General features: G+C 36.6%; 2 protein-coding genes and 1 long non-coding RNA gene across 11 annotated transcripts; 2 read left to right on the forward strand and 1 right to left on the reverse strand.

Moving 5' to 3' along the window:
• Positions 1–29,047: 29,047 nt before the first annotated feature.
• Positions 29,048–150,550, forward strand: BMP2K (BMP2 inducible kinase). Of its 4 annotated transcripts, none has more exons than XM_039220681.1 (16): positions 29,048–29,399; positions 74,344–74,462; positions 78,714–78,819; positions 85,555–85,697; positions 87,968–88,089; positions 90,295–90,376; positions 95,019–95,151; positions 105,724–105,827; positions 107,377–107,456; positions 111,564–111,724; positions 115,701–115,918; positions 117,271–117,369; positions 118,338–118,522; positions 122,916–123,073; positions 129,846–129,956; positions 144,449–150,550. In XM_039220681.1, the coding sequence occupies exons 1-16, from the start codon at positions 29,225–29,227 to the stop codon at positions 145,879–145,881; spliced, it is 3,429 nt and encodes a 1,142-aa protein (XP_039076612.1). In that variant the 5' UTR covers positions 29,048–29,224; the 3' UTR covers positions 145,882–150,550. The 4 variants fall into 4 exon arrangements, with proteins under 4 accessions (XP_039076612.1, XP_039076613.1, XP_039076614.1 ...); XM_039220682.1 differs by having other exon boundaries at positions 78,717–78,819; XM_039220683.1 differs by lacking the exon at positions 129,846–129,956.
• Positions 145,851–172,863, reverse strand: PAQR3 (progestin and adipoQ receptor family member 3). 6 transcript variants are annotated; one of them, XR_005526108.1, is made up of 8 exons: positions 172,510–172,863; positions 167,805–167,967; positions 163,197–163,352; positions 160,047–160,244; positions 157,560–157,650; positions 154,206–154,354; positions 151,462–151,667; positions 145,851–145,911 (listed from the first exon to the last, which is right to left on the reverse strand). XR_005526108.1 is itself a non-coding variant. In XM_039220686.1 (7 exons), the coding sequence occupies exons 1-6, from the start codon at positions 172,692–172,694 to the stop codon at positions 154,212–154,214; spliced, it is 936 nt and encodes a 311-aa protein (XP_039076617.1). In that variant the 5' UTR covers positions 172,695–172,863; the 3' UTR covers positions 151,334–151,667; positions 154,206–154,211. The 6 variants fall into 6 exon arrangements, 2 of the variants coding, with proteins under 2 accessions (XP_039076617.1, XP_039076616.1); XR_005526110.1 differs by having other exon boundaries at positions 145,863–145,911; positions 151,553–151,667; XR_005526111.1 differs by lacking the exon at positions 145,851–145,911 and adding an exon at positions 150,908–151,323 and having other exon boundaries at positions 151,553–151,667.
• Positions 172,864–173,000: 137 nt separating this feature from the next.
• LOC120222733 lies at positions 173,001–187,042 on the forward strand. The gene is made up of 3 exons (XR_005526107.1): positions 173,001–173,096; positions 175,202–175,256; positions 186,956–187,042. It is a non-coding gene; the product is annotated as an uncharacterized LOC120222733 (long non-coding RNA).
• Positions 187,043–288,358: the final 101,316 nt, after the last annotated feature.

Genomic DNA, 288,358 nt, shown 5'->3' on the forward strand with positions numbered 1-288,358 from the left:
TGTTAGGGGCCCTAGGGTGACTGAAATGAGAAGTTTGGGGCTGACAGGGAAGAATATTCATGGGGTTACATAGCAGGTGAGGTGGGAGGTGTGTGGTCTGATCATCTGTCTGCAGCTTCTTTTTTTTTAACAAAATTTATTTTTTTAAGTTTATTTTTTTAGTAATCTCTATGCCCAACATGAGGCTCAGACTTACAGTCCTGAGATCAAGAGTCCCATACACTTCCAACTAAGCCAGCCAGGCACCCCTGTCTGCAGCTTCTCATCACCAGTTCTTGATTTTGAACTTGGAGTGATATTAAGGTCACTAGTTTGTTGTTTGTGGTCAACTTCCTTCTGGTTTTAAGTATTTCTTGTTCTGCTTGTTTCAAAAAAATTTTTTTCAATGTTTTATTTTATTTTTGAGAGAGATAGAGACAGCGTGAGCAGGGGAGGGTCAGAGAGAGAGGGAGAATCCGAAGCAGGCTCCAGGTTCTGAGCTAGCTGTCAGCACGGAGCCCGAAGTGGGGCTTGAACTCACAAACCGTGAGATCATGACCCTAGCCAAAGTCCGGCGTTCAAACTGACTGAGACACCCACGCGCCCCAAGTTCTGCTTGTTTCAAAAAGAAGTTGTCATGTGATCTTGCTTGCTGTCTTATGATGTCATTTGCAAACTCTTTTAGTAGTTCAAAATAGAGAATCATAATGTTGCCTACCAAACACCTATTTCCATTTACCCCATAAATATCATCTTTCCCATACAGTTATGTGCTTTTAAGAAACCAGATTCCCATCCCTACCTCCTGATCATGATTAAAATTCAGAGCACTTTCTGTATGGCATTTCCCAAGGGACTATTATTGGTCTGGGGTATACCTAACCCAAATCGAATTGGTTAGAAGATAGGGTTTCTCTTCTTCTGGACATAGAACATTTGTAGCCTGATGCTACTGACAGCCATCTTCGAGCAAAGAGAAAAATAAAGGCTTAAATCCATTACTGAGGACACCAAAGCAGAGGGATACAAAGAATCCAAATCCTTGATGACATCATTTAGCAATTAAATTAACTAAATTTTGATCCTGTCTTACCTCTGGACTCTGTTATATGAGAAAATAAATGTTGTTATCATTTAAGCCATTTCAAGTGAGGATTTCTGTTACTGTAGCCAAAAGCATCTTAACATTCATCTGGATGTAACTTAAAAAGATTAAATGCCTTAAGCTCACTTTAATTAGATGATTAACTCCTCATAATATCTTCAACCGTCTTGAATCTTGGCCTTACTTCCCTCTTTCCAATATTTGTCTAGAGCTCTACATTGAAATATCACTGAGATGAAATGTACAAACTAGTGTTAGTATTCAGCTCATAGACTTTCCGGGAGAGAGAGGGAGAACTCACGTAAGAACTTCTTCCTGTTCTCAAGGGTTGGAAGGTTATCAAGATTGATCTTAACTTATCCATTATTATTATTATTAAAATGATATACACATCTGAGCTAGCTCTAGAATGGAATGCCCAAAAGGCAGGACTGTACAAATTGGATGAGCGGAAAAAAGTTAATATGTCACCTAGTGTGTAAATGTTTTGCTGTCATTAGCAAAAAATAAAAAATAAAAAAGTCTTACTTCCACTACCCTATGTTCTTCTCTTGTTCTTCAGAGAAACATAGAGAACAGTTTTTTGCAGCTACGACAGCATTATATGTTAGTTCCTAAAAGTTTTATTGAACAGCAGCAGGAAAGAATTATTTCCAAATGATCTCACAATGGAAAAAGAATTATAACTTTCTCTCTTCCAGAAGGTAGTTTTTCTGATAATGAAATTACAGGCTTTTTAAAAAAAGATAGTAAAAAAGAGACAAATTGACAGTTTGTTGATGATGTATTGTCTTTCCTGAATTTTTGTCAACACAAGCCAATGTTAAAATGTTTTTCAAAGCTATTAAAAAACCCCACAAAAACTAAAGAACAACCGTAAAAATTACAAATTAATCAAATGCATTAAAACTTAAGAAAGAGAAAGGTCAAATGACCCTTCTAGTTAAGGTATAGAGACCTATGTGAAAGTGTTTCATGTAGTACAATTTGTATATAATCAAGGAAACATATATTTTGAATTATGTGAACATGTCAACATTAAAACATAAAATATCATACAGTGTTCTTTAAATTGAAATACTCAAAATGCATTCAGGGACACCTGGGTGGCTCATTCTGTTAAGAATCCAACTCCTGATTTCAGCTCAAGTCATGATCGTGGTGGGATTGAGCCTTGTGTAGGTAGTGCTTTGTGCTGACAGCTCGGGGCCTGCTTGGGATTCTCTCTCTCCCTCTCTCTCTCTGCCCCTCCTCTGCTGCTGTGCTATCTCTCTCTCTAAAAGCATTTCTTTTTCTTTCTTTTTTTTTTTTTTTTACTGAATTCAGAAATTGGCTTGCAGAATCGCTGTCTTCATTGCTAGAGGACTCTGCAACAAGATTAGGCTGTTGCCCACCTCCCTGTGTGGATTCACCATCCTCTGTCCAGTCAATGGCTTATCTGCTTTAGAGTAACAAGTATCCCAATCTGAAATATTCTTATCTGTTTGTTGTCTAATTCCACTAGCATGTAAACAGGAGAAGATGATGATTAACCATCAGATACTCCTAGCAAGGCACCTGAAACATCTGGTCCCCTTTAGGGGCTCAGTAAATATCTGTGGCATACATATATATATATGAGCAAATCAATAAATCTCAGTTAAAATCTATTTTAATCTACAGAGGAAAAGAAAAGACTCTGTATGGTAGATTCTAATTAATTCAATTAATTAGGAAATTTTTCACTGAGAAGTATTAATGATGTGAAATTGTTAACAGACAGGTATGCATATTTAGGAGCCGATTATAAAAAAAGGAATGCTAAATGTGTACAGATTCCTTCTTAAATATGAGAATTTTTACAGTATTATTTGGATTATTATTTTTTTAAGGATTTTCTTTTTAAGTAACTCTACACTCAACATGAACTTACAACCATGAGATCAAGAGTTGCATCCTCTACTGACTAAACCAGCCAGGTGCCCTGATTTGGATTATTTTATTTTATTGTTTTGTATTGTATGTGTTTTTATTTTATTACTTTTTAAAATTTGGAGTACTTTAAACCTTTCTAAACTTGAAGTGTTTACTTACTAAGAAGGACAAATGTCATCTCAAGAATGTTTATGATCAGACCCAGCCTAAGACCTGGGACAGCACTCTCCAAAAGCAATTCTCCTTATTGCCCTAACTACCTAACTACTCTTCCAATGTAGCCACTCAAAATCTCTAAAGATTGTGAAAACTTCCTAAACTCTGACTGTCTTAGTTTGTTCAGACTGCTATGACAAAACCCCATAAACTGGCTAGCTTATAAACGACAAATATTTATTTCTCATAGTTCCGAAGACACTGGCAGATCTGGTAAGAGCCTGTTTCCTAGGTGGCTGCCTTTTACCTGAAAAGTCACATGGTAAATGGAGCTAGGGATCTCTCTGGGGCATTTTTCATAGGGGCACTGATCCTGTTAGTAAGGACTCTGCCCACATGACCCAATCACCTCCCAAGGACCCCCCTCCCCAATGTCTCAATACCATTATTTTAGGGGTAGGATTTCACATGAATTTTTCAGGAAGACAAACATTCAGACCATAGCTCAGACAGACAAAAAAATGCCAGAAGGAAGAACTGAAACTAAAGTATCTAACTGCAAAGCCTGTATTTTTTATTTCAGTGTCAGATGTTTTCCAGTAGATCAGAGTTTGATAATATGTCAGACATAAAAAGTAAGATGGAGAGAAAGAAGAGTTTAGACTCTTTAGGAAAGAAGGAACCTGAGATTTACAAAATCATCTGCTTTTCATAGGTCTTAAAATGCTTGTGCTTAAACAAAAGTGGTCATGTTAATAAGAGGCTGAATATTGTTAAGTAAAAATCAGTATCAGGTAACACCTACAAACAGCATACATGACATTCCATCCTGGGAGGGCACCATATCAAGCATCATCACCATCAAATAATTCTTATGTTTTTTAATGTTTACTTATTTTTGAAAGAGAGAGAGAGAGAGAGAGAGGGAGAGAGAGAGAGGGAGAGAGAACAAGCTGGAAAAGGGCAGAGTTCCAGGCTCTGAGCTGTCAGCAGAGAGTCTGATTCAGGGCTCGAGCTCATTAACCATGAGATGATGACCTGAGCCAAAGTCGGACACTTCACTGACCAAGCCACCCAGTTGCCCCAAATAATTCTTATTAAAGAACCTACTGAATGATGTATGAGGTGTTATACTTAGAAATTAACCCAAGGATTTGTAGTGATAAATTTGATACTCAAAAGATCTTATTTCTCAAGTTAACCACAATTAACTGGAAAGCTCAAATGTGTTAGCAGGAAACAATTATGATATGGACTTTTGTCAAGAAAATTTGTTTCTTTCTTCTTGTTTCCTTGCATGGGAACCAAATATATGATTAGTAATAATTTCTTCAAAGTATATACAGTGGCAAAATGCTGAACTGGCAACTGTATGTATATATTGAAATTAAATGGCAAATACTGTTCTCTCACCTTGCGTATTTACAGTTGTATTTTGTTTCCTCTGTGAGATTCTTACTGCTAGTAACATAAATGAAAATAAAAATGTCTTGAAATAATGAGGATCTATAAGGCCATTTGTAATATTTGTGATAAACTTTGAAATGTGGTATTAAAAGCATGTAAGGTTTTTAAAAATTTAGCCCATTAATAGTAATTTCAAACGTTTTCCCACCAACATGTGATGTAGTTTCTGCTTTATTTTTCTCAATGTAAATGTAAAAAAGAACTTCAGTTAAAACAAGACACACAGCCCCAAATTTGAGATTCCCACAGTTTTTGACAAGTTGTGATATAAAGTCTAAAAGGTTCCCTTGGGGGCCGGGGGTGCCTGGGTGGCTCAGGCAGTTAAACATCCGACTTTAGCTCAGGTCATGGTCTCACGGTTCATGGGTTCCAGTCCCGCGTCAGGCTCCGTACTGACAGTTGGGAGCCTGTAGCCTGCTTCGGATTCTCTGTCTCCCTCTCCTTCTGCCCTTCTCCACCCCAACCCTGCTTGTGCTCTGCCTCTCTCTCTCTCTCTCTCAAAAATAAATAAACACTAAAAGGTTTCCTTGGACTTCTAGCAAGACTGGGAACATGGACAACTTTGCATTTATATACTATGTTCCTAGTTACCTTTTTAGCCAAAGCTAAGATTAATTCTCCTAATGAATACTAACACTTTCCGTAATGCAATCTGTTTTATCACCTGTTGTTTAAATATTCCATTCTCTTTCACAGTTGCTAGACAATTACTCTGTTTACATTTTGAGTTCGCACAACTTCTGTGAGTGTTTCGTTAGAATGAAATCAATTCTATAGCTAGATTAATAGAAAATATTTGCTTAAGTTGTAAACAATCTGTTTAGTAGTTATTGAAGGGAGAGCTAAGTGATGCAGAAGAGGGAAACAGAATATGAAGTATCTCAGCTACCACTGGCCAAAAGCCATATAAATACCAGAGCTGCTGAGTGGCCTGCAAGACATAAACTGATTCTGGTTATCAGGCAGGTGTTTTTGGCCTCTAACAATTGCATTTCTCAGCTTCCTCAGTTCTACAGAATTAGGTGTAAGTTCAGAGAGCAAAGGAGCCTACAGGACAAAACTCTTTACTGAAAGTGACCTGATTCAGCTGGTAAAGGGAAGCTGGTCCTGTCCTGGATTTAAGCAAGCATTCTGGCATCACCTTTTATAAACATAACACTCAAGAAAAATACATATTTAAATTTTGAAAAGCTGTTCTTGGGTCCTTCATCTTCATACTTTTCTTTGAAAATCATGCTTTCAGTAACTGTAATTGAGCATCACAAAAAGTTAAATAATATAAATACTAAATTATAAATTCTAATTAGGAAATGAAATGCTGTGGCTAACATTTTAGTTCTGGAAAAATATTTTCTATTTTAGGTGAAAAAGAAGTGTGCATTTAAGAAAGAAATATAGAAAAGACTCCATCTAGAAAATATGTACCAATATTTAGGAGCCACAGAGAAATTAAAACCCATGGCTATGCCTGCATAATACAAATACTCATTTAATTATATGAATTCAGCCAACAAAGTAAATTCCATGAAAATTAATAAAAGCCTCTTCATTTTTCTTTTCAATTGAAATAAACAGTTGATAGAGGATATTTAAAAATTCTTAATATTTTATTTTATTTTATTTTATTTTATTTATTTTAAAGCATGAACGGGGGAAGGGCAGAGAGAGAGGGAGAGAGAGAAATTCAAGCAGGATTCTCACTGTCAGCACAGAGGCCCAACTCAGGGCTTGAACTCATGAACTGTGAGATCATCACCTGAGCAAAAATCAATAGTAGGATGAGTGATGCTCAATTATAGTAGGCTTATCTGACTGGGCCACCCAGGCACCCCTTAATACCATCTTTTAAATAAATATTTTTTGTTATTTTAATCACAAAAGGAATGCATGTCCATTATTGAAAATTTGGAAAATATGAAAAAAAATCCAAAACCAAAATCAAATTATCCATGAATCTACCTTTGAAGTATCATCACCATTATTTTTGTAATGTATGTCTTTTGGACTTTTCTATGCATAGATTATCTCTATGCTTCAACAAAATTGTATGCACTATTTTGTCATTCATTTCCCCCCTCAATATTATGCACAGTTTTTCTTCATTCTGCTGCATTTAATCTTTTATGATTGATATAAAAATTGTTGCCAATGTTTTGTTATAAATACAGCTGCAATAAATGTCTTTGTAAATAAATTTGTAAATCTACTTTCCATTATTTCATTAGGGAAATATTAGCACTGGATTTTAAGATAAACAGTTATTCTTTTAGAAACATTGAAATAAATTATACTATCACAGATAGTGATAAGAAGGCTAGTTTGACCTAGCTAACACTGGGTATTATCAGCCACATATTTTCTTTCATATGTAGACAGAGCACAATCTAACAAGTTCAAGAGGTGGACAAGTATATATATTTCCTTCTAAATGGTCCAGAGATTTCCCTGGAGTTTCCTTTATGCTCAAATATGATCCAAGTCAAAACCAAGTCTTCAAAAGCAAGACAGTGGAACTAAATTAAAATAATTTCGGCTGCTATGTCCATAACTTCCCTTGTCTGACTCATTTGTTTCTTGTACATTCATGTGTCTTAGCTCTGAGGCTCCCTTTGTTTCAAGTTACTCAGTAAATTACAAAAGTCAGATCAGTTGCAAAAGAAGTGAGTTAGAACATAGTACAGAGGAGAGATCTTTTATCTCTACAAAATTCAATGTTTTTTTTTTTTTCAAATAGTTTATTGTCAAATTGGTTTCCATCAAAATTCAATGTTTTACTAAAATGTATTTGTCTATCCATAAGACTAATAAGCTATGATTTGTTTAATCTTTTATTACCCATAACAAAGCATATTTAAAACAAAAACAAATTAGTTTCCTAGAAAAATTCCAAAGACATTACACTATATAGGTACCGAATTTTCTGAAAGAACCAGATAGTAAATATTTTAAGCCAGTCTTGCAGGCCAATAGTTGTGTCTGGCACAATTATTGAACTCTGCCCTTGTAGCATGAAAACAGTAATGGACAATATGTAAGCAAATGAGTGTGGTTATGTTCCAATAAAACTTTATTTACAAAATTATGCACCTGGATGGATTTGACCTTCAGGCTGTCATTTGCCAACCCCTGCTCTATCTTACTGTTTGACCATAAAGAAAAAATACACTGAGGAATATTTGTATAATTATCTTTCTGAAATGAAATCATTTTCACATGAAGTGAAATTATTCTTTACATTAAGAGATAATTTTTATTAAGTATCTGAAGCCACTCACATTCTAAGAAAGGGCCATTGCTTTGGGAGAAGGGACATAGACAGGAAGAGTCAAAGAAAAAGGCTAAAGTTGAAAGGGTCTCCACAGGACTTCCTTTGCCTTATCCAAATAACACTTAATACCGAAACTCTTCTAAAGTACTTTGGACCTTATAAATCTTCATGGGTAAGATAGACCTTAAAGCAAAATCAAAGCTCTGCTCAGTGAAAAGGCACAACTCTAACATTACCAGGCAATGAAAAACGGTCATAATCCTCTCGATCTTTGTGTTATTAGTATTGGCAGGTTTGTTTTACCTGATGGTTGATTTTGGTACTTATTTGGGAGATATTTTATAAAAATTAGGTATCATAGCTATAGAACAGGAAAGGAGTGATGAACAACTTGAAAGAGCTTACAAGAAGCACAGGAGGACAGAGGAAATGTTCAAAAGGAAAGTCAGAACCAACATGTGGCTCTTTTACAAGACAACTTGATTTAGATGTGTCATATTGTATACATTTTTACAGTGTCACTTTAGCTTTATGTATAAGAGGACTTCTCTACCAAAGAGCTAATCTATTCAAAAGCTCAGAAGAGAGTTTGTATTATTTTCCTCCATGATACAAGCCCTTCTGCCAGTTTAGGTCTATGTTGTAGTTTAATGGTGGCTTCAAATCCTTTGATAACTCCTACTGAGAAATGGATTCTATACCCTCTCATTTTCTCTAAGAGGACACAGTGGAAGTGACATCATGCCCATTTCCAGGCCCAGGCCTTAAAAACCCAATCATTTTCATTTTCTGTCTCTTGTAACACTTGCTCTTAGACCTCTGAGTTCCTGAATGAGAAGACCCACTTCTCTGTCAAAAAGTAGAATGTCCAACTACTTTGGAACACAGAGAAGACCTGATACTACATGAGGAAAGAGAGGGGCCCAGCTCTCTAGCCATCCCATCACAGCACCAGGCACGCAGGCAAAGTCATCATGGACCCATTAGACTAGCTCAGTTACCAGTATATTGAGCAGAAGAATCACCCAGCTAAACTGTTTCCAACTTTCATGACTCATTAAATTATGAGGTATAATAAAAGACTTGTTTATTTGAATCCACTAAGTTTTAGTATATTTTGTAGCATAGCAATAGGTGACTTGAACAGCATATATAAATGAAAAATATCAAGAGATATTTATATGCATTCTATAACAATAACTTATTTTGTGTTTCTTTCTTTTCTGCTTACTTTCAATAAAATACACACCCCTGGCTTTTGTCCTCATGGGTATAGTCATCTGAAAGTTATATTTCACTTCCTAAACAATGAACTTCACTAAGAAATTTCTAAGATTCTTATTGACTCCTGATTACCACTTAAAAAACAACTTTTGAAAATTTTTAAAGCCTGCCACATAACCAGTGTTTATTGGCAGGCAGATCTTAACAATAATCAATAGACCAAAGAGCTGAATTTAATATTAATTTCATAGCCAAATCCAACTTAATTACCTTGTTCAATGATTTCCAATCCCAGTTTTTTTAATACTTTGGCATCATTCATGCATTCAAGCAATCACAAAGTTCTCCATAATATCTCAAAAAACTACACTTTTCTTTCATTTGAATTAGAATAAAAATGTAAAACATGTCAAACAGCAGAAATTTGGGGAAGGAGCAAATGGTACTTTCCATGCATAAATAAAATCCTTCAGAACATAGAATAGGTACCATAAGAATAAGTCATAGACTTGTATATATACTATATTGGTATTTCCACCTGGTATTCTCATGTATATAATTCCACAGTACATATTATTCTCTCAGGTAAAAGCAAGGAAATTTGGGGGTCCCTGGGTGGCTCAGTCAATTAAGCATCTGACTTCAGCTCAGGTCATGTTTTCATAGTACATGGATTAGAGCCCACATCAGGTTCTGTGCTGACAGCTCAGAGCCTGGAACTTGCTTAGAATTCAGTGTCTTCTTCTTTCTCTCTCTCTCTCTGCCCCTCCCCCACTTGTGCTTTCTCTTCTTTTTCAAAAGTTTGGAAACCAACATGACAATAAACTATTAAAAAATTAAAAAATAATAATAAATAAATAAGAAAAAAAGAAGGGAACTTGTGGGGATGAGCAATGGGTGTTATATGGAAACCAACTTGACAATAAACTATTTGTAAAAAAAAAAGGAAAAGAAAAAAAAGGAGGGAAATTTGTTGAATGGCTGTAATTACCTAGCTTCTCATCTCAAGACATCCACTAGTTAACTCATATATATATATATTAATATGAAGAAAAGCTTAGTTTATATCGACAATCTTTTTCTGTAGAAATTACTTTGTAACATAGCCTGGCATAGTGTAGTATTTCTCAAAAAGAGTGAAATAGAATTTGATTCCTCAGGTTAGTAACATATGTTAATTGGATTTAAACTTCTTTTGTAAATAAGTTTAGCAAAAGTAAGAAAGGAAATTGTTCGACACATTTCCTTTCCCGAATTTTCTGGGAACCTTGAATACACTAAGTTCTGTGAACCTCTAAGGGACCCCGCAGTAGACTACATCAAGCATGGTTGACTGTGGCATCCTTTTTTGGAAAAGCATCTTGGAAAATGAGTGTGGACTAAAAATCACACTTTGGGAAAGACTGGCAGAGTGGAAAACGTCTGGAACTTGGAGCCCAGAGCCATTGGTTAGGTTACAATCCTCATGTTCCACTTACTGGCTAAGCAAACAATTTATCTACTATTAGTGTCAATCTCATCTTATGTGAAATGAGGATAATTACACATGCTCTAACTGGTGCTCCACAAAGTTCTTATGAGTAATAACCGAGAAACTTTTAAGTATAAGTGACTAACTCAATGCATGGCATACTGAAGGCCCCAGTGATAGAATGTTGAAGGAATGATTTGCTTTGAACAATAATGTCTTTAGTTTTTTTAAGGCCCTGGTGAGAGGCTCATATGCTTATGAATTCTGGTGCTGATTTCTCATTAATCTCCAAATCTTTATTTACTCTGCCTGAATGAGCCAAGGCCCAGTTTTCCTGCAGCCTCACAACATCTTGTGGCAATGACCATAGAACATGCTATACAGTCCGCTGACTGAAAATCAACTTGGTTTTGTTATTTATTTATTTATTTATTTATTTATTTATTTATTTATTTTAGAAGAAGAGAGAGGCAGAGTGCAAGTGGAGGAGGGGCAGAGAGAGAAGGAGACACAGAATTCAAAGCAGGCTCTGGGTTCTGAGCTGTCAGCCCAGAGCCTGACACTGGACTTGAACCCATGAATAATGAGATCATGTGCCTGAGCCGAAGTCAGATGCTTAACTGACTGAACCACCCAGGTGCCCCGGTTTTGTTATTTAACCCATTTTACAATTGGACAACTAAGCCTAGGGATTTTAAAGTTAATTTCTTAAGAAAATAAAATTCGGAGGTAAAACCTATCTTAGAGCAGAAAACTAGTACCAGAAACTCAAGACATGGTTTACTTAATCTCTTTGACCCTTTGCTTCCTCAGTTATAAATAAAAATAACCGTCCCATAAGGAATATTATGAGGATTAACTTTGACAATACATATGGTAAATACACTTATAGTGTAAGATATAGTAATATAGTTAATAAACCATTCTATACTAGCATCAAAAGAGATTTTTCATAGAATTAAACAATGTTAAAGAATCTATTATCGGTTGCCTAGTCCAATTCCCTCCTTTTTAAGAATTAAAAAACAATGCTCAGAAGGATGCGAAATGAAGGAATTTAGCCAAGGACATACAGTTCTTAGTGACCATGTTAGGCAGGATATAATAACTTTCTCCAAATATTTAAAAAAAGGAGAATAGATTTGTACTGTGTGTGATTTATCCAAGGGATAAAATCAGTGGTAAAACTGAGGAGACTAGGTAAAGAAGAAATGTCTAGCAATCTCTGTGTACCACTGTTGAAATAGGCTGTCTCAGGCTGCCACCTTCCCCTCTAATTATATACTGACTTTAGGAAGATGAGGCAGGCCAGATGTATAGTTATCATGCTCTGGGATGAGTGCATTGGAGATTAATCATATGCATCATGGTTTGGACATACGGTTGACGCATAGCCTGAGATAAGCCCACACCTATGACAGAGCCAGCTCTAGATTTGTTTTAACAGAAATATAGGAGCTGTAGTCTCATTGGAAGAAAGGACTCGAAGGTATAATTTTGGAGCACTTTGTATAAGATTGAGAAAATGCCAAGTATCCATATCAAAGAATAGGGTTTCTAGGAGATTATAGGGAAGCTAAATTCCTTTAGCCCAGTTGATGTTGCCACTGGGTATATATAGAAGCATGGCTCAACTCTGCTGGACGGTTAACCACAATTTCAAAATCTGCAATTTTCTGTTATCTGTACTGACAGCCTTTTTATTTATGTGGATAATTGAAAATTGACTATAATTATGAAATCTGACAACTTCAAGACAACTCATTGATCGTCACTCTTTAGAAACAACTTGAATTGAGATGTTCCACCCACCAGACAACCCAAGTCATGTTGGCTCATGGTTAAAGAATGTACCATCAATGACAATACGCCAAACCAACAACAATAACAAAGAAAGTTCTCTCTTAGAAACAATCTAGGCGAGACAGGACTGACAGTGGCAACAAAAGAGAAGTGAGAGGCAGATTTGAGGAAGTAAAATAAACTTCAGTAAAGGCTGGGATATTTCTGTGGAACCTATTGAGAGGGGAACTCCAAGACATGCCTTCCATTTGTTCAGATCGGGACCTGAGTTTGCATATTTTGTGATTTCAGCGTGTGTTCTGACTAAAACAGCAAATACACTTAGTATAAACGGTTAATGAAGCTAGCAGTGAAGTGGGCACATCCTGTTACAATGCACACAAGAATAACAAAGCTAATATTAACCTAGCGCTTACCACGGGCAGGCACTGTGCTAAAACGTTCTACATGAGTTAACTTGTTTAATCCTCCTTACAAGCCTGTGATGTAGGTGCTATTCTTAACTCTGTTTTCAGAAAACTGAACTTTAGAGAGATTAACAATTTTCCACAGCTGATAAGTGTCTCACCTGAGGTTTGAACCAAGGTTTTCTGACCCCAGACTTCTATTCTTCACTATTGCACAATAGTGTGCTGTATGCTGTACTGTCCATTTACCCTGGTAGCATCTGAAATGGAATCTAATCTTGTTATTTCAGTACTCTTGCCATTGCCCCTGGAGAAGCCCATTATTTACCACCTCAAACGGCCAGCTGAATACAAGCCAGCCTTTGGGGCATGGTGTGCCTCTTCCATATTAATCCTTAGTAGAAACCTACTGGAAATAAGTTATTTCTCCAGCATGGTCATGACAGGTCAAAGACCTACTAAAGAGGATAGGCTTTAACTAGGAGAAGTGGTATAAATTGAAACATAATCAGGAAAACCTAACTGTTATTTCATTTATGATGATACTAAAGTGTGTCTTATCAGTGCTGCTAAGGAAACCGTTCAAAGAGCCAGCCTATCTGTTTCAGGTCTAACTTTCTTAAGCCTAAGGAAAGTTGGGTACAGGGCCAACCATGTACATGTACAAAGCAGGTGGGCATTCAAGGTGCTGAGGAGGGCACCTGTACCCAAATCTTTGTCACCAGAATTGCCAAGTGGTGTAAAATCCTCACCACTACTATTACTTACTGGGATAAAGCTTCCTATATTAGAATGTCAATATGTTCTTGAAAAGATGAATACATTTATCCTTTAGCATTCACTGCAGACCAATGAGCTATAATGTTAGAAAAGAGAACTGGGCTTAAGAAAATGAGGCCATGGTAGGTAAATTTTGATGGAAAACCAGAATTAGAAAGGTCACTGTGGTGGTTTCCAGACACAAGTTTGCAGATTATAGATGATCCAAGATGAAGTTATCATTAATTTATGGTGGAGTATGAGCAACAAGGACAATGTGGTACATTTTTTAATTAAAATTATAAATTCCTCTTGTTTAAATGGTACTGTGTCATTTCTTTTATGAAATAATTGTGATAAAAGATGCAGATTGGTTTTTTCCCTTTAATTCCCTTCTTGACTTGGAAAAATAAAAGCCGAGCAATTTTTTTATTAACGTTTAATATGGACATGTGCATATGCTGAGTGCTTCACATTCAATATTTTATTTAATCTTCACAATGACTACATGAGGAATGTACTGTGATAATTCCTATTTTACAGATGAAGATTTTCAGCCTTAGAGGATAAATAGCATACCCAGGCTTACATGGCTAATGAGTGGCAGAACTGATTTGTCCTTCTTCCTCAATTTTACGGCAGGGATATTGGGGCCTTTGTGGAGTGATGGGCACTAAAACAGAGAAATGAAATATAGAAGATAAACTTCACCTATTTAACTTTACTCAAGTCTCCCTAGAACTTTGCTTGCAAAACTATTTTCCCTTATAGTCAGCATTTATAAACTAACATCATAAAATCCTCGAAGGCTAAGGGCAAAACAAGTCTGAAATTTTATATCCGTTTTTAAATATTTATTTTTGAGAGAGAGAGAGAGAAAGAGCGTGAACGTGAGTGAGCAGGGGAGGGGCAGAGAGGGGAACAGAGGATCTGACGTGGGCTCTGTGCTGACAGTAGTGAGCCCGCACAGTGAGCCTTATGCAGGGCTCGAGCTCATGAACCCATGAGATCATGCCTTGAGCCAATGTCAGATGCTTAACTGACTAAGCACCTAGACACCCCTCTCTTTCTCTCTCTTTTTTTTTTTTTTAACAAATGAGAAACCTTAGGGGTAGTGTATGACTTAAAATTCTACATACTTGCAAATCACTAGCACTCAGAAATGTTTACTAAAAGCAAAAGACATAACTGTAGCCATTGTTGCTAATGTAGGAAAAGAAAATAGACAAAGGAGAATAAACTCTGATCAAATAAGTAAAGTATAAACTCCATTTCAGTCAGTTCAGTCATCCATGACAAATGAAGAACAGTAAATAGGAAAAAGAAAAAGACTCCAGAATAGAGTTAACTTGAACTCAATGTTTTGTACATAGTAAACACTCAACAAATAGTCATTACTAAAAGAATGAATGAATTCTTAATTTTATATTGCTCATCACAACATGCATCTTTTCTTTTGCTGGAAATAAACATCAAAGACCAATGAGGATGCTCAACCATGAAATAACCTACAAGGCTGCACTTGGATTGACCAAATATCCTTGCCAGTAAACATAGATGTGAAATAACAATAGGCAAAGATGGTAATTTGGACAGTACACGTAGTGATTAAGTTCTAAGAATTAGTATCATTCATGTGACATTTTTCAAAACTATCAACATCGGAAAACATTTTACATTACTGAATTTCCTTGCCACCACAAAGTCCAGTTAAGCCCAGAATTATGCTTTCTTTTGGGAGTATGGAAGCGTTCTCATCAGCCACAACAACCTCAGCAGGTAGCTCTCTCTCTTGTGCTTGCTCTGGAACATACACCCAAGATTAGAATAAAGTCTGAAGCATATGCTCACCATTTCCAAGTTCAAGATATCCTAAGTGGCATCTTCTGTTGGTTAGAAGGAAAATGAATGAACATTCAATTAAACTACCCTTTTTAGTATCAAGGGGGACAGAAACAGAATAGTGTTCTGTGGCTTCACCCCTGAACTTCAGGAAATCCCACTGTAACTTTCTATCTCTAAGCCAAAGAGCTAAGGAAGACCATCTAATGCTTTTGAAAGGCACGGATTGATGCTTTTTGAGGCATCTACCTTGTAGACTAAGATGCAACCTATCATATAGAGAAATCAGGTAACACATTGAGTAGCTCCTCATCATGGCTTAGGTTTGGATAAGAAACAAAGCCAAGCTAAATTTTATTCCTGAAAAATGGATGGAGGGACTGGTAGTTTTCAAGAGACCTCTTCATTAATTAGGGATCAAAGATTATCCTCAACTTCCCTCACCCATGGAGGGAAGCTGAAAGTCCTGATGGCAATGCTTGAATCTATTGTTGATTCTCAGAATGCATTTCACCCACAAAGTTGAGCCCCCGAGGCTGAAAGGAGTAGAAGAAGTGAGGTTCAAACTTTCCCTTTATTTTCATTCTACACGAACCTGCTCATTAAAAATGGTGGCTAGATCTCCATCAAGTAGCTAAATTACCTGCAGAAGTTCTAGTGGCTATCAAGCTCTAATTTCTGCTCTGGACTCTCATCTGAAATGGCATTACCTGTGGTTCCTGCTGGCTCAGTCAGTAGTGCATACAACTCTTGATCTCAGGGTTGTGAGTTCAAGCCCCATGCTGGGTGTAGAGATTACTTAAAATTAAAATCTTAAAAAAAATAAGATGGAGGTTTCTGGAGCTCCATGAAGAAGTGGTATTCAATGGAGGGCAAAAGCCTGAACATGTGGTTCCCACAGTTATCTGTTCAGGGCCAGCAACTATTTCAGGAGACCCTAGAAGTGAAAGCATCAGGCAGGTTTTGAACTTGGGTTACAGGATCTTGGAGAATTACCTTTCAGCAGGGATGCTGGACTTACTACTTCATTTTTTCAGCAACAATGTATTAAGCACCTATTGAGTGAAACCAGGAAGATGGGATTACTGACAGTTTAAGAAGTTGCAAAGTGAAACTAGGATTTGTGATTGTGATTGATGACCAGCAAAGCTCCACAGATCCCACTGTGTGCGGAGCCAAGGGATTCCTCACCTACACACCTGCCCCAACATTTTCCTTATCCTTTCAAATGGAAGTAACCAATTTAACATCATCATTAATTTTGTCAGATTTTTTTCCTCCTGAAAATTTCTAAGCTAAGATCTAACTGCATAGTCTCATGATAGACCTATCACCTGGGCAATATCAAAGCTAACACTGCTGGGCTGTGTACTAATCAATAAAAACTAGATCTATTGCAAATCAAGAAAAAAAGAAAACAACAAAGACCTTATCTTAATTTTCTCTTTGGCCTCCAGGGCATAGTACAGTGCTTGTCCCATTGTGGACACTTCATAAACATTTATGTCATTGAAAGAGATTCCTAATAGTGAGGAATTTTTATTTTGGGCTTTGTTTGGCTGGATGCAATTATTTGCTTGATATTTTCTCATTTGAAATATCTTTGAACCAGTGAATGGTAATACTGAGTAACAATAGAATAACAATTGATTTATTTGACTTTCAAGCCAGGAAAATTTTCCCCCTCTGGCAGCAAAATTCTGTCAACCAGTCTACCGAGTATTTGCTTCCTTTAGTGCCAAAATTTCAGCTTCTGTTGAAGTATGCATCAAGAGTGTTCATGTGAAACTATTCTAAAGCTATTGACTCCATAATTTTTGCCCTTTTTGTAACATCAGTGTTATAGTTACTTATTTCCTAAGAATAGGTAGGTTTGTGAGCTACCAATTGGATATAACTCTACATATGCAGTTACTATTACTCTCATGCCGGTGATTCCATATGCAAATGTGCTGAAATCAGTTGTGTTTTGTAAGCAATGAAGTACTGAATTTTTAAAATGATAAATTCCAAACACATATTCAGATTTAAGACAATCACAATAATGTACATTCTCACTCATTTGAGTTGATTTTCCTGAGTGAGAAGGAACAAGGTGGAATTACAGCCAGATATACACATGGCCCACAAGCAGTCTCACTAGCTACTTGTCTACCTATAGGAGTATGTGACACATGTGAATATTATTAGTCACATGTAACACAGTGGAGAAAAATTTGCAAATTCCTGTTTTATAGGTATAGTCTTTTACTGTGAATTGTAATCACCTTTGGAAAATTTGCATTTAAACATGCTACAGTAGGAGTGTCTACCATTAGAATTAAGGCAAGAGTTTCCCTGATGGCCTCTGACACCTACATTCCTCAAACCCTTGTTCTGCCTTTTTCTCCGTAGCACTGATCCCCATCTGACATACATGTTATATATCTTAATTATCTGTTCATATCTTCCTTTTAGAATGTAAATACTCCGTGAAGGTGTGGATTATTTATCTTGTTGTCTACTGTTTCCCCAACCTCTAGAATAGTGCCTGGCACATAATAGGGACTCAGTAAATATTTGTTAAATGAATAAATAAACAGGATGGAAATATTTGTTCTACTGAGCGACTCTTCTGAAGAAACTGTAGTAATCTTTTTTTCTGTTTTAGACTGTCAGTTACTTTTATTAAAAGAAAATTTGGGGGCAGCTAGGTAGCTCAGTTGGTTAAGTGTCTAACTATTGTTTTTGGCTCAAGTCATGATCTTATGGTTCATGAGTTCAAGCCCCACATCAGGCTCTGTGCTGACATCTTGGAGCCTGCTTGGAATTTTCTGTCTCCTTCTCTCTCTGCCCCTCCTACATGCACACACATACTCTCTCTTTCTCTCTCAAAAATAAATATTAAAAAAGTAGAAAATTGGGATGATGAATGAAATAAAATCACTCAACAATCTAAAACACAATAGTTAGTCTAAAAGTAAAAACAGTAGTGATGGAAGAGAAATAACATAAAAAAGTGGCTCCTTTCTCCATTTGGCAAATTGGAGAATACATTTTTTCAAAGACTTGAATATGATATATATTCCAAGAGAAGCTAAAGAAAGGAATGCTTCTCAAATCAACGTTGTCTAGAGGAAAACAAATAATTATCAGATTAGACAGTAATATTACTAAATAAGAGTAATGCTTCTAAATGAGAGTAATAAGACATTCAGAAGACATTAACAGTAAAAGCTAGTTAATGCAGCAGCTGAGATTAGCACGTATTTACCCTGACATTGCATGTTATGTTGCTTTCAGATATCATCTGACTTTGGCAAATGTTGGATGCATTCATTCAACATCATTTGATAGGGGAGATACATGTATTTTATAGAATACAGTTTTCTAAAAACAATAAACTGAAATGACATAGAGGCAATTTTAGCAAAAGAGTATAATTTTAGGGCAGCAAAGCCCAAGTAAAGTCAAAATATAGGCAAATAAAACTAAAATGGCTAAAAATCATAACCAGTTCAGAACTAGAGCTTCTTAATTTACTTGACAGTTATTTGTAAAATGCATATGACTACAGTTCAACCATCAGTTTCTCAGATGAGAAATTCCACTACAGAGAAATTGGTTTTATTACTTATTGGAGAAGGAAGAAAAAAATCCTTAGGACATTATATCACTTCTTGTTTATATCATACAGCCATCAGATGTCTTTTGTAGTCATTCCAGCCATACTGGACCCCCAATTGTTTGAAAAAATAACTTGCACTTTCTGCCTCCATGGTGAACTTATATATTTTTTTCCTCATTAATTCATTCCACATATATTTATGAAGCACCTTCAAGGCCAGGACATTCTAGCACCAAAGCACATCAATAAACAAAACAAAGATCCCTGCCTGAATACTCACATTCTAGGTAAATAAATAATAAACATAATAAATAAATTAAAAGATGAGTACTGTGGAAAAAAGACAAAGCAGAACAAGTTAAAGGGGAATGAGATGGGAGGTAGGGGGCAGACTAAGTGATTCTTATAGGACCCATCATCACAGTCTGTTGCAATCTTATCTCATTTCAAATACTACATCCTTTATGAGGCCCTCCTGGATACCTTAGATTTTTTAAAAGATTTTATTTTTAAGTAATTTCTACAATGTGGGGCTCGAATTTATAACCCTCAGATCAAAAGTCTCATGCTTTACTGACTGAGACAGCCAGGTGCCCCTCCTTCTTACCTTAGTTAAAACTGATCTCTCCCACCATGCTCCTTAAGCAGTTTCTATCTTTATTACAGCACTTAGCATTCTGCCTTGCATGTCAGAAATGAATACACCTGACTTTTCATTAGACTCTGAATCCTTAATAAAGAGAATGTGGTTTATTAATCATTTTATCCCTTGCAGGGTCACACATAGTGGTTGGCTTAAGTGTTTGTTGAACAATGAAGCTGAAATTGAACACAAATTGGCAGAGACCCAGAATGTTTATAAAAGGTAGTCTTAATATTAGGATTCAAAAATATAAATTACACATGTAGATGTTGGATTACATCTGTTTACAGTTACTTTCTTCCCTTCAGTTACATCCATTGGACTAGAGAGATGGTAATGTTTTCTTTATTTTCTGCTCTTGCTGACTTTCTAGTAGAAATACCACATATTAAATACCCAAAAAATCAAGCAAAATAGTGTCACCATCAAGAACTTAAGTTTGTCTTCAGGGCATTATTATGTTTTGATCACACAGCCTACTAAATTAGATGTTCGACATTAGAACTTAGGCAAAATAACCAACACTATTGTCTTCATATAATATCATGCTTTCATCTGAGAAAATACGGTTTATGTGAAATTGTCAATCTTTATTTTTCTTTTTGTTAATAAAAAAGACAGAAATAATCTAGCTATATTCTTATTTTTTTCATAAAACATACTGCTTTACATGACAAGAACCAGTAGAACTTGTTGGTTAAGAAATTGTATTTCGTAAATATAATGACATACTATCTTGAAAGTGCTATTATAAACAACACTCACTGTGTAATAAAGCATAGTTATGAAGCTGATTTTGATTACACATTCTGTGAGTATCCTATTCCGTAGGTATGAATAAAAGACTTTCCCTAAATAATCATATAACAAAAGTACAAGTACTTCTTATATTTTACCTCTTTTTAAAAATCAGGTTTAGAATTTAAAGATTTAGAATTCAGAATTTAAAGATAATTAGAACATTTTTATAAATTCTTAGTAATTCAGATAGATTGAATTAGTTGACTTAGTGATTAGTGTAGCTTTTTTGAGTAGAGATGTGACAACATGAAATATTAATGAATGTTCTACTGGAATTGCTAATGATAGATTCTTCTGATGAAGAATTAAAAAAATTTTTTAATGTTTAGTTATTTTTGAGAGAGAGAGAGTTAGAGTGTGAGTGGGGCAGGGGCGGAGAGAGATGGAGACACAGAATCCAAAGCAGGCTCCAGGCTCTGAGCTGTCAGCACAGAGTCTGATATGGGGCTCGAACTCATGAACCATGAGATTATGACCTGAGCTGAAATTGGATGCTTAACTGACTGAGCCACCCAGACGCCCCTTCTGATGAAGAATTTGAAGAGAATGTGTTTTCTTCTTAATATTTTTATTAGACTGAAAGATTGATATTTCTCTTTTTAAAAGCTTTTTAAATGTAAACCCTACACCTGGGGCTGCTGTCTGGCTCAGTAGGTAAAGCATGTGACTCTGGATCTAGGATTGTGAGTTTGAGCCTCACATTGAGTGTAGAGATTACTTACGTAAATAAAACTTAAAAATACGAAGTAATCTCTACACCTAATGTGGGGTTCGAACTCACAATCCCAAGATCCAGAGTCACATGCTCTACCAACTGAGCCAGCCAGGTAGCCTGACGTTCCTCTTAAAGGTACTTATTTTTATCCAAAATACTCACATAGTTTACATTTCAATTAAATTTTATCCCTAATGTGCAGGGAATTACTGTAGGGGATAATCATTAAAAAAACTCCAAATTATTCATTATTATTATTATAGGAAAGTTAATGAGTCATAGGTGAGAAAGTTAACATTGGTGGAAGAGACAATGTGCTGGTCAGAAGCAGAACAAATGTAAAGAATGCCTAGGATGGTCACGAACATGAGAAAACATGTCTACACTGACTAGATTCAATGTTTGTTTGGCTCAGAGTTTGACTTTTATGTCTTATTTCTATTTTCCTATGTGACTGGTACAATGTTGTGTGCTTGTGTATGTATATAGAAGCATGCAATAAGTGACCAGTTAATCTTATTACTTACAGAGGACTAGACAAGCTACTAATGTTACTCTTTGAGGCTGTGTGTAAATGCTATCAAAACAAGTGATAAATTCAACAAAAATAAAAAGTGTTATATGAAATGATTTGAGACAATTTAGCTGTTTGATTTGATTTTTCAAGGTTTGGATCATTTATTTTTTTTTTCATATTATTATAAGAAAGTTTCAAGTTTAAGTGGGCCAGACCTGTAGTTGGTTAATCCTCTTCAGTACAAAATATTGGCATTAATATCTCTCATAATTATTTTGATTAAAATGTTTTATTAGAAACATTTTCAAAGACCAAAGACGTTTATGTATATGTGCAAAATTTGAATTTGGTGTCTGTCCATACAGAGTGAACATTTTAGTGTGTAGTTGACTATACACACACAATTTATACTTTTGGAGCTTACAAAAAATGTGTTTATCTTGAAAAGGATACAACATGAGGACTCAATGTATTAATAATATATGAATTTATTTTAGCTATACAATCTCTTTCACTTCTGAATTAAAGTTCTTACTCAGGAGTATGAATTCCTCTTGCATTTTGTAGATGCTCTAGTGCTACTAGTTTATCAGTAAATATTAGCTGGGTGTTGTCATGGTAAATGGGAAAAATGTTTTTAATCTGTCCATGTAAGTAGGCCCACTGCTGTGAGCAGATAAGAGAGAGAACAGGAACAGGGTATAGTGCTGAAGTATGAAAAACTAAAAGGTTTTAAAAAAAGAATTCTTGTACTTTGAGTGATTTCCTTGAATATTATTTTTAGAGCAACATGCAAATAACATAATTGAAGAAGGTCAACACAAATCAATTTTCAAATTTTATAACTTAAGAAGTGGGTACACAAATATAATTTTCATTTTAGCTTGAAATATTCATGAAAGTGTTTCGTCTTCACCAAGATGAAAACAAATGATGAAATCACTTTCATATAATATCCAGTCACACTTCATAAAGATTTTTTCTGAGGGAAGATATATAATAGTAACTTTTCTTTTACCTCTAAACAACAGTACAGTCAAATTTATCTTTGTTTACCTAGCTTCTGGTCAATTGTAATTCTCTCCTCAAAGCATCTGTCTTTAATTCTTTTCTGCGAATCCAAAATGCAATTTAAAAAAGACATATTTCAAAATGCCAGTTCAAAGTGGCATTCATTATTCAGGTACTTTGACTGTCTAATTAAATAAGTATTTAGCACCTATAATGTGCCTAATTGGACACTGTATGCGATAGAATTACATGAAAATGAAAATACATACACTGTGTATTTTGTCTGACAGTTAACACTTACCCACACTGACCAATTAAAGCACACAGTATCCTAGCCTTTGCCTGCAGACAAAAAGCTATGGTGGTTCAGAGAAACAATGGATTATTATGAAGTGGGGAAGTTGGGAAAAAACTTCCTATAGAGGAGGTAACTTAAGCTGGGAAAGCTGCAAAAGTCTAAAGCAGATGAGGAGAAGAGAAAGAGTGTTTGGGGTCAGGAAAACAGCAAGAACAAAAGGAAAAAGGGTGAGATAAATCAGCCAGTGGAAAAGGAATCAGCCTCTTAGAGCAGCTTGTGTGTTTTGAATGGTGGGGGACCAGGCTTCCATTATAGCCTCAGGGTTAGCTTTCAGATTTACTCCCAGTTTTCAAGTCCTCACCTCTCAACTCTCTTTGTCTTGATGCCGTTACTTATGGCATTCTCTTGCTTGTCCTGCCCTGATTTTAGGCTTTTGTTTAAGTTTTCCATCCTAGAATTGAATATCTGTTTTTATAGTTCCATACACTGAGCAGTTTCCCATTTCCTGTTTTGTTTGTTTGTTTTGTTTTTTAGCTACCTGCATTTCTTCCTTAAGACTGTTCATGAAGATCCAGGAAACCATCTAAGTTTAAGTTGACCAATGCACTTGAGTTCCACAAATGTTTATTAAGCACTTAGTAGGGGACAGGCATGTACAGATGAAGAAGCCATGTTTCTACCTCTTGTAGCTTTTCAGTGCCCCAACTCTGCCTATATCATCTTATACTACAATGAAGTTTAAAGTTTGCCAAAACAGAAAAAAGGAAAATCACTAATAAATGCTAAGATGCCTGAGGCTCACCCCAAATAAGAATCATTAGATTTGATCTGGCAAGCACCTGTGATGAAAAGCTAACATGGTAGTTTGGATCCTAGCTCTGTCACATGTAATACAACTTTGAATAAGATGATATAAAGCAAGGGTACTGACATTTCTAGGTATCCAGCAGAATGACTGGAATTGTGTATTATTTAATACTCATAGTTCACATCACCTCCCAGTTCCCACTTTAAAAAACAAAAGTAAAACCAACAGAGCAACCAAAAACAAAATTAAAAAAAACAGTATTTTTCCTATTTAAAGATGACCAAAACTTAAATGTAGATAAAACTAAGAAGCTTGGGTTTTCAGATACCTGAGATTTGAGCCTGGTCTCAAGCCCCCAGCTCTACCACTTACTAGATTCTAGGCTAAGTTATTCATTCATTAATTCAATTCTGGCTATATGTCAAGCACATTGCTTAGCACTAGATTTTAAGAAAGCAATGTGACATGGGCCCTTCCCCTTAAGCCTCTTGCAATGCAGTAGAGGAAGACAAGCATGTAAGGAAGCTTTTGTAATAGAGTGATAGGTGTAGTTCTGGAAGTCTACAAGAATAGTATGGGGTATAAATGAGTCCATTCTACCTGGAGCTGACAAATGGCAGAGGTCAGGAAAGCTTTCACAGGGGAGGTGGTTCTGGAGTTTCACAAAGTCATCCATTAAGTCAGGTGGTTGTGAGAAGGAACAAGGCATTCTAACCTGAGTGGGCACTGGGGCCTGAAACAGATTGGCAAGAAATGAAGGTGGTTCAGGGTGGCTGGAGTGAGGAAACCACAAGTTGGGAATAATAATATTCACTTCCCTTGTTAGAGGATACACAGAGAACATTTATACAGTTTTAAGCGTATTGCCTGAGACATACTAGGTGCTCAAAAAATGTGCTTGTTCCTCTTTCAGATGCTCCATTTGATTACATCCTCTTCTAGCTCCGAAATTCCATGCTTCTTACTATACTGTATGGGTTCTTATTATATATTGATTCATACACTATTTTACACAGTGTGTATATTCAATAAATAAATAGTCTCTACTACAGTTGGCAGAAGACTGGGTAAAAAGAGTTGCAAATTTTGATAAAGGATTGAACCAAAAGCTGAATTTAGCTCTAATCCTTTCTTTCTCTGTCCCTCTATAGTAACTTGAATACAGTTTTGCTTGTGTATATCATAATGTGGTAGAAGTGTAGAGATTTAGCATCAGTTCCATTCAGAGACAGGATTCAATATTTTCCCATGGGAACTGCTCTCCTGCTTCCCAAACCAGGAGAGCTGCCTTTCTGTCCCCAGCAGTTTCTAAGATCATTACATCACAACCATAGTGCTGGGTGGAGATTTGAAGGCAGCATATGGTACAAGTACATCACAAGCTCATCACTCCTGTACTGAGTTAATACATGTAATGCACTTTAAAATAGCACTGGTATGTTGCAAATGTCCAATAAGAACTAATTCCTATTTTACGTTCTGCTGAAGTTTTGTATAAATGTAACTGAGAGCAGGGTAGGAGGAGGGAAATGCAAAAGACAGAAGGCAGGAATAGATCCAAGAGTGTGACTGTAATCCCACTACACAAATACTTCTTTAGACAGGAAGATATTCCTACCATGACAGGTGAGCCTGAGGTGCTGTATACCCATTGGAATTTCTCCCCACCCCTCCTACCCCCACCTTCAGCTGGGTTGGCCATCAAAGTGCCTCTTTCGGTGAAGTTGCCTACCTCTTGTAATCTTTTTAAAAAGCATGGTCAAGTTGTAGGAGGAATTCTATCCTAGAAATGTATTTCATGTCAAATAAGTCATTTTCCCTATTAAGATACTTTGTGAACAGCTTAGTATTTTAAATTACACTATCAGATTGATTTTTCTTAGATGTATATAAATTTTGACAAAGTATAGTGATGATGTCGAGTAGTTTTAGCAGAAGATTTAAATATTGGTGACATTAAAGAAATACTTTTTAAAATAATGGAAACAGGTATATTCTTCTAATGGACTTCAGGACTTCTACCCTTTTGGAAAGAAAAGATATGGATATTTATCTAGGTATAAATACTGTTAGGGAGGGAGAATAATTATTCCTAACAGTAAGCATAATAAGGTTAATAATAATAGAAGATATATCATCAAAGGAAAACACTGACTTGTGAGAAAAAAATTACTCAGGCACTGGAAGAAATGACTTATAAAGCTAATAATGGCACTGGAATAAGCCTTTCGGGATAATCACATTTTGTTTGATCTGTGTCAGTTTTTCTCACTCCACATGACTTTGAAAGCCACCTTGGTATAAAGTGGATGATGGTCAAAGAATCAAGAAGGGTTATAGTTTTCCACTAGAAGACAAAAATACAACAATAATTCCTCCTCCCTCCATTGTCAAACTCCTTCCTGTTTAAGGATATTGGAATCCTTTAGTTGGCTACAATGATCTTTTGACTTTATCAGAATATTGTAACATGAAACTGTGCAAACTGAAGTGATCTATTTAAAAAAAAAAGTCTTCCATTATATAGCTAGTTTCCAATGATTATTATAGCAGTAAAGTTATAAACATTTCAAATATTGAGATATGTATTAAAAACTGAAATGTAGCCTTTTACCTTTATTCAACCATTCAATATCTGCATACTTACTACAAGTTACCTCGATGACAGTATTTTAGAGGATCAGAATCTACATTATCCATACATTTTTTTCCCTAGAGATTTTATTTTCCTGCAGGATACCAAATTGGATGTTTATCTGTAACCATGGTTTAAGAATGAGTACAAAACTAAAGACTAGAATTCTCAATAGAATTTTTCCATGTATTAGTGTCTCAATTTCTTCCTACAAATTGGGTCAAGAATACTCATTCTCAATTCACAAAGTTGCAGGAAGGTACAACATCTTTTCTGGTAAAGGTGTTTGTAAGTGTTGGGCATTCTTGTCATTAGTAATATGATACTTTTATATTCTTATTAGTAACATGTTTGTTATTGGTTGTCATAGAATATCCCGGAGCTAACACTCGGTGAAGATCAAAGAATATTTGTTTTCTTACATGTATGGTGAAAAATTTAAGTATACATTACTTGGTGTTACCCATAATTTTTGAGAGGGGCCTATGCCGTAAACTAATTATCAACTTCCATACCAGAAGTCAGGTTACATGGGTACACAAAAGTGAGTTTCTTTGCCACAGCAATTGTGGTAAATTTGCTGTGATCATAGGAGACTTTATATTTATTCTTGTATTGCCATTAGGTGTAGCTGCGTTAAGCCCGGACTTCGTATGTTAGGCTGATACCAGTTTTAAATTGTATGGAATGACAAAATTTCTCCATTAGACTGCTTGAAAAATATCATTGAAATGTTGTAGGAATGAGACTCCACAGTGAATATCCACAGCAAGGAAAATGGTCAGCTTATTTCTAGATGGAAATCCCCAATTGTCACACCATATCAATCATATGACATATAATCTGACTTCCATTGAGCTGGAATGTACTTTAAAGGTCAGGTCTCTGGATGAAGAATTTTAGCTTAGTGGGTTATGCAGCAAAAATGCCCAAATCCAGAGCTCTGTTTTGGCGTTGGCAGAAATAGCTGCTCTTCAAATAGCAGAGGGGAGGAAAAGTGGAAGATTATTAAGCTCTAAGTCTTTTGCCTAAGCACATCTGCCTGTATCCCACTAACAAGTTGGATAAAGAAATAGGGGTAGTGATAGTACCCCATTCATGTTCTTTCATAGAAGGTGCACTAGAGTCCTACAGGCACAGCTTGTTTAGCCTACATTAAAAAAAAAAAATTAGGAAATGCCATAACAGAAAAAAAATCTAGATTTCTGGTTTCTCTTAAGAAATTGGAACCCCTGGCCACAGTGGACCTATATTCATAAGGGCGGGGTGGTGGTGGAAGGCAGTCGGAAGCTGAATGCTTTCTTTACAGAGGCTCTGTAATTTGTTATTCTCTTACAGTCCCCAATGTCTTATACACCCGTGTTCATTTTTCCTGCCTCATGCTGCAGGCATTGAGATTTCTGTAATTAAACGCACGCAACGGGCTTTTTTTTTTTTTTTTTAAAGTGGGCAAATCTCTTTGTTAGAAGAGCGTCGGAGGAAATTCAAAGGCTGGTTTTGCTTCCAAACAGTCCTAAATCTGCCGTTTTTCAACCTACTTTTTCAGAATGGCCTAAAGTACGAAACCAAGTATCAAAGGATGGACCTTGTAATCCTCGCTGTGCCGCTAGCCAGTTGTGTGACCTTGGGCGAGTCGGTTAAGCTCTCTCGGCCAAAGGAGGTGAATGGTCTGCAAATGCACTTAATAGCTGTTCCGAATATCTCACATGGCTGTTGCACAGCACACGAGATTTTTAAAAGTACTCCTAAACAAGTTATAAACCGCAAAAACGCTTCCCAGCACAGGAGCCTGTTACAGAGTGACATGGTGGCTTTCGAAGTTGGGTTACTGGAATCCGCTCTAGATCCGTGCAGCTCCCACCTCCCACGCTCGGGGGTGGGCGAACGGAAGAAGATTCTCAGGGGAGGTCTGGAAAACTGGCTCACAAATGCAGCGAGAAGTTCCCGAGCGGGGGTAAAGTTGTTGGCGGCATTTTTAAGTATCCAGAGCGACACACCAACTCCGAGCCGAGACGACGGACCCTGCTGCACGGCCAGAGCGGGCACCAGTTCCGGGCGGCCCCCCCCGCTCGAAGCCGGGGCCCCACAGGCCTGACCTGAAACCTCCCGGCCGAGACCCCAAACCCGAGGCCAATTCCCCAACCCCCACAAACACCTCCCCCACCCCCACTCCCTCTCCACGTGACAAGAGCCGGAACCGTCACTTCCGGCGGCGCGGAGAGCGCGCCTGCGCGAGGCGCCCGGCCTCAGAGAGCCGTTGGCAGCGGCGCCGCACCGCCAACGGCCGAGAGTGGCGAGCGGCGTAGGTCCAGCTCCCGCGGCGGCGCCGCTAGCTGCAGTCTTGAGGGTGTGCGGCCGGAGAGGTCCAGCCCACTCGGCGGAGGGGCCGGCCGCCCCGCCCCCTTCCCCACCTCCCTCCCTGGCGCCCCCCCTCCCGGGCTCGCGCTCCCGACGCTTAGTGAGGCTGCTCGGGCGCCCGGGGCTCTCGCGGAGGCGGCGGCGTCGCCCCCGCATGCGGCCCCGCCCCCTCGCGCCCCGCCCCGGCCCCGCCCTCTCCGCCGCCCTCTGCGGGAGCCCGGCAGCTGCAGCGGAGCCGCGGAGCGGGCGGCGGGGCCGGGGCAGCGCGCTGGGGGAGCGCGGGATGTGAGGCTCGGCGGGCCGCAGCGCGCACCGACGCTCGGACGGGCGAGGGGCGGCGACCCCTCGCGGATGACCGGCCGCGCGCCGGGTGGAGGACTCGCTCTCTCGCTCGCCCTTGCGCGCACCCCGCGCCCTCCGGCGCGCCGGCGGGACCATGAAGAAGTTCTCTCGAATGCCCAAGTCGGAGGGCGGTGGCGGCGGCGGCGGAGCGGCGGGTGGCGCGGCCGGCGGCGTCGGGGCCGGCTCCAGCTCCGGTAGCTCGTCCGTGGGGGTCCGGGTGTTCTCGGTCGGCCGCTACCAGGTCACCCTGGAGGAGTCGCTGGCGGAAGGTACGGGCGCTCGGGGAGGCTCGGGCAGGCAGGTGAGGGAGGGCTGGGGTGTGGCGGTGGCTTCTCCCGGTCCTCGTCCGCTTCTTTCCTCGCCCTCCTGGTTTACCCTTCTCGCTTCTTCGAGAGTGTGCCTTCAAGCTGGGCTTAAAAAGTAGCTCGGGCTTTTTGCTCTGAAACCGGCTTTTCTCGCTGCTGGCAGCTCTGGCCAGGGCACAGTTCTCTCATTGCGAGTTCAAGTCATTTTCAGTCCTCCTTGACGCGAGGAAATGAATAGAAAACGTCCTAGTGAGTGATGTGGTGTCGTGATTGGACCATTGACTCATGAGAGGGTCAGATCGTGCAGGATGAAGGCCCCCAATTCTGCCAGCTGTGGCTCGGGCGGGAGTAGTGCGCTGGGCTCCACGTCCGAGTCTCCACCCGCGCCGCAGGGCACAGGACCCTGCAGCCCCTGGTGTCTAGCTGGGTTTGCTCCTGCTCAGTCTTCAGTTGAAAAACAGTTTATTTCTATGGGGTGCGCGTGTGCCTGTGTTGGAGTGATACCTTGCCCCAAATTCAGTTAGTAGGTTGCTTTGGGGGAGCAGGTAAACCTGAAGTCCATTTAGAATCTGTCAGACAGGACTGTTCATACCCTTTCAGTGTCTCTTTGGTACAAGTACTTTAAAGGGTGGTCAGAAAGCAGGTTAACTTTCAATTGCGCAGTTTTGCGTTCGGTCCTTCACTATCTTTACCAGGCTATGTTAGCGGTTGCAAGTCTGCTTACAAGAAAGTTTACTCCATTAAAATAAGATCTGCACTTTAGTTTTGAATTTCTTGTGTAATTGGCTTGTAGAAAATACTTTCTTATTTATTGCGTGCTTCATTTGATCTTTGAGTTTTTAATTGCAGGATATTACAAAATAAATATTTTAACTTTGTAAGAAAATATTTGTTGATACATGGCCCTTTTAAAATCCAAGGTTAAGAGAAAAGAAATTGAAGAGTAGTTGTGGTTCTCTGAAAGTCAGACATTGATGTGGTTTGGATACCGTAGACTGAAATTTCACTTATGTTTTTTTTTTTTTGAAATGCCATAAACAATAGCACACTAGTGCAAAAGAAAAATCTGAAGGTTTTGTCTATAAAATATTTAAAGTGAAAGAGATCTTGAATTATTCAGGGATGAGTGTCATTGTTTTGCAAGACATTGCCCTTAGTAATGTTAGCCTAGTCTAACCTTGGAGAGGTGGGAGAAGGATCCTTACCTTCTCAAAAGAATGAATATATGGTGATTGGTTTTGACAGACAGATTTACTATGCTATAAAATTTCCCAGCTCCTTATTATACATGGATTTCAAATGTTGGTTTAGATTGAGTTGTGGGTTTTAAGAAGACATGGCTATTAACTCACATGCTGTATTTGTTTCTGTGAATTGTAGTAACTAATTGAAGTGTGCCTTCAGTAGTATTAAACTCACTTCATTTCACAGAACCCCAGATCGGTCTTTTATTTAGTAGAAAGAAAACATTGATATTTTATCAACTAGACTTTGGATTTGTGGGTTCTATCACTGCTCTAAACATATCCTATCACTACCCTAAGCAAGTCATTTTCAATGAAAATTAAGTAGTTTTGGAAAATGAAAATAAAAATAATTTCAAAGGGGAAGTGCTCACTCAACCACAAAAAAGAAAATTCAAGGACCAGTGTCACTGTTAGAGTATTCCACTAACTTTTGCTGTAAATTTTGTCATTTTTCTTGGGAAAATCCATAATTGAGTGCTAGGACAGATTAGGAGCTGAAGAATCCCTTTTAGAAGATGGGACTTCCCCACCTAACACTCCAGCTGTTGGACTAGACTTTTATTTAGTCTTCTCTGGAGGGGAGGGGAAGCTTTCTTCCCATGTGTATTTTTTTTCTCTTCACACATACAACTGAAATTATTTATATTCAGTTTACTTTTTGATCCTGATAGTTTATTCTTATGTCAGATGCTTTATGCCCTCTCTTGTTTCCAAATAATTTAGACAATTTAGGCAAACTCTTTAAGCACAAAGTCTGGTTCACATTCAAGAATGATCATTCAATAACTGACAGATTTGTTGGGCTATAAGATTAGGGCAAATGGTTGTGGTAAGGCATTAGAGTTTGGAGTACCTGGATTGGGGTGAGGTATACTGTTGAGCGGGGAAAAGGGGTAGAAATAAAGACAGAACAAAAAACAAACTTGGTAGGTTTTACATTTTTTTGCTTTGGGTCCATGTTGTTTAAACAGGGCCAGGACCGTAGGTGCTGTGCCCTGAGGTGTTTTTGCCATGCTACAGCAAACGTAGGCATCTTGTTCAGAATGACCTCTTCAGTGTGTTTGAGTCTTCAATAGATCTGGTATTCTTTCTGTCTGTCTCATATTCTCCCTCCTTTTCTCTTTCTCCTAAATATATAGTATATAATTTATATATTTGATTCTTATTATTCACAGTAAAGTCACTGAACAGTGAATTCTGAACCATTGCCCTTGGGAAATACAGGTATAGGGTACTGCAAGCCTCTGTTCACTACATTTTTGTCAACCAGTCAATATATACCCTTGTTTTGCGTGTGGTTCTGTTTAATGACCTTATTTAATATATATTGCTGACTCATTAAAACTGAACTCATGGCTATAGCACCGTAACTCATGTCTAAATGCAGTTTATCTAAAATGTGTATTTTTTCTCTAAGGGATATCACAACCTCTTGAGTTTCAGAATACTAGATGGCACTTTGCCACTAGGCTTGGGGCCATTTTAAACTATGAAATCACCAATAAAAAGCACAAAAATGAGAAAAGCATGACACTCAACAGACCTCAAAAAGCGCTCTTGTTTATAAACAAGGTAGAACTTCACCTTGACTCCACCTGACCTCAGAATTTTCACTGCTGTGCTGATCTTCACAAATGATCATGAAAAGGCCATTGTATTGCTTCTGGGATATAGTTACATGTTAATAACTATGTGAATTTATAAATATGGAATTCCCAGATAATGAGAAGCAGCTACATATGTATGATATACATGCATATTTATATGTTATATACTTAATAAAAAGTAATTAAATTAGAGGTATACTTACGTGTTATGACTGAACTGTTGGAGTAGTTTCTTCTCTGAAACATACTTTGTATCATAGTCTTAGTAAAGTATGTGTATGTTTGAAAATGCTGACACTGTGCACCTTTTCAATTCCTGCTCAAATGTTAGAGGACTAATATCATCATAGTAGAGCATTTTCATGTCCCCCCCCCCCCAAAACAGTTTAGTTTCAGGAGTACGTGCTAACCAAATCCAGCTTGTGCCTGTAGAAATGAGGTACAGCCATATATAAATTTCAGCTTGGTACAGTGTCAGATTGTCAGGCGCAAATAATTCAATCATGTTGATTATATATAATTCAATATAATCTTTAAAGTTTTCACTAAAACATAGGACTGGCTCTCTGGTCACATGCCTTCATAGGCCTTCAGTGCTAGTCAGAGGATTTAATGTTGATTGATAACAGGAAAAGGTTGGTTCTCAAGTTAGGGGACTTCTTTTTCTAAATGGGGAACCTGGAGACTGGGACACTATCTGTAATTTGTTGAGATAATCTAATTATCAGGTTATGGGGGCAGGATAGGAATGGTATTTTGAATATGATTGCATGGGCAAGACTTTCTGTCATGGGCATGGGGGTTGTTGGTACTGTCAGTACAGGTAATTGGAAGTCAGGAATTTACTTCAGAATTCTGTAGAAGGAGCTTGGTAACTCTCTTAGAGTTAATTGCTTAGATTAGGGTGAGTTAATTTAGGCTAAGTGTGAACTGATTCTCACTGTTAATTTTACGGGAAGGTAGTAAAATACATTTGAGTTTGCAATATAAATCAGTCTGAAAATGATGGAGTTAAGCATGATAATTCATTTGCAGAAATTATCTGTGGCTGCCCAGAAATTTGTAAGTTAAAGTTTCTAAGAGAGGACAGAGAGAGCAGAAAGGGAGAATTTAATAAAAATATTGACAACTGTTACTACTTCATAACTATTTATTAAATGCCTTTTATGTGTCAGGCTCTGTAGTAGGGACTATTTATACAGCGGAGAACAAAACAGATATTCCTTTGTCCTTATGGAATTTACAGTCTAGTATAGAAGATAAATGTTAAACAAAAATCATCAAGTTAATGTAGTTAATTTTGATAATTGTCAGAAGAAAGCACAGGGTTTTGTAAGAGAATAACTAATTCCGTTTATATTGGAGGATCAAGGAAAACCTTTTTCGGTATTTTACCAGAAATCTGAAGTGTAAGAAAAGTTAGGTAAAGGCAGAGGTATGAAGGTGGGGATAGTGTGGATTATGTCATGAAGAGAGAAGTCTCTATGTGGGTAAGAGTTTTAGGAACTGAAACATGTTCAGAGCTGCAGACTAAAATGATTTAGTCACATGGTAGAAGGACCCAGCATGACGTTAGAAAGGTGACCAGGACCCAGCACTTTAGGATTTTAGATTTTATCTGAAAATGCAGTGGGAAGCTATTGAAGGATTTAAATTAGGGCAGTGATATGCTCTGATTTATATTTCCCGAGATCGTGATGATTATTATATAGAGACTGGTTGAGAAGTATACAAATTAGATGGTTAAGATGGTGACAGTGGGGATGGAGACAAATGTTATAATGCTTAAATGGGAAGACCTGGTGATGGTTTGGACTGAGGTGAGGTATTATAGGAACTTGAAAGAATAACTTATGCAGCTCTTGGATTGGAGATACTATTTGCTGAGATGGGGAGAGTAGAGAAGGAACAGGTTTTTCTTTTTTCTTTCTTTCTGTCTTTCTTTTTTTAAGAGGGGAAAGGGTTGGAAAGATATCCAGGAGCTCCAGACATACTTAGTTGAGATATCTGGGAGGAAATAAATGTTGAGTGGGATGTTGAATATATGGTCTGGTGTCTGAGTATATGGACACTCAGCAGAGGTGTCTAGCCTTAGTTTTTTTTTTTTTTTTTAAGTTTATTCATTTTTGAGAGAGAGAGGAGAGAGAAAGAGAGAGGAGGGAGGGAGGGGCAGAGAGAAAGGGAGAGGGAGAATCCCAAGCAGGCTTCACACGCCCAGCACAGAACCCTGCAGGGCTGAAACTCACCAGCCTTGAGATCATGATCTGACTGAAATCAAGAGTCAGATACTCAACCGACTGAGCCACCCAGCTGCCCTGAGATAGGCATTTTTGATAAGTGAGCATTCGGCTGTTATTTAAAGCCCTGGGACAGGATAATGGAGGGAGAGAGTAAGGGAGAAAGATCACTGAAGGACTCTGGTAGAACATTGGTTTCATACAGTGGTGTTCATCAGAGTCATTTGGAGGGCTTGGTACACCACAGATTGCTGAGCCGGACCTCCAAGGTTTGATTTCACATGTCTGGGTAAGGCCCTTAATTTTCATTTCTAACAACTGGCTCACTGATGCTGATGCTGCTGGTCCAGAAACCACACCTTGAGAACCACTGACTTAGAGTAAAAAAGGAGCTGCCAGAGAGGTATGAAGGAGAATCTGATGCCTTCAAAGAGGAGGGAGTGAACAGTTAGAGAAGTCATCTTGATAAAGTTTTTTGGCCAGACATTCACAGTTATTCATGCTTAGCTCTTTTTTTTTTTTTTTAAAGATTTTATTTTTAAGCAATCTCTGTACCTAACATGTGGGGCTCAAAATCAGGCTATTTCCTGATAATATCTTTGCTCCAGCTATTCCCTGTTGTTTGTGACGGGGTCTCATATCTTGCCTATCACTACCTTTGCCTGCGTAATCCTAGTTGTCTAACTGCTAGTTATGATCACTGCCTTCTTCCTGTGGACATTTGTAGCTATTTGCTTTTTTTCCTTCCTTATCACACTTAATCTTTTGTTTTGAGGTACAATTATGTAAGCACGTGGAAACACTAAGGTGGATATTGTTCCTGTCTCATTTCCCCTAGCAGATAGTAAAATTCTTGAGGCCAGAAGTACTACTAATTGCTTTTTGAATCACACAGATTGCCTTGTCATATCATAGACCTTCAAATTCTTTTCAAAGGAAATGATTTTTTCACTTTTTTTTGTGAACCCAGATGGAGTTCTTCAGTAGAATTTAATGCCTATTTGCAAATTGAAAAGCTCTTTATTTCTTTCCCATCTAAGTTCTTCTACTTAGGTCTGGGGATACTGAATTTTCTACATTGGTGAAAACAGACTTTTTTTTGGTTTTGTTTTGTTTTTAAACCTGCACATGCATGTTCCTAGCAGCTTTATTCATCAGTCAAAAGCTGGAAACAGAAGGAGTCAACATCATTGTGGCATAAGATGTACCTTTTTTCTTTTAAATGTGAGATTGATTTTTAAAAATTTTAATTTCAATATAGTTAACATATAGTGTTACATTAGCTTCATGTGTATGATACAGTGATCCAACAGTTCCATACAGGTGAAGACAAACTTTTGAAGACAGTTTGCTTAAGGCAAAGTGTCATTTCAGTTAGCCTCTTTGAAACAACAAAGAAAGAATAACCTGGATGCCCCTTTATAGTTATTTTTCACTGTTGACATATTTTTCTTTATTTAGCAAAGGTGGTCAAGTTTAAAGAAGAAAAGTATTGTCACATGCCATTATGAAATGTTTATTTTAATTTTACATATTTTTAAAAATGTATATTATTTTTGAGAAAGAATGAGCACGAGTGGTGGAGGGGCAAAGAGAGAGGGAGAGAGAGAATCCGAAGCAGGCTCAGCGCCCTCAGCACAGAGCCCGAGTGGGGCTCGAACTCACGAATCCATGAGATCATGACCTGAGGTGAAGTCAGACATTTAACTGACTGAGCCACCCTGGCACCCCGTGAAATTGTTTCATACCGCATAATTGATTTTGACAGTGAACTTTTTGAGGGCAGGATCTTATTTATCTCTGTATCTTCAGTTTTTTGTTTAGCAGTTTTTGTTGTTGTTGAATTAAACTCTCAAGAAACATAGTTTCCTTTTTTATAACATGGAGTTAATGTTTGTTGTGGAGATTAAAAGGTAACGTAATGTGTGATATTAATAAGATAATTTGTGATAGTGCCTAACCATACATGCCAGATCTTTCAATAAATATAGGCCGATTTTGAGTTCAGAGTTGGCTTTAAGTTTGCAGTGAAATCAGCTTCTGGAATTACAGTAACTTGCTTGTATTTTAGGTATTCTATTTATTTTGAATTGAGTATCACAGTTATGTTTGTAAAATATTTTAAATTATTTTAATGAGATAATTATTTTATAGCAGTTAGCCATACACAGTTTTTAAGTTTCAGTCAGTTATATAGAATAGCAGCATATGCTTTGACAATGAAATGAAAGTTATTTGTAGCATTACTAACACATGCTTCTCTTTTGAGTTATGTTATCATTACAGGGATAGCTCTTTGGTTATAATTTTGATTGCTGCTCTGTTTTCTCTAGTGGTGGCGGTTTAACTCAAGGGCAAGAGACAGTGACACAATTCCCAATTTTCAATATTTTGAAACAGTATAGTGGAAATTATACATTATCTCCAAAAGTGGTTCTAAATTGCACTGACATCAAATTTCTTTGCTTTCAGCTGTCATCAGCTTTGTGTGATTAATACTGACTTTCTCATGCTGAGCAGTTTGGAAAGGTTGTCTTTGATTATTTTAAAAATAATAGAAACAAATTAATGTTTGTTAGCATTTTTCCATTATGAGGTCTGCAGAAGGAAAAATAGAAAAGGTTCTTGATGTTGTTTATATAAGGAACATATTAGAAGGTGGAATTCTTGTTTGTTCTTATTTTGATTTTGGACCTTCTTTAGCATTCTTTACTAATCTTGTAGATTATCTTGGTTCTCTTTCATCCCTTCTTTCCCCCCTTTTTGGACAAAACTGGAAGTAAAACATAAACATTTATTAGAACCTCTATGGGTAGCTATCAAAATGATTAAAGGCTTGACTTGGGATTCTGAAATTAGGAGTCCTGAGTGGTGATTTCAGAGCTACCGAAAGGTTTCATCACAGAGTTGAGACTGTTTATTCCTTGGTTTTATCATACTTCCATCTATCTGGTGAACCATTTGACTACCCACAAGCCTATTATTTTTAGGAAACTTGAGTTGGGAAGTTGAGTGGTTAGTGACTGAGCTGTTTTAAATAGTTGGGCATTTAGTTAATTTGGAGAGTCTCTTGTCTGTGTGTATCATTTTTTACAAATGAGAATGGTCAGCACATTTCTGCTAACAATTTTACATCTCTTTGAAGGAGAGTGATTGTTGGGCTTTTTACAGAGACACTTTCTTAAAGGAATTTTTGGTTTGTCCTAGTGTCATAGAATTCCTCTAGAGTTTAAGGGCATAGTTTGGGATGTAGCCTTTAGAGAGGCATTTTGCAGTGAATATTGTTTTTTTTAAATTAAAAAAAATGTCTTTACTTTTTATTTTTGAGAGAGAGAGATATAGAGTCTAGTGGGGCAAGGCAGGGAGAGGGAGACACAGAATCTGAAGCAGGCTCCAGGCTCTGAGCCAGATGTGGGGCTTGAACTCACAAACCATGAGATCATGACCTGAGCCCAAGTCTGAGCTTAATTTACTGAGACACCCAGGACACCCCTCCCCCCCAGTGAATATTATTTTAAAATTTGAAACAGTTGTTGCTACTAGTTTGCCTATTTTTAACATTTCATTAACTCTTTGAAATGGTGTCTTCTTGGAGGCAACTGTTAAAAGGCAAAACTTGGAGTTCGGCCAGCTGATATTCTCAGTTACGACACTAACTTGCATTGTGACACTGTGACCTCTGTTTCCTCAAGAAAAAAAAAAAAAAGTGATAAAGATGAATCTGTAACATCTTTTTCCATTTTAGCATTCTCCGTAATTCTATGTAATTTGATTCTCTGATTCTATGTAACTGATTCTTATTGCTCCTCTGATAAAAGGGGAGCATGTGAAAGGAGGGATAAAGATGAACAATTTTAAGATTGAGACCATATTGAAAGGATTGTGTTCGATAATCATGCATTTGAGTTCTTTGACAAGCTTCAGTATAGATTAGCAATTTTATCCCATAGTACAACATTATTTCTTAATCATTGTGAAAAATTCTTTTCCAGGAAGTTGACTTTTGTAGTATGCTTTGAGATAAGGGGATGAGCACTCAAATAAAATCATGTGGCCTTTCAGAGTACTATTTAGTTTCAAAGGATATGCCACTTTAATTTTTTTTTGTTATTTTAATAGTTTGTATCCTCTAAGTGACTCATAACCTGTGTATTTTGGAGGGTATCTGAAGGTGAAGAAAGTTTCATGTTTTTTAAGTTTTTATTTGGAAAAAAAATGTTTAAGGAAGGCTTATGACAGTACTTGCTCTGAGTTCTTTTATGGATAGAAAGCTTACCCATGAGATGTGTGAGGAGTCTGTTATGTTCTGTTTCCAGTGCTGCCAGCTCTAGTTTGGGTCCTTAATACTTCTCCGAAAATGATGGTGTCAAGCAGACTGTTCTTCCCCTGTGGGCTCTTTACTTACCAAATCACCTCTTGTATTCCTTTCAGTTTTTTTTCCTGAAATGGAGTTGTGATCATTTGCCTAACTAACCATGTGACATACAGTCTCGTTACTCTGAGATTCGAGACCGTCTGCAGTGTGACCCCCACCTCTCCTGTAGTGTTAATCTCTCACTGTAACCCTAGGTGTGTATTGCTGCCCATGCACTTGATATTTTGTACACTTTGCGCTTGCTTTTTCATTCCTGTTTGTTATCTTATGTTGTTACATTGCCTAGAATGCAGATACCTGGCTCTCCAGTCTGTGTATATGTATCTTACAGGATACATTTACAATATACTTTCTTGCAGTCTTTACTTTTCTATGAAACCCTATTCACAACCAAATGGGTTTAATTATTATTCCTTCGTTTGATGCTCTGTATAGCAACTGTTGCTCATATTGCACGTATTTTTCACAGCTTTCCTGTATTCCAAGAAAATGTATAATAAAAAATTTCCTTTACTGCAAGATTTAATGTTCCTTTAAAGTTTGGCTTGTACTCCTCTTTTCTTTCTAGCAGTGCTGTACCCATGGTAGGCATTCAGTACATCTGTAAGAGATTGAGTTTTCAAATTGAGAAGCAGCCAGAAGGCTTCTATAAACATTTAATATAAGACAACTGGATAACAACCGTGTCTGACATATCCAACTGTTTAGTTGATATTTAGGAGCAGGTTGGCCCTGTTTTTTAAGTTACGTCCTTTTATGGAAACTAAAATAAGTAGATAGAGATATTTGATGGTAATGTTGGTACAGCATTATCTAGGTGAATGAAAAAAAAATACTACCAGATTTGTCTTTGGGTTATGAGCATGTTTCATTTCTGTAGTGATTACACAAATAGTACATCTTCATTTTATGGTTACTGCTTTGCTCTTCTAATCAGATGTGACTCTTAAAAATGTTCTAGCCTGAGTTCCCTTGACCCATGTCATCTTTACAGAAAGCCGCTGCTGTGGGACAGGGAGGGCAAACTGAACAAGCCTAAAGTATATGCTCTGGATACCTGATCTTAAAGTAATAATATTGGAAATGATCAACTAGCTATGGCTTTCTTTTGAGTGATTGATAGTTACTAAGGCTTAATGGGACAACTGGTATCAATGAGAGATTAGGAAGAAGAGGATCTTCTATCTTTAATGCTCTAGGGAAGAAAATACTTGATTATTACTCTGAGGGACCTCTGTAATTAGTGTGTATGATATTGGAGGTGCTTTTCTAGTTAGAGACACATTCAGTTTTCTTTTTGATTAGGGAATTTATAAGCCTTGCATAGCAGATCAGAGGGTAGCAAACCGAGTCTTTATGCAGTTTTGTTAATAACTGATCATTATCACCCTCAGCATTCTTCTATTCCTCCTTTGGTTTTCTGGAAGAGAGGTTTCTAACACACCACTTGTCTTGCCTAATTGTTGTGTTTACTTATTTTCCTTAATTTTTTATGGCTGGGTCATTGTTAAGGCTGGCTGGAGCTTTTTACATACTTAACTATTCTCTTTTGAATGAGATTGTCAGTGGTTAGTATAAATCCTATTATTCATTTTGGAATCATTAAGATACTACTTTTAAAATGACTTAGATGTAATATAGTAAAATATTTTGCTTAATGAATGTTGTCAGGACTCCTTTACTAGGGGAGTGGGATTATGCATCACTGACCATGACCCACTTTCTCATTCTCTGGCCTGCATAACAGAATCTCTCCTACTGAATGTTAATGGTCTATTCTTTGTATACAAAAAAAAATGATGCCACTGACTCATGATCAGTAAGGCATGTGTTTTGAGTTATTTTTCCAGAAGTAGGATGGGTATATGCTCTCTGTGCATAGGCCTTAAATGGTCTTTTCTGTGAGCAATAACAAGTTTGTTTGTAAGATAATGAACTTGTGTTGTAAGTAATAATGTAGACCTGAAAAGTTTTTTTTAATTTTATTTTTTTTAATTTATTAAATTAATTAAATTAATTTTCTTGCCAACTAGCCTAGTTCAAATCCTAGTGAATAGTTCACTGGGTTGTTAAATCTGTTATTTTTTTTATCTTTCAGGAAAATATGCTTTATATAATCCAAAGGAGAAATTCTAAGGCTCTCAGTCTGAACTGATACACACTTTAAAACATATTGGGGCAACTGGGTGGCTCAGTTGGTTAAACATCCAGCTTTGGCTCAGGTCATGGTCTCACAGAGTAAGCAATGGCCTCAAAGTCACACTGTTGGTGTTAGTTGTAGAGGGAGGAATTTAGGTCTCGTGACTGTAATCTAGCACTCTTTCCTCGACATGTGGCCTCCTTCATTGGCTCCGGTGCACATACAGGCACTGGCTTTTGATTGTTGAGGGGGGGACTTCGAGCAGGCTTTTAAAGGACTAGGGAGGCTGGAGTATTAACTGGGTGTCTGCATAGTCTGAGGTATAAGGAGGTATACCCAACCTCTTTTGAGCTTTCTCCCTTTGCTTTTTCACTAAGGCCATCAAACCAGTTGTTTGAGTTGTTAAACAGTTTTTTAGGATGACACGATTAATTTTTAAAAGTTTAAAATTGCAGTGTTCCCCGAATGAGTCTGTTGTCTTGGTGTAGAAAGGTTCAATTGTAAATGAAATAATGTTTGTGAACTGTAAAATATGTAGTATAAAATCATAACTTTAGCTTCTTCAGTTGAATATAGCATCACAATATCTAGGACTTCCTATAGAGAACAAGAAGATTGAAAAGAAGAAAATAGCTCAGTTCTTATCCTCTACTTCTTTCTGTTCCTAGTTCAGGGTAGTAGAGCTTTAAGGCATAGTGCTGTAATACCAAATTGCTTTTTGCATTTCATTTAACAAATTTGTGCTACATGTATTTAAAATAAAAAGGAACAAGGTTCTGTCAGATTTTTAGTTTATTAGATCATAGTACAGATGTATTTGACTTACACCTGGAACACTAAACTTCTGAGTGTTTGCAGAGAAATTGCCAGATTATGTGATACTTCTGTGTTTAATTTTTTGAAGAACAGTATATTGTTTTCCATAGTAGCTGCATTTAAAAAAATTCCCACATCCTCACTAAAACTTGATATTTTATGGTTTTTGAAAAAATTTTATAATACCCATCTAATGGGTGTGAAGTGGTATTTCATTGCAATTTTGATTTGGATTTTCCCCAGTGTGTATGTGATGTTGAATATCTTTTCATGTACTTATTATTGTCCATTTGTAAGTGCACATCTTTTTAATGTGTGATGAAATGGGAAGTGTACATATAACACTTGCATAGTGAAGTATGGTGGTATAATTGAGGAAAAGCACTTGAGTGTTTGAGCTGTGTCCTGGACTAGCTGCTTTTTCCATGGAACACCATTTTGATTTGAAAGAATGACTGGCAGGCTGTGATTCATTTAGATTGGGGTATTTGGTAGACATTTTTTCTATTAAGTGAGGCTGTCACATGAAGGAAGATACCTGACAGATACATTAATGATGGAATTTCTGTTTCCAAAAGAAAATTAGAATTTTGGAAAATTCTATTTGCCATTGTGAACTTGACAGCTTCCCCTTAATTAGGCTTTTCTTAGGAGATAGAAGATAATATTAACAAATGTGATTTTTTTGGGAAAAAAATGGTGTAATGGAAGATCTCTTTACCTCAGTGAACTGATATTTTTCAAATGTATGTATGATGTTACAAATACATAGTACAAGATCAACCACTGGATTTTAGTTAGTGCAAGAAACTCAGTGATAATGGTTTTTGATACTTGCAACTAACCTTTAAGATACTACAAATTGTCGTGTTTTGCTGTAGTAGGAAAGAATACCCATTGTTATTTGAAAAGACTATTAAGATAGTCTTCATCTTTCCCTCTCTACATATGTGAAGCTAGATTTTGCTCATATGCTTCATTAGGCCAAAACCACATATCATAGATTGACTGCAGAAACAATTATGAGAACCCAGTAGTATTCTACTGAGGCATATTTTAAAGAGCTTTACAAAAATGTAAAGCATTGCATTTTTCTCTGTAAATTTATGTTTTGAAAAATACAGCTAATTTCATAAATGTGATATATGTTGATAAGTGGTAGTTTATATTTTAAGTGAATAAAGATTTAAAAAAATTCTCTTTAATTTCTAATAAGGTAAATATGGATTGATAGAACCCACATGAGCAAAAGCTCTCTGGGACCTTCAGTAATTTTTAAGGTCATAACAGGATTCTGAGCCCAAAGGGCTTGAGAATTGCTGGATAGTATAACTAGCAGAGCTAATACAGAATCCACTACACTAGCTGCATGTGGCTACTACTTGAAATGTGGCCAGTCTGAATTTAAATGCATTGTGGATGTGAAATACACATGGGATTTCAGAGCCTTAATGTGAAAAAGAGACTGCAAAAGATATGAATATTATAATATTGCTTACATGTTGAAATAATAGTATTTTGGATATATTGAGTTTACTAAAAAAATGTATTCTTAAAAGCCACTCTTCTTGTATTTTTGAATGTAGCTACTAGAATGTACCACATTTAAAGTTACATATGTGGCTTACATTTTATTGGGCATATATTGGATAGTATTGGTCTGTAGCATACAGTTTATTGTGTGGACTCTACACTTTGTAGTTGGGGTAGTTCACCTGGGGTTCATTGATATCCTGTTTTTCTTAGGTGAGGGATTATGGCTTTCATTGTAGTCTCAAAGGGACACAGGACCACACTAAAGGTAGGAACTGGAGATAACTTGTTTGAGTTGCTGCGTGTAGTTTTTTGTTTTGTTTTTGTTTGTCTGTTTGTTTTTGAGTTGCTGTGTGTAGTTACTTGGGTACAGCTAGTGGCTTGGATTGGGAAGGGGGGAATCTCTTCATTAGTGTTTGGTAGGCTGGGCAAAACCTGTGGCACTAAGAGTGTAGTGAGATGCATTCTTGGCTTCTCGAGTTGGAACTCTGAATGAATGTTCACACAGAAATGTTTTCATAGAGAGACGTTAAGGTATTATGATACTGTTAACACTAGACTGCAGGTTGACTGAGAAACCTAATAATCAGATATAGGATTGTGTGGGAAAATACTCTGCCAAAGTGTAGATATAAGCTCTCAGAACACAATCCATACATTTCAGGGGGGAGGGAGGTAACCTGATCAAATGAGGACATTTTTTTTTTAATGTTTTATTTATTTCTAGGAGAGAGACAGACAGACAGTGTGAACAGGGGAGGGTGAGAGAGAGAGGGAGTCACAGACTGAAACAGGCTCCAGGCTCTGAGCTGGCAGTCAGCACAGAGCCCGACGCGGGGCTCGAACCCACGAACCGCGAGATCATGACCTAAGTGAAAGTTGGACTCTTAACTGACTAAGCCACCCAGGCGCCCCAAATGAGGACATTTTTTAACTTGAGTGTTCACAGAGGTTGAAAAATAAAATACTAAGCATGTATTAAAATAAAGTGGTATATATTCTGAAGATGAAGTTATGAAGTTATAGGATGCTTCCTTACTCTTTACCCATAATTATAAGGGTAATTATTACCCTGATCCACTGAATTGGATAAGTGAATTAACTGGTTGCATGGAGTTACATATGTGATGCTGATTGTGTTCATGTCAGTTCTCATCAAGAAGGTCTTCCTAAAACAATGAAATTTCAGGCCCCCTTAGGTGAAAAAAGAATGGTGGATTGAAGGCATTTCAAATACAGTTATTTCATTTCAACTCTTTGTACCTCAGTTATAATTGCCCATATGATATTATTCATCAAAATGTGCCACAATCACTTATTTTTGTCTTTCTCCCCTCAGAGACTATAAACTCACACATCAGTTTCCTACTTAAAATGTGTTCCAGAGGCTAGTACAGCGCTTCTTAAAGTTTGTTGGGGGGAAAATAGGAGTAGTCTCTATCTGATGGTTAACTAATTGAAGTTTGAGTGAGATGCATGAGTATGGTAGTTGTGTGAAGAGGGCATTGGAGGCAGTCTCAGAAAACAGATGATGGATTGCAGAGCATAAGACCCTATTGAGGGGAATGTGGAAAAGTTGAAGATGTAGGTTTTTGTACTTAATAGTCTTAAGGCCAAGGAGTCCCGAGAAAAGAGTAGTATAACGCTCAATCTGGCAAGAAAGACAAATTTAATAGCAATATATAGGAATTGGCTAAAATTTGATGCTTTTGAATTCTGATATTCTGGTGAGAACTAAATTGTGAAATGGGTGAGAGATGATTGAGACCCTAATATCTAGGCTGTGGATTTTTAAATGGAGGAGTTTTGAGATGTAAGAAAGGGAGAAAAAAGTAGTTAACTCAGTTCTGAAAACAAAACATTAATTCTAAAATCTGTCTTCTCCACTATAGGAAAGAAAATGTGGATGGGGAAAGGAAGGTCAAAAGATAGCGATTCATCCCCGTCTTGTGAATGGGACTTGTGATGAGGGCCCCTAAGGGACTGTGCTAGAGCAGCAAAATTCAAGAGGAATATGAATGCCCCTTTAATTGAATGGGTGGTTTTATATATATTAATTTTTTAAAAATGTAATTCTGGAGACTCATTCTCTAACACGCTGGTTATCAAACTAATAAGTATATAAATCCTCTGGGGATTTATGAAAATACAGAGTCATATTCAGTACATCTGGGTGAGACCCGAAGTTCTGCGTTTTGTAAGCTTTCCAGTGATACCAGTGTTGCTGTTGCCACAGGTCACATTCTCCTTTAGATAGTTTCCTGAGAGGAGGAGAAAAAAATACCCCAAAGTGATCAGAGCAGTTCATGAATACAGGTCTTCCTCGACTTACAATGAGGTTACATCCCAATAAACCCATCATAAGTGAAAATATGTCAAAAATGTGTTTAACATATCTGTACTCCTGATCATCATAGCTTTGCCTAGCCTACCTGAAACATGCTCAGAACACTTAAACATTAGCCTATTGTTGGGCAAAATCATCTACACAAAACCCATTTTGTGATATTGAATATTATGTAATTTATTGAATACTGTACTGAAAGTGAAACAAGAATGGTGTGTTGGTACAGGATGGTTGTGAGTGTATCAGTTGTATACCCTCATGATTACATTGGCTGGCTGGGAGCCCTGGCTCACTGCCCGCTGCCAGCATCACGAGAGTATTGTACTACATACACTAGCCTGGGAAAAGTTCAGAATTCACAGTCTGATGTGTACTTCCTACTGAAAGCATATTGCTTTTGCACCATTGTAAAGTTGAAAAATTGTTGAGTTGAATCATTAAAGTTGGGGAATCGTCTGTATCTGCTTTATTAATGGCTTTCAGATTAGTAGGTAGCAGGACTGATGCAAAGGTTCTCATACTTCATTTGGGGTACTTGTTGAATAGATTTATGGACTTAAATCACAGAGAATTACTCCTAGGTTTAGAGAAAAGTTCAGAAAACTTCATGTTTCATAAGCACTCCATACCATTCTGATGTTTAGAATTTTGATTGGCATTATGTGAAAACTCTAAATTAACTTGGGATTGTAGGTGAGGGGAGGATTGACATATTCACAGTATTGAGTATTTCTTTCCAGGAACATAGCATGTCTCTCCATTTTATTAAAACTTCAGTGGTTCTCAGTGAAGTTTTTCTTCCTTTGGTTCCTGCACTTAGTCACATATGCTTTATGTTATATTGTAAATGGATTGAGCTCACTAGTGCAAAAAATTTTTATTTTTAAATGATTTTTTGGAGAAGATAATTTGCCTTTAATTAGGAATATGTTCTTTTTAATGTTTACTTTTGAGAGAAAGAGAGAGACAGAGAGTGAGCAGCGGAGGGACAGAGAGAGGGAGACACAGAATTCAAAGCAGGCTCCAGGCTCTGAGCTGTCAGCACAGAGTCTGATGTAGGGCTTGAACTCACAAACTGAGAGATCATGACCTGGGCCAAAGTCAGATGCTTAACTGAGTGAGTCACCCAGGTGCCCCTAATCAGGAATGTAATCTTATTTGGTCCGAGGAATCAAAGAAATAAAAAGACCATGGACTCTAATATTTAGGAAGATCTTGTAATCTGGTATGTTTTTAAAGAACTGGTTTCCCCAAATGCAGGTAAGTCAGGTCAGTAGAGAAAAACAAAGTCATAAATGTGAGAATTATAGGAAATCTTTAAGATTAAGTGCACATGACATGCATCATGTTCTTTCAAGTAAAATATGTTTTTTTAAAATGTTTATTGGGGGTGGCAGAGAGAGAGAGAGAGAGAGAGAGAGAGAGAGGGAGAGAATCCCAAGCAGGCTGGGTGTTGCAACCTGGGGCTCGATCCTGTGAACCACGAGGTCATGATCTGAGCCTAAATCAAGAGTCAGACACTTAACTGAGCCACCCAGGCGACCCTCAAGTATAATATATTATGATGTAAACCTGCAGGTCTTAAAGATCCACAAGCTAAATGAGCTAACTAAAGCCTGAGAATATCAGTGCTTTTAAGACAAAGCTTGTTTTGTTTTGTTGTGTGTGTGTGTGTGTGTGTTGCTTTTTAAATGTTTATTTTTGAGAGAGCAGGGGAGGGACAGAGAGGGAGAGGGAGACAGAATCCCAAGCAGGCTCTGCGCTCAAACTCATGAATTATGAGATGATCTGAGCTGAAACCAAGAGTCAGGAACTTAACTTACTGAACCACCCAGGTGCCCCTGCTTTGTTATGTTTTAAATGGCCCTTGTTCTGTCTGAAAATTTAAATGTCTTTATAGACCATTCTAACAGGTAAAAATATCAATGATAAACATTATTATTTTATTTTGATAGAGACTTCTAATTGTCTAGAGAACTTTCTCTTGTATTGCCAAATTTAATGTGGAAGCCAATTACAAAGACAATTTAAGGACCAGAATTTGGAAAATATTCTGTTTGTTGAATATTTCAATAGAAGTAGTAAAATTTGACTTTTTTTGAATTGCATATTTCAGGATCTAATTAAAGTTGCATACTGTTTTCTTTTGGTGGAGATTCTTATACTGATTCAAACGTGTGTGTGTGTGTTTAAAGAGTTTTATGTACTTTTTTTATGATTGGCTTTTCTGTCAAAAGTATATAAGAAGTTTGTAAGGCTGTGTCTAGTGTTATCTCTGAGTATCAGAAGAGTTTGACCAAATTCTTCCTTACTGATGTGCTGTGGTCATACCAGTAAGCCACAGATAGGTTATAGGTATGCCAAAATGATTCTCTTTTAGTCCTCAGAGTGGCCCCATTGTGGTTGGGGGGAGGGGGTCCCCTGCAGGTTATCTCAGGCTGAAGGCAGACTCCCATCATTTCCCCTGGGACTAGCCAAGTAGTTAGAAAGCAGTGAGTTGGGTAGCGATATTGTATGGTTTTCCATTATTATAAATACAAATTTAGTCAATGGAATATTAAGTCTAGGGAACCATGGAGGTTGGTGGGAAAGATAAGCTCTACTCTACTTGACAAACCTTATTAATCGGGAAATAGACTTGAGTAGTCTTTGAATAGGAAGAATTTCACAAGCTATTTAAGTCTTGTTTGTATTTGGTAACATCAAGATAAACTGATTTGAAACACTGTAGAGTGTGCTTTTCTTAGTCTTACACAGAATGTTTAAATATGTATATGTTTTCTGAGCCAAGGTTTTGGTATCAGGCCTCGAAGTAATAGATACTGTCTCTGTGCTGATACCTTGGCTCTGTGTTGCGATTTTTCTCCCTGGTTCCCTCCTCCCCCTTCTGAAGTAATTACAGAAGGCACTGTGTTTATTTGGCACACTTGAGATTGTTATACAATAGTGCATGCTAGCATCAACATGTTGGGGCCAGTATAGTGATAAAGGATAGTGCCAAGAGGAGTTAACATATCCTGGACAGTACACTTTATATCTTTGGTGACTTAAAAAAAATTTATCTTATGTGGATTGAATATAGAATTACCATACTTTGTAATTTCCTCATGCACATTCAATTATAAAGGTTTTAGTGGGTTTTGTTTGCTAACCATAGGCTGTTATTTGTATTTTTTTTAACTCTGCTTTAATGAACTAAATACTGGAATATAGTTATGTATGCAAATTGTGTCAAGGTACATTAATTTCCAAGTGTTCTAAAAAAATGGGTTTTGTCCTCTATGATCATTTCATGTTAATATTTTAAATCAGTATGGCTGAAAATACAACTCCCTTCAAAACTTTGAAATAGAGCCGTTTTTACTTAATACAAATATAATTTGTATTACAAAGTAAATGTCTGAAATAAAAAATGGCAGACAACTTATTCGTTAATGGACTTTAGATTGAATTGCCTTGCTTATATACAACAATTGTATAAATGTAATACATAGTAAAATTGTAAGTGCATTTTGGGAGAATAAACACATTTTAAAAAATTAGTGAACCTTTTAGTGTATTTCAAAATTGTTTATTAAAAACGATTTTCTTGGGGCTCCTGGGTGCCTTAGTCAGTTAAGTGTCCAACTTCAGCTCAGGCCATGAACTCACTGTCCATAAGTTTGAGCCCCGGATTGGGCTCTGTGCTGTCAGCTCAGAACCCGGAGCTGCTTCCAATTCTGTGTCTCCCTTTCTATCTGCCTCTTCCCTGCTTGTTCTTGCTCTCTCTCAAAAATAAACATTAAAAAAAGATTTTCTTTTAGTATTTTTTCCAGTTGTCCAAAATATTTGAAGGTGAAGTTTAAAACATTCCATAATGCTTAATGAGCTCATCTTCCTTTGCCTAGTATTGATATTCTACCTGTCCTTTATTCCCTCACAGTCTTTCTGTGTGATAGATCTATTGCAAATTCCCCAAATCTCTATCTCTGTAGTACAGGCTTCCTTGCTTCTGATGTAGACATATGAAGCAATTAAAACTTTTGAAAACTTAAACTTCTCGTGGGGCAGCTGGGTGTCTCAGTTGGTTGAACATCTGACTCTTGTTTGGCTCAAGTCATGATCCCAGGGTCATGGGATCGAGGCCCACATCAGGCTCTGTGCTGAGCATGGAGCCTGTTTAAGATGTGTGCGCTCTCTCTCTCTCTCTCTTTCTCTCTTTCTCTTTTTCTCTCTTTCTCTTTCTCTCTTTTTCTCTCTCCCGCCCTGTGCCCTTCTCGTGCATTTTGTCTCTGTCTTTGGCTCTCTCAAATAAAAGTCTGAACTTCTCACCAAATAAAACTTAATCTGTTTTGATTTTAAGGGGAGCCCACACATAGTCACTCAAGTCAGAAACCAGAGATTCATTTGTCATCTCCTTTCTATGAATACCTTTATTATTTATTGCTTGAACTATTGAAGTATGTGTTAATGACATAAGTAATAGAGAAATGATTTTTTATAACAGAATAACAATACATAAGGCAAAATTTGTCTACCCTTATCTACTTCCACTCCCTCTTAACAATCTACTTGTATCCTTTTGAGTAAGCTATTTCTTTCATGGTGAAATACCTTCTGATTTGTCTCCTGCTTTTGCCCTTGTCTTCTCTTCAGTCTCTTCCTAAACAATACTTGCTAACTATTATTTTTTTTAAAAAAATTTCTTTTTTGCTTTGTTTTGGAGTAATTAAGGTTCTCTTTCCTTCATTTCTTCCGCCCCCCAGCATTAATTCGAAGTTACATACTTCTTCCCTGTTCTTTCAGTGGTTGTTCAATGTTGAGCTCTATATGCATTACACATATAAGGACCCTAGAATGCTCTAGCTCTTATCACCACTGTTAATCTCCTCCTGATCTGTGTCCAGGAGTTTGTATCCATCTTCACTTTAATCCATACATTAGACAGGCTTAGTGTTTTATAAGTCAGTGTTTAATAGCTATCTTAGTTCATCATTGTTTGTTAAATGTCAGACCTTCCATCTATGCTCAGTTGTTTTCACTCTGAGACCTTATTTCCTCATTTTTCTTTTAATAATTTATTGTCAAGTTAGTTAACATACAATGCATACAGTGTAGTCTTGGCTTCAAGAGTAGATTCCTGTGATTCATTACGTACATAGAACACCCAATGCTTATCCCAAAAAGTTCCCTCCTCAATGCCCATCAGCCATTTTTCCCTGCCCCCTAACCCCTCACGCCCATCAGCTGTCAGTTTGTTCTGTATTTAAGAGTCTCTCATGGTTTGACTCCCTCTCTGTAATTTCTTTTTCCTTCCCTTCCTTCCCCTATGGTCTTCTGTTAAGTTTCCCAAATCCCACATATGAGTGAAAACATGATATCTGTCTTTCTCTGACTGACTTATTTCACTTATAATAATGCCCTCCAGTTGCATCCACATTGTTGCAAATGGTAAGATTTCATTCCTTTTCATCTCTGAGTAATATTCTATTATACATATTATCTTCTTTATCCATTCATCAGTCGATGGACATTTGGGCTCTTTCCATAATTTGGCTATTGTTGAAAGCACTGCTATAAACATTGGGGTACATGTGCCCCTACGAATGAGCATTCCTGTATCCTTTGGATAAATTACTAGTAGTGCTATTCCTGGGTCATAGGGTAGTTCTATTTTTAATTTTTTGAGGAACCTTCACACTGTTTTCCAGACTGGCTGCACCAGTTTGCATTCCCACCAGCAGTGCAAGAGGGTTCCTGTTTCTCCACATCCTCACCAGACTTGTTTCTTGATTTGTTCATTTTAGCCACTCTGACCAGTGTGAGGTAGTATCTCAATGCTGACACCTCCGTTAAAGTTCCTTTTAGTGAAGGCCATTTTGTTAACCTGAACAGTTTTCTTTTTTAATTTTTTATGTTTATTTATTATTGAGACAGAGAGAAACTGAGCATGAGTGGGGAAGAGGCAGAGAGAGAGGGAGACACAGAATTTGAAACAGGCTCCAGGCTCTGAGCTGTCAGCACAGAGCAGGATCCTGGGCTCCAACCCACAAACTGTGAGATCGTAACCTGAGCCAAAGTCGAACGTTCAAACTACTGAGCTACCCAGGTGCCCCTAACCTGAACAGTTTTCATTTCAACTTCATTCTAGAAGGTAGGTAGCTTTTTTCTTTCAGTATTTTGAAGGTATTATTTCACTGTCTTCTTACTTTCTTTTACTGTTGAGAAGTTGCCTTTGTGGGTGATCTGCCATTTCTTACTGGTAGCTTTGATACCTTTTCTGTGTTGCACTCTTTCACTGTAATGGTAGAAGTGTGGCTTACTGTTTTTTTTTTTAGAATTCTTGGGTTTTCTGAATTTGATGATTGGTGTCTTGAATCAGTGCTGGAGCATTCTCAACTGTATCTGTCCTAATAATTACTCTTCCATTTCTCTTAATTGGTAGATGTGTATTAAACCCTCTCACTGTATCCTTCAAGTCTCTCCTGTTTTCCATTTGATTCTTTTGGTATATATCAGCACTTAACTGCGTTCAGATATATATCTTCCAGTTCACTCTTCCTTTGGGTGTGCTTCATCTGCTGTTTACCCTTTTCAGTTACTATACTTTTCATATTAGAAATTCAGTTTGTGAGGCACCTTGGTGGCTCAGTTGGTTAAGTGTCTTGACTCTTGATTCTGGCTCAGGTCATGATCTCACAGTTAGTGAGATCTAGCCCCTTGTCAGGCTCTGTACTAATAGTGTGGAGTCTGCTTAGGATTTTCTGTCTCCCGTCTCTTTTTGTCCCTCCCCTGTTTGCTTTGTCTCTCCCTCTCTCAACATAAAAAAAAAAAAAAAGAAAAGAAAGAAAAAAGAAATTCAGTTTGTATTGTAAAATTACCTGGCCAATTTTTTTTGAATTTGTTAAATTTGGTAACTGTTTAATCCCTTTCTATATTTTTAATTTCAATTTTGTTACTTTATGTGAAACATTGTTATTTTATATTCTGCATTTGGTAATTCCAGTATTGTTCAGTCTTTTCAAGTCTCATCAAGGTTGTTCCTTCTGGTTTTTGTTGTGGTGACTGGTTTCTTGACTGCTTAGTGATTTTTCTTCTCTTAAAAAAGAAACCTTGTTTATTGTGTGCTTACATTTCATAGAATCTCACTGGTTGGAGTTTTTTGAGGTCAAAGTGACTTCCTCCAGAGAAAATTTGAGTTTACCTCTACCAGCCTTCTGGGTGTACCCACCTGGGGCTACATTAAATTGTTGGCTTAGTGTTTTGTTATTTGGTCCCACAGGTAGTTGAGTTCCCAATCTTTGAGAATTAGGATCGTGATCAGAAAGTCTTAGGAGACCCCCACTTCCTCCAGAGCCAAGGCCAAGATATATATTTGTAGTGTCTAAGGCAGGGTGTGGATTGGTTTCTACTTCACATTGAGAATGAAGTGCGCTGTGGGTCCAGGCTCTATGTGGTAGTCCTGCTGCCACATTCTGCCCTTCTCCATTGTTGGCCTTTGGCTCCAGTGTACCTTATGGATTTATGCTTCCTTCTTGTTTCTGTTTCCAAGGAGTTCTCCTGATCTATCTCCATGAGTATTTTATTCAGCACTTTAAGAACTGCTGTATCAGAAAAGATTTTTTTTCCCTGAATCTGTAGTCTACCATATTGCTAGAAACAAATTGTTATTTAAATTATAACATGATCTAAGTATTTTTTATCTTTCTCAGTTGAGGTTTTTTTTTTCTTATAACTAATTTGAGAAATCCTTTTTACCTCAAAGTCATACATAACATTTTCCGATATTTTCTTTTAAAACTTTTAATGTTTAATTTTTCATATTTATACTTTCAAGCTGTCAGATTTATGTTTGACATGTTATGGAGTAAAGACCAAATTTCCTTATCCTTTTCATTTTTTCTAGCAAAATGTAATTAACTAATTTATATTTTTTCCAATGATATGCAGTGCCTTTTATGTCGTTTATCAAGTTTTAAAATAGTTTTCATATATAAATAGCTCTGGTTCTGAGTTTTCTTTATTTTTCTGTGGTCCTTTGTTTACTTCTGTGTCATTACCATATATCTTATCAGAGTTTATAAGCTTGGTAATTGGTAAAGAGAGTAACCCTACTCCTTATTCCTTTTAAAAATTGTTAGCTCTTCTTAATTTTTTGCACTACCATATGAATCTTAAGATCAGTGTATCCAATTCCACAAAAAACAATTAGGATTTTTATGTAAATTATATTGGATTTATTAAATAATCTGAGAATTTGCTAAGTTTATACTATAGAACCTTTTTCATAAAGAGATTTATGCATATGTATCTTTGACTTTTATTAAAGTTTTATAATTTCCCTTATAAAACTCTCATGCATCTTTTACTGATAATTCCAGGATGCTTTTTTGGGGGGGGGGTTGTGGTCATAAATGGTATCTTCATTTTTTTCCCCATTTTTCTCTTCGTTGTTCTTATATAGGAATGCAGTTATTAGAGAATTAATTTTTAATGCAAATCTGATGAATAAAAACCTTTGTTTAAAATTCTGTGGTTTCCTCATTTTTGCTGGACAAAGTTCAAACATCTTAGTGATCTTAGCAATAATCTTTCATGATTAAAACCATGTATGACTCTTTACCATGCTTAATGTCTCATAACTTCATATTTTTCAACCTGTCCTTCAGTTAAATGGAGCTAGTTGCAATTTCTTGTACATATTCTGAATTTTTTTAAAAGAAGAGCTTTAATGATAGATGATTTACATATCCTGGAATTCAGTTTATTTAATGTTTTTCCTATTCTTTATGTTATACTTCTCATCTCCATGACTTATTTTGTAACTGGAAGTTTATACCTTTTAATCCCCTTTATATTATTTATCTCCCCACCCACTTCTCTGGCAGCCACTAGTTTTCTGTATTTAAGGATCTATCTGTTTTGTTTTTTAGATTCCACATGTAAGTGAAATATGGTATTTGTCTTCCTTTGTCTGACTTATTTCACTTAGCATAATACCCTCTGGGTCCCTCCATGTTGTCCCAAATGGCAAGATTCCATTTTTTAAAGACTAATATTTCATTGTGTGTGTGTGTGTGTGTGTGTGTGTGTGAGAGAGAGAGAGAGAGAGAGAGAGAGAGAGAGCGAGCCATTTTCTTTATCCATTCATCTACAGATGAATGGTTGGGTTATTTCCATATCTTGGGTGTTGTAAATAATGCTGCATTAAACATAAGGGTACATATATCTTTTCAAATTAGTGTTTTCATTTTCTTTGGGCAAGTTGCCAGTAGTGGAATTCCTGGATCCCATGGTATTTCTATTTGTAAATTTTGAGGATGCGCCACACTGTTTTCTACCTTGTTGCACCACTTTACATTACCACCCACAGTTCATGAGAATTCCCTTTTGTTCACATCCTTGCCAACACCTGTTATTTCAATTCAATTTAAAGTGTACAGCTTAATAATTTTTATTATATTTGTCATATTTGAACCTACCACCACTGTCTAGTTCTAGAACATTCTATCAACCTAGAAAGAAGCTCAGTAGTCATTAGTAATCACTTCCTATTCCTCCTTCCTTGTTCCAGACCCTTGCAGTTAATAATCTCTTTTATTTTTCTTTATGGACCTGCCTATTCCGAACATTTCATTTAAATGAAATATGTGGCCTTTGTGTCTGGCTTCTTTCGCTTATCATATTTTCAAGTTTCATCCATATTTTTGCTTGCATCAATATACATTCATTTTTTTTATGGCTGAATACTACATTATATGGATAATACATTTTGTTTATTCCTTTATCAGTAGGTGGACATATGGGTTGTTTTCTAACTTTTGGTTATTGTGAATAATGCTATTATGAACATTTGTGTACAAGTTTTGGTGTGAATATGCATTTTCACTTCTTCTGAGTGTAGTTTTGGGACTAGAATTACTGGGCCAAGTGGCAACTCCATGTTTAATGTTTTGAGGAACTGCCAAAGTTTTCTATAGTGGCTGTGCCATTTTATACTCTCACCAGTAATTTCAGAATGTTTCCAGTCTCTCCACATCCTACTAGTAGTATGTTGTCTGTCTTTCTGATTACAGCTATCCTAGTGGGTGTGAAAAGGTATCTCATTTTGGTTTTGATTTGCATTTCTCTAATGACCAATGATGTCAAACATCTTTTCATATGTTTATTGGTCATTTGTATATCTTCTTTGGAGACATTTCTGTTAATACCTCTTGACTTTTAAAAAATTGGACTGTTTGCCTTTTTATTGTTCAAAGGTAAGAGTTCATAGATTCTGGATAGTAGATCTTTAAAAGATATAGGATTTGTAAATATCTTGTTTCATTGTTTGGATTATATTTTCACTTTGTTAACAGTGTTCTTTTTTTTTTTTTTTAATGTTTTTATTTCTAGGAGAGAGAGAGAGAGAGACAGCGTGAGCAAGGGAGGGACAGAGAGAGAGAGGGAATCACAGACTCTGAAACAGGCTCCAGGCTCTGAGCTGGCAGTCAGCACAGAGCCCGACTCAGGGCTCGAACCCATGAACCGCGAGATCATGACCCAAGCAAAAGTCGGACGCCTAACCGACTAAGCCACCCAGGCGCCCCTACAGTGTTCTTTAAAAGCACAAAAGTTTTACTTTAATGAATTTCAATTTTTCATTAGATTGCTTTTGCTTTTGGTGTCATGGCTAAAAAAAATGTTGCCTAATTTACAGTCATAAGGATTTATACCTGTGTTTTCTTATAAGAATTTTATTAATTTAGGACTTTCTTCCATTTTGAATTAGACTTTGCATATATGATGTAAAGTAGAGGTCCAACTTCATTCCTTTATGGGACTATTGAATTATCTTAGCACCATTTGTTGTAAAGGCTATTCTTTCCTCATTGAATTGTGTTCACAGTTGTTGAAAATCAGTCGACCATAAGCGTATGGGCTTATTTCTAGGCTCTCAATTCCATTCCATTGATTTGTATGTCTGTCCTTATGCACGTACCACAGTGTCTTGATTGCCGTAGCTTTGTAGGTGGTTTTGAAATTGGGAAATGTGAGTCCTCCAACTCTGTTATTTTTAAGATTCATTTTAGCTATTTCAGGTCCCTTTCATTTCTATATAAATTTTAGGATCCGCCTGTCCAGTTCTGCAAAAAAGGGATCTGGTAGGGATAGTGGAGGCTTACTGTTTTTTTATTTTTTTATTTTTTTATTTTTTATTTTTAATGGGGATTCAGGGAACATTTGAAGAGTACCAACCACCTTATTTCATTATTTCAGTCTATGAATGAGAGATGCCTTTGTATTTATTAGGTTTTTAATTTCTCATTAATTTTCTTATTTCCCTTGTGATTCTGTCTTTGATCCATTGCGTATTAATGAGTATGTTCTTTAACTTCCACATATTTGTTTTTAAATTTTTTTTTAACATTCATTTAAATTTTTTAAAATGTTTTTTTATTTATTTCTGAGAGAGAGAGAGAGGCAGCGTGAGCAGGGGAGGGTCAGAGATGGAGGGAGACACAGAATCTGAAACAGGCTCCAGGCTCTGAGCTAGCTGTCAGCACAGAGCCTGATGGGGGGCTCAAACCCACGAACCGTGAGATCATGACCTGAGCTGAAGTTGGACACTTAACCGCCTGAGCCACCCAGGTGCCCCAGTTTGAATCTAATTTTTAAAAATATAACTGATGGCTATTTATAGTCTCTACTTGGTGAAGCATCATTTTTTTTTAATGTTTATTTTTGAGGGAGAGAACACAGGTGGGGAAGGGGCAGAGAGAGAGGGAGACACACATTCCAAAGCAGGCTCCAGGCTCTGAGCTGTCAGCAGAGGCTGATGTGGGGCTCAACCTGTGAACTGTGACATCATGACTTGAGCCGAAGTTAGATACTCAACTAACTAAACCAACCAGGCTCCCCGAGGCATCATTTTTATACATTATTTCTTGAGACATGGTTTTCATTAGTTCCTTGAACATATTTGTAGTAGCTGATTCATAGTTTTCGTCTGGTATGTCCAACATCTGGGTCCGCAAAGACCTTTTTTTCTTGGATTGCTTCTTTCCCCCTCTATATGGGCCATATTTACTACTTCTTTTCATGGTTCATAATTTTTTGTTGAAACCTGGACATTTAAAATAATATAATGTAGTGATTCTAGAAGTGAGATTCCTCCACTCCCCAGAATTGTGTTTTTGCTACTTGTGTAGTGACTTTGCTGCACTGAGTCTGTAAAGTCTGAAGTTTTTATGAGTTGCCACTGAAATCTCTTCTCAGTTAGATTATGGTCAGCTAATGACAGGGCAGATAGTTCCTAAACACCTGGAACCAGTAAGTCTTCCAGCTTTTGCTGAGGGACTTTTTTATGTGTCTTGGCATGAATTCAGTGCTCTGATGAAGTTTACAACTTTGCTTTAGCCTTTACTTTTTTCTTGTACAGCGTCTCTGTGTCATCCAGAGGTGAGAAGCTACGGCCTTCTCATCTTTCCTGGTGCAGCATTCTTCCCTGTATATGTGCATGGCCTTCTAGATCCCCAGGAATGTGTATTTGAGCTTTTCAGTGCCCTCTGTAGACCGTTCATTTCCAGTTTTTCTTGGCAAATTTTTTAACCAGCCTCTTCTTATCCTTAATTGTCATACTGCCTCAGAGAGCTGCAGTGGTATGTAGTTGCTGCTGATGGTTTTCAACAAATGCTCTGGTGATAGCACTTTTTACACATTGGCGTCTGGCCAAATAGAGACAGACCCAGAGAATGGAGCTTTCCCAAGAAGCTGCGTGACAAGTCTAAGAGTGACGAGTCTTGTGTTTTTTTGGTGAATCCAAGCCTGTTTTGCTTCTACCAGTATCTGCTAGTTTTTGCAGTTACTGTTGTTGTGAGTTGTATCTTTTCAAGACTATCTTGAAGCTGAGAGAGAATGATAGGGATAGGACAAGTTAAAATGTCACAAATCTCACTCTTTTTGCTGAGATTCTCTCCCCCCCCCCCCCCCAAATTGTTGCAAACTTTTGGGCGGTTTTTAGAGTTGTGAAAAAATTGATTGTGACAACTTTTGCCAGTGTTGCATTTGGGGAGGAACAGATCTTTAGAGACTTAATTTCTTGCTTTGGAAGTACCCTTCCTCTGATATTTTTACACTTGTTCCCTCGCCCCCCCCCCCCCCCCCGCATATTTTACCTCTTTGGAAACTACTGCATATTCTTCCAAGATTCAGCTTGTATGTTACTTTTTTAGTGACAGTTTTTCTGGTTTTCCCACATATACAACAACTCCTTTTGTTTCCACAGATCTTGAACATAACTCTTTTACTTCACCTGTTATGCTACTTTATTTGTTTATTCACATCTTCTACTAGATTGTGGAATGTCTGAGACTATTTTTTTTTTTTTTGAAAAAAATTTTTTAAAGTTCGTTGATTTACTGTTTCTGAGAGAGAGAGAGAGAGAGAGAGAGCACAAGCTGGGTAGGGGCAGAGAGGGAGACACAGAATCCAAAGCAGGCTCCAGGCTCTGAGCTGTCAGCACAGAGCCCGACACAGAGCTCGAACTTAACAAACTGCGAGATCATGACCTGAGCCGAAGTCGGACGCTTAACCACTGAGCCACCCAGGTGCCTCAGATGAAGATATTTCTTAACACATTTTGGAAGTCATTTAAGGAATTTCAGGGCCATTTTATATAATACACAGATTTATTGGTCTGTCACCATACTGGTTTCCATATACTCTTTTTTCCCCCCCAAACTTTGAATCCCATCAGAAACTTTGTTTTGTCTCTTCATTTAGTTGACTTGATTAGGGATAACTTCTGATTTTGAAATTCTGTCCAGTCTCAAGAAGTGGGAAATTTTCCATGTTGTAATTATTGAAAAGAATTTATGATGTTCTCTACAATCTGTTTCAAATAGAAATGTGAGAGCGTTAAATTCTGACAATGATCTGAAAAATCTGTATCAGTAAGTTTGGTGACGGTATTCATATTTGAGTGTCTGGATATATGCAAATATATAATGTCTTCTGTTTAGTATCCTAAAGTGGATCCCAAAGTGGTATTAAGTGTTATAGGAAACTATCAGTATGGTATTCACCCATTTTATCTTACTGTTATCTACTACCTCAAACATAAGAGTATCATAATGCTAAATCATTAATTTTACTTTCTCAGTTTCTAACTTGGAAATATTTTACACACATAGTTCTCCGTTAATGAGGAATTCATGATATTTGTGTTCCAGTGGAAGTAAGCTTATAAAATGTGTGGTTAGCTTCCAAGGCCTGATCCAATGCCCAATGTAGTTGATGCTTCTTTAGGATTCTGAACTGCAGACGAAAGGAACCCATCTCATATTAGTTGTCCAAAAGGGGAATTTTATTGGTTGAAAGACAGAAATTTGTTGTCCTGAATTCAGCCGTACCATGAAGCCAACTAAGATTATTTTGTATATAGTGTATTACATGTTATAGTTATATTGACATTTTTGTAATGCCTATACAAAATGCCATCCCTTGTGATATTATTTGCCTAGTCATTTGCATTTTGATAGAAATACAGGTTTCCACATCTTCACTAATAATTTCCTTATGATATAATTTTATAAACAAACTCATGAGGGAAAGTATGAGTATTTTAAGTTTCTTGATATATGATTATGGTGGTAATATTTTACTAATCTTCATATCCATCGGGCATATAAAGAGATTATAAATTATTACTGATTTTAGAATGTCATAGTTAACAAATGTAATGATGGTTTTACTATTAAGTATTGCTTTTTTTTTTTAATTTTAGAGAGTGTGTGTGCAAGTAGGGGAGAGGGGTAGAGGGAGCCCAACACGGGGCTCAATCGCATGACCCTGGGATCATGACCTGAGCTGAAATCAAGAGTCAGATGGTCAACTGACTGAGCCACCTAGGTGCCCCATTAAATAATGATTTACTTGTGGGGATTTTTTTGGGGGGAGTACAGGAACAACATTGTCCCTTTTCATTGTGGCTGTAAATAATGACAAAAGATTAAAATTCTCAGTTATAAATAAGGATAAATAAGATATCTCTTTCTTTGGACTTTACATTGGAAATGTAATTGCCAATTCTGTGTCTCCAATTGAATATCCAGTAGGCATCTCTGACTCAGTGTGTCCATACTCTGCTCCTGAGATTCTGCCCCAGACCTTCCTTGTTTGTCGAGCATTGTAAAGCGTTTTGAGATTTTACCCTACTTGTAAGCTGATGATTAGCCTGGCATAGTTACGTGGATGCTATCAGAAGACATGAGACAAAGGATTTGATTACAGCAAGAGCTGCAGCCAGAGTTTGAGTGTTTGCTCCAGTTGTTAGAGCCTTAGTTCTCACAGGTCTATGGGCTATGTCAAAGGTCCCAGGTGATGCCTGTGCATACAGCGGATTGCATTACAGGAGAGGAACCCTGAGTTTAGGGAACCAGAATCTTTTATAATATTCATTAAGTCTGCTCTAGAGAGGATAGAAGGGAGACATTATCATCTTTATTATGCTAGCCAGTGAACAAAACTGCCTTTTGCTTCTGAGGGATATACTGGCTCTGTTTTCAAAAGCTGTTACCTATGCAATCTCAAAAAGATAGTCCAAAACAGAGGCAGTTAGTGCTTCTGCTTATTACAAGATTTGCAGAAATGAGACACCCGTGTTAAATTACTTTCCAGTACAGTCTTCTCCATCTCAACTAATGGTGATTTCATCCTTCGAGTTCCTCAGTCCAAAAATCTTGAAGTCTTTCTTAATTCCTTTTTCTTTTATATCTCACAGCCAGGCTGTCAAGAAATCCTGTCTGCTCTGCCTTCAAAATATATCTAGACTTTTTAAATTTCTTATTGTTCTCACTGCCTTTTTCAGAAACATGATGATCTTTCAACAGAATTACTATGGGGTAGCCTGCTAACTGTCTTTCCTACTTCCAATCTTGCGTGCAATCTAATACCCACACAGTAGCCAGAGTGGTCATATTAAAATATGAATTCAGTCATGTCAGTGATCTACTCAGAACCTTCTAGTGGCTTCTCATTTTATTTGGAATGAAAGCCAGGTCTTTACTCTCATCCATACATAAGACCCTGAATGGTCTGGCTCCCTTTTATTTCTTTGAATTCTTTTTTTGTTGTGTCTTTTTGTTCATTTGGCCAGGCTCCCAATCGTAGGGACTTTGCACATCCTGATTTCTCTGCCTGGCTGCACATGTCCCAGTATCCATATGGCTCATTTCCTCACTTTCCATCTTCACTCAGAGTTATCCTATGCCATCCCTATGCATCTAGATTAAACATTTTGACCTCTCCCCTCCCCCCAACAAAATTTTCTAGCTTACTCATCTCCACTTAATTTTCTTCTCAGAATGTTCCACTATCTCCTATATATGTTTATCTTGTTTCAATCACTCTGTAGAGTGTAAGCTCACACAGGGAAAGAGGGTTTCTGAAATTTTTATAGTAAGTTTTGTTTCTGGCACCTAGTACAGTACTTGGCACTTATGAACAGGTAATATATATTGTTGAAGGGGTGAATGAGTGATTTATATGGTAAAGAGGTGAAATCCTGTTTTCAGAATTTAGGGTGTGTATTAGAAGTATAATGAACAACAATGGAAAACAATGGCTCATATTAATTGCTTTTTATTCACAGAAGATCAATGTAGCAATTGTAGTTTATCAGTTATAACTGCTTTCAGAAGAACCATTTTATTAATGTTAAGTCATTCGTTCACTTAAATATTTGCGTGCCAGACAAGGTGGTACTCAGAACATTTGATGATACTGTGACAGACAGGGTGTGCACATGGAACTTGCACCCCGTTGAGGAGAGAGGAATTGAATGAGTGTAACTAGTGTAAATATTGTGGTGGATAAATTTTTAGAAGTTCTTGTTGTAGGGGTTGCAAACTCAAATACCTATGCTTGCACAGGCCAGGCAGATAACGTTAACAGTGAAGTGGGCTAGTGAATGTGGAGATTGGAGAGAGTTCAGATGCACGATAGAGCACGTACAACCAACTGACAGGTCCATCTGATTGATGTCATATAAGAGTGAGAACCTACTGTTTCCTTTTTTCTAAGTTTATAAAGAGAAATGGAAAAATCTAGATTATCATCTGAAATATCACATTCTTCTAAGGCACTGTGCAGTCCAAATCAAACATGGTTTTGACCTAAGACCTCTCTCTTCTTTGTAAGGAACATTGCCCATTAAGGTTCTATCAAGAAGAAAATTCTGGGAGTGGGGAAGACATTATTTCTCTTAATTATCCATTTTTGTTTTGTTCCTCCTCAGTTTTAATATTTTCCCTAAGTCCTCCCATTTGTAATGTAAAAGTAGCGAGAGCTTTCTTCTGACATAACTAACAAGGACAGGTGTGCATGTGAATATCATTAGCATGTGAGGTTTCTGGGGGGAAAAGACTTGTAGCTGGCTCCATCTTATTAGCTCTGAGTTATTGGACTAGCTGCTTATCTTCTTTCTCAGTGTTGACTTTATTCCTCATCTGTACAATGGGAGTGTCAGTTACAATGCCTCATGATATTATGAGTGGTAAATAAGATAATGTACTTAGAAATGCTGTGTATATTGTCAGGGCTGTGTGAATGCTGTGCTTTTGCCTTTTCTTCTTTTTCCAACCCCTCCTCCTCTCATTTCCTGCCTAATCAAATGTACCTGATTCATTCTTTCATTGCTTTGTGCTAGATAGCACTTACTGATATGATAGCTTTGGCAAGAATTTAAGTTAGTAATCCTTTTTAGGAGTATTTTCACTTTTAAGAGAAACTTCTGGAGTCATTGCCTTAACCTAAAGTAATGAAACTCTGATATATCACTGGACAGTGGTCATTGAGTAGGAGGATCATTCTTCTGGCTCAAATCTCACAGCAAAATAAGTGCCTGTTCCACTTATCTTGAAGATAGTTTTCAAATGACATTGTTTTCTTTGGCAGTGGTTGAAACCAGAAGTTGCTGACAGCTTGGTATTTCCTCTGTCTTGTTGATTTGCATGATGTATGGTGATACACACAATACAGAAAGACCACATGTAATTTTATCCTTCCATCTTCTTCCATTCCCTAGGAAAACAAACTTGATAGGAGTAAATGCTACTAAAGTCCAGTCTTTCATAAACGTGAAGTGCTTGTGTGTGTCAAGATGTTGGTTGGAGCTTCAGGTATCTAGGATACCATAAACATTTTCTGTGGCAAGAGACTTATGGTGTCTTTGGGGAAGTTGTGAGTCTGGATAATCAGCAGCAGTATCTTTCTTGTAAAATAATCATTCTCAGTGGTGGTGGTGGGGTTGTTGGATGGCAAGGGAGAGGGGAATTACCTGGGGAATTAGGTGTGGAATCACTTGTGTTTCTTGTTTTTTTTTTTTTTTTTTTCTTCCACCTGAATCATGAAAAATTTAAAATACTTTGGGAAACTTGAAGGAGTTGTATAATGAATAACCATATGCCATCATCTAAGTTCAACTACTACTAACATTTTACAATATTTTCTTTATACATTTTTAAAAACACATGGATAATTTTGAATTATGACTGTATCAGAAGAATTATTGTTCATTAGGTGGGACAGAGGTATGATGGTTATAGAGGACAGTGTATGCATTTTAAGAATATATATGTGTTTAAATACCCATTAAATACTAATAAGTAAAGTGACACAATACCAACTACTTCACCAAGTAGTTCACCAAGAACAAAAATGCTTTATGGTTTCTTTCACCAAAAATGTTTTATGGTTCCTTTCAAAACTAGAATTTAATCAAGGATTGCGTATTGCATTTAATTGTAATGTCTTTTAAAATCTAGAATGACTCTACCCCCATCACTTTTTTTACTCCACCACACTGTATAAGACAACTAGCCAGAGTCGTTATCTCGGACTTTGTCTGATTGTTGTTCTTTGATATCAGTTTCCTTACTTTTCTAGCCCGTTTCATGTAAGCCGAAGTTAGGCCTTAAGATTTATTGGGAGAAAGGTTTTTAACAAAAGTAGGTGATGCTGTTTACTTCATATTACATTACGTCAGGAAGCACATGATGTCACTGTCAGTGCAGAGGGTTTATGACTCCCAGATTTCTCCCTTGTAAAGGAGTTGTTTTCCTTTTGATACTTTGACATGTGAATATCCTGTTTCTCATCAACCTTCATCTTGAATTTTGACATACACTGATGATTCTTGCTGAGTCACTTTCTTAATATTGTACTTCTCAGTTTTGATACTTTTTCCTCCTCACGCCATTGACAGTCTCTATCATTTTTGGGAATGAGTAATGCCTTTCAGTGTTTTGGGCAAGAAAATAGGTTGCGAACCATGGTTATAAGAAACATTTAATAGTAGTACTATATTTATATAACTTCTTGGATTTTCAGTTCACAAGTTAAAGGGCTTGGTCCCACAAGCTTGGCTTTATTTCAGGTGCCTGGGGGCCATCAGGACTTCTGATGACTGACTTGCCTACAGATTTGGGGTTTCCTATGATTCTTCTTCCGATTTGGTAATTTGCTAGAATGACTTACAGAATTCGGGAAAATGCTGTACTTAGGGTTACCATTTTATTATGAAGGATACAAATGAACAACCAACATAAGCCAGGTACATAAGGCAAGATATGGAAGGGCCTCTGGTGCAGGAGCTCTGGTCCACATGGAGTCAGAGGGTGCCACTCTTCCTGACACAGGGGTATGTTCACCAACCAGGAAGCTCTCTAAAAGTTGTTATTCAGAGTTTTTGAGGCTGCTTTACATAGACACAATTGATTGAATTATTGGCCATGTGATTGAACTCAGTATCTAAACCCTCCTTTCTCCTCAGAGTTTGGGAGGTGGGATGAGAGTGGAGCCAGGAGGCTAAGTTCCAACCCTCTAATCCTGTAGTAGTATTTCTGGGGCCAGCCTCCAATCTAAAGGTAGCTAGGGGCCCTACCACTAATCACCTGATTAGCATAACACACTTCTGTGGGGAATACCAAGGGGTTTTGAAGCTCAGTGCCAGGAACTGGGGACAGAGTCCAGATATCTATTTTTCATGTTTTTCTTATTTGTGGAGTCAGAGTAATGCTTTTTAATAAACATAATTTGTAGGACATTTCTACCCTAAAATGAATGGAGAAAGGGTTCATTGAGACATCATTTTGAGTGGCTTTTGTGGGTTGCTTTCCATTAGACACTACTTTTAAGAAACTAAAACATAGAGGTGGTTTATTATGTTTAGGGGGGAAAAAAAGGTTATTTTTAGCCTTCTTTAACTTTTGCAAATTTCCAAGCCTTTAAAAAGAAGTATTATTTTACAAAGTTAATTTTGGTTTTGAATTATGCATGCCATTTTATTTATACCTGGATGTACAAGTGATTGGGGCATGTTTGTACAGGTAAATATTGTCTCTTTGGATCTTAACTGTGTATATTTCTATTCTTTGTATTCCTGAAAACGTGTAGTCTAAATCTAACCTTCATAAGATGGAGTAGTGTTAATAACAGCAGCATAAGAGTAACCATAGTAACTATAACAGTTATCATCTATGCAATAGGTGATATTAGGCACTTTACCTACGTAATCTCATTCACTCTTTATAACAGCCCTGCGAGATCTTAGTATATTTGCCAAATGTATGGGGAAACTAGGACTCAGAAGTTAGCATGCCTTATGTTCATATAAGTAGTAATGGTGGAGTAAATATTTAATTCCAGATCTTGACTCCAAAAGCCTTGCTCCCTCTTCCCCCTTGCTGCAATGGATTCCAAGAAAAAATTTAATGGAGTGTTTTGCCATCATTCATTGATTCATTCATCAAATAAATTATAACTTTGTGCTCATTAATTTATAACAGCTGTTACTCTGTCTTCCATTTATACATAGCAGTGCTTGTTGCTTCAAAACCTCTAATCCCCTCTAGTGTCTGTTATTAATATAAAGGATCAAGTGCTATTTCATTTCTCTGGTTAGTCTCTTTTTTCAAATGATGATTTTGGAATACCTAGTCTTGGTCACAATATAATGTCTAGGTTTTTTGTTTTTGTTTTGGTCATCTAATAGTAATATGTGGATTCTAGCATGTCTCCTGGACATTTTTGTTATTATTTATTGGCATTATTCTTACTATTATTTATTCAGTATCTTACTGTTTTTATCTTACTTTGGAAAGTAATGATGACTTGGAAATAGAAAACTGTTGAAGCAACTGTACAAATTTTCAGATTAATTTCAGCTAGGCAATGAAGTATTTGATAAGATGATGCCATCAGTATATAATATGCCCATTTAAAAATAGTATGAGCTTAATTGTGCTTACATATTCACTCATTGCTTGTGAGATGACCAGATAAAGATATAGGGCTAAAGCCACCCCTTACGAAGGCAAATTTGCCACCATTGAAAACTTTTTTCTGTAGCTTTTAGATCTTCTGTTTATCCTGAATCTCAGAATTTCATGATGATGAGCCTTGATATGGATCTTTTTTTAATTTTTAAATTTTAATTTAATTTTAAAATTCCAGTGTAGTTAATGTGTGTTGTTATATTTCAGGTGTACAATATAGTGATTCAGCAATTATGCATTACTCAGTGTTCATCATGATATGTGTATTCTTTTTTTTTCTTTTAAGTTTATTTTGAGAGAGAGTGTGCATGCTAGTATGAGTGGGGGAGGGGCAGAGACCGAGGGGGAGAGAGAATCCCAAGCTGGCTCTGCACTGACAGTGTGGAGCTGGATGAGGGCTCCATCCCATGTTGCTGAGATCATGACCTAAACCGAAATCAAGAGTCAGACACTTAACCAACTGAGCCACCCAGGAGCCCCAGGATAAGTGTGTTCTTTATTCTCTTCACGTATTTCACCCATCCCCCACCCACTTCCCTTCTGGTAACCACCAGTTTGTTGCCTATACTTTTTTTCTTTGTTAGTGTTATTTCTTAAATTCCACATATGGGTGAAGTCATATAGTATTTATCTTTCTCTGACATATGTAGCTTTATACCATCTAGATTCATTCATATTGTTGCAAATGGCAAGATTTCATTCTTTTTAATAACTAATATTTCATTGTATATATGTTGGGTTAGCTTATGTATTTCAAGTTTGGGATTGTATGTGTGTGTTATATCTTTGATATACTTTTCTTCTTTATCTTCTCTTTTTTCTCTTTCTGGAACTTCTGTTATTGTGATATTAGATCTATTGGATTAGTCCTTTTATGTTCCTGTCTTTTGTCTCTTATTTATTTATTTTTTTGGTCTGGAAAGTTTCTGGAAATTTTCCTTAATTTTGTCTTCTAGCTTCTCTGTTAAAAATTTTCCCTTTTGATCTCTTAGTTTAAATATGCAGAAGTCATTCCTCATTCTGTGCATATCCCTTTTACAGGGCCCTGATCTTATTTTATGACTAGTATTTTCCTTCCACCCTGAAAATATTTATAGGTTCATTGGATGATTTCTTTAGCTCCCAGCATCTCTTTCAAAGTTCCTTTTTTCCTGCTTGCTTCTTTTCATCTCTTATTCATGTTGTAGGCTTTCTGTGAATGTTTGATGAAACTTTGATGTCTGTTTTTTTTTTTTTTTTTTGTTTTGCTTTTCTTTTTTTTTAAGAGTGAAGCTCTTTACAGTGATGATTGGAAGGGGTTTTTGCAAATTGCGTTTCTTGATTCAGGGTTTCACTTTAGTGTGATGAGTCAGAAACTTACTTTGTTTTCATTGTCTGACTCCCAAATTTCAGTTTCTGTATTTTTTTTTTATTCCATCTCTTCTATTCCAAGAAGAGAACTTCTCTCATCTGTGGTGATTAGTATGCACTGTATGTCTGTATGTCTGGTTCTTGTAGCTTAACAGTGGTCTTTAGGTGGAGATTATCTTTTCAGTATGTAGACTTTTACTTAATTCTCTTGTTTTTAAGATGATACTTTTCCCTCCCCTCTCCTGTCCCCTTGCCTCCAAATGGTGCCTGGTGTCCCAGGTTACTGCTGGTTTAACTCATCCTGCCTGGGTGTAGTGTTGGAATTGGATAAGTAAGGAATCTAGTGGTCTGACTGCTTTTATGAAGACTACGACATTCTTCTTATTTTCTCATTGCATCCCTGCATTCAAAGGGCCCCTGTAATTCTTTAGTGTTTCAGGTTTATGCCGTTAGACTAGGTTTGCTTCTTGCTCATCCTTGCTTCCTCCCTCTTCCAACCAAGGTCTTTCTCTGTTCTGTTTAATCCTTTACCATGTGTCCATAAGTTTTTCATTTCCCCATATTTTGTTGACATGTCTTGTTTCTTTCATTCTCTTTGACCTTATGGATTTATGCCTTTAAAAATCCTTTATTGGGGCACCTGGGTAGCTTAGTCAGTTAAGCGTCCAACTTTGAGTCATTGGCTCAAGTCATGATTTCATGGTTTGTTGGTTCGAGCCCTATGTCGGGCTCTGTGCTGATAGCTCGGAGCCTGGAGCCTGCTTCGGATTCTGTGTCTCCCTCTCTTTCTGCCCCTCCCCTGCTTGTGCTCTGTCTCTCTCAAAAATAAAGAACATTAAACAAATTTTAAAAAATCCTTTATTTTTGTTTTGGAGGAGTACAGTGGTAAATGCTAGGGTTTAGGCCACCATATATTAATTGGAAGTCTCTTGACTTTGTGTGACTTCCTTTTGTATGCTGCTTTTACCCTATAGCAGTGTCATTCCTTTATCTGTTTTAAGGTGACAGGTACTTTTCTCATTCACTTAAAATAAATTTTCTACATTATGTAACAATTACCAGTAAAACACACACCTGTTATAACATCCAACACTACAGTAGCATATGAAGGAAAAATTGTTCCTCTTCTCTTAATTATAGGATTCTGAGCCAAACTTGTGTGTGTGTCTCTGCATTTTGTTTTTTATGTTCATAAAAACATTTAACATGTGTCCTTAAATTAGCAAAATACACCATCCTCATACCTAATGGAACAAATGACTGACCAGGAGAAAATATTGTACTCCTTGCATGTTAAGAGAATTTTATAATGCTCTCCTACAACTGAAAGAAGAAGGTAACCTTTTAGAAAAAGGGACCAATGATAGGAAGGCAAGATGCAGAAGAGGGAATAGAAGTGGCCAACAAAAAAGAGGCTGAGATGCTCAATTTCACTGAGACTGAGAGGAAAACAAGATAGAAATAACAAGGCCATGAGTCTTTTTCTTTCAAGGTGGCAAAATTTTAAATGTCTTAGTAACTTCTAGTGAGCCTGTGAGAAAACTGTGTCTTATGTTGCTTCCAGAAGTTGCTGTAACCTTTCGGCGTTTAATCTGGCAGTATCAAACTTGAAATGTGTTTTTCCTTTGATAGACTTTTCCTTGGAAATCTGTGCTACAGGAAGAAAACACCAGTCCTTAAGAAAGATTGTACAAGGGTGTTTAATGCAACATTCATTGTCCATAATGGCAAGAGACAGATAAATAAAATACCAGACTATGTTGAATGACCAACACTTTGGAGATGATCAAATTATAATACTTACGTGGTATAGCATACTATACAGCTTTTTAAAAAGAATGAGTTAAGCCATGTGTTACTGTAGTCTGTGTAGATGATCCTATTTTTGTCAAAAGAAAAAGGTGTGCGGGAGGAGAGGTTGAACTTTATATAAGGATGCATATGTTTTGAAACCAGACATTTGTATAAACATTATTTGATAAAACCTACATTAAAGTTGCCTTAAAAACAAACTTAATGAGTATAAGGTAATTGGAGGATTTCCTGGGTGGCTAGCACTTGAAATTAAATGGAGGCTTGCTGGGGCGCCTGGGTGGCTTAGTCGGTTAAGCGTCCGACTTTCGCTTAGGTCATGATCTCGCGGTTCGTGGGTTCGAGCCCCGCGTCGGGCTCTGTGCTGACTGACAGATCAGAGCCTGGAGCCTGTTTCAGTCTGTGACTCCCTCTCTCTCTCACCCTCCCCTGCTCACGCTGTCTCTCTCTCTCTCTCTCCTAGAAATAAATAAAACATTTAAAAAAAAAAATAAATGGAGGCTTGCTCATTATGATTTATCTCAGGCTGACTACAATATAAAACTAGTATCTTAATCCAGGTCTTTGCTTTCTTGTTCACTTAACTTAGTGGACTTCTTAGCCCTGTTCTCAGGATTATTTTGTCACTGATGAATTTCTACTCCTTTGGGGACTTGTAGTTGGTAAATTAATATCTATGCCAGAGGAAGGAAGTTCAAGGAAGATATGAAAATAAAGAAATTGGTTCTATCATTCATGTTTTCATTCTTTCATGTTATCTTTCTGAATACATTTCTGAATACTTATATACACCATCAGCAAATAAAAGTAAAACAAATGAAAACATGGAAAAATAATGGCTTAATAAGAGGAATAACTACTAGTTTATCAGGAGGAAAAGTTAGTGTGTGGAAACACATGCCTATGTTCATAAACAATTACCCAAGGCACCTGGCATCTCTAGAGCAGTGCTTTCCAAGGTGTTATTCAGTCAAGTGCAAACTACATTGTCATTATTTAAATATTGCTAATTGAAACAAATTCAGATTGGCCTAAAGCCACTCCTTCATTTAAATATGATTACTTTTTGTGTTGGGTTGGGGACAAAAGAGGTGATATTTAAGTTAGGCAGCTTGCGGAATTGTTTTAACATGTGAACACCATGTCCTACCCTAGAAAAAAACGGGGAGGCTGATAACCATTGCTTTTCAGAATATATACCCACAAATTGGAAGGAATGCCTATATTACATGATTTATAGATTACAAAAGATAGCAGTACCCATTTTACTCTGCCAGACCAATATTTGTCATTAGTTCTTTCATTTTCTTGGAATTTTGAGACTATTTGAAATGCTTAATAATACCCTCATAGTCCTATGACTATGGGACTGTGCCTTGACTTGGACTTAAACTGTATATTGAATTGGACATAGAAATATATAATAAGTGGAATTTGTAGTAACTGCCAATAATCCTGTGATATATTTATCCAGTGAGTTGAGAATTGAAGTACTTGGTTAATATAGTCAAAACTCCAGATAAAAATTCCGAGGGAGTGATGAACATGAATTGGATTGGTAATGAAAGATTTCTGGGAGGAAAAATATGTATTGTAGAATTTGGTACACATGGATTGGTGGCAAGCAGATGATACTCCTCTCTTGAGTTGCTATAATATTTTAACTAGTTACTTCCCCCTAAGTCATTCTTGTAACAGAAATATTAGCTTATAAATAATTAGAAAATGCTGGAAAATACAGTATTTGGAGAAATACAAATATTCCTTTTCTCAAAACAGGCACTATTCATGACCATAATTTACCTTATTTAGGTATAAATCCATAGTTGATGTTAGAAAGTTAGAAAACATTTGGCCAGATCTATGACTAATGAAACTAACAAACTTTAGCTTTTAGGAGCAGGGGTTTTATGAAGAAAACTTAATATTTTTTCCCTAATTTTGCTAACTCACTGGCATAAATTTTCTTTTGCTTTGTGGGTGGTTGAGAATGGATATATAGGATTCGTGGTTTGTCCAGAAACTTTTTCTCTGGTTCAGTGGATACTTAACTAGGTCGTATATCAGAAGGAGCTGGGAGACTACCCCCCAACCCCTGGTTAATAAACAGTTTATATTATTATATATTCATAAGAGCATAAACAGAGGTAGAAGACTACAGTGAGCCAGGGGATTTTTAGCAGTATATTTACTAGGCCTGATTGAGACTTTCTGATTCATACTTGTGGTCAGAACTTGGAAAACTATTGAAGATAAATTCATTCTCTCTTTCTTTCTGTCTCTCTTACCAGCTTACTAGGCTATTCTTATGTATAGCTATGTTTGGGAAGCATTGTTCTAAAGTAATCTCTAGATAAATATCTAGAAACAAATGCTGTTTAAATTATTTATCTTCACTTATACTACTTCCATGTCTAGATCTGACTTTTAGCATTTTCTTTAATTTTTTTAAATAAAATAAAATTTGAATAGTTTAGCACTTTTTTAGTGCTAATTTGTTAATGTTTGCATCTGAAATTAATGTTAACTGAACTTTAAAAAAAACAACTCTGCACTGTTAGAGCTTTTACCTGAAATATCTTTCCCAAATTCCATCTTTTTCTCTCCTGGTAACCACCTTGTGGGTTGGTTGATTTGATTTCCCCTACATCGTATATATTTCCATATCTATATGGAAATCCAAACCTACAAGGTGGGAGTCTTCCAGTTTCTTGTAACTACAGTTGGGGAAATGGAGACCCTGGATTGAATCCATACTGATTCTGGAGTGTCTTAGGAGCTCTTTTTCCCCTATCATTTATCCCCAGTAGTTTACTTTTCCTTTGACTGATTTGCATTGAATCAGAGTGCAAGTGCCTTATTGCTCCCGATGCTGCTTTATAAGACCTATCAAATCAATACAGGTGACACACCGTTTTTTGTTTTTAACTACATTAAGTAACACAGTAGCCTTTATACCAAGATGAGGTTTAAAAACTTCAGGTAGAAGTCTTTGTTTAGATATGACAGAAGTAATTCTTTAGAATACCTAGCAATGTGTTTCAGATTTGCTTTCTCAAGTGCGGTTAACAGACTCTCCACATAACTATGACATAAATAATGAGGACACTTATATTTTGTAAGAATTCTGTAAGGACGGGGTTCTAGAGTTGTTTAATTCAGTAGCCTAACTGTGTCAGTGTTCTGGGTCATTTTTTTTTCTCCGATACCATTTTCTGTCATTGCCACAGATAGCTGTGGTAGGTCTAAACATTGGATTCATATACAACAAAATCCAAAGGCCAAAGGAAGAGCATGGACTTCTTCACAAATCTCTGGGTGGACAGTCTTTCCCTATAATTCCCAACAAGTTTTTCCTTATGTCCCATAGCAAAATTGGTTACGTGTCCAATCCTAAATCAGTTACTGACAACGGGAAATGAGATTCCCATTACCGCCTCACAACAGTGTTGGTTCATCCCCTGGAACTGGAGAGGGACCCACCCATCTGATCCTGTTGATGTTTCAAATAACATCAGTGTTTTCTTATCACAGAGAGGGGGAGGCTAGTGAGTAGGCAATCCTAGTATGTGCCAGAGTATATAGTAATACAGTTATATTGTGACATTTTCCAATATTGTGTAAGATCTATTCTCATGCAAAATGGAATTTTAGTATTTTAACTTTTAAAAGAGAAGCATATTCTTTTTTTTTTTTTTTGAAGCGTATTAATTTTTGAGGGAGAGTATGAGTGGAGGAGGGGTAGCGAGAGATGGAGACACAGAATCAGGAGTAGGCTCTAGGCTCTGAGTTGTCAGCACAGAGCCTGATGTGGGGCTTGAACTTATGAACCGCGAGATCATGACCTGAGCCAAAGTCGGATTCTTCACCAACTGAGCCATCCAGGCGCCCCCAGAGAAGCATATTCATTTGAGATGCACGTTATTTTCTATGTACTCCTTTGTGATTAGCATAGGAAGCCAATACTTTGTTTTTTTAATCTAATAAAATGATTGCTTACTGTTATTTTGGTCTTGTGTACAGTCAGTTTATTTCTCTCTGGGATTAAGCTCCTCATATTCCATGATTTTGAGACTATTCCATGAAAATATTCCATGAATTTGATTAAGTGGTTTCTGAGTCTTTTTAATTACTACTTGTTTTTCCAGGTGGGTTTTCCACGGTTTTTCTGGTGCGGACACATGGTGGAATTCGCCACGCATTGAAGCGAATGTATGTCAATAACCTGCCAGACCTCAACATTTGTAAAAGGGAAATTACAATTATGGTAAGTGAAAGAGTAATTCCATTTCAAAAATTTGGTCTATTTTCTTTTGGTTTTGCACTGTAACGTTAACCAGCTTTTAGGTAAGCTGCTTATTGGTTTATGTACATCTAGAAAACCTTTGAAATGCATTCTTTATAGACACATTTAGGGGTAAATATAGCCAACCTCTTCCTCTCCTTTTTCCTTTCTTCCTTCCTTATTGTAGTTTAATGGGCAAACTCTTTTACTCCTCCCCCCCACCTTTAAAATACATTTTAATTATGGAATATTGTGAGAATTGAAAAATTTAGAGAATTATATGATGGATACCAGTTTATGCACTACCCAGCTTAAGAATTAAAATCTTACAGATACAGTTGAAGCCTTCTGTGTATTCCTTTCTGGCTGTATCACTATACCGTTCTCATCCAAAAAGGAGCAACTGTTCAGAATTCGGTGTTTACCATTCCCATGGGTGTTTAATACATTCACTGTATTTGTTTATATTCACTAACAACAATTAGTTTTTGTTTTTGTTTTTATTTTTTATTTTAATTTTTTGGGAGAGTGAGGGTATGCACTTGTGAGCATGAGCAAGGGAGGGGCAGAGGGAGAGGGAGAGAGAGAATCTTAAGCAGGCTTCACGCAAACATGAGCTCCATCTCAAGACCATGAGAGCATGACCTGAGCTGAAATCAAGACCTGAATGTTCAGTTGACTGAGCCACCCAGGTGCCCCTGCTTTTCATTAAAAAAATTTTTTTTTCAAACGTTTATTTTTGAGAGACAGAGCATGAGTGGGGGAGGGGCAGAGAGAGAGAGAGAGACACACACACACACACACACACACACACACACACGCACGCACGCACACACAATCCAAAGCAAGCTCCAGGCTCTTCAGCTATCAGCACAGAACCCAATGCAGGGCTTGAACTCATGGACCACGAGATCATGACTTGAGCTGAAGCCAGATGCTTAACTGACTGAGCCACCCAAGTGCCCCCCTGCTTTTCACTTTTAAATTCATGCAGTAAAGTTTATTGTTATTACAATTTTTTTTTTTTTGGTGTACACTGCAATATATGGTAAGATATCCATATCTTCCCTTATGAGTAAGGGAATTTTTTTTTTAAATATTAGGAAAAGTAAAAAAAAAATTTTAGTAGTTCATTAACAAAATTTCAGTAAGTTGGTTAACTAAACAGTTAAAAGCCTACAAAATAAAAATTTTCTTTCTAGGGTATCTTATTCTCAGTGCTCTGGAGGCTTGTTGTTTTCCTCTTCTTCCTTCTCCCCCTATTCTCCTTCTTCCCCTGCTCCCCCTCTTTTTTCTTCTCCTCTTCGTCTTCCCTTCCTCTGTTTCCTCCAACTCTTCTTCTTTTTCCTTCTCTTCCGTTTTCTCCCCCTCTTCTACTTCTCCTTCTTCCTTCTCTTTTTTCTCTCCTTCCCTCCATCTTCCTTCCCACTCTCTCCACTTCATCTTTTTTCTCTCCCTCCTCCTCCTCTCTCTTCACCTCTTCTTTCTTTTCCTCCTCCTCCTTTTCTTCTGTTCTCTTCCTCTTCCTCATCCACTGTTTGTCAAGTGCTAACTCTATATATATTTAAAATTTTTGGATATGTGAATTTTTCTGTCTGGCTTCTTTCACTTAGCATGTTTATGAGGTTCATCCACATTGTAGTGTGTATCAGTACTTCATTCTTTTTTATCGCTGAATAATATTCCGTTGGGTGTGCCTGTCTGTTTGCCTATCTGTCTGTCTATCTGTCTGTCTATCTATCTATCTATCTATCTATCTATCTATCTCTATTCATCTGTTGATGAACTTTTTTAAAACCGTTGATGGGCATTTGGGACATTTGTACCTCTTGGCTGTTGTGAATAGTGCTGCTATGAATATGTTTGTATATGTATTTGTTTGAGTATCTCTTTAGTTTTTCTGGGCTGATATCTAAGAGTGGAATTATTGGGTTATGGTAATTCTGTGTTTAACTTTTTTAGGGATCACTAAATTGTTTTCCTTAGCAGCTGAATTATTTTATGGTCACATCAGCAATGTAGGAGGATTCCAGTTTTTCCACATCCTTATAAACACTTCTTAATATCATTCCTACTTATCCAAGTGCTAAGAGAGAGATTTCCCGTTTTGTATCAGCATCTTTATCAACACACATATTTTGATTTCTTTTATTCAAAGATAGGCACATTTATATAGCATGACTTATCTGACTCTTCATTTATTGTCCCTATTCCCTGGTTAGACTAGACTTGATTATGCTTTAAGACTTGCTCTTTAAAAGCTTTTTAGGGGCTCCTGGGTGGCTTAGTTGGTTTAGTGTCCGACTTTCGCTTAGGTCACGATCTCGCGGTTCGTGGGTTTGAGCCCCGCATCAGGCTCTGTGCTGACTGCCAGCTCAGAGCCTGGAGCCTGTTTCAGTCTGTGACTCCCTCCCTCTCTGACCCTCCCCTGCTCACGCTGTCTCTCTCTCTCTTTCTCCTAGATATAAATAAAAAACATTAAAAAAAATAAAAATAAAAGCTTTTTAAAAAGGCCATTAGTCAAAAAGGTGAAGAGATTTACCCCAAGATCATAGTTCTTAGGCTGAGTTTTCTAACTCAAGTCTAGATATGGTACCATTGTGCCATGATTCTTGCTTTCAATAGAATTTGTGTAATTTTGAGAGATGTAAAATACAGTCATCATCAGTAGCCACAACACTCAAATTCTTTGCTTTTGAACAAGATAACTTAGGGAGATTAGCTCATCAGAACAGCGGTCTTCCAACTCTTTTTGATACCCATCTCCCATTATATTTATGTATTTATGAAATACATGTTCTGCTGCCATTCATTAGGTAATATCTCAAGTTATATTACACAGTTAAAATCAGGTTTATTATTGATAGCGGATGTGAATTTATTTAAAAATTTTTTTAATGTTCATTTATTTTTGAGAGAGAGCACGAGTGGGGAAAGAGCAGAGAGAGAAGTCAGACAGAATCTGAAGCAGGCTCCAGGCTCTGAGCTGTCAGCACAGAATCTGACACAGGGCTCGAACCCAGGAACTGTGAGATCATGACCTAAGCCAAAGTCGAACACTCAGTCAACTAAGCTACCACCCAAGCGTCCCGGGTGTAAATTTATTTTAAAAAGTATTGTTGATAATTGTTTTTTAAATTTCCAGACCTAATTAGATTATTATTTTTAACCTCATTATATGCTGACGATTATGAACAAAAGTGTCAGATTTGCCATTTTTAATTTTCTTATACTTTTATTAGTATTATCTTTAACGTGTGGTCTATTAATAGAAAATTTTTTTAGCCACTTATTCATTTTGTAATGTATTTAGTTAAAATGTATATATTCAAAAGTCCACTTACTTGGATACACATAAATTGCAATATATTATAGGCAAAACAAACAAATGAGAGTGTAATTGTTAATTCATAAATATTAGAGCTTAATTGAAAAAATTTTTACATGAAAATAAATATAAGTAAAAGTTCTGATAATTTATTCTTGAGTCTCAAAGCACTATCTTTCACACTTATTTTGGAGACTTTAGGTTTTGAGTGAACCATTTTTTTTCCTGATTGAATTTAAAAATTAGTGTTCAAAGGGGCACCTGGGTGGCTCAGTTGGTTAAGCGTCTACTTCAGCTGAGACATGATCTTGGGGTTTGTGAGTTTAAGCCCCACATTGGGCTCTCTGCTGTTAGCACAGAGCCTGCTTTGGATTCTTTGTCTCCCTCTCTCTCTCTGCTCTTTCCTTGCTCGCTTGCTTTCTCTCTAAAAAATAAACAATAAAAGAAAATTAGCGTTCATTGAATATTTGCTTGTTAGAAAATGGCAGCCACATGTAAGAGTTTTAAACTAAAAAATTTTTTTTCAATGTTGATTTTTGAGAGCGAGAGAGAGGGAGGGAGAGAAAGAGAGGGAGAGAGGCAGTATGAGTGGCAGAGGGACAGAGAGAGGAGATACAGAATTGAAAGCAGGCTCCAGGCTCTGAGCTGTCAGCACAGAGCCTAACTCGGGGCTTGAACTCGTGAACCATCAGATCATGAGCTGAGCCGACTTAACTGACTGAGCCACCCAGGTACCCCTGTAAGCAAACTTTTCATTCAAAGTGTTGAAACCTTTTTGAAATATGTCAGATTCCATACTTCATTCACTTTTGTGAAATTCTTCAAATATATTAATTTAGACTTCAAACCATTGCTAATAGAGCTTTACAATGTATGTTTTAAAAATTTTTTTTTTTTTTTAACAGAAGGAATTGTCTGGTCACAAAAATATTGTGAGTTACTTGGATTGTGCTGTTAACTCAATTAGTGATAATGTATGGGAAGTGCTTATCTTAATGGAATATTGCCGAGGTAAGTATTTTTCTGCATTTGTTTTATATTGATAAAGAAAAGTTGCTCTTAAAATGGTTTACTAAGTGTCTTGGTTTCTCCCTGGGCAGCTAGCTGTCACCTGATTCTGGACACTTCTCATAATCTCAGCCTTAATTATATAATTAAGGAATGCTATTAAGTAATATTTAAAATCTAGTCATCATTGCTGCAGTAATGATAGCAATTAAGTGACAATTGGAAAAATGCTGTTGTGTTTAAAACAGATCTAAATGGGTAAAGAGCAGTTACACATCATGCTCTCCTTATTTTTTTTTATAGTCCAGGAAAAGCATAATGTGGCAGTATTAGTGTTATAAGATTTTTTCCAGCAGTCTACCATCTTAATTTTAAATATATCAAGTGTAATAAATTTAGATGCATTTTGATCTGTAATATTTATAAATTTATAGAGTCTTGGGGTTTTACTATAAATACCAGAAGATTAAACACTGTATTTTATTTGGCTCAATAATGGTTTTTCAAAGAAGTATTTACTTGTATAGTGTGCCTTAATAATAATAATTTTAAAAATCTCAGAAATTTTTTTTACTTTAATGTATTTGAAATTAATCCATTTTTTGCAAACTTTTAAAGAAATTTTAAAAATCAGACTGTATCTGACAATTTGGGTTCTAGGGAGCCTTGGCTTATATTTAGATTCTCTTAAGACAGGTATGATTTTTTATTATTATATTAGAAACACTTGTCATTTCCTGAATGTTGGAGGAGTAAGTAGGCTGATGGTGGTAGTTTTGGAGAAAATTCAGTCTCATTTATTCTAGTCTTGTGAGCAGGGATGGACGGGAAAATGAAGTGAATCAGAATTATAATATCTATTGTGATATATTTGAAAATTATTTCCATATATCATATAAATATTTTGGTGTTATCCTGATTGTTTTCTCTTACATGTATCTTCTACTGTAAAACATTGTGATCTCTTTAAGGAGAAAATATAGATATTCTTTACTCCACTTTCCTGAATTCTAGCATTTGTGGTACTAAATCTTAGCTGGAGAGAGTAGCCCTTGGATATTTGTATAGATAGCCCTTGGCTAATTTTTTAAAGAAAATTGAATCTAGCATAATCATAACCCTGGAATAGTTTAATTAATAGTCATCCAGAAGACATTTTAAAAGGAGCACCAAATGAACTTCAATTTTTAGGGCATATATTTTATTTTAAAGTAGAAGTATGACCTGAGCTATATTTTGAGGAAGACGTTCTTTTTTGCTTTTTAAAAACTTAAAATTCTTTTTTATCTGGTTTGAATCAGCAAGCTGATTCACATGAAGTTTTTATTTTTATCAAAGTGATGCCTGTATATGGTTTAAAAAGTCAAATGGTTTTGTTAAACTGTGGCTAAATCAGTATCTTCCTGCCCCATGCCTCTCCTCAAAGGCATTCATTTTAAAAATCGTTGAGATATTTCTCCTCATATGCACTTCTGTATTTCTACACTTCATTATATAGAGGAAAATGTGTAGTTTTAATGAGATCCTTAGAGTATGAAAGAGAGGGAACTTAGAAAATCAGGAGAAGTATGTGATTCTGGGCATTAGGAGGCTCTTGAATGAATGTTTGCTAGTGCTTTTTCTGGCTTTATGTTTATTTTTTATTATTTTTTAAAGTTAATTAATTTATTTTGAGAGAGAGCACAAGCCAGGGGAGGGGCAGAGAGAGAGAGGGGTGAGAGAGAGAATCCAAGCTAGCTCTGCACTGCCAGCACAGAGCCTGCCATGGGGCTCAAATCCACAAACTGTGAGATCATGCCCTGAACCAGGATCAAGAGTCTGGTGCTTACCTGACTGAGCCACCCAGGTGACCCTAATTTTAATGTTTTAGGGAGTATCTCCAAGTGAAGATGAGGATTTAACTGTTAGAGCAGTGTATTTTTAATTTTTAATTTTTAGATTAAATTAAAAATCGGTATTTATTTTGCTTTCCATTTTAACTGTGATGTTTAATAGTCTGTAATTAAATTATTTTTTTAATGATTTAATTTTTTTCTTGGAGTTAATAATTACCTATTGATATTTGTCTATTTTCCTTCATATATGTTAGTATTTTAGCCCAACATTCTTCAATAGAAATATAAATCTTTATGTAGTATTTACATATTTGTGTCAATTTTACTTTTTCCTCCATAGAAACATACTTTGGGGAGACTTCAGTTCTGCTTAATTGTGAACAGCATTTAGCTGTGCCTCTGAGAACTTCCTTTGCCTTCTTCCCTACTACTCATGCCTCTTCCCTTGTTTTTACCTACCTTCATTAAATAGAGTACTTTTTTTCAGTAGCTTTGAGATAATGGATTATGGAAGGAAACCTATTTGAAACCTTGTATGAATAGAAGTATTTTTATTCTGCATCCATATTGTTAGTTTGGCTGGCTAAAATGTTGTAGGTTAGAAATAATTTTGGGCTAGAATTTTGAAAGCATTATCCCATTTTTTACCTAGTTGTTACTATTGAGAAATCTGATGCATTACGATTCTTTACTTTTTTGACGTGACCTCTTTTTTTCCATGGACACTTAGAATCTTTGCTTTAACTCTAGCATTCTAAAATCTCAGGTGTATCTGCTTTGGTTATGGGTCAGTTTTGGTATCTTTATTGCTGGGCACTCAGTTCTTTTTCATTCTCTGTTCCTCTCATTAAAAATTCTACTTGTGTTGGGAGTTCCTTAAATGTATCTTTTAACTGTCTATAGAATTTTGCATTTCTGCTATTTATTTTTAATTTCCAAGTACTCTTATTCTCTCACTGTTGTTCTTCATTAAAATGCACTTTGCTCTTGTTTTAGGTGCAAGTCTTTTGTTGTCTGCAGTTATTAATTATAGCTTTTAAAAAGAGTTTTCTTCTGTTCCTTGTGTTTTTGTTTTTCTGAAATTTTTTTCTGTTATTACACCTTCTTTTTTTATGTTAGAAAGTTTCCTTCAAATGTTTTACCATCTAAACTTACTGCATGCACTATAGATTAGAATGTTCCCTCTGAGTGGGCAGTTATATCCTAGAGAAGGAATCCAGAAGATCTGAATAGGGCATACTCAATTCCTTTTTCTCAGATGAATCAGATAAGTTCCTTTTCTTTTCATGGGGGAAGAGTGAATTGGAGAGGTAAAGAATGGGAGAATAATTACTTTCCTCTTACTTCTATAAAAGCTGATTGTATTACATAAAATTGTTTAAGAATGAAGGTACTTTTGTAAGGCAGTTAGTGTTATGGATATAGATCAGGTACATTGGTTTTGATTATGGAAGGGATGAAACTGCATAGGAAGTAGAAGAATGTAGTCAATATGCACAGTCATGGTTAGAGGTATCAATTTGTTTACAGTCATCTTTTGTGAAATCTTAGATCTTTGTGGGTTTATGATTTGACACTGCTAAATTTATTAATATTCTTGTGTGTAAGTTAAAGAGAAATTAATTACATGCTTGAAGTACCAGAAATCAGAGTTGGTCTTTTGAATATATTTCCATCATTTTATGAAAGGAGCTTTTTTTCTAGGAGGCGTTCTATAGAAATTCCCATGGATGACCTACCTGTTAGCTTTTGCTTAATAACAAAACATCCCAAAACTCAGTAACATAAAACAACAGTCATTTATGATGGCTTGTGTACCAATGGGTCACTTGTTCTAGATTGAGCTTGGTGGAATGACACTGTTCATTTTACTTGGGCTTGTCCACATGCCAGTGGGTTAGTTGGAGTGGCTCTGTTTCATATGTTTCTCCTTCTTTTCTCTGTCATGAGAAGCTGTTTTGGGGCTGTTTCTCTCATAGAGAAAATAGAAATACAAGGGGGCAAGTGGAAGACATGAGGTCTCCTAAGGCCTAGACTTGGAATTGGCACACTGCCACTTCTTCTGCATTATTCTTTCGGCCAGAATAAGTCCTGTGGCTGAGCCCTTGTTAAAGAGCAAGGTATTCTGTTTGTTCCATTCATTGGGAGAAAGTGCAGTGACATGGCAAAGGGCAGGGATAAAGTGAGGGTTGAAGATTTGGGGCCAGTGGTGCAATCTACTACAGATTAAATTATTTTATAAAAAAGCCGAAGTCCTATCAAAATTAAAATGGAATGTAAGATTGCACTTTATAGAAGGTTGTTGGATGATGAAGTGGTTAGGAAAATGTTAACTTTTTAGTTTTAATGGTGAAATTGGTCAGAGTGTAAAAGCTTTTGTTTAGGAGATGATATCTGTTTTGAAAAATATGGAAAAATTTGAGAGTTACATGTATCCTGTTTTAAAAGATTTTCAGTATACATTGTTTGATTTCTGAATCTCACTTTTTTTTTTGTTTTTAAAATTTTTTTTAATGTTTTATTTATTTTTTGAGAGAGAGACAGAGATAGAGTGGGAGTGGGGGAGGAACATTGAGAGAAGGAGACAGAATCCCAGTCAGGCTCCAGGCTCTGAGCTGTCAGCACTGAGCCTGATGCTGGGCCTGAACCCACGAACTGTGAGATCATGATCTGAGCTGAATTCTGATACTTAACTGACTGAGCCACCCAGGTGCTCCTGATTTTGTTTGTTTGCTTGTTTTTCATTAGAATAACTGTAACTTTAATCTTCAGAGGACTTTGATTTTGAATAATGAAATTTTATTTGTTTCTACATTTGAAATACAGCTCAGTTACAGCTTTTAGCTTTTTCTGGGGACTTGGAGTTTGTGATTCAAGATCTGTGAATGCTAGAAAAGAGATTAACATTTGTTTAATTTTATTTTCTACTCATCACAACATTGAAAATTTGGAAGAGGTAGAATGAGTTCAAGGTTATGCTTTTTCTTTAGCTGTAAATGATATTTCAAGAATGTGAATGAGCACCAATAAAACACTTTTCATCCTGTTTAATTTTTGGTTAAAACAAGATCAGTGTCTAACACACAAGAGGATGGGGGAAGTTGCTGCCTGGTCAGGTAATATGAGGCATCCTGAACAAATCACAACCTAATATACTTTAGTGTTCTGAAAATTGGGGATTGATAGATAGAATTTGGTATTTTTTCTGCTTTAAAATTTTAAGAAGAAACCAGCTATTTTAGGAAATACAGGAGAATGCTGTTTAGACAGTAATAATAAGATAAACAAGTGTGTATGCACCTTCTTGCAGATTACAAAGTAGCATTCATTTGTCCAACTTTGTTAAAGGAAGGCTTCAAGTTAATATAAGTTTGCCTTTTTAAATTCCCAAACTTAATTTTTTTTAGAATGCTTTCTGAGTGAATCACATGATTACTTGTGTTCTTTAAAAAATTTTTCTAAATGTTTATTTATTTTTGAGAGAGAGAGAGTGCAAACCAGGGAAGACACAGAGAGAGGGAGACACAGAATGTGAAGCAGGCTCCAGGCTCTGAGCTGTCAGCACAGAGCCCAACGTAGGGCTTCAACTCATGAGCCAGGAGATCGTGACCTGAGCTGGTCAGACGCTTAACTGACTGAGCCACCCAGGCACCCTTAATTACTTGTATTTCTTGTGTTCTTAAGTGGTGGAAGCTTTTTCTTAATAATTTAGAATTGTCACTAGACTGTCAATTATTCTGGTATGTGTAATATATATTCATCCTCTCAGGGCTCATTGGTATGACTGATTTTAGGAAGTTATTCTGCCTTTTGTCTTATACCTTAATTAGAGCATTAGCTTCTTAACCCTTCTGTCCATTTCCACTCTTGTGATTTCCCCCGTCCCCCCATCAAGGATATCCTTTAAAAAGTTAGATCTGGAGGGGGCACCTGGGTGGCTCAGTTGATTAAGTGTCCAACTCTTGATTTCTGCTCAGATCATAATGTGAGATTCAGTCTGCGTCAGGCTCTGCACTGACAGCATGGAGCCTGGTTGGGATTCACTGTCTCCCTCTCTTTCTGTCCCTCCCCTGCTCATGTGTGTTTGTGCATACTCTCTTTCTCTCAAGATAAACTGTTAAAAAAAAAAAAGTAAATCAGGAAGTTTCCCTGATTCTCAAGATAAAATATAAAATATGGCTGATGGCTGTCTGTCTTGTCAGTCTCATGTCACTTTACCTCTTCTCTACATTGGTTTTAAGTTAATCAGACTTATTAAGCTCTTTCCCAAAATGGAGGCCTTTGTACGTACTGCTTGCTGTTGCTAGCATGTTTTTCTCGCAGCTCTCTGCCTGGTTAGTTTCTAATCGTCCTATAGTCTCAACATAAATATCACTTCCTCAGATGGGCCTCATCTGACACCATCTCCTCCCCATCCTCCTTTGCCAATTCAAATTTAGGTTTCTCTCATATTAGCTTTATTGTACAAGATTATATGTGTTTATGTAATTGCTTAATGTTTATCTCTGCCTTTAGATTATAAATTCCATGATAATATAAACTTTATCTTTGCTCACCATTGTTTATCTAATAACTAGCATAGTATTGAATAACTGTTTCTTCAGATCATGATACTGTCAATTATAAGGCATACCTTGATTTCGTAGTTGTTAGAATCTTTAAAAAAGGCCAATAGCATTAGCAGAACATCATCTATCTTAAGATGTTTTTAATTCAGAGATGTAAAACATGAAAAAATATATGTTATTGAATCAATATGATGTGGTACAGTAAGCATATTTACATGAGCGTTATGAAAAGTCCAGCTCCCCTTTATCTGAAACCATAAAGGCATTTCTTAAGTTCTTTGTGGTAGTCTTCATTTACTAAAAATATGTCTTCTCAAAATTACTTTTTTGGTTAGCTGGGCAAGTAGTGAATCAGATGAATAAGAAGCTGCAGACAGGTTTTACGGAAGCAGAAGTGTTACAGATATTCTGTGATACCTGTGAGGCTGTTGCAAGATTGCATCAGTGTAAGACTCCAATAATTCACCGGGATCTGAAGGTATGAATTTTAGACTGCTTATGGATTCATACATTTTAAAACGTTAGCATTAAAATGTTCTTGGACGAGTATCTTCATCTACACCTGTTTTTATTACCAGCACTGAGAAGGATCTCTCTGTCCCAGGCTACATTTCCTGAGGCCATGTAAAGACTATAGAATAGAAATTGTACTTTCTATGACCCTGAGAGTTTCTAGTATGGCTGTAGAAGTGGATTTTATGGCCCCTACTCTGCTTCAGTTGTACATAGTAGGCTTCTTTAAAAGGTTTAATATGAGCAAAAATGTGAACGTGATTGAAACAGGTTGAATGTCCCTCCACATGATTCTCTCCAGTTCAGCTCTTCTCCTATTTCCTGTAACTCATATTAGGTATCGGTATTTGCAGAGATTTTGGAGGCAAGCATAAATGGGTCTCTTTACTCAGTTATTTATCATTTGCCATAGTTTTCTATAATACATTATATTTTGGTGTTGATTTACTTTAAGGTCGTTTTATCTTTTTGTGGGCTCTGATCTCCTCTATATGGCACCCACTTGTTATGTTGGAAAAAGACCCCCCAAAAGATTTGAATATTCCCAGTATCAAAGTGCTCAAGATATCATTACCCATATCATTTAAAGTCATAGGTTTCTTCTTAGATGCCCACAAACCCTAAGATTACAAAAGTTTCTGTTCCTGAAATGCTCTATACCCAGGTATCTCATGGCTAATTTTTCATACTGCTTCAAGTCTGCTCAGATTAACCTTCTCTGTGAGTTCAGTCTTGCACCACCTTATAGTATGCTGATTGTTTACTTTCTGTTCTCTTCCACTAGCATGTAAGCTCCACGTGGGCAGGGATTTGTCTCTTATTTAGTGATATATCCAAGTATTTAGAATGGGGCCTGGCACATAGCCAAGGTCTCAATAAATATTTAATGATTGAATGAATCCCGTCTGATTATACAAAATCTATGAAAGGTTATAATAAAATCCCCCTAGGATGCAAGAGAATAGATGATATCACTTAGACTCTAGCTTGTTAACCATGAAAATATCATCTAGGGAAGCCTATTGTTACCATAGGTTACAAATTAAGCCAAGACTGAAATGTAGGACTTCAGACTTCTGTCCTTTAATTTGAATAACCAGTATAGTTCATTTCAGTTCTTCGGAATACACAGCTTTTACATTTCCCTAATGATTTGGTATGGATTTTTATCTTGTTTTGGTTTGTTAACTTTTTTCATATTAAGTTGATGTTTCCAGGTGAGTCTTCTTGATTTAAAACCACAAAAGACATTGAATGGCTTACTTTAGTATAGGCCCTATTTAATATGCTTAGTTCATTTTACTTGTGTAAATTGATGTAAACCTACATTTGCTTTAAGTAGATTTCTTGCAAAAATCTTTGTTAGTGTGCAAATATTTTAAAAAGTTGACTAAATGTGAAATATAGAAAAAAACTATATGTGAGTATTTTGGTAGAGTGGAAAGCAATTGAATAACTCATCCAAGACTGCATCATAAAGGTAGAAAAGGTTGTGAGGGAAAAAATGTAATAATAATAGTAGCATTTATTGAGTGCTTTTTTCAGTCACTTTTGTAACTCTTTACATGTTTTAATTCATCTGACTTTTACAAGTCCATGTAACAGATACTATTATCTTCCTCATTTTGTAGACAAGGAAATGAAAGCACAAGAGTGCTTTTTATTGTCTAAAGGAACCTATGCTAGCAAGTTGCAAACTTGGGATGTAGATCCACACCCTTCTGTTCTAGAAGCTGTGTATGTCATTTATTTAAATTGCTACACTCTTATCTCTAATTTCACACATCAGGTCAAAACTGTGTTTTTCAGGATAGCATTTTAGATAAAAATGGAATTAGGAGTCAACCAGAGTTAGAAGTTTAATGGTTTTTGTTACTTGTCTATAGAAAAGCTGAAGTTACAGAATGAAAAATGGAGATGCATTATAGACTTCTACTGCTACTAGTTCTTTTTCATAGAAGAGGTTTAAAAAGGATTTAGTGCTTCTGGACCCCTGCAAAAATCATCCTGGGATAGGGGGAGCACTTCTCTGTTCTTAGCAGGAGAAACAGTAGACCTAATCAGGCATATTTTTGGTCTGATTCATTTGGCCTTCCTCATAATTTTTATCTTATTTCTCTTCTCTCCGTGTATATATGGCACAAACTTTGTTGTGGTATTTATTTTGTAAAAACGTGGTTATAAAAGTATAATTTTCACTTTGAAAATACTACTAATTATTTATTTTTTCTGAAGGTAGAAAATATTTTGTTGAATGATAGTGGAAACTATGTACTCTGTGACTTTGGCAGTGCCACGAATAAGTTTCTTAATCCTCAAAAAGATGGAGTTAATCTAGTAGAAGAAGAAATTAAAAAGTAAGTTTCTATCTTTATTGTGCTTTGTCTCACGAGAATTTTAGGTAACTTAATCTGTGGACCAGTTCTGCTAATACAAATTTTAGGTATTCCATTTATAGATTTCTTTGAAATATTTATTGCCATAGGCATTGGTTAATTGATGTCTGCTCAAGCTCAGTAGAAAATATGCTATGTCACAGATACAAGTTTTTAATGTGCATTATAAATGTATTTATCAAGAAGTGTATTAAGTTAATTTGTGGAATTATTAAAGGGAGTTTTACATGATTATTGAGTTCAGTTAAACATCATGTTTTTACTGATATTGAGGACTTGCTAGCAAGATAGTAAATTATTTGGAAACTGAGCTTTTACTTCATATTTAAGATGAAGAAGATTGACTTTTAATACAGTGAAAACTAGAAAACCTGTTACTTTGTAATAGTGTATTGGAAAGCTCTCTGGTAGAAATAGGTCATATCTGCTCTATGTTTTTTTAGTTTCATACTTTCTCTGGTTGCTAGGGTACTTATAAAGACCTCTCCCTTACTTTTCTGTTTTCTCATTTAGAAAATAGAACTGTTTGTAAATCTTAGGTAAATGTTAAGTTACTTTAATAAAATGATAATGCACGAAGGTCTGTCAGAATAGGAATTTGAGTAGTTTTTTTTTTTTTTTTTTAGTCTCCTCTCTTCCTCACAATTTCTCAGTTGTTTAAGACTAAGAGCCATCATTTGAACTGCAGTATGCATTTTGAAAGAACTCAAGGAGAGCTGATCTTACTCTGGCCCATTTGTATAACACTTTGGGTTTCTAGACCATGTATTTCTACTCAGGAAACATAGCCTATGGTGATTATGTTAGATTCCATAAAAATTAACTCCTTAGTAAACATATAAATATCTTGAAGAATACAAGAACAAATCATTGAATTGGCTTTTTGGGGATATACGTTTGTGTATATACATGTATATGTATGTGTGTGTGTATATATATATGTGTATGCATGTGTATATATGTATGTACACATATACATGCATACATACATATATGTATGTGTATGTATATATATGTGTATATACATAAAATTTAAAAATTATTGCGTTGTGATTTGTAACTGCTTTAGGATCTCTGACTTGCTGAAATTTTCATTTCTTACTGCTGAGATCTGAAGTATAGTTAAGATTCAGCAGAATTTTGTAGTAGTGATGAATGCAGGCTCATGAGGAATTCTTGTGCTTTGTGGCTCAATTGGGGAGGTAATGGTCTAACCATTTATTCAGTTAGAAGGTGTTTATTCAGGGCCTACCATGCAGTGGACACTATTGTTGGTGTTGCAGTATAGCAGTGAAGAGAAGTCCTGCCCTCGTGCAGTTTGTATTTTGGTTTTGCAGGTTGCTCCTCGGTAGTAGTATCATTCAGAATGTCTCACTAGTCAGGGTAATTTCAAAAAAGTAAGATGATAGGATGTTGAGCCTTAAGATATTTCATATAAATGAAACATACAAAAGTCAAAAGTAACTTATACCATGATATAGGTAGTCCTTCCATAGTCTAATAGTTTCTGCCATGAAATTGAGTACTACTTTATTTCTGTTCATAATGGGTTTAGAGTTTTTATGTTGCTAAGTATTTATTCACAGTATCTTTTAATTCCAGATATCTTATGATGGCAGTCACTTCTAGAAGTGTTCTTAATTAACGTAGTTAGAATGATGGCAACTAGATTACTTTTAAAACAACGACAATACAAACAGACCTAGGGGAGGTTTACTACTGTGTGCCAGAAATTATGTTAGAGTCCCTAAAAACAAACTCCTTAATAAACATATAAATTAATTTTTGAGAGGGTAGACATTTTGTTTTTAAATTAATTGACTAAAATATTTTGATAAGGATAGTTTTAGAGTCAAATTATATTATTTAAAACAAATTCAAGGAAAACTATGTTTTCAATCCATTGTCTTTATTTCAGATTTTTAATTAAAATTAAGTTTTTATATCATTAGAGGTGCTGTTGCATTTGTTGAATAAAAATGTGTATAGATGCTTTGTATTGTTCAATCTTGATGGACTTTTAATGACCTTTTTAAAAATAGTGTTATTTCTATATGTTATTGGACCTAAAAGTTTTTTGTAGTATTTTATGTAGAAACTATATAGTATCTATTTTTTTTTTTTTTTTTTTTATATCTCCACTCCATTTCACTTATTTACTGCCAGGTATACAACTCTGTCATACAGAGCCCCCGAAATGATCAACCTTTATGGAGGGAAACCCATCACCACCAAGGCTGATATCTGGGTAAGGCCAAGAAAGGCTAACACTTTCTCTAAACAAATTAAAAATAAAATCTGAGTTCAGTTGATTATTTTCCCCCTGTTCCCCAAAAGGTATTTTATAATAAGTAGAAGAAAGTGGTATATTCTTATCCAGAAGAAGAAAATAAATAGAACATTTTATCTTCTTAATCCTGAAATGGAAAGCTTAGGTATAAAAAAAGCAAATAAAGGATTTCCATATAATGTAATGCTCTGCCACAGTATTCTTTAGAATTTATATTACATGTGAATGTTAACATGTTTTGATTGTCATTTTGATTGCAGTATGGAAAAGCTGGTCATAATTCTTAAGTAATTCTTAGAAATATTTTAAGAACTTTTTAATGGAAACTAACACGAGTAAATTTTTTTTTCTAATTAAAATCAAGCCATTGACCAATTTCTACATGTTGATGATCTTACATAGCATATACAGTTGACCCTTGAACAACATGGTTTGAACTGAGTGTATCCACTTAATATGCAGATTTTTATTTTATCTTTTTTTAAGTTTACTTATTTTGAGAGAGAGAGAGAGAGAGTAGGAGCAGGGAAAGGGCAGAGAGAGAGGGCGAGAGCGTGAATACCTAGCAGGGTATGTCACTGTCAGTGTGAACCAAGAGAAAATCAAAGTTGGCCCAGGTGCCCCAATATGCAAAATTTTAAAAATAAATATATTTGAAAGCTTTCGTAGATTTGCAACAAATTTGAAAAAACTTGCAGATGAACCAGTCAGCCTAGAAATATTGAAAAAAATTAAGAAAAAGTTACTAACACATATTAAAATACGTGGTAATTGACTGCTTATATTATTGGGAAGGCTTCTGGTCAACAGTAGATTATTAGTAGTTACGTTTTGGGGGAATCAAATCAAAAGTTATACGTGGATTTTTCAACTGCATGGGGTATTGGCCCCCCTAAACCCTGTGTTGTTCAAGGGTCAACCATATATCTGGATTGAATTATTAAGATTGATCATATTTCTATATAGCTGAACTTTACATTAGAATGCCTATACTTTTTTAGGACTTGTTTCATGAGGGAATATATTTTGGCTTTGTTTCATAAATTAGCACAAAACTCTATTTTAAATGTGAATCTGTTTAAATTCAACAAGTATTAGCCATATCTACCACTAGGGACTGTATTAGCATTGTAGGAAAAAAATTCCTTTGGAAATACTTCTAGAGTTTACAAAAAAAATCTGTTTATTTTAAAAACATAATTTAGAAAGTAGTCAAGCATAATGTGTGAAACCAAATGAATATCTCCTTGGCTCTCTTCTCTTGACCTCCTCCTATAGGGGTTGGGATACTAAATATTCTTGCAAGGTAATAAAAAAAAGAATATCTTTGATATCTTTTCATCTGTCATAATCACTTTTCTTTCTTTTTTTCTTTTTTTTTTTTTTTTTACACCAGTGATTCTTAAATCTTGTGGTAGTTGAATTTTTAACCATATACGTAGTTGACTCAATGGACAAGTTTGATTTAGTTAATTTGATACTGCTTACAGATTACCAGCCTGTAATTAAAATTCAGTTTGTTTTTTCTCAGCATTAACTTTAAATGGCTAATAGTAAATGGTTTATAGTATAATGTAGAAAGCAAATCCAATCAGATTTTAATTCAGTAAAATGAAGATATTAGAAGAGGTGATTGTGGAAGTTTTTCCTAGCCTAATTTTTTTACTGCTTTTGAAATCCATGTTACCTAAAAGAGTATTTCAACGGCAGAGGAAACAACAGACATTGTAGTTTAACTACTGTTTGGATATCATCAAGGCTTGATTGAAAGGATAATTAGTCTCTAAGTACATGATTGTTACCCCATATCTTAACAAAAAGGAGAGAATACTTTTTAATTCATTTTTTTCATTAGACTTGATATGTGTGCCAGGCAGCATACTAAACTGTGATAAATTTCAAATTTATACCTTTTATAGATTAGTATATGGGGTAGTATTTTTATAACTGATAATTATAGAACTTAGTATAAGTATTTAGGGTTACAAATAGATTACTCAAAGGTAAAGAAAAAAGAAGAAAAATAATCAGAAAATAGAATCTATGTTTATATGCTTGACAGAAATAGAATTTTAATTTTCATGATACCACTTTTTTTTCTTGTCTTAGTTTGGGTGAAACAAAAGTATGTTGCAACATTTTATGTGTGAATGAAAAAATATCTAGAAAAAATATCAATTTATATTGGTCAAGGATTGTGTTTCTGATTCTATTTCAGGATAGTACTGATTCAGGGAGTTATCATACTGAGGTTAAAGTATTCATTTAGCACTTTATATTTTGGGGGAAATTTTTTTTTGGTTGGAAGTTTCCATTATAGGTTATTTTTATCCTGAGAACTAGGATGCTGATTTTATAAGCATTAGGAAATTCAGTGAGAGATGCTTCGTGTTATCTTTTAATAAGGAAAATTGAAGATGATGATACTCAGCCTTCAAAATTAGATCATTTTTTCCCCTTCTGTTTCTTGAACAATTCTCACTGTATCAAATGGATAGAGGGAAATGCCTTTGGTGTGAAAAAACTAGGGCACCTTGTTGTGTTCACACTGTGTGAAGCAGAGCATTTTATATTTATGTTTTTTAAGGATACTGGCATTGCTATCTAAAATAGTTATCTGGAAACTCCCACAACATTTACCCTAACAGAAAACACATTGCTAAAGGTTTGATTGGCAAGATAAAACTGACTAAAATGCTGATCTCTTGTGCCTAGAATGTCATCTGGGCAGTAGAAAGGTGTAATTTAATGCAGACACTACACTATCAATAGTATTTTTTAGTGCTGTTAAGGAAGCCTTAAGCTCAGTTTGCTACATATAAATGCTAAAAATGTCTTCCTTACAGAAAAAAGCATTATAAATATTTTTAAGTGACATTGAACTGGTTATTTCTGTTCAGAATCTTTACCATTTCATTAGTCACAGTAAAGTTTTTGAACTTACTAGAATTACTCTTCTGGAATTGAAATTTCTAGAGCTTTTGAACTTTTTTTGTTGGAAGACTATATTGAAAATAATGTTTTACAAATACTGTTGAACTTACAAAGGTGCTTCTGTATATTGTGATCTTCATGATAGTTATAAAACTTAGTGTATTTGTTAGTTGAGTGTGCTAAGTTGATGTGTGGGGAATCTAGCAAAAGAGAGATGATAGAAGGCCAGCAGCATTGCTGATAAAATTATATACTGAGTATTGGATATTTATTATAGTCTGTTTGGAATTAGAAATAACGTTTACACTCTCTCTTTTTTTTTTTTTTAAGTTTATTTATTTTGAGAGCGAGAGAATGAGAGGAGAGGCAGAGAGGAAAAGAGAGAATCCTAAGCTGTACTGTCAGTGCAGAGCCTGATGTGGGGCTCAAATTCATAAACTGTGATAATGACCTGAGCCAAAATCAAGAGTCAGACACTTAACCTACTGAGCCACCCAGGTGCCCCAGAAATAACTTTTACACTCTTAAGGCTTGTAGGTGACACTTCTTATAAGAACATAATGATTTTGGGGCGCCTGGGTGGCTTAGTCGGTTAAGCGTCCGACTTTCGCTTAGGTCATGATCTCGCGGTTCGTGGGTTCGAGCCCCGCGTCGGGCTCTGTGCTGACTGCCAGCTCAGAGCCTGGAGCCTATTTCAGTCTGTGACTCCCTCTCTCTCTGGCCCTCCCCTGCTCACGCTGTCTCTCTCTCTCTCTCTCCTAGAAATAAATAAAACATTAAAAAAAAAAAAATTTAAAAAAAAAAAAAAAAGAACATAATGATTTCTTGAGCTGAAAATCATATTTTATTACTGCTTCTCAGGTTTGAGATATTAGCAGCTTAGCTAGGAATTTCCTATGCTACTTTTCAGAATATACTTTGTGTTTTAGGGTGTTTTGTCTTCATTGTCAGCAAATAGATTTATTGGTGCTGTACTGTCTATGAAGCCATGCAAGTAAAGCAGACAGAGCCCTTCCTTTGTGAATTTTAATATAGGTTAGCCAAGACAAATATAACTATATTTAGAATAAAAATTATAGGGTTATTTGTAGAGATAGAGAACTAATTTTTATGATGTGAAATAATGACACGTTTAGTTAATAATAAAAATATATTGATGTTTGTCTGATAAAATTAACTGTGCTGGCTAACTCATACTTTGAATCCCAGGATTTTATAATATGTTTTATAATGAATTCAAAAAAATGTCGTTAGAAGGTACCTTGTGCTTACTTTGTTGTTTATATGCTAGTTATGTGTTACATATATTTTTTCCTAGTGAAAGAAATAAAACTGTAATTTTTCTAAGAGGAACCTGCTACTTCTAATTTTACTTATGTCATTCATGATCTAGAGTTCCATGATAGATTAATCCAGTCAACTAATCACAGATGTGATAGAAAAATATGGAAATGATACAGTTAAATATCTTTAAAAAAATTAAGCACATTAATTAGTTTAATCACACCATTAATTGGTTTAATTTGTGAAATGATTGATCCTGTATTAGAAACCTTAGGCTTTTGTGTTTTTTAATAACATATTTTGGTTTTGATTTGGGGCTGTGTTTTTGTCTTGTGATAGATTACTTGAGCTCTGACGATATTCATACTTGTTTGTTTTACAGGCCCTGGGATGTTTACTGTATAAACTTTGTTTCTTCACTCTTCCTTTTGGTGAGAGTCAGGTTGCTATCTGTGATGGCAGCTTCACCGTCCCAGACAATTCTCGTTATTCCCATAACATACATTGCTTAATAAGTAAGTACTTGGAAAAATTTATGAAAAAATTCTAAGGTACTCTATTTAGGGTGAGCTGTTTACATCTTTTTACCTAAACCTAGTCTTTTCATTTTATGTATTAGAGTTTTGTGAAACTATAATAAAGAAAAACATTAAAAAAATGTTTATAAGACTTGCATAGGAATGAAAGCAGCCTAATTACTGATTAGTACATTGATATTTTTAAGCCCCCTAGATAAGCTTTTGTGGAACATAGAGATTATGTAATTAAGGAAACTGGAATTTCTAGAAAAACTTCCAACAAAACATTTAATTACTTAGTCTTTGTACTTTGAAATCTAAAAATCCAGATCTGTTGCTTCTTTGGATCAAAGTATTACCAGTCTTAGATTGTAGCTTATTCAGCCACCCTTTTTATTTTTATTTCTTTAAAAATAAAATTTTTATTTTTATTTCTTTAAAAATAAAATTTTTATTTTTATTTCTTTAAAAATAAAATTTTTATTTATTTGAGAGAGATTAGAGAGCAAGGGGGGTGAGGGCAGAGAGAAAGAGAGGCAGACAGAAACCCAAGCAGGCTCCATGTACAGTGTCAGTGCAGAGCCCGATGTAGGGCTTGAACTGACAAATTGTGAGATCTTGACCTGAGCCAATATCAGGAGTCAGACACTTAACCGACTGAGCCAACCAGGTGTGTCAGCCATCCTTTTTAATATTTATTCATTATTGGTAATGAAGTGTTTATTGGAAAACAACCTAAATGTAGTATCAGAAAGAGGTAGTCCTGGGGACCTCTGACTCCAAAAGAAATATCTCTGTTTTCCTTCTAGCCTCGTTTAAGAGTTCTTTTCTTCCTTTGGATGGATACTGTAATTTTTTTAGTACTTGGAAAAATTTCTGAAAAAGATAATTGGGTTAGGAAGGAGGACCATCAGTTGTTAAAATTAAAATATTACGAAGCTACATTATTTAAACAGTACCTCTCCACCTGTTTTAATTAAGATGTTTCTAGCATTTCTACTCTGTTTTTGCATCTTAAACATCGCCTGTCATAGCCTCCAGCCACACAGATCAATGCAATAGAAAAGAGAGCCAATCTAAATATATTGATATTTTGTAATATAAAGATAGCTGTTCAACTCAGTGCAAAAAAATAGGTGGAAATACAAAAAATTAGTAGGCATTTATGGCCAAAAACACTGAGCTGAAAATCTATCAAACTTTATGCTAAAAATTCAAATAAATCAAAGACCTGAATGTAAAAAATACAAAACATAAATGTACCTGAGTAAAACAGTCTTGAATTTATTTATAACACCCGAGTGGGTAGTCTGTAAGCAAGGTATTAGATCTCAGGAACTAGAAAAGATGAATCCATTAACATATGAGTTTAAACCATTAAAATCTCCCTTCCCCCCCACCCCCAACCCCTGAACCCTAGCATAAAAATCAAATGATAAATTGGGAAAAAAATATTTGAAACACATTTGGCAAATGACTAACTTTTATAATTTATAAAGCTTCTGTAAATCCAGAAGAAAAGGGCCAGTACTCCAGTAGAAAAGTAGTCAAAAGAAAATGGATCATAAAAGGATATCTAGCCTTGCTTTTGCAAATTTATTTAAAGAACAATCTTTTTATTTATGTAGATTTGTTCAAACGTAGTGGAAATTGGGAGAATTATGTCAGTTGAAACCAAAATTGCTTTGCAAAGGGAAGCAAAGTAATGGGATGGGGGAGGTGCTGTTACAACTTTCAGGGGAAAGGAAATAGCCCTAAGCTTTGCTGCTGTACTGGCAGCGTGAAGACTTTTAGCTCTAATTGGAAAACCTTAAATATGAGCGTTTGTACCTAGGGTTTTCTTCACAGAGAGATCTACTTCTCGTTTGGGTGGCTCCCTACTAATGGGTGGCCCCCTGAATTAGCACCCCTGCTGGCTTAGAGTTCCATTTTTATCTTTATTGGTTGAGCACTTCCAGCCTTGTTTTGATGTGTTTTTATATCCCTGTGGCAGTTTCCAGCCAAATTAAACTACCTGCCTGGGCAGTCCAAGTTACCTTCCCAGGTACCAGTTAATGTTTTTGTCAGTGACCTGGTTGACATAGTTGTATATGTTTCTCAGTGGTCTGACCCAGCTCTGTTTTTCCCATTATCTCTGTTATTTTTAGCCTGCCATATTATAGAATGTGATTTTTTAAAAAGCAAATCTACCTTTGGAGTATATTTGATTAAACATTAGACTTCTAACCTATCTATTTAGTAGCTTTCTTCCTTCATTGTTCAAAAATTAGGGCATTAAAAGCATGAAAGAACTCTGATTGGAATGCTCAGAGATTAGATTGAGGAATTTACTTTGGCTGTTGTGTGTTCTGGCTAATTGAAGTTTAACCTTTTATTGAGGTCCTTGCAAATCATTGTAATGATGACTATTTTGTTGCTAAGTATAATGTTTTAATCACAATTGAACTGAGGATTTTATTGGGGATCTTGCAGTGTCTTAGACACTCTGAATATTCTCATTGAACATTGTGTTATGAGAAACTGTAGAGTATATACCCTGATTTGTGATTTAATTTGCTTCTGGGAGTAAGATCTTATTTTCTTGAGTTGGGTTGGTTCTTTTTTCTTCTCTGTGTATGTGTGTATAGGTCTTGTTTGTGGGTAATGGGAAGGAGGAAAACTTAAACACTTTTGATAATTTTAGAATCTAATGGGGCTCTAGTTCATTGATATTTTACTGTGCATCATATGCTTCCTTTGTCAAGAAATGTATAGATTTTAGTTTTCATCTTAAATATTAATGTAAATTTGACCATGTATTAATGTTTTGAAGTTATATCTGAGAACAAGGCAGAAAAAAATTTGAATAAAATAAAAACATTCAAGTAAATGTTCATAAAACTCCTGGGCTTTACTTTTTAAGTATTGTCTTGAGTAATAAAAGCTTAACAAAATAGAGATTATTTTGAAACAAGAACATACTTACAATGCAATGTTTTTTAGAAAATACTTAGATTCTTTGCAGTTTTATGCTTTGCATTTTTTCACATGTGACCTTGCCTATTTCCTACCGTCCTATTGAGGTTTATCTGTCTCCTTTTATGATAATATAATTAGTGATTTACATTGCTTTCAAATTCTACATTCAGAAAACCCGGAATTGCCTAGTTGTGCTCATAGTTTTTGAAAGTGAAACATTTTAATGCTAGTTGGTTATTCATGCAATGTAGTTGCCCCCACATGTTAATATAAAATAAAGCATTAGAAAACACGTATCTTTTTATTTTTTTAATTGTTTTTTTTTTAAATTTAAATTTGTTTTATAATGTTTTTTATTTATTTCTCAGAGAGAGAGACAGAGAGAGAAAGACAGCGTGAGCAGGGGAGGGTCAGAGAGAGGAGGAGATATAGAATCTGAAACAGGCTTCAGGCTCTGAGCTAGCTGTCAGCACAGAGCCCGACACAGGGCTCGAACCCACAAACCGTGAGATCATGACCTGAGCTGAAGTCGGATGCTTAACGGACTGAGCCACCCAGGCACCCCAACATGTATCTTTTTAGTATTAACAGTTTTACTAATGCTGCTTTCCTCTGTTTTATATAACTCAGGATTTTTGAAAATGAAATAGCTCTGCCTAATCTTTGTTAAAAGTATATGGTTTGTGGTTACATAAGAATTTGCATATACTTTAGGTGGTCACTAATATGGTCAAGGGTAATTATTATTACCTGCTGTCATAAAGCTCACTTTAACTATTAATTTCATCATACTTTCCTGGTGACTTTTCATCTTAAAAGTAGCAGAATCAATTATTTAGAATTTTTCTTCTTAGCTTTTGTTAACTTTTCCAATAGACGAGTAATGGAGGTGAATTGGAGGTGAGGAGAAAAGAATCACTTTCATTATGGATCTAGGAGTTGAAAAGAACTTAAAGAACATTTAGAGGAGAATGATAAGCATAACTAATGGGATTATTGAACAGTTACGATGAGTGAACAGAGGGCTGGCTGCCTTACCTTTCTTTCAGCTTCTGTTGTAAGGTGGTTAAGGAAGTACATTGTAGAGATTTAAGAAGGCCTTGAGCCAAAGGGCCTGGGCCTACATCTGCTCTGTCACTTATTTGATACATAATAAGTGTATGTATCATTTGATAAATGGGCACCTCCATTTATCTTAATCTTATTTCCAAAATAAACATATTAAAAGTACCTACCTCTTATAGTTGTTATGAAAATTAAATGAATTATCAAAAGTGCTTCTTACCATGTGTAAGTATTCAGTAAGAGATAGCCTTTAATAGTACCATTATTACTATTCTAATAACTACCACTACTGCTGAATTATTATAATTCTTCCTGAGCTAACCTAATTTTTGATTTTTCTGGGGAAGGGGCAGGGCATCTGGGTAATGAGTTTCAGAAACTCATTAGGATATTAATTTCCTGCAGACATTTCTTTGGATGCTATGAAACAGAACTTGGTTTTACAGATTAATGGTGGCTGTATCAAAGGCTTGCCATAAGTTAAATACTCAAAAATATATTGTTAAATGTAACCAGACAGGAAGATTATTTTTCTCACTGCTTACTTTGGTTCAGTGATGTAGTGATTTATATGAACAGCAGGCAAAGCTTTGTTTTTCTTACTTTTGGGTCTGCTCAATTGCTTTATGGTTCTATAACTTAAGCTTTTCTCAGCTTATCTGCTTGGCTTAAATTTCTTTTTTTTTTAATTGAAATATAGTTGATATACAATATTATATTAGTTCTAGATATATAATATAATGATTTGATGCATGTAAATATTGTCTAGGTAACATATATATAAGTCTAGGTAATATTTATCACCTCACATAGTTACACATTATTTTTACCTGGTGATGAGAACTTTTAAGACCTATTCTTCTAGCAGCTTTCAAATATACAGTGCAGTATTATTAACTACAGTCACCATGCTGTGTACAGTACATCCCCAGAATTTATTTATTTTGTAACTGGAAGTTTGTACCTTTTGACCACCTTCCCCCATTTTGTCCATCCCTTTTCTTCCCCACCTCTGGCAACCACCAACATATTCTCTGTATTTATGAGTTAATTTTTATTAAGATCCCACATATAAGTGAGATTATATGGTATTTGTTTTTCTGTATCTTAATCTCACTTAGTATAATGCCCTCAGGTCCATCCATGTTTTTCACATGGCAAGATTTCCTTCCTTTTTAATGGCTAAATAATATTCATGTGTGTGTTTGTGTGTGTGTGTGTGTGTGTGTGTGTGTGTGTGTGTGTGTGTGTATGAATGAGATATTGACCCTTCAGTGGACCCTTAGGTTGCTTCTATGTCTTCACTATTACAAGTAAAGCACTGAATATGGGGGTACAGATATCTTTTTGAGCTGTTTTTGTTTTCTTTGGATAAATACCCAGAAGTGGATATTTTGGGTCATATGGTAGTTTTAATTTTAATTTTTGGAGGGGCCTTCAGTACTCTTTACCATAGTGATTGCACCAGTTTACATGCTTACTAACATTGTCCGAGGGGTTTCCTTTTCTCCACATCCATACCAAGACTTGTTACTTCCAATCATTTTAATAATAAATAAATTTATTTTAATACCTATTTCCTGTGGGAAACCGGAACTTTCTTGCTTGTTTTTAATACACTTAAAATTTATTATGGGAATAAAAAATATACAGATGTAGGCAGAACAATTCAGTGAATTATCATGTTCCTGTTACACAGCTTCAGTGATTATTAACTCATGGTCAGTCTTTTTTCATCTATGTCCTTACCCACACTTCTATATTATTTTTGAAAATAACCTCAGACATTTTAATTAACCTTTGGGAAAAAAATGAAAGATTAAGAGAGGAGTTCTCTTGGAGATTTCCAGTCATTACCCCTGAGTTACTGCTTGGGCAGATGTAGAGAGGGCTCTGATCAATGACTTCTAGGGATAGCTGCCAAAACTGTCCCAAATAATCTATCCTGACATATTTATAGTGCCATTTAGTGTTTTAGTTATGATTGAACATGGTTCACAGTTATTAGCTATTAAATTCAGTTTATTTCAGCAGTCCGTAGAATATATTAGGTAGGACCTATATTCCCAACATATAAGTTTCTGATGCACTTAGTCCCTGATTTTATGATGATTCAGCTTGTGGTTTTTGAATTTTACAATGATGTGATACCATTTCAGTAGAAACCATGCTTTGAATTCTGGATTTTCATCTTTTGCCAACCAGGGCTGTGCGTTGCATTGCTCTCTCGTGATGCCAAGGCATTGAGCCACAGCTTCCACTCAGGCACATGATCACGGGGGTAACGATAACACTTTCAAGCATTCTCTTCCCTTACAGTTATTTTGTTGTTCTCTTTCAGTACAGTATTTGATAAATTATATGAGATATTCAGTACTTTATTATAAAATAGGCTTTGTGTTAGATAATTTTGTCCAACTGCAGGCTAATGTAAATGTTCTGAGCATGTCTAAGGTCAGCTAGGCTGAGCTATGTTCAGTAGGTTAGGTGTACTAAATGTATTAAATCTTTAACCTACAGTATTTTTAATTTATGTTGGGGGTTTATTGGGATGTAACCCCATCATAAGTCAAAGAAGCATAATAACAAGCTAATGCTTCAAGTATTTATGGTTATAAAATCAGAGTGGGTGTTTGTTTCTCTTTTAGCTTTATTTACAAAAGTGTAGTAAATAGAAGTCTTTGGAGAGAAAATGTGTCTTTATGAAAGGAAAGCTGTTTAGCAAGATTTTAATGTATTTGGAGAGGCTGGTTTAACTTTTACTTAGGACCAGGCATGGATCTATCATTTTGTATAACTTGAATGGAACTACTTTATTTAATATTTGGCTTGAGTCTTTGGTGAAACCATACTTTAACTTGGTTACTGCTATAGCAGCAGCAGCAGCTTGAAGGAACTCTTTTTGTTGGGACATGAATGGATGTTGTACTTTCCTCAGCAAAATTCGTCATAAGCATAACTGTTTCAGCTCCTTGGGCAAGTTTTTTTTGTGTGTGTGTGTCTGATACCTCAGTTGGAAATACTGTGGCGGTTTAATCATACACTGCCTTCAGGGCTAAGACTGTTTTATGGTCTCAGATTGTAATAGTGGTGTTTGTATCAATAGAAAGATTCACACAATTAAGAGGAACAGAGAAATAGCCTTTCATTTCCATGTGGCTAATATTTTAAAAGTTGATCTTATATCTTCAGTCAAATCAAGGTCAATGGGAATGCCTCATGATGATTCACGTGATCACCTTAAATTGAGTAAACAAGGGTATATTCCAACTTCTCTGCCCCCCCCCCCCCTTTGAACTCAAACACTTGATTCACTTTTAGGTGAACTAGACATATATATTTTTTAATCCATCCTTTCAGGAGCATATTTTTCTAGATGATATGGTTTTATTGTCTCTGGGGTAGGAGTTACTAAATCACTACACTTGAGATTTAATTATTGTGAGAGAAAATGGACAGATTACTTAAAAACTGAAGTTGTTATTCTTGGTAGATATGCCTCATTGTTTAGCTGGATTAGACCTGATACCTCTGTACTCCAGATTATATCATTCAGTAATCCAGGAGTACATTTTGTAACCCACTCTCTTAGTTTGGGAAATTATATTATTTAAATTAAATGCTTAAAGATGACTTGCCGATTTTTTTCTTTCTTAATGGCTGGTAATATCTAATATAAAAATATTCAGAGGTAAAAATATAGCTGTGTTCTACCTATGGTTTCAGCCTTCTCATACTTTGAATTAGAATCAAATCAGAGATGGGACACATTAGCTCAACAGATAAAAGTGTCAACATCAGTACTAATAGAACAGATTGTAGAATTAAATTTATATCTGAAGGCAGATGGACCTGTTAATCTGTATTCAGTCCCCAAATTGATTTACACTGAGTGGTAGGCAATGCTGGAAAGCCATAGACTCCCTCCACAGAAGCAGGCCATTTACAAAAAACATGGTTGCAGAGAGAACATAACATGTCCTGAGAGTTGTTCTGAAAGAAAGAGTATCAGAGATTGATGCATGTGGGTGCTTATTTCTTTCTTATAATCTAACAATTAGATAAATTACTGTTTTTTTGTTTTTTTTTTTGGTTTTTTTTTTGCTTGGAGACAAATGAGTTATAGTGTAGAGAGAGGTCTCTAGTACAGTGGTTTTCAAACTGCTCCAGATCTGTAGCAAATGCGTTTTGGTTATGACCTCATACACCATACACACGGTACACACACATACACAGAACAAGTTTCATGAAACATTGCTTATGCTTACCATATTAATGCATTCTAATGTTTTATAATCTATTTTATTAAAATAAATGATAGTCATGACCTTTTAAACTGACCAGTACAGTTAACAAACTAAACTGACTTTAGTAGATGCAGTCCCACATGAAAACATGAGCCAGGGAATTAGAGGGCCTGTGTTTGCTTATAAAATGATATCAGTTCTACCCACAGCTTGGTTGCCTAATCATTAGTGAATGTTGTGCAGTGCTTACCCTGAGAGATAGTTTTACCTATAAAGATACTGGTTGGAGAACATGAAATGTCAGATTTCTTTCCCCTTGCTTTCATTACTATGAAAGAAAATATATAGGATTGCCTGAAGGATCATTCTTTTCCATTCTAGATATTTGAAAAGATTTTTCTTGGTTAAGTCAGGCCAGAAAAGTATATTCTTGTGTCATATTCTTCTTTGTTCTTCTGTAGAATTTCTTGTGCTGAACTGCATTTAGGTGTTATGTCACTGGCCATCATGGAAGGAATGACCCTTTGTCACTCATTTTGATTTCTTAAGGATATTGTTCACTCTGTGTGAGCCTTCTTTAGAAAGACTCAAAGAAAGGAGAGTTTACTTTTTGCTTTCAATATCAGGAATAGTGCTTTTTCTTAACACCTGGTTTGTTTTTGTACTAAAGATACTGTGATTTTTGTAATGGAGCATGCTGCTCTATTTGTGTTGACACCTAGAAAGTAGAGAGCTAAAGGTTTGGCCTACATTTATAGGACCAAATCATATACAGTTTCTTCAGTGACCTCATTATTCTAGGTTTTTTGGGGGGTGGTGAGAGGCCCTCAGCTCTTACTTTTCTGCTAGTCCTAATTTTCTCATATATTTAAAAAATCTTATAGTTTTTTTTAAATGCCTTTTCAGGTCTTTTAGAGGAATAAATACTTATAATTAGCTACAGTTGAAATTAGATTTTAAAAGCCAAATAAACTTAATTGTTAGAATAGAAAAATAGAGTAAGTTTATGAATTTGGCAAGTTTCTTGTGATTTGTTTGGTTTCTAAAAATTATATGAATAAGCAATTATTGTTAAAAGTGTTTAAATTTATTTTCATATCATGTACTTTTGTACTTTTAAAACACTTAGTATTTGTTGGTATCAAGATCAAATATGATTTTTGGAGGATAAAATAAACTATAGATTCCTGAATCCTTTCTGGAATGAAGTTGAAGGTAAACTAATAGTAAATATTTTGGGTTACTTCCGTCTAACAATCGTGATAAAATAATAAGTCAATTTTATAAGTGGTATGTGTTAGCCTTTATAAGCATATAAAATCAAGTTATGTGCAGAGTATTTTTAAAACTGAGTTTAGAATTTCCTGAATCAATTTCTAAGTTTGTGCTTAGTGTCATTTTCCACACAACTGTGTTTTTAACCAGAGTCGCTCATGCTGTTGCAGATGTATTATACATTGTTCCAATATTGCTTAAATTTGAAAGGAAGATTTAATTCATTTTGATTTTTAATTTAGTTATATATTTAGATATTTTTATATAATTTTATTAGCAAATTTCAGATCTAATTGATGCTATTCATATATTCTAAATAGATTTAAAAATGATTTGGACATTATAAGAACTTAGAGTTAGTGAAACAGAATTAGAACATGAAAGTGTTTTAACAAAATATGAATTTCTCAGTTATAGAATCGAGTGTAAACGTCAGCCTTCTTGTGAACCTGTGAATTAAAAAGTCACCCAAGAAATAGACAAGTGGTCATTTGGTTAGAATAAAAGGATCATTTTGGTTAGAAAAAGGTCAGGTATTTCAAGCAGTGCTGTAAGGCTAGTGTGAAATCTGCTTATAATAGAGCCTTAAAACTCTGCTCACACTTCTGAATATGAAATGAATAACATGCAAAAGTAAGAAATGTGGTGAATATTGTTAGCAACACTATGGGAAGAATGAGAAAAAATATTTTTTTCTCGTTGATTCAGGATCTTTTGAAAATTAGTAGAGGTATTTTAGATAATAATGATAATAAAGATTTCTGTTGTAGCTTTGGAACTTTCTTGAATAATTCCCCAGTGTTCACAAAACTCATGTTTTGTGTCACTTTCTGAGAAAAATATTTATATTTGGTCATGTATAAAATAACAGTTTTATATATTCTATAACATTAACAAACTTCACTAGAATCACTGATCTTAGAATGGAAAAAAATATGTATATACATTTTATTCTTTTAACATGCCCCTAAATGGCTTCTGTGTGTTCAGTGAAACTTGTTAACGTTTTAATCTATTCTTACAGGGTTCATGCTTGAACCAGATCCAGAACATAGACCTGACATATTTCAAGTGTCCTATTTTGCATTTAAATTTGCCAAAAAGGATTGTCCAGTCTCCAACATCAATGTAAGTAGTTTTTCAAGTAGGATATCAATTTAAAATCCCATATTGAGATATATACTATATATACTCTATCGATATATAGTATATAGTATAGATACATATACTTTCAGAATTACTTGTTTCATGACAAGTGGTCTGATAGTGTGTTTGTGATTAGTATTTTTGATAAAAAGCCATAATTGCTAAAAAAAAAAAAAAAAAACAACTGTATTGACGTGCTCTGGGGAGCTACTGCAGACTTGGGGCACGGCAGGATATTTTTCATTTTTGAGGGACACACAGTGACATCTGTTTGACACAGCACAAACTACTCTTACTAAGTTGTTTGGGCTTATCTGTTAAACAGAACTATTAGATCTTTAGTTGGAGGGGGTCATGAAAACTTACTGAGACACTTAAGCGCTGGGTAAACTGAAAAAGTTGGGTTACCTTTGGTGTAAAGAGCATAGGTGTTGTAAATGCAGAAACTTGGGTTCAGTTCTGTCTTTATCAGTGACTGATTTTGTATATTTTGGGAAGTTACTTAATGTCTATTTCTTTTTCTGTGAAGGTAATAATTATGAGGATCACAAATAGTAAACGTAAAAATCCTATGCCTAGTCCATGGAAGGTGTTGAGTTGATAATAGCTAATACTCAGAGGTTTTGAATTCTAGTCAGTCTGAATTTCTCAGTTATAGAATCGAGTGTAAACGTCAGCCTTCTTGTGAACCTGTGAATTAAAAAGTCACCCAAGAAATAGACTTAACTGTATATGGCAAGTCTTTGCTAATTTTAATAAAGGTCTAGACTCATCACTGATTTTAAGCCATTCTCAACTTTGTAAAGAACATTCTGGCTCTTGTTGTTACAGATTTTTTTTGCTATAAACTTAGTCCCACTAAAAAAAATAAGGAAGTTGATACTATTTCTTTTTGTTTTGTTTTTTTTTTAAGTCTCAATGTAATATATTCTCTGTCAATGCTGAAAGTCAGGCAGTTCTAACATTATAGTAATGAAAGTAAGTTTATTTGACATTTAGCTGTGGATTTTTTGCTTTTTATTCAGCAAATATGTACTTGGGTGCCTACTATAAGACATACTGTAAAGCATAAACAAGTCTTCTGCTCTTGTTTTCTGGACTTTACAAGCCAGTGTCGTGCAGATTATCTACAGTATGTAGAAACAGCACTTTACTCATATGCTTGGTGTTTGCTGCCTTTTCCAAAGTCATTTGGAAAATAGTCCTTGATTTACAAATGTAATATAATAATCCCTCTTTTTACCCAGAACTTACCTGTTTGTAAAGTGGATGTGAAGATGATGTTCTGTTTTTTTTCCAAGGGATTCTCTGGAACATGCATATTGAATATGACATTTGTGTAGCATGCAGTGGTGTTTGCAGATTAGATCTCACAAACATATGTGAACATTTTGTAGGTATCTGAGGTGAGAGTAATAGTATTTCACAGACAGCACATTTTGAGTTTAAGAGTGTATCCATAGCATTTAAATAAAACTTTCTGCAATTGGAATGAAAACCGAAATGAAGTTTTATTTTTTTTTCTTCCAAGAATTCTTCTGTTCCTTCAGCTCTTCCTGAACCGATGACTGCTAGTGAAGCAGCTTCTAGGAAAAGCCAAATAAAAGCCAGGTAGGCAAAGCTGTGCTGAGATTTTAAAAGGCATTTTTAAAAAAGGGTATAGTTCAAGTGTCATTGATTAAATATCATTTTCACTAAAAAAAAAAAATGTGTGTTCCTTACTGCATGGGATGAGGAGCTTAGATAACAAGCACAAAAAAAGCTTTCTTACATTAGGGATGGAGTTTGACCTCAGTATCACTTCAATTCCTCCCCCTTAGCAATTAAGAAGTGGTTACGCAGCTAGTGATGTTACATTGGATCATTTTGGGGGGTGTCATTATGTCATCACATGGGAACTCTGATTCATAAAATTTTATGTTTGTTGCTGGTATGATTTGTTTTTAATTTAAGGAAAGAAAAAATAATTTACAGGGAGCTGTTTTAGAATATTCTAAATTCATAATCAATTTTATATATTCTAAAACATTTAAAATATGTATTACTATGCAGAATTTATAATGAATGGCTGTAGTTCTTGAAAGACTGATAAAGAAGTTTTAAATTATTATTCACTAATAGTTAAATAATTATTTATTATTTAAATTATTAGTTATTCACTGTACTGATAAGTTTGACATGTATTATGTAGGTGAAGATGTATGTCTGATCAGTGATTGAATTAATGATTGATTTTTTTCATGCTTTTTTGAGTTTAAAAGTTAATAAACAGGATTGCATTTTAGGATATCAGACAGGTATAATATTGCAGTTGGTGGGGACATTTGTTGGTCACAACTCTTTTTAGGTATTGTATTTATTTATGCAAAGATTTTATTTGACTGAAAAGCATAAAATATATTTATTATGTGCCTGTTGTTATATGCAAGAGATAGATACTGTAAACCACAAAGAAAAAAGGAGCAGTGTTTATTCTCAGGGAGCTCACATTCTGATGAAGACAGACAAGAAAACAGTTACAATTTTTTAGATACGAGGCAACCCAGAGTGGAGGAAGGGAAAGCTGGGAGCAAACCGAAGGACAGAAAGAATTCTTTTCCCTGGGGCTGCGAGGTTGCTGAACTTTTCCTTGAAGGATGAATAGTCAGTCACCTGGAGTGAAGGGGAGTGAAACTGTAATAGGCAGGCACTTCAGGCAAGAAGAATGGCCTTTGTGAAACTGCAAGGCTGGGGTGTGAGGGGACATGTATGAGAGTGGTGGGAAATGGTAGATAGATGCCAGTCATGAGCAACTTTGTTTATAAGTTATGCTGAGAAATTTGGACTTTGGCCTTGAAGCCAGTGAATTTTCAACCTGCAGTCAGCTCTACGATTTGTGACTGTGTTGTGAGATGTTTTATAAAAATAAATAAATAATAAAAATAATTTATTTAAAAATTGTTAAGGTATCATTTGTGAATGACTTCATTTAAAAATATGCCATCACTCTAAAAATACCTTCATTTACTTGAATTGTAAAATATTCTCTTGAGTAAGAGATGAAAGAGTAAAGTTACATCTAACTTGCCAGAATCCATTATGACTGACTGGCATCTGCTGTTAGAGTTGAGTGGCAATTATGAATTATTGTAGGACTTGTCAGTTCAGTTTTATTATTATTTGTGATTTTTTAAATAATTATTTTGTCAATGATTAAATCTGTAAGAATGCAGATATAGATTTTTAAAAAAGCATGAGTAAACTGAACAGGAATGATGCTTGAATATCTTTTCACCATGACACAAGTCATAGCTATACAGTTATAAGCTAATGAAACAGTTAATGCAGCTAAAATTCACAGTGCTGTTCATATTATGTTAAATCTGTACCTTACGTTAAAAATTAGGTTCATTGGTGTTTATTGGTCAGTAATATAAATTTACTCTTTATTGATATAATCAGTAAAGAACTTGAAAAAGTTTAAATGTATATAAAACTTTTTAAGTTAGTCTTTTTCATATCAAAGGCTTATAAATGGGGGAGGGGTGATCAGAGAAATCTTTATCATTATTTACATGGTTTAGAGCTTTGGTGAATACTGTCCATCTGCCCTGCCTTCACTGTTTGGCATGTTTTGCTTTACTTCTTAAAAGCCCCTTTCTACTTCCCCGAAAACTGCACCTACCCGTGAGACTGTTAAACATGTGAGACTTATGTGACTTGTATCTGAAAATGGAAAAGTTGGGAATCCCTGTCCTGGCAGATGGAAACACTGAAGTACTTTAAGAGGAGAGAGTATGTGCTTTAGGAAGATTGCTCAGGTGATAGGGAGGAGAAGGAGAAGAAAGGAAGCAGAGAAAACAGCTTTGCCTCTTGTAGCAGTGCAGATGAGGCTGCTCAGTAGCGTTGACACTAGTGATTACTCGGTCTTTCCTTTTAGTCACGTTTGTGTGTTCTTATTGCCTAATCTGCCCAGCATTCTCTTCCCATTGCTTCACAGAATGCTTCATTTCGTTTTCACTGTCTAATGAAAGCATTTTTATTTTTTATTCTCCAGTACCTACCTGAAGCCTTTCTAGCCAAATTAGGTAAAGGGTTGAATTACTCCTCTCTGGAACTCTTGACAGTACTAGCTTGAAACTAAGTATTTTTACTGTCTTATATTTTACTGAATTTTCATATGTGTCACATCTTCCTAGGTATACTGTAAATTCTTTGAAGACAGGGTATTGTGCCATGTTTGCTGGATAGCAGTAATCATATAACAGATATTGGTATGTGGGTAAAATTAGGTAGCAGTGGACTAAAATCTGCAGAAATTTTAATTTGCTTTTTAGAGGTTTGCTATCCTTACGTGTGTTGCGAATCTCTATAGAGCGATTTGTAACAGGAATAAGGCAGGGAGGGTTAGGTCGGGTCTGCACTATCCACTTAATAAAGAATGGATAGACAGAAAGATAATGTAGAATATACACTCTCTGGATTACTTGAACAGCATTGGTTTTAGTGCCATATCTGTAATTCAGTAAATACTTAATATCCGTAACTCAGTAAGTACTTGATTATAATGAAAATGAGATATAATTGGTTGTATGTATACATGATAACTTTATTGGCTTTTAGTTCAGTTTTCCTATAACTTGTCCCACAACCCATCCCATATAAAACATAAATGTTATTTTTAGAAAACAGCATACATATAATGTATTTCTACTATTTTCTACAATCTTTTGATTCAAGTTCCTTCTTTTTAGAAAGATTGTTGAGATGGCTCCCTCTTGTGGCACATACAGATATAAGAAAGAACTGTAGACGAACAGTAACTGTACATAGGACTTTTTCCAAAAACATGCAGTAGATATATATTTGATAAATCATGTATGCAAACTTTTTAAGTACCAAGTCATTTGAAAATGTGCTAAGGGAACTTGATGAAAAGATTTTATGGCAATCCTGTTGAAAAGTAAATAAATTATCCTATTAAAAAGTACTTGAAGTTTTGTACTGAATTTGTAGAAAAAAATAAGTCTATAAATATATAAGTTAAAGATTTTCCTGGCTTTTTTTTTTTTTTTTTTTGGACAAAGAAAATGTCTGTGTCTTTTAGTGTCTCTTGCTTTCAAAACTATGCTTACCACTTTGACCACCCATGTCTGTGGCGTAAACTAAGTCCTATTGGGAAGTTTTATATGATTTCCATTCATTGTTGTAAGTAAAGCATAGTTGAAGAGTCAAGGAGTTGAATGTGAGCGGGTGGCTCCACCTGCTGAAAGTTTGGGCTCCTTCTGTTTTACATGCCCTAGAGCACCATCTTTTCTTTCTTGGACCTAGAGTCTAAGGTAAGAGAGGCTGTTGTTTTGTGTTTCTTGTTTTTATTTTTCTGACTGGTTCACAGAGTTGGCTCTTGATTTGGCCCAGAACCTTATAAAAAGGTTTATGTTTGTTTCCTTTACTTCATTTCCTTAAGAGCAATCCTATATTCTTTTCCTACCAGCTTCAGTGGCAGACTGTGAATGGTAGCATACTGAGTTAAGGAAAATGGTTAGGTTTATTTTATTTACTTTCCTATCTTTATTAAACATTTGATACTTGGGAATGAGGCAAGAAGAAGCTAAGAGGACTAAAATGATCAATAGTAATAATTAAAATGCATCTATTGAAATAGATGCTGTATAGGACAAATACTAAATCAGAAATAATGCCAGTATTGAGAATGAAATATGTATTTTTATTTTGTAGAATAACAGACACCATTGGACCAACAGAAACCTCAATTGCACCAAGACAAAGACCAAAGGCCAACTCTACTACTGCCACTCCCAGTGTGCTGACCATTCAGAGTTCAGCAACACCTGTTAAAGTCCCTGCTCCTGCTGAATTCGGTAACCACAGACCAAAAGGTAGTAACAGCCCTGCCAACCTTGTCACCTTTGTAGTTAGCTTAAATCTTATGGCTTGATATCCTAAGAATATAAATTACTGGCACGCTTACTGTTGGGAAGCAGATAACTTAATGCTTTAAGAAACTTTCTACTGATGTCTCATAAATCCAACTAATTTTTCCTGAAGTTGTAGGCAAAAGTAGTAACATACTGGTAATATAGAAATATGGTATAAAATGCTTTCAATTTACTTATCCATAGAGTCATCAGCTAGTAGGGTTTGAGGTTGATAATTAAGTTCAAGAGTATAGAAAATTCTGTATTGTATTGGAAAGGAGGAAGTTGAAACTTTAGCCTTAAAAAGCTATAGGTCTTTCCACTGCATCTATAGCTTTGGCAGAGGCGTCTAGCTTAGGTCATGTGGACATTACAACACAGAAATCTGTCTTCTCACCTGCTTTTGAGAAGGTTTGCTTTACAATCTAAAGCATCTTCAAAGCATTATGGTGCAGTGTAGTACCTAAAAAAATTTTTTTCCCCCAAGAAAATATCCCTAATACTAGATAGTAAACTTGTTCTGTCAAGGGTCTGGGGATATAACTTGAAGGCCTATCTTAAGAAAACCCTGTTTTGCATTTTATTTCATGATGTAGCCATTTTTATTTAAAGTTAAAATGTTTTTATTTAAGATGTTTTCAATTGGTACGCTCTAATGGTTAAGAGCCTACGTTTGAGTCTTATGAAACTGACTTTGGTAGAATTACTGTGAGGATTAAATAACTGCTTAATATAATCCCCGGTCCTTAAGATATGTTAAATATTAGCTACTACTATTACTGTTATGTGTATACTCAGGGAAGATAATGTGTATGTTACCTGACACATTGCTGCATACTTCTGTCATGAGCAGGCATGCCAGATGGAGGATTGTTCCATGGAAAAGGGAAAGTAGGGAAAGTTGAAGCCTTTTGTGTCCATTTCTTAGCCTCACTGCTCTCTTCTGTAAAATGAGAATAACATCTGATCTTCCTGTTACAAGGAATAAATGACAAGGTGTGTGCTGTCTGGGAAGATTCTGTTTCATAGCATTCAGTGTTATTTTTTTCTTACCATTTTGGGTTCAAGATCCTACTAGTCTTCTCTATCATGTGTCAATGCCGTCCACCCAAAGACCACTAAGAACACACTTGTATTTGAATAAATTGGGTGTATTACTCACACATCATGGGGATCTGTCATGGTGTCTTAGTAAGATGGAGTTTGGAAAGATTTACTGAAGGATTTGGGCTTGTTTTAGCTAATACTGGAGGAAGCTTGAAGGAAGTGGGGCTTTGCTCTGCATTGAATGCTCTCAGGAAGCTGGGGGTATGATGTTATTAGGTACCTTAATAAATCTTAACTTTTCTAGAAGGAGGGGAGCTAAAGCTTCAGCTGGTATAGAAGCAGCAGTCAGCTCTATTCGCCAGGACAGGGAGAAGTTTGGTAATTTTTGTGGTTGTTTCTGATTTTGTCAGTATTTGGTCTCCTTGTCCTGATCCACCATGGTCACAGGAAGCCTTGTCTGACGTTGGTGTTCTGTGAAATTGTTGTTTGTTAGAACACCACGTCTAGCTGTGAGGTTGGGCCTGTTCCCGCAGCACGGACAGCATTCCTTTTTGTCCTGCTTCCAGCTTAAGTTGGAAAAGTAATACTCCTTTCCAACCCCCCCGCCCCATATGTGTGTCTTTTAACTTTTCTCCCCCATTAAATACTATACAGGAAGTAATATTTGAATATATTCTTTTAATATACTGAGCACAGTAGTGGGGAAAAATGTAAAAGTCTTCATTATTTTTTTCTGCAGAGTAAACTAGTAGGGGGTTAGTATGCATTCTCAGGGTCCTTTTTTATGTTCTTGCATGCTTGTATATAGATAGAAATAATTCATGTTGTATTTCGTGTAAATAGATTCTTACCATACCTAATTCTCTGCAACTTGATTTTTTTTTATTTAACTCCTACATTTAGGAGAGCCTTGCACATCAGTGCATATAAATCTACCATGTAGATTTTAGTAGGTAGATTATGTTCCATAGTGTTAATGTATCATAGCTTATTTAACCATTTAGGTTATTTCCAGTATTTGTTGTTATTAAAACTATTGTGGTGAACATCCTTATAATAGACTCTTTTGATTTCCATGTTATAGTATTTTTCTGAGGAAAATACTAAAAGGTATACTCATTTAAAATTTGTCAGATACAGCCACATTGCCATCCAAAAAGACTTCAAAAATTCACACTCTCAACAACAGTGTGGGTGTCCTTTGATTCCTGTCCTTGCCAACACTTGATAGTATTTTTTTTAATATTCAAAAATTTTATAAAATTTATAGGTGAAATATCTTTGTTTTTATTGTAATATTCCTAATTAATACTACTATTTCATGTTTATGTTTTCTTCTGGAATTATCTTTTGCAATTTTCTGTAGACTGTTCTGCTTATATTTATTTTCTTATCGCCCTGAAGACTTGATTTTTCTGTATTCTGAGTATTAGTTCTTTGCCAAATAGATTGTAAATAATTTTCTTACAGTTTGTCTTTAATTTTACCAGTGATTCCACTTAACTTCTCTGAGGCTTAGTTTTATCATTTGCAAAATGGGCAATAATAGTATTACAATTTAATGATATAGTTGAAAGCATTGTTTCCATGTAGGATTGTAGTGATGTTGTTTATGATTTCTCTGGTGTTCTGTGGCCTTGGCTTAAGAACCAGGGAACTTCCATTAACTTGATGTGACTAACATGAAGTCACAGTTTGTGAGGTGAATGGTGAGCCTCATGAGTTATTGTATGATGATTGCTCATGTGATTGGGCTTCAATCCCAGCCCTAATGTTCTTCGGTTAGACATCAAGGCCCTAAAAGATGGATATAGCTGAGGAGCCTCACTTTTCAATACTCTAGTAAGTGGGAAGAAATACACTTAAAAGGCTAATGGTGGTTATGTCTGTGTGGTACAATTATGGTTTTAATTTTCTTCTGTATATTTTAATATTTCAAGAATAAATACAGTGAACATGCATTTACTTGGAAGAATTAGAAGGTTATAAAACTATTTTCATAGAGGTGTTGTATTTAAGGCCTAGGGAAGTTTGAAGATATTGGTGAAAAAGAATCCTCCTCTCCTTCCTTGCACTCTTCCTCTTTTCCTCACTAAGGAGTATATAGCTGCATTTGAGTTTATGGTAACTCATTGGAAGAGACTGTAGAAATTATATAGTATATAACATTTCTTCTTTTTGATGTTGTGTGTGTCTCTTTCTCATAATTTCAAAAGTTTATTCATAGGATTTGCCTTGGGTTAAATTTATGAAGCTTATAAATAAATATCCATTTAGGAGGCAGTGTTAATAGATTCACTACACTAGCATTTATTGAGCTTCTCTTATAAAAAGGATTCTTTAAGGCATTAACAGATCAATATGTCATTATCCCAACCACCAGGGACCCTAGTTAGGAAATAGCCATGAAAACAATATGTGAAGGCTGAATGAAATGTTATAAGCTCAGTGGAGCTGTTAGATAAAGGAACAAGGAAGAGAGATTTGAGCTAAACTTTAAAGGATAAGAAGAATTGCAGTGGGTGGCAAGTGGCATTGTAGACTGAGAGAATCATACTGGCAAAGACACAGACACATGCCAGTGTATGTGATAGTTGAGAAGCAAGAAAGAAGGATGTGGCTGGTGTGTTGAAAGGGAGGAATATGAAAGAAGAAGTGTTTCTAAGATGTTGGCTTGGGCAGAGTTGTGGCGGACAAAATTAACTTTCATGGGTATTTAAAATTACAGTAAATAAATTGTTTAGACTACATGCATATGGAAGTTCCTGTGATATAAAATAAGGATATAAAGCCTTGGTTAATGTTACTGAAATGAGCATTTGGAAATCCAGCCATTTTGTTGAAATCTTGAGTATATTAACATATGTTTCCCATGGAAACCACTTTTTAGGAGCACTGAGACCTGGAAATGGCCCTGAGGTTGTACTGGGTCAGGGTCCCCCTCAGCAACCTCCACAGCAGCATAGAGTACTTCAGCAGCTACAACAGGGAGATTGGAGATTGCAGCAACTTCATTTACAGCATCGCCATCCTCACCAGCAGCAGCAGCAGCAGCAGCAGCAGCAGCAGCAGCAGCAGCAGCTACTTCAGGATGCCTATATGCAGCAGGTAATGCATTGGTTACTGTGGATACAGGAGTAGTGTTGTGAAATTCATGTGGTTGTTGAGTATCAGGGGGTCCCCTTTCACACAATGGGCACCTTCAATTCCAGGTCCAAATAAACACTTTGCCAGATTTCCTGATTATTGAAGAATATGTATTTTAGTTGCATTCTGTGAGATTCTTGAGAATATTCTGTTGAGGGGCTCCTGCATGACTCAGTCGGTTAAACATCAACTCTTGGTTTCAGCTCAGGTCATGATCTCATGGTTCATGAGTTTAAGCCCTGCGTCAGTCTCTGCACTGACAGCACGGAGCCTCTTTGGGATTCTCTCTCTCCCTGTCTCTGCCCTTCCTCTGCATGTTCTCCCTCTCTCTCTCTCTATCTCTCTCTCTCTCTCTCAAAATAAATAAACTTAAGAAAATAACATTTAAAAAAGAATATTCTGTTGAAATAGATTGAAATCATGGCTTTATGAAGCTAAAAATATTCAGTCATTGGACGTTATGAATAAACATGGCAATTTATGATGAATGTTATCTTTTTCAGATTATATTTTGAGTTGAGAAACAGAATTATAATGTTATTTTTGGAAGGTTGTTATTTAGGCTTTCAGAAGTAACCTTATCTTGGGATTTTTGTTCTTTTTGCCTTTTTTTTTGTACCAGGGTTGGCACGCGCACGTGTGTGTGTGTGTGTGTGTGTGTGTGTGTGTGTGTGTGTGTGTAGTGGCATTTAGAGTTGGAAGGGACATAGAAAAAAAATGACTTTCAGTTCTTTTCTGCTCTTTTTGTCATTAGAACCTGTGAATTTCTAGTTTCACTAAACTATTTTAAATTTATTGACTTTTCACAATCATCCTTCCATCTTTTCCGAAATGTTTTTGAGCCTATTAAATGCATGGCACTTCTCATGGATGTCTCCCTCCTCTGGTCTTGACTGATAGACCCAGAGCGGAACATAGTTAAGTAGATGGTGCCATTGGATTGCCAGAAGTTATCATCGAAGGGGAGATGGAGGAGATTATGATGAGTCCTGGACATAAACTAGAGTTTTCATCAATGAATAAATGTGTTTAGGTTTAATTTTCTTCCAAACATCCTTAAACTCTGCTGGGAAAAGTTTTAATTGAATCTGTTATGTTGTGTTGATAGTTTTGAAACCAATTCCAATAAGCATATGTAAGTTATAGTCCTTTACTGACTATAGCTATTTTACTTTGGTATTTGGACCACTAGTACCCAAATCATAGTTATGATGTTAAGATCAGTACTAAAAAAAAAATAGAGACTAGGGGGTACAGAAAAGGCATGAGTACTATTGATGAGTTTCTTTGTTTGTTTGTTTTTTTCATTGTAGTATCAACATGCAATGCAGCAGCAACAGATCCTTCAACAACAGTTTTTAATGCATTCAGCGTATCAGCCACAACCTTCTGCATCTCAGTACCCTACAATGGTAAATGTTATATAATTTGTAGAGATTTCTCTCTGAGAATACATTTCAGTGTTGGAATTCACAGTATGAATAGTTTGGAATTTAATTCTTCAAAGTCAACTCAAGTTGGTTAATGAACAACACATTTTTTTTAAGTTTATTGGAGGAGACGAGGAGCATAGAGAGAAGGAAACAAAGAATCTCAAGCAGACTCTCCCGACACAGGGCTTGATCTCATGAATAGCGAAATCATGACCTGAGCTGAAATCAGGAGCCATCTAAGTGTTCCAACACAGTTTTAACAAAGCCAGTCCTGTGTTCCAAAGCAGTTTTACATTGGTTTGGACTGTAGCACCTGAAATTTGGCACATTGTAACTGACTGATGGTATTTTTCCCTTATCTCATAGTATAAAGGAAATGATCTGCCTCCCATGAGATTTTGTCATATGTCTCTGATTTGGCACATATCTGTTGAATGAAAAAAAGAAACCAAAAAGAAAATTGCATTTACTTCAGTGTACAGTGTGGCCTTTTTTTTTTTTTTTTTTAATAGCAATCTCTGTACTAGTGACTATAAGCTACTCCATTTTCATTTTCTTAAACTCTTCTAAGGAGGAATTTGAATCCTGCCAACGGAGACAGGCTTCACAACTGTTTTTTTTTGTTTGTTTTTTTTTGTTTTTAATTGAGGTGTAATTGACATAGTATCATATTAGTTTCAGAGGTAAAATGTAATGACTTGATAGTTGTATATTTTGCGAAATAATCACCATAGTACATGCAGTTAAACAGCTTCTTAAATAGACTTATTTTATCTTGCTGTGGTATTCTGGTAGCAAGCTGCTCCTTCATATATCAATTGTTTTTCAGGCTTTAGATTTTGTTGCCAGTGTGAAGAGGAAGGAGCAGAGTAACTAGGAATGATGCTGACTGTGCTCTAGTGACCTGGTGCAAGCGCTGTTTGTATAACAGGCACTTCTTGTTTCAGGTGCAGCAGTACCAGCAGGCTTTCCTACAGCAGCAGATGCTGGCTCAGCAGCAGCAGCCTCAACAGCAGGCATCTCCAGAGTATCTTACCTCCCCTCAAGAGTTCTCGCCAGCCTTGGTTTCCTACACTTCATCGCTTCCCGCTCAGGTTGGAACCATAGCAGACCCCTCTTACAGTGCCACCAGGCAAGTGTTTTCCGGTGAATGCAACAGAAATTATTGTGGAAGTGAGTGTACCTGTGGAGTGGAGTCACTCTGTAGCTCCTGAATTACCCGAGAGTCCCTCTCTCTGCAAAAGCCCCCTTTTCCTCTTACAAGTTCTCTCTTCCTGTCCCTGTCCCCTTCCTTGCATTTCCGTCAGCTGAGTCTGCTAACTGCTGTTTGCAGATAAGGCTTTAGCAACATCCAGCATTGTTTAAGGCTAAGGAAATTAGCGGCTTATATGTTAAGACATTCGTTGTAATGTAAATAGAAACAAAACCCTAACAAACAGCTTTAATATTTAAAAAAAGTAATTCTTGTAGACAAGTTAATTTAGCTTTTTCTACTTATATATTATCAGTTTGAATTAATTTGATAATATTTACTCACAAGTTGTCTAATTTGTTTTAATTTAAAGAGATAACAAAAAATAGTAACATGTCATTTGGTTCTTTCTTAACATAAGATACTGTAAGGTTATTGTTACCATAGCCTCACATATTTTCGTATTCAGATACATTGGTTAGTAGAGGTATTTTTCCAGGATAATTTGTATTGAAAACATTACAGTAAACTAAGGAACTGTGGTATAAATCTTTTCAAATTCAGATTTGAATTGGGGAGTGCTTCAGGATTTTGTAGTGAAAAATCTCTTGACCATTATAAATACTTCCTTGTATTTTTGGATATGTACGAGGAAGTTGTTGCTAGAACTTTGGTTACTGGAACACTGAAGAAGTTCTCATGCAACACTATTTCAGGATAAGATCATTAGATGGGCAAAGGTATCTGTAAGCTTTGACTAGGATTTTGGCATGATAAACATCAGTAGCATATTTGTTCACTGAGCATGTCAAGAGAGGAATAAAATATACAGTTTGCTGTAGTATATCTCCCAACCTCTGTGTGTGTGTGTGCGCGCGTGCACGTGTGTGAGAGAGAGAGAGACGGAGAGAGAGAGAGAGAGAGAGAACAAATGGATTTATTGAAGTGTTTTTCTAAATTAAAAATTGAGGTACATGAATTAGGACAAGTATGTCTAAGTGCAGAGCAGGGCATAGATCAGACTCTGGGTTAAAGATGCAGATTGGTATTTGCCAAACCATTTGTTATTTGCCTAATCTGGTTATAGTTTTTTGATTTAACCACATATCACTTTTGTCTCTAATAAATTAATAGCATTATTGCAAATAATAACATTAAAACAGATAATAAACATTTTAAACACCTTAAAACAACTGAAGTCTATGACACATAAGTAGTAATCTATTAAATTTACAAAAAAGATATACCTAAAAAATAAGTCCCCTAGGGATAAGAATGGAATAGTTTTATTCTTTATTAAAAATAGGATATTCTCCTCAGTATTGTTTAGTTTAAGATATTGATGAGATTTATATTAATTTTTTTACTTTTGATGTTAATTAGCTTAAAAATGTCAGTTATATCCTGTGTGTGTGAGTGTATATATATATATATTTACAGCATATATATTTATGTATACTTTGTATTCTAAAGGATTACCAACCTTTGGAAACAAGGTTGTATCACTGATGAGAATAGAATTCTGCATTGAAAATCTGTAGGAGAAAGTTTTTGTTAGTGTTCTATTGCATGTGTGCTATCTAAACTTCCGATTAGTTATAAAGGAGGATGAGGATCTAAAGATATGAGGCATAAGTAAGCATGCAGGGGACTGATACCTATAACTTGTGTAAATCACATAGCATTGCTTGCTTAAAGCTTATCTCCAGTGACACTGTTTTTAGAATCACAGATGTGATGTGTTAGGAAAATGTGTTTTTTTTCCTAATTTCTGTGTAACTTTAGAAAAAAATTCGTTTATCATCAAAATCCTCTGCATACTCCATTTTGGGAAATACTGAGTGGGATATCTGTGAAAGTGTTTAAGACTTGTTTTAACTCCACTCCTGTTAAATTATGTGTTGAGGGAGATGGGAGGTTGGAGCAGGAAAGGGTAATGGTTAGATAGGTAGAAACAGTTACATGCTTGACAGATGTGAACACTTGTTTCCCAGAGGAACACTCCAGTTGCACTTGGGGCCTTAATGTTACTTCATTAATATTTCTGTTTAATATCAGTCTTTACCAAAGATTAAATGGTGAGTATAATATCTTAACAATTTAAAACGTCATCTGTACATAAATATTCTTGCTTATAACTAGGTCAGTGGAAGGTGAGAATTAGGTTAAGTGTTTGGCTCTAAGTGTGTAAGAGACATTTAAATAGAAGAAAGAAACCAAATAGTTCCTTAGACAAAGGGAAAAGGTCAGTATCTTGGTTAGCATGATTATTTCCTTTTACCACTTAATCTTCTGCTAAAATTTCTACTCTTCCATTGTGTTGATATATCTTTAGTATGACTATTGGAGAGTATTACCATGTTGTATTCAAATAATAGTGAAATAAACATCAACACATACATTGTTTTACTTTTTATGATAAATTGCCCTGTTCGATTAGTTATTTGTTGCTGCATAATAAATTACCCCCAAATTAAGTGTTTTAAAACAATGTTAAACATTTGTATGATCTCATATACTTTCTTTAGATCAGGAATTTGGAGTGGTTTAGCCCTATGTTTATGTGCAGGGAAGGGCCTCTCAAAACAGTTGTTTGCCTGGAGCTGCAGTCTGCTGAAGGCGTGGCTGGTGCTGGAGGATTTTTTCATAAGATGGCTCACTCAACATGGCTTAGGGCAGGAGGCCTCCGCTCTCTGCCATGTGGATCTTTCCAAAATGTTGCTCAAGTATTTTTTTGGGCAAAGCCAAAGACTGTTTTGAATAAAGAATTATTTGTTCTTATTTGTTTGAGAAAATGGTCCAAAAGACAGGACAAGAAAGAACCTGCGATGCCTTTTATGATCTAGTCTCAGAAGACACACTGGCCCTTCTCTTAGAACTGAGTCACTAGATCTCGCCCAGTATTCAAGGGCAGGGGAATTCGATTCTGCACTTTGAAGGGAGGAGTGTGAGAGAACTTGTGGACCTATTTTAACACCTTATTAAACCATAGGGAAGGTGACACACCTCATTGATTTTCAATCTACCAAGAAGAATCAATGAAATCATCCAAGTAACATGAAGAGGAGGATAAGGGAATCAGAAAGTTCTCAAAGGGATCATTGACAGGCAGAAAGGGGAATGCCTGGAGAATGGGTTTTGAGTTCTAGCCTCTCTGATTTGTGTTTCAGGGACTCTGAAAGCCCTTGAAGGTAGTTTTGGAATTAGTGTGAGATTCTGTCATGAGAGAGGCTTAGAGGTTGCAGTTGATGCGTTCCCAGGGTGAGTTCAGAACTGAATTATATTTGATTTTTAAGATATCTAGGTCATATTTAATAAGAAAGACTATCTACTTGTTGGTAAGTTAGTATATTTTTGTCTAGCTTTCGGTAAGTATTTAAACATTCCTTTCTTGGCTTGGCTCTACTGATGGGGCTTGGATTAGGGGATTAAATGGGCAACTTTTGCTCTCTTTTAAGACCCATGTAGTGGCAGTGGAAGTAAGCTCCCAAGGAGAGAGTGAATTTAAGAAGGTGAGTCAAGGCTTGCAAATTTGAGGTACTTTTTTAGAAGTGCATAGAGATTCTCCCTCCACTACCAATGTTAGAATATCTGGACCTGAATTATGAAACAAACGTGACAATTTTGTTATGTTGACTTGTGCCTCTGGTGTATTTCCAGGCTTGGTTGACTGAGAGGTACCCAGGGATTCTTAGGTTAAGAAATCTTTACCCTCTACCTTCTCTTAAAAGCCAAGAGGCTATTAGATAACTTTCTTCAAACCAGGAGTCCCAGGCTCCAGCTGTATGGATACTTTAAATACCATGAATTATTTATTAAGTAGAAAACAACCCTCATCTAGTTTTAGCTAATTCATAAAGCAGTCCTTACAGTTCATTTTTTCTTGATAGCTACATAGAGAGTGTCTTTGTCAAAAGGAAAACTGTTGTGGTGTTCTCAACATAACCAGGGCATAAGATCATATTCAGTAGTGTTTTAGAGTGTACTGTTTGACAAGGCAACTGATTGTCACTTTAGACCTATTCACTATGATGATCATAGTATTTATTGAGTGCTGATTTCTTTTTCTAGATACTGTTCTTTTTGTTTTATATGTATTAACTAATCTTCTCAGTAACCCCATGAGGTAGATACAGTTACTCCTGTTTTACAGATGAGGAAGCTGAGACAGAGGGATGTTAAGGAACTGACCCAAGGGTACACATGGGGGTGGTTCAGATCCCAGGTGGTTTCCTCAGTCTGCCATCTAGGTGTTTAGAAAGTATGAACCAAAACACTTTAGAATTTTTAATTCTAATGTTTTTTTTCTTCTTTCCCTCTCTTATTACTGTAGGTCAGTTGCTGGTAAAGAGGCAGTTGCAAATATTACAAGTCAGAAGAACATCAGTAACCCACCTGATATGTCAGGGTGGAATCCTTTTGGAGAGGATAATTTCTCCAAGTTAACAGAAGAGGAACTGTTGGACAGAGAATTTGACCTTCTAAGATCAAGTAAGGGACACTTCAAGGCTTATTTTGCTTCACAGTAATATAACAGCTCTATAAGTATTCAGCAAAGCCAAAGACTGTTTTGAGGTGATAAATACAAAGTTCTTTATATGCATTTGAGGGCAAAAATCAGGCCATCTTTTTTTATATCTACGAACTATGTTGTGTGCATTAGAAATCAATTGCTTGATAGTAGCTATTAAACCCAAGATTGCTGATAATAATGCTGATTCCTAACTTAAATACTGCATAACTTTGAATGTTAAATTCAGAATATCTCTAAAACATGGGAAATTAATGTTCAAATGAAAAGGGAGACATTAGTATCTTGCTTACTAATCATTTTGCAGCTCTGTTTTCTTGCACACTCAGTAGAAGATATTGTGGGTCTGAAATGCCCTTTGAAAGTGCCTGAAAGAAAAGATGGGCTACTACATTATGTTAATGTTTTGTGATGCCCTTTCAGTGAGTCCTGACATAAAAGGGCTGCTTTGTTGTCCTGATGTGGCAAAAGATAAATAAATTATTTTCCACTTTAAATCAGATATCTCAATGGTTTTACTTGGAATCATTGTGTTTTCTTAAACTGGCTAATATATATGTCAATCCTCACCACATGTATTTTTAGAAAAGTTCTTTTTTGGAAAATGGATGTGTGGAATGTTTTGAGAAGGTTGCAAATTAGGAGCAAAAAGCTCGCCTCTGGAGTATGTAGATAATTTTCAGGTTTTAGAGACGTGTGTATGTGTGCACACACACGGATGTGCATGCATATCCAAGTGTGTTTTCCTGTTTTGCATGTGAAAAGAAGATCCTAATGGTCCCTAGTTTTAGTTCCTAGCTTCTATTTTATTTTTAGGTAACTGACTTTTATGAGAATACTGATTAGATGAAATGCTTTCCTCCCAATGGATTCGTATTTTATGTAAAGTTTATAAATGCCCTGAATTCACATAAGAATAGTTGTTTGGGATTTAAATTTGTATTCTTCATATTGGTTATATGCTTATAAACAATTGATGATTAATGAAGATATAAAAATGAGTTTTGAACCTTTAATAAAGGTTTGTCAACTCTCGTAAAACCAAACTTATACCTTTTAATTAAAAAAAGTTTTTTTAAACCAGAACTGTTTTTCTTTGGCATTTCTAGAATACTTTGAGTAGCCCCCAGGGCCAAGTTTCAAAGAAAGAAATGAGTTTCTCTTTCAGGGAGATGGCAGGGGAGACACAGAGGTTAAACAAATCAATATAATTTATGGGGTTATTTTGAAAGCAAAAGGTAAAATTAAACTATTCATTTTAGTGTGTTTTGACCCAAGATGGTAGTTAAATCAGCATTTTCTACTCTTTGGGTAAAACCCCTCGTTTTTTTCCTCATCAATTGATGGAAGGGGTAGAGTATTTGCATTATTTTGTACCTTATAAAAACATGTTATTCTAAGCACCTTAGGATTTGTAATGACAGCCAAATTTTACTTACTTCACATAGGGAAAAATGGCATAAAGAATATTCATGTGTACATAACTTCATAGAAATTAGGGTTAACATGTAAAACTCTTAACCAGCTATTTGTATTCAGACCTCAAGGTCAGATAACATGTAATTTTTGTATGTATCTGTGCACACGTGTATGCCAAAGAGTTTAGATTTCACTGCACTGTCAATTATGGAAGGGTACTAAGTTCCAAATGAAAGTGCAGGAGGAGCTTTATCTAAAGGTCAGATTTGGAGCAACTCAGCCATTTGGGAAAGTGCCTAGATGGTCCCTGAGCTATTGAAACCACTGTCACAAGGCTGGCCTACTCAAATTAGCATATAGCACCAGAAAACATACATGGGTTCTGATCCTTGGCAATGCCATTTAATTAGGTTGTAATCTCAGGAAAGTAACATAACTGCTATCTCACTTCCCCATTTACGAACTGGGTATAATGATGCTTAACTCATAGAGTTGTCAGGAAAACGAAATGAAACGTGTCTTGAAAGAGTCTGGGCACTCCGTAAATGCCACTTCCCTTTTCCTTCTGTGGAAGTCTGTAGGCTCCATCTCGAGGTTATTGCCCTTTAACCAGCATTTAAAAATTTTATCTGAACTATCAGCTTTAGAAAAACCAAATTAGAAAGGATTTTGTGGGTAAACAACATCAATAGCAGAAATGACATATAACAGCAAAAAAGGAGATGAAAAATGTCTGTCTTTTCCTTAATAATTGATAGTCGTTAATAATGGTGTTCAGAAAAGGTGAAATATCTTTAATAACACTTATAAATAAATCATGAGTGTATAGGATATAGTTGAGAAAGATTTCTTTCCAAAGTTTTACTTAACTGTAATATATTCAGTTCTCTTCACCACCTGTTTCACTTACAAGCAATAAGATATCTAATATTTGGTCTACTTGATAGGGTCTAAATTCCCCTGCTGCACAAAAGATTTCATTCAAAGCTTTAGGAGTTTCAGTAGGAGGCTAACAGTGTAATGAAAATTAGGTTTGGTCATTACTGGTTGGTTTCTTTGTTGTTAAAAACTTTTTATAAAATGAATAAGTAAATTATTGATGCATTTGATATAGCAAATTTGCCTTTTTTCTCAGCACAGATTTTATCATTTTCCAGACTCTTTTCTAAAATAATTTCTATTTGGTTTGTGATATGCTGTCCACTGAGTAACTGAATACCTGTATGTATGGCCCTTACAAATATAGGCATTGCCCATGTAATGATTGTTCTGAGTAATACATTGCCATCTGAGGTTTTATTTTTAAGATGGTACATGGTTATTTATTTTTTTAAAAAAGGATATTCTGTTCAGGAAATATTTTACTTGTGTGTATTACCCAAACAGTGATTTAAAGATCATATATTTCAGCATGCCAGAATTCCAAAACATTAGTAATTGGTAACAAAAACTTTTGTAATGATTTTTAAAACAGTTGTTGATTCTATATGCCAGTTGGCAAAGGGATTTAACGTATAATGTAGACCAGATTCTTGCTGAGTATTATTTTTTACCTGTTTCCACTTAAAATCAAAACATTAAATCAAATTAAGCATTATTAATAAAGCTGATGTCAGTGATATTTTTAAAGTTTAAACTTGTATTTTTCTTAGTCTTTTGTACCAAAACATCCAGATTAGCATGTAAACTTTAGAAGAATGTGATAAAAATTAACACATTAACACTAATTAGAATACAAATGTTTGGGAAAATTTTTAACTTGCATTTGCTCAAGTAGTTGTATAGCTCTACATGTTAATTAAAAGTAATACTTATTGGGATGTTATTTTTTGTTGATGACGATTGTTTGTTTAAAACTGTGTTACAAGTACTAAAAGGAAGAAGAGAAGAAACCACAGACTGTAGCTGCTTTGCATATTCCACCGAATGTGTTCTTTTTTCCTGTGAAGCCATGGAAAGAAATAGTTGTCGACATCTATATTAGTTTGATGTAAAATATTAACTCTTAACCATTTTAAACATTCACATTTGATGCTGCTCCTTCAGGGCAGAATAACAGAACTTTTCAAATATATTTGAGTAGTTTCAAAAGTACCAGATGAATACTGTACTTGTAAAATTTATTCACTAACCTTTTGGCTATTCAATCCAGTATCCATATATGCTACTGAATTAACTTATTAGAATATATTAATTTTCTGATGATATTGTGGAATATACTTTGATTCTAGGATTTTAAAATCCTGTATTTTTGCCATCTGTATCAATTAAAAATCCTGAAAAGATACTGTCTTTATTCACCAACATAATTCTTTTGGGAAGGCAGGAGGAGGTAAGTGTCTTAATATTGGACAAATCAAGCTCAAGTTTTACTCTAATGTAAACCAGTTATTTGAAAATGGATTTAAATTCATTTAGGGTTGACTGTGTATTTGAAAAGTATCTCTGTATACCATTTCATTAGCTTTTAATTATAGGTAAATAATAATTTAAAAAATTAATACATGTATTTATTTTGTATTTTGTGCCCTGAGACCCAGATTATCCTGTGAACTTTTTAAAATAAATATTTTAATGTTTACTTATTTTGAGAGAGAGAGAATGTGTGAGCAGGGAAGGGGCAGAAAGAAAGAGAGAGAATTCCAAGTAGGCTACGCGCTGTCAGTGCAGAGCCTGATATGGGCCTCAGTCTCACGAACCACAAGATCATGAAGGACCTCAGCTGAAAGCAGGAGTCGAACACTTAGCTGACTGAACCATCTAGGCATCCCTATCCTACGATCTTTAGAAATCTAAATGACTAAAAAAAAAGAACATCCTCCATGGAAAAATTGATTCTGTGTTTTATGGAACAGTGAGAACATGATTCGTTTTATAGTGAGTTTATTCTGATTTTGTTTTGAAATAATTGGATAAATGAACTTTGCTATAAAAGTTTCTCCATATTTTAAATTATGGGACTCACTATATAAAAAATACTGGTTTATCCCTACACAGTAATGTTTGTACTCTTGTCATAACTACATGGTGCTGTTTATACGTTTATTTCAATTTACCATAGATTGATGGAGATAATATACCAGTGCATGAGGATTCAAAGAACCTTAGTGGTAACTTTGGATTTTCATGTGCTGGGAACCATTGGTACAGTACTGGTTTATAAACCTGGAAAGCACATTAAAGTGTAGATTCTCATGAGCACTGGGTGTTATATGGAAACCAACTTGACAATAAACTACTGAGAAAAATAATAAATCACTCATTTGAAAAAAAAAAAGTGTAGATTCTCAAACTCCTGCTCAGATCATCTAATTCATTAAGTTTGTGGTAAGGCGAGGTAACTACATTTTATACAGGAATCCTAGCACTTATAATGCAAATATTTTAGAAAGAAAGTTGGTCCTAGTTTAGACCTAAGTACTTACCTATATAGGTCTTGATTTTCAAGAATGAGGGATCTTGGATATTGTTATGCTGTGACTATCACTCTGAGATAGGCTTTTTCATTTGTCCTTTCCCACTTCCTCTTTCCTTTGTCCTTATTCTTTTCTATGACAGAATTTTCATTGTTATCCTTTGTAGTATTAGATTTGAAAAGTAGCTCTTAAGTTTTGGAACTTCTTAGTTGGTGTATAAATCAATGATCAGTTTGTTGTCTTAACAAAATATTATTATATTAACAAAATTTCAAGTAAAATTTTAGACAACCCAAAGTTTCAGGTGGATATTGGAGAGTTAGTTTAGCCATAAAAGCCGATAATTGTATCCATTCTCATAAAGGTATTTAGAGAATTCTCCATAGCAATAATTAAGCATAGTTAGGCCACTGTCTACTGTAGGGCCTTGCCTTCCCAAGAGTGTACTCCCTGGACCAGCAGTATTGCATCCCCTGGGAGCTTGTTGATGTGCAGAGGCTGAGAACCCATCACAGAACCATGAACCATCCAATCAGAATCTGCATTTTAACAAATCCCAGCTCACTAGAATGCACTTTCAGTTTGAGAAGCACTGTCCTAGGCAGCTTTCACTTGGAGCTTTTTGCTTCATTCTGAGGTTATAAGCCATTTTTAGGGACTTCTAATTCTATTTGGATTTTCTTTGCCTACCCTGCAGTGTCTTAAGGACTCAAATGAAACCGGAGTAATTTACCCATAGGATTTTTTAAACACGAAGGGTATATTCCTAGTAATGCTTAAAATGCCTGAAGAAGCAGAATGGGTTCCTAATAGTATATGTTTGATTGCTGAGAATCAGAGGATAGGGAGACAGCTTACAAAAAAATGAAGGAGTTCCCAACTGATGAAGTGCCTGTGATACTCAATTTAAGAGCAGGAAAAGATAATCACTACTAGGGAGTTAGGAGACGCAAACTCTTTTTCATGTGAGACAAGCCTGCCTCTGCAGGAGCTAGAGCAAAGGCTCTAGCTCTTCCTGTCTGGTGTGCTTTTCCCCAGGAATCCCCTTCCTGCCTCCTGCACATCTTTTCTCACCTTGCACTTATCAGAATTTATTTATTATTGTAACCTGTGCCCAGTCCCTTAATTACTTTTACCCTGCACTACGGTTTTCTCGACAGCTTTATTTTTAACATGCTCTTTATATTTCTCATTATGCTCATTGCTTTTTTTGGTTTGTTTGTTTTTCCATGCCAGCATATAAACTCCAAGAAGGCAAGACGCTTCATTTTGTTTGATGTTGCCTCCTCGTTGCTTAGAATAGTGCCTGACACATTACTAGATCACAGACATCTATTAGATGAAATAATAAACTCTGTCATTAGGGCTTTTAATTTAATAGAGGAGTATCTGTATCTTTCTGTGTATATGTGAATGATTTAATAACTACAAAGTAATATGAGAAATGAACAATAATGTAATAATAAATTATTGCTATTGAGAAATAAGATTTGCCTATTTTATAAACTAATGGGCATTTGCAGTATTTTTCCCATATGTATTTTTGGAGAAAGCATGCCAAATGTGTCTCTGTTTAGCAAACTGGGTTTAAATTTAGGTCCAGTATGTTACAAGTCGAAGACAACTGGGCATTTAAATAAACCAACTAAGCTATTTACGAGGTTAATTGTATTTGTGAAATTCAGCAGTGAGAAGATACTGTTAAGCTTACCTCTAAGCAACAAGTATCTATTCGACTCAGGACTCACCCCCTAATACTTCTAAAAAATGAACTCTGAATCTAATATTTTTCAAAAAAGCTATTGCTGTGTTTAATTTTATTTATACTGTTACCAATTTTTTTTTTTAATTTAAAGACCGTTTTTATTTTATTTTTTGTTTCATCTTATTTTTGCAGACAGGCTCGAGGAGAGAGCTTCCTCAGATAAGACTGTAGACCCACTCTCTGCTCCACATAACCATCTTCCAGAAGATCCTTTTGGTTCTGTTCCTTTCATTTCTCACCCAGGCAAGTTACATACGTAACAGTATCATTAAAAAATACACACAAGAACAACGGTAATCGCAATAACAAAAACTTTTTCTTAATATAAAGCCACAGTAAGAATTAGGTGTTAGTTATAGAAAATGGAAAATTATTTTTACCTTTGCCATCCTAGTCGTCTTAATGTCATTCTCTCTGTTGGGATACTCAGTTGTGCCTTTTGCCAACATAGAAAAATGCTGATTTTACATAGGAGAACCATAACTGTTTCTTTTTATCTTTATTGTTGGATAACATTAAAAAAATTCATAACCTATCTCTGCCTTTTATATGTTTAAGATACACTTAAAGATGTTTATATACTCAGCTTTTGCTTAAAAATCCTTGGTTTTCATAGTTTATGTATGCTTTTTTTTGTAGCTGGGTTTAAAAAGTATTGCTGATTTTGTACTTGTCACAATAATGTGGTGACAAATTACTCTTTTCTTATATCCTTTAGTTTTAATTTAGAATTTAAATAGTTATTGCCAGCAATAAATATCTGTAGTAATAGTTTTGAAGTAATTACTCAGTGAACACTGTCAAAGATACTAGAATGGAATAGGATCCTACTTTGGCATAAATGGATTTGAGTGTGTGTTCATAGTGGGGAAAAAAGTGAGTTTGATCATAGAAAGGGGAAATATATTAGAATAAATAATGCCTTGTTAGAAGGTAAAGGTTTTGTTTACTATATTCAAGGTAACTCAGCCATGTTCTTGTATTCTTTTCCTTATATTTTTCACTCAGGCAAGTTACATATATGTAATAACATCATTTAAACAAATGCACACAAGTGAGAGCAACAACAAAAGAAACACCTTATAAACAAAGAAAAATTTTAATTGTAAGTTTAATAAGAAATAGGTGTTCAGGATTTCTGATGAATACACTGAGGCAGTGTTAATACCTTTCAATACTTAGGTTTGGTTATCCAGAACATGCAGCACAGTAATTAGGAGTTTCTACATACTTTTATGTTCTGTATTTTATTCTTTGACATTTAGAAAATAGTTCATAATTCAGTTTCTGTTTGGGTCTTTCAAATTATCTTTTTAATACATGACAACACTAACAGGGGAAGACAGTTTACTGTTTCTCGTGAATCTGCACATACGCACTCCCTCACACCCCCGATACCCTAGGTCATAAAAATACTGTTACTTTTTACAAACACATTATAATGTCTCAAAATGGTCATTATAAGCCGTTAAGAACATAGGTCTTGAACTGTTTATAACGGAAATGGTTTCAGTACTGCTAGCTCTTTTTCATACCCTAGAAGGAGTTTTGTAATCCTTTTAAGGTTTGCACATAGCTGTGCAACTTCTTCTTTGTTCTGTAAGAGCTTCTGAAAGAACCCTGGGAAAATGAGGACTAGAATCAGGGACTAGAATAAGCCCCACTAGTTTGCCTTTTCTCTGCACACCTTTATTTTGGGGTTGGACTACGATTTTTGTCGTTAGAAATATGCTCACAGATTTGAGCTTGATTGCCGTTGTTGTTATTTTGTTTTTCTTTTCATTGTGGGCATTTAATTTCTCTGTTACATTATAAGCTTATCAAAGGTGGGTAAAATGAATTATCTATGTCTGAATCCTGCCCAGTAGCCTACCTAGTAAGTATCTAATAATATTCATTGGATGTATGAAAAAATTCTGACTATTCTTAAAAATTCAGACTCCTAAGTGTTAAGATAGTGACCTTAAAATATGGTCTTTTCTATTAATGCTGCCCCTCCAAAAAAAGTCTTTTTAGCTTTAGTGTAACCACGAATATTGGAATGATTCGGTTATGAAAAATGGAGTTCATAGAATGGAATAAAGGAGAGAATGGTCACAGGTGAGATGTGCATCTGGAGAGCACAGAAAAGATGGTCACTTGGCTGTATTAGCACTGTTAATTTGTATTTATCAGATCCAAAATACATAAATTAAAATTAATAACTTGTTAATGAATAGATAATGATCTATTCATTATCAAGCTTACATGTACTTTGTTATATATAAATTTTCAGTACAGATAAAGTATTTGGGGATGTTCATTTTCCTCTAATAGGAAAATAATGGAATCTACTGTAACAAAAATTGCCTTACTTCCCTAAGCCTTAGGAAAAAATTAGAAAAAGAGAAATGAATTCTTTCCAGTGAAAATATACTCCACCTAGCATTGTGAGCATCTGGAGATTTGTAGAACTAGGACTGTGTGTGGATATGTGTGTACATAGTATATAGAATGATGGGTATATGTGATAAACCATCTTACTTGAATCTGAGAGTAGACAATTACTGAACATAATTTTATTTTAGGTAAGCCATATAGAGAATGCCACTTGAGAATAAAGTGAATTTAGTCATGAGGCAGAATTCCATAAGAATTTTCCACTGGGAAGTACGTTAAGAGGAAATCCCATTCTTCTAACTCTAGTATTCCTTACGTTGGTTTTATTACGAATTGTACTCTTTATATTTTGAAAGACAGACTTTCTGTGAGAACTTTTAATCTTAACTTTGAAATTGTAATGGATTCATTTTTGCTTTGTTTTTCTTCTGTTTATCATAGTTTTACCAAATTAGTTTTAAACTTAGTTTTCTTAATGAAAACAATATATGCACATACTTTAAAAAGTTGGATTTAACAAGGTTTATAATGAAAAAAATTCACTTTTCTGCCTGCTGCGTCCATGTCCTCTTTTCCCGTTCAGACTCCTTAGAGATAATTTTTTCACTTCTGATATTTTAGTATATCATACTTACTCTGCTGTCTCTTACTTTTTACCTCCAAATTTAGATAATATGTGTGGACTTCCTATTATGGAAAATGGGGATGTAGATTAGTTCCACCACCCCACTACTACCCACTACTCCACCACCCCAAACACACACAGTCATACACGTTTTGTTCCCCCCAGCTTTCCAGTACAGCTTTGACACAGTTGTTGGTTGTCAGTGTTCAATGTGTACATTTTTTGAATATGTAAATATTTGTCACCACTGTGCTCCCGTGTACCATGATTATGTTTGTTTCCTTCTATGAGGTTTTGCTTTTTCTAGAGTTAATTATAATTATGTTTATAAAAAATGACTGTTTTTATTCCTTTATTGTCTTATGCACCCTGTCATCGATTCATCTCCATTTAGAAATATTAATTTCTTGCCATTTTAACGTGGCTACCCTTTTCATTGTTACTTGGTTACCCCTTTATGGAGCTCTGCAATCTGAATTGATTGCTTCCTATCACTGCCACACACTTACTATCCTAGTATTTTCTTTTACTCAACCGTCTTCTGGGAATTCCTGGGTCTCTCTCCTCTTTCCTTGTTAGTAGAGCAACTCCTCTACTAGTTTCTTAAGAAAGTGTGTATGGGAGGAAAAATTTTAAACTTTGCTGCCTTTTTTCTCTCACTGGCACTTGACTGGTAATTTGGCTGGGTAAATGATTTTATGTTGGACATAATTTTCCCTGTGAATTTTTGAGGCATTGCTTCATGTATTCCAGCTTTAAAAAAAAAAAAAGGCTTCAACTAGAGGAATATTCTCTATGCCCTTAATCCTATGTCCCATACCCTTTATTATTTAGAGTCCAAAATACCATTTCTGCCCATATTTTTTTCAACAGTTGCATGTGTTACAGATCTGGTACAGTCAGTTGGCCTGCCTTATTTTGTTTACATAGATGCATCTTTCTGAGTTGTTTGGCACCTTAGTTTATATTTTCAGACTTTTTGGAAAATTAAGATAACATTTTGATAGTCTGTGTCTTAAATGATTCCAATCTAGCTTTCCTCTTCTTATGGGGCAAGTTAAATTTTATAAATTATCAGTTTATGCAGAGGTCAAATAATTATTATATCAAGAATATGTTTGGTGTTGTGTATAATATCTTCTTCTATAAGTTGTGATATTTTAGTTATCATGGAATTATATTCACTTTTTATTTCAGGTTACTAAACTGTTAGTAGTGTGGTATATCATAATTTTAAATGTCCTGGGTATAAATCTTAGTTCTATTACAGATTAACCATGTGATATTACGTGTTGCCTAATTTCTTGGAGGGGTTCTGTATCTTAAACTGGGGATAATGTTAGCTACTTGATAAGATTATTGAAAATTTAAAAAGAGAACTTATACAAAGCACAACATTCTCAATGTTGTTGATATTGTGTTTGTTGTTGGTAATGTTATTAAGTAATATTTTTACTACTTACCAAATGTGAAAATCTTAGTGTTAAGTAAGTTGTAGCTGCTATCCAGCTAGTAATAGTACAGAGTTCTAGTAACAGTAAGCTAGTATTTGCTTAACTACTGATAACCTTTAAAGTGTAGAATCTGTTTATGAACTTTCCACTACCAAGAGCCTTTTCAGTAGTGCTATTTCTGTTTTTATTAAAGCATTAACTACTAGTATTCACTGTAGTATACACATAAAAACCATATTCAAAGCATGTTATTCATTCCATCAAATCCACACACCCTTCCATCTCCCTAAGGCATCATTTTACAGTTAGTCTGTGTACCAACAGAGGATGTGTGGCTCTGTGAATTAAAAGTGTAAACTGCCTAATTTTAATAAATACAACTTCTGAAATATTTGAAGAATTTTGTTGACATATAAGCTATATTAAGTCACTGAAGTTTTAGATTTCTTATATTGCATTTCATTTTTAATTAGGTTTGGTGAACTTACTCTTCCAAATCCCAGATCTACCTCATGGTTCTCATTATCTAATAGGAGGTTAAATTGAGTTTAGCGTTGGGAAAGTTACATTATTTGTAGCAAATATTTGTTGGAATATAAACTATTAACAGATTGTTGGTTCAAATGCTAGGTCATTTTATAAGTGATGATATGCATGTATTGCTTATATTTTTAGATTCTAGTAGGTAATTCTTGAAGATCAAGAATTTTACTATTTCAGGATGTCAGCAATAATGGTTACCATTTACTGAATTCTATTTTATACATTTAGTGGAAACAGGTTCAGAGAGCATCAATGATCTGCTTAAGGTCAGATAGTTTGTAAGTAGGAATCCAGCTCTGTCTGCTTCTAAACTCTCTTCTGTAAATAGCAGCAAAACAAATAAAAATGTTATGTGGCCTGTTTTAAATAACAATTTACAGTATGAGTAACATAATAGAAATGTCAGTTTTACAGCATTTTTAATCTGGCTGAGAAATACTGTTCACAACTCTTTTTATACTCAGGCCTTGTCACTTGGCCTGTCTTCGGAGAAACAGTGCAAATTTTGATGAAGCCCTCTAATCCAGTAATCCTTGGGCCTGGAATGGCACATTGCTGGGAAATGACGCCAGGCAGTATGCTACCAATTCAGGGTGAGCTTTAAAGTCTTACAGCCCTTCCCTTGGACCCGAAATGATGAGACAACAGAAGGCATGTAATTACAATAGCAATTTCAAGCCATTCATCCTCTATAATCTGATAGTAAAGAAAAGAACATTGAAATAAAATTTCCTTGAAATGGGAAGCTTCTTATATGATTAACAATGTGCCACCTGTGTTATAACTAAAACCTGATTAGAAGAGTGATAATATGAATAGTATGATGCAAACATGCCCCTCTCCACACTTTCTTTTTTTGACATTTTCTAAATATTTTGAATTTTTGATACAGTTTATGAAGTTTCCTTTATGTGATTCAAGAATACATTATTTGCAGTATTTATTCAAATAGGATACCATAATAAATATATGAAAATATGAAAACTGAGTACAAATTTTTGCTTTTGAGTTTGGAATCTTCTCTTGGACTGTGCAAGCCTATAATGTCTTTGAAATTTTAATATCTTGAAATTTGTTATGAAAATTCAAGCATGGAATGGATGAATTCATGTTCTTAAATTCATTTGGTGGGTTAGGCGTGTTCTTCAGAACCTCCCAGTTGTTTTTACCTGGCTACCTAGTCATTTTCTAGACTAGCTGTATTCATTTTCATATGCCATACAATACATTGATGAATGAGTTCATTACTTTAGTTATCTAACATAATCTCTATTTTCACACACACGTGTGTGTGCAACCTAATATTTAATGAACTTTTATTAAATAAAATGAATATTTTGTAATGTTCAGCCCTATCAGGTAAGTTCCATTATTCTTACTTTATAGATGAGGAACCTGAGGCTTTTTTGGATGTTTATCTTCTGTGCATTTTGTAAAGTTCAGTATTTATTCATTTGGTGATAAGGTCTTAGTGTTTCTAGAACTTAAATCTACAGGCTATAAAATACTCAACACAAGATACTTACTGTACAGTTCAACAAAACACTATTTGCTGAAGTAGAAACAGTATGGTGCTTTTTTTTTTTTTTTTCTTTTTACTTTTCAGACCTAGACCTTTTGTAAAGGAGATGCAAAAGAAATACGAGACAAGTCTATGGTTTTATTTTGTCTGTGGTTGATGATAAGCTATATTGAATACTTACTGGTGATGATATTCTACTGGTAGTTTAATTGTAGCATTTACAGATGAGAGTTTTAAGATAGTGTCATCAGCAGAGAAGTCAATATGGCCTTCATGTGTATAGCCTTAAATTTGGCAAGTTTTTCAGCTTTTTCCTAATTTCAAATTCTTTATGTATTAAAGACTACATCTCTAAAAGTCCCTTCTTGTTTTTTTGCTTTTGAGATATAGTTGAAGCTATGAAATAGGATTAAGGTCACCAAAAGAAAGAAATGGAAAGAGAAAAGGGAAAAGCCAAGTGATAAGCACTGGATGGTAACAATATCTTTGAGTGGTAGGAAGACGTGACAGTGATCGATCTGACATGGAGAGAGCAAAGGGGACATTTCTGAAGATGTAGTTAATAAGGTTGAAGAGGAAAGATCATAGCAAACCTTTCAAAAGCATTTTTACACTAATGTGGTGGGAGCCTGATGGTGGGGCGTTAAGAGAGAATGTATGAAAAACCCTTGGCACTGCATTTGTGCACTTGATGGCATTACTTACCGTCTTCTCTGTACCGGTGGGAGCATATGGCAGGCACTGTAAATAACCATGAAATGATAGTGTACTACATCAGCAAGAATAATAACCCAGCCCTTTATTGAGAACGTACACGTGCCAGAAGTGTTGTAAGCATTTCACGTATGTTCTCACTTTAAACCTTACCACAACTCTCCAAGGCAAATACTGTTGCTATCACTACTTTACAGATACGGAAGGTCAGGCAGGAATGCACAATTCCAAGTCATCTAAGGACACTGTCATTTAGTATCCTCTGCTGACGAAGGAAGGGAAATATGTTATATATTATTATGTAAATGGTTACCAAATGGTTAATTTAGTATGTAGATATTTAGTAAATGCTTTTTACTGACAGTACTGAATAATTGAAGCATTGCTTTAGTTAGCTCTTAAAATCGTATATGATGTATAGTAAGCCAGTGAGAATAACTTTAATCAGCAGAATTTTGTGTGCAAATGAGTACTAATTCTCTTGACACTGACTTTAGTGATTTCCATTGTTGTAACTTTTTTTTCCCCAACACTTTACTTGGCCCCGAGAGACCATTTATGTGACATGCAAGAGAATGTAAGACTTCATAACCCTTTATTGCTGTTCTAAATAATGTATCTAGATCTACATTATCTTAGTCATTCCCTTTATTTTTAGGATTTGGCTCTGATTGGATTTTGGCTGTTTGTAACAATCAGACCAACCTCAAAAGATAAGGATTACTCAAAAAGCTGAAATTTTTATAGTTTGTAGTTCAAAGGCACAAAGCAGAAATAATATCCTGACTAGAAGCCATCAAAATATTCTTCTGTTTTTAGCTTATGAAGAATGTCCTACTTAGAGCCAAAAATAAAAGTTGGTCAATATGTGAAAATTTACAGTGTTTTATCAAAATCAATCAATAGAAAAAGGTAACTGATGTATGATCCTGGGCACATATTAGAGATTTGTTTATGCTTTAAATACATGTTCCTAGTGCATATTCTAAATATTATAGCTCCCCTTCCACCACTTGAAAAATAGCCATTTTTTTTGTTAATAATACACATCTCAATAAATAGAGGGATTATTAGGATTTAGGATATATTGAACTATAAGGAAACATATTTAGGCTATACTTTTGGGAAATTAAGCAGTGAAATAATTCCGATTTAAGTTTCATGGTAAATCACATGTATAATATTTGCTCTAACAACTGGAAGAAGCAATATGGCCTTGGGAACAAACAGTAGGAGTATCTGAAAAATGTTTTAAATTACAAGAATATGTTTAGGCAAAGAAATATATAAAAGTTGATGGCACTTAGCTATGAAGTCACATTTTAAAGTACCATATATTATATAGTTAATAACCAGCTTTATAGCTGGTAGTAATTATTTTGACCGTCTTTAGTACTTTTGAAGTGGGATTAAAGCCTTAAGAATATATTGAAATGATTTTTAATTTTTTATCATTCCCATTTCTTTCTCAGTTCTTGTATAGCTTCACAGTGAAGTAGGTCACTTTTACTGCAGAAAGTGAAGCTTTATCTGAGATTGCTGTAACTTGCAGCCTGGAATTTAACTTTTCCTGATCAGGAGGTACTAGAGAAAGATGACCACATGTATTTAAATTGTGTTTTTATGATGCTTAACATTTTAAGTTGCTCTTAGTATGCTGTTTTAAAGGTTCATTTCTGTGCATGATTCTCTTGTGAGAATGTGGGAGAAAAAAGGAATTTGGATAAATAACCTTGCTTATTTTAGTTATTATAAAGGGAAGACCATTAGAGAAATAAAACCAGTCTGTTTATACCAACAGAAAACTTCCCCAGTTGCCCATAGGCCTCAGGGTTGTAATCTGAAACCGCAAAGATAACATACATCATTGTGTGTGACTTTTCTTGGTCTTTTTGAAAGCAATTTTTTCAAATCCTTATATTATGTACCCAACTATAGCTATTTAAAAATCAGAGATCTAGTTTCCAGGATTCAGTATGCACACTTGTGTGTGGATATATATTTGTTTGTCTCCAAAAAATTAAAAATCATTTTTTTAAAAGTAATCTCTACACGCAGGGTGGGGCTTGAACTCCTGATCCTGAGATCAAGAGTCATGTGCTCTACTGACTAAGCCAGACAGGTGCCCCTATTCTGGCCATTTCTAACGTGGGCCTTAACTCCTCTTGAATTAGCCATAGAATTGCACTTGTTTCCACCTCCCTTGCATTTAGTTTCACTGTCAAGCACTGAGTCCAGAAAAGATGCTAGAAGGTGGATGTGGTGGATGAGGAATTGAGTTGGTAGATGAGGTAATTGAGTGTGGCCTTGTCCTGGAGGAGATGATGACAGTTTACTATTAAGTGCTTATTGTGTGTTGGGCATTCTTCAGAGTCCTTTCTTTACAACAGTGTTGTGCAGAAGAACCTTTTATTGTCACATTATTCTCTCGTAATATGACAATTTATATATTTTCTCATATTATGTATGAGGGTACAGACCAGAGTATTTAGCTATGATCCTGTCAAGATTGTCACTGGGTTAACTTTATTAGCTGTATATTGGTTATGTAGAATGAAGGACAGTAAATCCATAAAGTGAAATTTATATTAAAAAAGGAGAATTTCCTTTTTCTTTTTTCCCCTCAAGGAAAAACTGCATGATCATGGTTCTATTTGAAATGCTGAAAAACTAGAAACAACCTAGAAGTTCTATAGGTAAATGTTAAATCTTAAAATGTTCTGTATACAATGTTTTATCATGTTTTAGAATCAATAGTGACTATATTGATACCTGTAAAGATGCATTAAAAATGGTAAATGAAAAGCCCCACAAATTTATATTCACACTGACAATTAAAAAAATAGATCTGTATATAGCACTTTATTACCAGGAAATCTGTATCTCTATGAATACAACTCTGAGAAGTGGACAGTGCAGACAGAGTGAGTAGGAAGTGACAGATGTGTTTTGGAAAGTACTAGTGGCCAAGTGGGTAAAGGAAAACAGTTAATTCAGAAGACTGGGATTAAAATAGAAGAATAACAAAAAGAAAGTTGGGGCGCCTGGATGGCTCAGTCGGTTGGACATCTGACTTTGGCTCAGGTCATGATCTCATGATTTGTGGGGTTCAAGCCCTGCATCGGGTTCTGTGCTGACAGCTCAGATTCTGTGTTTCTCTCTCTCTGTCTCTGCCCCTCCCCAACTTGTGTGCGGCACGTGCACGCACTCTCGCTCTCTCAAAAATAAATAAATAGATAAATAAATAAATAAACTGCCCAAAAAAGTCAATTAAAGGACTCTGTCCTTTTAAATTTTGTAAATTTTCCTTGTTAAATTTTCCAGTAGATCTTTAGGAATGAAACTCTGTGCCCTAGAAGTGGAATTTCTCAGAGAAGTTGTAGAAGTAGTATTTTCCCAGAGTGCATTTTACAAAATTGTTTATAAAGTTAATAGTGTTACTTGTGAATACGAGTGTTTGTAGTGAAGCAAATTTGGGAAGTCCTGGGAAATTTCATAAGGTTAAGCAGATTCTTTTGTGTAGGACTTGGTAGCACCTTTAATGAGCATTTTCCAGGTGGAGGCATAGTCTATAGTGTAGCATTTTATAAACTCAGGTACCTGGGACCGCAGAGCTGTTTTGTATCTGACGTAGAGGAATGCTTTGGGAAGCATTCTGGATGGTTGCTGGAGGTGCCCGTGAGCAGGCATTAGGGTGCACATTGTGGCTTGCTCTGGGTGGGTGAGGAGCTAACTTAGTAAGTTAAATTGTATCTTAGAGGAGCTTTTTTGCTTTTGAATAAAAATTGATGAAAATAAATTCTACAGCTAATCTAAAAGTAATCTTTGTTTTTAATGTCAGAAGTAAGCTGTATGGAGAAGTCAAACTTCAGAATCTGCATTTGATTTGATTTTAATCTCTTAGGATCTAAGATAAGCGTATTATAAATTTGTAAGGATACAACATTTAGCTCTAGGCTGGTTTCATAGAGCTGGCAGATGAATAATGGATGAAGATTATATTTAAGTCGAACCTGACAGAATTCTCCGTGTCGTCTTTCCCCTTCCTCCTCAGCCCTACTCCTCACTTCAGGGTTGCGAACAAACTGCAACTGCTGAGCAGAGCCAGTGGCCTGTCTGTCCTCAGTTTATTGCAGCTCTCTGCCTCACCCAGCCGAGTTGTCTACTCTGTTCCAGAAGCACTCCTCTCTCAGCTTCTGTGACGTTACACTTGCCTGGTTTTTGGTCCTTCTTTCCGTCCTTCGTACGTAGTTTTGTAGGCTCCTCTGCTTACCTCCAAATGTATTAGACCTCGGGCTGTGTGTTGGGTCCTCTTACCCTGTTTTGTACTCACTCCCTAAATGATTTCCTTCAGACTTGTAACCCTCTTTACATACCTTCTGCAGGTGAGGACTCCAAATCTCGTCTCTAGTCAAAAACTAACCATTGTACTTAAATGCTTCACAGAGAACTCAAACTTTGTGTCCAAAACCGAATTCTTGATAATCTCCTCTACTTTCCAACTTACTCTTTACTCACTCTTCTGTCTGCATTAATGGCACTGTCATCCTTCCAGAGTTTCCCTCCTCAATCTCTGATTCTTCACTTTTACTCACCCTGCACCCACTGTTGTCTAGGCCACCAGAGTCTCTGGCTTTATTTCTACACTTTCCTCTTCTGTGTTCACCTCATTTTTATACCTTACAAGCCTTATAATGGCTTCCCATTACACACTGAATTTAGAACAAAATCCAGACTCCTTATAATGGCCTTAGAGGGACTTTCACAGGCTGGTCTTCCCCCTCTTTTTCCTGCCTCATCTTGTATGGTCTTCTCCTTGCCACTGTACTGCAGGTACCCAACTTCTTTCTGCATTGGCCTTCACACATGCCATAGCTTTTCCTTGGAGCAGCCTTTTGCCTATTTTTTTTGCATAGCTGGTCCTTTTCACTGTTCAGTCCTAACCATCCTCCTTAGGGAGGCCTTTGCTGACTTAGGTTTATGTACCCCTTCCTCCACCCCATGACTTACACCACTGCTCTGTTATTTCACACAGCCTGTCACAGTTTGTTTACTTATACTCTCTGTCATCTCCCACACTTGATTATAAACTTCTGAAGGCAGAGACCGTGTTTATTTTATTCGCTAATGTATGATCAGCATATATATAGCGTGTAGGAAAGTGCCCTATAAAATGTATTATTAAATTAAAAATGCAGTGACTGAATTCTGAGCTAAGAAAACTCCAAATGTAAAGAGTTAATTTTTTTTATGTTACTTTCTTTATTGTATTCTGAGTATATTGAATATGTGTCCATAGCTATGAGCTCAGAGTAGTCACTTACTGTTTCATTCAACAAATATTGATTCAGTACTTGCTAGGATAGAAAGGAATGATAAATGAGGTAAATGGTAAATAGGATTGGGTCTAAGAGCTTATAATCAAGTAGGGAAAACAGACAAGTAAACAAATAATTATAATACAGTATAGTAGCTGCTACAATGAAGGCTTGTACTAAGTTCATCAAGAGCCCTAAATTTGGGTGTTTTTCAAGGGATGTTTTTGAAGGGCCCTGGCATGGAACTACTGGGACCACTAGGCAAGTCAGACAGGACTGGGGATGCTAGAAGGATGTTTTTACCAAGGGGTTGTATGAGATGTTAAAACAGTAAGAGTGCCCCTGAAGCACAAATCTGTTAGGTTCCGCAGTTTCTGATAGCAAACATGAGGAGGTGGGAGAGGCAAGGTATCTCAAAAACTTTTTTAAAATCTGAATCTGTTCAGTTCCTGAGTTTGACAACTCAGTATGAAGCACACCCATGGGCAACAATACCCATGGGTGACATCAGGGTCTGAGGCTAAAGATGTGGTAGGACAGAAGCCAGATGGAGAAGGGTACCTATGCTGGGCTAAGGGTTGGGACTTTAGAGAGCCACTAAATGGTTTTAAGCTGTAGCCCCATAATGTTTCAGAAAAGTCATTCTGGTGGCACTGTAGAGGAGCAGTTTGATGGATATGGTACTAGAGATAGACAGGCAAGGAAAGAGGAAATGAAATAGACAACTGGCAGTGGAAGGGGAAGGAACAGATACAAGAGAGTTTAAACACACTGGTGAGGAAGGAAGATGATTTCTAGATTTCTGCTGATTTGTAGAACTAGTTTGACGGGTATTGTTCGTTAATTTAGAGGGAGCTGGTGAGGAACACATTTTAAGAGGAAAGATTATCTCTTTTGAAATTACTGAGTTTGAAGTAATGATACAATATATATTCCTAAGTATTAGGTGACTATTCATGGTCAGTATTAGAGATCCAGTCATTATGGTGTATGTGGCAATTGACATACAAGTCTTTAAGACCACGGGAGGACATGCAGAGGAAGAAAGCCAAGGACAGAACCCTGGGGAACGTACATGTATATGGAGATGTTAGTGGAAGAGAAATCTCTACAAATATGACCAAGAAGGAGTAGTCAGGGAGGTGGGAAGACAACAGTGCTGACTTTCAAAGAGAAGGTAAGAACTCAGAGGTGTCATACACTATAGGGACCATGTTAGTAACGGGAGAGTAATGGTCCTACCATTATTAGCTGAACAGTTTTCATGATTACAGACTATACTTCCAGTCCTAATCATTTTTACAATATCTGATCTTAGTCAAAGGAAGGGAAGCGATGATTGGATATGTGGTTGTATCAGTTCATATTGACCCCTCCCTCTGGAAAATCCATTAAATATACTACTCTGTTAGGAGGGCAGTATATTTTCATGTAACGAATACAGTTTATTATATACCATACAGTGAACATACTGGTAGTTTTTTTTTTTAAAGATAGCATGGTTTCAATGTAATGTTTAGTAGTAACGATATGATAGTTAAAGGAATATATGTCATCTTGAGAAGGCAGATGTCCTTGGTACAGTGTCACTCAGTTCAGTACCAAGTCCTTGGCTTTGATCAGATTGTGGGGATGTACTCATGTTAACCCAACTCATAAGATACTAGTTTATAAGGAAACCAGAATGCTAATTTAAAAAATTCCAGTGAAATGTATAACTCAGCAGACAAGCTATTTATGGTTGTTAATCTCTTTGGGAAAATATTATAATGGAGTTATAAAATACAAAGCAGAAGGTGGTTTGGTAAATGTGGGATTCTAAGTAGAGGCAATTAGTTGAATAATCTTATTTTGAAGGTGGAGAAAATTGGCCTGTGTTCTGTATTCAGAGTCTTCTTCTGGGTACTATAAATAAAACTTAGCTGGCAATGAGGGCCTATGTGAGAAGGTGGTATGTAGGTTACAGAGACCAGGAAATCTCTCTGCACTAGAGGAACTAACCATCTAGTTGAGGACAAGTGCATTCCCTAAGCCTAATGACCAAAGAATTGATGCTATTTCTTCCTCTAAGCGAACTGGTATGAGGGATTTGTAATGCCTCGTCTTAGTGCATATTGTTCAGTGCAAATGGTTCTTGAAATGTACTAGAATGCTATAATAATTTTTCTTTGAACCTGCAGGTTCTCCAGAAAAGAAAACTGAACATCCACCCACGAATCAAGAAAATTCTGCAAACCCTATCAAGAATAGGAAAGCAAGTCCAGTATCTAAAGATCACCGGACTGGAAAGAAAACCTCAGAGAATTCAGCAGTACGGGGTCAAGTGCAAAAGCGGAATGATGAGTCTGAAAGTGATTTTGAATCAGATCCTCCCTCTCCTAAGAGCAGTGAAGAGGAGGAACAAGAGGATGAGGAAGTTCTTCAGGGAGAGCAAGGAGAGTTTAATGATGATGATACTGAGCCGGAAAATCTGGGCCACAGGCCTCTCCTCATGGATTCTGAAGATGAGGACGAAGAGAAGCATAGCTCCGATTCTGATTATGAGCAGGCCAAAGTACAGTACGGTGACGTGAGCCCTGTCTACAGAGACAAATCTGGCAGTGGACCAGCGCTGGATCCTACCAACACACTTCTCACCCCAACCCGATTGCCCTCTGATGTTGGAGTGGAGGCTCCCAACCTGGAATTTGACGTATTTGGTGCCGTCCCCTTCTTCGCGGTGCGTCCTCAGCAGCCTCAGCGAGGAGAGAATGAAAAGAACTTCTGTCAGCAGACCTTCTGTCCTACTGTGGGTCTAGAGCAGGAGGAATTTGATGTATTCACAAAGGCACCCTTTAGCAAGAAGGTCAGTGGACAAGACTGCCGTGCCGTGGGGCCTGAGGCACATGCTCTCCCTTCTTGCCCCAAAAGTGTAGATATATTTGGCTCCACTCCATTTCAGCCCTTTCCCACATCAACAAGTAAAAGTGACAGCAGCGAGGACCTTTTTGGGCTTGTGCCCTTTGAGGAAATAACTGGGAGTCAGCAGCAGAAAGTCAAACAGCGTAGCTTTCAGAAACTCTCTTCGCGCCAAAGGCGCACAAAGCCGGATCTGTCCAAAAGCAACGGGAAGCGGCATCATGGCACACCCACCAGCACAAAGAAGACTGTGAAGCCTACTTACCGCACTCCAGAGAGGGCTCGCAGGCACAAAAAGGTGGGCCGCCGAGACTCTCAAAGCAGCAGTGAATTTTTAACCATCTCGGACTCCAAGGAGAACATTAGCGTTGCACTGACCGACGGGAAAGACAGAGGGAATGGCCTGCAACCCGAGGAGAGTCTGCTGGACCCCTTTGGTGCCAAACCCTTCCATCCTCCAGACCTGCCATGGCACCCTCCACATCAGGGCCTGAGTGACATCCGTGCTGATCACAACCCCATCCTGCCCGGGCGGCCACGACCAAGTTCCCTGCATGGCTCATTCCACAGTGCAGACACGTTGAAAATGGATGATTTTGGTGCCGTGCCCTTTACAGAACTTGTGGTGCAGAGCGTCACTTCACATCAGTCCCAGCAGTCCCAGTCAGTTGAATTAGACCCCTTTGGTGCTGCTCCATTTCCTTCTAAACAGTAGATACTTCTGATGGACTTTTGGCGTTAACTCCTGTTTCAAAAGAGTATGAATAGTTTTAAGAATTTGAAAGAAAATTTATTTGTATAGCTCTTTATATCATGCATTCTTACAGGTCAATCAGAGTAGGTGATTTTTAAATAAACCAAATAGAAAAAGGAAGCATCTCCACAGGGTAGTGACTTGCCGTCTCTTCCATGCAGGAGAAAAGGGAGCTCAATTGTTAGCTCTGCCCCAGGTTTCGGCCACCAGACGTGACTGCACAGACATCCAGGGGAAGAACGTGCCACCTGTCCAGTTGTGTAGCCACTGAAAAGGGACTGGAAAGCGGTGGCATTATTTTTATAACAGGATGTCACTTGTGTGTTCATACCCCAGGCTCATGTCAGGATCCAGCATTTACAACTAAGGTTATTTGTATATATATACATTGCGTTTGTGGATTTTTTTAAAGGTCTCTTCTAATTTCCACACAGTAAAAACAAACTCTGGTTCTCCTAAAGAGTTGGAACGTTATTATCTGGAGAGAGCAGAAATTTCAGTCCTTACACCTTTCTCAAAGAGCAGAGCCAGAAGTAACTGACTGTTGTGCCTAAAACTGTTTCTTTTAAAAAACAAGTGCCATTAATAATGGAGTATCTACACAGAAGACTAGAACACAGACTAAAAAGAAATAGCTGATGTGTGGAAAATGTAAAAGAAAATGATACAGAAGAGAGAAAAAAATGACTTCAAGAACATTTGATATTGTTTTGAATGGCTTCTTGTTCAAAACTTTTACTGTCATGTCCCTAATAAAGCAGATTGTTAGAAAAATGGGGAGTGAAGATAAGGGTTGTAGAGAAATTTTACTTGAGGAAAAAATTATGTAGCTGAAAGCCTGAATTTTTAAGACGTTTACAGCGTAAAACCATGTTGGATTTAATAATGTACTTTATTAAATTACCACCTTCACCAAATATCCCCCAAGTCGTAAGCAACAATTTTCTAGTTAGGTTGGGAGGGTGGAGTAGTTTTAATAAAGTGCACAGAACAGTGAAACCCATGAAGCCTTATAGGCGGGACTCCCACATCCTGCTGCAAGTACCTCTGCACTAGTACACGAGATCTTAAAATGGCTAGGAGGTATTAGATGAGGAGGAACTAGCAACTCAGTGCTGCTAGTTGACGCGTCTCTGGTGAAAAGAGCCCAGCTACCAAATTGCCTTTTTTTTTTTTTTAAACCACAAATCCTAATTAGAAACTTGAGATTTATAGAAATTGTTTAAGAAGATAGAAATTAGTATATGATTTACTGTGAATACAGTACCTGTGCTTCCTGTGTCTCCAGCTATTTTAAGTTATAATGAACTGCCCTTCCCTATCAACATTTACAAGTTTCTAGAACTATTAAAGCTATTTACAAAAAGGGGTGGAAACTCTTATTAACTGGCACTGTTCTTGATTGCTATATTTTAAATGAGCTTTCTCTGAACGCAGTTAAAGTATGTTTTTTGAGTAATCTTATTAGAATCTCTTAATTATAGTACCCCCAAATGGGATGAGCTATTTGCCTGTTTTCACAGTTCTAAACTTGGAAAGAAGCAAAGTATATAAGTAAACTATATATTCGTTTTTTATTCTCTTTTTAATCAGATACAAATTGGTAGACAAACAGGGAAGCAGTATGTGAATCTCCATGTAGCAGAGGCAGACCAAGCATTATATTACTGCTTAAGAGTTGTATTTTCAGAGCCCCAACTGCACCAATTACTTGTCCTTGTGCCAAAGGCAAATATTGTGTTTGCACCTTTTTTTTTTTTTCCTGATTCTCAGGTTGATTAATACTGCTAATGCAGATGCTCAAGTAGATGTTTTTCAAAACTTTACAAAGTAGACTCAAGTGATACTTTCTATTAAAAGTAAAGAGTTGGTGATTACACATAGTAAATTCATGAACTACAGTAGGTTTGTATCAAACAGAAGACTTTTTTTAATGAAAATTTGTTGGTTGATGTCTACACAGTATGCTTCTTTGACTATTTTAGTCTTTGGTCTTGGTCTCTGCTAGGCCTCATAATGAGTTTGATAATTTAAAAAGGGTAATGGATGGATTAATGTGGTCTCCTTGGCATGTAAACGTGAAATACTTCTGTCTGGTACCGAGGCCTTGCTTACACTTGCTTTTTAATACACTGAATAATTTTAAGTGATCTGGACACTGATGCAGACACTTTGGGCTTATAAAGATGGATAAATTGTAAGGAAACAGTTTTGACATTGTTAAAATATTTCCATTCGTATGTTTATTATATCACAGCCCAGTGACTTTCCTCTTTTGAAATTACAGCTCAGAGGAGACAATAGGATTCAATAGGGGACCCAATGGAATAGATAGAAATGAGGAGATTCCTTTGTGCCGAAGTAAAGGCATTTTCCCAAGGAGTACAGGATTAGGGCTGCTTTCCATTTTTCCATCATGTCTTCCCACTACTGTTAGGATATAGGTCACTCCATGTAGCGATGCCCAGGTAATTCCCTTATGAGAATTCTGCGAAGGGAGCTCCCGATGTATGTGAAAGAGCCTAACACATACTTGGGACACGGCGTTCAGTAAAAGTTTGGGTCGATTATGGGATGGTCCCATTCTTGTTTAAGGAAGGAAAGTTGAAATTATTTTCCTGTTATTAATCAGGTGTCTTCTGTGCTTCTTTTGTATGTAAAGTAGTCATAACTAAACCTGTAATACTTGAACATCACTAAGGGAAGTAAATTGTGAAGCTAGCAAAAATCTGAGGCCAAAGTTATTTCTGTCCTAACAGCTTTAATAATGCTTGTTGATTTTGAATAATCATTTTAAAAGTGGACCATTTGCTTATTTTAGTAACACTTCAGCACAATGTTAGTGTTAAAAAGATCAGCTTTTATGGCATTGAAGAATGTATCTGTTGAGACACAGAAGTTGCTTGGTGTATTAGGTGGAGGAGGAAAGGCTATATATAGGCTGGGTGAGAATTTGACTGACTAGAGTAGTTACTCAGAAGTATCAATTGGGAAATTGTGTAATTTTCCCACTGACCATCCCTGCGCTCCCTCGCGCGCGTGTGTGTGTGTTTGTCTATTTGGGCACAGTAATGACATTATTTGGAATTGTAGATAGACACACCTTTTGATCCCACCCTGGTTAGGTTACTGTTGAGCAGTGACAGATTGTCCTCGTACTGCTGGCGGAAAACAGTCGGGGGAGCCCGCCCTGCTGCTCCGCTGCCCATCAGGCAGAGCAGTTGCCTCACCATTTGGCCACTCCGCTCCATTTATCTTGGGTTTGGGTACTTCATTTAAGCACTGCTAGAAGGTACACAGGTATTAATATCACTAAGTTCTGAGCAGTTTGGGTACATTTGTCTTACTATGTGTAGAATGTGCAGTACACTTTTTCTTCCTTTCAGCAAAATTACTCATTTTTAGGTCTGATACTGAACTGACAGATCTACTGTGAGAATGAGCTGACATATCTACTGTGAGAATAACAAATGTTTGAAAACTTTTTATACACGGGGGTGTTTATATATTGAGAAAAATATATAAAACACACACATGCATGCACATGTCACCTCTCTCTGCTGTGGAGTTAATGTGAATTTCTCATTTTAAATGGAATTGCAACCACAATCATTACTAAAAGAACATTCACTCCTAGGGAGGTTTTTTACAAAAGCCACTAAAACAATGAGGTAGGCAGATGAAAATGCAAAGGGTCATCATTGGGTTTTTTTAAAATTTAAAACTCTATTGTGCTACTTTTGAAAGAATTGTTTTTATTACTAAGTTCTTTTTGTGATGGAATTGTGATGGAAAGGTCATCCGATAGTAAGCGGTATAGTAATAGTAAGCTACTTTTTAAATTGCTGGCAAACAGCTTTAAGTGCACTTTCTTTGATTACACTTCCATTTTTTGTTAAACTTGAATTTTCTGAAGCCTTTGATGTACCACTAAGCAAATAACTTTAACTTTTAATAAACCTGATTTACGTGTTTATTATATTTTAATTGTTACAAAACATACTTTCTAAAGTAACTTCAATCCTCAGATATAGCTGGGAAACTGAGAATCAGTGCTTTTTTTTCTTTTCTACATCTAATTAAGCACTAACTGATTTTACTACTTTGTTGCCTTTACATTGCTTATTCTTATTGACTGAGTTCTGTCCCTCATTCACTGTTTTGTTTGAAATTTAAAATTATTTTCTTACTGTATTTATCATACCTATTGTTTTAATAATCTGCTTTCTTTAAATGCAATAAATCCCAAATGGATCGCATATTCTTTATAATTAGTGACTTTGGACTTTTTCATTATTTGTCATAAATGTTTTGGATGTAAACTTCTATTCAGTTCTTTTATTCACACTGCAGACATTAAGCACCTATTATGCTCCAGCTAGTGGAATAGAAAAAGGAAAAGGATTAGATCTCAGTTCTTAGGGTAAAGCTCACAATGTAGGGTTTAAGTAAGAAAACCTGTGTGCCCTAGCATTTTTGCAGCAAAAACACTTCATAGCACAATCTGTTCGGGCATTACAACTACTGATAATTATAATGATGAAGGTAAGGCAAAAACATGACTTTGAAGTACCTTTTGAATGTCTGACATTGCTTTTACATTATGTATAATTTACTTAAGCTCCTTAGAAACTGGTAACCTATAGAACTTAAAAAGTATTTGGTTAAATAAAATACTGTAATCCTTGATTATGTCAGAAAAGAGGCTTTGGCATGTTGAAGAGAAAACCTATCTATTGGGTGGGTGGACTAAGTTTGGTGTCAAGATCACATTACCTTACATATTATTCCAGAGTCTTTAGATTGGTGGCTTGTGGAAAAAATCATTTTATTCATTTTATTATGAGCTTTTTCTGGCGTAGTAATATTTATCTCAAGTTACATGCAAAAATAAGGGCTTTGTGTCTTTTTAATAAGTTGCACAAAGCGTGGATTATACCACTGTTCAAATTCTATTGTAGCTAACTTCTTTAGAGAAAAGTCTGTGCTGCGATTAGAGCTATTTATTTTGAAGAGCTCATCCCTTTTTAAGGAAGTCCAGCTCTGTAATCATGTGTAAGAGATAGTTAATTATTCTCATATTGAGGGCATGAGTTTTATATTGCACATTTAAAAATAGTTCGCTTTTGCTTCAGGTGATTGGCACTATTGAAATGACATGATGTTCTGTAGTGTTTTTGATCCCAGACACGTAAAGCAGGACTAGGGCTTTGGTGGCTAACATTCCTGCCCTCTATGGATGGAATTTTCACTTTTCACAAGAGACCCCTAATGCTGTTACCTCTCCCTCGTGAAAATGTTTCATTAACGGTAATTGTAGTTTTGGCTCATTATCTCACTACCTCCTCAGGAAGTCTGGTGTGGAATTTCAGGGGACTTTGGTATCCAGTAGCATCTGTACCTCTGTTTTAATATAAACATAGTAACTGATAATGCAGGTAAAAGACACTTGCGTCCCTCCCCTGGTGGCTGAGCTGATTCTTCAACACATTTTGGCAGGGACAGGATTACCCAGAATGATGACTTCAGGTGGATACAGACCTACTCAGCTCAGCAACTGGCAGGGGTCCAGAAGTGTAGACTTCTGCCCCTTGACGTTTAGTACAGGGCAAAGATATCTCCAGGTAGGTACCTGCCAACTGGAGTTGCACACCTTTATGCCAGTCAGTCACAATCTTCAAATCGGTTACTTTGTCCACGTGGGATGCCATAAGATGTGACAGTCCCTGAATTCTTCATTCCTGATTCTAAAATATGATTTTGAAGCTGTTACGTATTATAAAGAATGACAAGCAGCACTTAATATATTTAGTAAACCCAGTTTATTTACATAATACATATTTTGCCATGCAGCTTATCGAATTGCACTCAGTGTCATAACCAAAAAGACAAGCACTATCTTTTGAAAATGGCTTTATATCGAAAGATAATTGCCTCAAATTAGTTAACTACAACCTTATAAATCACTATGGACAGTTTAAAACAGCCATGGACAATTTTAAAATGTAAAGTCTGTAGATAAAGAGCTTTTATAGCTCACACATTGTAAAATTAAAACCAGCCTTTTAGTACGGTAGCTGAATCGCGTACTTTTAATCTTACTTTAATCTATAAAAACAAAAATAAATCTACATTATTACAAGGCTCAGATTTGGAGGCAATTTTTAAATAGTTATTCTTTAATGTTGACAATGTCTTAAAAATTTTGCCAGTAGTGATATGCACACAGTAGGTGGTCAATAAATGCTGACATACAGAAGTTTTTATAGTTGACAGCAATCCACATTCATTCATTCCCTACTTTATAATAAATCTATCATAGAAAAGATGAAAAAGAGGATAGCTTTCTTACAGTATTTAACATTTTCATAAAAAGATGAAAGGTTTACATGGTATACTTCTCCCTACAGTCAGACCTGTATGCCTTTTAAATGAAAAAACAAAAACCCAAAAACAAGAACAAAAAAAACAAGTATCTTTTTACCCATGAATTCAGATGGCAAGGATTAAATTCATACACTGTAACAAAAAACCAGAAATATTTTGAGAAGACTTTATAGGAAAAGTGGTATTAGGCCTAAAATAACTAGACTCTTTAAGTATAACTATTCCGTGTATTTTGTTTGGCTAAAATATCTATTTAAAACCAGTATCATGTAAACCCGTAAGAGATGTTTTAGGGAAAATACACCCCATTCTCATTACACCAAAGTCCTCTTTCACTTCGGACAGAGACTAAATCTGTGGCGAGAAAGCAGCCAGTTTCAAAGCAGTGTGTCCCATCATTATCATGGTACAACAGCACGCCCTTAGTCTACTGGGGAGATTCTCCTTGCTGAGATACTAGCATGGGGAATTTATATTGCAATAACACTACACTGAAAATAAATACAAAATGTTACAGAGGCATAAACTGAGGCACGTTAAAGTAACATTCCTAATACCAGATGTAGAAATGTCAATGTGGAAATAAGCATGACCATCAATCAGCACTTCTCCTGATATTTGGTAATTCCAATGTTCTGAAGATACACCAGTATTCAAAGCAACGCCTGTCAACCCATTAAGAAGCTTGAATAATAATTTATGTTCCAGTGAACAACATATTTTTGTGTGTGACTGCTTTAAGGGACAGACCAAAGGACAAGAAAAGTGGTGTATGCTAGAGCAATGAGATCTATTTTTTAGGTATATATAATAATAAATAAACTTGATGTTTCAGGCTCAAATATTAGATAGTCTTATCAGTACTGTGAGTTGTCAATAAAATGCCAACAAGTGCATAAACAGGGAAAGACTAGAACACAGGTGAACAATCTTGTCATCAAATGGGGCATCAGCATGACTTTGTTCTAAGGCTTAAGGTTCATTTCAGGGTCAAGACTGGGCCATCTGGATTCTGTGGCCTTGAAAGTAGCACCCATATAATTGGGAACCCCCATCCATCACAGAATTTAGGACTACAAATTCAGAGAGGTGAAATTCTGCTATAGGAATTTTGGAGCCAAAAACCTGTAATCCATTGGCAAGAGTGCAATTATTATATGTACCTAAATAATATTCTTTGAAATTAAAAACTTATATGCTACTGTCTTGGTTATTAGACCACAGACTTTGTTGCCTGATCATATAATCAGTTCTTAATGTGATTCTTATGCAAGTTTTCTTCTTCTCAAAGCCTCTCTCAAAGAAGGAAAGGATTAAAGTTTTTATTCTAGCAAACCAAAAAATACAGTGTTCCTAAGAAGAGAGACTATAGCTAAAGGAAATCATATCTTAAGGGCCAGTTTCTCACAAACCATATATTTAAAGGCTAGTGAATATTCAAAACCACTCTCCTAGCTTTAAGCATAAGCTATTGCAACCTTCGCCTTGATTAGGCACTTAAAACTTGATCAACTACTGTAAATATCTTCTATTAAAGTAATCACACAGGATGACTCCATTTTATAATGGAGGTGAGCCCTTCCTAAGCAAATTAAGCTGGTGTTAAGTAAAACAAACACTATTTCTATACTGGTTTCACATTCATGGTTATTCAGATGTTTCTTACAAATGCCAACTAATATTCACTTTCTGTACAAGCAGCAAGTTAGTAGTCTTAAGGGACATAAAGCAGTTATTATTACAGATCCCCAAGTATATTTTTCCATTTTTATAAAGTATTACTCATGGTATATTAAACAGGAAGAAAAAGGAAAAACTAATGTGAATCTTAGAAACAGTGGGGTATACAACTCCCCATTACATATTGCTTAATAACTGAATACAGCAGGTGGCCATACCTGAATTCACAAATGTGAAACATAGTCAGGGCAAGGCTTGCTATGTCTGTACTGCATGACATACACTGTTGACTGATGCCACCAATATAACATCACTACTGCAAGGATATGCCATATTTGGTGGCTTGATCCGAGGTAGTTTAGTTGTCCTAGAAGGGAAGGAAGAGGAAAAAGAATATTATGATATTTTGATATTAGAGTAAGAATATATTCCTATGTCTAGCCTTGGACATACGGCTTAGCGACAAAAATATTTTGGCCATCTCAGAGCACCTGGAGAGTAATTCAAACCCAGATGTGTTTTTAAAAACGATGAACTCCTATTTTGGTCTAATTTAAGGACATTGGTGAATTTTGGAAATACTATTCCAAGTGTGCTTTCAAAATCTAATTTGGTTATAAGGAAACCAACTTGACAATAAACTATTAAAAAAAATCTAATTTGGTTAATTTCAGGAATTTAACCTTTTGTTTCCAATGTCTTATATATCTGGATATATATGTATATATATCAAGGGTTAATTTGTAAAATGTAATTAGTAATAGCTCCATTAAGTAAGGTTGATTAGTTCTAATACAACTTAAAACTGTTTCTCTTTGTGCTTAAAGTTTAAATTCCAAGGAGATTAATTAACTGGCATATGGGAAGTTTCTTGAAACATATCAAAATAAAATACAGTTATAAAAATTTATATGTAAATAACTTTTTCTTACTCATGGTGCTTCTATGGTCATGTAATATAAATATTCTCTGACCTTACCTGTCTTATCAAGAGTAATAGTATAGTATGTAGATTTTATTTTGTTTATTTAAATGTTTATTTTTGAGAGAGTGCAAGCTGGGCGGGGTGGGGGTTGTGGAGAGAGGGGGACTGAGGATGTGAAGCAGGCTCTGCGCTGACAGCTGTGAGCCTGATGTGGGGCTTGAACTCATGAACTCTGAGGTCATGACCTAAGCCAAAGTTGGATGGTCAACTGACTGAGCCACCCAGGTGCCCCAGTATGTAGATTTAAAAGTTTAAGTGCACACAATCCTTTCCATAGGGGTTTCTAGCCTTTTTTTGGTGCCACAGAATACTTTGACATTTTAATGAAGCTCCTAGACTCATTTTTAAAAACACAAAATACAGAGGATTACAAAGAAAATTGATCACATTGTAATACAAGTATGCAGATCCACTTAATTCTGTCCGCAGACACCTCTGGTGATCTTTGGACCCAATCAAATACCATTGTGAATTTTTATATTTAAAAAATTTAACTGAACGGAAAGTAAGTTCTTAGGTATAATTTTTTTAATTTCACAGTATTCACCCACCATCTCACCACCACATGTTTCTCTCTCTTTTTTTTAAGTTTATTTATTTTGAAAAAGGGGGAGAGGGAGCAGGTGGGCGAGTGGGGGAGGGGTCAGAGAGAGAGAATCCCAAGCAGGCTCCACACTCGCAAGATGTGGGGCTCAAACCCATGGACCATGAGATCATGACCTGAGCTGAAACCACGAGTTGGATGCTTAACTGACTGACTGAGCCTCCCAGGTGTCCCGCATGCGTTTCTCTTTACATAAATGGTAAATTTATGTCATAAATGGGGACTGGCCAGCCAGACAAGGTTTCTAAGCCACTCATTCATGAACATCTGAGACTATCAATTTATCGGTAAATTGTGTGAGGCTTTTTGTCTCACACGGTCTCCATATCTCCCCTCTCCACTATGCCTGTACTCGATCACACATTCAGCTACATGGGGCACATTTTATGTCAAGCTCATCTGGAAGAGAAGTTCCATAACATTTGACCTTTTACAGGTGTCCTATGTTAGGCAACTGGGAACTTCAGATATGAATATTTTAAGGCATAAAAACACTGTGGCCATAATTATGTAGTACAGAAAAATTTCATCAATTTTCTACATGCACTTGTGAAGACATTAATAATACAATAATTATTAGTAAGGTGCTATAGAAATGTATTTTGCCATAACTGTTTTCTGAGGAAAATTCTGGCCCTGCATGAAGGTGGTCTTCAGTTAAGGGATGTGTCCTGGTTATGTTCCTAAATCCTAACGTTTACACTCTGGTTCTTTGTACTTCACTCTTATTTAAAGCTCGGTGGTGAAAAACCAAGTGCACAGAAGAATGCCTGAGGGTCTGTGATCCGTTCCTTCTCTAGATCAGGGTTTCTCATCCTTCTTCTTCCCAACACACATCATAAATGCCATAATCCTATCTTCAATTCACTGTGGAAGAGATTCTTCAGCCAGGAGGAAGAAGGGACAAGTTTGCAGTTTGAATGTGAACCACACACCTATTTCTAGGTCCCCAAACCAAAGAATCACTGCTCTGTTTACTCTGTTATTCTTGCCTCAAGCCAAAGGTCACCTGGATTGCATCATTCTGTGCCTTACTAAACCACATTTCCACTTACAGGACTGAGGTGGAGGGGCATCATCTTAGTGACGATTGCTAACCTGTACTGGGTGCTTACTTCTTGTGAGGAAACTTGCTAAATGGTTCATGTAAATTTTTGCACGTAACCCTCACAATAACCCCATGAGAGAAAGTATTATCTCCATGCTCAGAGGAGGAAACAAGCTGAAGAAGTGAAGTAACTTATTTAGCTCATGCAGCTAGTAAGTGGGCGATATGGATTTGAACCCAAGCAGTCTGACTCCAGAACTACCGCTCCTGAACAAGCAAATACATGTTTTAGAGAACATTATTCATTCTACCCAGTGTCCTCTTAGTTATTTTCTATCAAAGGTCTTTTTCTCTGGACTGAAGGATCAGGGAACTCTGTCCTTCTATTGAGTCACTAGCTTGTGTATATTTGGGGACATGAAGACCCTTAACTTAGATAATTTACTGGGTGCCAGGAAGGTAAAAGGCAGACTGGTTATCTGTATCTACTTCTAGAACCTCATGACAGATATATGATGAAGTGGTCCTAATCCAGGCTTCTTTTCATTATCGTCTTACTTTCCTCTCTCTCTTTTCTTATTTTATGGATTTCTGCATACACAAATTGTTTTTTAAGAATGAGTCGGTATATAAAGAAGTCATTGGTAATTGATAATTAGTACTTCTCAAAATAAACAGTGGTTGGGAGTCAGGAGACTCCCGGCTTTGTCACTAGCTCATAAATGTGAAATGGTGGTGACCTCATCTACCTCACTCCACTCGTGGAGAAGAGAAAACGAAGTCTGTGGAAGCCCGTTGAAAGTTAGAGAACACTGGACAATAGAGAGCCATTCTATAATCAATAACATTAAAATAATTTTGGATACTCTGAAACATATACCTCTACCATACATTTTGAATAAAGTCACAAAAAGCACTATAAAAGAGTTACTTACCTGGAAAGTACCGTTCGGGAACTTTGGAAATGTAGAACAGGAAAGCAAGAAAAGCAATCACATACATCACAATTACACGGGGTGCAAAGTCCTGAAAAGCGAAACACTTTTTCACAGATCTTCCTACTGTGACTGAATTCCCAATTTACTGTGAATCTAAGTCATAGATTAGGTAGGATTCATAAGCAGAATTTAAGCCCGTTAAATCTAAATTGAAGATGATCTCCAGTAATAGAAAACTTGTTCTCAGTACTATAGAAAACGGCCCACAGGAGTGGGAGAGAGTGCCTGACGATTAGGGTACTAAAGGAGCTGGAGCTTGAACATGGCTGAAGGTCCCAAGGACACCCAATTCCATTGATGCCTGGGTGGAACGCACATGGAGAACGGAGGTACCCGCTGAAAAAGCAAAAAACTGAACCAGGGACTTATGCTAGAAAAGACTGCAGAGGTTTGGCTGAAAAGTGAAATCTGTTCCACCATCCCAGATAAATGGTTCTCTTGAATACCACTATATGAAGCAGTTCTTCTCTCAGCTCTATTGGAAAGCTTTTCCACTAGTAAAGAAAATTAGCCAGCTATAATTTATACATATTGTTTTCAATTCTGGTTACAAACCCAATACCCCAAGAAGACACAAAAAAATAAAATGAAGACAAAATTACTTCCGTCTACAAATATTTGAGAATTATCATGGCTCTCCTGAAAATCTACATTCTTAGACTAATGAACATGAGATTTCACATTCTAGAACACAACTGTACCCTCCCCCCAGGATTAGCCCTTCTGGAACTTTTCATTTTTGGTTAAGTCTCTCTCTTTTTCTCCATCTTTTATTTATTTATTTTTTAAATTTTATTTTGGAGACAGAGAGAGTGTGAGTGGGGGAGACGGGCAGAGGGAGAGAGACAGAGAGAGAGACAGAGAGAGAATCTTAGGCAGGCTCTACGCTCAGTGTGGAGCCTGAAGCATGGCTTGATCCCAAGACCCTGCGATCATAACCTGAGCCAAAATCAAGAGTCAATCTCAACCAACTGAGCCACCCAGGTGCCCCTCCCCATCTTTTTTGAAAATTTCTCTGGAAGTCTCCCTTCTTCACTGGAATGATCTGTGATCAGATCAGATTTCGATCTTTCAAAACCACTGTTTTCCGAAACCATGTTTCTATTTTAAGATTTCTGAACACTGGAAAGTTCCCATATTTTTCTGAATTTCTCAAAAACCAAATGGTTCTCCTTCTTTGTCATTATAAGATTAAAAGGGGTGTGTTTACTTCTTCCCAAATTTTGGCCCCTTCTATGTCAATAACCAGTTATTCATTTCTGGTTACAATTAAATCTAGATTTGCATTTCACCATTGTTTTCTTTAGCTTATTTTCAGGGAATTAAAACTGTCATAGATATCAGGATCACTGAAGTTCCTCATTATTACTATCTCACTTTTCTCCTAAATTCCTAATCTTATGAAGAAAACATCACCTTTATTCTCAAGTTGACAAAATGGCCAGATCATATCACTCAATTTGCTGTATCACAAAACTTTTTCTTCCTTCCTTTCCTTCCTCTCTGTTTCTTACTTTCTCTTTCTTTCTAGTTTTATACCATGCTGTTGCCAACTTCACGCAAGTACACGTAAGCCTACTATTAGTTCTCTTATCTTCTAAAAAATATGATTTTTTAAAATAAAACCTGCATTTAAATCCCCATATTTCAAAGCTCTCACTGCAACAAGTATATATGATTTCTGTTAATTTCTTGGCATATTTACTGATGTTAAAAATTCTTAAGTTTACTCTCTAGCGCATATTTAAGGCATTCTTACATGGATCTCTGAGATCTTAAGTCTTATTTCTAATCTCAAGAATACTGAGGAGTTCTCACTGAGCCACTTCTTTAATGCACTCCGACTTGGCCCATAATACCCAATTCTTATGCTCTTCTTTTACTCTCAGTAAAATTTCCTTGATGGGTGGGGCATGATCAAATCTTCATCATTAGTCTCAAACTCTGGCCTAAATTCCAACCCCATCTCCACCTTTACATCCCACAAGTGCCTCAACTCAACTGGTCCAAGGAAAGATCTTTCCCAGCTCCTTCTCCACCACAAAAAAATCAATCAATCAATTCCTCCTAGTTCCATACTTGTGTCATCACTGGCATTATCCCTGCCCTAGCTGACAAAGTTAGAAACTTAGAAGTCCTTCACTGATAAGGATTTAGATATTTACACACTCAAGGAAAGTTAAGAATATATCATTTCACAGAAAGATATCTCATAAAAAAAGCAGCAGTTATACTTCTTTATCCTGCATGGCATGCTTTTTTATATAGATGTGAAAATTATGGCATCAATATACAATTATAAATATTTTCTCAAACGACAGAGACCCACCCACCTGGCCTGATTATAGTGCTTTAACCAAAATGAATAAAACTGAAAGGACAAAGAAAAAAACAAGAAAAAACTAGTGACTACACTCAACCTACCTGTACAATAGGAGCACCGATTCCTCCATTGAGCCAAACCCAGTGAAGAGTTGGGATCACTCCGTATCCCGAAACAGAACAGAAGATGATAGAACGGAGCCTCTGCCACTGTTGTGTGAGGTAATTGGGATGGATCTGTGCAAAGAACACGGCCAGGATCATGGCAAGCACTGTGATCAAGTACACTTGACGCCAGTACTAGAAGGAAATCACATTTTAATTGTTACACAAATAAGAGAAGGAAAAGAGTAATTCTGGCTTTTACCTTACACGTTCCAAACTTAAGTTGTTTTTTCATCTCTAAACATGATTGACTTCCTTCCTTAAAACTGTACGTTCCACACAACTGTCAGGCTTCTTAGGATGACAAACCAAATTCCAAAGTGAGCTGTTGAAACCACACTTATTCATACAAAAGCATTTTCTGAGTACCTATTATATGCCAGAGACTATTTCAGTCCTGTAGAAACGAAGCTGACTGTGACATGGACTCTCCCAGTGGGTGAGCTCATAGACTATGGGAGGGGCAGACATAAAGAAATGATTATAATCCAACGATAAGAGCTGTGAACAGGTTGTTGTAGAGACACAGAGGAGGGGGCAATCATTACCTGGAGGAGCTTGTAAATGCTTCACAAAAGAGAGGATATCTAAGCCGCCATGAGGCTTAGTCATGAGGAATATATATGATTTTGTGGGCAGAGGGAGTCCTCAAGGAAAAGGAACAGTGCATATGGTGGGAAGGTGTTGAGAAGGGAGGCTGAAAGGCAGCGTACTGTGAGGCTAAGTATTTGGAACTGTACCACTGGCACCAGGGGACTAGCAGGGCTCCTTAAGAATGAGATGACGGGCTTGGTTTTCAAAATGACTTATTAGAAATATAACTCTGACATCAGTGTGAAAAACAAAGAGGTGACAGGAAGCCAGCAAGAATATTATTTAGAATAATTGATTCAAAGAGAGAATAGGGGCTTGGACCCTTGCTGAACAAAGAAGACAGATGTAAGCAGCAGATTCAGGAAACTTTTTAAAAATAAACTAAAATCTTAATGGCTGACTGGATTTGTGAGAGCGCAGGAGAAGATGGATAGAATGTTTCCAGTACAGAAAGCCATGTAAGTGGCTTCTACTAATGCAGCAAATGAGGAAAGATGAGCCAGGTGTGAGGAGTGGGGCGGGGTAGGGAAAGAGAAAGGATGGGAAAACATGAGACAATGTTCATTTAATTTTTTAAATGTTTAATTATTTTTCAGAAAGAGAAAGACAGAGTGAAAGCAGAGGAGGGGCAGAGAGAGATGGAGACACAGAATCCGAAGCAGCCTCCAGGCTGTGAGCTGTCAGCCTAAGAGCCCATTGCGGGGCTCGAACTCATGAACTGTAAGATCATGACCTGAGCCCAAGTCAGACACTTAACCGACTGAGCCACCTAGAAGCCCCAAAACAACGTTCATTTTAAAATATCTTAAGTCTGAAGGGCTTATAGAATATTTAGGTATCTAAATGAGCAGTTGGAAACTCAAAAGTTAGCATCACATTGAGCAGAGTTTTTCAGCTGGGCTTCAAGGACTCCCGTGGGCTCTTAGCTCCCTGAAACCACATGTCTAATTGTTTGGTTAGTTTGTGCCCAAATGTATATTCTCCTGGATGGAGGGTCCAGAGTTTTCAATAACATTCTCAAATTAGTCTGAGTTCCTTAAAAGATAAAGAACCACTAGACCAACTGGATATTTGGAAATGATTAGGTACCAGAAGAAAGAGAACACTTTGTCCTTTAAATAATCATTAGTTCCAGTGGTTGTCTTTCCCTTGGACTTCTAGCTTTTCTGAAAAGAGATGCACAAAGTGTCCCACTAGTCTCCTGGATTATCAGGGTATGTTTAGGAAAAGGTAAACAGAAAACTGGCTACATTTCAGAGAAAGAAAGAATAAGACAAGTAAAATAATTCAAATACTAGATAATTGCAGTCCCAAGATGCTAGCTATCAGCTTATTCTCTCAAATTTTCTACAAGATATAAACAGTTTCATGCAAAATCGGTACGTGAAAGCTGAGCAGATATGAATAGTTCACTCAAATCAAATCAATTTACAAGGTTAACTGCATATGTATTTAATATATGCTTATGTTGCAACATGATTAGGCCTGAAAAGTAAATGACTCCTACGTAAGTGGCTACAGTGAATAATTCCCTTACTTCAAACCAAATTTATGATTTTTTTCTTTGCTAGTTTCACACTTCAGCTTTACTGGCAGTCATCTCTGTTACCGCATGGAGACAAGGTCCTACTTAAGAATTCCCGAGTCAGTGGAATCTTGTGCTGTAACCAATCCTCCCAGTAAGTGACGGCTGGGGAGCCTGACTTGGAGCACCTGCCACATGTGGAGGCTTGTGGAGAAGACAGGCTCTAGTCCTTGTGGAGAGGGCTGGGATGCCTAGTAGGTGAACTGCCCCCGAGCAGCTCTGTCCTAGCTCTGAGAGGAAGAAACTAAAGGACAAAAGAAAAAGAAAAGAGTAACGCAGGGGAACAGGACTTTCTGAGTGGAAAGGCTTCAGAGGTACTGGGCCCAGGGGAAAATTTGGTTTGCTTCCTCAAAGTTGATCTAGAACTCAGAATAGATACATATTTGTTAGTGACTCACCTCCTAACTGGCCTGTCTCTATGCCTACCTCCAAACATAAGATTAAGGAAAGGAAAATATATTTCTTATGAAGAACTGGGTCAACACACTCACAGACAAACTATTTTTTTTCACTGAGAGAGTTGTAAAGGATCAGGGAAAATGGAAAGGAGCAGCCAGCTTCCTAATTTTATCAAGTGCTAACTCTGACACAAAAATAAAAGATACGTAATGTGCATCTGAGGAATCATGTAGCTATATGGATTTAGTGGAAACATAACTTAGTTTCAAGAAAATATCTTTAAATATGTATTTCAATGGAAAATTAGTAAAATGAGTATGGAACTGATAATGGATGTTAGAGATGTTAGAGATCACCTTTTGAAAAGTGAGTTTATATATACACAAGACTCTTCTGTTTCTTCTATAAGTTAATTATGTGTTTATTCAGAAGTTCAAAGGAAACATTCATGGCAATAAAACCTAAGACCTATGTGAAAAGTAGAATATAAAATGTTTTAGGTTACTTACATTATTACAATAAAAAGCATAAAATACACCGGAGACATAGCAGCCCAGTATTCCAATAGAAATTCCTGCATAATCTAATGCCATCCATCTTCGACAGGTTTTTTCTGATCGATGGCAGGAAAAAAGATGATAGCCCACAGAGCAAAGCATACAGACCTATGGAAAATAAAATAAATCTTAGCGACACTAAACAACAAGAAATTAAAGCAACTTCTGAATGGCGTTCAGTTTCCTTTTTAAAAAATGCCCACTATAGAAGTAATCCATGTCCTTAAAAAAATAATCAAAGAACACAGAATTGTATGATGTAAAAACATAAGCTCCTCCCACTTAATCTAGTCCCCAGTATTCACCCCAATAACATTTTTTATGTGTCCTTCTAGGTATCTTCAAAGAATGTATTGAACACGTATGATATACAAGTCCACACGGATAGATATAATATATACTTTTTAAAGTTAATCAGATGGAATCAAAATATACATTCTATTCTGCAATTTTGGTTTCTTCGCTTAAGACTTTCTGTGTCTATGTAAGATTTCATTGTACAAAGTTTATTTTGGGGTTGTGAGTTACACACAGTTTGTTGTGTCCAAGAAAAAATAATTATGACTTATGCTGACTTTATATGTTGTCACATTGAGAGCAAAGCTAATATGATTCAAGCAGCTGCTCTGAAGACTGATAAGGTCATTATGCTTAAACTCCCTCCAGGTATTTAATGGCTGCACTGGGGATACAAGGATGAGACCTCTGTTCTTTGAGAGATTTTTCTGAAATGAGTGAACAAACAGAGGTGATATAAGAAGTCCTACAGGAAAAGTCAGTGCAGAGCACAGGGGAGTAGGGTGGGGACTGGGCTTATGGGTGTATGTGTGCATTTGGTGGGTGAAGTGGTGGAGAAAAGAGATGCCACTTGCACTGGATCTTAAAAGGTTGTTCTGGCATTCATCAAGAATATAAATAAAGGTGCCCACATGTTTATTGGAGGGTCAGAGCAGGAAAAGCAACATATTGAAAACACAGAACCATTAAGGAGTGTCATGTGGCCCTCTCATAATACAATTATGACAAGTCCTACATATCACATCAGAGAGTTTTAACGTCAATATTATGGGCTAGGTGTGATACTACTGAAGAGTTTAAGTCCAGTCTTACAGAAGGGCTAAGGTGGGAGATTCTAAGAGTAGTCCTGAAGAGCAATGCAAAGAGCCTATCCTAAGCCAGTGATAGTGACGGTGCAGAAAATGGCCCAGATAAATTATATGAAGTAGGTCAAGTTGATAAATATTTTGTAAGCAACTGCTAAGGCAGACAAATGGTCAGCTAGCTATTCCAGAATCTGGTCATGAAACAAACCTAATCAGGCACCATAGCCTCAATATCATTATTTAAAACAGCATACCTGGCCACAATATCATTTCTTCATCCATAGTCTAAAATCTTCATCAGTCTGTGGCTTTGGCTACTAAGCCATCAAGTCAGAGTTCACTGACCCAATTAAATATAATTCTAAGAAGCTTGGTTATTTGTTTTCTCAGATTACCCTTGAGATTAAACACAATAAATCCAGAGAATATTCTCATTGACAAGGAGACATCTCATCGTCACAGTGCTGAGTGACACAAAACAGCAAGCAGAGATGATCATAGCTCAGAATCAGGCAGACAGCTAGGCTGGCAGGTAGGAGGCAGCTGTGCATACACAAATGTCTGGGGGAATTTAACCGAAATGTCAACAAGTGTGGTTACCTCTGGGAAGTAGAATTTCAAATGGCTTTTACTTTCTGTGATACACTGTTTTATTTGTTTTCAACTCCTACATGAATATATTTTATGGCAATAGTAAGAAACAGTAAAGCTAATTTCATTGTAAAAAGGAAAATAAAGAGAAAAATTACACTTATCAAAAGGAAAGTTGAAATCAGAGTGTTAGTAGAGAACACTGAGTTTTTAAAAAGTAAGTCCATGTGTAGTATGTTCTGTTTTAAAAGAAATGTGTTTCTAGAGTTCCTTTAAAAAAACTGACTAAAAAATTATCTGGCAAATGAAGTATGGTTTCAGTTTTCTGGAAACTCTCCTTCTGTATATCTCACTTCATCAAGGTAGACAAATAATTAGAGTGTGACATCTTACATCTAATCTCCTGGGCATGATAACCAAATACTTCAGGATCTGGCTTCTTCCTCTCCAGCCTCATCTTTCTCCATTCTCCTATGATCTAACCAGAAAGGCCAACACCTACAAGTCCATAAAGTGCTGAACTGTCTCTTGCTTCTGGGCCTTTACACAAGCTATTTTTTTCTATATAAATGCGTTGCCTCACTCCCTTCTGCCCTCCCACCTCGCTGACTTGATCTTTATGATAGGTTGGTTTTGTTCTGCACTGTATTCCCGATGCCTAGCTTAGTGCCTGGGCCTACATAGGAGGCATTCAAAAAATATCTGTGGAACTGAATGTAAATGAAGTGAACCTAGGGAAAGGCATTCGTAGATTCTACTCTTCCCTGGGACAGAAGGACCTCTGGAAAAGTTCAAAGTCCTTGAAATTACATTCTACTATTCTACATTCAGAATGTACTCTAATCTGGTTGGTAGGAAAGCACTGAGCATATAAGATGGTAGAAGTAAAAGAAAAAAAATTATGTCTTTTAAAAATTAAATGTAAATCAATCCTTGTGGTTTACCACATTGCCTGCTGACTCTAAGAATTTGGAAAAATTGAGCAAGTTATAAATTTAATTTCATAAAAATAAAAATAACAGAAATGATAGTTTTCAGTAGGGAAGATGTGTCATCTTTATCTGTCATGAGCATTTTGTACAGAAAGATCATTGCACTAGTAGCCAGAATAGGATTTTACTGTCCTGCTGAATAACCCTGGGCAAGTGTCACTGTAACATTCCAGGTGTTTCTTCATTGGCAGTTGTTGTAATTATTTCAGCCTTTCAGCTCTGCAATGCATTGTTTTCTTAAGCCAATATGAAAATTAGTATGCTTTCCCTGAGCTAACGTCAGTTCTGGCTGGATGGTGAACGAATAAAGGGCAGACCTGGGGGTTGAGGAAAATATGTGGGATTCTCAAAGTACACACTATATATACAATTAACAGTAGAGTATAAACCAGTTCTTGTGGTTCCATACAAATTTTAGGACTGTTTGTTCTAATTTTGAGAAGAATGCTGGTGCAATTTTGATTGGGATTGCATTGAATGTGTAGATTGCTTTGGGTAATAATGATATTTTAATAATATGTATTCTTCTGATCCATGAGCATGGAATGTTTTTCCATTTCTTTGTGTCTTCTTCAATTTCCTTCATAAGTTTTCTATAGTTTTCACCATACAGTTCTGCTTATTAATGGTTATTAATGGCATCTTAGTGAATAAGATACATGTAAAAATTTATCTATAAAAAAATTGATTCATTTTCATCTTAAAACCAGAGATGGATTCTAAGAGATGTTTAGGCTGCAATCAGGACAAAACTCAAACCTGAGAATGAGTATATCTTTATACTTAAAAAATAAATTTCAAATAATAACAACACAAAAATACAGGTATTCTTTCCCTCAAAGAAATTTAAAATATTATTCCAGAAACTGGAATTGGGAAAAAAGGGGAGGGGAGATGTTCCCAATGTGTTTTTAGTCATTTTACTCCCAAGTTTTAACCTGAGTTGAATGATGAAGGTCTGAAATTAAATGACATGGCACGAAAGCAATATCTGTGAAGCTGGCTTACAGATAAACCTTTCAAACAGCGGCCACAGGTTAACTGCAGGGAGTGCTGGCCTCTATTTGGAAGAATGGAGATGACAGCTTTTTCTTTTAATTTTTATGTTTTTCTGTACTCTGCATTTTATTTAACTTTAAAAATGTCAGCAGGGGTTGGGTCCACATTTGACTTCTTAGGATTATCTGCTTTTAAAACTATTATATGTAACTCTTCAAGGGATTTTACGGATCCTAGAAAACAAATGTAAGTGCTAGGGAACTAACAAATGACACATTAGAAAGGTAGAGAGGAGGAGAGAGAAGGGAGAGGGGAGGAGAGAGAAGAGAGAGGGGAGGAGAGAGAAGGGAGAGAGCAGGAGAGAGAAGGGAGAGGGGAGGGGAAACTGAAAGCATCTGAAACCAGGCAAGCTAAAATGACCAAAGGAAATTAACATTAAAGCAACAGAAAAGATCACTGCCAGGAAAACAAGACGTTAAATTAAGACAGTAAGGAAACAAATGCAAAATCACAGACCTATAAATAGAAAAAAGACGCAAAATCTTCTCAAATAAGTTTTAGGCAGTAACTAGTATTCTATCTCAGCCAGAAAAAAAGAGTACAGAGGTTCCTCTCCTTATCTTTTTTTTTATCCTTATCTTAATCTTAAAACTGAAATGTCTAAAAAGGGAAAGAGGAAAGAAAAGAAACTTTCTCAGTCTTTAAAATCTATTGGATTTCAACATTTTTGGTGCTTATATTATAAAAATGAATAAACCTATATGCTATGTTGGGGCTCTGTAAAGCAAGTGGTAGGTGTGAAGTAAGAGCACTTGCCCAAGCTTGTCTGACTAAAGTTCTCTTTACCAAAAGTAGTATTTGTGAAAATGACTTACCTGGAAGCAGAAAAGACAAATAGAACAAATTACAAAATCTTCTCTGGACGCACTTGCCGAAGGTAACACTGATGTCATGTCATATATTCCCAGTGTGAAGAAGAGAAAGAAACCCAGCAAATGACTCCAGATGTTTACTGTCTCATTAGATAAAATAAACAAACTGGAAAACAAACAAAAATGCATCTCAGATTTATACTGGCTTGCTCACTGTCAGCATCTAAAAGATTAGGGACAGTTTGGGGGGCAGTTATCCAACACTTGTCACTTTAAGCCCTTAACTCCATCTTTGCCTTCTAAAGATGATATCTCAGGCTGCTTAATCTTTAAAAGGATATTAAAAAAAATTTTTAATGTTTATTTTTTGAAAGAGAGACACAAAGTGTGAGCGGGGGAGGGGCACAGAGAGGAGACACACAATCTGAAGCAGGCTTCAGGCTCTGACCTGTCAGCACAGAGCCCGATGCCAGTCTTGAACTCATGAACTGTGACATCATGATCTGAGCTGATGTCAGACATTTATTTAATTGACTGAGCCACCCAGGTGCCACTGTTTAATTAATTTTTAAGTTCATCCATGTCTCCACCAATCCTGACATTTTAGAGCTTTTTTGGTGCTCACCTCTATTATCATATTTACCATTCCCTTCCTCATATGAGTTATTTATGTATAAATTCCATCTTGTCCTTTGGCCTATCAACTCCCTGATGGCTGGCACCATCCTTCTTTATGACATCACTGTCCCAAGCAGAGTGCCTTGCTCAGATTAGATGCTAAATGTCTACAGAAATGAACGTGCAGATTAAAACTGGATGTCAGCTAGCATACTTTCATGTTCAAAAGCAGGTATCTGAAAACCTGCTAAGTATAAGGTTAGGCACAAACTTAAAATAACTTTTTAGTACTCTGCAAATGCAAAGTTAGACTCAAGAGAAGCAGAATACAAACTGTACCACTAGAAATGTCCTTTAAGATGCGCATGTTGCGGGGCACCTGGGTGGCTCATTCGGTTAAGTGTCCGACTTTGGCTCAGGTCATGATCTCATGGGTTTGGGCCCCACATCGGGCTCTGTGCTGACTGCCAGCTCAGAGCCTGGAGCCTGTTTCAGATTCTGTATTTCCCTCTCTCTCTGACCCTCCCCTGCTCATGCTGTCTCTCTCAGAAAAAAAAAAATATATATATATATATATAAAAATTTAAGATGCACATGTTGGGAGTAGTGCCTGGGTGGCTTAGTCAGTTGAGCGTCCAACTCTTGATTTTAGCTCAGGTCATGATATGATTCATGAGATCGAGCCCCACGTTGGGCTCTAAGCTAACAGTGCAGAGCCCTCTCTGCCCCTCCCCAGTTTGCCTGCACACACTCGTTCTCTTCCCCTCCCCCCTCTCAAAATAAATAAATAACCGTTAAAAAAAAAAAAAAGATAAGCCTGCTGGAACAATTTTGCTGTGGCTGAAACCAAACTAGGTCACAGGTGGCATGAGTTTCTCCTACTTTAGGAACAATAGGTTACTGTTAATATCAGTACTATTCACTCACTAAATGCCTTAACTAAATTCCTAATTGCTCTGAGTTTAAGTAGTACAGGGCGGTGTAGAGTGCACCACGCCAACCACAAGTCAGGGGGTCACTGTTCCTCCATCCTCACCCGCAGCAACAAATTAGCTCTGTGATCATGAGCAAGTCACTTAACCTCTCTGGCTTTGGTTTCAACTATAAAACAAAGGAGCTGGATTAGATGCTGCTGCAAGTCCCTTCCAGCTCTTTAATTCTGTGAATTGTTTCACCAGCTGTGAATAGAGCTTATCTGATTATTTACTGAAAGGTGACATCACGCCTAATGATTAAAAATCTCTTGCATTTCTCTTGCAAAATCCAATCTTTTTGTTTAAACTAAGATCTTTGAAATTTACTGGTTCAGAATCCTTATAAATAAGCATTAATTCGACCTCTAACATACTGAATTGGTAGAAATCACCATGGTTCTCATTTTCCCATTTTCACACATCACAAGCATAGCACAGTCTCACATTATCAATTATCTATCAAGAATAAAATGAATCTTGTTATCATGAATTTCAGGCTTTACCCTGTACAAGCAACAAGTATAAAGACTACTTACATTGGGGTGGGGGTAAGGATGCAGGAATGTGAAGGAACACCTCTAATTACATGACCATTTTGATGATCAATATTCTGCTCTGCCTACTGCCTCAGAGCTTTTCACTTTGTGAATCCCACTATCCCCTGACTAACTGAACTGAGAGGCACAACCTTGGCATGCTGCTTCCAACTAACAGTGTTGGCATAACAGCTGAGACATACAAAACCTCGCCCTACATCCAAAATCTGTTCTAGTCACTCTTGACCGCTAAAAGAAGAAAGGGCAAAAGCTGAACCTGGAAAGGACCAAGCTGGTGGGACGAGCACTTGGAAAAATATTTCCTGTAGAGAATCTACTCTTATGCTGTGAGAAGTTAGCCCATACTTTGTTCACCTTCAAAATCAATAATCCTAGGGGAGCCTGGATGGTTCAGTTGGTTAAGCGTCTGACTTTGGCTCCAGTTACGATCTCACAGTTTATGGGTTCGAGTCCTGCGTCAGGCTCTGTGCTGACAACTAGCTGATAGCCTGGAGACCGCTTCTGATTCTTTGTCTCCCTCTCTCTCTGCCCCTCCCCTGCTCACATTGCCTCTCTCTCAGAAAAAAATAAAACATTTAAAAAAACTCAAAATCAATAATCCCAATGATAACAAGTCAGTCACCATTTACTGAGTACTTGTTAGGTGCCACACCCTGTGTAGCATTTTATATATATCATCTCATTTAATCCTTGGTATTTTTTAGAGCACACATTGTAATTACCATCATTTTCACAAAAGGGGAAAAAAAAAAAAAAGCTCAGTGAGGTTAACTTTGGTTCAGGGTCCCGCTATGGTTAAGTGGCAGATCTGGATAACCAAGTCTTTCTGACTCAACAGCCCAACATCAAAGCACTGTATGTATTTCATTTCTTAATCCATGAGATTTGGATGCTAATATCAGAATGCAGAGGACTATTGCTACATGGGTATAAAATACTTAAGGCAATCCACTACCTGCTCTGTCCTTGTGGACTCCACATCCATAGGAGGGCCTAGCCCTGATTTCTTGTGTAATAATTTATGCAAAGGAGACAGTGGGGGCGGTGGGGGGGGGGTTGCAAATAGTATTTAGGATTCAAACTGTGAAGGTCTGTGGGCCATCCACTGAAGTAGGGATGGGCAGTAATGTCACCTTGTGACTGTGAGTCTGAAACACCATCAAGACAGGGCAGAAAAAACTGAGGAAAAGATTATGCTGAGAAAACAACCAAGAATCAGATGCGTGCTTGCTTCCTGAGCAACTTAATAGCCTACATTCCAGTGCTGGGGTTTGTCACTACAGTATCCTACAGCTAACCAGTATCTGCACCTTAATTCTCTTAGTTAAAAGAAAAACGTTTATTTATTTACTGAGAGAGAGAGAGAGAGAGAGAGAGAGAGAGAGATGGCAGGGGAGGGGTGTGGAGAGAGAGAGGAGAGAGAGAATCCCAAGCAGACTCAGAGCTGTCAGAGCAGAGCCTGATGCAGGGCTCAAACTCAGGAACCTTGAAATCATGACCTGAGCTGAAATCAAGAGTCTGGATGGTTAACTGACTGAGCCACCCAAGTGTCCCTGTACCTTAATTCTCTTAAAGTGGAGTTCTATATTTAAGTACATACTAAGTACATACTTGACGTTTTAACACAAAGCAATTCTACTATTCTAAGAACTAGAACACTGGGTTTTCAGTTTTGTTTTTTAAAATCCAGGCTTTCAAGGGTCTCATAGTTTTAAAGGTTTAGATGATGAAGAAATTCCTTTCTTAGAAATGCTTCTGCGGTGCTCTATGGAGGGTGGTGCCCGTTATAGGCTCTCCTTGCTATAGTGCTTTTCCTACACATTGTTTTTCACACTGGTTATTATGCAATAGAGTTATTATCTCTTTAATGTGTGTCACTCAGGCCAAACCTTAGTAGTTTCATGAGAACAAGGGCCTTGTTTGCTGTTCTCTGCATGACTTAGTATAGTGCCTGGCACCTAGGAGGGGCTCCATAGTATCTGCTCAGTGAATGAATCAGGTTTCTCTCTCTCTCTCTCTCTCGCTCTCTCTCTCTCTATATATACACACACATATATATACATTGCACATGGCAGTGTGAACTTGTTCCTATTATATTAATATAATTTCCTATTATATGTCATATCAGGCATTTATTTGGCTCAAAGAATCCGAGTTTCCACAGGGCTGCTCTAAAAATAAAGCTTAGGTATACACAGGGGCAAGTATCGCTTGGCCACTGTCAGTGGGGTTGATTTCAATAAGCACCAAATGGGATAAAGGATGTAGAAGCCCTCTGTAAAATGCAAAGCGCCATATAAGAAATTGCTATAATGGTAATTATCATCATTGTTAACTGTCATTATTCCGTGATCTGGCACCCGAGTGGGGGAGGAGGAAAGATAACGAGAGGGGAGAGGTGGCAAAAAGGAATGAAACGGATGGGGCAGCTAGGAAATGATGGGCACGGGGAAAAGCAGGGAAAGCAGCAGGGACCCCAGACAAAAAAGGGTGTAGGTGGGGAGGAGGGGCTGCCGGCGCGCCCCCCAGGCGCGCCCCGCGGAGGCGGCCAGACTGTACCTTTTGATACACAGCCTGGAGGGCAGGTAGGCCCGGTAGCCGTCGGTGATGTACGGGTTGTCCTTGAGGGACACGGGGATCTGTTCGTAGGTGTAGAGGCGGATGCCGCGGGGCACCAGGACTGGCCAGTACTGGTAGCTGCCCAGCTCGATGTAGTGCGCGCTCTTCAGCAGCTTCTGATGCATCCTGCCCAGCCGCCGCCGCTCCCTGGCAGGGGAGCTCGCCCGGGCCCCGCCTCCCCGGGGAGGGGGCTTTGCCGCCGCCGCCCCCGCCCCGGAGCCCGCGAACGCAGCGCGAGGTCCTACGGCCCCGCCCGCGCCCAGGCCCCTCTCTGCGCTCACACCGGGAACCGCCGTCAGCGCCGCTGCTGACCGGGCGGCGTCGCAGCCTTCTCTGACGTCAGCACGCCGCGGCGGGCCCCGCCCCGAAGAGGGACGGGGCTGGCCGGGCCGGGGTTGGGGCGACGCGGGGAAGGATGTGCGCCTGGGCTGGCGGCTCGGGGCTGGTCCTTCAGTCAGCTCGGGGCTGAGGCTGCTGGGTTTGTCCTCATCGGCGAGAAGAGCACAGAACTGTGCAGGCGAATACAGGTGGTGTTTTCCTCAAGGGGTTAAAAAGAAAAGAGTTCATTGGAAGAAAAATGGAGCTGACTCTTCACCGTTTATGTTACGCCTAGAATCTCACACATAGCATTAGAAGGGACTCTGGAAGTTTAAGTGGCTGAAAATAGAGGAAAGCTGATGCACAGGGAACTTTTACCAAAATCGAGCATACACAAAGCCATAGAGAAACCCCCAGCACATTCAAAACACTGTAACCATTCAGGGTATGTTCTCTGACCACATTAGAATTAAAGTAGAAATAAACAAAACAAAAATTTCCCAAATGTCTGAAATTGAACAGAAGGCTTGTCAGTATTTCATGGGTGGAGAAACAAATTACAGTGGAAATGAGAAAATCTACTGAACTGAATGATAAAGATGGAACAGCGCCAAACTTGGGGTGCAGCTAATACAGTGCTTAAAGGAAAAGTTATAGCCTTCTTTGTTCCTGGTTGTGAATTATGATGAAAATGATTTTTTTTCATAACAGCAACAGGGTAAAATAGTTTTGCATCCCTATATGTAGCATCCTTAGCTCACTGTTTGGCATGCAATAATCACTTCTGATTCCCATTATTTATTATTATTGTTAGTAATATTAGCTGATATTTGAGAAACAGTATGGCTTAATGATAAAGTTCAGAGCTTTGAAGCCATGTTACCTGGATTTGAATTCTTGTGCAGCCATTTACTAGCTATATGCCCTTGTGTAAGTATTTAACCTCTTTGTGCCTCAGTTTCCTTGTTGGTAAAATAGAGATAATAGCAGTATCTTATGTGGTGAGGATTAAATGAGTGAATCCATGTAACAGAAAAGTGTCAGGCATATTGTTAGCACCCAAAAAATGTTGGCCATTATTAGAGTTTAGGTGAAGGTATGTTAGTAGATAAAACTGGAAAGATAAATTGAAATATATCTTAAATGGACTTAATGTCATGCAAAGGCATTCTTTCAGCCATGGAGCTAAAATTTATGTTTGAGAGCTAACTGTGTGCCTAGTATATTATCTCTATTGAAGGTTACTATGTGCAGGAATTTTTATTTCCTAATGGAGGAAATTCATGTCTGAGAATGCCTGTCACTCCATTGACCCCTCTGGGAAGCTCCTTCTGCATGTATTCCTGCTGGTATCACATGACACGAACTTGTGGATGAGTGACCATGGTGACCCAAAAGTGGATAAGTGATCATGAGGTGTCCTGACACAAATGTCCATATAAAAACAACAGTAATTAGCTTATCCAATTAGTTTGTTTTGGGAATTTGACCTGGGCATGTGGGAAGGATGTCTGTAGCCTGGTATTTGAAAAAGAAGTAGAAAGATGCTCAGAGATGATCAGAGATTGAGAAAGAATCTGAGTTGTAATCATGGGTCACTAGGGTGAAGAACTAAGAATGGCAGCTGCTTTGACTCTCAACAATGCACCCATGAAACCTGTTGCAAAATACTTCTATACTGACTTAAATAATTTGTAACCCACTTCACTTTTTTCCTAATTCATTCATGTGGTTTAAATTTTTAAATAAGCACTCTTTGATATCAAGCATTTAAAAAAAATGTTGAGAGACCTCAGAGAGAGTTGCAGGAGCAACATTGCTTTGGGGCACATCTAACATGATAATACAAAAGGGAGAAGTCCCAATTCTGCATAGATAGCCAGGGAATTTTGGCACTTTGGAGGCTCTGGCTGTTTAATCATGGTTCTTGACAGAGAATTTAGTGGACTGGTAGAGGAATGACCTCTGGTGGGGTCTCCAGCACCTGGAGATAGGTGAGGGGCCAAGAGCAGCATGTAGCAGGAGAATTCAGTGCCACTGAAGTGACAGGTTGGGGAACTGAACTACCTAGTGAGAGATAGTGAGAAAATGGCAACACCCAATGATGAGCACCTGTGAGACACATCTTGGGTTTTAAAGACACTTGGGGAGGTGGGGGGGGGGGAACTGAGGGTGTTCTCAAGAATCTGGAAGCCCTACATTCTCACATGGGCCCAAGAGCAAGGAAACTGAATTTTTACTCTTTCAGTGAGTCAATCTGTATTTTATAGGCATATGCAGTTTTGAACAACTTGGGATATGCCTTGTTTTCCAGGATAATTTTCAGTGAGCTGGGATGGAGAGACATGGGACCTACCTGGAGCATTTGGGTGAGTGAGATAATTTTTCCTTACTTTTCCTCCCTTCCTTACTTCCTGTATACCCTTTTGGCATTTTACAACTCTAGCAGTGTTGGAGTGAGACTTGCAGGTATTAGAATGAACACAACATTTACACTTATTGAGTTCCAACTAATGCCACACATTTTCTTAGACACTAAGAAAACAAAGGTGAATAAGAAATCTTTTGCACATCTCAGCAGCATTGACATTTTGACCACTTCTTCAACTTAAATTCTCCTTTCTGGACTTTTGGGATATCTCCTACCTGGATTTTTTTCCTGACCTTCCTGGCCTGTCCATCCCAGGGACCTTTGATACCTGCTATTTCTCTACCTGATCTTTTTATTTTTTAATTTTTATTTTCCAATGTATTTTTATTTATTTGAGAGAGAGGCAGCATGAGCAATGGAGGGTCAGAGAGAGAGGGAGACACAATCTGAAACAGGCTCCATCCAGGCTCTGAGCTGTCAGCACAGAATCTGACGTGAGGCTTGAACCCATGAATCATGAGATCATGACCTGAGCCGAAGCCAGATGCTCAACTGACTGAGCCACCCAGGCGTCCCTTCTCTACCTGATCTTTAAGCCAGAGTGTTTTCCAGGATTCTTTCTTCATTTTTTTTTTTTAAATATTCTACTTTTATTCTGTGTATTTTCATGGCTTCAGTTACTATCTTTAAGCTGATGGCTCTCAAATCTGCAGTTTCTGGCCAGATCTCCCTTTTGGGCATCTGGGTTCACATATAGAACTGGATATAGAAAACCTGAAATATTAGAAATAAACTCATTATCTTTTCTCCTAAATCTGTTTTTCATCCTACATCCCTATTCACTCCGCATCTTAAGTGTCAGAGTTATTTCCTCCCCTGGCGCCGTTTTATCAATACACTCCTTTCTGTCCTCCCATTCACTTTAACCAGTTCCTCTCCAGTGATGTCAGCTTCCCTGCCTCATTAGGCTGGTCTGAAAAAACACGAACAACAAGGAGTTCGTCACTGTAACTATACCCTCTTTAATCCTATGCTCGAGTGTCTGAAGAAAATGACAAAATGGCATGGATTGGTATCGCTACAAATTCAGCTTGCAGTCTCTATGAAACTTCCAACACTACTTTGGATTTTTTTTTTTTTAATTTATTTCTAGGAGAGAGAGAGAGAGACAGTGTGAGCAGGGGAGGGTCAGAGAGAGAGGGAGTCACAGACTCTGAAACAGGCTCCAGGCTCTGAGCTGGCAGTCAGCACAGAGCCCGATGCGGGGCTCGAACCCACGAACCGCGAGATCATGACCTAAGCGAAAGGCGGAGCTTAACCGACTAAGCCACCCAGGCACCCCTACTTTGGATATTTTTAACATTCACTGAATACCTTGTGCTCCCCACCTCCCACCTGTATCAACAGATAAGTCCTTTACTATTTCACAGAGAAAATCGAGAACATAGAGTGGGAATGTCCTCAACTTTCCACTGTTAGCCCTCCATCTTGAAGCCTACCACAAATTCTTTGTCCTTTTCATGTCTCAGTAGAAATGACCACTTTCAGCCTCCTACATAAGGTCAACATGCTACTTATTTTTTTGTACCATATTCCCTGTAGTATCCTTATGGATTTTGCTCTGTCCATTCTGTCAGATGTACCTCCAACATTTGCCTTTCTATTTTTCCTCTCCTTTTGCCACATGAACATGTTCAGGTCTCATTCATTTTAAAACAAACAAGCAAAAAGAGAAAACCTCTCTCTTTGCCCTGTGTTATTCTAAACCCACATTTCTCTCTCCTTCCATTCCCAGCCACACTTCTAGCAACTGGGGTCTACATTTATTGTTCCCGTTTCTAACTTTTGTATCTTATCTCGCTGAAAGCTAACTTTTGTTCTACAACCTATTGAAGCTTCTTTTGCCAGTAATGCTAACCTCAGTGGATGCTTTTTTTTTTTTTTAAACATCTCTTAATTGTAAAATAAAAGTACAAGAACAAACAAATAAACCACAAAAAAAATGGACTTTGCCAGTCACACCAGTATCCCCTTCATGTACCTCATACCTGTCACAGTCTTTAACCTTCCTCTAAAAGTAATGAATACCCTGACTTTTAATTGCAAAAGTCACCCCCTAGTGTTGTTTGACATTTTTTTATTTTGTTTTGTTTTGTTTTTATCCAAATATATATCCCTTGACATGGTGGTTTTAGTCTGCCCATATTTTTAAAAAACTTGATCAGTTGTTTTAAGCCCTTTTTTAAATGTATAGATTTCCCTCCATTCCTTTCATTGCTTACAATTTATCTGTGAAAGAACTCATAAAGTTTCTCATGGTCTATATTCTGCTGTTTGTAGAATCATGTTACAGTTCCATATGTTCCTCTGTCCTCTGTATTTTCTGCAAATTGGTCATGGGATCCAAGGGTTTGATCACATTCCCATTTGATCCTTTTGGCAATACTATTGGTGGTAAATATGTTCTTTCATCTGGAGACACATAATGTCTGGCTTTTGTTCTTTCTTGATGTTACCAATCATTGATGTGCCTAGATCCATTCATTCATTGCGGCTGCAAAATAGTGACAATAAAATTTTGTCATTTTGTTTCCACATGTTAAGTGGAAGGATTTTCATAAGGAGACACTCCTCATCTACTGTTTGGTTACCTAGTGGTGTAGTTCACATAGGGAAAGCAAGATAATTAATTCTTTTATTTCCCTAGGTTTCAAGAGAGCAAGTTGGTTCCCTATTATCTTCACAAGGACCAATTCAATTAAAAAAATTATTTTGAACTCATGAGTTTAAAGATATTTGATCATTTTTAATTCATTGGTCCTTTCTTCACTCATGCTCGAATTTTTAAATTTTTGGTCAGTGGGAGCCTCTTTAAATCGGTTCCTAAGTTCTTATGACATAAGCTTAGTAGTCTTTAATGGCTCTTTCTTTCTGGTGTGTTAAGATGGTCCTGGATCATCATGTGAATTTACTGCTCCACATTTATAATCAGTCACTTCTCCCCCAAATCCTCAATGATAGTTTTCAAAAGATATATTCAAGTCCTTATCCCTAGTACCTCTGAATGTGACTATTGGAAATAGGATTTTCACACATATAATTAAGTTTAAGATCTCCAGATCATCCTAGATTTAGAGTGGGCCTTAAGTTCAATGACTGGTATCCTCATAAGAGAAAGGAGAGGAAGATTTTAGACATGCAGGCACAGAAGAAGATCAAGTAAAGACAGAGGTCCAGAAGGAGGCATGTAAAATGTTAGAGGAGCAGCCTGGTTTCTCTTTGCTGCTTAAAATGTGAATCAGGAAAGAGATGAATGGGAGGAAGGAACTGTTAAGTAAAAAGATTCAAACCCTTGATGATTTGGGAGTTCTCATACTATCCAGATCAAAAAAGGATGATGAAATTATGAAGTTCATTGTTGGAAAAGCATGCTCTAGAGAAAGGGTGAAGGATGTAGCTGTACAACCTTTTGCTTAAAAAATTTAGGCTTGTGACTTGTAGATTTATTCAACTGACTCAGCAGAATCCCGGAAGAGAGATGAGGTGATCCAGGAAAGATATGTGGAGAACCCTCTCTTGTCTAATGAAGTAGACCTCCATGACATATTTAGGTGAACCACAAGGTTTTTGAAGATGTAGCATTAGCAAAAATACTACTGACAGCTTGGCCTGAAGGGGACAGAGAGAGACAAAATGAGGGAAGGCTGTTGGTCTTTCAAGATTCTACAGGTAGAAAACTGGCTGCTAGAGTTACTTGTCTGCAAATATGTGTTACCCTTCGAGAAAAAGAATGTCTCCAAGGGCAGAGCCCCAGGGACACAGAGGCTGGAATGGTCCCATCACAGGCTCAGAGGCAGAGTACTGGGCTATAAAAGATTATGTTTAAGCCTTGGAATCTAAAGGAATTTGTCCTCCTGGATGTGGAACTTGCTTGGGACTGATGACCTCTTTATTCCTTCCTTCCAATAGCTCTCTTTGGCAGGGGGAATGCCTTTCTTGTACTATTTCACCACTGTAGTTTGGAAGCAGATAATTTGTTTTCTAGTTTCACAGATCTACAGATGGAGAGGAATTTTGTCTCAGGATAGATCATTCCCAGAGTCCCATTCATACCTAATTTTAATGAGATTTGGGACTAGTGGGCTGATATTTAGATAAGATTTTAGAGTTGATGCTGTAATTGGTTGAGCCTTTTGAGAATGTGGCCTGGAGTGGATGTCTTTTGTATGCTGATAGACATGAACTTTAGGGGGCATACTGTAGTGAGGTGAGTGGTGCCCTCCCCCCAAAAAAGATATGTCCTTCTGAAACTTGTGAATGTGACCTTACTTGAAAAAATGGTCTTTGCAGATGCAGTTAAATTAAAGGACTCAAGAGGAGGTCATTCTGGATTGAGTTGGGCCATAAGTCCAATGATATGTTTCTCTGTAAGAGTTAGAAGAGAGTGAGACAGACATACATAGGAGTCCATGTGAAGACAGAGGTGGAGATTGGAGTTATCCTGTCAGAAACCAAGGAAAATCTGAAGGCACCGGAAGTTTGGAGGAGACAAGGAATAATTCTCCCCTAGAGCTTTCACAGGAAATGTGGTCCTGCTGACACTTTGATTTCAGACTTCTGGCTTCCAGAACTATGAGAGAATAAATTTCTGCTGTATTAAACCACAGAATTTGTGGTAATTTGTTACAGCTGCCCTAGGAATCTAATATAGCCCTGGTATTTTTTAATGGGAAATAGTATTTTAAGACCATAATATGGGTGGTAGGTATACTCATTGAAAAATTACATGTAAAGATTAGAGACCATACAAGTTCACACTGATATTTCCAATTAACAGTTCAGCACTGTAAGGTTTTCACTGAGAATTCTGGCTATTAAGGTTTTTAGGCTGATTGAATTAGAATATCACATAATTGCTTGTTGTATGCCACATTATACACACAATATCAGATTATAATACTGATTACCACCACCAATTATGATTACTAAAAAGTTATTTTTTTTGCATATCCTATGCCCATTCTTACTTCCCTTCCTTTTTTGCATTTATAATTGCAGCTATATCTATCATATCATATAGCCATTATATACATTATATATGTTACACAGTATTATATAATATGCATGTTATACATATTATGCATATGTATGTATGTGTATGTGTGTTATATATAGTGTAGTATATATGATTATATACATACAATCTCTCTTTAACCTGCATTTCTTTCTACATTTAGCTAATACAGCAAGTCCTTATGTTAATGTTCTAGTCATTTTAGTAGTCTGCTGCCCATTCTCTATGAAATTAGTTGGAAAAGACTTGTGGGAACAATATTCTCAGAATTACTGTACATTAACAAGAGTTTATCTGAGTCCTTTCTACTTAAACGTTAGTTTTGTGTATATAATGTCCTTAACTTACATGTTCTTTCCTTGAGTATCTTTTAAAATATATATATTTTTATTTTTGAGAGAGAGAGACAGAGACAGAGCATGAGAGGGGGAGGGGCAGAGCGAGGGAAATACAGAATTCAGAACAGGCTCCAGGCTCTGAACTGTCAGTACAGAGCCTGACATGGGGCTTGAACCCACGAACCATGAGATCATGACCTGAGCTGAAGTTGGAAGCTTAACTGACTGAGCCACCCAGGTGCCCCAACTTTCCTTGAGTTGCTTAAATATATGAATCCATTTTCTTTAAAAAAAAAAAGTTTATTTATTTATTTTGAGAGAAAGAGAGCTAGTGCATGCACAGTGTGGGGGGAAGGGCAGAGACAGAGAGGAGAGAGAGAATCCTGAGCAGGTGTTGGCGTTGTCAGCATGGGGCCTGACATAGGGCTTGATCTTACAAACTGTAAATCATGATCTGAGCTAAAATTAAGAGTCAGACACTTAACTGACTGAGCCACCCAGGTGCCCCATAATTTGACTATTGCTGATAGCATTGCTATAAACATTGGGGTGCATGTGCCCCTTCAAATCAGCATTTTCATATCTTTTCAATATATTCCTAGCAGTGCAGTTGCTGGGTTGCAGGGTAGTTTTATTTTTATTTTTTTGAGGAACCTCCATACTGTTTTCTAGAGTGGCTGCACCCACCACTCTAGAAGTGGGAAGTGGCCTTCCCACCAACAGTGCAAGAGGGTTCTCCTTTCTCTGCAACCTCACCAACATCTGTTCTTTCCGGAGTTGTTCATTTTAGCCATTCTGACAGGTGTGAGATGTTATCTCACTGTGGTTTTGATTTGTATTTCTCTAATGAGTGATGTTGAGCATCTTTTCATGTGTCTGTTAGCCATCTGGATGTCTTCTTTGGAAAAATGTCTCTTCCTGTCTCCTGGTCATTTCTGTCATTTCTTCACTAGATTGTTTGTTTGTTTGTTTGTTTGTTTTGGGGGGGTGTTGAGTTTGATAAATTATTTAGATTTTGGATACTAACCTTTTATCAGATATGTCATTTGCAAATATCTTCTCCCATTCCTTTTAGTTTTGTTGATTGTTTCTTTTGCTGTGCAGAAGCTTTTATTTTGATGAAGTCCCAATAGTTTATTTTTGCTTTTGTTTCCCGTGCTTCTGGAGACTTGTCTAGTAAGAAGTTGCTGCAACTGAGGCCAGAAAGGTTGTTGCATGTTTTCTCCCCTAGGGTTTGGTGGTTTCCTGTCTAACATTTAGGTCTTGCATCCATTAGAAATTTAGTTTTGTGTATGGTATAAGAAAGCGGTCCAATTTCATTCTTCTGCACATTGCTGTCCAGGTTTTCCAACACCATTTGCTGAAGAGACTGTCATTTTTCCACTGTATATTTTTTCCTGCTTTGTCGAACGTGAGTTGGCCATAAATTTGTGGGTCCACTTCTGAGTCTTCTATTCTGTTCCATTGATCTATGTGACCGTTTTTGTCCCAGCACCATGCTGTCTTGATTATAGCTTTGTAATACAGCTTGAAGTCTATACTACCCAAAGCAGTGTACACATCGAATGCAATCTCTATCAAAATACCACCAGCATTCTTCACAGAGCTAGAACAGACAATTCTAAAATGTGTATGGAACCAGAAAAGACCCTGAATAGCCAAAGTAATGTTGAAAAAGAAAACTAAAGCTGGAGGCATCACAATTCTAGACCTGGAGAATCCATCTTAAGTGTTCATAAGGGCTAGAATGCTCGAGCCCTTCTGTGTCATATCCCACACCTCTTATATTCCCTGGGTTGGACAAAATCCCTCCTAGTTTCACCTGTGGCTCTCAATTTATTTTGCATCCTTTCCAATGAATACTTGTTGGCTATTTTGAAGTTCTTCTGTTTTCAGTTCGGTCAGATGCCCTGTGGCTTCCCTCTGCTTTCTCCTTTACATACAGTAGTAAAAATATACAAGTCTTATGATTTGCTCATATTTTGAGATTTTGTATTATATTATCTATGTATTTTTAGAAAAAAAATTTTCATGTATTTTTTGTTTTGCTTTTTAGCTTATCTATTTTTTGTGTAAGGATTGCAGAAAACTGAAAATCTGTGATGTGACCACCATCACCATATTCTCTGAGTCTTTTTAGTCCTTATTTTACTGATTCATCTGCAGTAGTCATTACTACATGCAGTAAATACTGACTACTTTTCCTTTCCTTCCTTGGTTTCAATAACCATGCTCTCCTGTTTTTTCTTTTTTTTCTTTTTCTTAACATACTATTTTAGTCTCTTTTGTGGTAACTTCCTTTGTCCATCTTATAAATATCCATGTTCTTAAGTGCCCGGCTCTAGATCAGTTTTTCTTCTCTCTTTACACACTGTAATTTGACTGTAATGTTCTTGATTCTATGGTTTAATTTCCACATATATGATAGTGATTTCCAAGTTTCCATCCTGAGCTATATACCTAAATACTGAGTTTCCTATTAGATACTTCTTATCTCTCGTGACCATCAGATTCAGGAACATATCAAACCAAGTTCAAAAATTTTCTCTTCAGTTCTTGTTTCACCTATTTTTATGGGTAGCATCACAATCTATTTAGAAATTCAGCAGTCATCTAAGGTAGGAGGTGGAAAATAAGTACCACTTCTTTGCTAACCCTGATGGATAAGTAGTGGCTCTCTTGGGAGAGATGATTTGAGATGTGAAGAGTATATGTAATTGTTAATAGGATGTCTGCTCTGGGCTGGGGGGCAGCATCATAATTCCTCTCACTTGCAATTTTGTGCTAGATTCTTCCCTCATCTTCCCTTCTCATATTCAGACAATCAGTATATGCTGTTGGATTCTGTCTCTGCTAAGTCTCTGAAGACCACCTTTTTTCTTCATTCCTGTTGTCACTGCTGTAGTTTAAATCCTGATCATATCTCAGTAGCTACTTCTGGTCCCCACCCTCCAACTGAGTCCAGTCTCCACCCCTATGCCCTCCATTTTATTTATTTGTTTGTTTATTCATTGATTTAAATTTTTAAACATGTTTATTTATTTTTGAGAGACGGAGTGTGATCAGGGGAGGGTCAGAGAGAGAGGGAGACACAGAATCTGAAGCAGGCTCCAGGCTCTGGGCTGTCAGCACAGAGCCCAACATGGGGCTTGAACCCACGAACTGTAAGATCATGACCTGAGCCAAAGTTGGATGCTTATCTGACTGAGCCACCCAGGCGCCCCACCTTTATGCTCTTTAAAACCTAGATGTTATTTATTGCTATAAACAAACAGAGAGACAATCCTGTAGTGTCTGGCTGTACCCTTTAGGATATACTTCAAGGCCTTTTAAATAATGTATCCTCATGACCTAGACCTTGCCTTTGGATTGCAATGAACCCTGTCTGTCTCCCCTCCCTTACCCACCACAAAAATGACATGCTGAACTATATGGTTTCCTGAATGCACCACGGTATCTCCAATCTCCTTTGCACATTCTGTTCCCTCTCCTGGAATGCCTTTCACACTTTCTCTTCTTTCTGTTCCAGGATAACTCTCACCAATTCTTTAGGTCTTTACTGCAGCATCACCTTTTCTGGGAAACCCTTCATATCCCTTATTCCAGTTGTAGGTTCAGTACTTTTCCTCTATGTCCCCCTGGCGGTTGTGCAAACTGTAGAATTGAATTTACCACACTCCAGTGGAATTGCCTTCTTTCCCCCAAGTATTTAGTGTCATTTAAGGAATATGTTTTTTTAATTTTAAAATGTTTATTTATTTATTTTGAGAGAGACAGAGACAGTGTGAGCAGGAGAGGAGTCAAGAGAGAGAGGAAGTGAGAGAGAGAATCCCAAGCAGGCTCTGCACTGTTCAGAGCCTGACATGGGGCTCAGACTCATGAAACAGTGAGATTACGACCTGAGCTGAAACTGAGAGTTGGACCCTTAACTGACTGAGCTATCCAGGCACCCCAAGGAATCTTAATTCTGTTTGTAGTTCCAGTTCCTTAGTGTTCAGTATCTTTTTTTAAATAAACTTTTTATTTCGAGGTCATTATAGACTCACATACAGTTGTTAGAAATAATAGAGAGAGAGCCCTTGTACCCATTGCCAAGTTTCTTTCAGTGGTGACCTTGGAGTACAGTAACACAGTCATGATGTTGTCACTGATATGGTCCAGATACAGACTGTTTCCATCACCACAGGATCTATCCTGTTGTCCTTTTATAGCTATACCTACTTCACACTTACTCTCACTCCCTCCATAGTCCCTGGCAACTACTCACCTGTTCTCCATTTCTATGATTTTGTCATTTCAAGAATGTTACATAAATGGAATCATACAGTGTATAACCTTTTGGAATTGGCCTTTTTCATTCAGGATAATTACCTAGAAATTAATCCAAGATGGTGTGTGTATGCCTAGTTCATTCTTTTTTTTAATTGCTTAATAGTGTTCCGTGATATGAATATGCCCCCGTGTCCTTAACCAGCCACCTGTTGAAGGACGTCTGGGTTATTGGGCTATAAATATGAACAGTAGTGTGTAGGTTTTTGTGCAAACATAGTTTTTCAATTACTTGGGATAAATGCCCCAAAATGCAATTGTGGGGTCATGGCTATATGGCAATTTCATGCTTATGTTTAGTTTTATATGGAACACCAAGATACTTTACAGTTATTTGTCAGCAAATAAAGGAATGAGCAAATAAAGTTGCATCAAAACCCTTTAAGTGAATATTAGGATCAAATCTATTTTTACTAATTGCACAGCCAATCCTGTTATCCACAAACATGATATTCTAAACACACTGAAAGATACTACAGAGCAGAAGTCAATAAGGCTTATGTGATAATCCTCTTCATTACTTTAGGAGTTGGGGTTTTTTTAGCCTAAACTGTTTATAGCAATAGTGAGATTTGATTCCTCACAAATGATATACAGACACTACACTGTAATTTTTAATCTCCAAATGGCTGAACATTGAAAAATTATATTTTAAAGCCCCCATAACTGATAAACACAGTTTGTTGACCACTAATGTACATTCAAGATGTAACACTAAGTCCTTTCAATTTTTTTTTCTATTTCTTTAGAAAAGAATTTATAGAACATCATTTTTATTTTAGTGCTTTCCTGGAGTGTTTGTCTTGGTAGTATTGTCTCATTTTGATACCAATTCTGTCTTTCCATTTGAAGTTTGCACCCAGCACTTAGAATAAGGTTCTTCAGGAATTGTGGAAGGAACATGTGCTCTAGACTCAGATGACATGAGGTTGAAACTGAACAAGTTACAGAATATCTCTGGCCTTATTTTCTCATCTATTAGATGAGGATTACTCTACAAGTGTTTTTTTTTTTTTAATATTTTTATTTATTTTTGAGAGAGAGCAAGGGAGAGGTAGGCAGAGGATCCAAAGCAGGCTCTTAGCTGATAGAGAGCCCAATGCGGGGCTCGAACTCATGAACCATGAGGTCACAACCTGAGCTAAAGTTGGACACTCAACCAACTGAGCCACCCAGGTGCCTCTAGATGAGGATTATTCTGAACAACGTACATGACATGACAGGATTATCAAGAGGATTGAGTGAAGTAACATATACAAAGTGCCTAGCATGAAGAGACGCTGGTAATGTTCAATACCTTTCTCCTATAGCATTTTTATTTCCTGAGAAATAAATTCGCAAGACCTGTTTATACATTTTGTTCATGATTTTAGTGGGTTGTGAGAATATTTCCTTGTCAGAAAGCTTGTTAGTAAGCCAATCAAATCCAAGGAAATATTCAAGGATAGTTGGTGCAGTCTGCCAGTGGGCTTTCTTAAGATCAGAGGCACATAGAAATATAAAGAAAAACAATCTCTACCCCACCGAAAAAGTTGACTTCTTGGGACACAAACTGTATCTTCTTATTTCTTATGTTTTTGTAATGAATATAGATTCATTAAAATTCAGTTCAGCTAAGTAAAGGAATTGTGTTTCTTAATTTGGATTCATATATTCTTATTTTTAATAATTAAATGCCATCAAAAACAAGATCACCACTGACAGAGCCCAGACTTCAAAGAAACACCAACTTGCAGAATGGCCAAAAACACACAGATCAAGAACTATTTGCAGAGATCACCTCCTGGCAAGCAGGGTAGTGGCTTATTAATCATCTTGTGTCTAATTTGAACTTATAAAATTGAGAAAGAGAAGTGGTAGCATTATCATCTGGCTATTTGCTATTTAAAATTTAGAAAAATATGCATAACAGATGAAAAATGCCAGTTGACATAATTTTGCATTTTTCAATGGCAGTTTTGGATTTCTAGAGGGAGCCTCTTTATGTCAGAGAGAAGAATGGGAAGAGACATTTCCCAAGAATTTAAAGGAGCTACGCTACAACAAAAGGTAATTGGATATATGTTCTTCAATTCCACTGAGGCTAATAAGGAAAAATTTTTAAATAGTGTGGGATAAAACCAAAAAAATCCAGGTTGGCTCTGGTTTACAGAGGAGGTAGCTTCGTGGTGGAGAAGGGCCACACTCTGAATGACATCTCCATCATTGTGATACTAAGGTCTGGATGATCATCATATCTTCAGAGAGACCCCATCCGAATGTGTCAAGTTACCTTGGGGATATGATGCATTAGCAGTTGGCATAGAATAGTTTACCAGATTGGCTAGGTGCTACCTAGACTGGAACCCTGAGCAAAAAGCATGGGCAGTTTAGTTTTGCTAGGAGTGAGATAGATTATGGAAAGTTCCTAGCATACAGGATTTATAAGGAAGAACAAATGAGCTGAATAAGGAGGTGTGAGACAGGAAAGAAGTCATGAACACCTGGAGTCTTGTAGGATCGGCAGACTAAACTCTTCAAGGACTGGAAATAGATCCAGTTCACCGTTGTACTTAGGTTAGATAACAGAGTCTGGAACACAGGTGCATAAGAAAGGTTTATTGAACAGGTGAAGGAATATATGTTCTCAAATGGGTGGGTGGTGTCTATTTCTAAACTAAATTTGTATACTTAACTAAGTTTGCCTAAGTTACTAAGTTACTTACTTAACAAAGCTGGCCCTGCTGAAGATTGTAAAGCCACAGTATTGATGTGGGAAGCTGTAGAATTTTTCTATAAGGTCTTTAAAAACAAGATAGATTCTTATCTGTCTGGAATGGTTCCTGTGAAAAACAGAAGATGGATTTGAGTAATTAAAATAACCTCTGGCCCTTTTCTTCTTTGGGCTTGTTTTTGTTTTTGTTTTTTTAATTTCAAGAAATGCAATGCAAAAGTATATACCATCACCATCACGCAAGCAACAATAACCATTTGTTGAGAGTTTATCGGATGCTAGGCAACGTGCTGAGTGTGTAATCTGTGCACTGATAAATTAATTGTTTGAGTTTTGAGAACGCGTGTGGATTTTACTATGTAGCAACACAGTAGTCCTGCAGATGTCACTCTTTTCCTGCACAATGCCACCCCTTGAGACCTTCACTTGAGCCTTATACTGAGATAGGGCTAAGAAGTGATTTTAAAGTCAGTGTACTAAGGTTTAAAAAAAAAAAAATCAATGTCTCTATTTGAACTGAAATTCCTAAAGAAGAATCAGTCTTCCCACTAGAAAGTTATATATAAAAATTGTCTTAAAATACAAAACTTAGTGGTCCAGTTCACAGACTTTTAAAATGGCTTTACCATTTTACCTTCATCGTTAGCATAAAAGAATATATTTTTTTTCCTATTTTCTACAGGAACACGGAAACAAAGAGTTTTTTTGAAAGGCAATCTTCAGCTCAGACGATGGATGCAAAGCTCCTCCCCTCCCCTGTGCTTCATTTTGTACCACCTTCTTTATCTCATTTCTAACTGTTTTCCTTCTTTTCGTGGGGTGGGGTGACTAAGCTTGGAGAAATGGTCAAAGTTGATGAGTTCTTGTGGGGAAACACAATTCAGCAGTCTTGTTTCCATCTGGACCTCAGCTTTTCCTTCCAGCTTGTGACTATAGCTGACCCCTATAGTACAGACCTTCAAAAACATGCAGGTACAGGGTAGAAGAGTAAAGCAGAATTAACAACATGACTAGAAAATAGCAATTTCTTTATTACTATCCTGTGGTATTTACAAAAACACACTTCTCGGTTCGCATCACTCTCTCTTGATGCTTCTGGGCAAATGCACAAAAACATTTTTAGCTCTGCATTTGGCTCTGGCGAGTCAGTGTTCAGTATTCATGTTGAGTGACAGCATCTAATTTTCTGATACACTCTTGAAACATCGAGGGTTTCATATCTCAGAGGAAAATTCTGTGGAATATTTCCCTCTTTCATCAGATCCCTTGGTGCAGCTTTAAGGCTAATGCTTCTTAGCATGTTGTCTGTTGATCATTTGTATCTGATGTTCATTAAGAAAAAAAAAAAAGAAACAAAATCTTAGACTTACCTCTCTTCACAACTATAGAACTAGATTCTCTGGACAATTTATAAGAAATCACATCAATTATTTCCCTCACTAAAGTTTGAAAACTGCTGAAAAACAGTGCTCTCAAGAGCTAGCAGTTCCCTGAACACAGATTTGAAGTCCAATTTGGTCCTCACCTCCAGATGCTGTCCCTTTTCATTTGTGTTTATCTTCAGGGCTCTCCTGCCCTCTTTATCTTCCAAGTTCATTGCCAGTGCCTCTGTCTATCTATTTGGGCATGATGGTCTTATTTTTTATTTTCTTATTTTCAAATTTTTATTTAAATTCTAGTTAGGTAACATACAGTGTAATATTGACTTTAGGAGTAGAATTCAGTGATTCATCACTTACGTATAATACCGAGTGCTCATCCCAGTAAGTGCCCTTCTTAATACCTATCCCTCACCCTTATCCCCTCCATTAACCCTCGGTTTGTTCTCTGTCTTTAAGAATCTCTTATGGTTGTCTATCCCCAGGGCCTTTATTCACTAAAGATCTAAGAATCCCCCAGAATTCACTGCATTTCAATAAAGTTGCCAATCCTAGCTTCAGGGGACTGTAAATGGCAGAATGTTTCTTTTGGACTAAGCCTAGTATAGTCAGGACCCCCTGCTGACCTTTATTCTTTCTTTTCCCCATCTGTCTGGTGGTATTCCTGGCCATACCCTTTCTTTTCTATTCTTTACTTAGGAAAAAATGATCTTTCAAGATTGTTCCAGTGTCTGTCCTCAGGGACAAATTCTTCAAATCCTCCAGGAAAATGTGGTTGACCAGTTATGGAGGAAAGCACATACTGCCTTGTTCTCTAATTTGTTTGTTTCCCATCAGCTCTTTGGAAGTAGTTTTCATCTTTGTATCCCTGGCATGGAGTCTAGTGACTAGGACATAGGATATACTTAATAAATATATGTTGGTTGACTCACTAAAGGAGTTTTAAAAATCTCACCTCCCACTTCTGTTCCTGTAAATCAGTATAGACCAAAAAGTAAGTAAGTTCCCTGAAGATTAGGCCCCGTGTCTTCTTTGTCTATTAACATGAACAAATGAACAAATGAATGAAAATTCTTTTGCTTCTGTTTCCATATATCAACTTGAAATACTATTATGTGGAAGCCTAAGGGTAGGGCCATGTCTCATTCATGTCCAGCTCTTGGCATGGTATCTAGCATTTAATAGTACTTACTAAATATTCACTGAAATAAAACTCAAGAAGCTACCCACAAATTACTTTACATGATATCACGTAGTAGAGCAACATAAGATAGCCTCACTTTTATATATGTGTTTGGAATATTCTCCCAAACAGAGAGTCTAAAGGATTTGTCCTGAGCACTTCAGTATTTAGCGGGCAACACAAGACTAGAACCCAGGTCTGTTCAGGCTGAGAGGAGTCATTCAGCCACAGAACAGAGAGATGCCCCTCTGTGAAGAGCTCCTCCCGGGGACGATCATTTGCTGGTTCTCATTTTCCAAAGATGACCAATGCACATATTTCATTTTCCACCAAGCAGTTCTGCTTGCTCATCTTCTAGCTGTAGTCTAGGGGAAGGATGTAGGAGGTCTTTGTAGAGATTAAAGCCCATTAAATGATATTTTTTTAGGATGTGTGTTATTCTGTCACAGGTGGAAAAAAAAACATATTTTTGAGGAGACTGTGTAATGCAGCATGTAGTGGGTAGAGGGCAATGCTGGAATACAATATACATGTAAAAGGCAGAATTCCATTTAAAGGGGGTTTGGGCAAATTAAGGGGTCCTTTGGAGTCAACTGATTGAAACTTTTTGCTATAATGGTAACTCCTTCTCATATACAAGTAATGTTAACAGCCCAGTGTATATTTTTACAGTTTTTCCTATGTGCAAACTTCCCTCTGTCTTTGTAATGGGGATAGAAACATAGTATGGCTCTTCTTTCACAGCAGGCTTTATGAGGAGTGGTCAGTGCACTGTCTGGACTAATGTCTTAACGAATTTTACACACAGCTTTGTGGGTTGCTTTGTGTGGGTTACTTTTAAATGTTGGTCCTGCAGCTCCTAACAATTGTTTTTCTCCTATTCTTTTCCAGATTAGCATTACTGTGATTTTAGCCCTTTTAATTTGTGACACATGGTGTGATTCAAACCACTGAGTCTTAGCATCTGTCAATGATAAGATCATTCTTTTTAGTGATACAAGGATGGTTGCCAATAATGTGGCAGAATTTGGCTTTTCATTGTTATGTTATTAATGACTGCAAAAAAGAACTTGTGGGTAATATGTTATTTTCTACTTAAGCTTCAGTCAATATCCTGAAGTCTCTCTCAAATTTCTACAGAAAATGAAAACTAAGATGGTCTTGGATTTTCCAACGCAAAACTTTTTCTCTATCCCTAAAGTTTGTGTTCTGAATCATTTATGTAAGCCTGGCTGACATTATTCCCTTATACCTGGAAATGCTGTATGCTGCAGTCCAGATGCTGGAACAGGGAAGTCTGGCATAGCAGTAGATGGGACCACAGAGAGGCCACTGATGTGCTTAATAGAGCACACATTAGGAGCATCCTTGCAAAAGAGCAGTGACCTGTCTTCTTGACTACTGTCCCTGATGTTACTGATTTAAGGGTCTGGTTCTTTCCTTTCAACTCTTTCCTTTACTCTGTTTAAAACTATTTGTTTTTCAGTTTATTCCTTTTAACTTCAATTTTTGTGTGTATTTTTTTCTGATGTAATTTATCTCTATATAGACATACAGTATGTGAATATAGTAGTGTTATTATATGTAACCTATATATACTTTATTAATACAGTATTATTTATAATTTTTTTAAATAAGGAGATATATATTTTTGGCGTTGGGTACATGTGCTCAAAAATTTTTCCTGTTGGTATACAATAAAAATAACTTGAGACTACTGTACGATATTATGAATTACTTGAGGACAGAGGTCATTTCTTTTCTTCTTGATATTACTAATTGTTTACCATAATGTCTGGCCTATAATAGGTAGTTAATGAGTACTGTTGGCTGGCTGGCTGGCTTGCTGGATAGACAGATAAATTAATAAATCATGTGATTATGTTTTTCCTTATGAGTAGGAGGTTATCTTAGGTTACTACTTAGTAAATGCTTCAGGTACTAAGGACACATGGATGATCAAACAATCAGACTGTGGTAATTGATCTAGATGCTACATTTGGATGTATTAAAAACTGATTCAGCTTGCCACATTTTTCAACAATCCCCCAGATTGATGGATTACCACAAAATAAGTGGTGAATGTGATTGAGAAATTTTATGTAACTCTGCATTCCAGGATTCATTTTTCTTAAAAATTATCAGAATCCTACCTAGGGTTTAGCAAATGACATGATCATAAACCTCAATTAGATTTCTTTTCTGTTAATGTTTTTTTAAAAACATTTATTTATTTATTGAGAGAGAGAATGAGTGGGGGGTGGGGCAGAGAGAGGGAGAGAGAGAATCCCAAGCACTGACAGTGCAGAGCCCAATGTGGGGCTCAAACTCATGAAACATGAGATTGTGACTCAAGCCAAAAATCAAGAGTCAAATGTTTCACCCACTGAGCCACTTGGGCATCCCAATTAGATTTCTTTATATTTCTTTTACCTCTAGTGAAAAAATCAGTTGATTAGAATACTACAATGATATGATAAAGGATCAAAAGTCCTGAAAAGGTCTCTGGAGCTCATTTTTGACTGAAATGTTAACTCCACTAACGTTAAGTCTTCTCATCCCCAACTTGTTTAGGTACCAATGATGGGACTGCAGGTCCCTGTCAAGGAACAGTGCCCCCACCTCTCTTTTTGTATCTCCTCTTCTTTGGTTGATTCTTTCCCACATCACTCTATTCTTGATGCCCATATTTACCATTTTACTTGTACAGAACAGGACCTAGTGCATGATACATAGTAAAAAAATGTTGACCAACCACATCCTGTCCATATAATCTGTGTTCAAGTATATACAAAAGGTAAATGTATATGTTTTGATGGTGGATGTAGTGTCCTGTGCTAGCTGGCCAGAGTGGGAACAGCAGCTTCACCACACTTCTACCCAGGGTGGCTCAGTCAGCAAATCCAGTCAGCACTACCAAGTCTGCCTGTTGGCGATTTGGTTTTCTTCACTTTTATCTTTTTTTTGTGATCCTCCTCCCTTGTGCACATAGATAAAGAGACAACAAACAAACAAACAAACAAGAAACAACATTGAACATTATAAAAAACCCTATGCTCTTTCTGTCAGAATTTCCCACATCAAAATCAGCTTGGTGCATTGATGATGTTCTCTTAATTTGCATGGTTATTTTAGTGGGATAAATAAAATAGAGGGATATATGAGTTGCTTTAAATGTGAGCATATTTTGGCAGCACCTGGGTGGCTCAGTTGGTTGAGTGTCTGACTTTAGCTCAGGTCATGATCTCATGGTTCCTGTGTTTGAGCCCCACATTGGGCTCTCTGCTGTCAGCACAGAGTCTGCTTCAGATCCTTTGCTTCCCTCTCTCTCTGCTCCTCCCCACTCATGTTCTCTCTCTCTCTCTCTCTCAAAAATGCATAAATATTTGGGGTGCCTGGGTGGCTCAGTTGGTTAAGTGTCCGACTTCGTCTCAGGTCATTATCGTGTGGTTCGTGGGTCCGAGCCCTGTGTTGGGCTCTGTGCTGACAGCTAGCTCAGAGCCTGGAGCCTCCTTCGGATTCTGTGTCTCCCTCTCTCTGACCCTCCCCCACTCACGCTGTTTCTCTCTTTCTAAGAAATAAATAAAACATTAAAATTCTTTTAAAAAAATGAATAAACATTAAGAAAATGTGAGTATAGTTGGGAGTTTACCTGTGAGTTACATGAGTGTGTAGTTTTTGTTAAAACCTTTTTCTGCCTCTTGCTCTTGTTTTTTTTTTTCTTCTCAAAATCACGTATTAAACATGAATACTCTCTCTTAGTGTTAGTACCATGATATACCTGATCAATTTTACAAAGGAAGAAAAGCACATGGAGGCAGAACAGTTTCTACTAGCAAGAGAGTTGAAAGTTATTCATAATTTCTTCTTTTTATTTTAACTCGTTAGCTGATTTTCCAAAAGAAGGTTTTAAGTACCAATTATCCTTGAAGTGATTTCCTTTAAAGTGGATAGTTTAGCACATGTTATGATACAGCTGTCTTATGCTAAAAGAAGAGTCTAAATCTTCTTCAGAACCATAGTAGAGAAATTATTAATTTTTTATTACCTATGATGCATACAAACCAGAAGCTACAAACTCAGGCAGGCAAAAGATAAAATTTTCTTTTTCTTTTTTTAAAACAATTTTATTTATTTTAGAGGGAGAGAGAAAGAATGAAAGAATACATGCATGGGAGGGCAGAGATAGAGGTAGACAGAGGATCTTAAGTGGGTTCTGTGCTGACAGCAGACAGCCCAGTGTGGGACTTGAACTCATGAACTGCGAGATCCTGACTTGAGCCAAAGCTGGACACTTAACTGACTAAGCCACCAGGTGCCCCATAATTTTGTTTTTCTCAATTTTGCTTACCTTCTATTATAACCTGTAACTGGGTTGAATAGTATCCCTTTCCCCATTCATGTCCACCTTATATCTGTGAGGGTATTTGAAAATAAGGTCTTTGTAGATATAATCAACTTAAGATGAGGTCAAACTGGATTAAAGTGGGCCCTAATAAGAAGAAAGTAATGTGGACACAAACAGGAAAAATGTGAAGGTGAAGGCAGAGATTGGAGAGATGCATCTACAAGTAAAGGAAGACTGGATTGCTGGCAACCATCAGAAGATACAAAACACAAGGAGATTCTTTCCGAGAGACTATGGCCCTGCTGACATCTTAATATCGATTGTTAACCTCCAGAATTGTGAGAAAATGAATATGTTGTATTTTAAGCTACCGAGTGTGATAATTTTTTATGGCACCTTAGGAAACTAATGTATAGTCCCCTTTTGATTGGAGTAGCAGAAAATGAACCTCATAAAATTTGAGGAACCCTTCTTTCCCTGGATTTGCCTTAAGAATTGGCAAGATGTGATATTGAGTTGGGGACCATAAGATCCTTAAAATCGCCAAGCCACTCTGGTGTCCCTGAACTGTTGCCTGATCAGCTTGGTCCATTGTTAGTGTCCCCCTCTCATTGCCGCAGAGGTGACATTTGCTCCTGTCTGTGTGGCCCTTTCTGGTCTGCCATTCTCTTCACTATTTCCAGGCTACTCTTGAATGGCCAGAAATTATTCTGCTGCTCCCATGTGGTTCTCATAGATACATTTTGTAACTATTTCTTCTCTGGGATAGTGACACCTCCCATGACTTTACTAGGACAATAGATTGCAAAACCCTCTACCCTTGAACCTCTGCTTAGAAACCTATCTGGGGATGTTGCCACATCACTAGGACTTGGCTCAGAGTTCTTTATTGATACATATTCTTATTGTTTCCTCTTAGGCTCTATCCCTGTCACTCAGACTGGAGAATATTTTTCTAGCCTTGTTTTGAAGGTGGTAGTGGGGGTTGGGAGTAGGGGTGGAACAAATTCTTGCTTACTCATCCTGCTTAATCTGAGATGTTTTGTCTATATCTTGATTCTTTTCTGTTCCTCTAACAGCTTAAATCAGTGATTTTCAACCAGAGGCAATTTTACTCTCCATGGGTCATTAGCAATATTTGGAGACAGTTTTAGATGTCACAACTGGGGAGTAGGAAGGGCGCTAATGGTATCTAGTGGGTAGAGGCTAAGCATGTTGCTAAATATCCCATAACACACAGGATAGCTCTGTATAACAAAGAATTAATGCCCCGAATGTCAATAGTACCACTGCTGAGAAACCCAGGCCTGGATCCTTGAAACAAAAAGAAAGATATATCTTCTTTCCTTTGCTTTCTTCAGTTAAATTCATCTTTGGAGGCAATGAATGGAATGTCCTGTTTTTGAATAGAGTAAACAATGAAAAGGAAATATTGGGTGGGGAAAATTGACCATTACATCAAAATTATTCTGTCTGTCCTAGGGAAGGGTATTTAAAAATCCTTCCCAATTTTGCTTACACATAAATAAATTATTTATATTAAAATATAAAAGGGTATATTTATGCTAAAATGTAAAATATAAAAGCCTGGGTGGCTCAGTTGGTTAAGTGTCTGACTCTTAATCTCAGCTCTGGTCTTGATCTCAGGGTTGTGAGTTCAAACCCCATGTGTTAGGCTCCATACTGGGTGTGAAGCTTACTTTAAAAACTGAAATTAAAAAAAAATAGAGCATTCCTAGTTATTTGGGACTTCTGAATTGACTACAAATTTGAACCACTTAATTTAGGAGGGGAAAAATCTACTTTGGAGCCCAGACTTTCTTGATTGACTGTCTAAGATGTCCAAAAGGCTTAGGCAAGTGCATATTTTAGCCAATTCCTTCCAGGCTGTGGAGAACATTGGGCTGGGGATACATGGATTCCGGTTTTGGTTCTCTTGCCAGCTTCTTGACCAGGTAACTTCACTTCTCTGGGCCTCAATTTTCTTACGTGTTAGTAGTTAAAACAACATTATCTCTGAATTTCCTTGTAGTGAATTTTTGCCTATGATTTATGATTCAACTTTGAGCAGAAATAATTTTTAATATATAGATTCTTAAAGGTGCTAATATAAAATTATCTTTTTTCATGCCATTTTTTTTGAAATATGGAGGAGATTGCTAGTTGTCCAACAAAATTAGCTCTCTTCTTTTATGTGCCTGTTAATTGGAGTAAAAGGATAAGCTGCTATATTAGGCTCACCAATAGAGTGTTTTTAAATAAATGAGGCTAGACAGTCCCATATTCCCTTGCATCTGGTGTGATTAGGTTCTCACTAATACAATGTGAAGAGAAGAGCGATATCTACACTCATTTTTGTCCTGAAGGTAGTGGGTGTGCCTCTTTCTTGCTTTCCTGTCTTCTATAACTAGAATCCCTGGTCATCCAGCTTTAACCATGCAGGTGACAAAGGTGCCCTTGGGGGTGGTGGACAACAGGGTGAAAGGAATCTAGAATCTCAGATGATGGAGTGGAGTAGAATTATACCACCAAATTGGATTGCTTGCATTGGAACTATTTGATAAGAGACACAAACTTATTTTTTAGAAGTCACTATATTGCTAGGTATTTTTATTATAGCAGCATAGAAGCAGAGGAATTCTGTACATAATGACTAAGACAGCAAAGTTCAAAAAAAGCACATTCTGTTACACTAAGTATACAGTTGTAGTAATATTCATTACTAAAATATGAGTGGAATATTTTAAAACAAGAGGAGGATATCAAAAGATTGGGTCTATCTTGTTGATAATCTCCACTTTTCTCACCTGGTTCTGTCCCATTTTCTCTTGTAAGTTCTGTATTAAATAACAATACTCATAATCCACCCCTATTTTGCCTTTTTTTAAAAAGTTTATTTATTTATTTTGAGAGAGAGAGAGAGAGAGAGAGGAGGGCATGGGGGGAGGGGCAGAGAGAGGGAGAGACAGAATCTCAAACAGGTTCCATGGTGTCAGTGCAGAGTCTGACTCAGGGCTTGACCTCATGAACTGTAAGATCATGACTTACGCTGAGATCAAGAATCTGACACTTAACCAACTGAGCCACCCAGGTGCCCCAGCCTTTTTTTTTTTTTTTTTTTTTTTTAAAGGCATGACCTATGCCTTTAGAGAATTATCGATTTTTCTATGTGCACCTGCTCGAGTTTTAGATTTAATGTATTTCCTGCTGCATTATTCCTCTTAAAGCTATTTCTCTTTCTAGTCATATTGCATTGCTGGAACATTGGGTGTGTGAGGCTCTCTTCCCATGTATCTCTGCAGATTATCTACTGTAACCATTTGAGAATGACACCTGGGAAAGATTTTATCCCTTTATGCTGCAGGAAGGTACACACAGTGGTAGAGGGGAATGGTGTTTTAGATCACCTTGGCCTTTATTGGAAAGGCAACAACATCTTAAGTTCTCAAAAAAACTCACTACTTCCTAGCAAATGTTCTCTCTGGCTATTTTCATTGCCACTCGTTTGTAACTTACAAGAGTAGTGATTAAGTATTAAATATTAGTTCAGATACTAACCTAATTCTAACTCTGAACTGTTTTCATGTTTCATAAAAATTTCATTTGTTTTAGCTATGCAAATAGAAACTGTTTCATTGGGATAGGTTTTAATTTTATTACAAGATCATGAATAAGAGGCTCTAAGTTTTGAATTTTATGTATGCTCGAATATAGACAACTAGGTTAGTCTCTCTCTTATTGATTTTTTTCTGTCTTAAAAGGAAAAGGTAATTAACTGAATTGCGATCTGAATGAAAATGGTTCTGATCATCATATCAACATTTCCTTTTTAACTTTCTTTAAATGGACCTATCTTATATACCTGACTTAAGACAGCTTGTGATATGGATGCTTTTTGAAATTAAAATCCTCCCTTGTGGTGACTAAGGAGATTTAGGGTATTGTTAGTTCAATGCCTTTTTTTTTTTTTAAATGAACCTGGAGTATAACTTCCCTTTATAATTTCAAATCAGACCCTTGAAAAGTAAACTTGTTCACAGTTTAATATTGATATCAATTCATGCAGGCCTAGATGATAGGTTTTTATTTTTCAAGTGACAAAATGAGAGTTTAAATTAATGATTGCTGTGACTTCGTTTGGATTTGAATAGGAGACACACCTTTCTTCCGATGTTCAGAGTAGGCAGCTGTGGATAGTTTCAGAGTAAGAAAATCTCCAATAAGGAACTTTTTGGAATTGTTGCATTTGCTCTGTATGCTCTCTGTGTTTTGATACACTGAGCAAGGAATGTTGATGAGACATGAGGCAGAACAGCTTGTTCCTCCATAGCTATTTTGACTTTGCAATGTTGGCAGTAGTAAAAAAAAAAAAAAAAAAAAAAAAGTTTAGTGTGTTAACTAAGCAAACACATGGGGCTTGAAAGAAGGATAGGGAACAGCTAGGCTATTCTTGGTATCAAGAACCCTATTGCTTAGGAACTTTTAATTCTAGTTCATGAATGCATAGTACTTGGAGTTCTACAATTCTCTAGATGTTCTTTGTCTCTCAGGGTGTTAATAGGAACAAATGGTATTGCTAATGAAGTAAAATTCAAGTTGTGTTCCATAATCAAAGTTTAGTACAAGAAAGATGACTTAGAAGAAGAGATATTTCAGAGTATTTAGAATGTGGTTATGGAAACCAATTTAGTTAAAATAAATATCAGTGTTACTTTAGTTATTAATAAATATAAATTATGCTGAAGAAATGGAAAATATCAACAATGGGGTTAGTTTTATTAGGAGCATTGCTAGGGGTATTAGAAGACGAATGTGGATTATAAGTTTGAGTTTTGTAAATTATTATTGCTGTTTTTCACTGGAGTGTCTTAAGTGACAGTGTAGTAGTGTTGAGCCCAGGCTCTAAGGGGCAGGGCCAGTTTCCTCTGGCCTCTCTTATGCTCCTGCAGTTGGTCATGAGAAGAACACACCTGGGGTATGTCTGGGGTCTTGGGGTCAGATACAAGGGACCAACCTAAATGTGGGCCAACCTGAGCCTTGTTTGGTCCAGTCAATCCACTGCTGACGTGCAGACCTATGAGGGAGAAATACATGTTTTTTGTTTTAAACCGTTGAAATTTGATGGTTGGTTGTTATACAGCATTATTACAGCAAAACCTGACTAGTACACCTTTATTAGAGGTCTCTACTTTCAGGCTCTTGGTGTGTGAGGACACGAGTGTATCTGACACAGATCTTATGTCCTGCCTCAGATTCTCTCAACATTGCTGGACCATGCTGTCAGAGGTTTGACAGTGATACATCCTGTCACTGTCTGCGATTGCTGTAGTGCGGTCGGGTTTACTGGCTACAGCTTAAGAGTTTCTGACACCTCTCATCACTTCTACAATTGAATGAAATCCCACAGTGCTGGGTGCAATATCCAGCATCTTAAGTGGCCACCTAAAGAATTAGATGACACAACCCAGAAGTGTGGTGTGCTAATGCTCATGGAACAAACTTTGACCAATCATCCATGGGTGATTCCAGCTACACAGTTATATAGCTCATCTGAAGAAGCCCTGCAGAGCCAAGCAGATGCTTCTGCTGAAAGATCTGCTGTGCCTTTTTACAACTCATTATGAAGCAGTGGCCAGCAGGATAACAAGTCATTCCCATGGCTTTCTATCCTTCCTTGCCTCTTTTTCCCCTTTTCCTTGCCTTCACTGCCCTAGTTTTTATACTCCAAAGTAAGCACCAGCACTCAGTCTTGATTCAGGCTCTGTTTTCTAAGGAACCCAGGCTAACCTAGATAGACCTAGATCATGGCAAGATGAACATGATAAAAATAGTGATTATGGCGATGTCAACCAATACCTGGTGATGACCACTTACTATATATCAAGCAATATTCTGGCTGCTTTAAATTCATTTTATTTAGTATTCATTATAGCTCATAAACTGGGTAACAGTATTAATTTGTTTCATAGAGTAGGAAATCAAAGCTTTTCAAAGAATTTGTTTATTTGGTCAGGATAACATAGCAAGCAAGTGTAGCCAGAATATGAACCTATATATTTCAGATGTCATATCTTATGAGTTAAACCACCAAGCAACATAAATAAACTTCAGAGTAGGTAACAGATGCCAAAATACAATGTCTTCTGTGTTCTAGTATGCTCCAGAGTGCTTAATATAGTATATTGCAGACAGCATACATTCAATATGTAATTTGTTGATTTAATAGTTTATTAAGCTTCTACTTATTAATAATATTCTGATAAATCTAGAGTTATTTTACATAGCATTAATGGATTACCAACTTTTAAAAATTAGATGAAAGAGCCATGTTTAACATTCTGAATCAAAAGACATTTTAGAATTTTATAGGACCAAAGAGATACCATAAAAATTATCTTTGTATATTGCTTGAAAATAGTAGTATTTATTTGGACCTGATGTATTTAGAATAAGTGGATATTTATTACAGTAGGAGTACTTTTTTTTTTTTTAATAAACCCTCTTTGTTGCCTCAGGAAGGCAGCTTATTGTAGTAGAAAAATAGTGGGCTAAAAATAAGTGGACCTGAATTCTTTCCTTGAGTTTTTCCACTAACAAGCTTATGATTTTGGGAAAGTTGATCTGGAGTTGGGCTTCAGATGCACCATCCATAAAATGCAAAGTTGGTTGAAGAGTATTTCCAGCTCTGACTACCATCTGTGATTTTCTTGAAGTTACCAGGGAACCCATAGCCAGATGTCATCTGAAGGAAGAGTTACAGCCACCCTTTTGATGATATGTGATTCTCTTTCCCTCTTCCAATATTCTCCCCTATTTCCCAGTTTGGCAGATTATCCTTTAAGATTCAGTTCAAATGCTTCTTGTGTGTGTGTGTGTGTGTGTGTGTGTGTGTGTGTGTGTGTAAACCTCACCTGACTTTCTTTTACAGTTCCCTACTTTTTACCTCTGACTACCTACATTGTAATTCTTACTCTGCCATTGTATGATTATTTGTATATGTGTTTGTCTGTCACTAAGCTATGGGCATTGTCAAAACCACAACTACATATTTAGTATACTTTAAGAAGGGAATCAACTGTGGTGGTTTTACAGAAGCATTATCTTTTTTGCTTAATGTCTTATGTACTCATAGACTCTAATTAAGTACAGGCACCTTTTGAAGGCAGTTTTTGTGATCATCAGATTTCACTTTTCTCCTCTAAAGATGTACTAGTTATGTGTACATGGAGGAGACATATACAAGGCTGTTCATTATCATCTTGTTTGCAATAATGAGAAACTAGAATTATCTATATTTGTCCTTTAGTAAAGGAATAGCTCAGTTGTCCTTTGTTTCTTTATTTTTCTTCCTCCTGTCTCTCCTCCTCTGCAAGTATTCTACAAGTACTCCTTCCTCCTCTACACTAGTGCTACAAATACAACTTGTGCTGGGGCCACCACCACCACCACGACCAATAACACAGTACTGACACCACTATCAGCAACAAGTGCTTACGAAGAGCTTACTATATTGGAGAAAGGAATGGGGAGACAGTGTTCTGGATGGTGGTAGAGGAACTTTTTAATATTATATAAAAGTATAACATTCTATTTTTATGACTAGTGATTTTATTTATTCTTTCTATGAAATCTTTAATAAGTCTAGGATCATGAAGATATTGTCCTGTGTTTTCTTTGAGAAACACTATGATATTAGTGTTTTCTTTGAGAAACACTAAGATATTAGGATTTTTGTAGAGGTCTGTGTTGGAGCTCACAAATTTTTGTGCATGTAGCAAGGTAGGAATTGAGGTTTACTTTTTTTCTCATGGATATATAATTCATCCAGTACCTTTTGCAAATGATTTTCTTTTCCCAGTAAATTTACATGGAACTTTAGTTGATAATCAATTGTTCGTGTGTGTGTGTGTGTGTGTGTGTGTGTGTGTGTCGGTGTATTTCTGAACCATGTATTCTATTCCTGCATGTTATCCCTAATCCAACATGATACTGCATTGATAGCTTTATCAGCTACTGTAAATCCTTCAACTTTGTCCCTTTAAAAACCCATTTTGTATAACCTAGGTCATTTGTATTTCCATGTAAATTTTAGAAACAGTTTGTCAATTTCTTCAAAAAAGAAAGACTGCTGGGATTTTGATAGGGCTTGTATTGAGTATATAGATTTATTTGGGTAGAATGGAAAACAGTAATGTTGACAATTCAAATCTATGCATATGGTGTATCTATTATTCAAATCTTTAATTCTTATCAGAAATGTTTTATAGTTTTCAGGGTAGAGATCTAACATAGCTTTCAATAAATTTCTCAGGTATTTTATATTTTTTGATGCTGTTTTATATGATACTGCTTTCCAATTTTTACTTTTCTATTGTTTATTGCTATTATATATAAATACATTGTCCTACAAAGTTTTCCTTTGCCCCTTGCTTTGACCCCTCCATACCCTCTTCATGCCTATGCAATTATTAATATGCTTTTGGTCACTGTATATTAGTTTGCACTTCTAGAATTTTATATACAGAGAATCCTATAGACTATACTCATTTTGTCATTCAGCATAATTATTTTGAGATTCGGTCATGTTGTAGCATGTATCACTAGTTTGTTCAGGTTTGTTGCTGTGTATTCTCTCTCTGTATTCTATTTATTCTATATTTGGTTTATATATCTATCCTATTTATTATATATATATTCTATTCTCTCTATATATTTTATTTTATGAATATACCATAGTTTAGCCATTTATCCATTGATACACATTTGGATTCTTTCCAGTTTGGGCCATTAAAAATAAAGATACTGTGAACATTTGTGTATAAACCTGTTTATCGATATATTCTTTCATTTATCTTGGATTATAAAATGGCTGATAACATTTAAAAAAAAACCTGCTGACTGTTTTTTCAAAGTTGTACTATTTATAATTCTGGCGTCAGTGTATAAGAGTTCCAGTTCCTCCATATCTTCGCCAATACTTGCTATGACCAATGTCTTTTTAGTTACTTTTAATACTTAATTTTAGCCATTCAAATAGGTAGATAAGGATATCTTATTGTGGTTTTAGTTTGAATTTCTCTAATTGCTAACAATGTAAGTATCTTTTTATGTGCTTACTTGCCATTCATATATACGTATATTTTGCTGAAGTGTCTCTTCAAATCTTTAGCTCTTTTAAAAAATTGAGTTATTTTTTTCTCCTAAATTTTGAGGATCTTTATATATTCTGGATAAAAGTTTCTAAAAATCATTTATATATCATTTGGAACTATATTTTCTAGAAGAAATAATGTAGCACATTATGTTCTCATTTTTTAAATATCATCTTTTGAAGAGCAGAGGCTTTTAATTTTGATGAAGTCTAATTCATCTGTTTGTTCTTTCATAGACTGTACTTTTGATGTATCTATACTATCGTTGCCTGTCACAAAGTCAGATACTTATTTTCCCATGTTTTCTGCTAGAAGTTTTATAATTTTAGGATTTTACACTTACATCAGCGATCCATGCAAAGTTACTTTTTGCATGTGATACAAGACATAGTTTGAAGTTTATTTTTTGCCTATGGCTATCTAGTTGTTCCAGCATCTTTGTTGAAAAGACTGTCTTTTCTCCATCAGATTTCCTTTGCACCAAAGTAGAAAAATTATGTGTATTGGTTTATATTTTCATCGATCTATTGCTATATATTTATGCAAATACCACATTCTCTTCATTACTTATAAGAAGTGTTATAATTGCATAGTGTTAAATCTTCAATTCTTGTTCTTTCCCAAGGCTGTTGTTGACTATTTTAGGTTCTTTGCATTTACATTTGTGTGTTTATGAATTTCAATTTGTCATTTTCTACAAAAAGCCTGCTGGAATTTTGATTGGAGTTGCCTGCCATTTGTAGATCAAGTTGGGGAAAATTGACACCTTAACAATATTGGGTCTTCTGATCAATGCATATATCTTTCTATGTATTTTGGGTTTTATTTAATTCCTCTCAACAATGTTTTGAGGTGTTTAGTGTTCAGATTTTCCACATATTCTGGGTGATATATCTATCGCTAAGTATTTTATATATTTTTGATGCTATTGTAAATAGCATTTGAAACATTCAATTTCCAATTACCATTTGCTAGTATATAGAAATTTAGTTGATTTTTGTATGCTAATCTTGTACCTGAAACTTTGCTAAGTTCACTTTTTAGTAGCTTTTACTTTAGGTTCTGTCAAGTTTTAATACAGATGATTATATTGACAGTGAGTAGAAGTTTTATATGCCTTTTATTCTGATTTGTATGCCTTTTGTTTCTTTTTCTTTCCTTATTGCATTCGCTGGAATCTCCAGTAAAAAGCTAATTAGAAAATGAGATTAGATATTCTTGTCTTGTTCCAGTCTTTCATCTTTATGATATTAGCTGTTAAGTTTTTCATAGGTTTTTTTTTTTTTTTATCAGATTGAGGAAATTCCCTTCCATTTCTACTTTGCTGGGTGATTTTATCAATAATACATATTGGATTTTTTGTCAAATGCTTTATGTGCATACTTTGCAAAGATTATATGGTTTTTGTTTTTTCTTTTAGTTTGCTAATATAGTGAATTACATGGATAGATTTCAAGTGTTAAAAGAAGATTGGATTCCTGAGATAAACCTCATTTGGTCATGGTATATTATCCTTTTTTAAAATATATTATTAGGTTTAATTTGCTAAAATTTTGTTAAAATTTTTACATCTATTTTTATGAGGAATATTGGTCCACAATTTTCTTGTAGTGTTTTTTATTTGGTATCAGGGTAATACTAGTCTCATAGTAAACGTTGGTAAGTATTCTCTCCTTTTCAATTTTCTATAAGTGCTGAAGGCCAGCTTCAGCAGGTTCAGGGGTTCCTGAAGGATGGACGGTGTCAGCGAGGGAGGGATGAGAGAGGCCCGAGAGTCTTTCCTGTCACCAGGCAGGCATCTCTGCTCTGACTGGGGCTCAACTTTATTTTATAATTAAGTGTTTGAGAAGTGGCATTTGCCTTAGACAATGATTTCTGATAACAAACTTCTTTGATATGTAAGAATTTCCCAGAACATAGATTTGTAGAAGACTCCTGCATAACCTTTATCAATAGTGATTGAGGTAGGGGATTTAGATGCTTATCCTATGGGGAAGGAAGGTATCTTTAGCATACAAGACAATGTTTTTAGCATAAAAGGGGTGAAGTTAGTTCTTTGTGAGCAGGGGTCAATAACTTGTTTGCTTAAGGGGAAGTATTAAGAAAGACAGGTCTTTCAGGAAACACAATATTTGCTCCCATAATCACAAAAGAAGAAGTTCCTACAATAGGTTCCTTCACAGGGTGCAATCAGTTTATTCAAGGCCAGAATAAGTCACTTGAATACTGATCAACAAAGATGACTTAGAGGTCGAAGCTCCAAGCAGAAACAGTGGGGTGGGGGTGGATATTGGTCGCCCTCTGATCTGTAAGAGTCTGCGCAACTCACCTTAACCTCATTGGGAGTTCTTTCTCAACCTGTGAGCTCAGAAGCGGCTCCCAACATAGAAAAGATAATGTAACATTGGCATTATTTCCCTCTCAAATGCTTATAGAAGTCCCCAGTAAAACCATCTAGGCCTGAAGTTTTTTTTATTTTTTATTTTATTTTATTTTTTAATGTTTTATTTATTTCTAGGAGAGAGAGAGAGAGACAGCGCGAGCAGGGGAGGGTCAGAGAGAGAGGGAGTCACAGACTCTGAAATAGGCTCCAGGCTCTGAGCTGACAGTCAGCACAGATAGGCCTGAAGTTTTATTTTTTATTTTTTAATTTTTTTGATGTGTGTTTTTTTTATATTTTGAAAGAGAGAGAGAGAAAGAGAGAGAGAGAGATAGCACGCACAGGGGAGGAACAGAGAGAGAGGGAGAGAAAGAATCCCAAGCAGACTCCCCACTATCAGTGCAGAGCCTGATGTAGGGCTCGATCTCATGAGCAGTGAGTGCATAACCTGAATTGCAATCAAGAGTCAGATGCTTAACTGACTGAGCCACCCAAGCACCCCTAGGCCTAAAGTTTTCTTGGACTGAGGTTTTTAATAACAAATTTAATTTCTTTAGTTGATTTAGAGCTGTCCATGTTATCTACTTCTTCTTGAGTAAGTTATGGTAGTTTGTATCTTTCAAAATTTTTATTTCATCTAATTTGAGAAGTTCATCAGCATAAAGTTGTTTAGAATTTTCCCTGCGTATTATTTAAATATGTATAGCATCATTAGTAATGTCACCTCTTTAGAGTAAATGTTTCTTTTTTCTCTTTAAATTATTTCATTTTAACTCTTCCTTGTTTAGATTTTTAAGGTAGGAATTGAAATTATTGATTTGAAATTTTTCTTTATTTCTAATATAACACATTTAAATATCAAATTTCCCCTAACTTCTGCTTTAATAAAATCATATAGTTTGTACATTTTTTGGGGGGGGGGAGGAGTCTGGCTTCTTATTATTTAAGTATAATTATTCTGAGATTCATCATGATCAGAACTCCTCTATTCTGCTCTTGATTTTCTGTGTAAATTTCCTGTTATTGTGAGTGGAGTGTTTAAATCTCTATAAATGCACATCTAAATTTCCTTTAGTTCTATTAGTTTTGCTCCATGCATTTTGGAGTTCTGATATTAGGATTATTGTGGTCTTTTGATGATTTGACCCTCATTGCAGAATGACCCTCTTTATTTTTGGTAATATTCTTCCCTCCGAAACCTATTTTGTCTGACATAAATATATACACTTTTATTTTTATTAGAAAATTTTATCCTTTTATATCCTTTGACTTTCAGCTTATTCATATCTTCATATTCAATAAATGTTTCTTATAAGCAACATCTTTGTTGGAACTTGATTTTTCTTTAAAATTCAGTTTTGCCAAACTCTGGACTGTTTCAACCGTTTGGGTTCAGTATGATTTTTACTATGGTTAGATTTAAGCTTTCATCTTGATATTTGTTTTCTATTTGTCCCAGCTATTCTTTGTTTTTCTTTTCTTTAAGTTTTTATTTAAATTCCAGTTAGTTAACATACAGTGTAATATTAGTTTCAGGTGTACAATATATATTGCTTCAACACTTCTATACAACACCGGGTGCTAATCACAAGTGCACTCCTTAATCCCCATCACCTATTTCACCCATCCCTCTATCCTTCTCCCTGCTGGTAACCATCAGTTTCTTGTCTGTAGTTAAGAGTCTGTTTCTTGTATTGCCCCTCTGTCTTTTTTTCCCCTTTGCTTGTTTGTTTTGTTTCTTAAATTCCACATATGAGTGAAACCATGTGGTGGTTGTATTTCTCTGACTTATTTCACTTTGCATAATATTCTCTAACTTTATCCGTGTCATTGCAAATGGCAATATTTCATGCTTTTTTATGACCAAGTAATATTCTATCGTGTATATATACCACATCTTCTTTATCTATTCATCAGCTGATGGACCCTTGGGCTGTTTGCATAATTTGGCTATTGTAGATAATGCTGCTATTAACACAGGGGTGCATGTATCCCTTTGAATTAGTATTGTGTATTCTTTGGGTAAATGCCTAGTAGTGCAATTGCTGAATCATAGGATAGTTCCATTTTTAATTTTTTGAGAAACCTCTATACTGTTTTCCACAGTGGTTGCATCAGATTGTATTCCTACTAAGAGTTTAAGAGGATTCCCTTTCTCTGCATCTTTGCCAACACCTGTTGTTTCTTGTGTTGTTGATTTTAGCCATTCTGAAAGGTGTAAAGTGACATCTCACTGTAGTTTTGATTTATATTTCTCTGATAATGAGTGATATTGAGAGCATCTTTTCATGTGTCCATTAGCCATCTATATATCTTCTTTGGAAAAATTTCTATTCAAGTTTTCTGCCCATTTTTAAATTGGATTCTTTATTTTTGGGTGTTGAGTTTGATAGGTTCATTATAGATTTTGGATACTAACCGTTTATCAGATATGTCATTTACAAATATTTTCTCCTATTCCACTGGTTGTCTTTTAGTTTTGTTTTTTTCCATGTTGTTTAGAAGCTTTTCATTTGGATGTTATTTCCAATACTTGATTTTTGCATTTATTTCCCTTGCCTCAGGAAACATATCTAGAAATAAGTTGCTACCGTCTATGTCAAAGAGGTTACTGCCTATATTCTTCTTCTAGGAATTCTATGGTTTCAAGTCTCACATTTTGGTCTTTAATCCATTTTGAATTTATTTTTGTGTTTGGTTTAAGAAGGTGGCCTAGTTCTATTCTTTTACAAATTATATTACAAAGTTGTAGTGATCAAAACGGTATGATACTGGCACATAAATAGACAAAATCAATGGAACAGAATAGAAAACCCAGAAATGAACCTACAACTATATGATCAATTAATCTCTGACAAAGAAGGAATGACTATCCAATGGGAAAAAGACAAGTCTCATCAACAAATGGTGTTGGGAAAACTGGGCAGCAACATGCAAAAGAATGAAACTCCTTTTTTTTTCTGCCTTCTTTTGGATTTATTGAACATTTTTCATGATTCCTTTTATCTACTTTTTTTGGTTTAAGGCTATAACTCCTTGTTTTATCATGTTAGTTTTGCTTTAGGATTTATTGTATACATCTTTAACTTTTAAAATTCTACCGTGAAGTGATATTATACCACTTCACATATAGTATAAGAACCAAATAAAGCTATATTTTCATTTATTTCTCCTAATCTTTATGCTACTGTTAGAATATATTTCACTTTCATATGTCCTGTAAACTGCATGCTACATTGTTATTTTTTGTGTAATAGTCAATTATATTTTAAAGATATTTAAATAAGAAAAATATCTAATATATTTGGTCAAGTAGTTACCCTTTCTGGTGCTTTTAATTCTTTTATGTACATCCATATTTCCATCTGGTATCCATCTCCTTCTTTCTGAAAGACTTTCTTTGGGATTTCTTGTGGTGTAGGTCTTGGTGATTAATTCTTGTAACTTTTCTATGTCTAAAAAAGTTTATTTCACCATTGTTTTTGAAAGATATTTTTACTGGATATAGAATTTTAGATTGACACTTTTCTTTCATACTTTAAAGATACTGCTTTACTATCTTCTTGCTTGTATTAATTCCCATGGTAAATCTGCCATCAGCCTTATTTTTGTACCTCTCTTTGTAGTGTGTGTGTATGCATTTACTTTGGTTATTTTTAGTATTTTCTCCATATAATTGATTTTGAGCAGTGAGATTATGGTGTACCTTGGTATAATTTTTCATGTTCCTTATGCTTAGGTTTCTTAATGTTTCTTGAGGTACATAGATTTTATCAAGCTTATAGTTTTGTCAAGCTTAGAAGTTTTTTGCCATAATTTCTTGAAATTTTGTCTGTTCTGTGCCTCTCTCCATTCCTTTATGAACTCCAATTTCACATATGGTAGTCTGCTTGAAAGTGTCCCACAGTTCACTGATGCTAAAAATTCTCTTTTGTCTCTGTTTTCAGAGAGAGAGAGAGATTAGATATCTATCTATACTGTTAGATAATATCTATAGCTTCAAGTTCGCTAATGTTATTTTTCCTTGTTATGTTCAATCTGCAATTAATCCTCTCCAGTGTATTTTTCACTGTACACATTGTATTTTTCTTCTCTAAAAGTTTGATTTGGATCTTTTCTATATATTCACGTCTAAACTCAACTTTTTCAACATATGGAATGCATTTACAGTAACTCTTGTACTGGTCAGTTAGTTCTATAATCTGTGTTTTTTAAAATTAGTATTTAGTTAATCATTTTCCTCATTATGGGTTATATTTTCTACTTTTTTTATATGCCTGGAAAATTTTGATTTCACAACAGATAGGAGTTTTACCTTTTTGCTTCCTGGATATTTTTTATATTCCTCTAAATATACCTGAGTATTGTTTTGGGATTCCATTAAGTTACTTGAAAACAGTTTGATCCTTTGGTTCTTGCTCTTAACATTTGTTAGGTGGGAGCTTGAAAGTGCTCATTTTAGGGTTGTTTTCTATTACTGAGTAAGACCTTCTGTATACTCTATCCAATGCCCTGTGAATTTTGAAGTTTTCCATTCTGTTTGTTGGCAATAGGTATTATTACTTATAGGCCTGTGTGGGTACCAGGCACTCTTTCTTGAGGATGATTCTTTTCTTGGACTTGGGTAATTTCCTCACATGTCTGTGCTGATCAGTACTTTGCTGAATGTACAAGGGTGACCCATATTAGATCTCTTAGGTTTTCTCTGTGCACAGGTCTCTCTTCTCTGGTATTCTGCAACAAGCTCTTGCTGTCTAGAGGGTCTTTGGCCCTCAACAATGTCTCCCCAACCCAATGTGTCTCTTGGTCTCTACCTGGGGTTTCTTTTATAGGAAATTCTTTCATAAGGTAAGGCCTAATCTTAGAGTTTGCCTCATTCTTCTCACCCCCAAAGTCTAGGAATCTCTACTTTTTATTGCCAGTGACTTTCATACCATTATTTTACATATTTTGTATGTATTTTGTTTGTTTCAGGCAAGAGGATAAAATCTAGTCCTTGTTATTCCATTATGGCCAGAAGTAGATTTGAATTGATTTATTTTTTGAGTGTTGAACCAGCTTTGAATTTCTTCAAATTCACCCTACTTGACATATCCCATTTGACCATGATTTTAAAAATTTTTTTTAAATGTTTATTTAATTTTGAAAGACAAAGACAGAGAGTGAGTGGGGGAGGGGCAGAGAGAAAGACGGAGACACAGACTCTGTAGCAGTCTCCAGGTTCCCAGCTGTCAGCTCATTGCCTGGTGTGGGGCTTAAACACTCGAGCCATAAGATTATGACCTGAGTTCAAGTTGTTCAAACTTAACTGATTGAACCACTGAAGCACCCCATGATTTTTTTTAATAATGTTGGTTTTGGGGCACCTGAGTGGCTTAGTCGGTTAAGTGTCCGACTTTCGCTTAGGTCATGATCTCGCGGTTCGTGGGTTTGAGCCCTGCGTCGGGCTCTGTGCTGACTGCCAGCTCAGAGCCTGGAGCCTGTTTCAGAGTCTGTATCTCCCTCTCTCTCTGACCCTCCCCAGTTCACGCTCTCTCTATCCTAGAAATAAATAAAAATATTTAAAAAAAAAAATGTTGGTTTCAGTTTTTTAAAAGATTTTCAGCACATACGCATATATGTTCAGCATATTTGGTTTTTGTTTGTTTGTTTGTTTGTTTTTGTTTTTAATCAGGTTTGTTAGATTCTTTGTCAGGTTTTTGTTCCAGAATTATGCCGGCCTCATTAAAATGAGTTGGGGAATGTTAGGTCTATTGAAAGAATTTATTGTTATTTGTAACTTTTTCCCTTAATATTTAGTAGAATTCACCCGTCAAGCAAACTTTGCTTGGATTTTCTTTGTGGAAAATTTTTTGATTACATATTTGATTTTTAAAGAGAGAGAGAGAATGAGAGAGACAGAGAGAGAGAGAGAGAAGGAACATGCATGCAAGCAGGAGAGGGGCAGATAGTGAGGGAGACAGAGGATCCAAAGCAGGCTCTGTGCAGACAGCAGAGAGCCCAATGTGGGGCTTGAATTTACTAACTGTGGGATCATGAACTGAGCTGAAGTCAGTCACTTAACTGACTGAGCCACCCAGGTGCTCACATATTTAATTTTTTAATATAGGTTAGATATAAATTTCTTGAATTGTACGTTTTGAAATTTGTGGTTTAGAAGAAATGTGTCCATTTCCCCCAAGATATTGTGTTTATTGACATAACTTTTTTCATAATATTCCAGTATCATTTTTTTCAAATCTAGAGGATTGTTTCAGTATTCCTTCTTTAATTCCAGATAGTGATAATTTAGTTTTCTCCTTTTGGGAGAAATTTAGTTTTCTCCTTTTGGGGCATCTGGGTGGCTCATTTGGTTAAGTGTCTGACTTAGGCTCAGGTCATGATCTAGTGGTTGGTGAGTTTGAGCCCTGAGTCAGGCTCTGTGCTGACAGCTCAGAGCCTGGAGCCTGCTTCAGATTCTGTGTTTCCCTCTCTCTCTGCCCCTCCCTGGCTCACACTCTGTCTCTCTCTTTCTCTCAAAAATAAATAAACATTAAAAAATTTTTAAAAATTACTTTTCTCCTTTTTACTTGGTCAGGCTTCTTAGAGTATATTTATTGAATTAATCTTTTCAAAGAACCAACTTTGACTTTATGTTTTAATCTTTTAATTCATTGACTTATGTCATACTGTTTATTTTCTTTTACCTACTTTAGGAATAATTTGCTATTCTTTTCTAGTTTCTTAAAGCTTAAATAATTGATTTCATACTGATCATTTTAAAATCTAAGTTCTTAAATTACGGATTACTTTTTAAACACTATTGTAGCTGCACATCACACATATTGATATGCTGTGTTTAATTACTTTAGTTCAAAATATTTTTAATTTTCCATGTATTGTTTCTTTAATCTATGGGTTGCTTAGAAGTGTGATGCTTATTTTCTCAATATTATATCTTATTGTTATTGAGTTGAACTTATTTCATCATGGTCAGATAAAGTACTCTGCAGTATTTGGCTCTTTAAATAGTTGGGACTTATTTTAAGGAATAGCAGATTATTATTATTTTTTTTTTTTGGTGCATGTTTGATGTGCACTGAAAATAATGTGTATTCTGCTATCATTGAATGTAGTGTTTTATAATGTCAATCATGTCAAGATAGTTGATAGCATTGTTCAAATATTCTATATACTTTTCTGATCTCTTTATTTTAGCATTTACGTATACTGATATTTTTAAATCTTCAACTATGAATGTAAATTTTTCTATTTCTCCCTTTAGTTCTGTCAGTTTTTCCTTTATTTACTTTAAAAAATCTGTTTGGTTGAGTATACACTTAGGAGTCTTATGTGTTCCTAATAAATTGATCCTTTATGATTTTCATTTTCCTCATTCCATTTTCTTTTGGATTTCATTATTTTTGATGATATATCAGACATAATTCTCACCATTGTTTTTTTGTATGTAATGTTTCTGTTTTCTCTGGCCACTTTTAACGTTTTGTTTAACCATCTTTGACTCTCAGCATTGTAACTCTGGTTTACATAGTTGTGGCTTTTTTGTTGTTTATCTTCTTGGAGGTTCTTCAATTCTTGATTCTGAGGTTTTTCACCAATTAAAAAAAATTCTTGGTCATCACGTCCTCAGATATTTCAAGTGCACTTCAAAGTTTATTAAGCTATTTCATGTTATCCCACAGATCATGGGCTCTTTCCAGTGTTTCCACTCATTTTTTTCCTCTTTTAGTTTCATTTTGAATAATGACTTAAGTCTGCTGTTTTCATTTGCTCTTAGTAGTCTGTTGTTGGGGCGCCTGGGTGGCTCAGTCGGTTGAGTGTCTGACTTCTGCTCAGGTCATGATCTCACGGTTCATGGGCTCAAGCCCCACGTCGGGCTCTGTGCTCACAGCTCAGAACCTGGAGCCCGCTTTGGATTCTGTGTCTCTGTCTTTCTCTGCCCCTCCCTTACTCGGGCTCTGTCTCTCAAAAATAAACAAACATTAAAAAATTAAAAGAAAATAGTCTGTTGCTAAGTTCATAAATGTATTCTTTATTGCTGATATTATATTTTCATTTCTGATATTTCACTTTTATAATTTCAATTTCTCTGCTAAAATTCTTGTTTTTTCTCTGCTAAAATTTTCCATCAATTATGCATGTTGCCTACTTTTTTCCACTAAATTCTTTGACATAGTTATCATAATTATGCAAAACTTATTTCCTGAAAATTTTAACTTCTGGGCTCTCTAGAGTCTGATTCTGTTGAGTGTTTTCTTATTTGGTTGCTCACATGTTCTTGCTTCTTTGTTTGCTTCATAATTTATTAAACTGCATATTGGTCATTGTGAGTTAAAAGAAAAAATAAGTAGAGATTGAAGTAATGAGTATTTTCTCCAGAAAAGGGCACACCCTTTCTTCTGTCAGGTCTTGGTTTAAGAAGGTTGAAGAATCTGATGCGTGTTTGAGATGTGGGTGTATTGTTTCAGCTTTAGATTGGTTTACCACTGATATTAAATATTTTGGGGACAGAATCAGGACTTTTCCATTGTTAGGGTTTGTAATCTTAGCACTGGCAAGATTTAGAAATCCTTTAATGCTTCCATCCTGTTTTGGTTGCTTGGGAGTTCTCTTTGTTTTCTTGATCCTGATCTAATTCACCTCAGAGGTCTTTCTTCTTCCTGATTCTCTGCTTCCAGTTTTTGGCATCCAGTGCATTGTGCTTAATGAAAGTCCACAGTGCGTTGAGGAGTTCCTCTTAGTTTTCCTACATCATTTCTGGTTTCTGCTGTAACTGTCTTGACCTAAGTGAAAGCCCAGATTTTCAGAGACACATTTCTTTCAGCGCTTCTACCCTGACTCCAGCCTTCATTGGGATGCTGCCTGTATTTAGGGGAATACTTAACATGCCTCAGGGATATCTCTCCTAGATTTCTTAACATCCTCCCCAGTCTTTAGTGTTATACTCATGTCTCTGATGAATGCCTTCTGTGAAGTGTTGGCAGGTGGATGCAGCCACACTCTGTGGATGGGCTCCTTGTAATTCCGACATGTCAAACCAATCTATACATAGGTGCTAATAGTTCTTTAAGATTCATATAATTTCTCCTTCCCACCTCACTTAACAATGCATTCTACTTCCTGACAATTTACCATGGATGAAAGCATTCATTGGTCTTCTCTTTCCTAGAATGGGATCATAAATATAAATTTCAGTTAATTTAGCTTTATTTGTGTCCTCAGTTCTCTTGATAGGTTAAAAAAAACTATGATTTTGTGTATTATCTGCTTTTCCCTTAGTCTTAGGTTTGAGCAATCATCTCTATAATTTCTAAATTTCAACCTTCTTGTATAAATAAAAGTTCTTAAAAGCAAGCATTGTGCTAAAGTCAGATGATGGGTTTTTTAGATAGAGTACTAATTTCACTGTTTGTGTAGCTTTGGGTAAATTAGTTCTCTGAACCTGCTTTGTCCACTTCACAAGATAGACTTTCAGCTCCACATGGGTAAAGACCAGGTCTGTATTTGATTGTCATTGCATCCTCCGTACCTAGCAAAGCATCTAGCATGCATTAGTCACTAAGTGGATGGTTATTGAACCAATGAAAGCAATTTGAAAGAGGAATGGATCTGATTTTATAAATTTTTAAACTCTAATTTTTTAAGACAAGTTTTTTTTTTTAAATAAATTTAATGATTAGACTAGGTCTCTTAACCAGGGGTCCATAGAACACTGTCGATCTGCAGATATATTCAAGTTTGATAAATATTGGGTTAGATGGGTGAGAGATGGTGTTTGTGTGCTTATTAGAAAATTTTAATAGGAAGAAAGATTCTCACAGGAAAGCCTTAATTGAGAAAGAAAGCTGAGGTCCATGTTCTGCATTGCAAAGATATGCTGGCTTGATACAATTGCCTACCTTAACAGGATTCATAGTCACATTGAGGTATAGAAAACAGGCAGAACCCTTGTATTTGTACAGAGCTCCAGGAAAAGAACTGAGAGAGTATGTTCTTACTGTCTTAAAGTATAATAATGTGAGGTGGGCAGGCAGGAAGAAAGATCATGGTACGTGTATGTAGGTATACATACAAGAGATGTATGGAGAACTTTCAGTTCTTTGAGTTAATGTTTATGGAAAGTCTTTGTCCAGAATTTAGCTAAGCTACTCTATTGCATTGCTACCTTGGCATCCATTTTGTTTGCCTAAGCAGCATGTGAGGGCCTTAAACTGACACTAGTTCTCTCATGTAAGTGCGTGCCCTAGAAAACAACCTACAGAGTCAGAAGCAAGTATAAGCTCCTGACATCCTCAGTAGCCCTTTTGATCAACGATGTCCCCTGCCTCCCAGGTCTTCATTTGTGCCTACTTAGAAATTACTCACACAGAGCTTACCAATATTCTACTCTTTTTGGTTGGAATTGACCAATCCGGCCTTAGCCCAAAATGCCAAAGCACTGTATCATGGACCCTAGTAAAGGCATGGGCCCCAGGTCCTGTTGTGCTCTCTCTGCCTGCATCCTGCCTTGACCTTTCAGCATGCTCTCCCCAGCCCCCTGGGGCATGTTGTATATTTCCTCTTGGACCTGTAAGTCATAAACTTCTCTAAGTTTCTGTTACAGTCTTTTGTTGAACCATGGCTCACCATCTGCTACCCTGTGTTCTCCTTAACAAATGTCAACATTTATTGAATGCTGTCTCTGTGCCACTCACTGTTCCAATTTTTTTCTAAAAAGTAATTCATTTAATCCTTATAGTAACACTAAGAGACTGGTACTATTTTTATCCTTATTTTTCAGATGAGGAAGCTGAAACACATAGAAATGAAGAAATTTACTTAGCACTTTACAGCTAGTAAGTGATAGACCTGGGTTTGGGACCCAGATAGTATCTGTATCTTGTTCTTATGACCTCTCTGCTATGGTGCCTCCCTGGGAATCATGTTAGTACTTCCATTGTTGTGTCTGTTATTATTTTCTTATTTTATCTGGTGGATAACTGGCTCTGAACGTGTAATTGCTGTATTTCTACAGTCTTTGGTCCTTACCAAGCTTAGTCTCTTGCCTTTTTTTTTTCTATTGTTCCCCCCCGCCAAATTTTAGATATCTTATTTTTTTGAAAAATGAAAATTTTAAGGTATGCAATATGATATTTTGATGTACATATACATTGTGAAATGGTTATCATAATCAAGCTAATTATCCATCACCTCACATAGTTACTTTTTTGTGGTAAAAACACTTAAAATCTACTTCTTAAGCAAATTTAAGTTTATTATTAATTATAGTCACACTGGTGTACATTAGATTTCTCTTATTCATCTAGCATAACTGAAACTTTGTCTTCCAATTGCCCTCACTTCCCTGACAACCATCACTCTATGTTTACAAATTTGGCTATTTTCACTTCTGCCTTCTTGATGTCACCTGGGCTTAGCCAGGGCTTTTTTGTTACCATTGAAATGGCAGGCGAGAATTCTACCACTGAACCACCAACGCCCAGTTGTTACCTTTGAAATGAAAGCTGAATTCACAAAACATGTTACAGTGCTGCTAGTAGAATGACTGTATTTTAGAACAACCATTCTTTTTTCTGAATCTAGTGCATTGCCATTTGAACTAAGGATGTTTAAAAATATCAGTAAAGGTTCTGGGGCAGCCGTGGTGATAGCTTCAATAGTGGTAACAACAGTGAATGTGGCTGAGTCCATGAATGAGATAGACAGATTTAGTGATGACAGAGGAAACTGGGATTTCACATTTTTATTCCCTCAAAAACTATTTACAGAACACAGATTCTGGGTACTAGAAGTACAGTGGGGAGTAAATACAGACACAGTTCTCACCTTCGTGTACCTTACAGTGTAGCAAGGGAAGATCAATAGCTTATGGATAATAATAGCAAACAACACTTGTATAGAACTTAGTATGTGCCAGATGCTTTCCAAAATGCTTTCCAAGAATTATCTTACCCATTCCATCCAGTAATCCTAGGAGGTGGGTGCTCCAGTCTGCGGTTTACAGATGAGGAAACTGAAGCACAGAAGGTTAAGAAATTGCCCAAGATCCCACAGCTAGTAAATGACAGAGCTGATATTTGAACTCAGGGAGACTGGCTCCAGAATCTGGCACCCAGACACTATCCTAGTCTATAACAGGGAGGAGTCACTTGACGATTGTAGTAAGCACTACAAAGACAATGAGAGGATGAGGGGGATTGAACCTAGTCTGGAGGGTCTGGGGAGACTCGTCTGATGAAATGATGAGGAGGGATAAAAAGAGTTAGCCAGATGAAGGTGTGTATGCATGTGTGTGCATGTGTGATAGGGAGGGTGGTAGAGGAGCTGGAGGAGCTCATCTGTAGGACTTGTGGAGCACATCTCTGTAAATATCTTCAAAGAAAATGGCAGTTTGTGGTTCTTTTAATGAAAATTTACCTCATGTACAACTTTCAGGTCCCATTTTGTAGCATAGTTCATAATGGTGCTGGGTTTGTATATGATTTTAAGCCAACTGTGGAGTATGTACCTCTGGTGTTTCCTGCTTTATAGGCCGTGAATGGGAAGCAGCCAACCTTGGGAATCCTGGAAAGCTAAGTTCACATCATTTCTCAGTTATTTAGGGTTGTGTTTTCTGTTTTATGGATTAATAGAAAAATGCATTAAAAGTGCATTAAATATAAAAATTACCTTAGATGACTGAAAACATCCTCACAGCTGAAGGTTTTCATTGCTTATAGCTGTCTGGTAACCATCAGATCCCTCCAGCTCGAGAGTTAGGTTGGTTCTGGGCCCTATCCTCAGTCAATGGGTCTTTATCTTTAAAGCTGTAGTTTACTATCAGAAAAGACAAAGTGAATTTGGAGGACTGTGGATTCAAGCACTGAAAAGACACAGTGGAGAGGTTAAGTGAGAAAAGAGAAGGAAGAAGAAGACTGAAGCACTGAGACTACTTTTATGCCCAACTCAGTTTTGTTCTCACATTAAAAAAAAGAGATTAACTAGGAAGCAAATAGAAATTAGATTTTTAGCAAGCTTTTAGCAGTTTCTCATCAAGTGACACATGTGGTGTTTAGTGTTCCTAATGAGTTGGCCTAAAATTATTTTTACACTTTTGGACATCTGTGGAGTGGTAAGTGTGTTCCTAAATATTAGATATAATTATAAGGAAGTATGTTTATATAAATTCATTTGGTACCAGGTTATGACTAGTTTTTTTAAAGATATATTTTTTAACTGTTTATTTATTTATTTTGAAAGAGAGAGAGACAGTTGTAAACCAACTTGACAATAAACTATTTAAGGAAAAAAAATAAAGCTAAGTGATACCATGTAAAAAAAAAAAAAAAACCCAAACAAATGAAGCCAGTACCCATATCAGTCAAGATATTTGTAAGGATGACATGAAACAATATGTAGCAAAGTGACTCATGTGAGGTCTGGTACAGGATAGATACCCACATCATTTTAATTCCCTTCCTTTTTTCTTGTCTGCCTTCCTGCCTTTCTTCTTGCCTTCCTTCCTTCCTCCCCTTCTGGTAGGGGAGCAGAAGGTAAGGAGATCAAGTCTTAGGTTTGCTACTCAGAGGCTGGTGAGCTTGGCTTAATCTTTCTGCTCCTTAGTTTTCTCACTGTTAAAAGGAAAGAATTCATTAAATAGGTCCCCTAGGAGTCCTGCAGGTTATCAAATTCTACAACTCTATTTTCTTTGATTCTTGAATTATGCATGAACATATTTGACTGTACTTTCAGTCACAATGTTGTTTCAGTTTTTGCCCGTCTAAAAGAAGGTTATGATTCTAGCTCTCACCCCTTATACACCTGGGAAAGATTTTCACAAATACAGCTTTTGTTGCCTCTTGGCTGATTTAGCAAAATCCAGGAAGCTGAATGGATGGGCTTCTATTAGCACAGTGATGTTTGATTATGCAGCTGCAGCACTGGGGAGAAGAGACTGAACCAGTATTTATGAGGTGGGACTGTGCCTTGAACTTTAAAACCAGTTCTCCTGGAGGATTTAGATCATTCTTTTTCATTTCCTTGGAAAAATGAATACCCATGTATGGTTGGCTGAATAAAGTCCTCTCTCCCCCAGGATGTCCATTTCTAAAGCTTAAAACCTGTCAATATGTTAAATAACATGACGAAAGAACTTTGTGGGTATGATTAAGTTAGATTTTGAGATGGAAAGATTATCCAGGTGGGACCAATAAGCACAAGGATATTTATAAGGAGCCAGGAAAGCCAGAGTGAGTAAATGGTGATGTAATAATAGCAACAGAGAGAGGGTTGGGGATTTGGAGGGTAGTTTGAAGATGCCCCATTGCTAATGTTGAAGATGGAGGATGGGCTCACAAGCCAGGGAGTGTAGGCAGCCTCCAGAAGCTGGGAATGATAAGAAATGAACCATCTCATAGAGCCTCCAGAAGGAATACAATTCTGCTAACACCTTGATTTTAGCCTGTAAAAGTGTCTACTATTTTACACTACTGCATTTGTAGTGATTTAGTAAGTAGCAATAGGAAATGGATATACCATGGCTTCTGGAGTAAATACTGTTTAAGACATTTATTCTTCCTCCAAATAAGTGTGGATCAACAGCTTTATGGATGGGAGAATAATTTTACCCACTAAAACTTGGTAATGGAGAAAAAACTTAGTGAGTGGAGGTGACCTAGACTTTTCAATACTTTGAGGTAAAAAAGCTTTGAAATTTCTAGTTACTGTGGGGCCTGAGGTGGGCTACAGTTGAAAGCTTCATTCAAGGGAGTTACTGATTTATTGAAGTGGAAATTGATTAGAATGAATCTGTTTCCTATTGGGAATTCATATAAGCTATTCAATTTCAGCTCTATTTCCTCTCCTGTTCCAGGAATACCATGCCTCAAAAAGGCCAATGGGTACTGAATGAAATGGTATTAACACCATATCTCCTTTCCCCAATTCCAGTTTTCTGTAAAGCTTAGTAGGGTTTCTTTCCTTTGATAGAAGTAGGAGACTGTTAGCAATAGGGTGCCTCTTTGTTGGAGCAATAGAGGGAGGGGTCATGGACAAAAACGTAGCCATGGACAGACATTGAGGAATTCTCAGTGAGGCTTTTCCTCTCTAGGTTTCAGTCCAGTTTTGCTGAACATGAAAAGAGATCCTTTGGTGGGTCATGTTCTGGGAAGTTGGCTCTGAGCCAAAATTTGTGGGCAGGAAATTTATTGAGAGTCTTTTAGGGACAATACTTGTTTGGGAGGCAGGATTGGACAGAAGGAGAGTTGAAAAATGATTGAATTGCAACAGAGCCCTCAGCTGATCCCACATGGAGCTCTGAAGCTTGAAAAGCCCTACAGAAATGTCCTAAGTTGAGGTGAGGGAATTGGGCCTTTGTATCCCCACATTGCCCAGTCACTGGATGTATGGCTGCCTCAGGGCAGTTTGCTTAGTTTGAGGTGAGGCAGCTTCCTTCTGCTGAGGACAATACCCCAGGAGAGAGTCAGCTGTGACCCACAGGTAGCCAGCACATGCAGCCAGCGGGGAAATGAGTACCTCAGTACTGAAGCAGGGAGCTGAGTGTTATACCAGAGCTGTCCCACAGACCAGTGATGGAGTGTGGAGAAGGGAAAGCATAAAAGTGAGATCAGTACCTCATAGGGCACTCAACTGGATTCAGATTCAGAAAGATAGATTTATGGGTTCTATGCCATTGGCTTAACAAAAGTACTCTCTTAGTTACTTAGTTCCACTTCCAGTGATCACCTTTTCATTGCTTATACATCCCCATGAGGATGAGGAATAGAGAATTAAGATAGTTGAAAGTCCAAGATAAGCCTTATTTTAAATCTCTAATTTCAACCTTAATGAGAAACATTTCCACGTGCCTTCTCACATTTACCTTCCTTGAACATTTTCATCTTTGCCTTTTTTGTCTACTGTAATTGAAACAGTATTAAGCAAAAGAATTCTGCAAACCTGGATATGAGGAAAGAAAAGAAGCACAAGTTAAGGACTTAGATTCAGTGTGACATATGTTTATGGGACTTCTACTATGTCCAGACCAAATATTTATTTTAGGTAATAGAAAATCCATAGGTTAAGAAAAAGTCCATAGGTTAAGTAATCTTTTTAAATAAAAATAGGCAGTAGGTTTGTACTGATAGCATATCAAGAAGGTCAGGAGTAAAAAAAAATAAAAACAAAAACAAAAAAATAGTTAAGGAGAGAGAGGGAGGCAAACCATAAGAGACTCTTAAATACTGAGAACAAACAGGGCTGATAGGGGGGTGGGGGAAGGGAAAGTGGGTGATGGGCATGGAGGAGGGCATTTGTTGGGATGAGCACTGGGTGGAATATGAAAACCAACTTGATAATAAACTATATTTAAAAAAAGGTCAAGAGTCTCTCTTTGGAAGTTTCTTATCCCTACAGGTTATTCTTAGTTTGGTTGCTGTTGAAAAATTCATTTTCTTCTGTAGCTTAAGTAATATTGTGAGGACCACTGAAGGTAGATTCTAGCTCAATTACATAGTTACCAGTTATTCTACATGTCTATTAAGCCCTTTCACCCCAGTTGTTGTTAGCCTTTCCTTTTTTCCCATCTCGCTTCTATATTTTACAAATATTATTCCCATCTACTGTATCTTTATTATTAATTCATTTAACTTCTGTTACAAAGAGACCAAGGATTCATTGCTTTTTGAACATTCACTTCCCTAATAAGCTTAGAAATATTTGACTGACAGCAACAGCTACCCCCATGAAGCCTGTGTAAACATGAGTTTATGGGCTGCTGTGCAGGCATCTTTGGTGATTTACTTTCTGGTTATTGGGATTTATTTATTTTTTGATGGACTGGTAAATTATGAGGCTGTGGACCTTGCCAGGTTTTCAGGTATCAACTCAAAATGCCTTGCTGAAAAAACTGGTTGGCACTGCAACACAGAGAATGATCAATGATGCATCATATTTTTTTAATAGATATAATGTTTTAATAAACACTCTCCTCCTAAAGCAATGGATTTTAAAATAGGCTTTTGCCTTGAGCCATGTAGCTACCCAGCTGTGAGTTTTATAAGGCAACAATCTCCACATCATTAGATGTTATGACTAATATTCCAGCAACTGAAATAATAGCTATTTACATGAGCATAAAAAGTTAAAATGATGTTTAAGGTGCACTTACACTCAGAAAAGTGTTCTTGTAAAAGTGATACCACAAGTTCCTCATTTATTTTCCCCTTATTGACTTGTAAACCAAAAGGTGGCTTAGAAAACTTATCCCAGACTAACACCAGGGACTTCCCCAACCTTGAGAGCAAGGTAGGATCACATCTCACTTCTGATACCACTGCCCTTTAAGAGGTTAGGCTTCCTGAAGATTTCTATTCATTTTGTTGGGTCATGGCTTAGAAGCCTGTTCTTATATTTGCAAGATGCCTGTCATGTTTTTGCTTCAAGTTACTATTATGCTCTTCTACTGGTTTCTATATGTAACCTACTCACACCAACATTTGCTGAGGTTTTTGTGAGTTTTACTAACAATTTGGAAGATTCTGACAAATCACTTGGTACACCTTATAGCCTTCTGCCATTTCTATGGGTCTGTCTGCTTGCCTCCTAGCCCACCTCTCCCATACCCCCTATCATTGGTAAAACAAACACATTCCTCACCTTGTCTTACTCAGAGCACTGCTTGGCCTTCTAAGATCTCAACTCTTATTCTACCAAACACATATCAAGGTGTATATTTTCACCTAAACAATTATAACTATAAAATCATTTTCCCCATCTCATTACATGTGTAAAGCTTTTTTCTTTTTCTTATTAAAAATTTTTAACATTTATTTATTTTTGAGAGACAGAGAGGGACAGAGCACAAGCAGGGGAGGACCAGAGAGAGAGGGGGAGACACAGATTCTGAAGCAGGCTCCAGGCTCTGAGCTGTCAGCACAGAGTCCAATGTGGGTCTTGAACCCACAAACCGTGAAATCATGACATTAGCTGAAGTCAGACGCTTAACCGATTGAGCCACCCAGGCACCCCAGGAGTCTTTTATTTTCTATTTCTGCGAAGTATTTTGCTCACAGGCATTCACTGGTTATATGGACATGGAAGGGGAATTTCTCTTGAAATTTCTTTTTTTTAAATTTTTAAAAACGTTTTATTTATTTCTGAGAGAGAGATAGAGATAGCGTGAGCAGGGGAGGGTCAGACAGAGAGGGAGATACAGAATCCAAAACAGGCTCCCGGCTCTGAGCTAGCTGTCAGCACAGAGCCTGACGCAGGGCTCGAACCCACAGACTGTGAGATCATGACCTGAACTGAAGTCGGACACTTAACCAACTGAGCCACCCAGGCGCCCCTTCTCTTGAAATTTCTACTGACATTTCCTATTCTGGGCAGGTGAAGAAAGGAAGAATAGTACTAGCAAGAAGTTCAGGATGGACAGCTTTTAGAGAGGAAATGCAGGTGTTTTGGCTTACTCTCTCGAGTGCTACATGAAATGCTCAATTAAGAGATTTGTCTTCTACTCAATCTAACTGGCTCATCCTTAGAAACATGCAATCCAATCTCATCTATTTTTTTTAAACTGTAAATCATTATCATTCAAATGACAACTAGGGGGCTTCATTCTATTTTGGCTTGCTATTTTTTTTTTTAAAATTTTTTTTTAATGTTTTATTTATTTCTAGGAGAGAGAGAGAGAGACAGCGTGAGCAGGGGAGGGTCAGAGAGAGAGGGAGTGACAGACTCTGAAACAGGCTCCAGGCTCCGAGCTGGCAGTCAGCACAGAGCCCGACGCGGGGCTCGAACCCACGAACCGCGAGATCATGACCTAAGCGAAAGTCGGACGCTTAACCGACTAAGCCACCCAGGCGCCCCTTTGGCTTGCTATTTTGACTTATCACATAGCCATTTGGATTCTTTTGGAAACACAGAACAGTGTAATTTTTCCTCTTTTCTTAATTTTCTTCTCACATCTTGCCATGGCCTGACTGCCTGTGTCCCTGCCAAGTTCATATGTTCAGATCCTAATGTCCAATGTGATAGTATTAGTAAGTAGGGTCTTTGAGAGGTAAATTAGGTCATGGGGACAGAGCCCTCATGAATAAGATTAACATCCTTATAAAAGAGGCTGGGCAGAGCTCCCTCACCCCTTTCCCATGCGAGGACACATGAGAAGTCTGTGACCCAGAAGAGGTCTCTCACCCAAAAGTGCTGGCACCCTGATCTTAGACATCCAGCCTCCAGAACCGTGAGAAATAAACTTCTGTTGTTTACAAGCCATCTGATCTGTGGTATTTTGTTATAGAAGCCCAAATGGATTAAGACACAACTCCTAAGTGATTTATCCTATTAAAAGAATGAACTGAACATATTTGGCTCAACCTCTGCTATTTTGTCTCAATAAAATATTCAAATATAGCATGAGTATCTGAATGGATTATGATGATGTGAAGGGTAATTTATTTCCTAAACTTAATCTAGTTTTAGTTGTACAATCTAGAAGATTATATTTGATATGATGGAACTGAATTTTTTTCAAAAACTAACTTTTTAAAATAATAGACTTCAGTGGATTCTATGATAATGTTTTTCTTGTTTATAGTGTGTAAAAGATGCACCTATTTTCCTTATCCCTGGAGAATGTGGAATAAGTATTAGTGACAATGTCAAGCTACAAAGCTTTTATTTATTTTAGACTGTAATTTTGGTTTACAGGATTGTGTTAAGAGTCCTTGTAAACTGAGTGAATCTGACTAGATCATCTTCCATCCTATTCTGCATTCTAATTTTAATCTAAACATAAAATTCCTTAAGTGGTCCAACCTCCACTCCCCATGGTATGCGCAAATTCCTTGAGAGACCAAGACCAACACTGTGTTTCCATTATAGTTTTGTCTATAATAGGTGATCAGTTTGCTCTGTAGAGTGAATTCTTCCTCTCTTAATTTGGTAAGAGAGCACTAGCCCCTGAAACTGTTTCATGTAGTTGTTTGTTAGTACAGAAGAAAATATGGATTGATCTGAAAATCGCAATGCTCTTACACTGAACCCATCTTATATCAGGCATCCAGGAATTTTTTACTTCGTAACACTGAGTATCCCTGCCCACATCCCTTTCTCGTTAGTTGTTTGAAACTGTTAGGGCATTTTATAAATAATGGGGAAAATCAGAACCCCTTTTCTTAGTTCTCTATAGTTATATTGATATTAATGAAGCACCATGAAATGTTGCTTGAAGAGAAAACAAAGCGGGCCAATGGGTACCAAGCCAGTAGAGCTGCCTGCGTGTCAGTATATAATTCCACTATGAGTGAATCTGGTTGCTTCAAAAAGCAGGAGAGGTATTTCTTGTAATTTGATTTCCTCTCCCATCTTATCTGTAGGAATCCCAGGATTCACAATAGAGTCATACTAGCATATGCTTTCTCCTTCACTGTTTTGATACTGAAAAAGGAGTACTGCATTGCCTACCACAATATTTGTACAGCATGCCCGCGGCTTCAGCTGAGTCTTGAAAGACTTTGCGGGTTATGACATTCCCCTAAATGTGCTGAGCTTTCTTTAACCTTTCATAAAACATTGTGATCTTTATGGACTGTATCATATTGTGCAGTAATGTGCTTTATTGTCCACAGAATAAGCTTTTCTTAAAGATAATTGGAAAGCTGGAAATGGCTGCTATCGGCTGATTTTTAAAAAATACATTATTTCTGAAATGGGGCTGGTGTAATAATGACCCTATCTGTTCAAGATTTAAGATTTGTCTTGGCAGAGAAAATTGATCCATTTCACCTTTGTCTAATGGAAATTTTTATCTAGGATTATCTGTTTATGTAAATGAATGTTCCTCTGAAAAGGGAACTTGAGAGGCTGTAAATCTTGGTGACACTTCAGTTTCATAGGGGAGACATTGGAAAGGATTCTAGTATTTATCTGCCTGAAATTGGTTATAAAAACAAAATTATCTTCATGTACCTGCAGCATCTGATGCTTCCTGGAATTTCATTATGTTTTTGAATAATTCAGTGCAGTAGTAAGAATGGTGTTTCTCTATTACCTCATTCAGAAGTTGTTTTTACTTTTTCTATTTTCCAGTTGCTTTCTAATGGTGACATTAACAAGGAAGGAAAATCTTTTGCTTACCCACATTTTCAGAGATGAGATTTTTTTCCTGCATAATCTTAATAGTCTTCAGCTATTGTAGGCTCGTTATCTGCAGTTATATGAAATGTGTTAGCAGAACAGCCATCATTTTTCTTCTTAAAAAACTCTGGTTTATATGAATTCTGATCTGTTGACCAAAATACTGAGGTTACCACCAGAATTGCTCTACATTAAACAAAATATTTCGATTCTTCAAAGTAATCTTTGGGCCATGCTTAATCTATAGTGTTTGGAAGTTGTAAGGTGATAACTTTGAAGAGTCGTCAGTGTTAAAACAGATTCTTTTTCCTCAAGTGAAAGGAACACTGGAGAGTAAGATGAGTCATTTAAATGTCAGCTAATCAGAGAAAAATCAAGGGACGTAAAAATGTAATTGCATTAACTTTTTGAAGAAATGCATTTTTTTTAATAGAGACTGCTAACTTTCTTATTACATGGTAGTTCTCAGAATTACACATTTTTATGTTTCTCTTGTAGCTACTTGCTTGGAAGTTTCACTCCTTAAGATAATATTTGAATTATCTCACCAGGACTTGGGGGAAAAATGTTACAATCCAAAGATGAAATGAATGTAATTATTTAGTTGTGTGACATATGGATTAAAAATTGGTAAGAAATTTTATTTTTTCAGTATGAATCCATTTGTAATAAAGTGTGGAAAGGCAGCAACCAGAAATACTTTTGCTGTCTGGAATATTCCTATTAAAAACTCAAAGTTTGAAACCTATATTTAGGTTAATCTTTGCAGCTACCTTTCATTATTATTGGATATGAACAATAGGTTAGGTACACAGTCACCTCTGTTTTCCAGGAAACTGAAGGGAAGTGTAGCAGTGCGGTATGGAAGACAGGGCCTGGGGCTGAGAGTCAGAACTGGGTCTGCCAGCTGGAGAATTGTGTGACTGTGGAAGACTCACTGCAGCTTTCTGAACCCTAACAACCTTATGTTTAAGATGAGCACTGAAAAGCAACTGTGCTGTGAGGAGCCAGAATTGTAGTTGGCTTGGTGGGGGAAGCGATGGGGCAAAGGCGGGGGTGCACATTCATGGCTGTGGGGCTTCCAGGATGCTGCCAGGCGTCTCCTCTTGAGCTGGGCATGATTTACACAGTTGCGTTCACTTCAGGAAAATTTCTTAGGCTGCATGTACACAATGGTCTGGCCACTTTCCTCATTGTATAATTAGTTGAATTGAAAAGTTCCATCAAATTCCTGCTGTTTTTCACAAGGTCATTTAAAAACATGTAAAAAATGGTAATGTACTTTTTAGGTAAAAGCCTCTTTAAAATATTTGTAGCTTTTTTGGTATAGACCACATGTTTCACTTTCCACATACCTCTCACCTGACTTACGTATTTTTTCTGTGTGTTTCAGTACCTTATGAAGTTCAGTAGCTGGACATTATGAAGGTCCAGTAAGTTTATTTTGTACATATGTGCATACATATTATATGTTTATATACAATAAACTCTAGTTAGAGGATTGGTTAAAAGACCCCAAAATACAATCATATGCAGAACCAGTGACATTATCCAATCTGACACTCTGAATATTTCCTTTTACCTGGAAGATGCTCTGAGCCCCTGATCATTGACTCCAGCATCTGCTCAGCACCTTTAAGGACATAAATAGAAAACAAACTGTAATTTAAAGAACGTTTCATTTGCATGCTTAATGTGACCTTTTAAAACATCTAGTTTAAGTCCAACCTTCTAATTTTAAAGATGAAAAATATAACCTCTTTAGTTTTTCATATCAATATAAAAAGTAGCTCAATGATAAAAATAGTTACAAAGTTATAATAATTATAAATATTTATATAAAATAAACATTGCATTTAAATATTTACATTTATAAAAACATAAGGGATCAATTTTGAATCACTGAAGAATACCTTACAAATTATTTCCTTTAAATAGCAAGCTTCCTTCCCCAGTACAGTAAAAACTATTCCTACGTACATCTTTTGTATGAAGCTGGTAGTAGACATTTAGATTAATTACTGTGAAGACATGTGAAGTCAGGAAGCTTCCCAGGAACATTCCAGAAACATCAGGTCTTTATGAGGCAGATTAAAATGCTAGGGTTGTGGTAGAGACCTAAGAGTGGACAGCCCTTTCCAACTAACCTGGAGCTCTTCAAGGACCGGGACTCTACTATTTATCATTGTGAGATATGAAGTAGTCTCATATAGGAGAGGAAAACAGTTCTGTAGTAGGCTAACCTGAGTTTGATTCTTTTTAGCCGAGTGCCTTTGGACACATTTCTAAACTTCACTTTCCATAGCAGCAAAATATGCATAGGAGCACTTACCTATCAGACTTGTGAGCACTTACCGAGAAGACCTTTATAAAGAGTCAGCTGTCATGCATAGTACAGTGAGTTCCCTTCTCCCTACCTGCAATCTCATAGTCTGACATGGGGGTCAGCTTTGTAACTGATAAAAGCTGGCTTGGAGAATGGCTTACATTTGTAACAGTAAGGAACTTCTTGATAGTGGATTCCAGAACTACATCACACATACCCCATCAGAGATAGCGCTAACCAGCCTTAGGCCTCCCCATGTAGGCACCTGCCTGTATTGACTAGGGATATTGAGAAGACGGGGTGTTTCTTTTTTTTTTGACCAGTCTTGTTTTTAGAAGGAAGGGGAGATGACGAGGCTAAGCCATTCATGTTTAGCTTCTCCTTCCAAATTTATCAGATTGGTAAGTAAATTTGCTTCACTGGAGAAATGAGAGAGCAGTAGAGGGAGACCAAGCACTAATGGATGTGCCTCCACTGGGAAGAAAATGTCAGCTGTGAAGATCAGGATTTCCCTCAACATCAGCATAGGGGGCATGATCCAGAGTAGGTGAGAGATGCATGTTTGATAGGTAAATGGGTTTGTATTTATCCCTGATAAAACTTCATTTTCTTGAAAGACAGCTATCATTTCAGATGGTAAAAAGTACTTTGGATTCTGGTTTTCTTAATCTGTAATAAAAATCATCCTATTTTGACATGCTTTTTAGATCAGCATGATCAATATACCATCAGTGTTCTGGTTAGAGGTACCAGAAGCTGAACATTTTATAATGCAAGACTATAGGAAAGGGATATGGCTTAGTCTGATCTCTAAGAGTCAACTTGGTTTTCATAGTACCATCCCTTCATTAATTGTCAGTGTTACTAACCCAGTTGGTGATTTTAGCTACACTAAGTTTCCAATACATACTCTCTATTTTGGTCACGAATGTATCATAAGATATTTGATAGATGCTTTGCTAACATCAAGGGAAGCTATTAAATAACAACAGTTTGGTATAATAGAAAATACAGAGGTGAACTTCCAGCTGTATGGTGACTTATTTAAATTTTAAAACTTATTCAAACACATAGGTAACAAACTTTCCATTTCTCATGATAGAATATTTTTATCTCAAAAGCAACCTGAAAAATCTCATAAAATTTAAACCTACTTTTTCACTGTCAACAGAGACTTGTTGGCAAATGTAATTATGATCATGTATGTATGTGTACTTTCTAAATATAGAGAAAGCAAAGACCCAGACATTTTTCTTGAAAAATCAAAATTCGAAAGGAACAGCACGAATGCTAGAGGCTAGTCTGGGGTGGGAGAGACACACTCTGCATGAACTCTTAATTTTAGTCAGCCATGCTGAGAGCAGAAGTTGTTGCCAACTGGTTAGATCTAAAATAAATAAATAAGTAAATATGTGTTTGGCAGGGTAGAAAAATAATGCATTGCAGTAATAAAATTCAGTATATTTTGTTACCCAAAATAAATAGGGCATACGGTAAAACTCGAGGTTTGCCAGGTTGGACGGAGGAGAGAAGTTATATATTTATCAGGGTTCCCTCAAGGCAACTTTCCTAAGTGATATGAGATATAACCCTGCTGGATTTTGGTACATAAAGTTTATCCAATATCCTCTTGGCTAAATTTTCCTTAGAATGCCCTTCTACGAGTGAAGGAGAGTTCAGAGGCAACAAGTAAAGGGTCAGAGGCCACAGAGTATCTGTTGATTTTTCTCTTCTTTTTCGCTTCTCAAATTTTAGGGAAAACCCTCATTGTCTGAGATGTAGTTTATTCAAATTATAGCTCTTTCTCTATCTCAGGTACTCTGCTAGTTGCTGTCCCTGAATCTTCCTATATCATGGTGTAAAGTGACTCTGTATTGCCTACTCATCAAATCCAACATTTCTGGATTTGAAATCACTCATAGTCTGGCCTCTTCTCTCTTAAATAAAATGAATGCTAAAATGTGTAATTTATATCAAAATAATGATTTAAAGAATATATTCATACTCATCACCTATCTTAAGAAGTGAAATGTTATAAATGCCCAACCCATCCTCCTTTGTATTGCATTGTATTCTCCTCCTAATCCCAAAGGTGGCTACTGTTCTGAGTTTGAGTTTAATATTCCAATGCAAATATATGTATCCATATGATGTTATTTGTATAATTTCAAACCTCATATAAATAGTACCATTATTATATGTATTCTGTAAGAAGTTTCATTTGCCATTTTTGTGAGATTTATCCATGTAAGTATAAATAGCTCCAGTTCATTCATTTTCACTGAGTAGTATTCTATTGTAAGAATATTTCACAAATCTAATTCCAATCTCCTGTTGATGAACACTTACATTTTTAGTTTTCACTATTAAAAACAATGGTACCATCTGCATTCTAGTACACAATTCTTTGTACACAAGTGTAAAAAAAGTTCTTTTGTTTGTTTAGGATGATTATATAGAAGTAAATTTTTGGTGTATAATATATGTTCATTCATACCAACCTCACTTAAAATAGTCCATTACTCTCTGACATGGTTGTACCTACAAACACTTCCACCCACAGTGAGTGAGAGTTCCTTTTATTCTATATCTGTGCCAACATGTATATTTCCTGACATTGACCCTTTTTGTCTGTCTGATGAATGGAAAATTGCATCTCACTGTGGTTTTAATTTTTATGGCAGAACATCTTTTCATATGTTTCTTGGCCAGTCTAGTTTCTTGCTCTGTGAATTACCTCTGTATATCTAAGGCTTTAGTGCTATTTATTAACATATTGGTTCATTCTACTGTTGATAGACATTAGATTTTGTTTTACGCATATGGCTATTGTGAATAATGCTTTGAATATCCTTTGACATGTCTTTTGATGTACAAATTCATTAATTTCTATTGATTATACATCTAGGTATAGAATTTCTGGGTTAACATTAGCAGGCACCGCTGAATGGTCTTCCAGTGTGGTTGTACTAATTTTCATTCCCAAGAGCCATATACTAGCGTTTTAATATTCACTTTTCTTTTCTAACACTAGGTATTCTCAGCCTTCTTAATTTTAGCCAATCTGGTATCCATATATGGTTTAATTTACATTTTGCTGATCATTAATGAAATTGAGCATCTTTTCAGAAGTTTACTGACCACTTAGATATCTCTTTTTATGAAATACATGTACAGTGTTTCCTGTCCATTTTTTTGTCAGTCTATCTGACTGTTTTATTTATAGAGGTTCTGTGTACATATGCAGTATGAACCTTTTGCCAGTCATAGGTGTTGAAAATACATCCTTATATCCATGGTTTGCTTTTTTGCTCTCTTGTTGTTGTTATTTTTTTCATTAGCAGAAGTTCCTAGTTTAACATTATCACATTTGTAAAAAAATTAACGGTTTTGCATCCTATTATTTATTATCTTTCCTCATTTGACATCAAGAGACCCTCTCATAGGATCTTCTGGGAACTTTATTGTATATCATTCATATCTGCATCTGTATTCTACTTACTAATTTTAGTGTATGGTGTAAGGTAAAGTTAATTAATGAGGAAATTCTCTTATATAAACACATGCATTGATCAAGTTCAAGAATTTTAATGTTGAAACAATGCTATTATCTAACATATTCATATTTCACCAGTTGTTGAAATAATGTCCTAAATTTTCCAAATTCAAGATCTAGTGCAGGATCTCTCATTACATTCGGTGATCAGGTCTCTTCAGCCTCACATAATCTAGTATAGGCTCAGGGTTTAGCCTTTCTTTGTTACAACATTGTCATTTTTTGTTTTGAAGAAGGGAATCCAATTGTACTCTAGAATGTCCCTCAACTGGGGTTTGTCTAATTGTTTTTTAATGATTAAGTTAGGCATTTTTGTCAGAATTATGACACAACACAATTGATGTTGTGTCTCCTCAGTGTATGTATCAAGTTGGTTTCATTATTGGTGATAATAGTTTGATTGGTTGGTTTAATGTGATGTTCATTAGTTTCACTACTATATAGTTATGATTTTCCCTTTTTAATTAATGATTTGTGGGGAGATAATACAAGACTCTGATGTCTTATTCTGCATCATGTTTTCACTTGGTGTCTTCAACATTTCTTTGTGGTTCTTATGTATAGCAGTTATTACTGGGATATTTGTGAAATAATTTTATGACTGTATCAGTCTTTCTGAACTTATTATTTGGCAAGTTAATATACAGAGTTTCCTTTCTATCATCCTAAGTAATTAGCAGTGTGATCTTAAAAAATGTAAAAAATATTAAATTGGTTATAACTAATTACTATCAATCACCTTGCATTTTTATACTCAAATTGTCTCATATTTAACCAATGGGAGCCCCTTTAAGTGGCTTCTAAGTTTTTTTTTCATGTTTCCATAATGTTTGAAGACTTCTTACCTTCTGGAACAAAAAGACATTCCTGGAATGTCATATTGCAAGGACACTTGGTTCTTTTTAGTAGGGAATGATATTTCGAAGCCAAGATCTCAGTACCAGGTGTGCTCATAGCTATTGCAGTGTCATTGTTTTGAACACCTCCCCCCCTTTTATTTTCAGAAACGCTAGGAAATCTTTTTAATTTTGTTTCTCACTTCTTTTCTCTCTCCCTTATATAGATACTACAAATTTATTTATTACTTTCTCCCATTCCTTATTTGTATCACTTTCTTCCACAGTAAGAAATTTGGCTCCTCAAAATAGAAATTTATGTACTTGATTTACTCATTTGTTTTATCATATTATACTTTTAAAGTAGCTTTAGAATACTTTCTCATTACCAACATTGACAACCAACTTAACTAAATAGAATTAATGATTTCTTTGTGGTTCTTTTTATATTTATATTCTAAGTTTCTAGTCAAATAGCCCCCTTTTTCCTTCTATATATATATATATATATATATATATACATATAAAATATATTACTTCCATATATATATATAAAATATGCACTTCCATATATATATATATATATATACACTCAATCACATTTTCTTTATCAGTCAATGGACACTTAAGTCATATGTCTTGGCTATTGTAAATAATGCTGCAATGAACATAGGGTGCATATATCTTTTTAGGTTAGTGTTTTTGTTGCCCTTGGATAAATATGCAGAAGTGAGATTACTATTTCTATTTTTAATTTTTTGAGGCACCTCTATCCTGTTTTCCATAATGGCTTTATCAATTTACATTCCCATGAACAGTTTACCAAAGTTCCTTTTCTCTACATCCTCACCATACTTGTTATATTTTATTTTTTGATAGAAGCTATCTTAATAGGAGGTAGGTAATATGTCATTGTGGTTTTGATTTGCATTTTACCTGATGATTAGTGATGTTGAGCCCATTTTCATATACCTGTTGGCCATTTGATTGTCTTCTTTGAAGAAATATCTATTCAGGTTGTTTGTTCATTTTTAATTTTTTAAATTTATTTTTTATTTGCTTTTGAGTTGTAAGTCCTTTTATATGTTAAATATTAGCCCCTTATCAAATATATGGTTTACAACTATTATTCCCATTCTGTAGGTTGCCTTTTAATTTTGTTAATTGCTTTTTTAAAAATTTAATATTTATTTTTTTGAGAGACAGACAAAAAGTGAGTGGAGGAAGGGCAGAGAAAGAGGGAGACAGAAACTGAAACAGGCTTCAGGCTCTGAACTGTCAGCACAGAGCCTGACGCAGGGCTTGAACCCATAAACCGCGAAATTATGACCTGAGCCGAAGTTGGATGCTTAACTGACTAAGCCACCCAGATGCCCCTGATTTGTTAATTGTACTTTGTTGTTAGGTGTCGGAGACCGGCTCCGGCGGGGGTCCAGGGGTCCCTGAAGGATGGACGGTGTCGGCAAGAGGGATGAGAGAGGCCCGAGAGTCTTTCCGGTCACCAGGCAGGCATCTCTGCTCTGACTGGGGCTCAACTTTATTTTATAATTAAGTGTTTGGGGGATGGCACAGAAGTGGTATTTGCCTTAGACAGTGATTTCTGATAACAAACTTCTTTGATATGTAAGAATTTCCCAGAACATAGATTTGTAGAAGACTCATGCATAACCTTTATCAATAGTGATTGAGGTAGGGGATTTAGATGCTTGTCCTATGGGGAAGGAAGGCATCTTTAGCATACCAGACAAGTTTTTAGCATAAAGGGGTGAAGTTACTTCTCTGTGAGCAGGGGTCAAACAGGTCTTTCAGGAAACACAATATTTGCTCCCATAATCACAAAAGAAGAAGTTCCTCAATAGGTTCCTTCACAGGGAGCAATCAGCATATTCAAGGCCAGAATAAGTCACTCCAAATACTTGATAACAAATGCCTTGGAGGGGAGGCTGCCAGTGCTCCAAGCAGAAACAATTGGGTGGGGGTGGATATCTGCTCTCAACTCTAAATTAGGGTCTTTGTCTCAGGGCCAGACTCAAGCCCCCTTTATTATGTAAGTCTTGGATCTGCAAGGCCCTTAGGAAGAGGCTTTTAACAATTATCTACAATGTTTTCATCTGAAATCTCTTTGGAAAAGGCAGGGACATGCCCTTCCTTATGAGCAAACTGTGTGGGGAATATTGGTCTGATCTGGAATATTGTGAGGCCTGGTCAATACCAGAAGCCTTATTTCCAACATGAGCCAGTAGTAGCAGAAGGAGATACCAGTTTTTGTTTCTCATGGCAGGAGCTGTGCAAACGCTACCATTTCCTCGCTGTGACTATCATCCAGTGAGGACAGTGAGGCTCCCAGCAGTGAAGATTTTTAGTTTGATGTAATCTTACTTTTTAAACTTTTGATGTACTTTTTTTTTTTTTTGCCTGTTCTTTTGGTGTCATATCCAAATACCATTGTCAAGACCAATGCCAAAGGTTTTTTCCTTGTATTTTCTTTTAGGGATTTTATGATTTCAGGTTTTATGTTTAAGTCTTTAATTCATGCTGTTCAGCATCTATTGAGATGATTGTAAGTTTTATTCTTCATTCTGTTAATTTGATGTATCACATTTATTGATTTGTTTATGCTGAACCATCCATGCATCCCAGTGATAAATCCCTCTTGGTCATGGAATATGTTCCTTGCAATGTGCTGTTGAATTTAGTGTGATAGTATTTTGTAGAGCATTTTTTATATCTATATTTATCAGGAATATTGGCGTATAATTTTTTTCTTGGAGTTCCCTTATCTGGCTTTGGTATCTGGGTAATGCTAGTCTAATAAAATGAGTTTTGAAGTATTTCTCCTGCTGCAATTTCTTGGAAGAATTTGAAAAGGATTGGTGGTAATCCTTTAAAAGGTTGATAGAGTTCACTAGTGAATCCATCTGGTACTGAGCTTTTCTGTGGAGGTTTTTGATTACTAATTCAGTACACTTACTTGTTATTGGTATGCTCAGATTTTCTATTTCTTCATGATTCAGTCTTTTTTCTTATTTACTTATTTCTTTTAATTCTAGTATAGTGAAATACAGTGTAATATTAGTTTCAGGTGTACAACATAGTGATTCAGCAATTCCATATACACTCAATGCTCATCAAGGTAAATGAACTTTCAATCCCCTACACCTATTTCACCCATCTCCCCATCACCCACCTACACTCTGGTAACCATCTGTTCTCTATAGTTAAGAATCTGTTTATTGGCTTGCCTCTTTTTTTCCTTTGATCATTTGTTTTGTTTCTTAAATTTCACTTATGAATTAAATTATATGGCATTTGTCTTTCTCTGAATGGCTTATTTTGCTTAGCATTATACTTTCTAGAACTATCCATATCATTGCAAATGGCAAATTTCATTTTTTATGGCTTAATAACATTCTACGTATTTAACCACTTCTTTAACCATTCATCTATTGATGGACACAGGCTGCTTCTATAATTTGGCTATTGTAAATAATGCTGCTGTGAATATCAAGGTGTATGTATCCCTTTGAATTAGTGTTTTCATATTCTTTGGATAAAAACCTAATAGTGTGATTACTGGGTCATATGGTAGCTCTCTTTAATTTTTTGAGGAACCTCCATACCGCTTTCTACAGTGGCTGCACCAGTTTGCATTTTCACCAAAAAAACATAAGGGTTCCTTTTTCTCCACATCCTTCCCAACATTTGTTGTTTCTTGTCTTTTTGATTTTAGTCATTCTGACAGGTATGAGGTGATATCTCCATGTATAATTTGCATTTTTCTGATGATGAGTGATGTTGAGCATCTTTTCATGTGTCTGTTGGCCATCAGTGTGTCTTCTTTGAAGAAATGTTTGTTCATGTCCTCTGCTCAATTTTTAATTTTTTAATGTTTTATTTATTTCTGAGAGAGAGAGAGACAGCAGGGGAGGGTCAGAAAGAGAGGGAGATACAGAATCCGAAACAGGCTTCAGACTCTGAGCTGGCTGTCAGCACAGAGCCTGACACAGGGCTCGAACCCACGAACTGTGAGATCATGACCTGAGACGAAGTCGGACACTTAACAGACTGAGTCACCCAGGTGCCCCCTCTGCTCAATGTTTAATTGGATTATCTGTCTTTTGTATAAGTTTTTTATGTATTTTGGATACTAACCCTTTATTGGATATGCCATTTGCAAATATTTTTTCCCATTCATTAGGTTTTCTTTTAATTTTTGTTGGCTGTTTACTTTGCTGTGCAGCTTTTCATTTTGGTATAGTCCCAATAGTTATTTTTGCCTTTGTTTCCCTTGATTCAGGAGACATATCTAGAAAAATGTCGTGGGTGATGTCAGAGAGATTAGATTACAGCCTGTGCTCTTTTCTAGGATTTTTATGGTTTCAGGTATCGTGTTTAGATCCTTAACCCATTTGACTGTATTTATGTCTATGGTATAAGAAAGTGGTCCAGTTTTATGTAGCTTTTCAGTTTCCACAGCACCCATTAGTTAAAAGAGATTTTTTCCCATCATGTATTCCTGCCTCCTTTGTTGAAGTTTAATTGACCATATAATTTTTGGTTTATTTCTGGGCTTTCTATTCTGTTGATATGTGTGTCTTTTTTGTGCCAGTCCTATACTGTTTTGATTACTACATCTTTGCAGTATGTCTTGGAATCTGGAATTGTGATCCCTCCAGCTTTGTTTTCTTTTTCAAGATTGCTTTGGCTCTTTTGTGGTTCTATACAAATTTTAGAATTATTTATTCTAGTTCTGTGAAAAATGCTGTTGGTATTTTGATAAGGATTACATTAAATCAGTAGATTGCTTTTGGTTAGTATGGACATTTTTATACTTCCAACCCATAAGTATGAAACGTCTTTCCATTTGTGTCATTTTCAATTTCTTTCATCAGTGTTTTTTTTTTTAAACTATTTTTATTTATTTACTTATTTACTTATTTATTTATAGAGAGTAGGGAGGGGTAGAGAGAGAGAGGGAGAGAGAGAATCCTGAGCAGGCTCCTCACTGTCAGCACAGAGCCCAGTGCAGGGCACAGTCTCATGAACCTTGAGATCATGGTATGAACCAAAATCAAGAGATTCACAACTATCTGAGCCACCCAGGTGCCCCATGAGTTTTATAGTTTCAGAGTACACGTCATTCTCCTTCTTGGTGAAGTTTATTCCTTGGTATTTTATTATTTTTGGTGTAATTGTAAATGGTATTGCTTTCTTAATCTTTCTGATACTTCATTATTAGCATATAGAAATGCAGTGGTTTTCTGTACATTGATTTTGTATCCTGCAACCTTACTAAATTAATTTATCAGTTCTAGTAGCTTTTTTCTATTTATAGTATATATAAATGCATGGAATGACTTAGATGTTTTTTGAATTTGTTGAGACTTGTTTTGTGGCCTAATATGTGACCTATTCTGGACAAAATTCAACGTACACTTGCCAAAAACGTGTATTCCACTGTTTTAGGATGAGATATTGGGATAATATCTGTTAAATCCATATGGTCCAAGGTGTCCAAGGTGAAATAAGTCTTTTATAGGCAGCTTATAGGTGGATCGTGTTTTTTATCCATTCCATCTCCCTATGTCTTTTGATTGCAGCATTTACTCTATTTACATTCAGGGTAATTACTGATATGTATTTATTGCCATTTTGTTGCTTGTTTTATGGTTATTAATGTAGTTCTCTGTTCCTTTCTTTCTTTATCTCTCTCACAATAAGTTGGCTTTATTTTAGTGATGTATTTGGATTCCTTTCTCTTTATATTTTGCATATATTACTGGTTTTTGATTTGTGGTTTCCATTAGGTTTTGTATACCATTTTCTGCATATAACAGTCTATATTAAGTTGATGATCACTTAGGTTTGAACCTATTCTTTACTCCTCTTCCCCCCCACCCCTGCATTTTAGGTATATGGTGTCATGCTTTACATTTTTTTAATTTTGTGAGCCCCTTGACTAATTTTTACTGATATAATTATTTTTATTGGTTTTGTGCTGCTTACTTTTATTATTCCTACTTACAGTCTTTCCACTCAAAAAGTCCCCTTTCACAGTTTTAATAGGTCTGGTTTAGGGGTCATGAATTCCTTTAACTTTTGTATGTCAGGGAAACATTTTATCTCTCCCATCTTTTATTTTTTAATTTTTTAAAATAAAATATTTATTTATTTTTGAGAGACAGAGAGACTGAGCATGAGTGGGAGAGGGGCAGAAAGAGAGGGAGACACAGAATCTGAAGTAGGCCCCAGGGACTGAGCTGTCAGCACAGAGCCTCACAAACCACGAGATCATGACTTGGGCCGAGGTAGGATGCTTAACTGAATGAGTCACCCAGGCACCCCTCTCCATCTATCCCTTTAAATTTTTTAAAAGTTTGTTTATTTATTTATTTATTTATTTATTTATCTATTTATTTTTCTTAAATATTTTATTGTCAAGTTGGTTTCCATATAACACCCAGTGCTCATCCCAACAAGTGCCCTCCTCCATGCCCATCATGCCCCTTCCCTTACCCCCAACTCCATCAGCCCTCAGTTTGTTCTCAGCATTTAAGAATCTCTCATGGTTTGCCTCCCTCCCTCTCCCCAACTGTTTTTCCCCATCTCCTTCCCCATGGTCTTCCGTTAAGTTTCTCCTAATCCACCGATAAGTGAAAATATATGGTATCTGCCTTTCTCTGCCTGACTCATTTCACTCAGCATAACACCCTCAAGTTCTATACACGTTGCTACAAATGGCCAGATTTCATCTTTCTCATTGCCATGTAGTATTCCATTGTATAGATAAACCACATCTTCTTGATCCATTCGTCAGTTGATGGATATTTAGGATCTTTCCATGTTTTGGCTATTGTTGAAAGTGCTGCTATGAACATTGGGGTACGTGTGCCCCTATGCCTCAGCACTCCTATATCCTTTGGGTAAATTCCCAGCAGTGCTATTGTTTGGTCATAGGGGAGTTCTATTGTTAATTTTTTGAGGAACCTCCACACTGTTTTCCAGGGGGGTGCACCAGTTTACATTCCCACCAACAGCCTTTGGGGATGTGCCAAGTAAAAAATTACTGCAGTTGAAGTAAAGAGGCTGTTTTCTGCTTTCTCCTCTAGGATTTTGATGGTGTTCTGTCTCACATTCAGGTCCTTTATCTATTTTGAGTTTACTTTTATGTATGGTGTGAGAATATGATCTAGTTTCATTCTTCTGCATGTTGAGTCCAGTTCTCCCAGCACCATCTGTTAAAGAGGCTGTCTTTTTTCCATTGGATACTCTCTCCTGCTTTGTCAAACATTAGTTGGCCATACATTTGTGGATCCAATTCTGAGTTCTATATTCTGTTCCATTGGTCTATGTATCTGTTTTTTTGCCAATACGATACTGTCTTGATGATTACAGCTTTGTATTAGAGGCTAAAGTCTGGGATGGTGATGCCTCCCATTTTGGTTTTCTCCTTCAATATTACTTTGGCTATTCGGGGTCTTTTGTGGTTCCATACAAATTTTGGGATAGTTTGTTCTAGCTTTGAGAAGAATACCAGTGCAATTTTGATTGGGATTGCCTTGAATGTGTAGATTGCTTTGGGTAGAATTGACATTTTAACAATATTTATTCTTCTAATCCATGAGCATGGAATGTTTTCCATTTCTTTGTGTCCTCTTCAATTTCCTTCATAGTTTTCTATAGTTTTCATCATACAGATCTCTTGTATCTTTGGTTAGGTTTATTCCTAGGTATTTTATGGTTTTTTGTGCAATTGTGAATGGAATCAGTTTCTTGATTTCTCTCTCTGTTGCTTCATAGTTGGTGTATAAAAATGCAACCAATTTCTCTACGCTGATTTTGTATCGTACAACTTTGCTGAATACATGGATCAGTTCTAGTAGGCTTCTGGTGGAGTCTGCTAGGTTTTCTATGTAGAGTATCATGTCATCTGCGAAAAGTGAGAATATCACTTCTTTTGCCAATTCTGATGCCTTTTATTTCCTTTTGTTGTCTAATGACTAATGCTAGGACTTCCAGCACTATGTTAAACAATAGTGGTGAGAGTGGACATCCCTGTCGTGATCCTGATCTCAGGGGAAAGCTCTCACCTTTTCCCCATTGAGGATGATGTTAACTGAGGTATTCTCATAAATGGCTTTTATGATATTTAAGAGTCCCGACTTTCTCAAGGGTCTTCATTAAGAAGGGGTGCTGTATTTTGTCACATGCTTTTTCTGCATCTATCAACAGGATCATATGGTTTTTATCTTTTTTTGTTAATGTGTTGTATCACATTGATTGATTTGTGAATATTGAACCAGCCCTGTAACCCAGGAATGTATCCCATTTGATCATGGTGGATAATTCTTTTTATGTGCTGTTGAATTCAATTTGCAAGTATGTTACTGAAGATTTTTGCATCAGTATTCATCAAGGATATTGGCCTGTAGTTCTCCTTTATTGTTGGGTCTCTGGCTTGGGAACCAAAGTGATGCTGGCTTCATAGAATGAGTCTGGAAGTTTTTCTTCCATTTCTATTTTTTAGAATAGCTTGAGAAGATTGGGTTTTAACTCTGATTGAAATGTCTGATAGAATTCCCCAGGAAAGCCATCTGGCCCAGGGCTCTTCTTTCTTAGGAGATTTTTGATAACTGATTCCATTTTTTCACTAGTTATGGGTCTGTTCAGATTTTCGATCTCTTCCCATCTGAATTTTGGTAGTGAGTGTGTGTTTACTAATTTGTCCATTTCTTCTAAGTTCTCCGGGTTGTTGGCATGTAATTTTTCATAGTAGTCCTGGTAAATGTTTATATTTCTGAGAGGCTGGTTGTAATAAGTTCATTTTCATTCATAATTTAGTTTATTCGAGTGCTCTCTTTTCTTTTTGACAAGTCTGCATGAGGTTTGTCAATTTTGTGTATTTTTCAAAATGTGAACTCTTGGTGTCATTGATATGTTCAACTATTTTTTTTAATCTATATTGCTTATTTCTGCCCTGATTTTCATGATTTCTCTTCTCCTACTGGGTTGGGGTGCTCTTGTTGTTCTCCTTCTTGTTTCTTTAGGTAAGTTGTTAGATTTTGTATTTGGGCTTTTTCTAATTTCTTGAAATAGATCTGGAGTGCAGTGTACTTTCCACTTAGGACTGCCTTTGCCGCATCCCATAGAATTTGAATTGTTGTATTTTCATTTTCACTTGTTTCTATATATTTTTTAGTTTTTTCTCTAATTATCTGATTGGCCCATTCGTTCTTTAGTAGGGTGTTCTTTAACTTCCATTTTTTTGGAGGTTTTCCAGACTTCTTCCTGTGGTTGAATTTAAGTTTCATAGCATTGTGATCTGAAAGTATGCATAGTATGATCTCAATTCTTTTATAGTTATTGAGTTATGCTTTATGACCCAGTATGTGATCTATCTTGGAGAATGTGCCATGCTCACTTGAGAAGAAAATGAATTCCATAGCCTAAGGATGTAGAGTTCTAAATATATCTGTCAAATCCATCTGGTCCAATGTGTCATTCACGTCCATTGTTTCTTTAGTGATTTTCTGTCTAGTTGATCTGTCCATTGCACTACGTGGAGTATTAAAGTCCCCTGCTGTTAACACATTCTTATACATAAGGTTGTATCTGTTTGTGACTAATTGATTCATGTATTTGGGTGCTCCAGTATTTGGTGCATAGACATATAACATGTTAGCTCTTCCTGATGGATAGACCCTGTATTTATTAAATAATGTCCTTCTTCATCCCTTGTTACTGCCTTTACTTTAAAGTCCAGTTTGTCTGATATAAGTATGGCTACTCCAGCTTTCTTTTGACTTCAGTAGCATGATAGATATTTCTCAATCCCCTTACTTTCAGTCTGAAGGCATCCTCAGGTCTAAAATGAGTTTCTTGTAGACAGCAAATAGACGGATTTTGTTTTTTTATCCATTCTGCTACACTATGTCTTTTGATTGGAGCATTTAGTCCATTTATATTCAGTGTTATTGAAAAATATGGGTTTAGAGTCATTGTGTTCTTTGTAGGACTCATGCTTGTGGTGGTGTCTCTGGCACCTTGTGTTCCTTGCAACATTTCCCTCATAGAGTCCTCCTCAGGATTTCTTGCAGGGCTGGTTTGGTGGTGACGAATTCTTTCAATTTTTATTTATTTCAGAAGACTTTTATCTCTCTTTCTTTTCTGGATGACAGGCTTGCTGCATAGAGGACTCTTGGCTGCAGATTTTTTCTGTTCATCACATTGAAGATTTCCTGCCATTCCTTTCTGGCCTGCCAAGTTTCAGCACATAGGTCTATAACAACTCTGATAGGTCTCTGTTTGTATGTTAGGGCCCTTTTATCCCTAGCTGCTTTCAGAATTCTCTCTTTGTTCTTATATTTTGCCAGTTTCAGTATGGTATGTTGTGCAGAAGATCGATGCAAGTTACATCTGAAGGTAGTTCTTTGTGCCTCCTGGATTTCAGTGTCTGTTTCCTTCCCCAGATTGTGGAAGTTCTCAGCTATAATTTGTTCAAGGACTCCTTCCGAGCCTTTCCCTCTCTCTTCCTCTTGTGGAATTCTTATGATACGCATATTATTCCATTTGATTGAATTGCTGAGCTCTCAAACTCTCCTTTCATGCTCCTGGATCAGTTTGTCTCTCTTTTTCTTGGCTTCCACTTTTTCTATAATTGTGTCTTCTAAGTCATCTATTCTCATCTCTGCCTCTTCAGTCCGTGCATTGGACACCTCCATTTTATTATGCACCTCATTATGCATTTTTTAATTCATCACAACTATGTTTAAGCTCCATAGTCTTTGTAGCAATAGTTTCTCTGATGTCTTCCATGCCTTTTTCAAGCCCAGCAATTATTTTTATGACTATTGTTCTCAATTCTTGTTCAGTTATGTTGCTTATATCTGTTTTCAGCAGTTCTTCAGGTGTCATTTCTTCCTGGAATTTCTTTATAGGAGGATTCCTCCGTTTCTTCATTTTGGCTAGCTTTCTATATCTTGTTAGTTTTAAAAACTTGTTATGTGCTCTGCGCCTGCAAGCACTGCTGTATTAAAGAAGGCTCTTTTATTGTCCAGGGTCTATCTGTTCAGGAAATGTTCTTTGAATGGTGTCTCTTGGTCTCTCTTGTTGAGAATTTGGTTATTTTATTTCCCTACTCATAGTGGTATTTGGGACTCTCCACCATGTCTACTTTGGCTTGTTTCTTGAGGTAGCCCTGGAAAGGAAAACAGACAGACAAACACACAGAGAACAAAGGCATACAAATGCACAGAGAAATCCAACAAACACACAAACCAAAAGGGAAAAAGAAAAAGAAAAAAACAGAAGGAAAAAAAGAAGGAAAAACAAATAAAAATAAAATAAATAAAAAATAAAAAAGAGGAAAAGAAAAGAAAAAAGGAAAAACACCCAAAAGACAAAGGACAGTCTAAAAGCATGAAACCAGAATTCCCAGTTACAAATAAAGAGCTGGGTGTATGTAGTGCTGATGGAGGAGCATATACAAAGAGAGAAATGATAGGGCGGGGAGGAAGGGTAATTGGAAGAGAAATGACTGGGCAGAGAGACAAAGAGGCTTAATTCAAGAGAGAAAGAGGAGAATATGGTAAGAGGTGAGGAGAAAGAAACAAAGATAATGTTACTCAGAGAAACTATATAGTCTGATTACTCCAGAGAGAGAGAGAGAGAAAGGTAGTGGTGGAGGTGTAGAATATACATCTAGAGAATGGATTAAATGTGACTGTTTAAGCAAACCAGTGACCAGAGTGCCCAGTCCAGCAGAGGGGAGGGATACAAATGCGACAAGGGAAAATATATCTGAATAGAAAGAACTGATCTAGAATTAATCGTGGTAGTGCATCCATGTTGGTCTTGCCCCAGGCTCTGGTTTTAAAAAAAAAAAAAAAAAAAAGCAGCTCTTGGGGTGCCTGGATGGCTCAGTTGGTTAAGTGTCTGACTTTGGCTCAGGTCATGATCTCACAGTTGATGGGTTCAAGCCCCACATTGGGCTCTGTGCTGACAGCTAGCTCAGAGCCTGGAGCCTGCTTCAGATTCTGTCTCCCTCTCTCTCTGACCCTCCTCTGCTCACGCTGTCTCTCTCTCTCTCAGAACTAAATAAAAACATTAATTTTTTTTTTTTAAAGCAGCTCTCTAGCGGTGATGGGCGTGATTTCATATAGGCAGGTCTTAGCCTCTACTGCATCCAGCAGGCTGCTCCCTGAGATCTCACCTTGGTGGTTGTGGGAGAAAAATGGTGGTGCCCCAGTCCCCTCTCGAACCAAGTGTTACAAATCACTCTTCTGAGTCTGATCTCCTTGTGCCGGGGGCATAGCCAAAGTAGGCTGTGCTCTGTGTCCTAAGCCAGGCCTTGTTTCCAGATGTCAGTCCATGCACCATATTGATACCATCTAAAACATAAACCCACAGGCCGAGTCCCTCCGAGCAGTTTCAAACTGGCCGCCTCCCCACGGGGAATCGAGCCAAGCCAGAAGAGCAGCAGAGCAGCTTTAGGCGCACCGCTTCCCTTCCAGGTTGAGCTGGCGAGCAGAGAAGTGGTTTCTCCCCATGTTGCCTGGAACCAGTGTGTCCTGCTCAAGGTCAGCTGCACAGCTGGAAAAGGATCCCTCTGTGTCCCGAGCCAAGGTTTTTCTTTCTTCAGGAACAGGGACAGTTCCTTGAGGAGTTTCAGCTGCTCTTTCTTTTCCCTTGACTCCTATTTATTTATTTTTGAGAGAGACACAGAGAGAGTGAGCAGGGGAGGGGCAGAGAGAGAGGGAGAGAATCCCGAGCAGGCTCTTCACTGTTAGCCTGAAGCCTCATGCGGGGCTTGAATTCACAAACCGTGAGATCTTGACTTGAGCTGATACAGAGAGTCAGATGATTAACTGACTGAGCCACCCAGGTGCCCTCCTCTACATGTATCCCTTTTTTTTTTTTTTGAATGTTTATTCATTTTGAGAGACAAAGACAGATTGCAAGTGAGGGAGGGACAGATAGAGAGAGACACAGAATCCGTAGTAGGCCTTAGGCTCTGAGCTGTTAGCACAGAACTTGCTGCAGGGATTGAATCCACGAACTGCAAGATCTTGACCTGAGCTGAAGTCGGACACACAACTGACTGAGCCACACAAGCCCCCCTCTGTCTACTCTTAATGATAGCCTTGCTGAGTAGAAAATTCTTGGCTACAGATTTTTTCCTTTCAGCACTTTGAACATATCATGCCATTCCCTTTTAGCCTGCAAAGTTTCTGCTGAAAAATCAGCTTGTAACCTTGTGGGGTTTCCCTGCTATGTAACTGCTTTCATTTTTTTTTGCTGCTTTTAAAAATTTCTTTTTGTCATTACTTTTGCCATTTTAATCACTGTGTGTCCTGATGTGGACCTCCTTGGGTTGATTTTTTGGGGAGAGTATCTGTACCTTCTGAATCTGAATTTTTACCTCCTTTCCCAGATTCAGGAAGTTTTCAGCTGTGACTTATTCAAATAAATTTTCTGTCCCCTTTTCTCTCTCTATTCCTTCCAGAACCCCTATAATGCAAAAGTTATTATGCTTGATGGAGTCACTGAGTCCCCTAAGTCTACTCTCATTTTACTCAATTTATTTTTTCTCACCTGCTCAGCTTGATTACTTTCCGTTACCCTGTCCTCCAGGTCACCAATTCATTCCTGTTTCCTCTAATGGTATTTTTTTAATCTAGTTTTTTTTAATTTCATTTATTGTGTTCTTCATCTCTGGTTCTTTTTTAATCTCTTTGTTAGGGGTCTCACTGATGTCCTCCACTCTTGTATGAAGTCCAATAAGTATCTTTGTGATAATTACTTTAAATTCTCTATCAGACATGTTACTTATATCCATTTCACTTAGATCTCTTGCTGTGGTTTTCTTCTCTTCTTTCATTTGGAACATATTCCTCTGTCTCCCCACTTTGTCTACCTCCCTGTATGTGTTTCTCTGTGTTAAGGAAGTCAGCTACATCTCCTGGTCTTGAAAGTAGTGGCCTTATGAAGGAGTCCTGTAGTGCCCTGCAGTGCAGAGTGTCCTGTTTACTGGAACCTGGCACTTCCTTTGGACAATTTCATAATGAGTATATTGATTCTGTTAATGTGTCCTATGAATCTCATAGGCTTTCTTTAATTTTCATTTTTCTCCTCTGATTGGATAGTTTCTAGGAATCTCTCTTCAAATTCATTGACTTTTTTCTTCTGCTTGATTGAATCTGTCAGTGAAGCTCTATTTTGAGTTTTTCAGTTCATTGCTTTTTTCAGCTCCAGAATTTTTATTTGGTTCTGTATGGTTACTGTATCTTTGCTGAACTTCTGATTTTGTTATTATTTTCTTGATCTTATTTGTTTTTTCTCTCTGTGTTCTCTTGAAGCTCAGTGACCAACTTTAAGACAATTATTTTGAATTCTTTGCCAAGTAACTTACAGGTATGCATTTCTTTGCAGTCAGTCATTGGAACTTTATTTTTTTCCTTTAGTGTTGTCATATTTTCTTGATTGTTTTTATGTTCCTCTAAGATTTGCATTGCTGACTTAATATTTGAACAGCATTCACCTCTTCCAGTCTTTGCTGACTGAATTCAGGAAGGAGAAATCTTCATCAGCCCATATAGAAATTCTGGAGGTCTCTGAGACCTTTTCTCTGGATATGCCCACTTCACTCCTCCTGTCCTTTTTTGAGTGGGAAGTCATGGGTTTGTGTGCCTTCTCTCATCAGCTAAGCTGGATGCCAAAAGACTTCCATTTATTTTTCTTAGGGCAGTACCTTGAAAAGTTTAAGGTTGAATGCTTCCAAATCCAGTAGAATTGAATTGCATGCTGATATTGTAAACCTATGGAGGTTTACAAGCTCTATCTGCAGAGCAGCATGGGGTTCAGGCTATGGGGGAGATGTGTGGAGTGTTGGGGGCAAGCAATGGCTAGCTGTTAGGGTTCACAGTTAAGGCATCCTAGGGATTCATGGATGGGACTCTTGGTGGTGACTGTAAGCTGTTACTATAATCTGTAACTGAGATCCACACACTGGTTCTTTCCCCTGTGCCTAGCTATCCCCAGACTATTCTTCTGTCTTGATCCTCTGTGTGTTTTGGGTGGGGTGAGACAGAAGTGGGCCTTTTTGGAAATGTCCTATAAGGTTGGAGAAGTCATATGCTTGCTTCATTTTTACTTTCCCCTGTGGGAGAAATCTGCCGGGAGGTGTCTCTCTTGGAAGAGAGCTGTGCTATCCTGGTGATGGGGTGATGTGAGTTAAATAAAACTGTTAACTTCCTCAATGTCTATATTCTCAGATTTTTTGCTATATTTGGTCGCTGGAACCTCTCATTGGACTTTGGGGCTTCCATAAATATTTTCTCATCTGTGGGTGGTTGTTAAAATCAGTGTTTCTGTGGGGATTTGAGGTCTGGAACCTATTATTCTGCCATTTTGCTGATAACGCTGAATATTCATTGTTGAATGAATAAAGTTTATATTTAATTTTTGGTAGTTTCTCTCATCCTTATTGATTTAATTATTCTTTTGAATACATAAAACACTAATATGGTTCAAAATATCAAGACTACACTAAAATATTCAGAAAATTGTCACCTCTTCATCTTTTTTATCTTGTTCCTACCCCCATTCCCAACACACACTTGTAACCAATGTTATTAATTTTTAGTTTTCCTTCCTTTTGCTGACTTTTGAAAAACAAGTATAGTTACTTTCTCCATCTTTCTTACTCATGGCTGTACATTTATTTTACTTCATATATTTTTGTATGCTATATACTCTTCACCCCCTCAACATTATAGAAAATCTCTTTCTATAAGTTAATAGAGACCTTTTTTACATCATGCTGATTTACCATTTATGCAGTAGTCTCCTGTATATAAGCATTTAGGATATTCTCATATTTCATAATTAGAGCCACAGTGAATAACTTTTTATATATGTAGGTTCATAGTGTTAGAAGTGTATTTTCAGGGCAATTTCCTAGAAGTGTTATTGCCATGTTAAAGGGTAAATGCATATGTAGTTTTCTTGGATATTGTTAAACTTCCCTTCCCACATCACACTATTCAGCATTCCCAGAAGTAATGTATTAGAGTGTCCATTTCTCCATAGCCTCACCAACAGAATATGTTGTTAAGCTTTAAAATTTTTACTTTCTGACATGTGAAAATTTTCAGAGTAGTTATATATAAAAATGCAATCAAACACCTTTTCATATGTCTATGATCCATTTTTTAATTGTTTTGGTCAATTATCTACCTGTGTATTTTGCTCATTTTTCTATAAGTTTTCTAGGCCTTTTCCTTGACTTTAAGAATAGGGAAACCTGAGTGACTCAGTTGGTTAAGTGTGCGACTTTCACTCAGGTCATGATCTCATAGTTTATGAGTTTGAGCCCCACTGTGGGCTTTCTGCTGTCAGCTCAGAGCCTGCTTTGGATCCTCTATCTCCTTCTGTCTGTCTGCCCTTCCCCTACTTGCATGTGTGTATGCATGTTGTCTCTCTCTCTGTCTGTTAGAAATAAACATTAAAAAATTCTATTTATTAGAAAAAAAGAATTATATTTATTATAGACAATAAATATTTTTCATTGTAATATTATAAATATTTTTCCTTATCTTCATTTGTCTTTTCATTTTGATTATGGTATTTTCTTAAATGTGTATATAATAAAATCTATAAATATTTCTTTAATATGATCTGAATTTTAAGCCATAGTTAGAATGCTTTTTTCTACCTGCTCTTTTCTAGTATATTTATAATTTCGTTTTTTTTACATTAGATCTCTGATCCATTGGAGTATATTTTTGTATATGATGTGAGATATTCTTATTTTTTAAACATATATTTTGTAGTACCAAAATAACTTATTAAAAATATATGTGCACCAATGATTTGACATGTTACCTGTATTGTATTATAAATATCCATATGTATTAGAGTCTATTTCTGGACTTTCTATTCTATTCTTATGTAACTATTCATGCATGAATGTTATCCTGTTTTATTTATAGTATCGTCAAAAGTTCATAAATAACAGAAGTAAAATCAATGAAACATTAAAGTAGTAATTAGAAGAAGTTTATTGTGCACAAACAAGAAAGACAGTTTGCAAACTGGGAGCACTCAGACAAAAATATGGAATGAAGCTCAAGAGCATATTGCTGTAACACAGCTTACACAGTTGGAAGGCAATGATGATTTATTCTTCACAGTGATAGAATTTTCTTAGATGATAGAGAATAGGTTAATGGTCACCTCATATCAATTTTGGGAAACAGTTTATATTTTGCTTATGATTTTCAGATTCATAAGCAAGAAATGACCGAGGTCCAGTTAGTCTTGCAAAATAAGCTAAATTAAGGTTTTTCTATATGACTAAGCTCATTTTATCTGCTCAAGGAATTAAAAAAAAATTTAACATTTATTTATTATTGAGAGACAGAGACAGAGCATGAGCATGGGAGGGTTAGAGAGAGGTGGAGACACAGAATCCAAAGCAGGCTCTAGATTCTGAGCTGTCAGCACACAGCCTGACACAGGGATTGAACTCACAAAAAAACAAGATCATGACCCTAGCCAAAGTTGGATGCTTAACCGACTGAGCCACCCAGGCACCCCAAGGAATTTTTAATGCTGGTCTCTTTTTAATTTTAACAGTATGTTTGATATCTTCTATGTCTTTTCCCTTGATAGGTCTTTTTTTCTAATGTTTTAGTAGTTATTTTTGCATGTTTTAAAACAAATTTGAGCTTTTGTATAAGTTTGTCTAATTCCACAAAAAAATTGTTATTTTTGTTAGTATTACTTTACATTTGTGAATTAAGACCACTTCGAATTTTAAACTCTGTTAAACACTTACTACTTAGCATGTTGCCAGTCTGATAATAGACATTTAACAAATATGTGTTGTAAGGAGGGCACTTATGATGAGCACTGGGTGTTGTATGTAAGTAATGAATCATTAAATTCTCCTTTTTTTTTTATTTTTAATGTTTATTTAATTTTGAGAGAGCGAGACAGAGTGTGAGCAGGGGAGGGTCAGAAAGAGAGGAAGACACAGAATCTGAAGCAGGCTCCAGGCTCTGAGCTGTCAGCACAGAGCCTGACGCGGGACTCGAACCCACGAACCGTGAGATCATGACCTGAGCTGAAGTCGGAGGCTTAACTGACTGAGCCACCCTGGCGCCCCCACTAAATTCTACTCCTAAAACCAATTTTACACTATATGTTAACTAACTAGAATTTAAATAAAAACTTGAAACAAACAAACAAACACAAATATATGTTGGATAAACAAATGGATAAATGTCGTAGATTCTGGGTCTGGAGTTTTCTCTTGACAAGCAAGATAGCAGAATGCAGGATTGAAAATGAGAGAGAAGCTAATGTCCAGGAGACAAGAGTGCTGAGTAAGAGTCCTTGCTCCATTTTTATTAGGATCAGAATATTTACAAGTGTGATGGTTGTGCACAGAGAGACAATGAAACCATGAACATTAACTCATGGACTTGGGAAATAGGGGGTTTTGGAGATATATGGTGTTAGGGGTTTGAGTCAATACAAAACAAGATTCTGGTGCTGGGTGGAAGGTTGTTTACAACAAACATTAGGCCCACTTCTGTTTACTTAAATTGGCCTACAGGACAAGAAAAACCTCAGGGTCAACAAGAGATCTTTCTTTTGCTAATTAGCTCTGCTCTGGGCAACTTCACTCCACTTGGTCTATAGTCCTATTTACCTGTTTACCTAATTTGGTCCTTCCTTCCTGTGAAAGCAGCTTTCTGCTATTGTCCAATACCTTTGTCGTATACTGGGGGCATTTGCCCCATTTGTCCTATACTGGGGACCTTTGCCTCATTTACCTAATCTTATTTACCTAATCTTGTTTACCCAAACTTGGGTGTATTCATCCTATGACTTTCTTTCTTTTTTTTTTTTTTTTTTAAATATTTTTATTTATTTCTAGGAGAGAGAGAGAGAGAGACAGCGTGAGCAGGGGAGGGTCAGAGAGAGAGGGAAACAAAAACTGAAACAGGCTCCAGGCTCTGAGCTGGCAGTCAGCACAGAGCCCGACGCGGGGCTCGAACCCATGAACCACGAGATCATGACCTAAGTGAAAGTGGGATGCTCAACCGACTAAGCCACCCAGGCGCCCCCATCCTATGACTTTCTAATTCTTTATGCCTTGTTAATCCATTGGTGCAAGCTTAGGAAATTCCTAAGCTTATTCCCCACAGATAAATAAACTAATACTTTTATGGTTTACAGATTTTATAACTTAACTCAAAGAGGCATCTTTCTGAATATATTTTATTTTAGTTAAAAGGTAAAAACTACCTTCTTGTAATAAAATAAAGAACTACAATATTTTAAAAAGGTTTTTATTAATTTATTTTTTAAATGTTTATTTATTTATTTATTTATTTATTTATTTTGAGAGACAAGACAGAGACCCTGTGCTAGTGGGGCAGGGGCAGAGAGAGGGAGACAGAATCTGACGCAGGTTTCAGGCTCTGAGCTGTCAGCACAGAGCCTGATGCAGGGCTTGAACCCACAAACTGTGAGATCATGACCTGAGCTGAAGTTGGATGCTCAACAGACTGAGCCAACCAGGTGCTCCTTTTATTCATTTATCTTTAATTCCAGTATAATTAACATACAGTGTTATGCGGGTTTCAAATGTACAGTATAGTGATTCAACAATTCTATACATTATTCAGTGCTCATCAAGGTAAATGTACACTTTATTCTCTTCACCTATTTAATCCTTTTTTCCACCCAGCTCTTCTCTGGAAACCACCAGTTCTCTATACGTATTCCTTTTTTATATGTTCATGTGTTTCTTAAATTCCTCATGAGTGAAATCATATATTTGTCTTTCTCTGACTGACATATTTCACATTCTACCTTCCAGATCCATCCACATTGTTATAAGTGGCAACATTTTACTCTTTTTTATGGCTGGATTACCATGTTATCCAGTAATTTCACTGCTGGTTGTTTACCCAAAGAAGATGAAAACCCTAATTCAGAAAAAATATATGCACCCCTATACTTACTGCAACATTATTTACAATTGCCAAGATGTGAAATCTATCTAGCTTGTCCATCAATAGAAGAATATATAAAGGCGGTATGGTATATACGTACAAACAATAACAATATTAACAAGCATATTTTTCTGTCTTAACAAAAAGGTCCTTATGAAGAATTATTAAAAAACAACTACCCACTGGCTCCTATAGCAGCATTGAATGTATTTTCAAGAGCACCCGTGCCTCAAAAAGTTTACTATCATTTGATGGAAAATTATCCCAATGCCCTGATTTTTTTAAAGGACATTGCTTTATTATTTATATAAATATAAAAAGATATGATTTCTGTCATGTGACTAGTTCCCCTTTGGGCCATACATTGTGCAGCACTCACAGTTGTACAGGACTATCTTTTGTAATAGTGTTTAAAACAGATTTGAAGTGGGGTAATGACATGAGCAATAATAGTGTCATTTCCACCTGGAGATGATAAGCCTAAACACTAGAAATAAGTAAATTGTTCCGTGATTTTTTTTAGGCTTTCCATCAGCTTATCTGTACTGTTTTATGATGTAATCCCTATATCCTTACAAGAGAACTTTACTTATGCCTTCTTCCATGTATACACACAGGCACACAATTCCTTTAATTTTAAGAAATCCCAATAGACTTTTCAATCTCTTTGTGCCTATTTCACTGCTGAAATTCAGCTGCCTCAGCTATGGAAGACAGCAGCCAACTGGCACAAAACAAGAAGTACAACAGTTGGCAAAAAGAAAATTTTGTTAATGACACCAATAATGTGAGTCAATTTTCCTATTAAAAATTGCATGATTAAATCTTTGATGCAACAATGGAAAACTTTTCTTTTAGTCATCTTTTCACATACATGTTAGTCTTTCTTACATATAATTTTTCAATTTCAATAATATTTCTTTTTTGAAGAGAGTAGAGTAAACCACTCACCAACAAAAGGTAAGAGCTGTAAACATAGTTTGACAAACTTTTTTGTTTATTTATGAAAGTAGATTATTGTCATTTGCAGTGCCAGGTGATCAATTAAGGATTTCCCTGGATTTATGGGAAGTTTTCCTCACTTACTCATGATTCTGGGTAAAGTTAAAAGTATCGAGTTTGAGAGCCGATGATTGGTATAGCTCCAGAACACGTTTCATTCTTGCATCATAAACTCCATGGAAGGAGTTAAGGAATTATAGTACAGGCATACGCACTGATACATTGTTTGGATAAGCTCCCATGAGCTTTCATAAGGCACCTAACTCAGCAAGAGATAATCTTGCATAGTGGTTAGAGGCAAAGAGTTTGTTGCTAGGTAGATCTGGTTTGTGTCCTGTCTTTACTGAAATATTTTAACAAGTTGATAAACTAACTCATCTAAATGCTAACTTTCTCATGAGGAAAATTGGGATGTGGGTATGATAGAATAATACACTTGTGTTGTAAGCAGTAGAATAGGGAATGCTTAGTCTTCTGGTGGCTGTTATATTCATTAAGTAGGTAGGACAGCTGTTTACAAATGTGAACTAGTCAAAGTACAGAAAGTTAATAGAACCATACATTTTTTTTCTAAGTCTATATGTCATTTCAATTCCACAGGGAAAATGAAAGTCTAAAATTTAATATTCAGTTTCTTAATTATCTGTAGACAGTGGTCACTACAGATTTTCATGTTTTCTTAAGAGACTTATTCTGGTGTCTTCCAAAAAAAGAACATTGATCCCGTTGTAAAGAAGTCTTATAGGATGTTTGTAGGACAGAAAAAAAGCATTGATCTACTTAAGAGTTATTAAGAGTCAATAAAATTATGGTAGAAATAATCCACTGCCGATTAAACCATTTTCTTTAGAGACGGCAATGTTCAATAGAAATTGCTGTGGTAATAGAAGTGTTCTATTTCTGTACTGTCCAATATGATAGCCACTAGCCACATGTGGCTACTAAACACTTTATATATGTCTAGTGTAATAGAGGAACTAAATGCTTAGAATTGTATGTTAGTTACTTTAAATAGCAAAGTGTAGCTAGTTGCTATTGTATTAGAGAGCATAACTTTATGGTGTCCAGTCCATAAATTATTCTAAAAGGAAAACATCCCTTCATTCAACAACTTTTAAAAAGAGCAAAGGTATGGGGATGCCTTGGTGGTTTAGTTGGTTAAGTGTTCGACTTTTGATTTTGGGTCAGGTCATGATCTCATGGTTAATGGGATTGAGTCCTGTGTTGGGCTTCTTGCTGACAGCAAGGATCCTGCTTGGGATTCTTTCTTTTTCCCTCTGTCTCTACCCCTCCCCTGCTTGCACACACACACACTCTCTCTATATAAATAAACTTAGAAAAAGTTCTAAAGATCAATGCTATGCATCATCATACCAAAGATGATTTTCTCCTAGGTCATGTAACATATGTAACGTAGCAATGTCTGTAGCATAATTCTTGAGACATGGTTTGCCAGCATTGAATAAGTATAGTTCTCTAAATTTGCTTTTTGGATGTACTATAGTTCAACAGGACTGAACACTCACCTGACTAGGGCAGCTTGGCAGTGAAATCTTAGTTCCCCCTCCCCCCCAAGAGCTGTTACAAACACTGGAAAAAATTGTGGACCATCTGTAGCTGCAGATGGGGATTTGTGGATGGTGTACAAGTTGCAGTCATGGAATCAGAAGAGATGCCCAAAATATGTCATCCAAATTGACCAGTCAGGATGGTGAGCAGAACATTATCTTGTTCAGATACTTGGTCTCACAAACCTACCATGGTGAATGGGCCCTTTATCGGGTGACAGGTTCATTTTCTTTTCCCCATTCTCTGATAGTACTACTGCTTTAACTTTCAGCAGGCTGGATTCAGACATTCAGGGACAGTTTTACTGAGTGGCCATTTGAAATATCACAAAATGTTTTGCTATTATCATTTTTTACCATTTGATTTTTGTTGCACAAAATAGGTTTTGAGCAAGTGATCTTTTGATTTGTTTGAAGCAGTAAGTGCTGTGGAAAATGGCTATACTGATTTAATTATTTTGGTGAAGTAAGTTTGGTTTTTTATCCATCACCTTTGAGGTGTTCTTGTGTGGAGCTTCTAATATACATCACTTGCCATGTCAAGCTTAAAATCACATTGAAATTAATAGTTTAAACTGTTTGAATTTGCTGAGAAGACTATAGTTAAAGAGGTAGTTATTAGCTTCAGAGCATGAGTGACATTTAAAGAAACTCAACTTATTTGTGAGGCCAGCAGCTCCTTTCTCTCAGACTTAAAATTCTATCCTTCTCTAAGATGCCTTGGTTTGATGGATTTGTATATCACATTTGTTTAAGATGCATTGCAGGGATATTGAACCTGGGCTAGTTTGGATTAATGAATCTGGTAGAATGATCCCACAGAGAATACCAATGTGGAATTAAATAAACCATAGGACCCCTGGCCTAGGTTTTTATTTGAGAAAGCTGGGCTAAGAAGACTCGGAAGGAGCATTTTAACTTGGAGAAAGATGTGGAATGTTTTATGGGGCTTCAGCAGGAAGGGGTTGGCAAAAGTTAGCCAATTTCTGGAATACTTGGTTAAGGACAGTTGTCAGAGAACAGAGTTTGTTCTGTGGCCAAGCAGTGATTGTCGGGCAATTTGGATCTTATCAGGAGGGCTGGAGAGGAACAGTTAGGAGGCTAAGCCTGTGTGCAAGAGGATGGGGAAGAGCAGTGTCAGGGCACAAGAATGTGCAAAGGCCACTGTGGAAAATCCCTAGTCCTTCAGTGTCCCTCACAGCAATTTATGCAATTAAATAGTTAAATGGTGCTTTCTTTCAAGGAAGGAAAATTAGGCTAACATGAAACCCATAGTGCTGTGGGTTTTTGCAGACTGAGGAAATACATATTCCAAAGTGGGATCTGACCAAGCATTCTAGGAGCACAGTGGTAGTGGCCATGCTGGGTGGGAGCACTTACTGCCCCCTCCTGTCTCCAGGGAGAAGCTTGATTAGAGGATCCCTACCAGTCCTTTTCTGCCCCTAGAGAAGGAGAAAAGTTCGTCCTGACAGGTGAGTTGGGAGGGGAGGCAAACAGCAAGGCCCCGTCCCTCCTAGGCCTGCATTGAGAGTGCAGTCCAGTCAGCTTACCTCAGTTGGCAGTGAACTTGGCAGCATAGCTCTGCTCTGTGCTGGTCCAGGTGCCTATGCCCAGGTGTGTGAGTCTCATTCAGGGGAATATCAGCCAGCTTTGTGGCTGCAAAACTCACCCATGTTCTCCAGCCCAACTTAACCAGTAATACAATTGACATTTTGATCTCCATCTGTCTGGATTATGCATCTACTTCTTTATTAGTTCCAAACTCAGGACAGAGTATAGGGCAATTTAATTATTGACCTGCCAAACCCCAACAGATCTAGGAATTATTAGGAAAACCTTAAGTAATACAGTACTACTTGAATGATACTATCAGCATATGAAGAAAAATATATTGGCGTGATCTGGGCCACTTTCTGCATTAATTTCCAACTAAATAACAGCAATAACAACTGTAATTAATTAAATACTTAATATGTGCCAGATAATGTCCTAAGAATTTTTTTGGGGGGGGTGAAGAATGTAGGTAGCCCAAGCACTTTATGTATGTTTTGTCAGTTCTTACAACAAATTTATAAGATATATGTAATTAATCCCTTTCTCCAGGTGAAAAGATTGAGGCTTAGAGAGATTGGGTAGCTTGCTCAGAGTTGCACTCTCTAAGTGGTCATTAATGCCACATAATTTCTCATACTCTTGAACTCTGCATTTGTCTCCTTGCTCTGGGCTCACCCATGCTCTCAGTGCTTCCTGGTGATTTATACAAATGGCCACTCTAGGGGTGGCCTTGAAACTGCCTTTACCTTCCTCCTGATTCTCTTGCATTTGCTTTTATCTTTCTCTGGTTCAGCCTGGGATAGATGCCTGTGACCCTTCTCTGTTTCAGTGAGCCTCTGAACTCTGTCTCTTTTTATACCTTGGATTTCTGATGCAGTATTTTACTTTGATCATATCCTTGGTTTTGTGGTCCAAATTACCTAGGTTATAAATATCAGCTACAATTTTAGCTCTGTAGAACATTGTCTCTCTTTCTTCCTACAAGAGGAATATGATTCAGAGGGGTTAAAGGAGGGGTAAACTCTTATATATCAGTGTTCAAAATAGCTATGTGATCCTGTGGTCAGAAAAGAATTTTTCCTCTGTATTTGCCTTAGTACAAAGCAATGCCTTTTTGCCTTTTGGAGAGAAATACCCAGAATGTGATCATGAGTTGCTATTAGTGCACAGGTATGAGTAGTCAAAGTGATGCTGAGATGCCTGGACTCAGAGTCAGGTGCTGGGAGACTGTGGAGGACACCAGGAACCCTAATCAGAGTGGAAGCAGATAAGACACTGTTGGTGTGCCCCTAGAGAAATCAGTTTCACATGGTAAATGTGAGCATAAAGCTCAAAAAAAATGTGACAGCAAAGCCAGCAAGAGTACATGAAGAAGAAAATTCTGGGAGGTGGAGGAGGCCCAAGGGCCCTTTTGAAATCCAAGGCCCACCTCTCTCACCATGGGGTCAGCCAACCATCTCCCAAGTACAACTCACTGTTAATTTTAATCCATTTTGTTCATCTGGGAAACTAATGGATATTTATTGAGTCTTTATTATGTTCACAGTACTTGCAGGGAGTCAGTTTACTAGTGAACAAATATTATGTTTATTTATTTATTTATTTTGAGAGACAGAGAAAGCAAGCAGGGGAGGGGCAGAGAGAGAGAGAGAGAGAGAGAGAGAGAGAGAGAAGAGAGTTTCAAGCTCTCCTGGGTTAAACCCATGAACTGTGAGATCATGACTTGAGCTGAAATCAAGAGTCGGATGCTCAACTGACTGAGCCACCCAGGTGCCCCACTAATGAACAAATTTTATATGCTAGTGTGGGAAACAGATTAGCAGTCAGACTACAGTGCAGGAAATGCTTTTATAGGACTCCTCAGTAGTAACAAGGAAGGAGGGATATCCACCCAGCTGTCCTTGAGGGGTCAAGGAAAGCTTCCTGTAGGCAGTGCTGTCTAGTCTTTGACTTTCAGGATGAGTAGGGGTCAGCAAAGTTTGGGGAAAGGATGTTGAGTATTCAGGGTAGCATGCTTGAGAGCCCAAGGGCAAGGAAGAGCATGGCACACTCCAATTACCCACAGACGCTCAGTACAGCTCAATCACAGAATGTGATACAAAGACCATCAGGGTTTGACTCTAGAGAGGACAGCCTGAGTCAGATTGGCCAGAACTTATAGTTCATGGGAAGGGCCCTGGAAACCACTGAGGGATTTTGAGCAGGACCATGACCTGGTCAGAGATTTGTTTTAGAGAGGAGGAGCCAGTGGCCAGGCTGCTCTGCTTGGAAAAGCTGTGGCTGCTCTTAGAGCCCCATTCTCAAATGGTTACATGTAGTGCCAGAAACATGGGACATTTGTCCAAACTGCTACTTAGTAACAAGTGTCCAAGCCTCAAAAATCAGAGTCACTTCAGATGGCAGGGACACTTGTGAGCATAGCATAACCTGTAGAGAAATTGAATCACTATGTTGTACACCTGAAACTAACATAACATTGTATGTCAAACATTGTGTGAAAGAAAATTGTAAAACTCAATGTTAGTGTTTTGTTTATTGATTGATTGAGGTATAATTGATATATAACTGTCAGTGTTTCTTTTTAGTCTTCAGGTTTTAAAGTCCCAAGTTGTCTAGAATTCTCAATCAGACTTTCCCATTCTGGATATTAAGATTCTGAATCATATGAACAACCACAAAAGACCCCAAGCCAATCTTTATCCCCTAACATAAAACAAAGGAAAAAAAAACCCAACCCTTTCAACCTAAAAAGGTATTCAGGAAATAAATTTTAATTATTATGTTTAAGTTAAAAATCTAAAGTCTTCGATTAAAAGTCTACTGAATAAACAGTTTGAGGAATTGAATGGCTTTTTAAAATGAGTTTCAGTTTAAGGTAATATTTAGAACTTTAATTCATGTTCTTCAGGCAGCAATTCACATAAGGCTTTACTAAAGCAATCTGGCTACAAACTATAAAAACACTTTTTAAGCAATTTCCAAAAGACTTATTTTTTTGTCAGTATGATTTCAAGTATGCAAAAGGAAAAAAATAGTTATTTGCTCTCTTTAATAAAAGATTCTTTGTGTCCCAATAGTCTATGGACTGTTTTCTAAAATGTTAATATTCTTTGTTTCAATTCAAATTCCCTGGATGAGAATTCTTGCCTGTTCAAGGTTTTTGTGTTGAACCACAAGTATTTTTTGTATACATATGAATCTCTGTGTGATTAAATACCATACATAAATAGATGCAAAGCATAAATATACTTGGGGGCCATAGTTTAGAATTGATAAAACCACACACTGAAAAGAGGAGGAATGTCTGATCTTTCCTCTCTGCTTCCTCTCCTCTTACCCCTACACCTCTCTACTCCTGTTCTTTCTCCCCACACTTCTCACTCTTACCGCTGGTCCTGCCCTGCCCAGTAAAGCTTCTGCACCTTCCTGCTTGTAATTTGTCGCTAATCAGCTGTCACTGTCATAGCCATGATGAGAGGTTCATCTCTGGCTGAGGGTAATGGCCTTAAAAGTCACAGAGTCAATGTCAATGGGATCGCTCCAATTCAATCACTGAGCTGAATGAGGGATGGCACCTGCTGACATTAGCACTCATTTTGAGCTCAAGCATCTGGGCCCCAGTAAATAACCATCAGTGGGTGGGTCTGGGGGACAGGTCATTAGCCCCACGAAAAATAAATATCGCTTCCCTTGATGGCTGCGAGTAATTTAGCTCAGACGAGGAAATTTCACCCTAGATTAAGTATGATGAGCCAATATCAGTCAGAGGAGGCCAAACAGTGAGAGCTTGATGAGATAGAGGGAAATTTATATTCAGCTGGCTGCATGTGAGATGAGCTCAAAGAAACGGACTTACCCTTCCAGCCCATCTTCATGTGCACCCTCAGTGATGGGCTTATCTCATTGCTTGCCTTTTTGATTTGAGTGGGGGGGACTGGTGTTTGAAGTAGAGATTGGAGGCTAGAGTAGGGTGAAGAAGGAGAACAGGGTTCAAATTTTTCTCCACTTTGCTTTTGTGATTTTGTCCTCTAACATGTAATGTCACAGCTTAGCCTTTGTGCCAGCACTTGGCTAGTGGAAGGGCTTTGCCATGCCTGCCGGCTTTCACATGCAGACCTCCCCTCCTGAGAGAGCAGACCCAGCTTTAATTGTTTTGGAGGCCCTGGAGGCTTCTTTCCAACACTAGTAAATGGGTTGGAGAGGGAGGTAAGGTAGTGCTGGATCCCTCCTTTTTGATCCTTGGGCAGGAAGAGCTACCACCCTTGATTCACAAGAACATCTTTTTATTTGTCCTACTGATGTGATCCATCAAATCCAGAAGGGTTATTAATAGAAGGTCTTTATTAGAAGCAGTTTAGCTCACTTTAGAATCATATTTTATATCTGTAGGGACCTGCCCTCGATCCACCCTCTCCCTCATTGAACTAGATATATCTCAAAGCTGGGTGGACCAGGTTCCCAAGCAGTTTTTTATAATAGTAACTGGAGACATTATTTCTTTTGCTGCTCCCTTTGATAACATATCTTAGAAGGGGTTCCAATAGGCATGTACCAGTCAATAAACATTTCCTAAGTCCTATGCTCACCAGATAATCAGCCAAGAATTCTACAGTATTTTTAAAAACCAAGATTTTTGTGACCTGACTTATAGATCTGAATTTTGTTCTTATAATTCTGGAAACAATTTTATTACAGAGAAATTGGCCATAGTAGCACGGAGACCTAGGGGATGTTGAAGTATGCATAGGCAGATAGTAAAAGAGGAATCTTGTGCAGAGGCATTGGATGCAAAGGAACTCTTACTTGGGAGACAGGATCAGTGAAGACCTTGTGTGAAAGCTCTTACTCTCATAAAGCCCAATAAATATTTCTTGACTGAAACCATAAAGACCTGCTATGGTGACTGAAGGCGTCTCATATAGGTACTTTGTTTATGTAGAGCAATGGGAAAGATATTTGAGTTAGTGTTTTTGACCTATAGTGAGTGTGTTCACTGAATATTTGATGAATGAAAGTTAAATATTTGCTTTAAGTTTCCTCCTCTGGACTGTACATTTCATAGGAGAAAAGAGTGACTGTGTTTTTGGCCATCATATTTCTGAGCTGAGCTCAGGGAATGCTACACATAGGTGCTCAATAAATATTTGACAGATGAATAAAACTTTTTTCGAGCACTTCTTATATGTCAAGTACTTTGTGAGGGACGAAAATGCATGGTTTATACAAGCTGGAGTTTATTATTTAATTGAAAAGAAAAATGGCCATATATAAATAAAGTTGAAGAAAGTATGTGCTTCACATAATCTGTTTTCTATAATATAATCTGATGTTGTTTCTGTATTTACCAAAATGTAAAATGAATGAAAGAACAGAGTACTATGGTATAACTAAAGCTCTTGAGGAGTTCTTATAAGAAAGAAAATATACTCCTTGATGTATGGAAATTCAAGTACAATGATTTTATGCTTGGTTCTAATTAGGTAAATATCCCCAGGACATATTCTTGTTGAATGTATAAGACTATTTAAAGCTCTTCTACCCTTTTAACTGATAGATTTTTTTCAGTGAATTGAGATTCCACAAGTTTGTGATATGTATTGAGAAGATATTTTATCAATCATTCAGATGATAGAGAGAGAAGTTAGAGAGTTGCTCAATATTTCAGACAAAGCTGAAAATAGAGCACAAGTCTTTATCACTAAACAGGTAAGAGAATAAGGAGGGTGGTGTAAGTGTTAAATCCAGTGTTTAATTCATCCACACAGTACTACATTACCATGGTGGTCACTAAAAGTACCCTCACGGGAAAAAATGCAAAATCAAACTTATAAATAATTCTTTTATTACACATTTTATTATAGATACTTTTGTAAGTTCCTATTTATTTATTTACCTAAGTAGCATTTTATTTATTTATTTATTTATTTATTTATTTTTCTTTTATAGTTTTTGTAAAGTTGGTTTCCATATAACACCCAGTGCTCATCCCAACAAGTGCCCTCCTCCATGCCCAACACACCCCTTACCCTCTCCCCCAACTCCATCAGCCCTCAGTTTGTTCTCAGCATTCAAGAGTCTCTCATGGTTTGCCTCCCTCCCTCTCCCCAACTATTTTTCCCCTTCTTCTCCCCCATGGTCGTCCGTTAAGTTTATCCTAATCCACCTATAAGTGAAAACATATGGTATCTGCCTTTCTCTGCCCGACTTATTTCGCTCAGCATAACACCTTCGAGTTCTATCCATGTTGTTACACATGGCCAGATTTCATCTTTCTCATTGCCATGTAGTATTACATCGTATAGGTAAACCACATATTCTTAATCCATTCATCAGTTGATGGACATTTAGGATCTTTCTATGATATGGCTATTGTTGAAAGTGCTGCTATGAACATTGGGGTCCATGTGCCCTTATGCCTCAGCACTCCTGTATCCCTTGGGTAAATTCCTAGCAGTGCTATTGCTAGGTCATAGGGGAGTTCTATTGTTAATTTTTTGAGGAACCTCCACACTGTTTTCCAGGGGGGCTGCACCAATTTACATTCCCACCAATAGTGTAGGAGGATGCCCATTTCTCCGCATCCTCACAAGCATCCAGAGTCTCCTGATTTGTTCATTTTAGCCACTCTGACCGGCGTGAGGTGGAATCTCAGTAGGGCTTTGATTTGTATTTTCTTGATGAGGAGGGACTCTGAACATCGTTTCATGTGTCTGTTGGCCCTCTGGATGTCCTCTTTGGAGAAGTGTCTGTTCATGTCTTCTGCCCATTTCTTCACTGGATCATTTTATTATTTCGGGTATGGAGTTTGGTGAGTTCCTTATAGATTTTAGATACTAGCCCTTTATCCAATATGTCATTTGCAACTATCTTTTCCCATTCCACTGGTTGCCTGTTACTTTTATTGATTGTTTCCTTGACAGTGCAGAAGCTTTTTATCTTGATGAGGTCCCAATAGTTCATTTTTGCTCTTGATTCCCTTGCCCTTGGGGATGTGTCAAGTAAGAAATTGCTGTGGTTGAGGTCAAGGAGATTGTTTCCTGCTTTCTCCTCTAGGGTTTTAATGGTGTTCTGTCTCACATTCAGGTCCTTTATCCACTTTGAGTTTACTTTTATGTATGGTGTGAGAAAGTGATCTACTTTCATTCTTCTGGATGTTGCTGTCCAGTTCTTCCAACACCATCTGTTAAAAAGGCTGTCTTTTTTCCATTGGATACTCTTTCCCGCTTTGTCAAAGATTGGTTGGCCATACATTTGTGGGTCCAATCCTGAGTTTTGTATTCTGTTCCATTGGTCTATGTGTCTGATTTTGTGCTTGATGATTACAGCTTTGTATTACAGGCTAAAGACTGGGATGATGATGCCTCCCGTTTTGGTTTTCTTCTTCAATATTACTTTGGTTATTCAGGGTCTTTTGTGGTTCCATACAAATTTTAGGATAGTTTGTTCTGGTTTGTTCTGTTTCTGAGAAGAATGCTAGTGCAATTTTGATTGGAATTGCATTGAATGTGTAGATTGCTTTGGGTAGTAATGACATTTTAACAATATTTATTCTTCCAATCCATGAGCATGGAATGTTTTTCCATTTCCTTGTGTCTTCTTCAATTTCCTTCATAAGTTTTCTACAGTTTTCATCATACAGATCTCATATCTTTGGTTAGGTTTATTCCTAGGTATTTTATGGTTCTTTGTGCAATTGTGAATGGAATCAGTTTCTTGATTTCTCCTTCTGCTGCTTCATTATTGGTGTATAAAAATGCAACCGATTTCTGTACATTGATTTTGTATCCTACAACTTTGCTGAATTCATGGATCAGTTCTACTAGGTTTCTGGTGGAGTCGGTCAGGTTTTATACGTAGAGTGACATGTCATCTGCGAAAAGTGAATGTTTGACTTCTTCTTTGTCAATTCTACTGCCTTTTATTTCCTTTTGTTGTCTGATTGCTTATGCTAGGACTTCCAGTACTATGTTAAACAGCAGTGGTGAGAGTGGACATCCCTGTCGTGTTCCTGATCTCAGGGGGAAAGCTCTCAGTTTTTCCCCATTGAGGATGATGTTAGCTGAGAGCTTCTCATAGATGGCTTTTATGATGTTTAAGTAAGTTCCTTCTATCTCGACTCCCTCAAGGGTCTTTTTTTAAGAAGGAATACTATATTTTGTCAAATGCTTTTTCTGCATCTATCGACAGGGTCATATGGTTTTTATCTTTTCTTTTGTTAATGTGATATATCACATGATTGACTTGCAAATATTCAACCAGCCCTGTAACCCAGGAATGAATCCCACTTGATCATGGTGGATAACTCTTGATGTGCTGTTGAATTCAATTTGCAAGTATCTTGTTGAGGATTTTTGCATCAGTATTCATCAAGGATATTGGCCTGTAGTTCTCTTTTTCTGTTGGGTCTCTATCTGGCTTGGGGGCCAAAGTGCTGCTGGCTTCATAGAATGAGTCTGGAAGTTTTCCTTCCATTTTTATTTTTTAGAATAGCTTGAGAAGAACGGGTATTAACTCTGCTTGAAATATCTTATGGAATTCCCCAGGGAAGCCGTCTGGCCCAGGGCTCTTATTTCTTGGGAGATTTTTGATAACTGATTCCATTTTTTCACTAGATATGGGTCTGTTCATTTTTTCTATCTCTTCCCATGTGAATATTGATAATGTGTGTTTTTTAGGAATTTGTCCATTTCTTCTAAGTTTTTCAGGTTGTTTGCATGTAATTTTTCATAGTAGTCCCTGATAAGTGCTTGTATTTCTGGGGGATTTGTTGTAATAAATCCATTTTATTTCATGGTTTTGTCTATTTGGGTGCTCTCCCTTTCTTTTTTGAGAAGCTTGGCTAACAGTTGGTCAATTTTGTTTATTTTTTCAAAAAGCCAACTCTTGGTTTCATTGATCTGTTCAACTGGTTTTTTTGGATTCGTATTGTTTATTTCTGCCATGATTTTCATTATTTCTCTTCTCCTACTGGGCTTGGGGTGCTCTTGTTGCTCTCCCTCTAGTTCCTTTATGTGTGCTGTTAGGTTTTGTACTTGGGCTTTTTCTAATTTCTTGAAATAGACCTGGAGTGCATGCACTTTCCTCTTAGGACAGCCTTTGCCGCATCCCATAGAATTTGAATTGTTGTATTTTCATTTTCACTTGTTTCTATATATTTTTTAGTTTCTTCTCTAATTGTCTGATTGGCCCATTCGTTCTTTAGTAGGGTGTTCTTTAACCTCCATTTTTTTTTTTTGGGTTTTCCAGACTTCTTCCTGTGATTGATTTCAAGTTTCATAGCATTGTGATCTGAAAGTGTGCATGGTATGATCTCAATTCTTTTATATTTATTGAGGGCTGCTTTATGTCCCAGTATGTGATCTATCTTGGAGAATGTGCCATGCTCACTTGAGAAGAAAGTGAATTCCATAGCCTCAGGATGTAGAGTTCTAAATATATCTGTCAAATCCATCTGGTCCAATGTGTCATTCACGTCCATTGTTTCTTTAGTGATTTTCTGTCTAGTTGATCTGTCCATTGCTCTGCGTGGAGTATTAAAGTCCCCTGCTGTTAACACATTCTTATCCATAAGGTTGTTTCTGTTTGTGACTAATTGATTCATGTATTTGGGTGCTCCAGTATTTGGTGCATAGACATATAACATGTTAGCTCTTCCTGATGGATAGACCCTGTATTTATTAAATAATGTCCTTCTTCATCCCTTGTTACTGCCTTTACTTTAAAGTCCAGTTTGTCTGATATAAGTATGGCTACTCCAGCTTTCTTTTGACTTCAGTAGCATGATAGATATTTCTCTATCCCCTTACTTTCAGTCTGAAGGCATCCTCAGGTCTAAAATGAGTTTCTTGTAGACAGCAAATAGACGGATTTTGTTTTTTTATCCATTCTGCTACACTATGTCTTTTGATTGGAGCATTTAGTCCATTTATATTCAGTGTTATTGAAAAAAATGGGATTAGAGTCATTGTGTTCTTTATAGGAATCATGCTTGTGGTGGTGTCTCTGGAACCATGAATTCCTTGCAACATTTCCCTCATAGAGTCCTCCTCAGGATTTCTTGCAAGACTGGTTTAGTGGTGACGAATTCTTTCAATTTTTATTTATTTCAGAAGACTTTTATCTCTCTTTCTTTTCTGGATGACAGGCTTGCTGCATAGAGGACTCTTGGCTGCAGATTTTTTCTGTTCATCACATTGAAGATTTCCTGCCATTCCTTTCTGGCCTGCCAAGTTTCAGCACATAGGTCTATAACAACTCTGATAGGTCTCTGTTTGTATGTTAGGGCCCTTTTATCCCTAGCTGCTTTCAGAATTCTCTCTTTGTTCTTATATTTTGCCAGTTTTACTATGATATGTTGTGCAGAAGATCGATTCAAGTTATGTCTGAGGGTAGTTCTCTGTGTCTCTTGGAATTCAATGTCTGTTTCCTTCCCCTGATTCAAGAAGTTCTCAGCTATAATTTATTCAAAGATGCTTTCAGTGCCTTTCCCTCTCTCATCCTCTTCTGGGATTCCTGTGATACAGATATTCTTCCATTTGATTGTATCACTCAGTTCTCGAACTCTCCTTTCATGCTCCTGGATCAGTTTGTCTCTCTTTTTCTCGGCTTCCACTTTTTCTATAATTGTGTCTTCTAAGTCACCTATTCTCCCCTCTGCCTCTTCAGTCTGTGCATTGGATGCCTCTATTTAATATGTACCTCATTTATAGCATTTTTTAATTCATCACAACTGTGTTTAAGCTCCATAGTCTTTGTAACAATAGCTTTTCTGATGTCTTCAATGACATTTTCAAGTGCAACGATTATTTTTATGACTATTTTTCTCAATTCTTGTTTAGTTTATGTTGCTTATATCTCTTTTGAGCAGTTCTTCAGCTGTCATTTCTTCCTGGAATTACTTTGGATGAGAGTGCTTCTGTTTCATCATTTTGGCTAGCTTTCTGTCTCCTGTTAGTTTTAAAAGCCTGTTATGTGCTCTGCACCTGCGAGTACTGCCATATTAAAGAAGGCTCATTGACTGTCCAGGCCCTGTCCATTCAGGAAGTGTTCTTTTAATGGTGTCTCTTGGTCTCTCTTGTTGAGACTTTGTGGTAACTTTATTTCCCTACTCATAGTGGTATTTTGGACGTTCCACCATGATTTAGCTTGATTTTTGAGGTAGCCCTGGAAAGGAAAACAGACAGACAAACACACAGGGAACAAAGTCATGCAAATGCACAGACAAATCCAAGAACAAGGAAACTGAAAGGGGAAAAGAAAAGAAAAAAGAAAAGAAAAGATAAGAAAAAACACAAAAGACAAAGGACAGTCTAAAAGCATAAAACCAGAATTCCCAGCTACAAATGAAGAGCAGATGTACACAGTGCTGATGGAAGAGCACATACAAAGAGAGAAATGACAGGGTGGGAAGAAAGCGAAATTGGACAATGACCTGGCAAAGGGACTAAGGGGCTTAATTCAGAGAGAGAAAGAGGAGAATATGGTAGGAGGTGAGAAGAAGGAAACGAAGATAATGTTACTCAGAGAAACTATATAATCTGAGTACTTCAGAGAGAGAGAGAGAGAGAGAGAGAGAGAAAGGTAGTGGTGGAGGTGTAGAATATACATCTAGAGAATGGATTAAATGTGACTGTTTAAGCAAACCAGTAACCAGAGTCCCCAGTCCAGCAGAGGGGAGGGATACAAATGCAACAAGGGAAAATATGTCTGAATAGAAATAATTGATCTAGAATTAATCGAGGTAGTGCATCCATGTTGGTCTTGCCCCAGGCTCTAGTAAAACAAAACAAACCAAAAAAAAAAAACAACAGCCAAAAAACCAAACACCTCTCTAGTGGGGATGGGCGTGGTTTAGTGTAGGCAGGTCTTAGCCTCCACTGTGGTCCCGCTGACCACTCCCTGAGGTCCTGCCTTAGTGGTTGTGGGGAGAAAAATGGTGGCGCCCCAGTCTCCTCTCAAACCAAGCATTGCAAATCAATGGTCCTATCTCCCTGTGTTGCAGGTTTAGCCAAGGTGGGCCATGTTCTATCCCCCAAGTCCCACCTCATTTTCAGGTCTTAGTCAGTGAGCTTTATTGATACCGCCCAAAATATAATTCCACTGGCCAGGCCACTTCCCCTCCGGACATGGTGCCAGGAGAGCAGCAGAACAGTTTCTCTTGATGCCTCCTGGGACTGGGGCACCCAGGCCAAAGTCAGCACCACAGCTAGAAATAGGATCACTCTCCATCCGGAGCCAAGGTTTTTCTCTTCTCCCGAGACAGTTCTATGAGCAGTTTCAGCAGCTCTTTTTCTTCCCCTTGACTTTCTGGGGCTCTCCGTGAAGGGGGCTCCCTCCCCTCATTCCATGTCTCCGGGTCCCAGCCCATTTTTATCTTCCCCAGTTCGCACTCACACACCTATGAGATTGTCTTCTTATTGGACTCTGTCTCTTTTCCTCCCAGATTCCTGTAGTTCATTGTCCTATGGCTTCAGGCCTTCTCTGTTTGAGAGATGGGGGTGTATGGAGTTCCCTACTTCTCTGCCATCTTGCCTCCTCTCTATATGCTCCTATTAAAAAAAATTACTAATTGGCCAATACTTTCTGGAACCATAATGGATGAAGTTTTCTGAGTCAGGTTATTTTAACATAATAGCTGTAGTTCTGGCAGATTAAGTGAGCTGTTGAATTACCTCTTCACTTAATCTCTTCTTCTTCTCCTTCCTTCTTCCTTCTTTCTTCTTCCTTCTTCTGATTAATAACAATAGGACAAATAACATTTAGCTTTGGTACTTGTTACCAGATGTTAATAGGAGAAGATAAAGGTCACATTCCATGCTTAAATTAATTTAGGGATAATTTGTACATTGAACTTTTCCAGGTTTTACCTCTTCTGTCTTAGTATAGAGTTCTGAGAATTCTTTTTTTTTTTTTTTTGTAAGCTTGAAAATCAGTTCTAAATGTTTTCTGTCACCATTTGTAGACACACACACACAATAACACCAGCCCTTTGTCCTTCAGACTCACTATGCAGAGCAGAGCTCATTAAATTTTCAGAACTTCTATGGTTTTTCTTAATCAAATAGACAGTGTTGATATGATATGGTGATGATATGGTAGATAGTACCTAGGTCAGAGCAATGACCTAAGTAAACCTGCAGATAATTGGACTAAATTAGAAATTTTAGTATTGTAGATTCTAGTAGTAAATATGTTTCCTAAAAGACAGTATATTTAAAATGTTTTTCAAGGCAAACCCTATACTAAATCCACCAGAGGGATTTTTTTCTATTCAAAATAACCATCCAAAAGCAGTTTGTAAGTATTATAATTTGAAGGGTATATTCTCAAAATCTATTCATTTTAGAAGAACCATTCCCATTAATTTTGAGTTTCTTTCAGTGGCCCATCCTGTAAATGTTATGATAATGATAATGATGGAGATACAGATTTAGCAGCATTAGTACAAGTTTCATCAGCAGGATAGAATAAATTGCTGCAGCAATTTTATTGTAAGTTTTTGAAATGAGATTTAGGGGTATAGAATTTAAAAGACTTTATCAAAAGGAAGAGATTTAAATTAAAAAATTGTATTTTTCATATTCCTCCTTTATTTGGAAGTCTTATTTACATTGGCCCTCCTATTCTGTAATAGCTGGCATTTATTATGATTTGATATCTATCTGCAGTGTTTGTGCATGAGAAACTAATGAACAAACAGTTGACAAAGTCATCATGATAAAGCAGTTGATGATGAATTGATTGCCATTACACAGGTATTGTGTGCATTCTACCAGTTGACATTTTGAACTTCTCCCCTAATGCAGGTTGCTTTCTCTCATCGAGGAAACAGATAAAAGTCAGGCATTCCCAATTAAGCCGGGTGAGATCCCATATCTTCTAATTACAGGCTAACTTACTGTGTCTAACAGTAATAGACATTTTGTTAGCAAATTGCTTTGAACACCCAAGGATGCCCAATAAAGCAAAGAGGAAAGTATTAGAATTACTAGCAAAAGTGTTCAATGTGTTGAATTTTACTATTGAATAGTTTATGATAATTTCTTCAGGTCACATGCTTTTTTCATCCATCTATTCTCACATGACATTGGCTTTATGTATACATAGATGAGTGACAATTCCTACACTGAGGAAGCTTACAATCAAGTTGTAAAGGTAGTCATAAACATAAATGACTTATTACTCCATTATGAAGCTTCAAAATAACCCTAAGTAGAAATTTGAAAAAGATACAATAAAGTTTAAGTACATGTCAAATTTGACACTTGCTTAAATAGAAATACATGGACTCACTTTTAGATATTTGGAAATTTTATCTGAAGTCCTTTGTATTTCAGAATTTCTACATCAGATACTTTATATTAATAATGGAGATAATAATACATAAGTCTTATAAAATATGTGATAACTTTTTAAGAAGCTTTTAAGCCTTGGATTTCATTTTATCCTCCTTAATTTGATAATCTGCTGAGGTTCTTTTTTGTCATTGATTTGATTACAATTGCTACACAGCAAAGAAGATAAATGGAATCACACTATATTAGATCTTGAAGGAAGTATAAAAATAATCTAATCTAATGCCTTTATTTTAAAAATGAAACTGAAGCCAAGGTTAAGTGACTCATCTTAGGTCACATTGCTAGTTATAGCCAAATCCTCTGACATTAAATCAATCATGGTTTCTACCAAGTCACACTGCTCACGTCCAAAATGGGCTTTTCAAGTCTTTTGCCATGGAAGACCCATGGGTTTGAGTATAAATTACCCAGGTTGACTCCCAGTAGTATCCCAATGCCATGCTCACTGCTTTGTCTCTCTTTTCTTCTGGCCTTCTCTCTGTTTTCTTTTTCTATTTATTAGGATATTGTCACTCTATCTATTGAATTTCATCTTTGCTTGCTGGTGTACGTGGTGGTTAAAATTATTTGATCTTGATACCATGGTATCAGAATGTCTGTTTTGAATATTTGAACATGAAAATTATCCAATTCTAGAACATATTTCTCTTATGAAATAGAATTTTTAACACTTACCTGAGGTCCTTAAGAATTTTTGCTGCTGGAAAGCTTTATTAACAATGCCTACCTGTGAGTACAGTTACTATCACATTTGTGATTTATGGCTAATCTAATATGATATTCTTTGTCAGGGACACCAACAGAAGTTTGCCATATGTCTCATAACCTTCAAAAAAAATGTAGGCCAAACTTTTATCACCATGGTGGGATTGGGGGCCCTCTGGGCTCAGATCTCACATACACAAAAGGCCCCAATTTAGGCTTTTAACAACAGTTGTATAGTCTCAAAGATAAGCTGAAAGCACAGAAGAGTTGTTCATCACAACCTTAGCCTGTTTTCTCCTTTCCAGACTTCACTACTGTGCTATGAGTTTTTAAATCCTAGAATTATGCTGTGACTAGCTCAGTCATATTACATTGAATGGTTTTCTGCTAAACATGCTAATTTGTCAAATGTGTGTATTTTATATTCATACTATAATTTTGGGTTTTTTTAATTGTTAAAAGTACTTAGAATCTCAGTAAGTTATGGCACAGCCTGTTTTAAACTTTGTTAATCTAATCGATTTTGTTTTTAACTCCTGTTACAGATTTATATGTAAGTTTATCTGAACTGTTTTATTTTTTTTAAAGTTCTCATTCGTGCTTTCTAAACGTATCCTCAGCAGTACAGAGTATAGTGCTACTAGCTATGTTGAGAAATATATTATTTAATTTAGAAGTTCCATCCTTTTGCCTTTTTGAGATTCAGTTCCAGTTTTTCAAGATGTGCATGGTGACTGAATCAGTTGTCACCAACGTATCCTTTTTGATTCTAGAGAGTTGAGTGAACATCCCTTGTGCTTCTTAGTTATAGAAATGAAGTGTTCCAATGCCCCTGGCTCTTTAAGCACCATCCCTGAAACTTTTAAAGTATCATTAGATTCAAAATGTCTTCTGATATTTTTTGATCCACAGTTACAAACATTGTTCCAATGTAGATGAGAGTATCTTTGCTCATTGTCCTTTTCTTTCATTGTGCAAAAGTAAATCAACTTGATTTTGGATTATGAAAAACAATTTCTTAAAGTTTAAAATTATAAGTCTAGTGTTTGAGTTTCAACGTTGACATAATCACAAAAGTAAGACACAGGTGTTATAAAAATTCAGATTATGCAAAATATTCAAGATAAAACATCAATGTTGTCTCCCATTTCTCAATATAATTTTCATTACCAGTAATTTGGTACAGTAACTTTGCACATTTTTTTATGTTGTCATACAGTTGCTAGTTAGTTCTTACCATTAAGTTATACTTATTTGGAAATGGTCACAATGAAATGTTGAATAAGGCAAGATTTCATTGCTTACTCTTAAGTAACTTATATTCTGTAATTGCTTCCTCCTACACATTCTTTGACGCCACTGACTACAGTGTCAATGATGGAAGCATTGTAATGTAGTAGAAATAGCCCCAAATGCTGCAACAACAATCCTGAATTTTGGCATCTACTGGCCTCACTAATGGTGAGATTGAGTGAATTATTGATTTCCTTTTTCTTATTTCTGAGATGTCTTTCATTGTTATAATTCTATTAATTTAATTCTCTTACCAAATAAAGAACATATACATATGGATTTTCTTTTGTGAAGAATATAAAGCACTTTATAAACGATGAAGAATGAGAAATTTAGAATATTTTTACCTAAGGAATCACATAACAAAAATAAACCTGAGTAATTTATAATAGAAAGAGTTCAATATTGACTATACTTTGGGATAAAGTAGACAGCTTTATATTATGACCCAATGTAATACCTAGACTCGTTACACTATAATCTTAGTTTTTAATGTACTTTAGATTTTCTTTAAAGAAAAACTTGAAACAGGAGACTAAAACATAATTGGAGAAATATTATTATGAAATAATTGATTTTGTCTATATTCCTGTTTGTATTGTGACTCTCTTTATAAAGCTATTACATAAATTTAAAGGAATGTAAGATAAAAAAAATTCGACTTATTTACACTCTTCTTCATTAGAGGCAAGTATCAAATTTGATGTCTTTCAGGATTGTGATAGAACATTCATTGACAGCGTATTTTTTGGATATTAAAACTGGGTATAGGCTGATAGAAACATAAATGATTCCATGATGTATGGCACAGAATTCTTCCTTTATGAATACAAGAAGAGCCTTAGAGAGTTGGGTTTTATTCTCCCTTCTGTTGCACTCCAGTACAACTGGAGGTTGTATGAGACAAAAAGCTCCTGAAAATCAAAGACATTCCTTTTTCTCAGGAAGTTCTAAGGACTTAGAATCTCCTTCCAAGGAACAAGGACAAAGGCCAGTCAGATTCTTGATTATATAACAGGTAGTGTGCTCCAAAGCCCTCTGTCTTTCTTTCTTTCTTTTTTTTTTAAACTTTTTGAGTATGGTTGACACACAATGTTAGTTTCAGGTGTACAAACAGTGATTGGAAAAAAAAACAAACCAACAAAAAAACAACAAAAAAAAACCATCTCTTTTTATGGCTGCCTGATATTCCTGTGTGTGTTTATGTAGTATACCTTCTTTATCCATCCATTCATCTATTGATGGACACTTGGGTTTCTTCCATATCTTGTTATATATAATGCAAAGCCCTTTCTTTAAAACATTAGTACAGATCTTCCTCAACTTCCAGTGGAGTTATGTCTTAATAAACCCATCACAAATTGAAGATATCTAAGTCAAAAAATAAACCTAACTTATCTAATTTAATATACCTAACTTACTGAGTATCCTAACTTAGCCTCACTTACCTTAAATGTGCTCAGGATACTTACATTAGCTTACAATTGGGCAAAATCAAATAACACACAAAACTTATTTTATACCAAAGTATTGAATCTCATGTAATTTATTGAATACTGTACTCAAAGTGAGAAACAGAATAGGTGTGTAAGCACAAAATGGTTATAAGTGTATTGGCTGTTTACCCTTGTGATTGCATGGCCAAGTGGGAGCTGCAACTTTTGCCATTAACCAGCATCATAAGAATATCATTACCCCTGGAAAAGACTGAAAGAAGAGGTTTGGTTTCTACTGAATGTGTATCACTTTTACACCATTGTAAGGTCAAACAATCCTAAATTGAGCCATCCTAAGTTAGGGATTATTATTTCAACTACATTTGTACCATAAACTAGTCATAAAGTCAGACATACTGGTTGTTTTCTTCCAGGACATCTCAAGTATATAACTTCCCTCTATTTCAATCCATTCTTTTCCACTCATCTGGTTCAAGTGTGAAATAATGTTCTACTATTGGTGACTTTTTTTCTGAGGAAACTGTGTGAATCAATATGAATTTCTAGGCAGGGTCTAAAAGACTGAGACTGAGAACAACTTCAAATTTTAATAAATATTAAAAATGCCTGGGGTGCCTGGGTGGCTCAATTGGTTAAGCAGCCAAGTTCGGCTGAGGTCATGATCTCATTATCTATGGGCTCAAGCCCTGCATCAGGCTCTGTGTTGACAGCTTGGAGCCTGGAGTCTGTTTTAGATGCTGTGTCTCCCTCTCTCTCTGCCTCTCCCCCTCTCACACTCTGTCTCTGTCTCTCAAAAAAGAATAAACATTAAGAATTTTTTTAAAAAATATTAAAAATATCTGTTCTTGTTGGTCTCACGCTTCTGTTAATATTCGATGACTACAAATGCACAATTGTTGTAATGGCTACTGTATATTACAGCAAAGTGGTCCATGGTCAGAGTGGATCTGATTTGGCTTTACCTATACATGTGTTCTTATAACAAGAAAAGTGTGGAAATAGACTCATCACTTTCATTTTAAAAGTACATCAGAGGAACAGACTGATAAAATCAAATTGTTATTTAAGTTTAGTCTCAGCACTACTAATGTGACCTGTTGTATAGAACAACATTAAAAAATTACCAATAAGGTGCCTGGGTAGCTTAGTTGGTTAAGTGTCCAACTCTTGATTTTGACTCAGGTCATGATCTCATTGTGAGATCTCTCTTAAGATTCTCTCTCTTCTTATCCTTCTACCCCTTCCCTGCTAATTTTCTCTCTCGCTCTCTCAAAAAAAAATATATATATATATACCAACAAATTTGGCTGTTGAGTCTTCCAAATATGGAAGTCTGTTTGGCTTCCATAATGTGATTCATTTCATTAAATTTTGTTGCCTCATGATTAGAGTTATTATTGTTCCCTTTTCAGGGAAACTTGAGAGGAGACACTATAGAAATACCTAGAAGTCCTAATTTCTCATGGACATTTTTAAACTTAATGGAACCAAATTAAGATTTAAAATATGTAGAAATCATATTCTAGTTTTGGAAAACCATTTTGTAACTCAACACCATGTGTTTCCTCTTGGTGGTGGTTGGATGGCAATCATGTATGCTTTTATGGTTTGTGGAGTTCTTAGAACTCCACATCATTCAGCCTTGATGATAGGGGTGTTAAATGTACTGATCATGAAAAGCCTTTTAGATCAGGCAACAAATAGTAGATATATTACTACTATTATCCATGCAGGATTGGTTAGGAGAGTAAGACACAGAGAGACACTGTATATTGAAATAAGTTATTTGTTGATAATAACCAGCATCGTAGCTGTTGTTTTAGAATCATGGTTTATTTTGGCCAAGAAATTCTAATGAATCTTCAAGGAAAAAAAGAGCATAGAGAAAAAACATAGTTATCTCAAGTTTTGAGAACTGACTGATTTTTATTATTCACTTTGTGTTGTGGTCAAGAAATTAATATTTAGTTTGGAAAATGAGACTAAATATAGCAATTTGAAGGGAAGTACAGAACTGCATTTATTTTGTGTTTGGCAGCTATATTACTCAACACTGTGAGCATATTTTTTTTTGTACGAAAATGAATGTTTCTTTTGTGGGAGGGTGCCATTTTATGTGATGTTGAAATTACTCCCCTACAAACTGTATTTTATCTTGGGAAGTGATTGGTGTCAAAAGTATTGCTTGTATCAAGATATATGTACAGAGTGGCAGTGGCTCAGTAATATATAGCGCCCTGATGGTTTATGTTGATGGTGTACTGGCACAATTTACATCAGCCATTCTTTTTTACCTTGAACTGTAAGGTGCAATAGCTTCTGGATTTATATCTGTAAGACTTTTAACCATTTAAGGAGTTATTTTTAACCAATTCGCACATATTTATGATATTCTACTTCTATTTGAGTTGAAAATAAATATGTGTGTAAGGACATGAATGGGTAGGGAGCTCCTTGACAAGCAACATGGTTGATGCAAGTCATAAAAAAGCAGCAACTAACAACAAGAACAACTATTATTATTATTTTTAACAGTGTACACTTAAAAGAGTGCCTTTTTGAAGTAGGTTGGTAGCATGAATAAGCACCTGGCTTCCGTAGTCAGACTGCCCAGGTCTGAATCCCAGATCTTTTGCCAAACATGTGACCTTGACCAAGTTGTTTTACCTTTCTGTGCTTTAGTTTCCTAATTTTTAAAATGGAGAAAAGAATGGAAGCAATGTTTTGAGGATTATATGAGAGAATATACAAAAATACATAGGATGGTATTGCTTTAATGATGATGCTTTATAGCATCTCTAGTCCTTACAGCAACTCTGATAAGTTATTTTTCTCTCCAAATTATAGATATGGAACTGACCCTCAGAGAAGTTAAATGGTTTGCCTTAAACACAGAGATTGAAAGTTAGGGGTGCTACCCTTGATTCTCTTATTCATTTTACTAAGTTTTGTTGCCTCCAGGTTATTATTTCTTTTTAAGGGAAATTTTACCAAGGGAACACTTTAAGCTCATATTAATATAAACACCTACTTTGCTTAATGAAATAACTTATGGAGATTATATATATTAAAAAGATCTCTCTTTCAAAATATTCCTTATACTCTCAAAATCTTTAGTGACAAAAGCTGTTGAAATGTGAGCGCTGCCTCTCCCATAATTGTGCCCCTCTTGCCGTCTGGTTGAATCTATGTGTATTGTAGTTTGTTGAATGATTTTGTCAAGACTATCGTCTGTACACCCGTTGCTGTTCTTAAACTTTTTAGAACCACCCTCACTTGGAGCTTTCAAAGCAGTGTTAACTTTGGTATTTTCCTGCCATCTAATCTCCATATAGCTGCAGTTTGATATGTTTGAACATAATGTCAACACTAGTAGACTATACAAGCCCTGCGATATCAGAGAGGCAAGACATAATGAGATTTTCCCAATACTTAAAATACCCCTGTTTTGGTATTGGGGGTGAAACTCAATGAAATTAAAGAGGGAATAAAGAGGCACCTTGGTGGCTTAGTTGGCTAAGCGTCCAACTCTTGATTTCAGCTCAGGTCATGATCTCACAGTTTGTGGGACAGAGTCCTGCATTGGGCTCTGTGCTGACAGTGTGGAACCTGCTTGGGATACTCTCTCCCTTTCTGTCTTCCTCTCTCTCACTCATGCTCTCCCTTTATCTCTCAAAATAAATAATAAGCTGGGAAAAAAAGAATTGGGTATAAAAAGAATTGGGTATACAGTAGAATATTTATGGTTTTAAATTTTAATTTTATATTTTCATTAATATACAGTGCAATGTTGGTTTCAGAAGTAGAATTCAGTGATTCATCACTTAAATATAACACCCACTGCTCATCACAGCAAGTGCCCTCGGTAATACCCATCATCCATCTAGGCCATCTCCCACCCATCTCCTTCCATCAACCCTCAGTTTGTTCTCTATCATTAAGAGCCTCTTGTGGTTTATTTCCCTTTCTTCTCTCCTCCACCCCTTCCTATATGTTCATCTGTTTTGTTTCTTAAATTCCACATATGACTGAAATTGTATGGTATTTATCTTTCTCTGATTGACTTTGCTTAGCATAATACATTCTAGCTCCATCCATGTCTTTGCAAATGGGAAGATTTCATTCTTTTTGATGGCTGAGTAATATTCCATTGTATAATTTATACCACATCTTCTTTATCCATGCATCAGTCAATGGACATTTGGGCTCTCTGCTTAGTTTGGCTATTGTTGATAATGCTGCTATAAACATTGGGGTGCATGTGCCCCTTCGAATCTTTATTTTTGTGTCCTTTGGGTAAATACCTAATAGCCTCATTGTTGAATTGCAGGGTGTTCTCTTTTTAGTTTAGTTTAGTTTAGTTTTTTTGGTTTTTTTTCTTTTTTGAGGAATCTTCATACTGTTTTCCACAGTGGCTAAACCATTTTGTATTCTCACCAGCAGTGCAAGAGGGATCCCTTTTCTTCACATCTTTGTGAATACCTGTTGTTCTTGTGTTAATTTTAGCCATTCTGACAGGTGTGAGGTGGCATCTCATCATGGTTTTGATTTGTATTTCCCTGATAATGAGTGATGTTGGGCATCTTTTCATGTGTCTGCTAGCCATCTGGATGTCTTCTTTGGAAAAGTGCCAATGCTTATGTTTATATTTGAGAGAATCAGGTTAAATTTTGATTTTATCACATGTATTACTTAGTTTGGCAATGGTCTCTCCCACTCACCCAACACCTGAGCCAGTGTCCTGGGAATAATCCCCCACTTATCCCTATTTCCACACACTCTTTTAGTAACTGGATCCTATCTTACTACTCTGAACCTTCAATTGTTCTTTTGCTCACCCCTTTTCTTCATTGTCTTAGTTGTTTCATTTTTTACAAATTTGGAACCACAATGCTTTTCTCTTTTTATGAATAAGCATTTCTCATATTAAATATCTTTCAAAACATGATTTTTGTGTCTGTGTCCTACTTTGTTATATGGTTCTACTTAATGAAAAATTTCCTTTGTTTTTGTTTAGTTATTTTCCCTTTTTTCTTTTAGTTTTAATAAGTGATGCTTCTATGAATATTATTTAGAAACATATCATGGGCTAGATTTCTAGAACTACCATTCCTGGCCACAAGTTCTCAGTATATTTTAAAGGCTCTGGAAACATAAAAGCAGATTTCATTTCAGAGAGGTTACCAATTTATTCTCCCATAGTAGTATGATAGTATCTGTCTCATGAGAACTTCGTTATTATCTAAAACAGTGCTGTCAATTCAGTAGATAAAAAATGTTATGATCTTATTTTAGCATTTTTTAAATGTTTATTTATTTTTGAGAGAGAGTGTGAATGGGGGAGGGGCAGAGAGAGAGGGAGACTGAGGATCCAAAGCAGGCTCTGCGTTGACAGTAGCAACCCTGATGAGAGCCCAAACTCAGAAACTGAACCATGAGATCATGACCTGAGCCGAAACAGCAGGCTCAACCTACTGAGCCACCCAGGTGCCCCTAGTTAGTATTTTTGAATGCTAGTTAGGTATAGCAGTTTTTTTGTATGTGTGTGTGACTTATATCCCTGATTTTTATGGTTTGTAATGTTTGAATAGACATTTTACATGTTAAAATAGTAAAATCTGTTTTTCCATCATTTAAAAAAAATTTTTAATGTTTATTCATTTTTGAGAGAGAGAAAAAGAGAGACAGAGAGACAGAAAGACAGAGCGTGGGTGGGGGAGGGGCAGAGAGGGAGGGAGACACAGAATCTGAAGTAGGCTCCAGGCTCTGACCTGTCAGCATAGAGCTCAACGCAGGACTTGAAATCAAGAGCTGTGAGAATATGACCTAAGCTGAAGTCAGAAGCTTAACTGACTCAGCTACCCAGGTGGTGCCCCTTCCATCAGTTTTTCACTGGTTTTATTTATACTGATAAAATACTTTTATAAGCTGAATATTGATTTCTATTTTATTTCTGTTTTATAATATTCAAAAATGTTTAACTCTTTAATCCATCTGAAATACCTCTTGGTGTACTTTGTAAAATGAGTTTCCAATTTATTTTTTCCAAATATGTAATAATTTTTCCTTTAATTATTTAATATTCTCTTTACTGTATATAGTCTGTTTTATGGCCATCGAATTAGTTCCATTGATCTGTCTGTTGATTTTTGCACAGGTTCTCAATTTGTTTTAAATACTAAAGCATTATTTTTATTTTCTTTAAAGATGCCATTTATAAATGTGTTTCTTTGAGAGAGAAAGAGAGGACAAGTGGGGAGAGGGCAGAGGGAGATAGAGCAGGCTTCATGTTCAGCCTGGAACCCCACATGGAGTTCAGTTTCACTAGCATCATGACCTGAGCTAAAATCAAGAGTTGGAAGCCCAACCCACTGAGCCACCCAGGTGCACTTAAATACTGAAGCTTTAAATTACATTTTGATATTTAATGGAGTTAAGTGCCCCTTCATTATTCTCATGTTTCAAAGTATTTTTTGTATTTGTGTTTCAGAGGAGTTTTGGAATAATTTTATCATTTTTTCCCCAAAATATCCCACTGGAAAGAACTGATGCATTTATCTCTTTATTAGATCTTATTTTACATTTTCAGTAAAGTTATCTGGTTTTAGTCTTATAAGTTCCATACATGTTTTTGTCATAATTATTTGTAGGCATTTTATATTCTTGATTGCTACTCTGAATGGGATATTTTTTCATGATATTTTTTTTAACTCAATTCATCTTTTAAATAGTTTTGTTTGTAATAGTTCCCACTGTTAACTTGAGCACCAGAGGGAGCTGTGGTGTAGTGGAAAGAGACATTGTGAGAAGGCCTGAGTCTGAGTCCTGGACCTGTGAATTATTGTTTCCAGTGTAGCCTTGGCCAAATCTTCCATAAAATGGGAGAATTCCTCCCATTTTTCACAGTGCATTGAGAAAAGTCATTCAAAAGTGTTAATGTACATGAGCCCCTTGACAGATGTTCCGGAGTGGTTGAGTTTGGGAACCCTTGGGAGGCAAGTAGATACTCACATTATATAATGGGGGCAGGTAGTTACTTTACCTAGATGCGAAGCAGTGCTTAATGGGAAATATGGTCTTATCCTGAGACGGAGGGAAAAGAATCATTAGCAACATTTTTAGGATTTGATAATAAAGTCATCATCAGTTTCTGATTTCTTATATGTTATAAATATCACACGACTTGAGAGGGTAGATTATTAGGATGGCAGCATGATGTTGTAGAACAATTAGTGATCTCGAAGCCAGGGAACATGGGTTCTAGTCCCCACTGTACTAGGGTGATCCTGGGTAGTTCAGTCTTTGGGATCTCAGTTTACTAATACGTAAAACAGAGAGGTTCAAGTATGGGTCAAGACAGTACAGATTTTTGCAAATTAAATTATGGTGCTAAATTGATTTATTACACATGTGCCTGATGGTTCTCAAGATTGGTTTCTAGTGGCTTGGTGTAGATATACAATGCCTGATTTGGATGGGTTTCTGGATGGGCATTCTCTAAAGTTATCATCATGGATAGATCAAAAATTGTGGATCTTCCAGGAAAGCTTTTTTTTTTTTTTTAAATAAAACTAGAGTAAAAATCCTACAGTGTTTTTGCTTTGAATATATTTTTTAAAAAATCATCAAACTATTCATGTCTTGTAGATTGTTAAAGTGTTGACAGACTCTTAACTAGAGCCTTGGGAGGAGCAATGCTGTAATCCAGTGAATAATATCCACAAATCCAGGATCATGTTGGATATTATCACTCATTACCATTGTGAGAAAAGGATGATTAAACTAATAGTTACTGGGAGACATTTCTGGTGACAGGAGGCAATGATGAAAATAAACTGAATTCAATATACATTTAGAATCGGGAATAATGGGATGTGGCAGGAAGCCAATAAATGAACATGGCCCTCCGCTCTAATCAATGAATTACTTTCCCCTCTCTCTTCCTCCTCTTGAGAGCAGCATGAGACCCTTAATGAAAAATCAATAGCCCTCTGTAATTCAAAACTGGAATAAGCCATTTGACCTGCCTTTTCTTTCTTTCTTTTTTTTCTTTCTTCCTCAGAGAATATCTCAGCTCAAGATAGAGTTTAGTTGTAAGCAGTAGTTCTTTAAAAAGGTTACAGAAGAAACCTAACATGAGTCCACAATTTATGCCTGCTATGGTCAGGGCTCTTCTTTTTTGGCATCTCAAGAAGAGTTGGCCTTTGGATTTACTTCCTCCCCACCTCCATCCCACACAGAGTTCCTCCTTCTAATGCCTTAAAAACTGCATAAAAATTAAAGGCAACAGTCATTTGTTTTCTTGATGGTTCTTATGGCAGTTACAGCTACCAGTGCTGCAGATGTTTTAAAGCATAGGTTTCCAGTTCTGGATGCTATCTTTAGACCCATCTTGGATTGAATGGGAATCAATTTTTCTAGCAGCAGTCTCTGAATACTTTCTCTAGCATCTGTTATCAGTTATGTCTGTGCTCAAAACAAGTCAGGGCCTGCAAGCCCTTGACCTAAAAGCAAGTAGGATAGACTAAGTAGGATAGACTAAAAGGAAACTGGGATGTAGGTTTTAAAATTGTGTTTTCTTCTTTTATTTCAAATCTGTCACAATATAGGACAGAGGTCCTCTGGGTCTCTACTAGCCCATATGCAATGATATGTTGGTAAATCTTCAACAACTGGCTCTCTTAGTGGGGACAGCCCTTCTTTGTAGGATTTGCTAATTTCCTTGATATAAATACTCCCACCATGGCTGATTTCAGGCTATCAGTGTGATTGTCCCTGAACATGGGGTTGGGGGGAGATGCACACAATGAGCTTAGCTTGACAGCTGGTGTGAGCTGGTCCTACTATACCCCTACCACTATCAGGAACCTTTGGACAAATTAGAAAACAGTATCCCCTCTGGGTGGATACAGCTTGGGTTAGTGAATACTATAGGAGATGGATTCAGTTCCCACTTCACCCCTTGACCAAGCATGATCATGTAATATATCAACTTGTATATCCAAGTGTGAGCTCTGGGAATTCTTACCTTGAGGTCATCTGCAAACCCTGAAGGGCCCCTTGATGGGCATCAGAGAATTTGTAACCTCCTATACAGTCAGTTGTCTCTGTGTGTGTGTGTGTGTGTGTGTGTGTGTGTGTGTGTGTGTGTGTATATGAATGGGTTTTTACCTGGGGAGAAGATTCCCCAGATTTTTATTAGATTTTCAAGAGTACCTAATCCAAAAATTTAAATCCTTGAAAATTCTAATTACATTGGCATGGATCTGGGGGTTTGGAAACTACTTTTAAATATAATTTCATGGGCTATAGAGCCATAAGACCTAGTGAGAGTCCTGACTTTGCAGCTTTCTAGAAATTAAGACAGCATAATTTGGCAAAATGGAGGCAAACTGGGTTGTGATAGGCCTGTGCGCTTTTGAATACATCATAGATACATGCAATATTCACATTCTGTATAATGATGCAGCCAGGAGGCAGCAGAATTTGGTTTTTCTGCACTTCAAGAATCATTGATTCCTTTTCTGACTTTCCCCGGGTGCGGGGCCTATACTGGATTTATGGTCATTTTTCTCAGGCTCATCTTGCACAATTTCTAGCATTTGGAATATGTTTCTAATGGCCCCATCTAATACCTGTGGCTACTGTTGGAAGGCAACGAGTCATAAAGGGAAGACACTCATCTCCATTTGTGGTTGAGACTGTGTAAGTCAGATTTATAATTTAAGAGTATCACATATATAGAGGTCTAAAAACAATGCATTTCTGGAGTGCTTCAGATTTTCAGTTAATTACCCAATAGTGAAGCCCATAGGGCAGGGCTCTTTATGACTATTTTGTAGAGATTCAGAAACTGAGATTCACAGGGCCTGAGAAAATGCCCCAGGGAACTGAGAATTAGAACCAACCTCAGGCTCCAAATCCAAATCTTCTCAAATCTTGTCTGTTGCTCTTTGCACTACTCCAATTATCGAGCTATTGTCACACTCTTTTTTTTTTTTTTAATGTTTTATTTATTTCAGAGTGAAAGAGAGAGACAGCGTGAGCAGGGGAAGGTCAGAGAGAGAGGGAGACACAGAATCTGAAGCAGACTCCAGGCTCTGAGCTAGCTGTCAGCACAGGGCCTGACACGGGGCTCGAACCCACGAATGGTGAGATCATGACCTGAGCCGAAGACCCGATGCTTAACTGACTGAGCCACCCAGGGGCCCCACTATTGTCACTCTCTTGATTGTTCCAAGCATTGAAGATCCCAGTCTAACCATGGATATGCTGACTGCAACCTCAGGATTGCTCATTGGAATGTTGTTATTTTAATATTCCTGATGACATTTCTTAAAGCAACATCTATGACAAAAGACTTTGAAGCCACACAAACCTGGGGTAGAACCCTGGTTCTGCCTCTTACTGGTTCTTCAACCAGCCTGAGTCTGTTTTCTTTCTCTTTTTCTTTTTTTTTTTTTTTTAATTGTTTTCATTGTCTTTACTTTGAGAGACAGAAAGTGAGTAGGGGAGGGGCAGAGAGAGAGGGAGACACAAAATCCGCCGCAGGCAGATGCTTAACCGACTGAGCCACCCAGGCGCCCCTGAGTCTCAGTTTTCTATTCTGCATAATGAGGACTACAGAACTTCCCTCAGGATTGTTGTGAAGATTAATGTACATAAAATGCTTAGATCATGACTGAAAGGCAAATAGTAAGCATTCACTAAATGGTAACTATGGTAATTATTAATACTGCATTCAGTATTCTGATTCACTTACCACAATGAAAAACAGCACTCTCCTAGATGTTCAAGGTCATAATTTATTGGAAAGCATTATATGACAAGCTTTATTTGAAAACAGCAATAAAGATATGCATAAAAGATTCCAAATAGAACCACATGCCCCATCAAGCTTTGTTTCTTTTCTCTAAACACCAGAGGAGGCTACTCAAAGGAGCCTAATGTAACAAAGACAATAAGTAAAGAAAGAAAAGAAAATAGAACAAGCCCTCAGCTCCTTCAAAACACAAAACTTTGAGACCTCTACACTAAGATTTCTGATGGCCTTCATTTCTAGCTCTGCTTAGGTCCAAAAAACAGTAACTGATGTGTCTGCTTATGTTTGCGGCCTACTCCTCCAAGCTTTCACTGAGTGACATATCATTATATGGTATTTCTGTTCCCAGATAATATAGTCCATATTACTGCTGAGTTAAAAGTACTTTCTCTCATCACAAACATCCTGTTGCTACAGTCAGTGATAATCTATTCTTCTTATCTTCTGTATTTTTTTTTTCTCATAAATGTGTGGAAGGTTTCTCCTCTGCTGGACAGTTCCCTTCTGCTTCTGTGTCCCTGCTTCCGCTGTGTTGTCTGTTTGCTGAATGTCTGGGCTGCTGGCAAGAAGGCAGGCTCCATTCCTTGGCATGAAGCTAAACACACTCACCGTTGCCAAGTGACCATGCATCACTACGCTTGTATTTTAGGTTTCCGGGTGTCTTATCCCTTGACATCTTCTTAAGTCCAAGCAGGGAGGAGCAGTGTTTGAAATGCTCAGGATGCTGGGGCAGATGGATGTATTCCTAGAAGGGAGGCCCTGAGAGCTGGCACAGACAGACTGAATCTGCAGTCATTTCTCCTCCATCAAGGTCATAGTGGGGTTCAGTTGGCATCACACCCCTCTTTTTTCTCCGTTCTTCCAAATAAACCTGTTCCAGTTGTCGAAAAGTCTTCCTTTAATTCCTCAAAAGCATTTCCCAGAGTTCCTCACTGCATTATAAAGGCAAACTTAGCCCCCTCTTTTTTTTATTATTATTTTTTAATTTTTGGCTCAGTTTTTAAAAGCTTTCTTATTTCCCGCTCCATCCCTCAATTCATCTCTCTATCCCTGCAGCTCTCTTTCTTTCTCTTTGTCACTCTCTTTCTAGAGTTATGTTTATTTGTAAATTTTAGTTTCAGAGCATGGACTTTGGAGCCAGACAGATTTGTTTTGAATTCCAGCTTTACCATGTACTAGCTGTTTATAGCAGGGCAAGTTATTTAATCTGTCTGTGACTCCATTTGCTCATCTGTAAAATCTGGATAATAATAGAACTTAATTTACAGGATATTCTGATGATTAAATGAATTAATATATGTGTGACTGTCACATGGTGGGTCATAAGTTTTGGCTGTTTATTTATTATTTTATAACCCAGATTTATGCCACATGGACCAGAGACATTTTAGGGTACACTATGATGACTTTTAAACTTAGAAATGAGAAATATAAATATATAAATAAATGCATTTTAAAAATTTCTGTGAGCATTCACTCTGTAAAGAAAAATATTTAAAGAAAAAAGGCATTTTCCAGAACATACTTTGGTGTTGGCATTTTTAGGAGCAAGAAAGCACAATTATCCAACTCTGAATACTGTTG

Source organism: Hyaena hyaena, unplaced genomic scaffold (assembly GCF_003009895.1).
Source record: "Hyaena hyaena isolate Hyena2069 unplaced genomic scaffold, ASM300989v1 scaffold_902, whole genome shotgun sequence".
In the NCBI taxonomy this organism is placed as follows: domain Eukaryota; kingdom Metazoa; phylum Chordata; class Mammalia; order Carnivora; family Hyaenidae; genus Hyaena; species Hyaena hyaena.

Coding starts and splice junctions, on each gene's coding strand:
- PAQR3 (XM_039220686.1), bottom strand. CDS start 172,694: ATGCATCAGAAGCTGCTGAAGAGCGCGCACTACATCGAGCTGGGCAGC. Junction 167,968..172,509: donor TCCAGGCTGTGTATCAAAAG/GTACAGTCTGGC, acceptor TTTGTTTTCCAG/TTTGTTTATTTTATCTAATG. Junction 157,651..160,046: donor TCGGTGCTCCTATTGTACAG/GTAGGTTGAGTG, acceptor TTCGCTTTTCAG/GACTTTGCACCCCGTGTAAT.
- BMP2K (XM_039220681.1), top strand. CDS start 29,225: ATGAAGAAGTTCTCTCGAATGCCCAAGTCGGAGGGCGGTGGCGGCGGC. Junction 105,828..107,376: donor GTCCAGTCTCCAACATCAAT/GTAAGTAGTTTT, acceptor TTTTCTTCCAAG/AATTCTTCTGTTCCTTCAGC. Junction 115,919..117,270: donor AGGATGCCTATATGCAGCAG/GTAATGCATTGG, acceptor TTTTCATTGTAG/TATCAACATGCAATGCAGCA.